A 288358-nucleotide genomic window follows, 5' to 3' on the forward strand; every position below is an offset into this window, starting at 1 on the left:
ATTAGTGGAAACATGCTTTCAAAATCAACTCTATCCAGGGCCTTTACTATCCCGTAATTTTCACTAAGGTCCCCCTTTTCTTAAGAACATTTTACCATATTAGAACAGGAAAGACAAACAACGGTGGAGCAAGTATGGGACTGGAATTAATTGGATAGCCGCATTTATAGCGAATTAAAGGCCCCCTTCTAGGTTTATTCATTTGAACTTATAATTGCAAATTGCAAGAACATTTGAATGGTCAGTGCATGGAAGTGGCTCTCCTATCCTCACTTCAGTCATGTTAGATCAGCACAGCTGGTAGAGCCACTGCCTGACACCAATAGAGACCTAGGTTCAATACCAACCTCGGATCCTGTCTGCGGAGTTTGCACGTTCTCCCTGTGACCCCATGGGTTTCTTTCGGTATCCTCCCACATCCCAAAGATGTGAGTTTGCAGGTTAATTGGCCTCTGTATATCCCTCCAAGTATGTAGCGTGTGGATAAGAAAGTGGGATAACATAGAACCAGTGTGAACGGGTGATCGATGGCCAACTTCGACTTTGTGCCCAAGGGCCTGTTTTCATGCTGTATATGTGAATCAATTCAATATACCCGTACTAGTTATGAATTAGGACTAAATGGTATCAAATAATATGAAAGGAATAGAATAGTTTGTGTTTGTGTCCGGCATCTAAGTGTTCGACTTATATTAGAACATTCAGATTAGCACTAGGATGTTGAATTTTGTCCATGGGTGATCATGCTTCCAGAGATTTATTGAGCAAAGTTATTCTTTCATAACCATTCTAATGATTGTTTTACATTTTGTTTGGTGTTCTGAATGTAAATAATAGTATGTTTGCGCCTGAGTGCTCCTCACCTGAATGCCTTAAAGCAACCATTCACTAATTGATAATCCTCTTCTACCTAGATTAGCTGTCACCTTCCCATTTGATCTCAGAGGTAGAAATACATACCTTGTAAACCTGCAATGTAAAACCTACGTACATTGAACTTTGCCTCTGAAGTTTCTGCCTGGTGACTTCACTGGATCTGAATGTCAGGCTAGATCACCTCCATGCGTTCTGAATGTGCTATCTTGGCCAAATTCCAGTCTCGGAGGCTTTTAAAAAAATGAGATACGAGCAATTACAAATAACTTGTCTTCTGTAACCTTTAATAGCTGGGAGATTGGGAGTCACCATTTCTCGTCATCTAAGATTACCAATACTCTTAGATTTTAGAGATACAGTGTTGAAACAAGCTTCGGCCCACAGAGTCCACGCCAACCAGTGATAACCCCATACAGTTGCACTATACTACACACTGGGGCCAATTTACAATTTACAAAAGCCAATTAACCCACAAATCTGCATGTCTTTGGAGTGTGGGAGGAAACCGGAGTACCAGAATAAAACCCACGCGGTTATAGGAAGAACCTTCAAACTCCGCACAGACAGCACGATTGAACCTTGATCTCTGACATTGCAAAGCAGCGCCTCTACCGCTCCACTGCATTCCCTCAGACTCCATTTAACCATTTTGTCATGCGAAAGATGCACTTTTGTATAGAATCTGTGAATAGATCTCCAAGGTAAATGGGTCAATGGTACTTTATTCACCTCTGTACCTAAGTACAGTGAAGTTATTTTTTTCCATACAATTCAGTGACATTGGTTAATACATTAAGCACAGTCGTGCTAAGTACAAGAGCGTAAGGCACTCTAGTTACTCCAGCATCTCCCTGTGACTGCGTGAGTTTTCTCCGGGTTCTCCGCTTTCCTCTCACATCACAAAGGTGTGCAGGTTTGTACTGTGCCTACAGTGTTCTGTTGTGCTGAAGCAAAGCAAGAACTTAATTGTCCTACCAGGCACACATGACAATAAACTCTCTTGAATCTTGAATCTTGCACCCACTCCAAAGCCCTCACATCTTTTCTGTAATGAGGCGACCAGAACTGCATGGAATACTCCAAATGCGGTCTGACCAAATTCATGTAGCTGTATCATGACTTCCTGACCATTATACTCAACGCTCCTAGCAATGATACAAGTATACCATTCTGACCAAATTTCACAGATTAGAGAAAGTGAACTTTGTACTAAACTTGTCACATATTAATGATGGAACTTTTGAACATTTAGCTTCAATGGGATTCTATGGTAAGCCAATTTTACATATATATCTTAATTTCATTGAACCATATACTTGGTTGAATATGTGGCATTATTTTTGTCTTGTTTCCATAGTCAAAGGGTAAGGTTGATTAATTTATTTTTGCAGTTATGGAAGTCCGACTCCTCTTGCTTTGTTTCTAGGGTTTTTTTCTATATACATATATGCATAACAGCATGAATTTAAATCTGATTTCCATACATGAATATACAACGTCAGTCATGTGCTACACCTGTTCATCAGAGCCTGGCTCTACTGTGGAATGTAATTAGGAATGTAATTTAGCCTAACCTTATTCATACCTAATGCAATTTAAAGCATAAATGTTGCATTCAATTGTAAGTTAAAAGAGTCGCTACAGTATGCACCAGATTGCACAATTTCAAGCTAAAAAATGCAAAAGCTCCCCCTACCCACACCCTCAACACCCTGTTATATTTTCTTTGAAACTTATTGAAAATGCTAGAAATACATGGAATGAACCACCAGGCTCAAATAGGCCACACAGCCTGAATACTCATTTCATTCTATTCAGTCTAACTTTATTACCAAATTTTTATTCTCCTTTACCTTTCAGTGCATCTACTGTGTGTGCAATAGTAAGGTCAATATCCTTATCACTGTGTGGGTCAAGGAGTTCCTCTAAAATTCCCTTCAGCATCAGTAATGATAATGATTTAATTTTCTAGCTCTGGTTCCCACAAAAAAAAAGGATTTTGTGAGTCACTTCTAGTTTATCATTCCTAGAGAAACATGGGGCAGCACAGTGTCACGGTGGTGGTGTTTCTGCCTCAGGTCCAGACACCTGGGTGTGAGCCTGATCTCGGGTGCTGTCTGTGTGGAGTTTGCACGTTTTCCCTGTTACCGCATTGATTTTCTCCGGGCGCTCCGGTTTCCTCCCACACTACAAAGATGTTGCAGGTTTGTAGGTTAATTAGTTCCATAAATTGCCCCTAGTGTTTAGGATTTGATACTGGGATAACGTAGAATTATTCCACACTGTATCTCTAAACTAAACTAAAGAAAAGACTCATAACCTATACAAGTCTCCACTTAGGTATAATCTTCAAGAGCCAAAAGGATTTAATTGTCACATGTATCAACAACAAAACAAAGAAATTCTTACTTGTGGCAGCAAAACAGGCCGATAAACATAATACAAATAGATAATATATAATAAACAAAATTCAATAAATTAATAACCACAATACTAATGTAAAAAATCCCCAAAGTCCTTAGTGCAACCAAGACAGCCCCTAAAGGTTCATAGAGAGGTTACTATTATGTAGTGTTGAAGAGCCTGATGGTTGTTGGGAAGAAGCTTTTCGTTAATCTGATGGTCACCATTTCCTGATGGCAGGAGTGATATGAGAGTGTGGCCAGGGTGTTGTGGGACTCTGCTGATATTGGTTGCCTGTTTGAGGCAGCACCTCCAATAGCTGCCTGCGATGGTGGTGAGGTAAGTAGCTGTGACGGGCCGGGCAGCATCTACCATTCTCTGTGGTCCCCTTTGTTCCAGTGATCTCCTTTGAACCTTTCAGCTTTACAGATGTCAAACATGGTGCAGAAGTGGAGCCGCTGCCTCACACCGCCGGAGACCCGTGTTCGATCCTGACTGCGCGTGCTGTCTTTATGGAGTTTGCATGTTCTCCCTGTGACCTTGTGGGTTCCTCTGGGTATTCTGGTTTCCCCCCACATTCCAAAGACGTGTGAGTTTGTAGGTTAATTGTCCTCTGTAAATTGCCCCTCTTGTGTAGGATAGAACCAGGTGATTGCTGGTCTGCATGGACTCAGTGGGCTGAAAGGCCTGTTCCCGGACTGTAACTCTAAACAACTCTTTTTAGAAAACTCTTTTTAGAAAAAAGTCGAGGTTTGAGGGAAGACCTGAAATTATTTAAGGAAAGTACTGTGAGTACTAGAAATCCAAAATAAAAAAAAGTTGTAATATCATTGTATGACAAGTTGTCTTTGGTGATTTGCCCATTTAACAAACATATTCAGTCCCTTATTGCTTATTCTTTTCTTCCTTTCAGCTACCTGTTGCCAAGTTCCAGGAATTACGTTACAATGTCGCCCTGATATTGAAGGAAATAAATAATTTGGAGAAAAAAAGCATTCTCAGGATTCAAGATTAGTATATTTCACCTGGTATCATAAAAAACAAACTGGAAATGAACTGGTGTGACAGGAATTTGCCTGCCGTCATCTACAGCAGACAATTTAGCTTTGTACAACGCCCAGAGAACTGCTGCATTATTTCTAGTTTGTATACAGAGGAGCTAATTCATGACGTGTGATTTGAGATTATTGATGCATAGCAGGCTTGAATGGGTTCCCAGTATTCAAAATGTCAAGCCTTACAAAACAAACCAGTGTGTCGATCGTTGCTGGAGTAACTCAGCGGGTCAGGCAGCATCTTTGGCGAGCATGGATAGGCGACGTCTTTGGTCAGGACCCTCTTGACACGAAATGCCAGCTGTCCGTGTTCAATTGATGTTGATTAATAGTGTTGCAACTGGCTTGATAGGTCAACTCAAACTCCATTGTTGGTTTCCAGCAGTTCATTTAAAATGGTAGATGACGTGAGAGAGAAAACAAAACCTGGAAAAATAGATGCCGCAACCTCAGTAAACAATTAAGTAAACAAGGGAAATGATAAAATGGGAATAAGACCAATCCTTGCATTCATATTCCCAATTTGATAAAATATTTTTTGTTAAGTTCAATCACATTTAAGTTAATGTATGGTAAAAGATTGTATCAATTGTTGTACTGAATATGTAATAAAACCTGTATTTGCCTTTCCTATAGTTTTAGACTTTACTTTAGACTTTATAGATACAGTGCAGAAACAGGCCCTTGGCCCACCGAGTCAACCAGCGATCACCCCGTACTCTTAACACTATCCTACACACTACGGACAATTTACAATTTTACAGATGCCATTTAACCTACAAACCTGCATGTATTAGAGTGTGGGAGGAAACCGCAGCTCCCAGAGAAAATCCACGTGGTCACAGGGAGAAAGTACAAACTCCGTAGAGTCAGCACCTGTGGTCAGGATTGAACCCGGGTCTCCGGTGCTGCAAGGCAGCAACTACCGCTGATCATTCTGCATGTTCACCAAACCTCGACGCTATACTGCCTATCCAAAATATTTCTGCTTGCCCAATATGGAGTATGCACTTTATCTTCACAAGGAACTATTCCATTAATCCTTACAGATTTTTAATTCAGATTGATAGAAGACCGTGCTTAAAAGCCAGTGGCACCAAATCCTTAATAAGTCTGAGAAATTCTCAGTATTTTGGTGTGGAAAATAATAGTAATAATGGAAAATAATGAAGTCTTTAAACACGTTCATAACACATACGAACAGAATTAGGCCATTCAGCCCATTAAACCTACTCCGCCTTTCAATCATGGCTGATCTAATTTTCCTTCTCAACCCCATTTTCCTGCCTTCTCCCGGTAACTTTTGACACCGTTACCAATCAAGAGCCTGTCAATCTCCCCTTTTAATCTTTCTAAACTCCAGCAAGTACAGACCCAGAGCCGTCGTCATACGTTAATCCAGCCAATTTAGTCTGGGGGGTTTTTCCCTCCTACTCTCTATGTCCCTTCTTGCACTTATTAGTTCCAGTCCAACTCTTGTGACCTTCATTCTGTGACATTTATCATATGAACAATGACTTGCAGATTTCCTGCAGAGTACATCGCCACTTAGGATGATTACATTTTCACTTAGTTGGTGCTGCCAACAGTGGTTCTGGTGCCAAGATCAACTGTGATCTGGAACTATTTTGGACATTAAGACAATTCACAGGTTAAAAGTTCAAGTGTGAATTAATCACACTTTGTATAATGCCCCAAAACATTTATAATGCCCAAGTACTATTTTGCACCATATGATTTTTCCCTGATCAGTCTCCAAAGTTCTGCATACATAACAACAACATTACATAATCATCGAAATATCAGGCTGATTCATTTTGGGAACATTCACACTTCTGAGTCAGAGGCTGTAATAGTTCAAGCAGTCTTTAGACTTTAGCGGTACAGCTTGAAAACAGGCCCTTCGGCCCACCAAGCGAGCACCAATGACCACCCTGTACACTAGCACTATCCTAGACACTAGGGACAATTTACAATTTTACTAAGGCCAATTAACTTACATGCCTTTGGAGTGTTTGAGGAAACTGGAGCACCTGGAGAAAACCCAAACAATTACAGGGAGAAAGTATAAACTTCACACAGACAGCTCCCGAGGTCAGGATCGAACCCGAGTCTCCCGCGCTGTAAGGCAGCAACTCTACCACTGCCACACGTTGCCACTCCAATGTCGGATTCAGCCTGCCTCTTCAAAGCTTGTCGGAGGTCGTTGTGCACTGTAGGCACTAGCAAAATAACTATTTATTTGGCGTTCTGGCTAAGGTCTCCCCTTTGATCAGTCATTGAAAACAGATTAAGCTGTCATTCATTTAATCTGCTGTTTTTGCACAAATTGGTTGTCATGTTTACCCACTGGAATAGAATGTTAACCTGGCTAACTGGCGTGCTTTCAAACATTCTGAGATGTAAGGGATGCACTGATGCATGTTCTTTTTTAGCCTAGCCAACCCTTGCTTATTGAGCGTCTCCTTTCAATGATGTCTTGAACTCCATCTCAAACCTGTAAATCTAATACATTTTTTTTTAAAGCAAAGTCTTGGTTTTGGACATGGCCATTTTAATTGTTCACAGCCCCAACAAGTTCATCCCATTCAAAACATTAAACAAAGTAATGGTAGGCACAAGGACCAGCAGATACAGTTACAATGAAAAAACAAAGTGCTGGAGTAATTTAGTGGGTCAACAGTATCTCTGGAAGACAATTTTGGCACAGACATGGTGGGCCGAAGGGCCTGTTCTTGCACTGTACTGATCTATGTTCGAAGGCCTTCTACGCCCGAACCTCCAGACTCAGGAACAGCTTCATTCCCAGAGCTATAGCGGCTCTGAACCGGCCCTGCTGAGTGCCCCCCACCCCCCATGGACTGTCTCCCTCGGATGGTCACGTCGCACAGACACATCTGCATCTGCACTTTAGTCTGTTTGAACTGTTTTGACTATTTTACTGTTCTTTTTACAAACCATGTTCTCGGGGTATCTAAATCTAAATTTTATTAGTTATTTAAGTTATGATATCGGATGAAAGCTGCATACCAAATCTCGTTGCGCTTATGTGCAATGACAATAAAAGATATTATTATTATTATTATTATTATTATTATTATTATTAAGACATGGATAGATGAAGTTTTGGCTCGGGATCCAAATTCGGACAGATTGTAGTACGGTAAAAGCTGTAAAGGGGGAGGTGGGACAAGACAACACTTGGTGAATGATAAGTGGATACAGGTGAAGGTTTTGTTTTTATTGGCAGATGGGTGGACCAAGATTAGAGATTTAAAAGGAGACAACAGGCTATAAGGTAAAGAGCGAAGAGGAGTGAAATGTGAAGCCAGAGGATGAGGTGTAAACATAGAAAACATAGAAATTAGGTGCAGGAGTAGGCCATTCGGCCCTTCGAGCCTGCACTGCCATTCAATATGATCATAGCTGATCATCCAACTCAGTATCCCGTACCTGCCTTCTCTCCATACCCTCTGATCCCCTTAGCCACAAGGGCCACATCTAACTCCCTCTTAAATATAGCCAATGAACTGGCCTCAGCTACCCTCTGTGGCAGAGAGTTCCAGAGATTCACCACTCTCTGTGTGAAAAAAGTTTTTCTCATCTCAAGCTGTGACCCCTTGTCCAGGACTTCCCCAACATCGGGAACAATCTTCCTGCATCTAGCCTGTCCAACCCCTTAAGAATTTTGTAAGTTTCTATAAGATCCCCTCTCAATCTCCTAAATTCTAGAGAGTATAAACCAAGTCTATCCAGTCTTTCTTCATAAGACAGTCCTGACATCCCAGGAATCAGTCTGGTGAACCTTCTCTGCACTCCCTCTATGGCAATGATGTCCTTCCTCAGATTTGGAGACCAAACCTGTACGCAATACTCCAGGTGTGGTCTCACCAAGACCCTGTACAACTGCAGTAGAACCTCCCTGCTCCTATACTCAAATCCTTTTGCTATGAAAGCTAACATACCATTCGCTTTCTTCACTGCCTGCTGCACCTGCATGCCTACTTTCAATGACTGGTGTACCATGACACCCAGGTCTCGCTGCATCTCCCCTTTTCCTAATCGGCCACCATTTAGATAATAGTCTGCTTTCCTGTTTTTGCCACCAAAATGGATAACCTCAAAGGTTCAAAGGTTATTTATTGCACATACACCTAGGTGTAGTGAAATTCTTCTTGCCAACGCAGCTCATAAAGAAAGAATACAGACATAACATTAATAACAGATTTAAACATAAAGAACATCCCCCCACAATGGCCCCCACCATGAGGGAAGGCACAAAGACCTCACATTTATCCACATTATACTGCATCTGCCAAACATTTGCCCACTCACCCAGCCTATCCAAGTCACCTTGCAGTCTCCTAGCATCCTCCTCACAGCTAACACTGCCCCCCAGCTTAGTGTCATCCGCAAAATTAGAGATATTGCCTTCAATTCCCTCATCCAGATCATTAATATATATTGTAAATAGCTGGGGTCCCAGCACTGAGCCTTGCTGTACCCCACTAGTCACTGCCCGCCATTGTGAAAAGGACCCGTTTACTCCTACTCTTCGCTTCCTGTTTGCCAGCCAGTTCTCTATCCACATCAATACTGAACCCCCAATGCCGTGTGCTTTAAGTTTGTATACTAATCTCTTATGTGGGACCTTGTCGAAAGTCTTCTGGAAGTCCAGATACACCACATCCACTGGTTCTCCCCTATCCACCTAGTTACATCCTCGAAAAATTCTATAAGATTCGTCAGACATGATTTACCTTTCGTAAATCCATGCTGACTTTGTCCAATGATTTCACCACTTTCCAAATGTGCTGCTATCCCATCTTTAATAACTGACTCTAGCAGTTTCCCCACTACCGATGTTAGACTAACTGGTCTGTAATTCCCCGTTTTCTCTCTCCCTCCCTTCTTAAAGAGTGGGGTTACGTTTGCTACCCGCCAATCCTCAGGAACTACTCCAGAATCTAAAGAGATCTGAAAGATTATTACTAATGCATCCACTATTTCTGGAGCTACTTCCTTAAGTACTCTGGGATGCAGCCTATCTGGCCCTGGGGATTTATCGGCCTTTAATCCATTCAATTTACCCAACACCACTTCCCGACTAACCTGGATTTCACTCAATTCCTCCAACTCCTTTGACCCGCGGTCCCCTGCTATTTCCGGCAGATTATTTATGTCTTCCTTAGTGAAGACGGAACCAAAGTAGTTATTCAATTGGTCCGCCATATCCTTGTTCCCCATGATCAACTCACCTGTTTCTGACTGCAAGGGACCTACATTTGTTTTAACTAATCTCTTTCTTTTCACATATCTATAAAAACTTTTGCAGTCAGTTTTTATGTTCCCTGCCAGTTTTCTTTCATAATCTATTTTTCCTTTCCTAATTAAGCCCTTTGTCCTCCTCTGCTGGTCTCTGAATTTCTCCCAGTCCTCTGGTATGCTGCTTTTTCTGGCTAATTTGTACGCATCATCCTTCGCTTTGATACTATCCCTGTTTTCCCTTGTTATCCACGGATGCACTACCTTCCCCGATTTATTCTTTTGCCAAACTGGGATGAACAATTTTTGTAGTTCATCCATGCAGTCTTTAAATGTCTTCCATTGCATATCCACCGTCAACCCTTTTAGAATTAATTGTCAGTCAATCTTGGCCAATTCACGTCTCATAGCCTCAAAGTTACCTTTCTTTAAGTTCAGAACCATTGTTTCTGAATTAACAATGTAACTCTCCATCCTAATGAAGAACTCAACCATATTATGGTCACTCTTGCCCAAGGGGGCACGTACAACAAGACTGCTAACTAACCCTTCCTCATTACTCAATACCCAGTCTAAAATAGCCTGCTCTCTCGTTGGTTCCTCTACATGTTGATTTAGATAACTATCCCGCATACATTCCAAGAAATCCTCTTCCTCAGCACCCCTGCCAATTTGATTCACCCAATCTATATGTAGATTGAAGTCACCCATTATAACTCTTTTGCCTTTGTCGCACGCATTTCTAATTTCCTCTTTGATACCATCTCCAACTTCACTACTACTGTTAGGTGGCCTGTACACAACACCCACCAGCATTTTCTGCCCCTTAGTGTTTCGCAGCTCTACCCATACCGATTCCACATCCTCCAAACTAATGTCCTTCCTTTCCATTGCGTTAATCTCCTCTCTAACCAGCAACGCTACCCCACCTCCTTTTCCTTTCTCTCTATCCCTCCTGAATATTGAATATCCCTGGATGTTCAGCTCCCAGCGTTGGTCACCCTGGAGCCATGTCTCCGTGATCCCAACTATATCATAATCATTAATGGCTATCTGCACGTTCAACTCATCCACCTTATTACGAATACTCCTTGCATTGAGACACAAAGCTTTCAGGCTTGTTTTTACAACGCTCTTACCCCTTATACAATTATGTTGAAAAGTGGCCCTTTTTGATTTTTGCCCTGGATTTGTCTGCATGCCACTTTTACTTTTCACCTTGCTACCTATTGCTTCTACCCTCATTTTACACCCCCCTGTCTCTCTGCTCTTGCACCCATCCCCCTGCCACATTAGTTTAAATCCTCCCCGACAGCACTAGCAAACACTCCCCCAAGGACATTGGTTCCATTCCAGTCCAGGTGCAGACCGTCTTGTTTGTACTGGTCCCACCTCCCCCAGAACTGGTTCCAATGCCCTAAATATTTGAATCTCTCCCCCTTGCACCATTTTTCAAGCCACGTATTCATCTGCAATATCCTCCTATTTCTACTCTGACTGGCCCGTGGTACTGGTAGTAATCCAGAGATTATTACCTTTGAGGTCCTACTTTTAAGTTTATCTCCTAGCTCCCTAAATTCATCTTGTAGGACCTCATCCCTTTTTTTACCTATATCGTTGGTGCCAATATGCACCACGACAACTGGTTGTTCACCCTCCCCCTCCAGAATGTTCTGCAGCCGTTCAGTGACATCCCTGACCCTTGCACCAGGGAGGCAACATACCATCCTGGAGTCTCGTTTGCGGCCGCAGAAACGCCTATCTATTCCTCTGACAATTGAATCCCCTATTACTATTGCCCTTCCACTCTTTTTCCCCCCCTCATGTGCCGCAGAGCCACCCATGGTGCCATGAACTTGGCTGCTGCTGCATTCCCCTGATGAGCCATCTCCCTCAACAGTATCCAAAATGGTATACCTGTTTAGGAGGGAGATGACCGCAGGGGACTCCTGCACTACCTGCCTACTGCTTTGCTGGCTATTGGCTGTAGGTTAGAAGGGGACTGGGGGAAGAGGCATGGTGGGTGCGGGACAGTGGGTGAAATGAGGCGAAGCCAGGAAATAGAGAAAAAGGGACAGAGAATCATTTAAGGGAACACAGTAAAAGAATGAGCGCTTAGTCATTATACTGGAGAGATACTTGTCAACTAAACCAAACTCCCTTTTTCTGCTTTATTTTCAAAATGTTTTATTTCTTTTTCCATGTTAGTTCTATGCTCTGTTAATTTAGTGACATCACTTGCCTCTCCTGCACCTTATTATTATTTTGCATCACTTTGAATTTTCAATACTTATCCATGTTAAAACGACTACAACATGGATAAGCCTCGCTAATTCAAAACATTAATGCTTAATCAATGTAATATAGAGGACCCAACATTTGCTTCTTTGAAAGGGTTAAGTTACAGTCTGGGTTATGCTGCTTTGCCAGTAGTTTCTGACCAAAGCATATTTGCTGTCTGCATCAACATTAAAGAGCATTGAATGGTGTGACACTTTCTATTGAGGTTAATGGTTTCTTTATTGTCATGTGTACAGAGATACAGTGAAATGCTTGTTCTGCACATTATCCATTAAGTCATACAATACATACTATACGAGTACAATGAGCACAATTGAGGTGGCACAGTGGCGCAGCGAGTAGAGTTGCTGCTTTACAACACCAGATTACAGAGCCATTAACCTACAAATCTGCATGTCTGGAATGTGGGAGGAAACCGGGACACCCGGAGAAACATAGAAACAAGAAAATAGGTGCAGAAGTAGGCCATTCGGCCCTTCGGGCCTGCACCGCCATTCAATATGATCATGGCTGATCATCCAACTCAGTATCCTGTGCCTGCCTTCTCTCCATACCCCCTGATCCCTTTAGCCACAAGGGCCACATCCCTCTTAAATATAGCCAATGAACTGGCCTCGACTACCTTCTGTGGCAGAGAATTCCAGAGATTCACCACTCTCTGTGTGAAAAATGTTTTTCTCATCTCGGTCCTAAAAGATTTCCCCCTTGTCCCTAAACTGTGACCCCTTGTTCTGGACTTCCCCAACATCGGGAACAATCTTCTTGCATCTAGCCTGTCCAACCCCTTAAGAATTTTGTAAGTTTCTATAAGATCCCCCCTCAATCTTCTAAATTCTAGCGAGTACAAGCCGAGTCTATCCAGTCTTTCTTCATATGAAAGTCCTGACATCCCAGGAATCAGTCTGGTGAACCTTCTCTGTACTCCCTCTATGGCAAGAATGTATTTCCTCAGATTAGGAGACCAAAACTGTATGCAATACTCCAGGTGTGGTCTCACCAAGACCCTGTACAACTGCAGTAGAACCTCCCTGCTCCTATACTCAAATCCTGTTGCTATGAATGCTAACATACCATTTGCTTTCTTCACTGCCTGCTGCACCTGCATGCCTACTTTCAATGGCTGGTGTACCATGGCACCCAGGTCTCATTGCATTTCCCCTTTTCCTAATCGGCCACATGGTCAAAGGGAGAATGTACAGGGAGTTATTTCTACTCTTCTATGACCGGACCAGAGCTTCGGCAGCAGCGGCGCAGCGCTGGATTCATCGCAGAGCGGGCGATACCTACCTGGATCGCCGTTTGAAGCGGGGCTGTGGTTCGCGGAGCTCCCAGCTCAGGCAGCGCTGACCGACATCGCGGAGTCCCTGGGGCCCTTTGCCGAGGGCTGCCAGCGTTGTATCTCCGCCCGGGGCGGCCTGGAGACATCGAGAGCTGCGGACTCCGGTGGGAAGCGGACGATTTGGAGGTCTAAGCCGCTGGGGTTGGCCTCCTGTTCCGACGTCGGACTTCCATCACCCCGGCGAGCGGGCCTGAGCGGCGGGCTGCCCGTAGCGGCGACTGCGGAGGGCTCCGGAGGCCCCGACCATGGGTGAACATCAGAGGAAGAGACTGACTTTGGTGCCTTCCCTCACAGTGAAACTTTTGATTCTGCTGTATGGGGATGTTTTATGTTGAACTCTATCGTGTGTTGTGTTCTTTATTTTATTGTATAGCTGTATGATGACTACACATCTCACTGTGTCAACTGGCACATGTGACAAATACATGTATCTTGTATCTTATATTCCTTAAAGGCCTTGTTTGATTTTATCTTCCCTAACCTTATATACTGTATGCTTCCTTTTTTTCACCAAATTTACAACCTTCCTCAGCAAGGTTTTCTTAAATAGCTATTCTTGTCCCTCCTCACAGGAACAAGCTGATCAGTGATCAGCTGGCCTTTGAAAACCTCCCACTTATCAGAACACAAAATGCTGGAGGAACTCAATGTGTCAGGCAGCATCTGCGGAGGGAATAGACAAATGACATTTCATGTCGGGACCCTTCTTCAGACCTGAAACCTCACCCTAAAAGTAATCTGTTCATTCCTTCCATAGATGCTGCCTGCCCCAAGATTGAGGAAGGGTCGTGAGCCGAAACGTCACTTTTTCCTATTCTCCAGAGATGCTGTCTGACCCATTGAGTTACTCCAGCTTTTGGTGTCTATCTTCGATGCTGCCTGACCCATTGAGTTCCTCCAGCACTTTGTGTTTTGCTCAAGATTCAAGCATCTGGAGTTTCTTGTGTCTTCCACGTGTCAGATGTGGATTACCCGGTATTTAATAATGGCAGCTACCAATTTACTCTCGCTAGCTGCTATCTAATGTTGTCATTTGTCCTCCATCAATTTTGTCCATTCACCCAAGGTCTATACAGTACTTATCCTTATTCATAGCTTCATTGAAACTTAATGTTGTGATCACTGTTTCCAAAATGTTCTCTCACTGAAACACCAGTCACCTGGCTAGGCTTGTTTCTTAATATAAGGTCCAGTATGGTCTCAATATCCTCTCATTGGATTATCCACATATTGCTTCAAGAAAGTTAAAGTCAAAGTTTTTAAGTATTTCGCTGCTGGCAAATTCATTTCACTGCATGTGATGAATAAAATTGACTTTGACTTTGAATATGGTCTCAGTATCCTTTCATTAGATTATCCACATATTGCTTCAAGAAACTCACCTAGATACACCTATTTTGCCCTGTCTGAGCCTCTTGCATTGAGCAAGTCGCACTCAATTATGGGGAAGTTAATATCACCCACTCTGACAATCCTGATGCTTTTAGAATGAAGATGAAGAAGAATTTCTATAGCTAGAGGGTGGTGAATCTGTTGAATTTAACTCCACGGATGGCTGTGGAGTCCAAGACATTTGTTATTTTTAAAGCAGAGATTGATAGTTTCTTAATTAGTAAAGGCGTCAAATGTTACATGGCAAAGGCAGGAGAGTGGGATTGAGAGGATAAAATAGATCACCCATAATTGAATGTTTAAGAAGGAACTGCAGATGCTGGAAAATCGAAGGTACACAAAAATGCTGGAGAAACTCAGCGGGTGCAGCAGCATCTATGGAGCGAAGGAAATGGGCGACGTTTCGGGCCGAAACCCTTCTTCAGAATCTAAACATTGAGTTGCCAGACATGTCCCTCACACAACCAAGTCTGTAATGGCCAATGATGTGTAAACTTAAGATAGTTGCTGGAGTAAATCAATGGGTCAGGCAGCATCTCTGGAGCAAAGGACGAGGTGAGTTTCGAGTCGGGACCTTTCTTCTGAAAAAGTGACCCGATTCATCTCTTATCCTTTTCCAGCAGAGATGCTGCCTGACCCGCTGAGATAGAAACACAGAAAATAGGTGCAGGAGGAGGCCATTCGGCCCTTCGAGCCAGCACCACCATTAATTGTGATCATGGCTGATCGTCCCAAATCAATAACCCGTGCCTGCCTTCTCCCCATATCCCTTGATTCCACTAACCCCAAGAGCTTTATCTAACTCTCTCATAAATCCATCCAGTGATTTGGCCTCCACTGCCCTCTGTGGCAGGGAATTCCACAAATTCACAACTCTGGGTGAAAAAGTTTTTTCTCACCTCAGTCTTAAATGGCCTCACCTTTAGCTTGTCCAATCCTTTCATAATTTTATATGTTTCTATAAGATACCCCCTCATCCTTCTAAACCCCTGTGAATACAAGCCTAGTCTTTTCAATCTTTCCTCATATGACAGTCAAGTCAAGTCAAGAGAGTGTATCGTCATGTGTCCCAGATAGGACAATGAAATTCTTGCTCTACTACGGTCCCGCCATCCCAGGGATCAATCTCGTGCACTTTGTGTCTATCTTTGATGTAAACCAGCATCTGCAGTTCTTTGTTTCTACAATGTATAAACCTACCCTGAAAACCTTCCTGGCAACTGATTAACTGATAAAATCAACAGATAAACATCTGGCATCTTATTTCGAGGAAATTACAGAAATGTAAAATTTGCTTTTTTTCTTTTTACTCTATCTGTTAAGCTAGTTTTGAGTTTTCTTGTAATACCCAAATTAGTATTGAACTTGGCAACTCTGATGTTGCTTGTCAGACCTTGCACAGTTTGTGTCTCAATCCTTTATCCTGATGTGGCGAACAAAATTGATTGATTGATTGATAGATACAGCATGGAAACAAGCCCTTCGGCCCACCAAGTCCATGCCGACCATTGATCACCCGTTCACCCTCGTTCTATGTTATCCCTACACACTACAAACTAGGGGCAATTTTAGAGGCCAATTAACCTACAAGCCCGCACGTCTTTGAGATCGGGGAGGAAACCAGAGCAGCTGAAGGAAACCCACGAGGTCACAGGAAGAACGTTCAAACTCCACACAGACAGCACTGGAGGCCAGGATTAAATGCTGGGTCTCTGGTGCTGTGAGGCAGCAGCTCTAGCAGCTGGATATTTGGTTGGCCTATTTATCTTTCAGTGCAATTATCATCCCGCACTTTAAATGTTTTGTATGAGAAATTAAAAATCTAAAAGGACACGCAATGGAAAGTCAACGAGCAAAACGCTATCACATGCCCTGCCGCAGTGAATAAGGCCTATTATGCTTCAGCCTGATGCATGTGGGAAACAGGGCTTTCTCCTCTAATCAAGCGGCATCATTTCTTAATTTCAATGGAAATTTGGGGAAATGTTGAGCCGTCTGCTTCCAGCAATTTGTCAAAGCTGAAAACAAATCCAACAATCAACAATAGACAATAGGTGCAGGAGTAGGCCATTCGGCCCTTCGAACCAGCACCGCCATTCAATGTGATCATGGCTGATCATCCCCAATCAGTACCCCGTTCCTGCCTTCTCTCCATATCCCCTGACTCCGCTATTTTTAAGAGCTCTATCTAGCTCTCTCTTGAAAGCATCCAGAGAACCTGCCTCCACCGTCCTCTGAGGCAAAGAACTCCACAGACTCACCACTCTCTGTGAGAAAAAGTGTTTCCTCGTCTCCGTTCTAAATGGCTTACTCCTTACTAGACGGAAATTAGCTACTGATTGGCTACAATCTCGCATATTTACATGCAAATGTTCATTAATATGCACTGTCCCTATAAACAAATTATTATTATTATTATTATTATTATTAAACTGTGGCCCCTGGTTCTGAACTCTCCCAACATCGGGAACATGTTTCCTGCCTCCAGCATGTCCAAACCCATAACAATCTTATATGTTTCAATGAGATACCCTCTCATCCTTCTAAACTCCAGAGTGTACAAGCCAGCTGCTCCATTCTCTCAGCATATGACAGCCCTGCCATCCCGGGAATTAACCTTGTAAATCTATGCTGCACTCCCTTAATAGCAAGAATGTCCTTCCTCAAATTGGGGGGCCAAAACTGCATACGATACTCCAGGTGTGGTCTCACTAGGGCTCTGTACAACTGCAGAAGGACTTCTTTGCTCCTATATTCGATTCCTCTTGTTATAAGGGCCAACATGCCATTCGCTTTTTTATACTGTCTGCTGTATCTGCATGCTTACTTTCATAAACTGATGTACAAGTACCCCCAGATCCCGTTGTACTTCCCCTTTTTCCAACTTGACGTCATTTAGATAGTAATCTGCCTTCGTGTTTTTGCTACCAAAGTGGATAACCTCACATTTATCAGCATTAAACTTCATCTGCCATGCATTTGCCCACTCCCCCAACCTGTCCAAGTCACCCTGCATTCTCATAGCATCCTCCTCACAGTTCACACTGCCACCCAGCTTTGTGTCATCTGCAAATTTGCTAATGTTACTTTAAATCCCTTCATCCAAATCATTGATGTATATTGTAAATAGCTGCGGTCCCAGCACCGAACCTTGTGGTACGCCACTAGTCACTGCCTGCCATTCTGAAAGGAACCCGTTAATCCATACTCTTTGTTTCCTGTCTGCCAACCACTTCTCTATCCATGTCAGCACTCTACCCCCAATACCATGTGTCCTAATTTTGCCAACTAATCTCCTATGTGGGACCTTATCAAATGCTTTCTGAAAGTCCAGGTACACTACATCCACTGGCTCTCCCTTGTCCATTTTCCTAGTTACATCTTCAAAAAATTCCAGAAGATTAGTTAAGCATGATTTCCACTTCGTAAATCCATGCTGACTCGGACCGATCCTGTTACTGCTATCCAAATGTTCGGCTATCTCATCTTTTATAATTGACTCCAGCATCTTCCCCAACACCGATGTCAGGCTAACTGGTCTATAATTCCCTTTTTCTCTCTCCCGCCTTTCTTAAAAAGTGGGATAACATTAGCTACCCTCCAATCCACAGGAACTGATCCTGAGCCTATAGAACATTGGGAAATTATCACCAATGCATCCACGATTTCTAGAGCCACTTCCTTAAGTACCCTGGGATGCAGACCATCAGGCCCTGGGGATTTATCAGCCTTCAGGCTCATCAGTCTATCCAACACCATTTCTTGCCTAATGTGGATTTCCTTCAGTTCCTCCGTCACCCCAGATCCTCTGGCCACTACAATATCAACTTTTTGTCTGAGTATGGAGTGCAAGAATTAAATTCACCAGAGAGGATTATGCAGGCGCAGGCAAACTTCCTGGAGTTTGAAAAGTTACACAGCAATTTGATTGATGTTCACAGATAGAATATGATGTGGAAATGTGGCATTGAAGCACATAATAGTAAAAGCACAGTGCCTGTTAAATGGTGGGAGATTGGATACACTTGATGATCAATAGGTCCTGAAGCTACTTGTATACCCAAGGTCAACATGCAGGGTGGCTAGTGGTTAAGAGGCCAAATGGGATATTAGTTTTTTTATTACAAGAGGACATCAATACAGAAGTAAGGAAGTGATATTGCAATTTTATAAGGCCTTGGTGAGACCACATCTTTAGTACTATGTAGAGTTTTTGATCTCTTAACTAAAAGAATGTACAAGATATACAGGGAGGGCAGTGAATATTCACTAGACTGGTTCCATAATTGGTATTTTCACTCTATAATGAGAAGCTGCGGGGACTGGAACTTTAAAAAGAAATTGCAGATGCAGTATCCTTGAGCAAGAAATAGAGTGCTGGGGGAACTCAACAGGGCAGGCAGCATCTGTGGTGGAAAATGGATAAATGAAGTTTCGGGTTGGGAGCCTTCTTCAGACTGGTTCTCACATAAAGGAAATGCAGATGCTGGATTACACAATAGGACACCAAGTGGTGGAGTAACTCAGCAGGTCGGGCAGCATCTGTGGAGAACATGGATTGAGATCAGTATGAAGAAGGGCAATGACCTAAAACGTCACCTGTCCATGCGCTCCGGAGATGCTACCTGACCCGCTGAGTTACTGCAGCATTTTGTGTTATTTCCTGTTTAGAGATACAGCGTGGAAACAGGCCCTGCGGCCCACCAAGTCCACACCGACCATCGATCACCCTGTACATCAATACTATCCTACACCCTAGGAATAATTTACAGAAGGCGATTAACCTACAAGCTGCATGTTTTTGAATTGTGGGAGGGAACTGGAGCACCCAGAGAAAACCTCAATCGAGCAACAGCAATGAAAGTTGATCAAAACTTCCAGATTTAATTGTATTTGAATTCTACGCGTGGCATAGGGGGATTTGAACGAATCCCCTTGTGGTTAGTTCAGTGCCCTAGATTTCTAATCTAGTATTTTAACAATTAGTCCACTACCATAACATTTGCAAGAATTCTTCTCGGAACTTTTATTTCCACATGGGGATCTTTTGGATTTGTGTTAGGTAGGTCATTTGATATCTGGTCACTTTGTATCGTCAAAAATTAGATTCTTAATGAATTACAATCTCTAATTCAATTTGACATCCAGTGTGTTTTCAGCTCAGCACATTACTCAAATGCAATCATTTTTCTTATTACACCCACAGCTAAAGGAGAAATGAGAACAACACTATTCTCACTGTGGGAGTATGAAATATAGAGCAGGAACCATTAGTAGTGGGACAGGGGCATTAGTGGGGCATTAGTTTCACAAAGCCAATGAAGGAGAAGAAAGCAGATGGCATTTAACATTTCAGCCTGACCCGTGGCTGCTATGTAACTGCAGGACCTTTCATAAGTCACATTTAGCCGTCCCCATTTTCAGATTGATGTACGTGTGATATGTTTGCACAGTTTAAGCAACGTGGCAAGCAACAACCATGTCTCTTCGCTTACCGAATATCACTGTTAAGTAATGTTCACAATTTTGTGTTGAATAATAAAGGGAACCGCTGTGCAATAACCCTGTGGCCGTGACGGTGAAAAATTATAGCTTGTTAGGATTGCAAATTTCAACTGTTTAGAGTTTTTAATGATGTTGCTTATGACGACATCAGCACCTTATTTCGACAATAGAGAGTGAAATTTTTTTTTTTAAGCGGGATCTCACCAGCTTTTTTCCTGTTTCCCGGACTCACAAAAGTTGCGGTGCAATTTTGAGGCTTTAGGTTATATAAAACGGCACCGGGCTGTGTCTTATGCAACGGGTGATGTAATCTACACAAAACACATTCACTGGAGTCAAACGGAGAGAACATTCTCGGAACAAAAGTTAATTAAATCCAATTCATCGACAACAGTCGTTGACAGAACTATTGTACAAACAAATGTTTTTTTTGTAAAGAAAATAAATTGGCGCCTCTCATTTGTTTTGATGACGATTGGATTTGCCAGTACTTGCATTTTTAGTTTTAATTAAAGCAACAACAAAAACAATTGCAGTTTTGATATTAAAAAAACCCCAATCACCTGAAACAATATATTAAAGTTACTGCAATATTTGTCTTGGTAAAAGATTGCGCTGATGTTATAATCTATTAATGTTGTAATATTTTGCATATATTCCCCCAAATAAATGCATTGTAGAATTAAATCATTCCTTATGTCTACTGGTGGGACTGCTTACACTGTCCCTGAAATTGTTGGGCCGGGATAAATTAAGTAAGGGTGAAGTGAGATAAATAGATGGAGAGAGAGAAAGATACAGATCGAGATAGAGATAGATAGAAAGATAGAAAGATAGAAAGATAGAAAGATAGAAAGATAGAAAGATAGAAAGATAGATAGATAGATAGATAGATAGAAAGAAAGAGAGATAGATAGAAAGAAAGAGAGATAGATAGAGGTAAATATATATATAAAGATAAAGAGAGCGGGGCAAATATATCTATATTACTAAAAGTCTGTTCTTGACCGGTTTTGGCGATCTGTACTGCGATTTCCGAGAGAACGCCGCTACCTACGGCCGTCATTTTTGGCCACCTCGCTCAGAGCCCCCCCTCCGCCGCATGCGTGCCGAGGATTTTTCCAGTCGATTAAAAATGACAGAGATATTAATGATTTTACAAAATTCCCCATTCTCTCTGCTGCCCCCGTTGGCGGAAGGGGGGGATGGACTATAAAACCAGGAAGTGGTGTACCTCAATTAGTCTGCAAGCTGGAGGAAGGCAGAGGGTCACGTTTCTCTGAGCTGTGAATAACACTGAACACATGTCCACACAACTGTGAGTAAGTACCCTTAATGTGGTTTGAAAATGAAAATATGGTTAAAGAAAAAAGCACTGCCTGCAAATGGTTGTTTGGGGGGTTTGGGTTGAAATAAAAAGGCACTCTCCCCCCCCCCCCCCCCCCCTCCCTCTCCCCTCCCTCCCCCTCTTCCCTCCCTCCCCTTCCCCTCTTACCCCCCCCTCTCCTCTCTCCCCCTCCTCTCTCCCTCTCCTCTCCCCTCTCCCTCTCCCCCCTCCCTCTCCCCCCCCCCCTCTCCCCCCTCCCCCCCCTACTCTACCCCCCTCCTCTCCCCCTCTCCCCCCCTCTCCTCTCCCCCCCCCTCTCCTCTCCCCCCCCCTCTCCTCTCCCCCCCCTCTCTCCTCTCCCCCCCTCTCTCTCCCCCTCCCCCCCCTCTCTTCCCCCCCCCTCCTCTCCCCTCCCCCCCCCTCCTCCTCCCCTCTCTCTCTTCTCCCCCTCCTCTCCCCCCCTCCCCTCACCTCTCCCCCCCTCTCCCCCCTCCTCCCCCCCCTCCCTCTCCCCTCCCTCTCGCCCCCCTCCCCTCTCCACCTCACTCTCCCCCTCTCTCTCTCCTCCCCTTCCCACCCCCACCTGTCCCCTCTCACTCCCCCCCTCCCTCCCTCCCCCCCACCCTCCCTCCCCTTCCTACCCCCCCCCACTCCGCACGTTGGGGGAACAGACCCAACGGGTCTGCACTTGCTCTAGTATATATATATATATATATATATATATAGAGAGAGAGAGAGAGGGGGAGAGATATAAAGAGCGAAAGATAGTGAAATAGAGAAATAGATAGATAGATAGGTAGAGAGATAGATAGATAGATAGATAGATAGATAGATAGATAGATAGATAGATAGATAGATAGATAGATAGATAGATTAGATTATGTAGATGGATGGAGGGAGGGAGAGATAGGCCATCGGTAGCAAATTCTCCCAAATTAATTAAAAAATAACAAAACATTACTGAACTTGGTGGTTTTGTAACAGGATGAGTCAGGCCAATGAGAGGCGGTGAAGGGAATCATGTGATGCCGCTTTATGTAACACATTTTTTTGTTCAGCTTTTATGTTGGTCGGATTTGAGGGGCAAAGGCATAATGTTGCCGGAGTCAGTGAGGGGCGAGTGATGGGAGGGAGATGGGAGGGAATGAGAGGACGATGGGGTCGGAAGGCGGTGAGAGGCAGGAGATGCTGCAACTAGCCAGCCAGGCATTCGAGACGAGGAATTTCCAACTGGCCGCCGAGATCTACGAATGCCAGCTGGAGGCGATCCGCGGCGTGCAGGCGGAGGAGAGGGAAAGTGAGCTGAGGTTGAACCATGCCCACTGCCTGGCGCTTGGAGGCCGGCTGGCCGAAGCGGTGGAGCAGTACAAAGTCTTGTCCCAACGGGGCATTCTCGGACCCCAGAAGCTGGAAGAGCTGGTGGACTGCCTGGCAAAAGGCATGAGAGACAGCCAGGGCTGGACGGACGGCGATCATCCCGCCAGAGGTCTGGTAGGCTGCTCCAAATGCACCGGCACCCTGTACGAGCCGGTCACCCTGCGCTGCGGCCACACTCATTGCAAGAACTGCCTGGACAGGGAGAGGGACGGCGGCAGAGCCTCGGCGACTCTGTGTAAACTTTGCAAAGAGAAACTCCCCGTCCCCAGCGCATCCAGAATCAACGTGGTTCTCAACAGTTTCTTGAACAAGTACTTCGCTGCAGAAACCCGAGCACTAACTCTGAGGCACGAAGGCAACGTCCTGTACAAGAACGAGAAACCGCAGGCTGCCTTAGAGAAATATCAGGAAGCCATCGCGTTAGGTAACGTGTCACTCATTTCTTGCAGTCGGGTCCTGGATGTTTCCACTGGTGGGAGAGTCTAGAACCAGAGGCCACAGGCACAGAATAAAAGGTCTTACCTTTAGAATAGGAGACGAGGAGGAATGTTTTTAGCCAGAGGGTGGTGACTCTGTGGAATTCATTGCCACATAAGTCTAGGCAAGCCGTCAATGGATATTTTTAAGGTGGGGATTGACAGATTCTTGGTTAGTAAGGGTGTCGGGGGTTATGGGTAGAAGGCAGGAGAATGGGGTTGAGAGGGGAAAATACTGGTGGTGTAGACTTGATGGGCCGAATGGCCTAATTCTGCTCCTAGAACCTTTGAGCTTATGAAAGCAAGTTGTTCGGTTTTGTAATTGGAGATGATAAGGGGTTGAGAAGTAATTAGAGAGACGATTTGCTTGTGGTAAAAGTTTTTATATTGGGAAGTGTTACTAATGTGAGATATGTGGGGAATATAATATAGGATCTGTGTCCTTTTGCAGAGCATGCTTGGATGGCGAGCTTGCCAATCCTTAATTGGGTAGAAAGGAACTACAGATGCTGGTATATACCAAAGATAGACACAAAGTGCTGGAGTAACTCAGCGGGTTAAGAAACATCTCTGGAGAAAAAGGATGAGTGAAGTTTCGGGTCTGAAGAAAGGTCCTGACCTGAAATGACACCCGTCCTTTTTTTCCAGAGTTGCTGCCTGACCCGCTGAGTTACTCCAGCACTTTGTGTCTATCCTTAATTGGCCTTGACAAGCTAAATACTTTTAAACACGCTTAGTGTTTAGAAGAGAAATGGCCTTTGTGCCCAACAGGTCTGTCTGTACATGTCAGTATTTCAGCTCCACAACAGAATCATTGTACACCCTACACCCGAGATTATCAACACAGCTTTCTCTTCCCCTTTAGAATGCATCTTTCCACATCCTGTTTTCACAGTCTAAATATTCTCCTGTTAAATCAATTCTCCTGACTACCTGATATGAGCCAATATTTATGTGCACCGGGCCTGATCCGTAGTGAAAACACAAGTGAAATCATCTCTCTCCGCTGCTCCCCACTCTTTCCCCTTTCCCCTTCCACCCATAGCCCTACCTCTGGCTTTGCATTGCCCTCCTCTTCTCTCCATACCTGACATTTCTTTTGCCTCGTTTAAACCTCAAGCCTTTGTCATTTACTCCTCCCATCTGCCAATCAAACCCGCTCACTGTATCCACCTATCTCTTGTCTCGTCGCCACCTCTCTTTACCAGCCTCACCCCGTTTAACCAGGGCGGAGAAAGAGTCCTGACCTGAACCGTCGCCTGCCAATTTCCCCCCACAGTTGCTGCCTGACTTGCTGAGTTCCTCCAGCACTTTATATTTTACAATGGAAGCATCCGCACTAATGAGTCATAGAGTCGTGCAGCGTGGAAACAGGCTCTTCGGCCCAACTTACCCAGCAACTAACATGTCCCATCTACACTCGTCCCACCTGCCTGCATTTGGTCCAAATCCCTCTAAACCTGTTCTATCCATGTACCTGCCTAGATGCTTCTTAAACGTTGCGATAGTACCTGCCTCATCTTCCTCCTTCGGCAGCTCATTTCTTGCACAGCAGTGTGTGTTCCAGTTGTTTCAGGGTGTCGAGCAAACAGTGATTGTGCTATGTGTCCAAGTCAGAATGGGGCCTTGCCATTCTAACATCATCTGTCCCTTCCCATTCCCACACTGACCTTTCTGCCCTGGGCCTCCTCCATTGCCAGAGTGAGACAACACACAAACTTTGCCTTCTGCCAATTAACACAAAGGAAGATGGTGCTTAGTTTAGGTTGGTATAGAGATACAGCATAGAAACAGGGCCATCAGCCCATCAATTTCCTCAAACTCAACAGCGATAAGACAGAATTCCTCCTCATAGGCTCCAAAGCCACACTCAGCAAAATCAATAACCCCACTCTCACCAGCGACGGCACCACTGTCTCCCCATCTCCCCAGGCGTGATCTTTGATTCCACCCTCTCCCTTGAGCCTCACATCCGCCATGTCATTAAAACCTCCTTCTTTCATCTCCGCAACATCGCCAAACTCAGACCCTCTCTCACCCTCTCTCACACCTCCCACTGCTGAAAGACTCATCCATGCCTTCATCTCCTCCCGACTGGACTATTGCAACTCACTTCTCCTTGGCATCAGCTCCACCTACATCAACCGACTCCAGCTACAGAATGCAGCGGCCGACTCATCACCCACACCAAATCCTGGCATCACATCACTCCAGTCCTCAAACAACTTCACTGGCTTCCCATCTCCCACCGGATCACCTACAAAATCCTGATCCTCACCTACAAAGCCCTCCACCATCTGGCCCCCCCCCCCCCCCATATCTCACTGACCTCCTCTCCCCCTACCAACCCTCACGGTCCCTCAGATCCACATCAGCCGGTCTCCTCTCCATCCACAAGTCCAACCTCCGCAGTTTTGGGGACAGAGCCTTCTCCAGGGCAGCTCCCAGGCTCTGGAACTCCCTCCCCCAACTGATCCGCAATTCCGTGTCCCTCGCCATCTTCCAGTCCCGCCTCAAGACCCATCTCTTCACCTCTGCCAGCCCTAGCCCCACGTCTCCCTCCCTTTTCATCTGTGCATTAATTGCCTCATATTGTGTTTTGAATTGAATTCTGTCTTTACTTTGTGTACTAGTCATGTCTCTACTATTTATTTCATTCCCCTTACATGTTTTTCCTCTACCTGCTAAATTTTTGTAAGGTGTCCTTGAGACTCTTGAAAGGCGCCCATAAATAAAATGTATTATTATTATTATTAAGTCAACGCCAACCATCGATCACCCTTTTTCACTACCTCTATGCTATCCCTACACATTACACTCTAGGCTACTTAACCTACAAATCCGCACGTCTTTGCGATGTGGGAAGAAACCAGAGCAACCACAGAAAACCTACACTGTCACTGGGAGAATGTGCAAACTCCACACAGACAGCACCTGAGGTGAGGATCCTCCCACATCCCAAAGACATAGTGCAGCTAGTAGAGCTGCTGCCTCTCAATGCCAGAGACCCAGGTTTGATCCTGACATCAAATGCTGCCTGTGTGTGTGCAGTTTGCACGTTCTCCCTCTGACCTTGTGGGTTTCCTTCGGGTACTCCGGTTTCCTCCCATATCACAAAAACGTGCAGGTTTCTTGGTTAATTTGCCAGTGTAATGTGTATGGATAACGTAGAACTATTGTGCACGTGTGATCAATGGTCGGCGTGGGCTGATGGCCCTGTTTCTGTGCTGTATCTCTAAACCAAACTAAACTAAGCACCATCTTCCTTTATGTTCAATGGCAGATAAATTGCAGCTTCCCATTGAGTTTCATTTTTATCAAAGCTCTTGTCGAGTTTTTACTTAAAAAAAAATAACCCTGCAGATGTTGAAAATTTAAAATAGAAACGGAGAATGTTGGAACATCTCATCAGGTCAGGCAGCATCTGTGGAAACTGAAACAATCAACGATTTGGGTCTGTAACCCTTCATTGAACAGAAGACCCGAAACGTTGGCTTTTTTTCCCCACAGGTGCTGCCTCAGTTTAAGAATAAGGGGTAAGCCATTTAAACAGCGATGAGAAAAAACCTTTTCACACAGAGGGTTGTGAATCTGTGGAATTCTCTGCCTCAGAAGGTAGTGGAGGCCAATTCTCTGGATGCTTTCAAGAGAGAGTTAGCTAGAGCTCTAAAAGATAGCGGAGTCAGGATATGGGGAGAAGGCAGAAACGGGGTACTGATTGTGGTTGATTAGCCATGATCACAGTGAATGGTGATGCTGGCTCAAAGGACCGAATGGCCTACCCCTGCACATATTGTCTATTGTTTGAGCTGCTGAGTTTTCCCAGCATTTTCAGTTTTTCTTTCAGTCAAACATTTTGTATTAAAAAAAAAAGTCACTTTCTCTTCACTTTTGGTGTTGAATTGTCTACGCTTTGACCAGATGTGTTGCATGATCCAGCTGAACCTTAAATGAGGATTAATTGGTGAGAACGTTTTTTTTTTTGAGAGCACAATTGGCACACGATAGTGTAATGATTTGATGATATTATTCAAAAATGGTTATGCCATGAATTTTGTGGATATGACATTCCTGGGGAATTTTCCATCTTAAATATGAGTGTTCTGGCTATACTGGAGCAGTTGCCTGGAGCTGTGGCTCGTCTGAAGAAACAAGTGTTCAACACTACAACCAGGATGTTAACTTTTCCGAAGAGCTTTACTGCATTAAATACTCTTAACCATTTTCTCGAATATTGTGTAAACTGAATGGAATTGGGTGGAGACACATCTCTGGCAACTTGGGGCAGCTGACATGAATCATAAGTCAAGAGTTTTTAATTGCCATATGCGCTGACAACGGAAGAATGAAATATTTAATAATGGCAGCATAATAGACCTGTATCACCATACACATAGACAATACAGACACCTCTTGACTGGCGCAATTGGCGACTATGTAAACGCGTGCTTATATAAACCATTCTGCATTCAGTCCCTAGTGCAATCAAGGCAGTTCGGAATTTCCACAACACTGTACGATCACTCAAGTTTACATCGGAAACAAGCCAGCAATGGAGGTGGTGCTTATCCCGAAGTTCACTCGCAGCCGAAAGTGCCCTGGACACAGCCGGGTACAAATTAGACAGTTAGTACTCTCAGTATCACAGCGTGGAAGCAGGCCCTTTGTCCCACATTGTCCAACATGTCCCATCTACACCAGTCCCACCTGCCTGCATTTATCCACATATGCATCTAAACGTTTAGCACATATCCATCTAAACTTGTCCTATCCATGTTCCAGTCTGTAATTGCTTCGTAAATGTTGTGATGGTTCCTGCGTCAACTACCTCCTCCATGAGCAGGTCGTTCCATACACCCACCACCCTTTGTGTGAAAAGGTTGTCCCTCAGTTTCCTATCAAATCTTTTCCCCTCCACCTTAAACCTTTGCCTTCTTGTTCTCGATTCCCCTACTCGAGGCCAGAGACCCTACCCGATCTATTCCTCTCATGATTTTATACACTTTATACTAAAGTGAGTTATTTTGGGCAGGGGGTGGGGATGGTGATTCCAACACGTAAAATCTGACTTGCATAAGGGTTCATGGGAAGTAACCCTTATGTTAGTTGGGAGTGCCTGTATATAATAAACAAAATTCAATGAAATATTAACCCCAATACCCAAAATATTAACCCCAAAAAACCCAGAAGTCCTTTGTACAACCAAGGACAGTCCATAGTTCACATATGCTGTTAGTGGATAAATATAGGGTGGCACAGTGGCGCAGCTGGTAGAGTCGCAGCATCAAAGACCCAGAGACCAGGTTCATTCCTGGCCTCGGGTGCTATCTGTGTGGAGTTTGCACGTTCTCCCCGTGAGGCGTGGGTTTCCTCAGGGTGCACAAAGAGTGGCGGGTGCCTGGAACACACTGCCAGGGAAGATGGTGGAAAGATGCGATGGTAGAGGCATTTAGACAGGCACATGAACATGAACAATGGTGGTATATAGACCAGGTTCAGGCAAACAGATCAGCTTAAAATGGCATCATGGTTGGCACAACCCATGGGTGGAAGGACATGTGCCCATGCTGTGCTGTTCTATGATCTATATTCGCATATCAACCCTATTTGTGGACTATATAAAGGTGATGCAATGAGAGAGTTGCCATTTTTATTTCCTTAAGAACTTCAGTTGAGTTTTTAGCAATCCCCATAATCATTTCATAATCACTTTAACGGTTATCAGCTACTTTTCGTGACAGATTAAAAGTTAAACAGCAAAGTGCCCCGGAATGATTGGGAGAGATATCGTAGGGTAGATGTGACAGCTCAAGTGCTGTCTATGTGAAGTTTGCATGTTCTCCCTGTGACCGCGTGGGTTTCTCCGGGTGCATCCCAAAGATGCGTGGATTTGTAGGTTAATTGGCTGCTGTAAATTTCAGTAACATATATACATTTCTGAGGTTCATAAACAGAGACCCAGGATACAAAAGCAGGGAAGTTATAAACTCTGCAAAGTTTGGTTGTAACCATTTCTGTAAAGGATGTGAAGGTCAGAGGCAGGGTCTGGAAAGATCTACTGGATAGATAGATTTAAGCTGCAAGGTTAGACTGAGAAACGGCGACTGTTCTTTTTTAAGTTAGAGATACAGCGCAGAAACAGGCCTTTCGGCCCACCAAGTCCACGCCGGCTAGCGATCCCTGTACACTAGCACTATCCTACACACTAGGGACAATTTACAATTTTTACCAAAGCCAATTAATCTACTAACATGAACGTCTCTAGTGTGTGGGGTACCTGGGGTAAACATACGTAGTCATAGGGAGAATGTACGAACTCCATACAGAGAGCACTCATAGTCAGGAACAAACCTAGGTCTCTGACCTGCAAAGCAGCAACTCTACCACTGTGCCCCTTCTTGGGGTAAACTTGGCAGAAAACTTGACTGAGGTAGACAAGATCATGGGTGGTTGAATCTGGGTTGAGCGAAGAAAGCTGTTTCCATTAGCATACCATGGAACATAAATGGGTGGCACATCTGGTAAAGCTGCTGGATCACAGTGACAGAGACATGGATTCGGTCCTGCCCTGGGGTGCTGTCTGTGTGTGTGGAGTTCAGACTTTCTCCCTGTCATCACGTGAATTTGTAACAGATGCTCTGGTTTCCTCCCATATCACAAAAACACTCTGTTTTGTAGGTTAATTGGCCTCAGTAAATTGCCACTGGTGTTTAGGGAGTGGCTGAGAAAGAGGGATAACACGGAACAAGTGTGAATGGGCAATCGCTAGTCAGCGTGGACCCGGTGGGCTTTCCAGCCTGTTTCCACGCTGTGTCTCTAAACTGAACTCAAATGTGGTACAAAAGAAAGCCAAGAATTAATCTGATTTGGACTTTGCTCTTGTAATGACAGTGGAAACAAAGTTACTCGGGTGGGGATTGGCTTTACAATGGAGAGAGAATAATTTACAGGGCTGTATGAAAGAGCAGGGAAATGTATTGGGTGGGATTGCACCATGAAGTGCCAACATCGACCTGATGGGCTGAATGGTCCTCATGTACCATAATTTTGTGATTTGTTTAGTGTGGAACTCAAACATGTATCTCTGGATTATCAGGTTTACTAATCAAATAACATAACAACTGAGTTATTTAGAACCTATTTATAAATTGAGGTTAATAGAACAGGGTGTGTTATATAAGACGTGATCCTATCTTTCGTCCTCTGGTTATATAGCAGCTATTATATAACCCTAGTGGAAGAACTGGGTCAACAGAAGCGTCGAATTTGTGAACAGTTTAAATGCAATTGTTTAATTTAATTGATATAAATAAGACACCTTGAGTGATTTTTATTTTTAAATTACGCACTATTTCTTTATAACTTTAGTTTTTAGTTTAGCGATACAGTGTGGTAACAGGCCCTTCGGCCCACCGAGTCCACACCAACCAGCAATCCCCGCACTCTTAACACTATCTTACACACATTTCGGACCATTTTTACAATTTAACCGAAACTACAAACTTGTACGTCCTTGGAGTGTGGGAGGAAACCAGAGATCCCGGAGAAAACCCACACATGTTATGGGGAGAATGTACAAACTCCGTACAGACAGCACCCGTAGTCAGGATTGAACCTGGGTCTTTGGCGTTGTAAGGCAACAACTCTACCGCTGCACTAACGTGTTGTCCCTTTAGCGGTTAAAAACTGATAAATAAAAAACAGCCAAAAGACGTACTTGGAGAAATTAAGCTTTGTTTCAACTATAGCTACTGATATTGCAGTTTTATTTCAGTTTTATACAGCATGTAGCCATCAAAACACATCTGGACTACTGACTAATTCCATCTATTTGCTGAATCCCTTTATCAGTGATGTTATCGATGGTGGTTGGTGGTTTAGTTTGGTGTCAGCATGACCTTTAATGTGTGTGCTAGTTTCAGAATTCAATTCTATTAAGTTACACTTTATGAAGATAGAAGGCTGGTATAAATTGAAATAACCCTATAAATCAAATGACCTATCCATGTTCTCCAGGGATGCTGGCTAACCATTTAAGTTACTCCAGCATGTTCTCTTTTAAAAAAAAACAGCATCTGCAGTTCCTTGTTTCTACGGTATTGGTTTAATTAAGTTTTGGAGATTCAGCGTAGAAACGGGTCCTTCAGTCCACCAGCAATGACCCATACACTAGTTCTATTGTACACACTAGGGACAATTTACAAAAGCCAATTAACATACAAACCTGCACACCTTCAGAGTGCGGGAGAATACTGGAGAAAACCCACGTGGTCACAGGGAGAACGTACAAACTCTGTGCAGTCAGCACCCGTCGTCAGGATCGAACCCGGGTCTCTGGTGCTGTAAGGCAGCAAATCTAGCTCTGTGCCATAGTGCTGCCACAATATTGGTTTATTATTGTCACGTGTGCTGAGACGTAGTGAAAAGCTTTGTTTTGCATGCTCTCCGGACATGAGTACAACAGGTAGTGCCAAAAGTGAAAGAAAATTGAGTGTAGAAATCCTACTAACAGTTCCCACATTTCCCTCGACTTCCCCCAGATTTTACCACTCAATCACATCTAGGGACAATTAACAGTGATTAATTAACTAGTAAATTTGAAGAAGGGTTTTTGTCTAAATCATCACCCATCCGTGTTCTCCGGAGACACTGCCTGACCTGCTGAGTTACACCAGCACTTTGTGCCCTTTTTGTGTATTAACCAGCATCTGCAATTCTTTATATCTACAAACTGCATTAATATTACATTTAACATCTGTGCCCATCCATTATTAACAAATAAACTTTAGACTTTAGAGATACAGCGTGGAAACAGGCCCTTCGACCCACCAAGTCTGCGCCAACCATCGATCCATGTGCACTAGCACTATCCTACACACTGGGGACAATTTACAATTTTACCGAAGCCGATTAACCTACAAACCTATATGTCTTTGGAGTGTGGGAGGAAACTGGAGCACCTGGAGAGAACCCACATAGTCACTGGAAGAATGTACAAACTCCATACAGACAGCACCTGTAGTCAGGATGGAACCCAGATCTCTGGCTGCAATTCTATCACTGTGCTGCCGTTTTGCCCCGAACAACTAATACTAAAATTACTGGCAAAATGTGAATGGCTTGAATGCTAAATAATTATTTTATGCCCCACTTCAACCATTTATGGATCACCTGACTCAAATGATACCTGAACAGATAGTAGCTTAATGGGCCTGTCCCACTTGGGCGAGTGTTTGGGCGACTACAGACGACTGACGCAAAATTTTCAAAGTTGAAACTTTTCGGCGACAGTGGCAACAATCTTTGCTGTCGTAGGTTATGTCGTAGGTTGTCGCCAGGTGTCTTAGGTGAATTCCATTAAAACTAGTCCCTGGCAGTCGCCTAAAGGGGCTGTCCCACAGCGGCGACCTAATCCGCGAGTTAAGAAGAGTGTCTTCGACCTTCAAGCTCGAGGGCAATCGCCTGGAAAACCTCGAGCTGGACCACACACACACACACACACACACACACACACACACACACACACACACACACACGGCAAAGGCGGGGGCCAGGGAAAGTGGGGGATCACTGTCTGAAATTCACACCCGCGATGAAGAGGAAGGTAAAAGACGGCTGCACAGTAACGGTAAGTCATTTAGAGAGCACGGGGGGGTGGAGAGAAGGAGTGGAGACACATTTTAAGAAGTATTAAGTTTTGCGGCCATTTTCTTTTGTCCTGAAAACTCCAATGAGCCAATCAAAATGCCCGGTCAGTGAAGGAGATTGCCTATGGCTGCCCTCGACTGCCTGTAACTAAATAGCGACCCCACTCCACTGCACTACGAGTTAAAAAGAACCATGCTGACCAAATTTTACTCGCGGAAAAATTTTCAACATGCTGGAAATTTTTCCGCGACCTAGCTGAGGCCACGAGTATGCGGGAACTTCCCTCGAGCATGAAAGAGAGTTCCAGTGACCTCATAGGACCTCCTAGGACCACGTGTCGACCATGCTGCAAGTTTGAGTCGAGGGCAAACTTCTAAACTCGCAGATTAGGTCGCCGGAGTGGGACAGCCCCTTAAGTGGGATAGGGCCATTAACTGTTGTTCTACAACTGTTTGATAAAGACATTAATTGAAAGAGGGTAAGTCAGTACAAGGAGTGTCAAAGAGAGGGCAGTTTTGATCTTACAGAAGTGTACAAAATCAGGAGAGGAATAGATCGGGTAGATGCACAGAGTCTTGCCCAGAAGGAGAATCGTGAACCAGAGGACTGAGGTTTAAGGCATGTGGGGAAAGATTTAATAGGAACCTGAGGGGTAACTTTTTTACACAAAGAGTGGTAGGCATAAGGGATGAGCTGCCAGAGCAGGTAGTTGAGGCAGTGACTATTGCAACGTTTAAGAAGCTTTGTGTATGGGACAGGTTTAGAGGGATATTGTGCCAAATGCTGGCAGGTGTGACTAGTGTAAATGGGACATGTTGCTCGTCATGGGCAAGTTGGGCTGAAGGGTGTGTTTCCACGTTGCATGACTATGAACAGGTGGCCTGTCAAACTTGTGCTACATCTACAATAGCTGATGCATCATGGTCAGAAATATGCAGGGAACGGAGGGACGTGGGTCACATGCAGGCGGAGGAGATTAGTTTATCTTGACATCATGTTTGGCACAGAAGACCTGGCCCTGTGCTGTACTTTACATTTTTTGTCTGACTCACTCTTTCCAAAGAAAATATGAATGGTTCCTTAGATATAATCAATGTGAGCCTAACTTGTACATCTGAGGTTAAATTTGAACACATAAGGAACATCAGTAGGAGTTGGCCATTCGGCCCCTCATGCCCGCTATACTAACCCACTTTAACTTGATTATAACTAAAAATCAATTGATATGTCTTGAATAACAGCAGAAAGTATAACAAAATCTCAGCAGGTCAAGCAGCATCCGTTACTTCTGGATGCTCCAGTTTCCTACCGCATCCCAAAGCCGTGCGGTTTTCTAGGTTAATTGGCCTCTGTAAATTACCCAAGTGTGTAAGGGATGGATTTGAAAGTGGAATAACATAGAACTAGTGTGAAGATGGTTGGCATGGACTCGATGGGCCAAAGGGCATCTATGCTGTATCTCTTCAACACTTAACAAAACCCAGAATTGAACATCATTGTCTTCCATTTCTGAACATGGAACCATACATAATGCACATATAGTACATGAAGTGGTCAGTGTACCAACAGCTCAGTGTATTGCTATCAAATTCTTGTGGTATTGAAATAGCATAATGGCTGTTCAAACTGCAACAGAATTTGACATGAATGTATCAACTGTTCTCGATAATGTGTTAATCTGAAATCAGTTGAAAGTCCTCTCTACTCTGGGTTTGAAAGACTGGATGCTCTTCTGTGTGTTTGCATGTTCACTGTGTGATCACGTAGGTTTCCTCTGGGTGCTCTGGTTTCCTCCCATATCCCAAAGACGTGTGGGTTTGTAGGCTCTGTAAATTGCCCTTGGTGGTAGGGAATGGATGAGGAACTGGAACTGGTGATAACATAGATGAACTGGAGATCAATAGTCGACATGGGCTCGGTGGGCCGATGGGTCTGTTTCCATGCTGTTTCTCTAAACTAAGTACTCCAAATGTGGCTTTTCCAAAGTCTTGTACAAGTCCTCACTGTACTGTCCTCAACTTTGGTCACAGTTGAACCACTTGATTATTTTTGCCATAATGAAATACATTTTATTTGTAATCCACATATAATTTCTTAAATCTTAGCCACTTCCTGTTTACTGCCCTACTTTTAAAAATATTTTTCCAGATTTCCATAAGTACCTCGGCTTCATATATCCTTACTCATGTTAAAGATCCTTGTTTCACTTTGAAAGAAATCATAATTTTTTTAAATATAACATTCTATCAAATTGTGATCGTGGTTCCCTCAAGATTCCTTCACACTTGCATCTTACAGCTTGCCCTTCTCATTATATAAATATCTAAAATAAATTATCTAATAGAGCCTGTTACCTCATAGGCTGCTTAAGCATCCTGAACTGGAAAACCATTTCTTCTATGTTCTGTGACTTCTTCCTCTAGCCATTTGTTTAACTTTGTTAGTTTTTTAGTTTTAGAGATACAGCGCGGAAACAGGCCCTTCAGTCCACCCATTCCATGGCGAACAATGATCACTTCGGACACTAGCACTATCCTACACCCTAGAGCCAATTTACAATTTTTTTAATCGAAACCAATTAACCTACCAACCTGTACGTCTTTCAAATGTGAGTGGAAACCGGAGCTCCCAGAGAAAACCCACGTGGTCACGATGAGAATGTAGAAACTCAGTACAGGCAGCACCCATAGTCAGGATCGAACCCAGGTCTCTGACGCTATAGGCAGCAATCTTGCAGCTGTGCCACCAAGCCGTCTAAGAGAAGAATTCAAGTCAACCATGATTATTGTATTAACAGCACGGTGATATATTATTCCATTAATAAACTTCATTGTAAGTAAATTAATTGATGCCAAATAATGGGAAAAGTTTAGAATGATAGGAGCTAATTTGTTAGTGCATAGGACTTTATTTGTGGAGTGCAGGAGGGAGAGGGAAGATTTTATATAAATATATATCTCTCATATCTCATATATAAAAGTCTGATCTTGTATATGTGTGTGTGTATATGTGGTTGTCCTTACATCTTCACAAAAACACTACGTGGTAACAATTACATTTTTACATATTCTGATTCACATTTTTCCCCTCTAGGCAGCGACTGCCTTCACTGAACATTTTATGCTTTATTTCTCGACTTATTCACGACTTATTACTGATTAAAGTTTTTAAAAAATCTAAAGACTTGGAATTTAACACGACCAGCTTCAACTGATGATGTCACAATGGCTCGGCTGGCAGTGATCAGCTTCACTGAAGATTTCATCCTATATTCATGATTAAAAATTAAAAAAACACTATTTTTTCCTGTTAAAATCATTCCTGCCAGCTTCCAACACACCTCGATACAATGTTGCAACACAAGAACACTCTGAACTTTTCACCTCACTGGAGGGGGAGGGCGAATTGCTATTGCAACTCGCAGGGGAAGTGCAATTGGAATTTTGTTTGACGCCCACTGCTGAGGGAGGCAGGGGAGTGCTGGAATCTTACGTTCAGGAACGGCTTGTGTTGGAGGACCACGCCTCCCCTGGGGGCTACGGGTAGGGAATGGGTGCGTTGGGGTCTGCACTTGGTCTAGTATATAACAATAAATCTCATCTTGTATGTGTGTGTGTATATATGTGTATATCTTTATATTTTCGCAAAACCACTACGCGGTAACAATAGGATTTTTACATATTCTGCCTCACATTTTCCCCTCTAAGCAGTGAACAGCTTTACTGAAGATTTTATGCTTTATTTCTCAACTTATTGCTGATTAAAGTTAAAACAAATAACAAAACTCCTTTTAAAACGACTAGCTTCCTCTGATGACATCACAATCAGGTTGGCTCGCAGCCCATTTCACACACAGAATATTCCACGAGCTTTGAGTGACGTCAGGGGGAGGGCCGCATTTCCAGAACATTCCTCAAACGCTTCACCACCTCCCCAACGGTCGACCTGCGTCATTCTCACTGCTTAATGCACTCCTTACTGCTTAATTCTGATGCCACAATGAGGTGGGCAGGCACCATGACTCAGGTCGGCGCACGTTTAACACACGCCCGCCCGCGGCCTCGCTTGGGTCCTCGGGTCCACGCCCGCCCGGTGCCTGGTGAGGAGGCTGCTGCCACGGGCAGAGACTGGGCCTGGGCTGGAGCCGTGCCTGGAGCTGGAGTGAGGGCCGAGCCCGGGGCTTGGGATGGGGCCATGACCAGCGCCGTAAAAGAAGCCGCTGGTGGAACCAAGGACAAGCCGGGGTCAGGGACAAGCCCGGAGATGAAGTCGGGGCCTAGACTGGAGCCCATGCTGCGGCCGAGCTGATGGCTGGAGTCTACAGCCAGGGCCGGGCTGAGTATGAGAACCAGGCAGAGTTCTAGGACCTGGCACTGCTCTACGACCTGGGTAGGTGCTGCGCCAGTAAATGGGAGTGAGAGGAGGAGGATGAGGGAAATGAGGAGGTCTCTACCCCCCTCCCTCTCTGCCCCCCTTCCCTCTCTGCCCCCCCTCCCCCCCCCCCCCTCTCTGCCCCCCTTCCCTCTCTACCCCCCTCCCTCAATGCCTCCTCCCTCTCTAGGGAGTGGTGAGTATTGGGACCTATGGGTGAGTGATGGAGTATTGCGTTTGGGGACCAGCTCTCCCCTGTGATGCCGCACACCCCCCCCCCCCCCCCCCCCCCTCCCCGGCTTGGAGGACTGAACCCAACGGGTCCCACTTGGTCTAGTATTTATTTAAAATCTTCCCTCAGCCTCCTGCACTGCTGCCTTACAACGCTGCCTTATAGCGCCAGAGACCTGGGTTCGATCCTGAGTATGGGTGCTGTCTGTACACATCTATCACCTGCCATCCTTTGCCCCGCCCCCATCTCTCCTCCTGCCACCACGCCCCACCTCCACTGTAATCACCCTTGCGACGGGAGCCGATCCCATGTTCTCCAGAGACGCTGTCTGACCCGATGAGTCACTCCAGCACTTTGTGTCTTTTTCTGTAAACCAGCGTCTGCCGTTCCTCGTGTCTCCGTTTTCATCTGTGTGTGGTTTGTTTACAGCACCCAGAGACCATTTGCTACTGAGCAACCGTGCACAAATCAATGCGAGTATGAAATGCTTTGAAGATGCATTGCATGATGGAAATGCTGCCTGCATCCTCCAACCCACCTGGTCCAAAGTAAGGTCTCACTCAAAGCTCCCCTTGTTTCTTTCCACACATCGTTGCAACCTTCCGCGGTATGTGAAACAACCCGCCATTCTTGAGTTCTGAGCAACCACTCTGTTTTATGGTCAGGGTCACCTGAGAAGAGCGCAAGCCCTTGCTGGACTACAGAAACTGGATCAGGCATTGAAGGAGTATATTATCTGCATCGCTTTAGATTCGGAAAATAAAATGGCAAAATCGGAAGCTCAAAAGGTAATCAAACTTTCGTTACTTCCAAGTGTCTTTGTGTATGCAAAATTAAGACCATTTCATTTAGTATAGATTGAAATATCATAAACTCAAATGCGTAAAGCCTTTTAAGGAACAAAGTGGGAGTAGAATAGACAACCTCAAAAAATAGACTACCATTCATTTGAATTGAATTATTGAATTTTATTGTCATGTGTATCAAGATACAGTGAAAGCTTTTTTTGCATGCTATCTAATGAAATCAGATCACACTACAGGACTGCAGTCAGGAAACACACAAGTACAACAGGTGGAGCGAAAAGAAAAATACTAGAGTGTAGAAATGTTTTAGTTTCATTTAGAGATGGCATGGAAACAGCATGGAGACTGGCCCTTAAGCCCACAGAGTCCACGCTGGTCATAGATCACCCATTCATACTAGTTCTATGCTGTCCCAATTTCTCATCTCATCCAGGAAACATATTATCTATATATTTATTATTTATAGATCTTGTATACATCGATACAGAATTTATATCAGTTATTCAGCATAGCAGCATTACAGTTCCAGAGGGGAATAAAATGTCTGCAATAAAGTGGATTTGAACATAAAACATACAACATTAGAACAGAAATAGCCCAGTCGATCCACAATGTTTGTACTGAACACACGGCCAACATAAATAAATCTCATCTACCTACACGTGATCCATATCCTTCCAATCCTTGCATATCCGTGTACCTTTCAAAAGCATCTTAAACAACATTATCATAACTTCCTCCACTGCCACCCCTGGCAGTACATTCCAGGCACCACCTGTGTAAAAAAAAACTTGCCTCGCATGTCTCCTTTAGGTTATCTTGTATTATACGACTTGGCCAGTTATCACAGAAGTTTCATTTCTAACAAAGCTATATTAAGTTCAGTTTTGACATTTTTGATTACCAATCATCAGAACATTTTAAGAGAGGAAAGCAGATTCTCATACTCTAATTGAAGAAATGATTCCTGCCATCACTCATAAACAACTCTTTTCTATATCTATGCCCTCCCCTGCATTCCCCTCCGACACTGGGTCATTAATGTTGTGTCAACTCAGACATTCCCTCGGCTGGACATTATTTCTTTAGACTTTAGAGATACAGCGTAGCAACGGGCCCTTCGGTCCATCGAGTCTGTGCTGACCAACGATCACCCCGTACACTAGCATTATCCTTCACACTAGGGACAATTTGCAGAAGCCAAACCTTCTAACCTACCACCTGCACATCTTTGGAATGTGGGAGGAAGGCGGTGCACACGGAGGAAACCCACACGGCCACAGGGAAAATGTACAAACTCTGTACAGACAGCACTTGTAGTTAGGGTCGAACCCGGGTCTCTGGTGCTGTAAGGAAGCAACTCTACTGCTGTGCCACCGTACAGCCCTGGTCAGTTTACTCAGTTATTGTGCAGTTGTCTTAAATTGGGAAGGTGGTACATCAGAAAAAATGTTGAACTCCTTCCATTTACAGATGTAAAGAGCAAATTTAGTCAGAGTATAATTTTTGAAACCTTTCAAACCTGGATCGAAACAGAATGTGTGCAGAAGATACATTTTATTGGCTGTACTCCTTTCAACCAGATTTATTTCAATATAGGGCAATTTGTAGACCGGGTTAGAATTCATTGTTTACAGATTTCAGAACAAAAGAGAATTTTGAAAACTGAAATATGAAATTTGAAAATTGAGAATTTTTAAAAGAGAATTTGATTTCAAAACAAAAGAGAACTTGTCATGCTTTTGCAGATCCTGAGTGTTTTCCTTTCGCCCATTGCGAAAAATATGCGTCAATGCTTGCCTGATATGATGCATCTTTCATCTCCACGTTCTCCAATTAAGGGTATAGTCAACTCTCTCAGCCCCAGCAATGCATTAGACAACTTGCGCAAGGTAAGTGTGAGAAAAGTGGATATATGTCATCCTCTACATAAATGCTTATTTGATAGACCAGAAGCCACTGTTTTCCCTTCCATGGGATTTTCTGTTTCTTTATATAGCCAAACATCTAAAACATCTAGTCTACCCCTGTGCCACTTACATTCCTACAAAACTGTCTGTATCTCAATTTTCCACAATGTGAACTCTATTTTTCCCACTAAATCCCATGTTACAAGTGGCGATGTGTCCTCAACAAGCTGTGTTTTTTCTCAACAGTAATGTCCCCTTGGGTAAGAGCTGAGGAAACTGATTGTATTGTAAGCAGAGAGATAATGTTTTTTTGTTTTAATAACTAGAAATGGATGCCACATGATTAGATGTATTGTTGGACGAGCATCATTAGAAGAGATGGCTTTAGCGGTTTCCAAAGCAAATCCCTTAAATGGCTTCCTGCTGTGAACTAGGAACCTGCAATTGTTGTCCTTATTGAACTAGTTCCATTCTCTATATGCATTATTTTTTGCACTCAAGTTCTGTGAGAGCAATTTTTTATTCTGCATCTCCAAATGTTTAGTAATGATTTATGAGTCCCAAAGGGATGAATTTCCATTGGCAGAACTGTGTGTGTTCATTGCATTTGTATTTACACAAACCCCATTTAGAGTTGTTAAATGGGAGTGTGAGGAATGAGAGTTGCAAAGTTAAAAGATATTAGAGAGTTAAGAGCGCATTCCATGTAGAGATATGAGCATGACAGGAGTTTTTTGTTAAAATCACAACCTCGGGAAGACCAGTTAGATGGTAAATAAACACCATCACTCTTGTTCTGCAGTGCCTGAAGTCATGGTATTCTGAGGGAAGCTCTTACATAAACAAGAATGGTATAAATGTTCTGTGGTAGTTTAAGAAGCTCCAAATTGAACAATGCCTTAGCTTTTATGGTTGCACAGTTTTGTTAAGCTACTTGGGGTATTTTGAGGGTTTTTTTTTAAATTGCAAAGCTGTGGTCTTGTAGGATGTGATGTGGAAATGAGCTTATTGACTTTATTGTCTTGAAGGAAAATCTAGATACAGATGACATCTGTGTCAAGAAAGAATGGAAGGCTCACTCGTATGGTAATTTGACCAAGGCAGATCAAATGATGAATGACAACAAAGATCCACTGAAGACCTCAACTGCCCAGCCAGCCTTGACGAGAACTAAAGAAAGGACCACACAAAAAAACAAATATGACTTTGTTAAAGATGACAAGGCTGAGATAACTGAAGAAAACAGCAAATGCTTCAAGCGAGGTATGCCTATCAGTCATGCTAACCCATGGGAGTTAGAAGGATTTATTTAACGGCATTTACTTTATTTTAGTGGCAGCACTGCGGCGCAGCACTAGAGTTGCTGCCATACAGTGCCAGAGACCAGGGTTCGATCCTGACTACGGGTGCTGTCTGTATGGAGCGTGTACCTTCTCCCTGTGACCACATGGGTTTTCCCCAGCTGCTCCGATTTCCTCCCACACTCCAAAGACATGCAGGTTTGTAGATTAATTGGCTCCTGTAAATTGCAAATTATTTCTAGTGTGTAGGATAAATTGTTCCCAGTGTGTAGGATAGTGCTAGTGAACGGGTTAAAGATTGCTGGTCGGTTTGGACTCGGTGTGCGGAAGAGCCTGTTTCCACGTTGCATCTCTAAAGTCTAAAGGCACTACAGTTAACCAACTCTATAGATCATTTGTGAAATGGATTTTCATTTGTGCTTTGGAGATAAAATTATGAAGTTATTGTCACGTGTATGGAGGTACAGTGAAAAGATTTAACATGGAAACATAGAAAATAGGTGCAGGAGGAGGCCATTCGGCCCTTCGAGCCAGCACCGCCATTCATTGTGATCATGGCTGAACGTCCCCTATCAATAACCCGTGCTTTCCTTCTCCCCATATCCCTTGATTCCACTAGCCCCTAGAGCGCTATCTAACTCTCTCTTAAATCCATCCAGTGATTTGGCCCCCACTGCCCTCTGTGGCAGAGAATTCCACAAATTCACAACTCTCTGGGTGAAAAGGTTTTTTCTCACCTCAGTCTTAAATAGCCTCCCCTTTATTCTAAGACTGTGGCCCCTGCTTCTGGACTCGCCCAACATTGGGAACATTTTTCCTGCATCTAGCTTGACCAGTCCTTTTATAATTTTGTATGTTACTATAAGATTCCCCCCTCATCCTTCTAAACTCCAGCGAATACAAGCCTAGTCTTTTCAATCTTTCCTCATATGACAGTCCCGCCATCCCAGGGATCAATCTCGTGAACCTACGCTTCAATCACAAGGATGTCCTTCCTCAAATTAGGAGACCAAAACTGTACACAATACTGCAGATGTGGTCTCACCAGAGCCCTATACAACTGCAGAAGAACCTCTCTATTCCTATACTGAAATCCTCTTGTTATGAAGGCCAACATTCCATTAGCTTTCTTCACTGCCTGCTGTACCTGCAAGCCAACTTTCAGCGACCAGTGTACAAGGACACCCAGGTCTCGCTGTACCTCCCCCTTACCTAACCTAACCCCATTGAGATAATAATCTGCCCGCATGTTTTTTGTCACCAAAGTGGATAACCTCACATTTATCTATATTATATTGTATCTGCCACGCATCTGCCCACACACTCAACCTGTCCAGGTCACCCTGCAACCTCCTAACATCCTCTTCACAGTTCACTCTGCCTCCCAACTTTGTGTCATCTGCAAACTTGCTAGTGTTGCTCCTAATTCCCTCTTCCAAATCATTAATATATATGGTAAACAATTGCGGCCCCAACACCTAGCCTTGCGGAACTCCACTCACCACTGCCTGCCATTCTGAAAAGGACCCGTTCACTCCTACTCTTTGCTTCCTTTCTGCCAACCAATTTTCTATCCACGTCAACACCCTACCCCCACTACCACGTGCTCTGATTTTAGTCACCAGTCTCCCATGCGGGACCTTATCAAAGACTTTCTGAAAGTCTAGATACACTACATCCACTGGCTCCCCTTCATCCATTTTGCTTGTCACATCCTCAAAAAATAATTTTCCTTTCGTAAACCCATGCTGACTTGGACTAATCATTTTACTGCTATCCAAATGCCCCATTATTACCTTTTTACTGATTAACCCCAGCATCTTTCCCACCACCGAAGATAGGCTAACTGGTCTGTAATTCCCCTTTTCTCTCTCGCTCCTTTCTTGAAAAGTGAGATAACATTAGCTATCCTCCAATCCACAGGAACTGATCCTGAATCTATTGAACATTGGAAAATGATCCTTCATTCCCATTAGCCTACCCAATACTATTTCTCGCCTAATGATAATTTCTTTCAGTTTCTCGACCCCCTTTGATCCTCTGTCCTCCAGTACTTCTGGGAGATTGTTTGTGTCTTCCTTAGTGAAGACAGAACCAAAATATCTGTTCAACTCCTCTGCTATTTCCTTGTTCCCCATAATAATTTCACCTGTGTCTGCCTTCAAGGGACCCACATCTGATATTGCTACTCTTTTCCCCTTAACATATCTAAATAAACTTTTACTGACCTTCTTTATATTCCTGGCCAGCTTCCTCTCGTACTTCATCTTTTCAGCCCGTATTGCCCGTTTTGTTTCCTTCTGTTGTCCTATGAAAGTTTCCCAATCCTCTGGCTTCTGACTACTCTTTGCTGTGTTATAAATCTTTTCTTTTAATTTTATTCTATCCCTAACTTCTCTTGTCAGCCACGGTTGCCTCCTACTCCCCTTAGAATCTTTCTTCCTTTTTGGATTGAAACTAGTTTTGTTTTGCATGGTATCCAGTCAAATCAGGTAATTCAATACATGAGTACAATCAAACCAAACACACATCCAATATAAAGACTGAAGAGAAAAACACGGAATATAGTTCTCAGCATTTTAGTGTAACTGTTCTAGATACAAAATCACCAACAACTGAGGTCCCAGAACAGATCTCTTCCCATTTCATCCTCGCTATTATAAGGCAACTGAACCATCCTCACCAACTAGAGACATGTAATGCCCTACCTTCTGCCTCATTGGAGACCTTTGGACAGTCAGTAATGAGACTTTACTGGACTTTATCTTTCATTGAGCGTTATTTCCTTTACCATATATCTGTACACTGTGGACGGCTTGATTGTAATCAAGTCTTTCCACCGACTGGTTAGCACGCAACAAAAATGCATTTCACTGTACCTTGTTACACTTTAGTCTTTTAGGCTTTAGACTTTCAAGATGCAGCGTAGAAATAGGCCCTTCGGCCCACTGGGTCCACGCCGACCTGCAATCACCCCATACACCAGCACTATCCTACACACTAGGGAAAATTTGAAATCTTACAGAAGCTAATTAACCTACAAATGTACATCTTTGGAGTGTGGGAGAAAACCCACGCGGTCACAGGGAGAACGTACAAACTCCGCGCAGACAGCACCCGTAGTCGGGATTGAACCTGGGCCTCTGGCGCTGTAAGGCAGCAACTCTACCGCTGCACCGCCTTGTCACACTACACGTGATAAGAGTAAACTAAACTAAACTAGATCTCTCAAACCTCAAGCCAGAATAAGACACCACCACCACAACCCTCTGCACCACGTTTGGGTCTAAAACTGGTTTAATGGTGGATATGCTTTGAGGAGTCCAATCTAGTAAAGACTGAGGGTGGAGGGCTGTTACACAGATAGTCCAGTCTCCTAATTTAAATCTTTCTAAATGTGAAAATGATTTTCACTGTGTACTACATTACAGAGTTTGACTGATGTACTTTCTAATGTTTGATTGAAATGCACAGCTAGAAAACAGAGTCCCAGCAGAGAGGATGATGAACAGTCAAACCTTGTGGATCCATTTGACCTGGAGTGCTCATTGTGTATGAGGTACGCATGAGTTTCTATCGATCTGTAATTGTTATTCCACCTACATATGTCAGATTCTTTAAATAAATGACACGTTTAGTTTAGTTTATTGATGCACCATGTTATAGGAAAGATATTGTCAAGCTTGAAAGGGTTCAGAGAAGATTCACGAGTATGTTGCCAGGACTAGGGGGTATGAGCTATAGGGAGAGGTTGAGTAACATAGAAACATAGAAACATAGAAAGTAGGTGCGAGAGTAGACCACCAGGTCCGTCGAGCCCGCACCGCCATTCGCTCATGGCTGAACACTAAACAGACACACTTACCCACAAACAGTAGACACAAGACACAGAACACAAGACACTACCCTCCCCTTTATACCGCTATCACCCCTCTCCACCCCAAGAACCTCGTGATCTCCTGGGGGAGGCAAAAAAACGGATAAAAACCCAGGTCCAATTCGGGAAAAAAATCCGGGAAATTCCTCTCCGACCCCAATCCAGGCGATCGACACTTGTCCAGGAGATCACTCAGGTCTTACTATACTAACCATACCTAGGTCCATATCCCTGCCCTCTCCCCGTAGCCCCTTATCCCCTTGGCAGCTAAAAAAACATCTATTTTAGACTTAAATATATTTAACGTTTCTGCTTCCACTGCTCCCTGGGGCAGTGAATTCCATAAATTAACCACCCTCTGGGTGAAGAAGTTCTTCCTCATCTCAGTTTTAAAAGAGCCCCCCCTTATTCTGCAACTATGTCCCCTAGTTCTAGTTTCCCCGATCATTGGGAACATCCTCGGTGCATCCACCCGATCAAGGCCCCTCACGATCTTATATGTTTCAATGAGATCGCCTCTCATTCTTCTAAACTCCAAAGAGTAGAGTTCCAGCCTACTTAACCTTTCCTCATATGTCAATCCCCTCATTGCAGGAATTAATCTTGTAAACCTTCGCTGCACTGCCTCCAGGGCTAGTACATCCTTTCTTAAGTATGGACCCCAGAACTGTACACAGTATTCCAAATGTGGTCTCACTAATACTGTGTACAGCTGCAGCAAGACCTCCGTGTTTTTATACTCAATCCCCCTAGCAATAAAGGCCAAAACTCCATTGGCCTTCCTGATTGCTTGCTGCACCTGCATACTAACTTTTAGTGATTCATGTACTAATACCCCTAGATCCCTTTGCGTTGCATTACAACGCAGCTCCTCCGTATTTAGAAAATAACTTGCCCTATCATTTTTTTTCCCAAAGTGAATGACTTCACATTTATTAGTATTAAATTTCATCTGCCAAGTTGTTGCCCACTCTCCTAGCTTATCTATATCCTTTTGCAGACTCTTCCTATCCTCCTCATCCCCTACTTTTCCTCCCATTTTTGTATCGTCCGCAAATTTTGATATATTACACTTGGTTCCCTCCTCCAAATCATTTATATAAATTGTGAACAACTGGGGTCCCAGCACCGACCCTTGCGGAACCCCGCTAGTTACCGGTTGCCATCCCGAGTATGAACCATTTATCCCCACTCTCTGCTTCCTATTTGTTAGCCAATCCTCTACCCATGCTAATATATTACCCCCAATCCCATAATTTTTATTTTTAGCAATAGTCTCTTATGTGGCACCTTGTCAAAAGCCTTTTGGAAGTCCAAGTATACCACATCCACCGGTTCCCCTTTATCCACCCGGGTTGTTACTTCCTCAAAGAATTCGAGCAGATTCGTTAAACAGGACTTCCCCTTCACAAAACCATGCTGGTTCTGTCCGATGAAGTCATGTTTATCCAAGTGCCCCGTTAGTGTTTCTTTAATAATTGTCTCTAACATTTTACCCACCACCGATGTTAGACTAACCGGTCTATAGTTACCCGCCTTCTGTTTACTTCCTTTTTTAAATATAGGTGTTACATTGGCCATTTTCCAATCCACTGGGACCGTTACTGCCTCCAGGGAATTTTGGAAAATTATCACCAATGCATCCACAATCCCCACCGCTATCTCCCTCAAGACCCTTGGATGTAATCCATCAGGCCCAGGGGATTTATCCTCCTTCAGTCTCATTAATTTCCCTAATACCACCTCCTTGGTGATCTTAATAGTATTTAGCTCCTCCATTCCTACCGCCCCCTGTTTATCCAACGTTGGAATATTTTTTGTGTCTTCTATGGTGAAGACTGATACAAAATACTCGTTTAATGCCTTTGCCATTTCCATGTTCCCCACCAACAACTCTCCAGTCTCACCCTCCAATGGACCAACGTTCACCTTAGCCACCCTTTTTCTTTTTATATAGCTATAAAAACTCTTACTATTAGTTTTTATGTTGTTCGCTAAATTCCTTTCATAGTCTATTTTCCCCGCCTTAATTAATCTCTTAGTTATTTTTTGCTGACCTTTAAATGCTTCCCAATCCTCTACCCTCCCACTATCTCTGGCTACCTTATATGCCCTTGCCTTCAGCCGAATACTATCCTTTATAGTTTTACTGAGCCATGGCTGACTGTTCTTACCCTTACCCCTTTTTTTCTTCATAGGAATAAATTTTTCTTGAAGGTTATACAGTAGATCCTTAAACGTACACCACTGCTCATGCACCGTCTTATTCTTGAGTCTGCTATCCCAGTCAACTTTGATCAGCTCATTCCTCATACCTTCATAATCCCCCTTATTTAGACTAAGCACCCTAGCCTGAGTTTCAACCTGCTCCCCTTCTATTTGAATATGGAATTCGACCATATTGTGGTCACTTGTTCCCAACGAGTCCCTAACTATGACATTTTTAATTAATCCTGCTTCATTACACAGGACCAGATCCAAGATTGCCTCCCCCCTTGTCGGTTCTGTGACATACTGTTCTAGGAACCCGTCTCTAATACATTCTATAAACTCTTCCTCTAGTCTACCCTGCCCAGTTTGGTTTGCCCAATTAATATGAAAATTGAAGTCCCCCATGATTACAGCAGTTCCCTTTTTACATGCGTCAACTATTTGCAGATTTATGTTCTGACTAACAGCGTCACAGCTATTTGGAGGTCTATAAATTACACCCACTAGTGTTTTTTTTCCCCTTGTTATTCTCTATCTGTACCCAAGCTGTTTCACTATCCTGATCCTTCAACGCAATATCCTTCCTCTCTATTGCCGTTATTCCCTCCCTTATTAAAAGGGCCACCCCTCCTCCCTTTCTTTCCTGTCTATCTTTTCTAATTGTCGAGTACCCCTCTATATTTAACTCCCAGTCCTGATCCCCTTGCAGCCATGTCTCCGTAATGGCCACGATATCATAACTATATATACTTAATTGCACCGTTAATTCATTTATCTTATTTCGAATACTCCGTGCATTTAGATAAAGCACTTTCAGATGATTTTTACTACCCTTCCTTTCCGTTTTTGCCCCTTTTACATCTAGAGCTTTATCTTCACACATTCTGGATCCTCCTGTCACATTTTGATTTTCCGCTTCCCCACTGATACCCTGCTCTATTTCCTCTACCCCTGCCGTTATTACCCCCCTTGATACCTCCCCCCCGCTACTTAGTTTAAAGACCTCTCTACTGCCCTAGTTATATGATTTGCCAGGACCCCAGTCCCAGCACCGTTCAGGTGAAGTCCGTCCTTACAGAACAGATCCCCCCTGTCCCAGTACTGGTGCCAGTGGCCCAAGAAACCAAACCCATTTTTCCCACACCAGTCTTTGAGCCACGCATTCAGCTTTTTAATTTTACGTACCCTCGCCGATTTGGCCCGTGGCTCAGGTAGCAATCCGGAGATCAGTACCCTCGAGGTTCTGCTTTTTAATTTATTCCCTAACTGCTCAAACTCCTTCAGCAGATCCTCCTTCCTCGTCCTTCCTATGTCATTGGTCCCCACATGGACCACGACCACTGGATCCTCCCCCTCCCTCTGCAAATTTCTCTCCAGCATCGCAGAGATATCCTTAACCCTAGCACCGGGTAGGCAACACAGCCTTCGGGACATGTTCTGCTGGCCGCAGAGAACCTTATCTACCCCCCGAATAATACTATCCCCTATCACTACGGCATTTCTTCTAACTCCCCCCTCTTGAATGGCCCCCTGATCCACGGTGCTGCAGCCAGGTTGCTCATCCCTCCCACAGCCCCTGATCCCGTCCTTACATTGAGTAAGAGCCTCGGTCATGCTCGTCAGGGACAAGGGCTGTGGCTCCTGCCGCATCTCCTCCTGGTTCCCCCTACCTGCCTCGCTTATGGCCACACCTTCCTTTCCTTGCTCACTGCCTACTGAATTAGTTAAACTGGTCGGTGTGACCATCCCCTGGCACAAAACATCCAGGTAATACTCCCCCTCCCTGATGTACCGCAGCGTATGAAGTTGGGTCTCCAGCTCATCAATGCGGAGCTCGAGTTCCTCTAGCCTCAAACACTTACTGCAGCTGTAGGGATCTTCTACATCAATGGTGTCGACAAATTCCCACATCTCACAGTATTGGCACATCTCCTGGCCGCCCATCTTATATAAGTAATTAACTGGTCCTATTTAAGAATCCCCTACCCGGATTACTGTATTGATACACCCCTTATTTATATAATCCTACCTCCTATAAATGGGAAAGTACTCACCCCAGCCGTAAATTACCTACTGGTTTGGCTGTCTAGTGGTAATTCCGTCCGCTCTTCCTGTCTGGTCCACTGCTCCCTTGCAGTGCGTGGCAAACCTCTTAGCCTCTGTTAGCCTCTCGAGCCTCTCGAGCCGCGGCTCCGTCCGTCCTCCCTCAAGTAGGCAGAGTCTCTATTCCTTGGAATGTAGGAGGATGAGGGCGATCTTATAGAGGTGTACAAAATCATGCAAGGAATAGATCAGGTAGATGCACAGTCTCTTGCCCAGAGTAGGGGAATCAAGGACCAGAGAACATAGGTAGTGGTGAAAGGGAAGAAGATTAAATAAGAATCTGAGGGGTAACTTTTTCACACAAAGGGTGGTGGGTGTATGTAACTCCACCATTTCTGGGGTTCCCAAAATATCTATCCAATCACAAAGTTATTTGGAAATCAAATTATTGTTATCATGTAGAAAATAAACAGCCAATATCCATTCCTCAAGTTTCTAAAAAACGTACTATGATAATGTTAGTTGAGCGAAAAATATTGGCTTTTATTCTAATGAACGAACCATATGTTCTTGGGTGCTCAAGAACCCCAACATGCTCTTACAAGATTCAGATTATGACTTAATGCTGAGTTGATTATATTAAAAGACGAGACTAAGTGGGACCCAACCCCTGTCACACGGGAGGCCTGGTTCCCTAACGCAACCCATTCCCCAACACAATATTCCACCACTCACCCATAGCCCCCAACTGCGCAGGCGCAGCTCATTTCCCCTCATCTCCCAGCACTCCCTCCCTCTCCTCTTCACCCTCCGTATTATTTCCCCTCTCCTCCTCCCCTCCCCCAATCCCTCCCTCACCTCTCCCTCCCTCTCCTTTCCCCTACCCTCAGTCACTCCCTCCTTCCATATCTCCACTCCCCTCCCTACCCCCTCCTATACCTCTATGCCCCACCTCCCCCACTCCTCACCTCCCCCTATTCCCCCCTACTCACCTCTCCCACTGCCCTCCTATCCCTCTTTTCCCCACTCCCTACCTCCCCCACTCCCCCTTCCTCTCTCTGTATTCCCCTCCTCCCCCACTCTCTCTCCTCACCTCCACCACTCTCTCTCCTCACCTCCCCCACTTTCCCCATCTCCCTCCCTACCCCCTGCTCTCCCTCACCCTTCCTCCTCACCTCCCCAGGATCTCGATGTAAACCACCGCGGCCCCGTTTTCTCCAACGGGGATGAAGAGGTTGTACTTGAGGCAAGGGTTGTCTGGGGGGGAGCGTCCTGGAGCCGGTGGAGGCGGAGGTGGAGGACTACTTTGCCCTGGTTAACGCTCCTCTTCCTCCCCGCGCTCTTCTTCCTCGCGGGCCCTGTGCTGCTCCTTGGGGCGGGGCTGTCGGGGTTGACGGGCCGAGTGGCGCAGAGCCGGGGGAGAGAGTAGCGGAGGCTATGGCCTACTTTGCCCTGGGTGCCGCTCCTCTTCCTCCCCATGCTCTTCCTCCTTTCTGCGGGCCGCGTCCTCCGGCGGCTGTGGCTGTGGTTGTGGCCGGGTGAGGCGGGCGCCGTCGGTGACTGACAGCGGACGCGGCCACTCAGTAGGATGATGGTGCAGGAAGGGGCGTCGCCGTCCCGGCCATGGCGGTGACTGACAGGTGAGGAGACCATTTGCGTGGCGGTGACAGACAGGAGAGGAGACCAATCTGAGCAAGCTGTTTTTAAGGTTTTTAAACCTTAATAACATTCGGAATATACCATCGATTGGAACAAAACTTATTTCATTTGCAGCACATGAGAATGCTGAGTAAGGTGGCAAAAAATTGTAGCGCTATCGCGTACCGTTTTTGCGCAAATAGAAAAACAACGCAAACCGGAAGATAACATGATCAGAGCTTTAGTTTAGTTCTAGGCTAAGTGGGAGGCCTGGTCCCCCAACGCAACCTGTTCCCCCAATGCAATATTCCACTCTCTCTTTTCCCCACTCCCTACCTCCCCCACTCCCCCTTGCTCTCCCTCTGTTCCCCCTCCTCCCCATTCTCTCTCCTCACCTTCCCCACTTTCCCCTCCCTCTCCCTCCGTACCCCCTCCTCTCCCTCCATCTCCCCAGTCTTCCTCCTCGCCTCCCCCTCTTTCCCCCCTCTCCCTCATCTCCCTTAATCCCCCCCACTCTCCCTCCTCGCCTCCCCAGGATCTCGAGGTTGCCGCTCCTCTCCCTTCTTGCGTGCCCCGGAGGAGCATCAGTCTGGACAAACTCTGTACAGACAGCACCCATGGTCAGGATTGAATCCCAGGTCTAATCAGAGTGTTAAATATATTATTTGCCTTCATCTTCATAGCATCGTTCACCCACTCTCTAGCACAAACATGATCTCAAGTTCTTGTGAACTTTCCAGTGGAATGCCAATGGCTGAAGAGATTCCAGGCAAGAATCTTTAACTGGAATATATATTACAACTGAAGGCAGGGATCCAGCGATTCCACTTTCAACTCTTGACCCAATCTAGGCTCCATTCCCCCCACATTGGCTCCTAACCCAACTCTTTCCAGCCATTGATTACTCTAACAAAACGTCCTGAGACACCACTGAGAAAGCAGACCAAAGACGTGCAGGTTTGTAGGTTAATAAAGGTCTCTCGAGTGGGGGGGCCGTCGAGTATGGCTGCCCAGCCTGCAGCTGTCCGTCTTTTCACTCTTTTAAATTTTTTTTAGTATGTTAAAAAGTTTAGTCTTGGAGGTCTAATCTTTTTTATGTGGGGGGGGGGGCAACTGCATTTCTCATTCCCTACCTGGTCGGAGCCGCTGTCTCTTGCAGCAAGCGCCCGTTCCAGACACTCCAAGCCGCCAAAGAGTGTCCTGACGCCGGAGCTCCATCATCCGGCGAGAGGGCCTGAAACTTGCGGCGACTGCGGAGGCTTCAAATAGGCCCCGACTACGGGGTGAACAAGAACTAGACTTTGTTGCCTTCCCTCACAGTGGGAACCATTGTGGGGGGATGTTTTTATGTTTTATGTTAAATTCCTCTTTAATGTGGTGTCTTACTTTTATTGGTGTGCTGCAAATGGCAACTCAAGTTTCACTACACCAGAAATGGTGTATGTGACAATAAATGTCCTTTGTCCTTTGTCCTTTGTAATTGGCATTTCCCTTCTTGTGCAGGAAGTGGATGCAAAATGCTGGAAAGAGTGCAGAGAATATTTACGAGGATGTTGCCAGCACTTGAGGGCCTGAGCTACAGGGAGAGGTTTAGCAGGCTAGGACTAGTCCTTGGAGTGCAGGATGCTGAGGGGTGATCTTTTAGAGGTGTACAAAATCATGAGGGGAGTAGATAGAGTGAATGCACCAAGTCTTTTACAGAGTAGGGGAATCAAGAACCAGAGGACATAGGTTTAAGGTGAGAGGAGAAAGATTCAATTGGAGCAACTTTTGAGGAGCAACTTTTTCACACGAGGGTGGTATGTACATGGAACGAGCAGCCAGAGGAGATAGTTGAGGCAGGTACTATAACAACATTTAAAAGACATTTGGACAGATACATGGATAGGAAAGTTTTGGAGGGAAATGGACCAAATGTGGGGAGTTGGGACGAGTGTAGATAGGGCATCTTGGTTGGCATGGATGTTGATCTGAAGGACATATTTCCACACTATGACTCCATGACTATGAATGGATCATTGATGGTCAGCATGGACTCGGTGGGCCAAAGGGCCTGTTTCCATATTGTATCTTTTAATAAATTCAACCAATTCAATCAAAAAGATGCTCTTAGACACAGGGTAGAAATCCAAACTGCTGTATAAACCGAATGCAAAAATCTGCTTCTGAAATTTATTTTCATTGATATTAGTTAAGTCAAAACACTGAAACAGAACTCATTATGCCACTTGTGTATTTGGCACATTAATATTTATTTTCCAATAGGTTTACTTGATGTTAAAAATCTTTGTAATCCTTGTAATGGGTGCTTCCCTTGATTTGGCCAGGGCTTTTCCCAGTTCTGGGCCAACTTGATCATTAGCCAAACCTAGCAGATTTATTGACTTTTTCATTAACTGCAGTGCGGTGGTGCAGCTGGTAGAGTTGCAGCCTCACAGCACCAGAAACTTGGGTTTGACCCTGACCTCGGGTGCTGTCTGTGCTGAGTTTGCACATTCTCCCTGTGACCGCGTGGGGTTTCTCCAGGAGCTCCAATTTCCTCCCGCATCTCAAAGGTGTGAGGGTTTGCAGGTTAATTGGCCCTCTGTAAATTGCTCCCTGGTGTGTAGGGAGTGACTGTGAAATTGGGATAATATAGTACTAGTGTGAACAGGCATGGACTCGGTGGGCCGAAGGACCTGTTTCAATATAGTATCTCTAAAAAAAACTAAAGCGCGGATGTCCTGCTGCTTCTGAAGATAGAGTAAGTGTTATCAACATCAGCAGGTTTTAAGATGAATTGAAATGGCTGGAAATAAACAGGGCAGTGTCTGTAACCAACGGCAACGTGGCATCTTGGCAGACAATCTGCCGTTCGGTCTTTGGTGGCCAGAGAGGGTGAGGGATGTACGGGGAATTTTGCTCCTGCAGAGAAATGTGGCTGAATGTGCACATTTACCCATGACGTGGTAAGGGACTTATTGCGACAATGAAAAACTGCATTCAGATTCAAAGATCAGTTTCTTACAAATTGCACAGTCAATTCAGTTTAGAATACAGAATAGAAACAGGCCCTTCGGCCCACAGAGTTCGCACCAACCATCGATCACCCATTCACACTGGTTCTATGTAGTTCATTCTCACCTTACACATTCTCTCCAGTGATGCTGCCTGACTCACTGAGTCACTCCAGCACTTTGCTTTCTGGGAAGTACTGTGAAATACCGTTTCTGAGAACTAGTAAAAGAATAGTAATCGTTTAGTTTCAGATAGATCTGGAAGGAATGTTTCAATTTGTGGGAGAGCCTAGTACCAGAGGGCACAACTTCAGAATAAAAGGACGTACCTTTAGAAAGAAGATGAGGAGGAATTTCTTTAGTCAAAGGATGTTGAATCTGTGGAATTCATTGCCACAGACGGCAGTGGAGGCCGTCATTGGGTATTTTTAAAGCAGAGATTGATAGGTTTGTGATTAGTAAGCGTGTGAAAGTTTGCAGAGAGAAGGCAGGATAATACGATTGAGAGACAAATGGATCGTCCATGATTGAATGGCGGAGTAGACAATGGGCTGAGTGGCTTAATTCTGCATCTATATCTTATGAGCTTAAGAAAAACAAAGCCATAGCAAGAGACTTGATTATATTTGGAGTATAATTCAAAAACAGCTGTGGTTCTGTTTCTGCAGAGAGAGAGAACCAATCAATATAATATTTTGACCAACTTGTGCACAGGACATTTGATAAACTTATTTACTGTCACAGCTTATTTATTGACACAAAGTACATAAGAATTGTAGCGTTCGGGAGCATGTGGAGACACAAGGAAATGGGATGCTGGAATCTTCAGCAAAACACCAGGTGCTAGAGGAACTCAGCAGGTCAGGCAGCATCTGTGGAGGGAAATGGACAGAGGACATTTTGGGACAGGACCCTTCTTCAGACTGGGAGCATGTGGCTCAGAGTCACTAGCTGGCTCATACAAAAATTTTAAGACTAATAACAATAAAGTAAAAAGATCTGATGCATAATTACTATGTAAGTAAGTTAATAGTTCTTTGACAATAGCATTGTGCTTATATTGGAGGCTGATATGGGCTTATATGTGGATAGGACATTGGATTTTCATTAAGTCTCGGGCTTGTTTCAATAAAGACATGGAGAAATCCTCAGATGTACACTATCAAAACCCAAATAAAACCTCCTTGAAGATTGTACTGGACATTGTTTGAAACCTGCTCCGATGTTGATTCCAACTGATCCTTAGGCTTGAGAGAAAGACCAGAGGATAGATGGTAAAATAAATGGTGTAAATGTCACAGTGGATGAATAAAATATTCCCTCTCAAACAATCCAAACTTGGATTGCTTTCTCTGGAACGTCAGAGGTTGAGAGGAGACCTGATGGAAGTACATAAAGTTACGTGAGGCATAGATGGAGTGGACAGTCAGAATCCTTTCCCCAAATGGGAATTAATGGCTCGAAGGGCCAAATGGCCTACTCCTGCACCTATTGTCTATTGTCTATTGAAATGCCAAAGACTAGAGGCCGTAGCTTTGTGAGAGGGGCAAAGTTTAAAGGAGATGTGCGGAGCAAGTTTTTTTTTTTTACACAGAGGGTGGTGGGTTCCTGGAGGGTGCTGCCAGGGTTAGTGGTGGAGGCAGATACGATAATGATGTTTGAGACTTTTAGATAGGCACTTGGAAGTGCAGGGAATAGAGAGGTATGGATCATTTCCAGGCAGATAAGATTAGTGGAGCTTGGCATAATGTTTGGCTCATACATTTGAGGCCAAAGGGCCTGTGTCTGTGCTATACTGTTCTATGTTCTAAGGTTGGGCCAGGGTTGTAGCTAGCTGTGGTCTCGCTCTATCTAAACTGGAGATGACTGATGTTGAGGGCTTGAGTTCAGCATTTTTAATGTGCAAAGTGGTAAAAAATCTGCAATCCCATCAGCAGTGAAACAAGAAGGTTTTAAATGTTGGGGGTTTGAAAGACTGTCCCATAGCCTTTCCTTTCTTTACTCTTTTTACAAGATTTTATGTTCTGCTTTTTGCTGTTTGGTCTCGTCTAGATTACTCTATGAACCCATCACGACCCCATGTGGACACACCTTTTGCCTGAAATGTATCGAGCGCTGTATGGACCACAGTCCCAAGTGCCCTCTTTGTAAAGAAATCCTACCTGAGGTAAGTCGGTACATGTAAAGGGCTGACTACTGTTAGTTTGGTTGTGTGCTGCAGTCGACCATTCATGGCTTATAGTCAAGGCTACGCAAAAATAGATCTTCTCAGACAGGAAAATGAGAATTAATTTGTTCTGCTGTCCCAAAAACCCATCATCAACCAAGCGGAAAGATATACTGAGAGCAACCACGTGATTTGTAAAGCCAGTTAACTATAAACGGGCTAGAAGCCGGAGTACCCGGAGGAAACCCCTGCATTCACAGGCAGAACGTGCAAACTCCACACAGATGGCCAGTGGCGGACTGGGTTTAAAAATATTGGTTGCCAGGAGACAAAGGGGGCCCACTTCATCAGGGGCCCACTTGCCATCGGGCAAGCTGACACCCTGGCCAGTCCGCCACTGCAGATGGCACCCAACGTCGGGATCGAACCTGGTTTCTTGTGCAATCAGGCAAATATTGATGCAAGAGATGAATGCACAGGAGTTTTCACCAAGATGCTACCAGGGATAAGAAACTTCAGTTTGCAGAGAAGATTAGAATCATTCTCCTCGGAGAAGAGGAGGTTAAATGATGACCAATGCGGTTTCCAAGTTGATGAGAGGTTTTGACTTGGACACTATTGCCTCCTTCCCGCACTGTCATTGTTTCCGACCCCACCCACTACAGTGGTGGCATCTGCAAACTAATAAGTGGAGCTACAACACAGTTTGGCCACACAGTTGTGAGTGTTGGGGAGTATGGTAGGGGCCTGAGAATGCGTCTTTGTGGAGCACTGATGTTCAGAATTATCGTGGAGGAGGTTTTATCTCCTGTCCTCAATGATTGCCACCTATGGGTCAGGAAGTCAAGGATACAGTGCCCGAGAGAAGTGCTGAATACTCGGTCCAGGAGTTTGGAGATAAGTTACTTTGGGATTTTGGTACTGAAGATGGAGTTACAGTCAATGAATAGGAATCTGAGGTGTGGGTGTCCTTGTTATGAAGATGTTCCAAGGATGTGTGTAGGGCCACGGAGATAGACCTGTTGTGATGGTTGGTGAACTGCAGAGGATCAAGGCCATCAGGGAGCTGGAGTTGATGTGGTCCATGACCAGTTTCTCGAAGCACATCATCATAGTGAATGACTTTACATTGTAATGTAGGCTATTCATTTAATATACAATACTGACTCAACCCTTCCTTCTCTCTGCAGTATCAGACACTGAGGAAGTACAGCAAGACCTCTGTTATAGAAGACCTCATAGCCCATTACCTGCCAGAGGTCCTTGCTGAAAGGAAAAGAGTGAACGATGATGAGATGGCAGAATTATCAAAGTAGGTCCATTTTAAGTAATGGGAAATCAAATAATAATTTATATTTAAAGAAGAACTATCATCGGCATTCTGTTAGAATTCAGTCATAGTGGCATAGAGCAGGCAAACAGGCCTTTCAGCCCAACATCCATACCCATCTAAACTCGTCCCATTTACCTGCATTTGGTCCTTACCCCTCTAAATCTTTCCTATCCATGAACCTATTCAAGTGTCTTTTAAATGCAGTTATTGTACCTGTCTCATCCTGGGACTCTGGCGCTATAAGGCTGTAACTCTACTGCTGCGTTACTGTGCTGTTATGGTACTGGCCTTAACTACTTCCTCTGGTAACTTTTTCCATAGATGCACCGCTAGGAATTTTTTTATTAAGATGGCTGCCTAAAGTGAGCGCGTCATCTATCAGTTTTCAAATGATGCTTCTTTTTCCTCGGGTGTTGCTGCTAACCCACCTTCCACCAACCCCACAGTTAGTTTTGTCCTCCTAATCTGCTCGATTTACCTGTTGCTCAACCAACGTCTATGCTTCCAACACTTGGCCAGCTCCCCATACAAATGCAAATTGTTGTTTACTTTTTAGTTTAGTTTAGAGATACAGCATAGAAATAGACCCTTCGGCCCACTAAGACCGCTGAACTCCTGTTCACACAAGTTCTATGTTGTCCCACTTTTTCATCCACTCCCTACACACGAGGGGCAATTTACAGAGACCAATTAACTCACAGACCCACATGTCTTTGGTATTGGGAGGAAACCAACAGGGAGAACGTGCAAACACCACACAGACAGCACCTGAGGTCATGATCGAACTTGGGTCTCTGAGGCTGTGAGACAGCAGCTCTACTGGCTATGCTACTGTGACTCCTTTGTTCTTGGAATCAGTATCTGGTTATGTAAGAACTGCTTTGGTTTACAGGCAGCACGGTAGAGCAGCGTAAGAGCTGTTGCCTCACAGCGCCAGGGACCCGGGTTCGATCCTGACTATGGGTGCTCTCTGTGCGGAGTTTGAACGCTCTTCCTGTGACTGCGTGGGTTTCCTTTGGGTGCTCTGGTTTCCTCCCACATTCCAAAGATGTGCAAATTTCTAGGTTAATTAGCTTCTGTAAATTGTTACTGGTGCGCAGGATAGAACTAGTGTAATGGGTGGTCGGCGGGACTCAGTAGGCCGAAGGCATCAGCTTCCATGCTACACTTAACTGAACTAAACTGCATGTATCTTGTAGGATGGGTAATGTACTTTACTATTGCATAAACCTGGAAAATGTGTCCCTCCAGCCTCAACAAAGCTGTGCCCATATTCATCTGCACCATGGCATATCCCAACGTCCCATGTCCGCTTCACGTCTTCGAGCCTTGTTACCGATTGATGATCCGGAGATGCATGGAATTTGGCAACAAGCAGTTTGGAATGTGCATGAGCGATCCAGTCAAGGGGTAAGTTGCAGGAACAGCAAGGGTCACGTTCATTTCTGTAGCGCCAACTCTATCGCTGTACCAAAGTGCTGCACACATTGATCTTCGTGACCGCATCTTTGATCTCCACCCACAGTGGGAGAGATTGTGCAAAATTGGTGAAGGGGCGAAGGATAATTGAAGGGAACATCAAGACATTAAAATATTTTTATTTGTCAAATACACTGGATATGAACCGAAATAATGAAATTATTAGTAGGAAGGAACTGCAGATGCTGGCTTACTGAAGATAGACACAAAAAACTGGAGTAACTGAGTGGAACATGCAGCATCTCTGGAGAGAAGAACGGTCTCGACCCAAAACATCACCCATTCCTTCTCTCCAGAGATGCTGCCTGTCCCGCTGAGTTACTCCAGCTTTTTGCGTCTATCTTCTAATGAAATTATTACTTGATGCATTTCACGGGCACATGAGACAGAATGAATTATTAGTTATCCTAAATAAATGAGACCATGGCAGTTCATGATAATAGAGAAACCAAATATGGTTTAGTCTGGTTTATTTTTGTCATGTGCACTGAGATACAGTGAAAAGCTTTATTGTTGCGTAATTTCCAGTCAATATCCAGTCAGACTGGACATCTGAAGAAGGGTCTCGATCCGAAACGTCGCCTATTTCCTTCGCTCCATAGATGCTGCCTCACCCGCTGAGTTTCTCCAGCATTTCTGTCTACCTTGAACATCTTTGTGGTGTCTTTGGTTACACTAAGGACTTGGGGTGGGTGGGAGGTGCATAGAAACATAGAAACATATAAAATAGGTGCTGGAGGAGGCCATTAGGCAGTTCGAGCCAGCACCGCTATTCATTGTGATCATGGCTGATCGTCCCCAATCAATAACCAGTGCCTGCCTTTTCCCCATATTCCTTGATTCTACCAGCCCCTAGAGCTCTATCTAACTCTTAAATCCATGCAGTGATTTGGCCTCCACTGCCCTCTGTGGCACTAGTATTGTGGTTGTTTATTTATTAAATTTATATATATTTTGTGTATAATTTAATATCATTTAATATATATATTTTTTTTAAATATTATCTGTGTGTGTGTGGTGTTTACAACCCAGCCATGCTGCTGCAATTAAGCATTTCATTGTTTTGTTGTCGGTACACATGACAATTAAACGCTCCTGACTCTTGACTAGAACGATCGATAAAGATGCATTACAACCTTTCATTCTCCCCTGTACAGCTTTGCAGATTTTGGCTGTATACTGGAGGTCAGAAATGCCGAGTTATTTGCGGATGGTCGCTCGGTTGTCGACACAATCGGCAGACGGAGATTTAAGGTCTTAAGTCACAACGAAAAGGACGGCTACAGTATAGCGAACGTCGAATATCTGGAAGATGTGAAGGTGACGTTTTACCACAGTTGCTCCGTGAAATGACTGAAGCTTTATCTTGTGCCTTTTGATGACCAAGGGCAGCACACAGGCAGAGCCAGAGCCAGATACCTGGGTTCGATCCAGCCATCGAGTGCTGTCTGTCTGAAGTTTGCACGTTTTCCCTGTGGCCGCCTAGGTTTCCACCCGGTGCTCCGGTTACCTGCCACATCCCAAAGACGTGCGGGCTTGTGGGTTAATTGGCTTCTCTGTAAATTGTCCCAAGTGTGTAAGGAGTAGGTTAACAGAACTAGTGTGAATGGGTGATCAATGGTTGGTGTGGACTTGATGGGCTGAAGGGCCTGTTTCCTTGCAGTGTCATTCATCTTTCAACTAATCAATCTTTCAAACTCCTTAAGATATGCCACCTGGTAATTGCCACCAAATCAAGCTTTAGTTTAGTTTACTTTGTAGAGATACAGTGCGGAAACAGGCCCTTCGGCCCACCGAGTCCGCGTCAACCAACGATCCTCGTGCACTAGCACTATCCTACACACCACGTTCTTTACTGAAGCCAATTAACCTATAAACCTGTACATCTTTGGAGTGTGGGAGGCAACCAGAGCACTTAGAGAAAACCCATGTGGTCACAGGGAGAACATAAAATTCCATGCAGACAGCACCCACAGTCAGGATCGAACCCGGGTCTCTGGCGCTGTAAGGCAGCAACTCTACCGCAGCGCCACCGTGTCGCTTATATGACGGGATTTTATCCCTACCCTTTCATTTTTCCTGGGTTCCAGACCCAAATCCATTTCCCCATAAATACTGACTGGAATCACATCTCTGTTCAATTTTCTCAAGACCCCCCTCCCCCTCCCCTTTGCCCTTCATGTTCATCTTTCCACGAAAATGTATCAGCCAACTGGGGCTCGTATCTATCCCCAGTCTAGTTTCAGTAAAAACACTGAATCAAGCACTTGAACAAGTAATCTTTATTTTAACAAAAGCACATTACAGTTCAACTACTGTACCTATCCCACCACGGGTTTGATCCTCTTATCTGCCTGTTCAAGCCCTCTAGGCCTCGCTCAAACAGAGACACTCCAGAAGTTCACGCAGTCCCAAGCGCTCTGCCATAAGATCGATGCTGAACCTCGTGGTAACGGACTTTAAAATGTCTCGGGACCTCGAGGGGCCGAACCACATGGGGGTGATCTCTTAATAATCCAATTACAGTTATCGATTAACCCCATATACAACAGACATTTCCCTAACCTAATAATATAGCAGGTCAATACATTGTATTCAAACCGGACTTCTCAAGGAAGCCAACTTAGAAACATTTACCCTAATCTGCAAGAAACCCAGACAAGGCTCAATACCTCATCCAATCAACACTAGGCAAAGTGGAACTCTGCAACATTATTTACAATTATTTACAGGGTGTATGTCTGGTTTGCAGCTATCCAATTCTATGCATTTTGCACCTAATTGACAGGGTCTGCAGATGTTCATATTCTTTTCTTGCAAATTGTATCTGGGCTCTAGACACACTGGCACCACTCCGCAGCTTGTCCCAGCTCTGCAGAGAGCAATTCCAAATTGACCAAATCTCCCAGCAGCCCTGAAGCTTTTACCCCATTTTAAAGTCCTAGCCGCTCCAATCTGGCCAGGATTAACAGCTATACCTGACGACCTGCCTCATTTTGACCCATCTGTTGTTAAATCATGAGACTTACCATCAAATATATCTACTCCAGGTGCATATTGGGAAGTTGGTTTCGTTCATTATCACGAGTACCGAGGTACAGTGGAAAAGCTTTTTTTGTTGTGTGCTATCTAGTCAGCAGAAAGACTATACATGATTACAATCATGCCATTCAGTGTACAGATACAGGAAAACATTTACTGCAAGATAAAGTCCAATTAAATATAGTCCGAGGGTCTCCAGTGGGGTAGATAGTGGATCAAGACTGCTTTCTGGTTGCTGATAGATAGGTCAGTTGTCTGATAACAGCTGTCAAAAAGCATTTGTTAATGTGCTATCCAGTAAACAAAAGACTATACATGAATACATTCAAGCCGTCCACAGTGCAAAGATAAAGAATAATGGGTGTTTAAGAAAGAACTATAGATGCAGGAAAAATCAAAAGTAGACAAAAATGCTGGAGAAACTCAGCGGGTGAGGCAGCATCTATGGAGAGAAGGAATAGTTGACGTTTCGGGTTGAGACCCTTCTTCAGACTGATGTCGGGGGTGGGGGGGGAGGGGCAGGACGGGCAAAAGACAGGAAGAGGCGGAGACAGTAGGCCTGTGGGAGACGGCGAGGGGAAGGAGGGAGAAAGCAAGGACTATCTGAAATTGGAGAAGTCAGTGTTCATACTGCTGGGGTGCAACCCAAGCGAAATAATGCGTGCATCACTTTGTGCAAAGATATAACATATATAACAAGTCCGACAGTCCAATTAAAGAAATTTCAAAGATCTTCAATGAGGTAGATGGGAGGTCAGGGCCGCACTCTAGCTGATGAGGGGACCATTCAGTTGCCTGATAACAGCTGGGAAGAAACTGTCCCTGAATCTGGAGGTGTGTTTTTTCAAACTTCTGTACCTCTTGCCTGATGGAAGAAGGGAGAAGAGAGAGTGACCGGGGTGAGATTGGAACTTGATTATGCTGGTGGCCTTGCCGAGGCAACATGAAGTGTTGATGGAGTCAATGGAAGGGACATTTCACTTGCTAGCATACTAAATCCACATACTTTTCCCTGTTAACAGGTGACAGGAGAGTCCTACACCGAACTTCTCAGTCTGCACAACCTGGTTTATGACCAAGCGTTCAAGTGGTTTAGCTCACTGAAGCAGGGACTGAAGTCTAGGATTCTGAGCCACTTTGGACCAATACCTCGGAAGGATTCAGATATACAGGTAAGTGTTACCTGGCGACTGTATCCAATGCATAGTCACTTTGGCATTAATCTTGGTGAACTGATACCCAGCACAAGCTTTCCATTCAGGGTCATAGAGGCATACAGCGTGGAAATGGCCTTTTGCCCACCCCGACCAAAGTGCCCCATCTATACTAGTCCCAACTGCCTGTGCATGCCCATATCCCTCTAAACCTATCCTATCCAAATGTGTTTTAAACGTGATAGTACCTGCCTCTACTACCTCCTCAGGCAGCTCATTCCATATATCTACAACCCTTTATGTAAAAGTGTTACCCCTCAGGATCCTAGTATATCTTTCCCTCCTCACATGTCCTCTGGTTCTTTATTCCTCTTCTCTGGGTGAAAGCAAAGTCGTGTAGCAAAATATTTGCAGCACAAATGGGCTATTTGGCCCAGAGAGATGGCGTTAAAGGAACGCACTGCCAGGGGTGGAGATTGAGGCAAATACTAATGGTTTTCAAGAGACTTTTGTTCATACCGTTGGGTTGTAAGCGGTCTATGAGGCGCTGCTCCTCCAGTTTGCATTTGGTCTCTCTCTGGCAATGGAGGAGGCCCAGGGCAGAGAGGTCAGTATGGGAATAGGAGGGAGAGTTAGCATGGTTAGTAATCGGGAGATCCAGTAGGCCTTGGCGGACCGAGAGCAAGTGTTTAGCGAAACGGTCGCCGAGTCTACGTGTGGTCTCACCGATGTACAGGAGCCAACATCGAGAACACCAGATGAAATGGTCAGGTATGCGTTGTTACGGTTAAAGGTGGTTTAGAACAAGCTGTCAGAGGAGGTAGTTGAGGCAGGTACTATAACAACATTTAAGACATTTGGACAGGTTATGGATAGGAAAGGTGTAGAGAGATATGGGCCAACGATGGGCAGCGTGGGACCAGTGTACATGGGGTATGGTGGTTGGCATGCTAAGTTGGGCTGAAGGGCCTGTTACTATGCTGTGTTAAGGGATATCTTGGTTGGGATGGACAAGTTGCACTGAAAGGCCTGTTTCCATGCTCTATGACTGTGAATCCTTGTTTGCAGTTCCGCCTGTTTAGAGAAAGGAAGCCTATGTCTGTGGATAATCAGCCTGCTTTCCTTCTCTATTATTGAATGTGCATCTCTAATCTTCGCAGGCTCCGGAACGGTTGGGCTATCGTGAGCCCTGTGTCCTTTACTTTGACTATCTCACCGGCTTCTCTTCCCTCCTAGGAGAGTCCCGATGGCCCGGGTTGGTGCTGGTGGCTGTTGGCAGTGTTGCCGCTGGAGAACCGGGCCCAGCTTCCTTTCCTGGCCATGACGTCACTCCAAGACCGCTTGAATGGAATCCGGCGGGTGCTGCTGCTCATGTCTCGTAACTGTCGCCGATGACTAGCTGCCAGGCATAGCTCTCGCTCCATGGCCGTACGGGATGCCCGGAACTCCCAACGCCACAACGCAAGCAAAATGCTCCGACGTCCAAGTCTTACTGAAACAATCCGTGAAAGGATCCATGTAGTGGCGGGGGGTGTGCTATCAGCCCAGTGTGAAGTGTTACTGGTAATATAATGTGGTACTGAAACCTCAGTACATTCTGCAACTCCTTTTACAGCCTGAATCCCAATAAGATTAACTTATTTTGAGAGTATATATTTTTGTTAAGTCATATGTATATTTATGAATCGACAAACTTTTTTTTGATTTTTATGCTTTCTTATCTTTTTAGAATTCAAATCTGAGCGATATGCAAACTATAATTTTGTTTGATTAATCCTATAGGACTTGAAGAGGGACTTGTAATATTAATATCCGGAATATGATACATTGTGAGGTGCACATTTACATGCAATCTTTCACACTGAATACATTTTGAGACGTGTTCCTGCTTATCACCAATAATATGTTCTGACTTTTTTTCCTCAATGTTAGGCCAAACATTACCCCTGGCAGTTCGTTCCAAACACTCACAATCCTCTACGTTAAAAAAAACTTGCCCCGCACATCTCTTTTAAACTTTGCCCCTCTCACCTTAAAGCTATACCCTCTAGTCTTTGACATTTCCACCCTGAGGAAAAAAAAGTTCTGACTGTCTATCTATGCCTCTCATAATTTTATACATTTCTAACAGGTCCACCCTGACCTCCAGCGTTCCAGGGAAACTAAGTGGAGAAGACTCGATGGGCTGAATGGCCTAATTCTGCTCCTATGTCTTATGATCTTATGGTCTAAACCTCCTCAGCACCCCTTTCCAAAACCTGCACACCCGTCCTGTATAGGGGCGACCAGAACATCAAGCAATACTCCAAATATCCAATGCTCCTCAGTGAGATTGGGGCTTGGAACACTGTCACATAGCCTCCTGTTGCTCGAAACCATGACAAACACTCTTCACTCTCACAACGTCCCCTCGTTCAAACATGAATGGTGAAAAGATGTACCTGTCTTCCATGCACATCATGACGCCCAGCATCGGATAATGCAAAAATAGACCAGTTGTCTTGGGAATGTTTGCTTTTTATCTACTTGAAAAGACGTTTGCAACTTTTCCGACTTTGGATTCCCTTTATATTATCAGTAATAATCAATTTAACCCAATACTTGAGAGCTTCACACCCCTTCCCAAGTGTGTTCTCGAAAAGCCAAAGTAAAATATATTATTTATTACCTTTTATTTTTACTGCAAACTCTGCATTTGATGTGTGAAATAATGTAACCTGTTTGATCCAATTCTATCCGAATTGTCCTGTTATAGATTAAACATTTCGACTCAAAAGACTAAAGTGGATTAGATAGCCAAATTCCACCTTTTAATACACGTTTTGATTGTATCGTTTGGTATATACGTTGTTTAAAGAAAAATGCTGCATAATAATTTTGATGTTTGCGGTTAAGAAATTTATTTTGCCTAAACAAGACCTTGATAGTCAATGCCTCTAGCCTTAATAACTGTATCAATTCCATCAATGACATTTAGTGAAACTTGCTTGTGTTAAGGTGAAATTTCATCTGACTACAATCTTTCATGCTTGAATGTAACAAATGGCTTCGGTGTAACTACTTTATGATGTGAAGTAATCTTGGGGGTTGTCTAAAAGACAAAGGCTAGGTATTTGGTGCTGGTCTATTCTGGTGCATTCCACAATTACCAGTTAAGTTTAGATTAAACAAGCCTATGTTTCAGAGTGCTGTTGGGATCAAACCCCAAACTATCTACTTGTGCACTGTGTTCTGCTAACACTCAGTTTTAGAATGTAAGCATTGAGAGGCAATAGAGAACAACTAGAGCATATCGTTTTCCTCCCTCTATTTATTGCTTCCAGTTAAGTATTTTGAGGTGACGGCTGAACAGTGTTTAGCAAGGAGAGTAATTTCCTCTATCATTTCAAATAACAATGTGCCTCTTTAATCTAGATTTCAAAATTGTTCATGTTTATGTTAGTTTATCCATCCTTGTCGGTTGTTTCCTTCAAGTAGTTTGATAAAAGTTCCAGATTTACTATTCACCATTATTTTCTATCCTTTGCAAAAACAAACAAAAAAAAGATCTGGCATAATCCTGAATTGTATATTCTGTTGATGGTGAGCAATGGAAGATGATCTAAAAAATATCCCTTCATAAAAGCAACGAGAACTTGTTTTCCTGACTTGCATGAACGACTATGTTTTTGTGTCATGTGCAACTCGATATTTACAAGCAAAAACTACAAGGAAGTCTAGAAAACATGGACCCGGCCAAAAAATAAGTACAAATGTCTATGGAAAAGAATTGTTCACATTATATCTTGGAGTAGGTTGGTTGCAAAAGGATGCAAAAATAGAAATGATGGAGGTTATTTGGCCCTTAATAAAGATCTATTCCAGGATAAATGAGGAGTTGCATTGACGCATGTGTGGGATACAGGAAAGGACCATTTGGTACCATGACCGCTGTTTTATTATTCATTTAGATTATGGCTGACTTCTAATTGGCTCCGTAACCCTCAGCGATCAATCAATTTATTTTGCAATTATTATTGATAACCCCTCCGCCAATACCCCACTCTGCCTCTTCCCAAACTCTCTCTGTCTCTCTCTGTCCCTCTTTCTGTCCGTCTCTCTGTCTGTCTCTCTCTCTCTGTCTCTGTCAGTCTCTCTGTCTGGCTGTCTGTCTCTGTCTGTCTCTCTCTGTGTCTCTCTCTGTCTGTGTCTCTCTCTGTCTGTCTCTCCGTCTCATCATCCAGGCTTTTTGCGAGGAAGGGTTCCTGATTTCTAATTCACTTTCTGTCAAGATGCTGCCTCTGTTCCATACCATGTCACCAGAAGCAATAGTTTTGTATCCCCCTATTTGCTTTTTGGTCACGTTAGAAATCTCAAATAGATCTCTTGCAGGTTTGTGAGAATTCAGATGTTTAGCCTCAGTAGGATTTAAATGAGTCAATTTTGTTTTCGTATCCGCATATCTGCAAGGAAATTTCCATGTGATATAGACATTGAGCCATCCTGGTATAGAATTTTGCCAGTTAACCATATTCATAGTGCCTTGTTTTGTAAATACTACTTTTAACATGGTTAAACATTCTTGGTTGTTTTATAGCATACTGCACAAAACTTACCACCAAGACACACATGGTGATATTGAGACAGATGATCAAACATTGATCAGGATTGTGGATTAGTAAAGAGAAAGAGAGAAGGTGGTAGAAAGATTTAGAGATGAAATACCAGAGAGACAGACAGAGAGATTTGAACAGGTAATATCTTGTATATTTCTAAAACATTCCATTCCAGAATGCTTCAAGTTCATAGAATAGGAAAATGCCAAATGGCATGTTAAATCCTTCCCGTTTCTATTCTTCAGTCTCCTTCCAACTACCCCCGCCCCCCTCACTCCATCCTCATTATCCCCTGTCCTATAAATCTTACATCAAGTGGCCCATCCAATCTCCTTTTGAAAGATCTGCTACAGCCTGTTTCCTCCACCTATCCAGGTAGTTGAGTTTCAGATCATCCCCCTACTCTGCACATAACAGATATACTTTCCCTCACATCTACACTTTATTCTTTTGCCTTGCATCTCAATTTGTTTTCAGGCTTCCTTGTGTCAAGAGGCTGGGAATACTGCCATGATTCATTTCTGAGCAAGGTTTTCCTTAATACCTTCACGTTGGATGTTGGTACCAAGGAAGATTGAGCAGAGGTGGGTAAATTGTATTGATCTCTTTGGATGGTGGCTGAGCCTCGAATGGCTGGATAACCTCCTCCACTTCCTGATGTTCCTTATTATTTCTCTGACAAGTAGGAACCAAAAGAGTAGCTGCATCCTGAAAGTTCCGTGACACGATGTTTCCTCTAGATTTGTAGAGGCTTATGTAATAAATGTAGAACTATTCATGTGAAACTAAAGCTGTTTTGTGTCGTTATGCCCACTGTTGTCTTGGTGACTTGTCCAATGTTCTCAGCGATGTTTCTGGTTTGCATTTTAATGGAGATACTCGTGAAGTAAATATTTTAATCAACAAAGATTTGGAAGTGCAATTAAAATGTAAGTGTTTGTGATGATTACAGTTAACACAACCATGCTGTTAAATAAAACTGTTTAACCTGTGATTTGTGGTCTTTCTCCTTGTTTTTCTTCAACTCAAATGCTTCCAAGGAATAGAATGTTGAGTCGTTTGATCATCCCTCTATGAAATTGCCTCTAGCATGTTGGGAGTGGATAAGAAAGTGGTATAACCTGGTGTGAATGGGCGATCGATGGTCGGTGTGGACATTGAGTCGAAGGGCCTACTTCCATGCTGTATATCTGAAATTATAAACTGATCACTGGAGGAATGCCTTAACCAGAAGGACTGGTGGGCCAAAAAAGATTTTCCATCACTTTCTGAAGGGTAATTTGGGATAGTGATAAATCCTAGCCTTCCCAGCAATGCACAGAATGAGGAAAATTAATTGATTTTTAAGAATTCTAATTGCATTTTATATATTATTTTCGGTTTGGGAGTTTTTGAATGTCAGAGACACTGACAGACATGTTGTGGTCTTGAAAGCTTTGCCGGTCAGAATAGCTAGGGGCAGGATTTAACACCAATAAACTCCCTCACCTGTATCCACCTATCACTCGCCAAACCTTCACTCGCCCCCAGCTGTCTTCCAGCTTTCTCCTTCCCACCGCTCTCGCCCCACCACAACCGGTCCAAAGTGTCCCGAGCTGAAACATCACCTATCCATGTTCTCCAGAGATGCCCCCTGACCCACTGAGTTACTCCTGCACTTTGTGTCTTTTTTCTGTAAACCAGCATCTGCTGTTCCTTGCGCCTACGGGATTTAACATGCTCCCAAAACAAAAGTTATATTTTTACAATACCTTTTTTAAAAACATGAAAACTATTTTATGGTGAATGAAGTAGTTTTTGCAAGAGTAGTCGATGTTGTAATTTGAGAAACATACGTGCCTATTGAGTATAGTGGAGGACAACTCAAATGTCAATGTGTCAGTGAACAACAGTTGTGTGATAGTAGTTGCAGGAAAAGCTGTAGCAAGACAGCAAGAAATCTCCCCTGCCCTTTGAAACATTGCAGTGGGATGGGGTTTTTACAGCTTAGCGGCTTCAATTTGGCCCCACAATGCTGAGAACTATATTCTGCATTTGGTATCTCTCCCTTTTCTCTACGTATTGTACCTGAGTCTGGCTTGATTGCATTTATGTACAGTATTACCTGATTGGATTGGATAGCATGCAAAACACAGCTTTTCACTGTACCTCGGTATACGTGACAATAATAAACCCAAACCTATCTAGGAGATAGAACATAGAACAGTTCAGCACAAGCACAGGCCCTTCAGCCCACAATGTCCATTCCGAACGTGATGCCAAGTCAATCTAATCTCTCCATATCCTTTCACTCCCTGTATATTCACATACCTCTCTTAAACACCACTGTCATATCTACTTCCATCATAACCCCTGGGGAAACATTCCAGGCACTTACCACCATGTGGATGGGAAAAAATCTTACCCTGCACATCTCCTATAAACCTTTCCCCTCTCACCTTAAAGCTGTGCCCACTGGTATTGGACATTTCCACTTCTCCCCTCAACCTCCGACATTAGCCTGTACCGGGAATGGCATGGTGGCGCCGTGGTAGAGTTGCTGCCTCACAGTGCCAGAAACACGAGTTCATCACTGACTACGTTCATCAATGCCTGTACGGAGCTTCTACGTACTCCCTGTGACCGCATGGGTTTTCTCCGGGTGCTCCAGTTTTCTCCCACATTCCAAAGACGTGCTATTTTGTAAGTTAATTGGCTTCGGTAAAATTGTAAATAGTCCCTAGTGTGTAGGCTAGTGCCAGTGTATGGGTCAATCACTGGTCGGCACGGACTCGGTGGGCCGAAGGGCCTGTTTCAGCACTGTATCTCTAAAGTCGAAAGATTCAGCAACACAGCTCGAAAGCATTCCTTAATTCCTTTCCTTTCCTCATATAAATGACCCGTCCTGTGGCTTTGATGTCTGCATTACAGAAACAAATGACACATCAATCTTGGAAATGAAATCTGAGAGGAAAATGTGCCCTAACAAAAATGAACAAGTAGTTCTTCTGAGTAGAAAGGCGATCACTAAATGGAACACCTGGCAATGTTATATAACTGTGGCCCTATTTAAAAAAACCCCATGACAGCTGCTATTGTGTTGTGCAGCTAAAAGAGGGAAGCAAATAGATATGCAATCAAATTGCTGATTATGCCATTTGTTTGAAAGAAAGATTGTCACAGAGCCATGTCACCGTAGTAACAGGACAGATATCATTACCGGCTAGAACTTCAGGTTCTGATATTCAAAATAATTGAATTCTACGACTGCATTGTGGGAGAATGTTACGCACCAAAACCAAAAGAAGCCAGTAACAGGTCACACTGAGATATATAATTTAAACGGAGTTGAAAGCCAATATAATTGAAGGGTTTAACAGACCCACATGTATTCTTTGATTGTTTGCAGCTACCTGTCACATTGTTCAGTCACGTATTATTTACTGTATATATAATCTTCAGGTTTGCTTCTTTGTGCTTTAATCATTCATTAGCTGCAGTACCATTGTTTCATAACATCAATCAAACTTTGGTCTTATTATGTAGGCTCCTGTGATTTATACGGGAGTTATGCACAACATGTTTCCTAAATCTTCCCAATGCTTTTTTTAAAGAAGTGCATCCATGTAATTTATTATACAACAAAAGACAATTACCGGCGGAATTAATGACTTGAATGTCAAGTTTAGAATATTTGTAATCTCAGCAGATCATTTGGAATATTTCCCAGTGATTATGCAGGGCTTCTGCGGATGTTAACGTTTATTGTGATTCGGCTCCCTGGTAGCGGTTGGAATTAATGTTACTTCGGAGTCACGTGAATGACTACGTGAAGAACCCCGCCAGGACGCATGCGTGCCATATCGCTACACGCATTGCAACGAGTCACAGCAGGGGGAACGACGTTCCCCTTAGCGGCAAAAATTGAAAGCCGGGAACAGCAGGTAAGGAGACTCTGCGTTCCAGAATTGAAAGTCGGGAACAGCAGGTAAGGAGACTCTGCGTTCCTTCCACTTACCTTACAGGTGGAGACATGGACCTGATCCACGAAGGCTGCGGGAAAGCTGGCGGGGGAGAACCGCAGAGTTGCGGGCAGCCGGCAGCAGCAGCCAACGGCACGCCAATCTCCCGTAATGGGAACAGCTGTGCCCGACTTCGCTCCCGCACCGGCCACGGCCGAGCGGTAGAGCGAAGCAAAAAACCAACAGAGTCGTTGACTCCGATGAGTCCGACTCTGAATAGACGCGAGCGGCCAGTGCCCGTGCGCATTGGAGCCGGTTGGAGCGGCTGCAGGAGGAGCAGCTTCAAAAGCAGCCGCGACGGCCAGTGCCCGTGAGCATTGGAGCCGGTTGGAGCAGCTGCTGGAGGAAATACTCCAAAGTGGCAGGCTCCGGGAGATGGAGGCTAGCCACAGTGGGCAGTTAGTAAGCCCCACAGCAGTACCTCTTGTGGGGCTGCACAGTGTTTCTCCCTCATCAGAGGGGAGCACGGAGGGTCAATCCTGGGCTGACTGCAGGAGCTGGAGCAGGAGCGGCTTCAGGAGCAGCCGCGACGGCCAGTGCCCGTGAGCATTGGAGCCAGTTGGAGCGGCTGCAGGAACTGGAGCAGGAGCGAGTGGCCAGTGCCCGAGAGCATCGGAGCCAGCTGGAGCGGCTGTTGGAGCAGGTAAGTGGCAGGCTCCGGGAGCCTAGTCACAGGGGGCACTAGTAAGTCCTACAGCAATACCTCTTGTAGGGCTGCACAGTGTTTCTCCCTCATCAGAGGGGAGTATAGGGGGTCAATTCTGGGCTGAACCTGAAGAGGGGTGCAGAACATACCCCTAGTGCACATGGGGTGCAAGAAAACCTATTGGAAGACACTTACCATCAGGGAACTGCAAAACACTGAATGTTCCCAGTGTCAACCAGTGTATTTGAAAACATGGCAGAGCCAGGGACTTGAAACAACAAAGTTCTGAAAGTCCTAACAGCAGGAATTACGGGTTTCGCCCGCACAATAAACAAAAAAGACATGCCACAAGATCACCAGGATGCACTGGCTTTATTTTGCAACTACCAATACGAGTAAACAGCATTAGAAGAAGTGCCATCCAACTGGCTTTAGACCCTAATTTGCAGGCCTATGCAAACCTGGAACCTCCAAACCACCAATATTACTATTTGGAGGCAACTTATCAAAACAGGTAAAAGAACTTGACAAAGAGGGTAAAAACCTGGGGCTCATTAAAGCAACGTCTAAAAACTACTTCCTGGGGAATACGCTAACCCTCAACACCGACCAAACTACAGATCCAGACACCGGCACCTCAACGTCCATGGAGGATGCCGAAAAAGTAACAAACCTACCAATAGTAACCATGGAGGTAGGTGGGTCTGGTTCCTTACGAGGTTGGTGGGAGATTACAATTCTATCTGGATGCATGGAATAAATTAACTACCGACACTTATATTTTCAGAAGTATAGGGTTATACCATAGAATTTATACAAAACATAATCCTCCAGTTCAGCATGTACCGAACCGAATGTTCGTGCTTACAGGCAAAGAAAAAATCAATAGCGCATGCTGAACTACAGTGCCCATATAAAAAAGGAGTAATGGAGGATATCCAACACGAATCACAGGAATTTGTGTCCAAAATCTTTATCATAAACTAGATGGTGGTTGCCACATCATCATAGATTTGACTAATTTGAATACTTTCGTACTATATATTCATTACTAGATGGGAACCTTTGTTACTGCTAAGCAATTGATTCCTAGGTTACTACATGGCAAGCATCGTATTAAAAGATGCTTACTATACAGTACCCATTAGAGGTGACCACAGATGTTATTTAACACAATGGATCATCTGCGGTACACCCTTAACACAGTTCACATGTCAGTGACTTTGCCGAAAGAAAAGGTTACAGCCTTAATGGAGGCTTGCAGCAAAACAAAACCATCCATCAGACTGGTAGCAAGAATAATTGGCATTATAGTGGCTGCGTTTCCAGCCACACAAATCGGACCTTTACATTATCAAAAATTACAGAGGGCAAACATTCGTGCACTCAAAAATTATGGGGGTCATTCTGACAGACCAATGAAGCTACCAACAGAGGCCACAATGGAACTAAAATGGTGGAAACATAACATTAGGCATTGTTCCGATCCAAACATTATCAGCTACCCATCTATGGAACTACAAACTGATGCCAGTGCACTTGGATGGGATGCTACCAATTCCATCTCCAGCTGTGGGGGAGATGGAATGCACAGGAGGCATCATTATTACAAACACTGGGCATAAACTACCTGGGAATGTTGAGTGCATTCCATGGCTTTAAGTCATATTGTTCTGGGTTATATCACCAGCATGTTAGACTACAAATTGACAACACCACCGTGGTAGCATATATCAACCATATGGGTGGAAACATATCGACATCATGTGACAATCTGGCCAACACAATTTGGCAATAGTGTATCCAGAGAGATATTTGGATATCAGCTACCTACTTACCAGGTAAACTGAATTTAGTGGCAGACAACAGGTCACGCTAATTCTATGAAAACACTGAATGGATGTTGGATAAAAAATGTATTGCTGAAATTACAGCACGGTATGGAACACCAGATATCGACCTATTCGCATCCATGCTCTCACCAGTTATCGAATTATGTTCATGGGAACCAGAACCTGGGGCAGTGGTACAGATGCATTTTCGCTGCATTGGGGGATTATTTATTTATGCATTCCCTCCTTCTGCCTCATCAGTCGGGTATTTAGGAATATACAGTAGACTCCGCGTCTGGTATTTTGATAGTACCCGATTGGCCTACTCAACCATGGGTCCCGGTGATACACGACATGGTTTTAGAACCATGCATCACCATCCATCATAGACCTAATTTACTGGTTCTTCCCGCAACAATGGGTAGTTACCCATGTCATAATTATATAAACCTATTAATTTATAGAGTTGAAAGCACCTCTACTACACCTGGGACTGACGGACCGAACAGTGGATATTATTTCAGCGGCCCACAGAAAGTCCACGAAAAAACAGTACTTGGTGTCATCAAGAAATGGGAAGTACTGTCACAACAATAAACATCACCCACAGATCTATGAACATCCCGTCTGTTCTGCAATTCCTGGCAAGCCTCCATTACGATGAGAGGCTCAGTCATAGTGCCATCAACTGCGCCAGAAGTGCTCTGTCAACATACCTGTGGCAAGGAACAGAGCGGCATTCTGTTGGGACACACCCTGGTAACCAAACTCATGAGGGGCATTTTAATGTTAATCCCCCATTAACCAGGTACTCCCAAATATGGGATGTGAGCATTGTACTGACCATGTTAAGAAACTGGTCTCCAGCTACAGCTCTGTCCCTACAGAAACTGACTATGAAAACAGTCATGCTGATGGCCTTGGTCACGGCACTAAGGGTCCAGTCACTACAGAAACTAAGGCTGGACAACATGATTATTTCATCTGGAAATTTAACTTTTCACATCAATGAAATAGTCAAACAGAACAGACAGGGGTCAGCAGGCCTAAAAACAGAATTCAGGGCCTACCCGACAGATGGTCGTCTCTGTATTGTAACACACTTACTATTATATATGGAGTATACTAAGATCATCAGAGGGAAAGAAATGTCACTTTAATCAGCTACAAACAGCCACTCAATACAGTGACAGTCCAGACCATCTCTAGATGGCTAAAAAAAAGGTCCTAATAAAGGCTGGAGTAGACACTAGCATTTTTAAATCTCACTCCACCAGGGCTGCAGCTACATCGGCAGCTATGAAGTTGGACGTTCCTATGGACCAAATCCTCAAGACAGCAGGATGGTCAACGGAGGTAACTTTCCAACGACTTTATAACAAACCAGTCATTGAACCTGGAACATTTGCAGAAACAAATTTAAGTTCTGTAATATAATTTACCCCATAAATAGGGGCAATAATTGGTGTTAATATATTTATCGTTGGGTTTCAATATCGTATTGATGTCTAATGATGTTAACTCTATTCTCCCCATAATCAAGGCAGATGTGATGCATGGACTCGTTTCCATGGCATGAAATCACAGAGCTTTAAAATCTTCACGTAGTCACTCACGTGACTCCGAAGTAAAATAGTAAGATTAAACGAGAACTTATCAGTTTGAAGTTTGATCGTTATTTTATGAGGAGTAACGTTGAGGGAATACGTGCCCTCCGCTCCCACCCTTGATCATATACTCAACTGGTATCTCTTCTCTAATCTTACTATGTTTAGTCATTACAGTTATCTGTGATTTCACACCGCTGCTTTGAAGAATGACACGCATGCGTCCTGGCGGGGTTCTTCACGTATTCCCTCAACGTTACTCCTCATAAAATAACGATCAAACTTCAAACTGGTAAGTTCTCGTTTAATCTTACTATTATTTCCCATACACTGCAGTTTTCTTGGGGCTTATGTGCTCACCCTTCTGAGGCAAATCCTCAGATTGAGGATGACTTGCCCCCAGCAAGGGGCGTAGGTGTCCGTGTAGGTGTCCGTCCGTAATTTCTTTGCATACCAGCCACCATACGATCTTAACAAAGTGGGCTCTTGGTTTGAAGCAAGGTGCTCCAAAGATACGTGGCCCCCGGGCTTCAGTGTACAGATTTTGCACATGTACACACACACACACGATAAGTACATTGGCTACCATGCGCTCTGAACAACATGGGATCTTGGTTCAATGAAAAGTGATCCAAAAAAGTAATTGGCACACACACACACTCACGAACACACACACACACACACACACACACACACACACACACACACACACACACACACACACACACACACACACACACACACACACACACACACACACACACACACACACACACACACACACACACACACACACACACACACACACACACACACACACACACACACACAGATAGATAGGTAGGTAGGTAGGTAGTAGCTATCATATGCTCTTAATATGGGGACTGGATCCAATGCAAAATGGTCCAAAGACAATTGACACACACATGCGCCAATGTATACAACACACCGGCACACACGCACACATATAAGCACACAAACGCATAATGCACACAGGCATGCATTCACACACACACACATGCAAACACATAAAATAAGTAGCAGCTACCATACACACTTAACAACGTTGGTACAATGCAAAGCAGTGCAAAGATACCACACACACGCGCGCGCGCACACACAAACACATGCACACACACACATATATACACATGTACATGTGCTTGATCACCCACTCCCCCTGCACACACACTCTTCTTCAACTCCCCTCCCTCCACCCACCCTGACCCCCTCCCTCAATCTCTTTACCTCTGACCCTTTACCCCGGCCATTGTGTCGGAGCAGACTTTCCCAGCGCTTTGTGGGTGGATTCAACCTCAAACACCAACGTCTCATTCAACCTCCATCATTATCATGCAGAGAAAGTGGCCTTAAGCTCTTGAATTCTGTTTACTGCACTCCCTCCACAAACTAGCTGTCGTATTCCCCACATCCCAAGAGCAATCAAACTTACAAGCTAACAAAGACACATGTGCTGGAGTAGCTCAGGCAGCATACCTGGAGAACATGGATAGGTGATATGGGTGGTACAGTGGTGCAGCGGTAGCATTGCTACCTTGCAGCGCCAGAAACCCAGGTTCAATCCTGACTACGGGTGCTGTCTGTACGGAGTTTGTACATTCTCCCTGTGACCACAAGGGCATTCCCCAGGTGCATTGGTTTTCTCCCATATCCTGAACACATACAGATTGTAGGTTAATTGGCATCTGGAAATTATAAATTGTCCCTAGTGTGTAGGACAGTGCTAGTGTATGGGGTGATCGCTGGTCGGCAAGGACTCAGTGCGCGAAGGGCTTGTTTCCATGCTATATCTCTAAAGTCAAAAGCCTAAAATGTTTAGAATCGGGACACTTCTTCAGACCCCAAATTTCAGAATCTTGAGGCACAAGATGGTGGTGCAGACAAGTGTTGAGGGAACACACGTGGCTGTGGTAGCGAGTCTGGGTCAGAACAGGGCCTTAGAGCTGGAGAGCTGTAGGAATCACAGTGGGAGAGCAGTGAGGGAGGGTGTGCAGAACTCTCATCGGAGAGAGGAGACTCCCTTCAAAGTAGCCATACCTTGAGGAGATTTTGAAATAGAGCTGTCAAAATGTAGAAACACTGCATTTTTAAAATTACTTCTCAGACTGTGGTGATTGCTGACATGGTTGACACTATTTGCCTCACCCTAGTTTCTATTTGCCTCACCCTAGTTTCTATTGCCTCACCCTAGTTTGGTGTGGAAGAAAAATAGGAATTTGTTTACACAGCATCTGTGGAGAACATGGTTAGGCAGTGTTTGGGGCCGGGACCCTTCTTTATCTATCACCTCGCCTTATCCATGTTCTCCAGAGATGCTGCCCGGCCTACTGAGTTACTCCAGCACTTTGTATCTTTTTTTTTGTATACCAGCATCTGCAGTTCCTTGTGTCTACAATGACCACATTCTGAAATGTAATTTAAAAAAATGCAGTGCTTATCTACTAATATTGGCAAATTTGATTTTGAGCTTTTTGTCAATTTAGCTTTTAATATTTCAGTGATTTATCAAATAATTGAACACCAATCACTTTATTATTCAGTAACAGCTCATTTGCAATGCAATGCTAACCTGATATCCATGATATCTTAATCTGTTTTATATAACAGGCCATTGAGCAATAATTGTAGTAAGGAGGATTAAGGAACAGATTTAGTGGACTGTTACTCAATTCTTGATATAGTTAAAGCTGGGATTAAAGATCTGATTACCCACATAATAAATCCTTCCATTTAGACCTTCTGTAGTTGCACCTTGCAGCAAGATTAGTGGTGGAAGAGATGGCTGGATAAGCCAGTGATGTGGTCATGCAGTCATACAGAACATAAACAGGCCAACTTGTCCACGCTGACCAATATGCCCCATCTACATTAGTCCCACCTGCCTGTGTTTGGCCCATATCCTTCTAAATCTTTGCTATCCATGTACCTTTCCAAATGTCTTTTAAATGTTGTTATCTTATCTCCATTGACATCTTGTTTTATATACCCTCCACCCTCTGTGTGCAAAGGCAGGTAGTGAGAACGCATCATCTAATCACTCAAGTATTGTGCACATGCACAATCTGATTCCTTCTCTTTCAGACTCCTTTTGTATGCTTGTGTGCTGACTTTATGTCTTTTCAGACATGACCAGCTTCCTCAAACTGAGACGATTATATAGATACCAATCAGCCGTTCGCTGTTGATGGTCGAAAGATTCAAGTTCCTAAACATACATAAACTCACTGGAGTTTAAAATGATAAGGGGGAACCACATTGAAACTTAATGAAAAGTGAAAGGATTGCATAGAATGGTTGTAGAGAGAATGTTTTCACTAGTAGGAGAGACTAGGACCAGAGGGCACAGCCTCAGAATAAAAGGGTGCACCTTTAGAAAGGAGGTCAGGAGAAATTTATTTACCCAGAGTATGGTGAATTTGTGGAATTCATTGCCACAGGCAGCTGTGGAGTCCAAATCATTGGGTATGTTTAAAGTGGAGATTGTCAGGTTTTTGATTAATAGGAATGTCGAAGGTTACGGGAAGAAGGCAAAATATTAGAAGGGAGAAGGCATGGGGTTGAGAGAGAAATATAGGTCAGCCATGATTGAAGACAGACTAGACCTGATGGGCCGAAAGGCTTAATTCTGCTCCTATGACTTATGAACAGATGAACTGCAATATCCCCAACAATCTGTCATGGACCAACCGCGTTGAAGCTCTATAAAATTCTTCTTCTTCTTCTTCTTCTTCTTCTTGCGTATGGCATTCACAGCCTAAAGTTGTAGGACAACTTGTACTATTTGATCTATTTGATTGTGCACACCAGGTTGATTGCATTCGTCGAAACAGGGCGGACCACGTGAAGGATGCAATCTTCCACCCTTATAAAATTCTTAAAGGATTGGACAGGCTCAATGCAGGGAAAATGTTCCCGATGATGGGGGAGTCCAGATCCAGGGGTCACAGTTTAAGATTAAGGGGTAGGCCATTGAGGACTGAGATGAGGAAAAACCTCTTCACCCAGAGAGTTGTGAATCTGTGGAATTCTCTGCCACAGAAGGCAGTAAAGGCCAATTCAGTGGATGTTTTCAAGAGAGAGTTAGATTTAGCTCTTAGGGCTGAAGGAATCAAGGGATATGGGGAAAAAGCAGGAACGGGGTACTGATTTTAGATGATCAGCCATGATCATATTGAATGGCGATGCTGGCTGCAAGGGCCAAATGGCCTACTCCTGTACCTATTTTTCTGTTTTCTGTTTCTATGAAGCTACGGCCAAGAAAGTACACCAAACATCAGTAGATTATGAAGTTTGGCATGTGTCTAACCTCTACAGGTGCATCATAGAATGTATCCTATCAGGATGCATCATAGCTTGGTTTGGTAACAGCTTTGCCCAAGACTATAAGAAATTGCAGAGCGTTGTGGATGTAACCCAGTCCATCGCACAGACCAGACTCCACACCTCCCCTCCACACTGCACACTTCACATGGCGTCTGGGAAGCAGCCAACGTAACCAGGGACCATTTTTACCCTGGCCATTCCCTTTCTCCCCTCTCCCATTGGGCAGAAGATAAAAAAGCTTGAAAAAACATACAATCAGATTCAGAAACAGCTTCTTTCGCACTGTAATCAGAGCACTGATTAAATAGGGTGCAGTCCCATTAAATAGGGTATAGTACCATTCTTCCAACCTACCTCATCGTGGCTCTTGCACTTTTTAAAAATTTGACTTCCTGTAACTATAATGACATACTGCTTTAACATTATATACTGTACACTGTTATTTTTCTCTTTGTGTTACCTATAGCACTTCAAGAGAGTTTAATTGTCATATTTATGGGGAAAGGAACAATGAAATTCTTACTTGTTGCAGCTCTGTTTTAGTTTAGTTTAGTTTAGAGATACAACACGTAAACGGGTCCTTCGGCCCACTAAGTCCGCGCCGATCAGCAATCTCTGTACACTAGCAGTATCGTACACCCACTCGGGACAATTTGCAATTTCCAAGCCGATTAACCTACTTTGGAGTGTGGGAGGAAACTGGAGCTCCCGGGGAAAACCCGCGCAGGTCACAGGGAGAATGTACAAACTAAGTACAGATAGCACCCATAGTCAGGATTGAACGTGGGTCTCTGGCGCTGTGAGGCAGCAACTCTAGCGCTGCGCCACCATGGCTTAAAAGCCCATTAATGCAATAACACACAAATAAATATATTATAATCAATCATGCAAATAACTAATAATATTCTTATTAGTTATTTTATACTAGATAATCCTAAATTAAAGATCATAGTTGCTGAGGTAATAGTTAGTGTACTGCAATGTTCAAGAGCCTGATGCTGCAAGGAAGATGCTGTTCTTGAACCTGGTGGTTTGGCAGTCATATTGCGGCAGGACGTCCTGAGGTTTCCTTCCATGTTGGCGGGTCAGTACTGTGTTGGCGCAGCCAGTGTCCACCTCTTTGGCTGAATGGCAAGAGTGATGAAGGCCTCGACATTAAAACACTTAAACATTTTAATAACAACATATAATAGATACTAGACCAAATGCAGACCCGTTGGGTCTGCTCCCCCAACGAAATATTCCACCACTCACCCATTCCCCTAACACAATATTCCACCACTCATGCATAGCCCCCAACTGCGCAGGCACAGCTCACTTCCCCTAATCCCCCAGCACTCCCTCCCCCTCCTCTTCACCCTCCCTCTTCTTTCCCCTGCCCTCAGTCCCTATGTCCTTCCATAACTCTCTCCTCTCCCTAACCCCCTCCTATCCCTCCATCCCCCATCTTGCCCATTCCTCACCTCCCCCTATCTCCCCACTATCCCTCCTCACCTCCCCCACTGCCCTCCTCTCCCTCTATTCCCCATTCCCTACCTTCTCCCACCCCCCTTCCTCTCCCTCTGTCCCCCACCAAACATGAGACAGGAAAAAAGCTGAAAAAAGAGGAAGAGATAGATTTCGCGGATTTTGAAATTCGGCAAGGCCCCACCGCCAACGCGAGGCCCCAACAATGCCGAAAGGCCCCACCAATGCTATGGCTCCATTGCCGCAAGACCCCATCATCAAGAGACCTCACCGCCGCAATCTCGATGTCTCCTGGATCGCCGCGTAGAACCCTGGCCAGATCCTCCCGGGTAGAAGAGGCCGACGGCGCCCACGGAGGCTGTGAAATGCACTTGGCCACTCGACACCACGGAGGCGCCCGTAGTCGCAGCTCCAGCCGGCAGAGTGCATGTGCGGGTTTTAAGATTTTAAAAACCTTTATAACTTTTAAAATATACCATCGATCGGAACGAAACTTGTTGCTCTTGTAGCGCAGGAGAATGGTGAGTAAGGTGGCGAAATATCGTGGTGCTATTGCATACCATTCTTGTGCAAATAGAATAAAATCGCACAACCGGAAGAGCACAAGATCAGGGACTCTTCTTCAGAATGATTGCATTTGGGGGGCGATAACTGGAAAAGAGGCAGTGGCAAGACAAAGTCTGGCAAGTGATAGGTGGTTACAGATGAGGGGATATTGATTTGCAGATGGGTGGACTAGAGACAAAAAGAAGAAAAAAGGCTACGAGATAAGGAGAGAAGTGGAGGGAAATGTAAATCCAGAGGAGGGAAATGTAAATCCAGAGGAGGGGATATAATCGTGCGATGATTGCTGCTGCATTTCTAACATTACTGCATGGACTGATATTGGTTGTAAAATGTTTTGCAAGGCCTGAATCTGTGAAGAATACCATAGAAATGCCGAAACAAGGAACTGCAGATGTTGGTGCATAACAAAAGACACAAAATGCTGGAGTAACAGCGGGTCAGACAACGTCCCTGGAGAACATGGACAGGTGACGTTTTGGTTTGGGACCCTGCTTCAGGCAAAGTCTGAAGAAGGGCCCCGACCCACAACCTCACCTATCTATGTTCTTCAGAGATGCTGCCTGTCCTGCTGGGTTATAAGGTCATAAGGAAAAGTAGAATTAGGCCATTCGGCCCATTATGTCTACTCTGCCATTCAATCATAGCTGATCTATCCTAACCCCATTCTCCTGCCTTCTCCCCATAACGTCTGACACCCGTACTAATCAATAATCTATCTATCTGCCTTAAATTGTGGATTACTCCAGCACTTTGTGTCCTTTTATTTTGTGAACAGCATCTGCAGAGCTTTGGGTCTAAGGTTTACAGGGATATAGGCCAAACGTGAGCAAATGGGATATGCTTCGATGGGGAATCTTAGTCGGCATGGAGGAGTTGGACTGTAGGACCTGTTTCTGTGCTGTATAACTCCATGACTTTGTAAGCTACAGTGAATATTAAAGATAAAGGAGAAGTGTGAAGACTGCAACGAGAAAACTAAATTCAAAAAGTAAAGTATTATAACTGGAAAAAGAGTTGGAAAGAGTTTATATGTCTGTAATGCTTCATCAGCGAGTGCAGTCCTGATCTCCCATCTACCTCATTGGAGACATTTGAACTAATTTTAATTGGACTTTATCTTGCACTGTATGTTGTACACCCTTTATCCTGTGCTGTGCACTGTGGACGGCTTGGTTGTAATCATGTATATATAGTCTTTGCTTTGACTGGATTACATGCAAACAAAAAGCTTATCACTGTACTTTGGTGAACGTGAGAATAATAAACTAACTAAACTAAACTAAACTAAACTTCAAGCAATATTTTCTTTGTACCTTACCCCACTGTGCCTGTGCACATGACAATAAACTTGACCAGACCTGCCTGGTCAGCTCTTTGATCCTCAGGGTACATTCTGAAGCGTACCCAATGTTCCCTTTGCAGCAGAGTTCTCCCCCTTCTGGTCACGGACACACTCCATTTCAAACACAATTAGAGTTTCGAGTTTCGAGATACAGTGTGGAAACAGGCCCTTCAGACCACCGAGTCCACACCGACCATTGATCGCCTGTTTACACTTCTTCCCTACAGCCATTCGGCTATTAAACACTACGACCTCAAACACGCTCTGAACTACATAGACTATTATTGTTATTATTGCATTATTATTGGGGTTTTTTGTGTGTACGTATGTGTGTGTGTGTGTGTGTGTGTATATATATATATATATATGTACACACACACATACATATATATAGCAATGTTACAAAATTTTGATATTTTAAAAATCAAGTCTGTAATTTATCCCATCAGATAAAGCATAAAAATAAGTTTAATTTGACACCTAATTCACTTTCATATCTCAAGTATTTAAAAAGTTATGGCCATTTTCATACTGGGAAATTAGCATCTTGTTCCCTATTGATTTTCTATGGACATAACAAAAAAGCTGTGATCGTGAACAGTCAAAAGCCCATAACTTTCTTAAAAATTAAGAGAACTGAATGAAATTTTCAGTTATCATAGATTGAAGCATTCTGAAACAAATATAAAATAATCTTACTTGGATGACCTGAAATTAAAGCATATAATTAGTTAGTTACCTAAGTGTAGCTAATTTCAGACTTCAATTACTAGATCTAAACATCTATCCATTTCTTAATAAATGATTAACATTTTTAAATAGCCTAAATGTCCAAATAATATTCACAAATAATTCACAATAAAACATGATTTTTAAATCTCATTTACATTAATTTATAGACCAAATGGAAGGAATTTAGTGTTTAATTGCTGTAAATAAATGCCCATTTAAATCAGCTTTCCAGTGTGTCCCTGTGGAACGCGCTGGTTTAGAACGTTCACATTGCGCTAGATTTGTGCCCCAAATGCCCAGAAAAATACTGCGTGATATAATGGGCCCAAATTGAGCTACTCGCAATATTAAACTTTGTATAAAGGGATCTTTAGAAGCCCTTTTTAATGTAAAAATATACAACCTAACTTCTGCTATTTGCTTTATGAGACCCTGCGGTTGCTGACGGTCGCGGGTTTAGAGATTGATTTTTAAACTACTATAACTATTATTCAAGGCCTTTAAACCTAATAATAGCTTTTGCGACGGGGTCTTCCAGCGATTTTTCGTTAATAATTAACTAGGCTGAACATTTTCGATTGGAACAGCTTAGAGAAAATCGCGTTTTAAACCCGCCCCCCTCTAAACGGCGCCAAAATCGCGCACACCCGCAACGGAAGATTTTCAAGGACGCTTCAGGTAGGCTTTGCAACATACCTAATATATATATGTGTGTGACTGTGTATATATACACACACTGAACTTTTTTTCCCTCGTTTATTATATTATGTTTATTTACAGTGTACTATGCTTACATATTCTGTTGTGCTGCTGCAAGTAAGAATGTCATTGTTCTATCTGGGACATATGACAATAAAACACTCTTGACTCTCTCTTAACTCTTGACACTATGTTGATATTATCCCATCTTTGCATCCCACACATTACGAGCAATTTACAGTAGCCAATAAACCTACAAACCTACACGTCTTTGGTATGTGAGAGGAAACTGGAGCAACCAGAGAAAATCCACGCGGTCACAGGGAGAACGAATGTACACAAACAGCACCTATAGTCAGGATTGAACGTGGGTCTCTGAGGCTGTGAGGCTTTACTGCTGCACCACCATGCACCAATTGTTGTTGAAAGCTAGTGATATCTCTGTCTGCTGTACATAAGCTAATATCATGGGAACTTCCATTTCTACTTGATAGAGCAGGTTGGGTTCAATGTCTCACTCAAACATATATTCAGTAATTCCACACTCAGGATAAGTTACAATTTTACTGAAGCCAATTAACCTACAAATCTGTACGTCTTTGAAGTGTGGGAGAAAACCTCTGCCTCACCTGAATGGACTGTCCGGGTCCCTGGATGGAGCCGAGGGAGCAGGACAGGGACAGGTGTTGCAACTCCTGCAGTTGCATGCGGAAGCACCTGTGGAGGGAGCGCCATTGCAAATCACCCCATGGCAGTTAAAAAAAAAGAACTGCAGTTGCTGGTTGATACACAAAAGGACGCAAGGTACTGGAATAACTCAACAAGTCCGGGAGCATCTCTGGAGAACATAGATCGGTGACCTTTCATTTCAGACAGATTGTAGGGGGGGGGGGGGGGGGAGAAGAAAGCTGGAAAAGGGCCTAGGCAAGACAAAGCATGTAAATAATAAAATCTGGAAGGAGTTGATAGGAATATGGGGAAAATGAAGTAGGATTAGTGTGGGTTGCTTTATGGTCAGTGTGGACTTAATGGGCTGAAGGAATGATTACTGTGGTATATGTCTCTGGGACCAGGATGCTATGAATTTATATTGTTGTAAACAGGTTTAAGTTTATTATTGTCATGTACACAGAGGTACAATGAAAAGCTTTATTTACATGCTCTCCATTCAGATCAGACAATACTATACATAAACATGATTAAGTTAAGCATAAGTACAATAAGTAGAGCAAAGGGGAAGATGCAGAGAGCAGAATATAGTTCTCTGCATTGTAGCGCAACAGTTCCATAGACACAGTCCAATGTCTGCAATGGGGTAGGGGTGAATTGCACAGCTGATGGAAGGACTATTCAGAAGCCTGATAACAGAGGGGAGGAAACTGCTACTGAGTCTGGTGGTACTTGTTTTCAAGCTTCCGTACCTTCTGCCCAACGGTAGCAGAGAAAAGAAGGAATGACAGGGGTGGGACAAGTCTATGGTTATGCTGGATGCTTTTCTGAGGCAAAACCTCCCAAGACCAGTGCATTTGGGTGCAATCATGGAATGTATCTTGTAATTTTTTATAATAAAAACATCTTGATGTGCATATCACTTAATCAATCAATCAATCAATCAATCAATCAATCAATCAATCAATCAATCAATCAATCAATCAATCAATCAATTGATAAGTGAAGGATCCTGATGCAATTTGATTCATCCAGCATTATCACCAAAATAATGCAATTTTAGTAAATGACAAAACTGTTATTAGTGTCATTGAAGTACCATGGTCAGTTTCCTCAGTAAAAAAATGATATAAAAAAAAATAATAATTTGAGCTTACAAATCAGAAATTTTGCATTCAAGAAAGCAGTCAGTCTGAAAAACCTCATTGTGTGAAACAATTGACTGAAAATCACCATGGTGAGTCAAACGATCCTAAACTTTGTCCTGCATCAATCACATGCTTCACGTATGTCTTCTTTAAAATTAAATTTCTTGCTTAGCTTTGTAAGATTTCACCCAGATTATACTAATGCCTCAAGTACAACGTAGCAGAAAATCTGCCCCATGACTCAATGATTGCACAAACACACACTGCTTTTGAGTTTTCATTGTGTCTGCATTTTAGGCTTCATTTCCGTTCAAACATAAAGTGCTGGTGGAACCTCAGCAGGTCAGGCAGCATCTGTGGAGGGAAAGGGCGGAGGACATTTTGTGTCAGGGCTCTTCTTCAGACTGAAGAGCACAAAATCTTCAAACTTTTATGTGAACAAGATTTTAATAATGTGTGGGAAGGAAGTGCAGATGCTGGTTTATACTGAAGTTAGACACTAAATGCTGGAGTAATTCAGTGGACTAGGCAGCATCCCTGGGGAAAAGGAATAGGTCAAGTCAAGTCAAGTCACATTTATTTATGTAGCACATTAAAAATCAACTCTCGTTGGCCAAAGTGCTTTACATTTGTTATAAGAATAGTATAAACAAACAAACTACATACATATATACATATAGCCCTCGCTCAGTGGACGTCAGGAAACAATTGGGAGTATAGATAAGTTTTTAGTCTTGACTTAAGGGAGTCGATGGAGCGGGCAGTTCTGATGGGAAAGGGGATGTTGTTCCACAGTCTAGGAGCTGCAACTGCAAAGGCACGGTCACCCCTAAGGTGACGTTAATGATTGTGACTTCTGCTTTAATACAGTGGATATATATATTCAATAAATGGGGTTGCAAGCAGCAAACTAAATTGCTTCTTTCACAACACACAATGCACATCCTACTCAGCATTTATCTCATGACTGAACCAGTTTGAAGAAGGGGGACCAACCCGATATGTTGTCTGTTCTTTCCCTCCATGGATGGTGCCTGACCCGCTTAGTTCCTCCAGCACTTTGTGTTTTAATCAAGATTCTGGCATTTGCAGTTCCTCGTGTCTCAACTTCGAAGCTTTATCCTGCAGACTGATTGTCGTACTAACAGGAGTTAATCCAGTTGCAAAAAAGGCTTCAAGCCAGTATCATGTGGAAAAGATTACATTTAGTTCACTAATTTCTTTCAAGAAAGGGCATACTGTACCTTTAAATAAAGGAGATGAGGAGGGATTTCTTTAGTCAGATAGTGGTGAATCTGTGGAGTTCTTAGCCACAGACAGCTGTGGAGGCCAAGTCATTGGGTATTTTTAAAGTGGAGACTAACAGATTCTTGATTAGTAAGGGTGTCAAAGGTTACGAGGAGAAGGCAGGAGAAAAGTGTTGAGAAGGTGGCAGTGATGTAGTGGTAGAGCAGTTTGGTCATTGCAGACTCAGTGGGATGAAGGGCCTGTTCTGCGCTCTATCTCGAAAGCCTATGTCTAAAGGGAAAGATAGATCAGCCATGATTGAATGGCAGAGTACACTCAATGGGCTAAATGGCCTAATTCTGCTCCTATGACATGATCTCATGAAATAAAATCTTCCATCCTTACCCTTTGTAGATTGTCTGGGGCTTCTACAGACCCTGTGTGTCTTCTGAAAAGCCCTTGAGGCAGAAGGGGTGGTCAATAAAAACCCACATCTTATAAATGTACGCATGAAGACCCAAGAATTCAAAGGAAAGCAACACAAAGTATTCAAGCTTTTACGTGAAAAAGATTTTATTGATTATGTTCTGCCATAATATAATGCATATAGATTAAATAAATACCTGGGACAGGGTTACTAGTGGAGAACTATACCTCTTATTTCACAAGGCAACATTGGATATCTTACCCAGTGTCTAACTCATGTCAATCAGTAGATGGCGATCTAGATAGCCAACACAGACCAACAACCTAGATAACAGGGAACATTTCCAAATGCAATCTGCACCAACTCCCCCAGCGCATTTCCCGTGCACCCATGATTACATGCGGCTCCTGGCTCTGAAGCAGTTAGGACAGGAAGGAAGGTGCAGAACAACACCACATGTGTAGGGAACCTGTCGGGTTGAGTCCCACTATCTCCATGTGTAAGCCTGGTTTGGGAACAGTTCTATCCAAGACCGCAGGAAATTGCAGAGAGTCATGGACTCAGCACAGACCAAACTCCCTTCCATTGACTCCATCTACACCTCATGTTGTCTTGGCAAGTGTAAATCTTTATTTACACTTTGCTTGGCGGCACAGCGGGTAGAGCTGCTGTGTCACAGCGTGTGAGACCCATGTTCAATTCTGATCTTGGGTGCTGTCTGTGCAGAGTTTGCACGTTTTCCCTGCGACTGAGTGGGTCTCCTCCGGGTGCTCCAGTTTCCTCACATATTTCAAAGGCATACAGGTTTGTAGGTTAATTGGCAGTAATCGGTAACATTGTCCCTAGCATGTAGCATAGTGTTAGTTTATGAGGTGATTGCTGGTCAGAGCAGAATCGGTGGGTCGAAGGGCCTGTTTCCATGCTGTATCTCTAAAGTAAAGTTTAAAGTCTGTATGGAGTTTCTACGTTTTCCCTGTGACCACATGGGTTTCCTCTGGGCGTTCTGGATTCCTCCCACACGCCAAAGACACGCGGGTTAGTGGTTTAATTGGCTTCTGCAAATTGTACCAAGTATGTAGGGAGTTGAGGAGTAAGTTGGATAACATAGAACTAGTGGGAACAGGTGATTGATGACCGGCATGGACTTGGTGGACCAAAGAGCCTGTTTCCATGCTGTATCTTTCAATCTGTCCCACCATTACATCTCTGTCGGAGTCTCATCCATCAGTCCAGTTCTATGAAGCAAGGGTGTATTTAAATCCTAATCTGCAGCATTTGAACAGTTACTAACTAGAGGGAGCTTTCTTCCCATCAACTTCACCAACTAGAGAGCAGTCCTGACCTACTATCTACCTTATTGGAGACCTTGGACTATCTTTAATTGGGCTTTACTGGACTTTATCTTGCACTAAACGTTATTCCATTTATCCTGCATCTGTAACACTGTGGACAGCTTGATTGTAAACATGAATAGTCTTTCTGCTGATTGGATAGCATGCATCAGAAAAAGCTTCTTCACTGTACTTCTGTAAATGTGACAATAAACTAAACTAAAGATGGGAGGAAGAGGAGATCATGTGGGCCAAGACGGACTGAGCGTAAGTGTTCAACGAAATGATCGTCAAGTCTGCACTTGGTCTCGCCGATATATGGGAGACCCTTCGGGAGCACTGGATGCAGTACATGAAGCTGGGCGAGGTGAACTAAAGATGGACCTAAGTCATTGAACCTATCGTCACTTAAATATTGATTAAACCTTATTCTAATCATCCCAGCTGTTTGTCTGATTGGAAATGGCGACATTTTCCTCTGAAGTTACTGTTGATTCCAGAATTGAACTGTGTTCATCACTGAGCAGTTATAATGATGTTATCCAGTGACAAATGTAATAGATCACACATTTAAATCACTCGAAAGGGCGTTTAAACTAACATTGAAAGGAGGAAACATTTAGATGTAAAGATTGACAAGAAAAGTTATTCGCCTCGACATTACTCTTGGTGATTTTCGGAGAATATTTCATTTCCCTGCAAAGTTACTTCAGCAGAGACATAAAACTATTTAAAATAGATTTATGCAAGTATGTATAAAATGGTGAACAGAACTTTCTTTGGGAATGTTGAGATGGATTTCTGCTGGAGCAAGATAGGTTATTTAGTTTAGTTTAGTTACACAGTGTGGGAGAAAACCAGAGTACGCGAAGAAAACCCACGCAGACACAGGGGGAACGTACAAGCTTCACACAGACTGTACCCATAGTCAGGAATGATCCCGGGTTTCTGGCGCTGTAAGACAGCGACCCTACCACTGCGCCACTGTGCCGCCACTTGTTAAGTAACATGCCAGAATTCAGTTCTATGGATACCAAAACAATTGATTACCTTTTGTTATATAATTATGTGAATGTTATGGTCAGCGCAACATTTGTTGGCATGAGTATTGTGTGAATGTTGCTGGCAAGGGCAGCATCGATTGGACACCTTTAGTTGCTCTTGAACTGAATGGTTCATTAGGTAGAGCGATTGTATTGGATGATAGTAGATCCTTATCTGGGAAGAGCATACTATGTGTCACCACACTCTGATGCCATCTTCTCATTTCATTATGCCAGCCCTATTGCTATTGTCTACTGTCCAACATTGCTAGGTGTCCAGGGGTGCATTTAAGCCCAAAGTAAATAAGGGCATTAGACTGCTTACCTTAGAGGCCCTCAGTGTTTTTACAACAATCCAATACTTTCATAGACATCATAAGTAACTGGGGATCTATCTAATGAACGTTTTAATTAAGGTAGACAAAAAATGCTGGAGTAACTCAGCGGGTCAGGCAGCATCTCTGAAGAAAAAGAATGGGTGAGGTTTTGGTTCAAGACCTGTCCTCAGACTGAAGAAGGGTCTCGACCCGATACATCACCCAGTCCTTCCTTGTATCTGGACCCGTTTTGTTCTGACCTTATCTCTTAGTCTGAAGAAGGGTTCTGACCCGAAATATCACTTAATCATTTTCTCCACAGATGCTGCCTGACACGCTGTGTTAGACCAGCATTTTTGTATCCATCTTTAATGTAAACCAGCATCTGCAGTTACATGATGTTGTGGGAATTACTGACAACTATGATGTTGTGGGAATTACTGAGACATGGCTGCAAGAGGGCCAGGGCTGGGAACTGAATATTCAAGGATATACCTCATATTGAAAAGACAGACAGGTGGGCAGAGGGGGTGGGGTTGCTCTGTTGATGAGGAATGAAATTCAGTCCCTTGCAAGGGGTGACATTGAAACAGGGGATGTGGAGTCAGTCTGGATAGAACTAATGAATTGCAAGGGTAAAAAGACCCTAATGGGACTAATCTACAGGCCCCCAAACAGTAGCCTGGACATAGGGCGCAAGTTGAATCAGGAGTTAAAATTGGCATGTAGAAAAGGTAATCCTGTGGTTGTTATGGGAGATTTCAACATGCAGGTAGACTGGGAAAATCAGGTTGGTACAGAAGGGTAGATCCCCAAGAAAGGGACTTTGTAGAGTGCCTCCATGATGGATTCTTAGAACAGCTTGTATTGGAGCCTACCAGGGAGAAGGCAATTCTGGATTTAGTGTTATGTAATGAACTGGATTTGATAAAGGACCTCGAGGTTCATGAGCCATTAGAAGGTAGTGGCCATAAAATAGTCAGGTTTAATCTACAATTGGAGAGGGAGAAGGGTAGATCAGAGGTGTCAGTGTTACAGTTGAATAAAGGGGACTATGGGGCCATGAGGGAGGAGCTGGCCAAAGTTGACTGAAAAGATGCACCAGCAGGGATGACAGTGGAACAAAAATGGCAGGTGTTTCTAGGAATAATACAGAAGGTGCAGAATAAATTCATTCCCAGGAGGAAGAAAGATTCCAAGCGGAGAAAGGGATGGCCATGGCTGACAAGGGATGTCAGGGACAGTATAAAAATTAAAGCAAAGGAGTACAATGTAGCGAAGATGAGCAGGAAGCAAGAGGATTGGGTAATGTTTAAAGAACAACAGAAGATAGCCAAAAAGACAATACGAGGAGAAAAGATGAGGTACGAAGGTAAGGTAGCCAAGAATATAAAGCAGGATAGTAAAAGCTTCTTTAGGTATGTGAAGAGGAAAAAGTTGGACCCTTGAAGACCGAAAAAGGTAAATTTATTATGGGGAACAAGGAAATGGCAGATGAGTTGAACAGGTACTTTGGATCTGTCTTCACTAAGGAGGACACAAACAATCTTCCTGATATAGTAGTGGCCAGAGGATCTGGGGTGACAGAGGAACTGAAGGAAATCCACACTAGGCTGAAGGCTGATAAATCCCCAGGGCCTGATGGTCTGCATCCCAGGGTACTTAAGGAAGTGGCTCTAGAAATCGTGGATGCATTGGTGATAATTTTACAATGTTCTATAGACTCAGGATCAGTTCCTGTGGATTGGAGGGTAGCTAATGTTATCCCACTTTTTATGAAAGGCGGGAGAGAGAAAACATGGAATTATAGACCAGTTAGCCTGACATCGGTGGTGGGGAAGATGCTGGAATCAATTATAAAAGATGAAATAGCCGAACATTTGGATAACAGTAACAGGATTGGTCCGAGTCAGCATGGATTTACAAAGGGGAAATCATGCTTGACTAATCTTCTGGAATTTTTTGAAGGTGTAACTAGGAAAATGAACAAGGGAGAGCCAGTGGATGGAGTGTACCTGGACTTTCAGAAAACATTTGATAAGGTTCCACATAGGAGATTAGTGGGCAAAATTAGGGCACATGGTATTGGGGGTAGAGTGCTGACATGGATAGAGAAGTGGTTGGCAGACAGGAAACAAAGAGTAGGGATTAACGGGTCCCTTCAGAATGGCAGGCAGTGACTAGTGGGGTACCCCAAGGCTCGGTGCTGGGACCACAGCTCTTTACAATATACATCACTGATTTGGATGAAGGGATTCAAAGTAACATTAGCAAATTTGCAGATGACACAAAGGTGGGTGGCAGTGTGAACTGTGAGGAGGATGCTATGAGAATGCAGAGTGACTTGGACATGTTTGGGGAGTGGGCAGATGAAGTTTAATGCAGATAAATGATAAATGTAAGGTTATCCACTTTGGTAGCAAAAACAGGAAGGCAGATTACTATCTAAATGGCACCGTTGGGAAAAGGGGAAGTACAACAGGATCTGGGGGTCCTTGTAAATCAGTCTATGAAAGTAAGCATGCAGGTACAGCAGGCAGTGAAGAAAGCAAATGGCATGTAGGCCTTTATAACAAGAGGAATCGAATATAGGAGCAAAGTATCCTTCTGCATTTGTACAGAGCCCTAGTGAGACCACACCTGGAGTATTGTGTGCAATTTTGGTTCCCTAATTTGAGGAAGGACATTCTTGCTATTGAGGGAGTGCAGCATAGGTTTACAAAGTTAATTCCCGGGATGGCGGGACTGTCATATGCTGAGAGAATGGAGCAGCTGGGCTTGTATATTCTGGAGTTTAGAAGGATGAGATGGGATCTCATTGAAATATATAAGATTGTTAAGGGTTTGGACACGCTAGAGGCAGGAAACATGTTCCCGATGTTGGGGGAGTCCAGAACCAGGGGCCACAGTTTAAGAATAAGGAAGGGCCGAATGGCCTACTCCTGCACCTATTGTCTATCCTAACCATTTAATTCAGTTCTCCATCAGTCATGGTTGGATTTGAACCTGTGTGTCTTGGTGAGGAGTCCCAGCCTCTAGCTTACCAATCCTGTATCTTAACCACTTTGCTACTGTCCCCGCTATGCAGATGAATATGGTATAATTAGTCCTGAAAGAGGTACTTGATTGAGAGGGAAAAACAGATCAGCCATGATCGAAAGGCGGAACAGACTTGATGGGCCGAATGGCCCAATTCTTGGACTGACTCGATGGGCCGAACGGTCTAATTCTTGAACTGACTCGATGGGCCGAATGGCCTAATTCTGCTCTTATATCTTATGGTCTTGATTTCCCCCATTGCTCAACATTTTGTTCTACCCATTAGTGTCCATTTGTCCACTTGATATCTTCATGGCTAGAGTTTTTTTGTTACTACAACAGTCTCAGCTTAAATAAAAGAGATGATCATAAATGGGTCTCAGAAATGGGTTGTAGAGCAATATTTGTCTTGAAGGCTTATTTTGGATCAGAAGGTTTTACTGGACAGTCTGTGGCATGTCACTCCATGCCTTGGCCTTCTTCTTGGCGATGGCCAGCCAAGGAGGCTCCACTGTAGACAACGGAGCGAGCTTTGTGTTGGATATTGGCCGCTTGTCTCTTATTCCCATTCCACAGGCCTGTGGCTTTGGCTGTAGGTGGGGACCTGCCGAGATAACAAAAAGAACATCCCAATATCAAAACACATCCCACTAGTGCAGAGTGAGCTTCTGTCAGCCTGCATTGAAATTAATTGGATAGATATTGTTACAATACATCAAATCAGGATTAATGTAGAAACAAAGAACCACAGATGCTGGTTTATACCAGAGAAAGACACCAAATGCTGGAGTAACTCAGCAGGTCAGGCAGCATCTCTGGAGAAAAGGGATGGGTGATATTTTAGGTTGGGACCCTTCTTCAGACTCTTCTATCTGAAGAGGTGACCCTATTTATTACCTACCTAACATTCTATGTTGGCCATTTTTCACATCATGCTTCCTCAGTATGTAAGCTCTAAGATTAAACACATTAAAATTTACTCATCTTCCTTATAATTTTCAAAATTTCCTACAACACGTCTCGACCCAAAATGTCTCCCAGCCTTTATCTCCAGAGAGGCAAACTGACCCGCTGAGTTACTCCAGCACGTTGTATCAATAAATTGGGATTAATGGTCGGGTTAGCTGTAAGGGGTGGTTGGGCAAACTTGGATTGTTTTCTTTCAAACGTCAGAGGCTGAGTGGAGACTGTCACATCTTCGCCTCAGATGTGGAATAATAATGATACTGGCACAATATTTACAGGATAGAAGTATATGGGAGGTATAGAAATGGTAGATAGTCAGAATGTGTAGGAAGGAACTGCAGATGCTGGTTTACACCGAAGATAGACACAAAATGCTGGAGTCTGAAGAAGGGTCTCAACCCGAAACATCACCCATTCCTTCTCTCCAGAGATGCTGCCTGTCCTGCTGAGTTCCTCCAGCATTTTGTGTCTATAGAGTCGGAATCTTTTCCCAGATGGAAATGTCAAAGACAAGAAGGCATAGCTTTAAGATGAGAGGGGCAAATTGTAAAGGAGAAGTGTGGGGCAGGTTTTATATGCGGAGGTGATAAATGCCTGGAATGTGCTGCCCGTGGTGGTGGTGGTGGTGGTGGAGGCAGATACGATAGTGGCATTTATGAGGCTTTTAAATAGGCACATGGATATGCAGGGAATAAAGAAATAACAATCATGTGCAGGCAGATGAAATTAGTTTATCATGTTTTGATACACACTTCATTGTCCAAAGGGTTCAAAAGCTGCACAGTTCTACGTTCTACAGATTAGTGGGCATAGCATTAAGGTGAGAGGGCCAAGGTTTAAAGGGGCAAGTTTATGGGGCAAGTTTTTTTACACAGACTGGTGGGTTGTACATTAAAGTTTCAGTTTACAGTTTAGTTTAATGTGGTGTGTACAGTGAAAACTACAGTGATACTGAGAGATGACATTCCAGGCGGATCATCCAGTGAGGCTTTATGTGTGGAATTGAGGTCAATGAGATCAATGGTTCTTTATTGTTTGTTTTTTAGTGTTCAGTTCAGCAAAATATTACTATACATAAGCACAATTCTAGATTAAGTACAAAGTGCATAGAAATAGTCTACTGAGACAATATAAAAGAGTCGGCAGGTTTTGGCACCATTTTAAAGCTGATCATTTTGATGGGACTGGCCGATAGTGCCCCCAATAGTCAGTGAAGTTAGAGGAGGAAATATGTGGGCATGTCACGGATAGTCGCAAGAATAATATAGTTGTAACAGTGGTGGATTTTAACTTACCAAAATATCCACCGGGCTATCATAGTGCTAAGAGCTCGGATTTCAGCTAATTTGGAAGAATCAAATATTTACCTCAATTGAGAGTTCAATACTTATGCTTGATTGGTAGGGGAATGAAATGATAAATAACAAAATGGGGAAGACCCTGTTATATCCAGCACTGGTTGTCTTTCCTTGACTGAAAAGATTTCTTAAGTTTTTACCAAGCATAGAGGGAGCTGTTATCCTGGGCAATTGGTCCTCCGTCTTATTTATTTTCATTTCCTTGTTCTGGAAGCTAGTGGGAGGCTCCTTATCCCTAGCTTGTTTCACCAGATGCTTTGTTGTTTCCTACAATGGAAAAGAAGTTGCAGTTAATGGGATCACAACGCATTCATTTACTAATGTTATTCAATTCGTTAAACCTTAATGGCATGGACCGAGTGTTCAAGGAATTTTGTCAATGAAGCAGGTTCATAATATTCCCTTATGTGGGAATACATAACAAGGGGCCCATTGCAAAAGGATCAGAAAGAAAGTCAGGCAAGACCCTTTGGCTCCGAGTGGTCAAGATTCAAGTGTGTGTTTTTCTTATATGTCCCAAAACGGAACAATTACCTTTTTAATTGCAGAATGGGCGCAACAGATATATATATATATAGTTCTCTGTAAACACCATGATAAATAACAACAATATATATATTTATGTCTATATTCAAGATTAATCAAATTTGTGGCTCTCAATTCTTTATTACGATAGTAAATAATTGTACCACGAACCTAACCTTTTACTTCATTGCAACGTTAGCAGAATAATGCCTGATGCTTGGATAAGGGGGTATTAGCTTCAGGCACACTTTGCACAGATTTGGATTGTTAACTTTGGAACAGGGAGACCTGCTGGAAGTATATGAAATTAAGTAAGGCAGGGCAGATAGATAGTTAGAACTATTTTCCCAGCATGAAAATATAAAATATTAGAGAACATAAGACCATAAGCTATGAGAGCAGAATTAAGGGCCTGTCCCACTTGGGCGTCATTTGCGCACCATTTACGCGACCTCGTTGTCGCGTTGAGCGCACGGGTAGCATGTGGGGGGGCGTGGGACGGTCGCATAGAGAAGCGCGGAGAGGTATGGAGTTGGGCGCGGTATCGTGCGGCACTCCAGGATTTTGTAGTGCACAAAATCTTTGCGCGCCTCCAGCGTGATGTATCGCATACGCACGCTGACGTCCTGACCTCGTACGTGCAGTACTGTAGTGTACAAATCAACTATCACGAATATCATGATTGTACATGCTTTTGATGGTGGAATGTAGGTGCATTTTGCGATGGAGTTTGAAATCAGAAAGTCCCCAGAGAATAAGTCATCTCTATTGAGTCATTTGCCTGTACACATGTAGGTGACATATTGTGGTGGGCAGATCTGCAACGTTTAATGCTGATGATTCATTAAAAATTGCGAATATTCAGACACTTGACACTCTTTTATAGAGTTTAAAACGTTTTGTTCAATGGGCAGCTGCACCGATAATTGAGTTTGTGGCTCAAGGTTCAATGTTAATACAAGGTCAAGGAGTCAAAGAACAATATTCGGTATTTTGCTTGTACGCTGAGTCGGCTCTGATTATTTTACCTGTTTATTTATTTTTTAGTTCCAGCTTCACGCACAACGTGACAAGTTCTCCTCATTTCGAATCCCCATCCCACACCCCCAAGGGAATGCGCAAAAGTCACTTAACTAATAGGTGTGTAGCCACTTCCTCAGTGCGGGGTACCATCCGCAATACAGCGATTGGAACCATTACCATTTGTACTGAGCACGGAGCAAACATGGATATTCCATAGTGGGGGGGGGGGGGGGGGGGGGGGGGGGGGGGGAGTGGGGAATGAAAACATAACCCAAGGCGACCAATTTTCTGAATTACACCATAATTCGAAAGAAAATACAGTATTATGCACTAAACAACTTTCCACTGGGTATTCAAATGACGTCACGCGCTCCAGACGGCTGTGATGACGCATGAAGACGCGTGCGACAGTCACTACCGCCCTGTCGCGTAAATGACGACCAAGTGGGACAGGCCCTTTAGGCCATTCGGCCCACCGAGTCTGTTCCGCCTTTTATACATGGCCAATCTATTTTTATCCTCTCAACCCCATTCTTCTGCATTCTCATAGTTTAAGGTAACAAGGGCAAACTTTAAAAGAGATATGCGGGGCAAGTTTTTTTTACACAGAGGATGGTGGTTCCCTGGAACCTGTCGGGGGAGAGGGAAACTAGAGGTATGCAAAGGATTACATGCAGGCAGATAGGAGATGGTCTTGGCATCATGTTCGGCACAGATATAATGGGCTGAAGAAAGACACAGGTGCTGGAGTAGCTCAGCAGGTCAGGCAGCATCTCTGGAGAACACGGGACTTTTCCTGTGCAGTACCATTCTATGTTCTATGAGCTTTCAATGTGAATATAATACCAATTTAATGAATAAAACGTTACCTGTTTTGGGATGGGGGATTTGTCCTCCAAGAGATGGGTTTTCTCTTCAGTTGTTGAGCACTGATCCTGAAAGCCCTTCTGTTTCTGTCTTGCCAAGGAGATCCAGACTGGCTCTGCGTGTTTGACTCTGGGACAATTTGCCGGTTCAGGCTTGGCAGATTGGACGTTCCTCTCTGTATAACAGATTTAGAAAATCAAATACCTTTTTCAGCAAGCGGAAATAAACAACAATCTAATCGACTGTTTCCATTCTACCAGGCTCAGCCAGATTTATATTTATTTACAGAAAAACATAGAAAAATAGGTGCAGGTGTAGGCCATTCGGCCCTTCGAGCCAGCACTGCCATTCAATATGATCATGGCTGATCATCAAAAATCAATATCCCATTCCTGCTTTTTCCCCATGTCCTTTGATTCCTTTAGCCCTAAGAGCTAAATCTAACTCTCTCTTGAAAACGGGCATTTGAATCTTTCCTTCAACAGACAACACACAACTTAAAACTGGCTGGTTTAACTTACATATAGTTGAGGATACAACTTTCTCCAGAGCAAAGAAGGTTGAGGCTCAGATATTTACAGCCTTGAAGCTAGTTGGTAAGATAGAGACTAAAGCTGGAGACCTTGAATATAAATTAGCCACTAATAAATCAAAGGAGAAATTCAGACGAAAACTCCTTTATCAAACTGCTTGTCAGAATATACAATGCACTCTCCCACATTGAGTAGTTAAATTGAAAAGCATAAAAGCATTCAAGGGAAAGTTAATCAGTTCAGTTTTCAGTTTTCAGTTCAGTTCAGTTTAGTTTAGTTTAGTTTAGAGAAACAGCATGGAAGTAGGCCATAAGGCCCACTGAGTCCACGCTGACCATCGATCACCCATTCACGCTAGTCTTCGGTTATCCTATTTCCTCATACACTCCCTACACATTAGGGGCAATTTTACAGAGGGCTAATTAACCTACAAACTTACACGTCTTTAGGATATGGTAGGAAACTGGAGTACCCAGAGAAAACCCACATGGTCACAGGGAGAACGTACAAACTCTGTACAGCACCCATAGTCAGGGTCAAACCCGGGTCTGTGCTGCTGTGAGGCAGCGGCACTGCCAGCTGTGTCGCTGTGCCGATTTTAAGTAAGTTGATAGCATTGTTAAGCGAAGAAGGGTGGAGAAAATTCAAACAGAGCACACACATCTATATCATAGGCAATACAATTTGCAGAAATACTGAGAAATTGCATAATATGGTCACAATGTTGTCTAGTATTAACATCAATGTTGTGAATTAGTGACCTTTCTATCCTGCCATCAATCTATGTGGAGTTTGCATGTTCTCCTTGTGACTATGTAGATTTTCTCTGGGTGCTCCAGTATCTTCCCACATCCCAAAGATGTGCGGGTTTGTAGGTTAATTGGCCCTTTGTTAAATTGCTCCTAATGCGTAGGGAGTGGATGAGGAAGTAGGATAACTTGTGTGAACAGATGGCTGTGGAAGCTGTCAATGGATTTTTTAAAGGCAGGAGAATAGGGTTGAGAGGGAAAGATAGATCAGCCAAGATTGAATAGCGGAGGAGACTTGAAGGATGAAACGCCTAATTCTGCTTCTTGAGCGTATTAATTTATGGGTGGTTGATGGTCAGCATGGACTCAATGGGCCTTACGACCCGTTTCCATGCTGGGTCTCTAAACCAAATTAAACTAAACCAACTCTCCCTTGAATGCTTTTATGCTTTTCAATTTAACAACTCAATGTGGGAGTGAGTTACATATTCTGATAACTCTCTTGATAAAGGCAATTGACAATAGCCAATAGGTGAAGGATTAGGCCATTCGGCCCTTCGATGTGATCATCGCTGATCATCCACAATCAGTACCCCGTTCCTGCCTTCTCCCCATATCCACTGAATCCAATATTTTTAAGAGCTCCATCTAACTCTCTTGAAAGCATCCAGAGATCCAGCCTCCATCGCCCTGTGAGGCAGAGAATTCCACACTCACAACTCTCTGTGTGAAAAAGTTTTTACTCATCTCTGTTCTAAATGGCTTACCCCTTATTCTTAAATAGTGGCCCCTGGTTCTGGACTCCCCCAACATCGGGAACATGTTTCCTGCCTCTAGCATGTCTAAACTTTAATAATCGTATTTGTTTCAATAAGATGCCCTCTCATCCTTCTAAATTCCAGAGGAACATGCCCAGCCGCTCCATTCTCTGAACATATGACAGTCCCGCCATCCTGGGAATTTACCTGGTGAACATACGCTGCACTCCTTCAATAGCAAGAAAGGCAATTTTTATTAACTGCTAAATAATGAATAGAACAAATGATGAGCCACAACAAACTGAAGTCACACACCTGATGTATTAGCACTGTCTGCAGAGGTTTCACTATTCTTTCTTTCATTCTTTACTCGGGGAATGTGATACTTTTCTCTCGTAACACGTTCTGTTGGAGTGTCCAGTGATTCGGGTTTCCTGGATGTAGGACAACCATCCATCCGCCCCTCGAGCAGCAATCCGGCTGCGTTTTTACTCATGTCCTTTTCATTCCTGGTTGTCAGAGAAGCTTCTGATTGCTCACCCATCCCACCGTCGCCTTTCCAGAGATCTGGAGTTTGTGTTGCTAAGCAGGATGCCACTCCCATAGCAACTTTTCCCTCGACCTCTTTATGTTTAAAGTTGACTTCAGTCGAATATTTGTAAGGAGGCGATGTCCTCCTCAGCCTGACACCAAATGGACTTCCCTTGGTCTCCTGTTCACTTTTTGCTTGTTGTACAATATCTTGGAGACAGTTGTCTGCAGGAGCTGGTTCATTTTCAACAGGGTTCTCCTTCAATGGCAGGTTATGAATCTGTTGGTGTCTTATGGATTCTTCTATGTCTTGAGTTGGAAATGCTTCTTTGACATCTACTTCAGATGTGTTTTCACAACACCCAGATTTTGGCTCTGTAGGAAGACTACAGTCTACATTCCTTCTGTTGACATCCATCAATGACCTCTGCCAAGCAGATGCAACTGAGAACTTGACTGGACCTTGGCTATTTGGCTGTTGCTGTTCCTGCGATAGCTCATCTAAGATTGAAAGTTCAAGCTCTGACTGACTGCAGTCGACTTGTGGAGTGGAAAGGTCTGGTTGCTTTACTGAATATCCAAGTGGAACTTCAGATATAAAACCTATGTCATCTGTTAGCTTATCGCATGGTTTTGGGACATGGTCTGGCCTGTGGTTTAATATGTCCTTGGCATCTGCCTCCTCCACTGTCGACTGATGTGTCAGGGCATTGTCCACACAGCCGTTACACTCTTTGGAAGAACCCAATGATTCATCAGAAAATGGGACTTCCTTTGCTTGTTTAGATGTCAAACAAGATTCTGGTGTGCTTGAAATGATTCCCTTTTCTTTATCCACCTGAGGCAGTGCAGTCAAGTTGCTTATTAGTGATGGAGGCACATTGGCATTGGGTGAAACCAACTCTCCCTCATCATCCAAGAATGAGGGATCTTCATTGGTTTCAGCTAAATCTGCATCCTGAACTTTTTTCTCAGAGACCTCTGGTGTGGTAGCCACAGCAACCTGTGTGGGGCAGGAGGACAAAGCTTCATTTTGTTCTTCGTCAGCAATGGGCTCTGCTGAAGACAGCCTGGAATCCTCTTCATCCACTGGCAATGTTCCTGGTACCAAATCCGCAACGCTGGGAATTTCCTTGGAGTCGGACGGGTCTTCAGAGTTACAAACTGCTTCTGAAGAAAGTACCACGTGACTTGTAGGGATAGGCAAGGTATCTCCATGCAGATTGGTGGTTTCACCATCAAATATATCTTCATGTAATGGAAGGTGAGTATCAGAAGAAGCTCTGGAAATCTTCTGAACTTTTTCTGTACATTCCTCTTCATTCTTTTCGAGAAACTTTAAACAAGTCATTTTGTTTTGTTGGATGTCACTGTCACCAAGTTCCAATGAAACTGTTATGAAGATCAAAAGAGATGCATTATTTCACATAATTCTACATTAATTAAATGATAAATGACAGCTTAAACTTAAGCGTTAAACTCCAAATCTCAGGCTTGGTCAGTTACTCAAAAGTCAGTTTTGTTCCTTTTATGTTGTTTTAATTTCAATGCTAGTTTGTAGTTGGGTGGTGAATCCATTAAATTAATTGCCAGAAGGCTGTGGTGGCCTTGGGTACTTTTAAAGTCATTGGGTACTTTTAAAGCGGAGATTGATATGTTCAATTAATAAGGGTGTCAAAGGTTACGGGGGAAGGCAGGAGAATGGAATTGAGAGGGAAAAATAGATCAGCCATGATTGACTGGTGGAGTAGATTCGATGGGCTGAAAGGCCTAATTCTACTCCTATGCGTTATGGTCTATAAATGGGGACAATCCTCACCAGAGCCTCAATGATCCTTGTCAGCCAGGCTTCCCTATTCTCGCCAGCCCGCCCCTTCATTCTAAATCTCTGTCCCTGAACTCTCTTTCCCTCACATTCAAAAGCCACCCACTTGCCAAATGTCCCTAATTCCCTATCCTGATCAATCTGTGCGAGTTCCTGTCTAATGGCATCAAAATTAACCTTGCCCTAATTTAAGAGATTAACTTGTGCTCCAGTCCTATTGTTTTCCATTGCTAGTTTAAAACCAGTAGAATTCGAGTCACTGGTCCCAACATTTCTCCTGCACAGGAACCAGTCACTTGCCCAGCCTTATTTCTCAAGAGAAAGTCGAGAAAGGTGCTCTTCAGTAGAAGGGTGGACAACTGGAAGGCATAGAGTAGGTTTTAACATCATAGGATTAGATAGCGGTCAACTTCTTTCTAACCAAGATGGTCGGAAAACTGAAATTCACAGCCTGCAGGGTAATTAGGGCAAAACGTCCCAGAAGATATCCCTGAAGTGAAACAATCTTCAAGGACTCTTCTGGACAAAGCGCTGGGAAATGGTATTGATATCAGTCAGCATGGACATTAGGGGCTAAATGGTCTCTATTTAAGTCAAAGGCCTGTGAGATCCTGTGTCAAACAACATACCAAATCTACTTTAATGTAGAGATTCACAGAGTACTTGAATGCATATATACTGTTGTGAGATGCCTTGATATCATTACGAGTTACTTAGTCTCTTTTTTATCTACAATAAGAAGGGCAACAAATGCTGGTCTTGCCTGCCAGGGCGGCACAGTGGCGCAGCGGCAGAGTTGCTGCCTCACAGCTCCAGAGACCTAAGTTCGATCCTGACTACAGGTGTTGTCCGTAGGGAGTTTGCACGCTCTCCCTGAGACTGTGTGGATTTTCTCCGGATGCTCCAGTTTCCTCCCACACTCCAAAGACGTGCATGTTTGTTGGGTGAATTCGCTTCTGTAAATTGTAAATAGTCTGTAGTGTGCTGGATATGGCAGTGTACGGGGTGATCGCTGGTGGATGGGGACTTGGAGGGCCAAAGGGCCTGTTTCCAAGCAGTATCTCTAAAATATAGTCTACATCCCAAAGAGAGAATTTAAAAATGAATGGCGGGAATTGTTGTTGTTCTGTACACAGGAGGATCCCGTGATGTCTACTCGCAGGCCAATCACATCCTCTCAAGGGTAATATGGAAGTAAAGATGGCATTGATTTAGCCTCTCATTTAACCAATTAATACCTGGGAGCATTGGGCCACAAGATATTGATTAAATTGAACTTATGGAATGATACAGCATGGAAACAAGCCCTTTGGGCCACACCAAAAAACACACCAGTTCTATGTTATCCCACTTTCTCATCCACTCCCTACACTCTTGGGGGAACTTAACCTACAAACCTGCATTTCTTTGGGATGTGGGAGGAAACCCACACAGTCACACGGGGAACATGCACACTCCACACAGACAGCACCCGAGGACAGGATCAAACCCAGGTCTCTAGCACTGCGGGGCAACGGCTCTATCAGCTGTGCCACTGTGCCACCTTTGGTAACATAACGAGATATTTCCAATCTGTCCATTGTTTGATTAGATACGAGGAACATACCTATTTCCTACTTACTTTCATTTGGCTGCTGAGTTCCAGACGCTCTGACTTGCTCCCGTTCATCTTTCCTTTCAAGCAAATTAAATGTTTTATCCTTTGGACTTCCAGAATATTCTCTCTAACGGATAGTAACATTATGTTAGTTTACACATATTTGAAGCATTTAACTCTGTTCTTGAACAACTCACAATTGAAGACTTTAACAGAGATGTGAATTCTCTCAGCTTCTGATCATTTGGTTGTTATTGGTGACTTAAGAACAGCAGCTTAAAAGTTACTGAACTTATTGAGCAAGCGATGGATGAAAGAGATTCCTCAGGTTCCTTTATGAGTGTACATTGATCTGCTCATTTCAGAAAGTAGAGTGGAGAACCATCTCCCCGTGGAGTCTTTGAGATACAGACTTTCAACAAGGAAGCCTTGGGGCATCAGGGTGGCGCAGTGGTCGAGTTGCTGCCTTACAGTGCCAGTGACCCAGGTTCGATCCTGACTACAGGTGCTGTCTGTACGGAGTTTGTACATTCTCCCTGTGACCGTATGAGTTTTCTCCAGGTGCTCCAGTTTCCTCCCACATTCCCAAGATGTACAGGTTTGTAGGTTAATTGGATTCTGTAAATTGTAACATTGTCCCTGTGTTAGTGTACGGGGTGATTACTGGTCGGCACGGATGCGATAGGCCAAAGGGTCTGTTTCCACGCTGCATCTCTAAAGTCTAAAGGACTATGCCAACCATCAACCATTCATTTACACTTATCCTTCAATCATTCTTTTTTCTAATTCTGCTCATTTCAGAAAGTAGAGTGGAGAACCATCTGCCTATGGAGTCTCTGAGACATACAGACTCACATTCCCATTAACATCCCTAGATTCCACCAGACACATTCACAACAATTTACTGTGGATAATTAATCTAAATACCCAAATGCCCTTTGGGATGTGGGAAGAAACTAGAGCATACGGGACAAACCAACTCGGAAGGCTTAGAAAGTTTGTCATGTCCCCAAGAACTCTCACTCAACTTCTACAGATGCATCATCGAAAGCATTTTATCAGGATGCAGCTAGGATCATGGTTTGGGAAGAGCTCCATCCAAAACCACAAGAAATTGTAGAGAATAGTGGACGCAGTCCAGACCATCACACAAACGTTATTCCCTTTACCCCGTATCTATATACTGTGGACAGCTTGATTGTCTATATTACTAAAAGTCTGATCTTGACCACTTCCTGTTGTTCTGAATATTGATTTTAGAAAAAACGCTGCCACTTACGGCTGTGATTTTTGGCCATCTTACTCAGAGTCCCCCTCCGCGGCGCAGGACAAGAGGATTTTTCCCATCGATGAAAAATAAAAGAGTTATTAGCATTTATAAAATGGTGAGATTCTCTCTCCTGAAGGCCATGGCCCTTCCGGAGGGACTATAAAACCCGGAAGTGTTGAGTGCCTCAGTCAGTCTTTGCAAGATGGGGGAGCGAGAGGGCCATGTCTCTCAGTCTGAGCTGTGAATAACGCTGGACACATGTCTGCTAAACTGTGAGTGTTTTTACTGACCTGTCAGTGCCCTTAATGTGGTTTGAAAATATAGTTTGGAAATGCTAAAGCTGTGTTGCCTTTGGTTTGGAAATGCTAAAGCTGTGTTGCTTTTGGTTTGGAAATGCTAAAGCTGTGTTGCCTTTGGTTTGGAAATGCTGAAGCTGTGTTGCCTAATTAAAGTTGCCTTGCCTAATTAAAATTGCCTTGCCTTGCCTAATTAAAGTTGCCTTGCTTAATTAAAGTTGCCTTTCCTAATTAAAGTTGCCGTGCCCAATTAAAGTTGCCTTGCCTAATTAAAGTTGCCTTTCCTAATTAAAGTTGCCTTGCCCAATTAAAGTTGCCTTGCTTTCTTATATAATTAAAAGTTTAATCTTGACCACTTCCTGTTTGCGCTTTCTATTGATTTTAGAAATAACGCTAACACGTACGGCTGCGATTGTTAGCCATCTTACTCAGAGTCCCCCTCCGCTCATCAGGTGCTGAGGATTTTTCCCATCTATGAAAAATATTAGTGTTTAAAAAACGTTGAGATTCTCTCTCCTGTCAATCACACCATGAAGGCCATCAAGAATCTGATGATCCCTTCTGGTGGGAGGGAGGGAGGGACTATAAAATCCAGAAGTGTGGGCGTGGCATGGTCTCTGCAAGATGGAGGAGAGAGAGGTATTGACTCGGTGTCTTTAGTGGCCTTGCAACCTGCTTGAAATGGTATGAAACTGCACTTGAATTTGGTGGCCTTGCACCCTGCTTGAAGTGATAAGAAACTGCACTTGAATTTGGTGGCCTTGCACCCTGCTTGAAGTGATAAGAAACTGCACTTGAATTTGGTGGCCTTGCACCCTGCTTGAAATGGAATTGTAAGGAATAGCCGTGAGTCAACTGCCAGACCACCAGCCGTGAGTGAGTGAGCTGCCAGCACAACAGGCTTGAATTACTGAGCCGCCAGCCCAAGAATCCCCTCGGCCCACAATTTCCACTAGCCCTCTGGAAACCTGTCCCATCAGCCCACAACTCCCATACTAGCACTCCAGAAAGCCCCCCCCCCCCACCCCACAATATTGGCCACAATATTGGAATTGGTGGAGAGGTGGAATATTGCATTGGGGGACCTGCCCTCCCGTGTGATGCTGGGATCCAACGGGTCCCACATAGTCTAGTAATCATATATAGTCTTTCCGCTGACTGGATAGCACGCAATACAAAAGCTTTTCCATTTAACTCGTTACATGTGAAAATAAACAACTAACAATGTGCAATCTCCACACAGACAGCAGCCGAGATCAGGATTGAACTTTGGTGTTTGGGGCTGTGAATTAATTAGGCTTTGCAAATGTTGGCAAGAATCTGATGATCCCTTGCCTGACAGAACTCAGAACAGTGTAGGAAGGTAGACACAAAATGCTGGAGTAACTCAGAGAGACAGGCAGCATCTCTGGAGAGAAGGAACGGGTGACGTTTTGGGTCAACAGAAACGTCACCCGCTCCCTTTCTCCAGAGATGCTGCCAGTTCCGCTGAGTTACTCCTGCATTTTGTGGGTACCTTCAATTTAAACCAGCATCTGCAGTTCTTTCCTACGCAGTGTAGGAAGGATCTGCAGATGCTGGTTTACACCGAAGATAGACACAAAATGCTGGAGTAATTCAGGGGGCAAGGCAGCATCTCTGGAGAAAAAGAATAGGTGACGTTTCGGATAGAGACCCTTCTTCAGACTAGAACAAAACTGGAACTCAGAGTGTTCCGTTCTGGGTGTTTGATATATTAACAAAATGGTGAATGAGTGTGTGGCGAATGGATGGAAAAAGTGGGATAACAGAGGTAATCGATGATCGGCGTGGACTTGATGGGCCAAATGGCCTGTTTCCATGCTGTATCTCTATCTAAACTAATTAAGTTAATATCCAGCAGAATACATAACCATATCATTCCATTCTAAAGGTATACAACTGAAAATTCTGAGAAGAAAATGTTATTTAATCTTGCATGTCACCCTGGAAATATCACCAAACAAAGAAACCTTTCAAATAAACGAATAAACCAGGCAGAATTCCTCACAGCTGGATGCAAGTCTCAGGAGTTACTTCTTATACCGTATTTAGCAACTTAAAATGTCTACTGACATCTACTCCATAACTCAAGGGATAAGGTATTTTTAAACTGGATCGGTTTAGATTTGCGTGGTGTATTACATTGTACTTTGGAAATGTCAAGAATATAATTTCATTTAAAAATAATATAATGAGCTTGAAGATGTACAGTTTATCCATATGGAATTGTGACTAATCATTAGTCATGTGTAATTGCCAGTTCGTTAATTTAACTTTTCAATGGAAAATCATTATTTTAGCTGAAAATCACTAATCTCACTATCAAACTTTTAGCAGCAGAGATTTATGCAGAGAAGGGGGTGGGGAAGCGCCAGTATGGTGGTGAAAGGGATCTCATTTTAAAAGCAGTCATAGTTTCTAGGCATAGGCTCAGTCTTTTGAGGGTGAAATGGGAAGAGAAATATTAGCTCATGTAAGCTCATGTAAAAGACGCTGGGTGCTCAAGTGTCGGAAATGTGTTTGAGACTGAACTTTTGGAGTCTGAGGGAATCAAGAGATATGCATGGAGTTGATTTGGAAGTTCACGATCTTGAAGAGTTTAGCTGCAACCCCCACCCCAAGGCTTTTTTGACCTATTCCTTCTTCCATTTTTTACACACTTACAATGATATAGCTCTTTTATTGGTAAAATCTAGGTTGAATTTACCAGCCTTTTTTTTCTTTGTCATGAGAATATTAGGGTGTCACAGTGGCACAGCTGATAGAGCAGTTGGTTCACCGTGCCAGGGGCCCAGGTTCATTCCTGACACCCGGTGCTGACTATGTAGAGTTTGCATGTTCTTCCTGCAACCAGTTGGGTTTCCTCCGGGTGCCCCAGTTTCATCCCACACCCTAAAGACGAGTGAGTTTGTGGGTCTGTGGCCTGTGTAAGTTAACCCCTAATGTAGGTAAGTGGTACAATCTGGGGAAGTTGACCAGCATGTGTGGGGAGATGTTAAAAAAAAGTGGGATTAAAATATGATTAGTTGGTTGCGGGTCGGCATGGCCCCAATGGGCCAAAGGGCCTGTCCTCATGTTGTATGACTCAATGACAATAACATCAGAAATCCTAGCTACTCAGATTGTCAACAACATGATCTGAACTGGCTGAGAAACAGTTCCAGCACTGAGGTTTATTAGAAAATGAATCCAAATCCTACAGTTGCTGGAGATCTGAAATAAAAATAGGAAATGTTGGGAATACTCAGCAAGTCAAGCAGCATCCATGGAGAAACAGAGTCAATAGTTCAGGTCGATGACCTTTAGACTTTAGAGATACAGTGTGGAAAAAGGCCCATCGAGTCCGCTCCGTTCAGCAGTCATCCCGTACACTTGCACTATCCTACACACTAGAGACAATTTACATTCACAGAAGCCAATTAACCTACAAACCTTCTTCTCCAAACAATTCTTTGGAATGGAGGAGGAAATCGGAGCACCCGGAGAAAACCCAAACTTCATACAGTCATCACCTCCAGTCAGGATACTCTCAAGCCATAAGAATCTGCAATTCCTTGTTTCTTCCACACTGACCTCTCCATTCTGGGCCTTCTCCATTGCCAGAGTGAGGCCACACGCAAACTAGAGGAACAGGTCCTCATATTCTGCTTCGGCAGTCTACAATCCAACTTTATGAACATTGGCTTTTCTAATTTTAGGTAACTAGCGAACCAAACTCTCCCGCCCTACCCTTATTTCCCCCTCGTTTCCCTGTTCCCCACGAGGAGATACACCTATTCCCTCCCATATCCAACTCTCCTCTTTCCTCTGCTCCATGTCCCCTTTCCACCTACATCCCTTCTTCTGGCTTCATATCTCACATCTCTCATTATCTTTTCATTTCTGGCCTTTATCCGCCCATTTACAAAACAACCTCCCCTCACGTGTATCAACCCCATTACTTGCTAGGCTTTGTCCCACCCCCATCTCTCTTCCAGATTTCTCCTCCCTACGACAATCAGTCTGAAGAACGGTCTTGACCGGAAATGTCACCTATCTATGACCACCAGAAATGTCGACTGACCCGCTGTTTTTTTTGTAAACCAGCATCTGCAGTTCTAATTTTAATGTTTTATGCCTATCATGATTTTTGGTGGGGGGGTGAATTCTCTGGTTATGACTAGCAATATTATTTGTTTAACACCTGAAATAAGAGATAATTCCTAGATAGTCTATCACTTTAAACACAGAAACACACTCAGGTTTGAAAAAATATCAGAAACATACCAAGAAAAACAATTGTGTCAATACGAGTTTAAAAATATTGTGTGCACCCGATATTAATTTCAGCTTTAACCTGTTCTCTTGTTTAGAATTAATGAAATGCCACATCCTGACTAAAAATAAAGTCAATTAATTATAGTGCACTATTCATTATATAATGTAAACTGCAGTTGTTTTATTGTTAAAATAAGATTTAAATGGAGTTAAATATACCTTTCAAGATCAACCCAACTATGCATGTTTCTCTTTGAATGCAATTGATAGGGTTGGGGTTTGGAGTTATTAAGAGTAAAAATTCAATTTTAGTTTTAGACACAGCATGAAACAGTCCCTTCAGCACACCGAGTCCACACCGACCATCGATCACCCGTCAACACTAGTTCTACGTTATCCCACTTTCTTATCAACTCTGTACACATTAGGGGCAATTTCCAGAGGGCCATTAACCTACCAACCTGCATGTTTAGAGCATGGAAAAAGGCCCTTTAGCCCATCGATCACCTGTCAACACCAGTTCTATGTTATCTTATTTTCTCATCCACTCCCTACACACTAGGGGCAGTTTTTTTTACCAAGGCTAATTTATCTACAAACCTGCACATCTTTGGGATGTGGGAGGAAACCTGAGCACCCGGAGAAAACCCACATGGTCACAGGTTGAACGTGCAAACTCCGCACAGACAGCACCCGAGGTCAGGGCTGAACCCGGGTCTCCGGCACGGTGTGACAGCAGCACTAGCATCTGTGCCATTGTGCCGCTCTAATGTATATTACAGTACGGTACAGTGGATAAATTTGACAAAAGGCTTCCAGTGTTTTGACTTTTTGATTTGCAAGTGCTCGCGGAGAATGTATTCTTACTTTAGCTGGTTTTGTCTGCTTGGCAAAGAACTTGTGACGACGAGGGTTAATGGCAATCTTGTGCTTGGCCGCAGAGTGGTCGAGGCAAGTGAGTGAACTAGCCGGAGAGCTGAAGCCAACAGGAAGCGAGTCAGAGGTGGTTGCCATGGGAACCAGTGGAGAGAGGGGTCTGGAAGAAGCAATCGAGAATATCTGTAAAAGAAAAAAGTAGACAACAGTTTGGATTACCATAATAACAGATCATTCTAATATACACCACTTGTGTCAAATGTCACAGAAAGAGATATTATCCCTTTTGTCCAGTCATCTTGATTCACTTATCCCATGCACTTCCCAACGTGTTCTGTAGTTGTGTTCTAAGGAAACCATCCCTCTCTCCTTTGGTGTAGGAAGGAACTGCAGATGCTGGTTTACACTGAAGATAGACACAAAGTGCTGGATAACTCAGCAGGTCAGGCAGTATTTCTGGAGAAAAGGAATAGGTGACATTTCAGGTCCAGACTGCCTGACCTGCTGAGTTTGGATTGAACCCGGGTCTCTGGAGCTGCAAGGCAGAAACCCTACCTCTGCGCCACTGTGCCGCCCTTTCTGATTTTGTTACAGGTTAATAAGTAAAAGTAATGATTAAATATAGATTATTTTTGCAAAGAGATGACAGTGACAAACTGGCCGGATTAACCATATAACCATATAACAATTACAGCACGGAAACAGGCCATCTCGGCCCTACAAGTCCGTGCCGAACAACTTTTTTCCCTTAGTCCCACCTGCCTGCACTCATACCATATCCCTCCATTCCCTTCTCATCCATATGCCTATCCAATTTATTTTTAAATGATACCAACGAACCTGCCGCCACCACTTCCACTGGAAGCTCATTCCACACCGCTACCACTCTCTGAGTAAAGAAGTTCCCCCTCATGTTACCCCTAAACTTCTGTCCTTAATTCTGAAGTCATGTCCTCTTGTTTGAATCTTCCCTATTCTCAAAGGGAAAAGCTTGTCCACATCAACTCTGTCTATCCCTCTCATCATTTTAAAGACCTCTATCAAGTCCCCCCTTAATCTTCTGCGCTCCAGAGAATAAAGACCTAACTTATTCAACCTATCTCTGTAACTTAGTTGTTGAAACCCAGGCAACATTCTAGTAAATCTCCTCTGTACTCTCTCTATTTTGTTGACATCCTTCCTATAATTGGGCGACCAAAATTGTACACCATACTCCAGATTTGGTCTCACCAATGCCTTGTACAATTTTAACATTACATCCCAGCTTCTATACTCAATGCTCTGATTTATAAAGGCTAGCATACCAAAAGCTTTCTTTACCACCCTATCTATATGAGATTCCACCTTCAAGGAACTATGCACGGTTATTCCCAGATCCCTCTGTTCAACTGTATTCTTCAATTCCCTACCATTTATCATGTACATCCTATTTTGATTTGTCCTGCCAAGGTGTAACACCTCACATTTATCAGCATTAAACTCCATCTGCCATCTTTCAGCCCATTTTTCCAAATGGCCTAAATCACTCTGTAGACTTTGGAAATCCTCTTCATTATCCACAACACCCCCTATCTTGGTATCATCTGCATACTTACTAATCCAATTTACCACCCCTTCATCCAGATCATTGATGTACATGACAAACAACAAAGGACCCAACACAGATCCCTGAGGCACCCCACTAGTCACCTGCCTCCAACCCGACAAACAGCCATCCACCATTGCCCTCTGGCTTCTCCCATTCAGCCACTGCTGAATCCATCTTGCTATTCCTGCATTTATACCCAACAGTTTAACCTTCTTAACCAACCTTCCATGAGGAACCTTGTCAAAGGCCTTAGTAAAGTCCATATAGACAACATCCACTGCTTTACCCTCGTCAATTTCCCTAGTAACCTCTTCAAAATATTCAAGAAGATTAGTCAAACATGACCTTCCAGGCACAAATCCATGTTGACTGTTCCTAATCAGACCCTGTTTATCCAGATGCTTATATATATTATCTCTAAGTATCTTTTCCATTAATTTGCCCACCACTGAAGTCAAACTAACAGGTCTATAATTGCTAGGTTTACTCTTAGAACCCTTTTTAAACAATGGAACAACATGCGCAGTACGCCAATCCTCGGGGACTATTCCCGTTTCTAATGACATTTGAAATATTTCTGTCATAGCCCCAGCTATTTCTACACTAACTTCCCTCAATGTCCTATGGAATATCCTGTCAGGACCTGGAGACTTATCCACTTTTATATTTTTCAAAAGTATCAGTACTTCTTTTACTTTGAAACTCATAGTATCCATAACTACTCTACTCGTTTCCCTTACCTCATATAATTCAATATCCTTCTCCTTGGTGAATACCGAAGAAAAGAAATTGTTCAATATCTCCCCCATCTCTTTTGGCTCTGCAGATAGCTGCCCACTTTGTTTCTCCAATGGACCAATTTTATCCCTCGTTATCCTTTTGCTATTAATATAGCTGTAGAAACCCTTTGGATTTACTTTCACCTTACTTGCCAAAGCAACCTCATATCTTCTTTTAGCTTTTCAAATTTATTTCTTAAGATTCTTTTTACATTCCTTATACTCCACAAGCACCTCATTTACTTCATGCTGCCTAAAATTATTGTAGATCTCCCTCTTTTTCCGAACAAGATGCCCAATTTCCCTTGAAAACCAGGGCTCTTTCCAATTTTTACTGTTTCCTTTCAACCGAACAGGAACATAAAGATTCTGTACTCTTAAAATTTCCCCTTTAAATGTCCACCATTTCTCTTCTACATCTTTCCCATAAAACAAAATGTCCCAGTCCACTCCTTTTAAATCATCTCGCATCTCATCAAAGTTAGCCTTTTTCCAATCAAAAATCTCAACCCTAGGTCCAGTTCTGACCTTCTCCATAATTATATTGAAACTAATGGTATTGTAATCACTGGACCCGAAGTGCTCCCCAACGCATACCTCCGCCACCTGTCCCGTCTCATTTCCTAACAGGAGGTCCAGCACTGCCCCTCCTCTAGTAGGTACCTCTATGTATTGCTGCAAAAAACTATCCTGCACACATTTTACAAACTCCAAACCATCCAGCCCATTTACAGAATGTGTTTCCCAGTCTATGTGTGGAAAGTTGAAATCTCCCACAATCACTACCTTGTGCTTACTACTAATATCTGCTATCTCCTTACATATTTGCTCTTCCAATTCTCGTTCCCCATTTGGCGGTCTATAATACACCCCTATAAGTGTTGCTACACCTTTCCCACTTCTCAGTTCCACCCAAATAGCCTCCCTAGATGAGCCCTCCAATCTATCCTGCCAAAGCACTGCTGTAATATCTTCCCTGACTAGCAATGCAACACCTCCACCTCTTGCCCCTCCAATTCTATCACACCTGAAGCAACGAAATCCTGGAATATTTAGTTACCAATCACAGCCCTCCTGCAACCATGTTTCACTGATCGCCACAACATCGTACTTCCAGGTGTCTATCCAGACTCTAAGCTCATCCACCTTTCTTACAATTCTCCTAGCATTAAAATATGCACATTTAAGAAACCCCCCGTCTCTTCTTCTCTGTTTATTTCCTTTTTTTTCTTTCTCCTCTTGTGTCCGAGTGCTTCCCGTTTCTGCTTCCTGCCTCCCATTCTGTCTACTAGCTTTCTCTATTTGAGTCCCTCGCCCCAACCATTCTACTTTAAAGTCTCCCCAGTGACCTTTGCAAATTTCCCCGCCAGGATATTGGTCCCCCTCGGGTTCAAGTGCAACCCATCCTTTCTGTACAGGTCCCACCTTCCCCAAAAGAAGTCCCAATGATCCAGAAACTTGAACGGTTAAATATTTACCATTTCTTCATCTTCACTTTCGGTTCCGCCTAAACTTAAAGAGTTCTGTCGCTCATCAGGGGCAGCGGACTGTGGGATGGAAACATGAAGAGGGTCAGCGAAGGGAAAAGGATGGCTTATGTTTATTTGACAGATGACTGAAATCGTAGTAAACTATAGGCCTGAACCAATAGAGGATGTTCCTTATGGAAAAATGCACAAAAGTCATTAGAGGAAATCCACTGGAATAGGTTTTGATTAAACGATACAGCATCGAAACAGGCTCTTAGGCCCACTGAGTCCATGCCGACCATCGATCACCCATTCACACAAGCTTTATGTTATCCTACTTTCGCATCCACTCTCCGCACACTAACGGCACTTTACAGAGGCCAACTAACCTACAAACCTGTACATCATTAGGATGTGGGAGGAAACCCATGCGGCCGCAGGGAGAACATGCAAACTCCACACAGACAGCACTGAAGATCAGGATCAAACCCAGTGTCTGGTGCTGCAGCTCTACCCACTGCTCCCCATGTGCTACTCGGTCTCTATATTTAATTTCTAAATTAGGCCCAAATTTTCAATCCATTTCTTTACCACCAATTCTCCCTTTCTTCAATCCAACTTACTTAACAAACTTGGGAGCATTTGTGGGGAGATTTACCACACCAGAGACCTGGGTTCCATCCTGACCATGGGAGCTGGCTGCGAGGAGTTTGCACGTCCTCCCTGTTTCCTCCCCCATCCCAAAGACATGTGGATCTGTTGGTTTATCGGCCTCTGTAAATTGCCCCGGTTGAGTTGGGAGTGTATGAGGAGGTGGGATAACATGGAGCTAGTGAACAGATGATCGATGATTGGCTTTGACTCAGTGGGTTGTTTCCATGCTGTATGTCTAATCTAAACTGAACTAAACAAGCTTCTATAAGATAGGGTACTGCTCAATTCACTTCTACATTTTTGTGAACAATGAACTTTGTCTATGGAACTGAGGTGGTACAATGCTGAGAACTCTGAACTCTGTGTCTTCCCCTTTGCTCTATCTATTTTTACTGAGTTTGACCTGATTGTTTTTAAGTACAGTGTATCTCATCTATTTGGATAGCATGCAAATCAAAACTTTTCACAGTAACTTGGTATACGTGACAATAATAAATCTAAATCTGAAACTTTCCCTGCAAACTTTCAGATGTAGAGGTCCACAAACAAAGTCATAATAATAATAATATTAATATAATAATAATAATAATAATAATAATAATAATAATAATAATATCTTTTATTGTCATTGCACATAAGTGCAACGAGATTTGGTATGCAGCTTCCATCCAACATCATAACTTAAATAACTAATAAAATTTAGATTTAGATACCCCGAGAACATGGTTTGTAAAGAGAACATTAAAACAGTAAAATAGTAAAAAACAGTTCAAACAGACTGAAGTGCAGATGTATCTGTGCGACGTGACCATCCGAGGGAGACAGTTCATGACGGTGAGGGGCACTCAGCAGGGCCGGTTCAGAGCCGCTATAGCTCTGGGAATGAAGCTGTTCCTGAGTCTGGAGGTGCGGGCGTAGAAGGCCTTGTAACATCTGCCGGAGGGAAGTAGTTCGAACAGTCCATTACAAGGGTGTGAGGCGTCTTTATGGATGCTGACGGCCTTCCTGAGGCACCTTGTGTGGTAGATGCCCTCCAAGGCTGGTAGCTGTGTCCCAATAATCTTCTGCGCTCTGTGGACGACGCGCTGAAGAGCTCTCCTCGCCACCTCCGTGCAGCTGAGATACCACACAGAGATGCCATACGTTAATATGCTCTCTGTGGTGCAGCGGTAGAAGGTTGTCAACAGCTGTTGGGGCAGACCAGTCTTTTTTAATGTTCTCAGGAAGAACAGTCGTTGCTGTGCCTTCTTGACCAGCGCAGCGGTGTTGGTGGAACATGTGAGGTCCTCTGAAATGTGAGTGCCCAGAAACTTAAAGCTGGACACTCTCTCCACACTGTCCCCGTAGATGGAGATTGGGGCGTATTCTCCATTATGTGACCTCCGGAAGTCAATAATCAGCTCCTTGGTCTTGGAGGTGTTTAGTGACAAGTTGTTACGTGAGCACCAGTCCGCCAGGTTCTGCACCTCCGCTCTGTAGTTTGTTTCATCACCGTTGGTAATCAGCCCAATCACTGTTGTGTCGTCTGCAAACATGACGATGGTGTTGGTGTCGAATGCAGGAACACAGTCGTATGTGAAGAGGGAGTAGAGCATGGATTGTTACTCCTGAGGGAGTTAGGCTTTTAACCTGTTATCACCTAGAAATTCTTCCAAACTTCATAAACCCATAAATAATTGGAGACACTGGGATAATGCAGCACGAGGTTCATAAAGGTAGTTTCTACATAGCCTGTCCACTTTGGCACTGGGAGAATGACTACAGCAACACAATGAAACAAGCAGTGAAGATTCGCCTTGGCAGACACACCCCACCACCTCACACCCGCTTCATTAACAATGGCACCTGGTGTACCTTTGGGGTCGAACACCTCAGAACTGCATGAAGAGACGATATTTCTAGGGGGCTTCGGGGCAATCCGTCGTCCTCGGAAAACGTGCCTGGATCCTCAGTCTTTCGGGAAGTGATCAACACACTCGGGGAAGGCAGACGTATGTCCTGTTCCAGCTGTAACTGGGAGAAGAAACAATTTATCAGTCACAGAGGAATACAGCACAGAAACAGGCTCTTTAGCCCAACTTGCCCATGCTGACCAAGATGCCCCATCTACGCTAGTCCCACATGGCTGTGTTTGGCCCATATCACACTCAACATTTTCTATCCGTGTACCTGGTTAAGTATCATGGAGTCATAGTTACACTGCACCGAAACAGGCCCTTTGGCCCAACTCATCCATGCCGACCAAGATGACCTATTTAAACTAGTTTCATTTGGCTGTGTTTAGTAAAGGGTACAACATTAGTGCAAGATAATGAGGACTAAGGTGATGGAAGTGGGCAGCAGAATGGCGCAGCGGTAGAGTTGCTGCCTTACAATGCCAGAGACCGGGGTTCGATCCTGACTATGGGTACTGTCTGTACGGCGTTTGTTCGTTCTCCCTGTGACCGTGTGGGCTTTTTCTGGGTGCTCGGGTTTTTCATTCCACATTCTAAAGACGTGCATGTTGGCTTCTGTAAAATTGTTCTTAATGTGTTGGATAGAACTAGTGTACAGGGTGGCCGCTGGTCGGCACGCACACAGCGGGCCGAGGTGCCTGTTTTCATGCTGTATCTCCAAAAACTAAAATAAAGCCTGTGTGACCTTCTCCTGCCTCTGACCCTGCACACCTGACTGTAGGAACCTGTTCAGCACACTCACCTGCAACGCTTTCACTCTGCCGGCAGTATGTTCCTGGGAAGTCCCTCCGACCGGCACAGCCTCAGAGACGGATAATTCAGGGATGAAAACACTGTCATGAGAAAAAGCTCTGCTTCCGATGTTACTTTGGGTGCTGAAATAAAACAAATATGAATGAATGTAATGTCACAGATTATTAGATAGTACTTCTGAGGAAAGAAAAATAATACTGTTTGATGAACTCGTAACTTTGATGGCAACAGACTCTTTGTATCTTCAAACACTGCCTAGGTGATTATCTGCTGTATAATTTAACTGGGTTTTATGCAAAACAAATCATTTCACTGTAGTTCAAGTTCAAGTTCAAGTGAGTTTATTGTCATGTGTCCCTGTATAGGACAATGAAATTCTTGCTTTGCTTAAGCACACAGAAAATAGTAGGCATTTACTACAAAACAGATAAATGTGTCCATATACCATGATATAAATATATACACACATGAATAAATAAACTGATAGTGCAAATAACAGAAAGTGGTTGGTAATAATCAGAGTTTTGTCCGAGCCAGGTTTAATAGCCTGATGGCTGAGGGGAAGTAACCAGTACCTGTACCTAGGTTCAGGTGACAATAAAGAATAATTGAATCATACTTTAGTTATTATTTTCCTTAATTGCTCATTTTTTACACATTAGCACCTGTATGTCTTAAAGGCAGTAAGTTTAATGTTTTTTTCCTATGTGTAAAGTGGGGCAGAATGCTATGGACTATACATGTGGTTACAGGGGGAACATGCACACTCCACACAGGCAGTGACCGAGGTCAGGATCAAACCCAGGTCTCTGGAAGTTACTGCTGTATCACTAAACACTAAACTATAACTCTAAATTTGTTTCATCAGATGAACATGATACAGTACAGAACAGGAACGATCACCTTTGACCAAGAAGGTTATGAATTCATCACATTACGGAGATCTGTGCACACTATCGTGGCAATCTCCAGTACGGTGATATAGGAACGGTGCCTTTTGGATGAGATATTAAATGAAGACCCTGTCTGCTGGATCAAGAATTTTTTTTCAAAGGAAAACTAAAAAATGAAGATCAGAAAAATGTTCAGCAGTTCAGGCAGCATCCGTGGAGAGTGTTTCTGAACTGATGTTTCAGGTTGAGTAGTTAATACTGAAAAGTGGCACTGAGGTAAAAAAACAGCCATCATTGCATTGAATGGTAGTGCAGGCAGGACAGGCCACATTGTCTACTCTTGCTGAAGAAGGATCATAACCTGACACATCACCTGGGCCCCCAGACCCACTGAGTTACTCCAGCACTTTGTGTTTGGCTCAAGATTCCAGCATCTGCAGTTTCTTGTGTCTTTAGTTTACTGTTTAGAGTTTAGACTTTAGAGATATAGCATAGAAACAGGCCCTTCGGCCCGCTGGGTCTGCACCAACCAGCGTTCAACCCATACACTAACACTATCCAACACACTAGGGACAATTTACAATTTTACTGAAGTCAATTAGCCTACACCTCACTTGCACCTCCTCCAACCTCATCTACTGTATCCGCTGTTCCAGGTGTCAACTTCTGTACATTGGTGAGACCAAGCGCAAGCTCGGCGATGGTTTCACGGAACACCTCCGCTCAGTCCGCCTTAACCTACCTGATCTCCCAGTGTCTCAGCACTTCAACTCCCCCTCTCATTCCCAATCTGACCTTTCTGTCCTGGGCCTACTCCATTGTCAGAATGAGGCCAAGTGCAAATTGGAGAAACAACACCTTATATTTTGCTTGGGTAGTTTATACCCCATCGGTATGAACATTGACTTCTCTAACTTCAAATAGCCCTCGCTTTCCCTCTCTCTCCATCCCCTCCCCCTGCCCAGTTCTCCCACCAGTCTTACTGTCTCCGACTACATTCTATCTCTGTCCCGCCCACTCCCCTGACATTAGTCTGAAGAAGGGTTTCAACCCAAAACGCAACCCATTCCTTCTCTCCAGAGATGCTGCCTGTCCCGCTGAGTTACTCCAGCATTTTGTGTCTACCTTCAACCTACAAACCTGTACGTCTTTGGAGTGTGGGAGGAAACAGGAGCGCCCAGAGAAAATCCATGAGGTCAAAGGGAGAAAGTACAGACTGTGCACAGATAGAATCCGTAGTCAGGATCAAACCCGCGTCTCTAGTGCTGTAAGGCAGCAACTCTGCCTCTGTTTTTTCTGTTGCTTCTGTTCATTATGCAATTTTATAAATGGTGGAATTGTCCTTGACAGTCTTGAGTAATTCTTATCCCGAGAAATATTTTACTGCTTCTCATACGTCCCAAAATCTCAATAATTACTTTATCCCTTGTAATATTTGAACACCTCAATTAAATCATCCCTCAGCTCTGGACATTTAGTTTAGTGATTCTGTATGAAAACACAGACCATTGATCACCCATTCACACTAGGTCTATGTGATACCAATTTCTCAGCCACTCCTCGCACATTAGGGACAATTTACAGAGGGGCAATTAACCGACAAACACGCTCATCTTTGGAAAGTGGGGGGAAACCGGAGCAGCCAGAGGAAATACGTGCGGTCACCGGGAGAACATGCAAACTCCTCATAGACAGCACCCAAGGTCAGGATCGAACATGGATCACTGGTGCTGTGAGGCAGTCTCTCTACCAGCTATGTCAATGTGTCGTCCCAAGTCTGCAAACCAGTCGCAGTTTCTCCAGACCATCCATTACTGACGTAGCCAGGATCAAACCTGGGTCTCTGGCACTGTATTGTAGATCACTGAGTTGAATCTTTTCTGCACCTTTTCTTTCTATAGTGTGGCATCCGGAATTGATTCGACTCAAATTATTTTCCTTCCTGTTCAAATCCCACATGCATGTTTAAACTGTCCTGTCACTGTCATCGATGTGTCATCGATGTATGCAAATACACATCCTGGTCTCTACAATACTGCTAACCCTTAGAATTTCTGCCGGTATGCAGTTTATTTTAGTTTAGAGAAACAGCATTGAAACATTCCAAATGGCCCACCGTGTACGTACTGACCAGTGACCCCCTGCATACTAACATTACCCTACACAAACTCGGGACAATCTACATTTATGTAAAAGAATATGTGTGTTATGATTGTGTTTATAGTTTGTTTTGTTGTTTGGTTGTTTGTCTTTTGCACAAAAGTCCGCGAGCATTGCCACTTTCATTTCACTGCACATCTCGTATGTGTATGTGACAAATAGACTTGACTTGACTTGACTTGACTTATACAAAGCCAATTAGCCTACAAACCTGTATGTCTTGGGAGTGTGTGAGGAAACCGGAGCTTCCCAGAGAAAACCCATGCAGGTCACGGGGAGAACGTACAAACTCCATACAGACAGCACCCTTAGCCAGGATCAAACCTGGGTCACTGGCGCTGTAAGGCAGAAACTCTACACTGTATGCAATTCCAGTAACCTGATTTTATTAAAGTTAATATAGATTTAAGAGATACTTGTATGGGCCATCAAATTAAGAGGGAGCAATATTCTGAGTACATGATTATTCTCTGGACCACTCAACGTGACCATTGAAATGACATTTGCGACATAAATATTGATATACCAGATCAATAAATTGTAGCCCCTACCATTTCATGCTGATGCAGTCATTAACAGACCATTGCATTGTAGTTAAATGTCCCAATTCCATTGATTAGTAGTATATAAAAAGCATTGAGAGTTCTGTGACACTCTTTCGTTTTATCTATGCCAAAAGTAAAGAAATATGAATGCTGTTTTTTTTTAAAATCACAAGAAGCTGACAATTCTGCTGCACAGCTGCTGCCTTGTAGTTCAGTTTAATTTATTGTCACGTATTCGGAGGTACAGTGAAAAGCTTTTGTTGTGTGCTAACCAGCCAGTAGAAAAACAAATCCCTTCGCCGAACACCTCAGCTCGGTTCACAATAACCAACCTGATCTCCCAGTGGCTCAGCACATCAATTCCCCCTCCCATTCCGAATCCGACTTTTCTGTCCTGGGCCTCCTCCATGGCCAGAGTGAGGACCACCATAAATTGGAGGAGCAGCACCTCATATTTCGCTTGGGCAGTTTGCACCCCAGCGGTATGAACATTGACTTCCCTAATTTCAGGTAGTCCCTGCTTTCCCCTCCCCTTCTCAGCTCTCCCTCAGCCCACTGTCTCCACCTCTTCATTTCTTCTTCCTGCCCCCCCCACCTTCACATCAGTCTGAAGAAGGGTTTCAATGCGAAACATTGCCTATTTCCCTCGCTCCATAGATGCTGCCTCATCTGCTGAGTTTCTCCAGCATTTTTGTCTACAGTAGAAAGACAATATGTGATTACAATCGAGCCATTCACAGTGTACAGATACATGATAAGGGAATCTAATTTACCATATGGCGCCAGGAACCTGGGATCCATCTTGGCAGCTGGTGCTGTCTGTATGGTGTGGAAACTAGTGTGAGTGGGTGACCGAGGGTCGGCATGGACTCGGTGGGTCGAAGGGCCTGTTTCCATGCTGTATCTCTAAATACGGAAAATAACTATAACAAAACCCCCTGCTCACTGCACATATTTCTCTTCTATACATCTCCCACTTCACCAAAAATGGAAGCTGGAGTTGTGGCTTAGCCCTTATGTCCCTCTGGAAGTGCTTGACCCATTGGGCTGACATATCTTCCCCTGGAGATAAAGGATGGGTGACTGGAGTCCCAACCCCAAACGTCACCCATCCTTTATTTCGAGAGATGCTACCTGGCCCACTGAGTTACTCTAACACTTTGTGTCCATCTTCGGTATAGACCAGTTCCTTCCTCCACATCTCTTACCCTGTCTCAGTGTCGGGCTGAGCTTCAGACGGTTGGGCGGTGCTGACATCAGTGCTCGACAGGCTCGGTTTCAGGCTGCTCTCTCCTTTAGCCGTGTCGGCAACTTTCCTTTTCTTCTTGGCAAAAAAGTTTTTGAAAGTTTTGAACCTTGATTTCTTCTTCCCTGTTAAAGAAAAAATAAAAGCCCAGGGTTCACAAGATATTTAGGACAGAAGGCTAAGCTTATAACAGAATTACAGAAAGATTACCTTCAAATTCAGGCACAGTGTCTTCCCAGCTGTTATCAGACAACTGAACCATCCTATCGCCAACCATGGCCTGCACAATGGCACAGTGATATAGTTGCTGCCTTACTGCACCAGACACCCAGGTTCAAGCCTGATTATGAGTGATGACTGTACTAAGTTTGTTCGTTCTCCCAGTGACCACGTGGGTTTTCTCCGGGTGCTCCGGTTTCCTCCCACACTCCAAAGAAGGGCAGGTTTGTAGTTAATTGGCTTCTGAAATTGTCCCTCGTGTGTCGGATAGAACTAGTGTATGGGTGATGTGTAAGAAGGCACTGCAGATGTTGGGTTAAACCGAAGATAGGCACAAAAAACTGGAGTAACTCAGGCAGCCTCTCGAAGGGTCTCGACCCAAAATATCACCCATTCCTTCGCTCCAGAGATGCTGCCTGTCCCGCTGAGTTACTACAACTTTTTGTGTCTATCGTTAGTTTCCGGGTGATGCTGGTCGGCGCAGACTCAATGGGCCTGTTTCCGTGCTTCTGAACTAAACTAAATTAAATTAGAGAGTGGACCTGAAGCCAGAATTAAATCTGCACATCCACGGAGTCTGAAGAAGAGTCCCAGCCCGCAACAGGGAACAGAGTCATGTGTGGGAGGAAACCGGAGCACCCGGAGAAAACCCACGTGGTCACAGAGAAAACATACAAACTCTGTACAGATCTGTCGCTGTAAGGCAGCGACTCTACAGCTGCTCTACTGAGCTGGCCCAATAATCTCCAACAACAGCATTTAATTAAAACTGGTTTAGATTCCGTTACGATGGAAATAAAGGAACAATTTACAGTGACTTCGTTTTTCTTAAATGTATAGATTCTGAGGTGGCCACAGATACACTGACAGATTACATCTGATCCACATGAGGAGATATTTAGACAGGTGACCAATAGCTTGTTCAAAGCGGTAGATTTTAAGATGTGTTTATACAGGAGGATGGTAGAGTTGTCTAGGGGATGGAATCAAAGCTCGGTGCCTTAACACCGGGGACTATATTCGCAGAATCAATATAAATGCAGCATTTGGGTAGAAACCGGCGTGCATATGGCTTTTCTTATGACCAGTTCAACTACACAGATTATTATTGATGATAAAAAGCCTAAATACCAAGACCGTTCATTGGGAGTAAAAGTGACAGAGAGGTGAAGGCTGATGAAGATATTTGTAAAAGAGATGAAAGCCTGATCCACACATCTGCTTTCCAAAACGCTGATTTAAGTTGGCAGCTGCAAGCTCTCAATGCTGAAGAACTGTGGGAGGGGAGGCACTGAAGGGGCGTGAGGTTATATGTATCTCTGTGATGTAGGAGCCGGTCTCAGCACTCAGAGAATGGGGAACAGACATTCAACCTTATGGAGTTCATAAATCACCGTCAATATATCTGAGATAGGGAATAGGAATTTGGTCTCATGGAATTTATGTGAGGAAAAGACAAATCGGACATAGAACAGGGGAACAAGGAACTGCAGATGCTGGTATACAAACAAAAAGACACAGTGCTGGAGTTATGCTTCAAACAGTAGAGCACAGGAACAGGCCCTTCGGCCCACAATGTCTGTGCTGAACATGATGCCAAGATAAACTAATCTCCTCTGCCCGCATTTGATCCATTTCCTGCAATTTCCTGTATATCCATGTGCCTGTCCAAAAGTCTTTTAAATGCCACTATCATATCTGCTTCATCTACTACCTCCAGTAGCGTGTTCCAGGCACCCATACCCTCGGGTGTAAAAAGCCCGCCCCGCTCATCTCCCATAAACTTTGCCCCTCCCACCTTAAAGCTATGCCCTCTAGTATTTGATTTTTCCAACCTGGGATAAAGATTTTGACTGCCGTCCCTATCTATGCCTCTCATGATTTTATGTACTTCCATCAGGTCTCCCTGCAACCTCCGGTGTTCCAGGGAAAACAATCGAAGTGGGCCCAATCTCTCCTTTTAGCTAATACCCTGTAATCCAAGCAGCATTCGGGTAAACCTCATTCTGGTGCACCCACACCAAAGCCTCCACACCCTTCCTATAATGGGGCGACCAGAACAGCACGCAATACACCAAATGTAGCCTAACCAAAGTCCTATAAAGCTGCATCATGGCTTCCTGACAGTTAATGCCCTGAAAAATGAAGGCAAGGAGACCACAAACCTTCTACACACTGTATCTACTTGTGTTGCCACTTTCAGGGAGCTCTGGATTGGAGCCCGAGATCCCTCTGTACATCAATGCTTGTTAAAGGTCTTGCCATTAACAGCATACTTTCCCCTTACATTCAACCTCCCAAAGTGCAACACTTTACATGAGATAGGCAATAAAGATTTGATCTTATGTATATATGTCATAGGAGCAGAATTAGGCCATTCGGCCCATCAAGTCTACCACGCCATTCAATCATAGCTGATCTATTTTTCCCACTGAACCCCATTCTCCTGCTTTCTCCCCTTAACCCTCGACATCCTCACTAATCAAGAATCTGTCAAGCTCTTGGAGATTGATAGATTCTTGATCAGGACAGGTTTGTAGGTTAATTGGCTTCTATACATTGTTCCTAGTGTGTATGATATTATTAGTGTAAGAGGTGATTGTTGATTGATGCAGAATGGTGGGTTGAAGGGCCTGTTTCACACTGTACCTCTAAGGTCTAAAGTATCACACAGCAAGAGGCAGGTTGATCTGAGAGGTGTAGGAGTTCATCAGAGGCTGAGATAATGTGAACGGCCATCATTTTTTATCCCACGCACAGGAGTCCAGACCAAGGAGACACAGGTTTAAGGTGAGAGAGATTTAAAAGTGATTTGAGTGGCAATGTCTTCACACACAAGGAGAAACCAGCTGCCAGGGGACTCTGGAAACAAGGAACGGCAGAAAAAAAGACACGAAGTGCTGGAGTAACCAAGCGAATCAGGTAGCATCTCTGGTGAACTTTGGGTCAGGCCCTTTCTTCAGATTGATTGTGGTGGGGTTGGGGCAGAAAGCTGGAAGAGGAGGAGCAGGACAAATCCTGGCAGGTAATCTGTTTGGCATTGGACAAGTTGGGTGGTAAAGCTTGTTTCTACGATTCACACTCAGAGATCTGCAGCAAAAGCCACGGCTTCAAAAGTGAATCTGAACTACACCAGTGAGACGAGTTATTTGCCTTCATTGCAGTGATTGTTGTTTGGATCAATCCTGCCAGTTTACAGCAGTCAAATACTCCGTGCCAAAAGAAACGTCAGATTTCAACAGTCCTAGACAAAACAATTTGAGTGGTTCTAGTTTTAATCCTATTGACACTATTAACAATGCCCGTTATAAGCACAGACAACAGATGGATAGACATTGGTGTACTGAGCAACTGCCCTTTATGTAATGTTAAAAGCTGTCATTTGTAAATGTCATTTGTACGGTCTCCAATTTCCTTTCAAGATATTGTCCTCATTGATGTAACTCCAGCCTCGAAACACTTTGTTTGTCTTGCAATTCAATCTGCCCCACGGCACGTAACGCTGGAAGGTGACGAGCTGCTTGAATCACAGTTGGGTGGCATCTGGAAACAATCCCAAATGTTGCATAGAAGCTCCGTGCGTTTACCTTGGAAAAGTGAAATGTTCCTGCAAAAGGCTGATATCGAGTTTGGACAGCATCTGTCATTGTTTTCAGCAACATATTGTGAAGAAAACCATTATACCACTCAGTATATATTTTTTCCTCTCTGTCCAAGAGATTCTTCACAGCAAAGCTGCACGGCTAATTGCATTGTTTGTCGCAAGCAGTTAGCTTGCAGAAACATCGAGTTGTAATAGCCCACAAACGTTTTACTTAGAAAAGTGGCAAGTGCCAAGACATGAAAGAAGTTCTTCACAACTCAGATAAAACCGAGACAGTATGAATATTGATTTCTCTAACTTCAAGTAACCCTTGCACCCCCTCTTTCTCCATCCCTCCCACATCCTAGTCGTTGTACTACTTTCACTGTCGTCCTGCTGAGTTCCACTGTCTGTAGTACACATTATCACCTTCCCCACAGCGAACAATGGGCCATTGTGGGCTCCATCTTTCCTTGTTTATCGTTGCTGGCTTTTTGCATATGTTTCATTAATTTGTTCTATGAACCTTTTTATATCTCTCAGTTCCCTCTCCCCTGACTCTCAGTCTGAAGAACGACCTCGACCTGAAACACTTTTTCCTATTCTCCAGAGATGCTGTCTGACCCGTTGAGTTACATCAGCCTTTTGTGTCTATCTTCAGTGTAAACCAGCATCTGCGGCTCCTTCTAACACACTCTATTATAAAATGTTCAATTAAAATTAAATTGTTGGTCTGGATGATTGATTTCTTCGGTGTGAGAGCTACTCAGTAGTTAACCAAGTAAACAATACATTTGCAAGTTGATTGATTGAAAAATACAGCATGGAAACAAGCCCTTTGACCCACCAAGTGCATGCTGACCATTGATCACTGTTCAGAGTGGTTCGATGTTATCCCATTTTCTCTTCCATTCCATGCACACTCGGGGCAATTTTACAGAGGCCATCTAACCTGCAAACATGCACATCTTTGAGGGGAAACCGGAGCACCCAGAGGAAACACACAGGAAGAATGTGGAAAACTCCACACAGACAACACCCGAGGACAGGATCGAACCCGGGTCTCTGCCTATGTGTGGCAGCGGCTCAACCAACTGTGCCACTGTGCCACCCTAAATGTATCCAGTGAAAGAATAATCATAATTTTAAATGAAGAGGAAACTACAGATGCTGGTTTATACCAAAGTTGGACACAAAGTGCTGGAGTAACTCAGCGGGTCAGGCAACACCTCTGGAGAAAATGGATAGATGACATTTTGGATCGGGATCCTTCTTCAGACTGATTGTGGTGGGGGAGGGGGGAGTGGGGAGGGGGGGAGAGAGAAAGCTTGGAGAAGGCATCTCAAGAAGGGTCCCAACCTGAAACGTCACCTATCCATGTTCCCCAGCCATGGGCGGATATCCTGGGGGGGGGGGGGGGATGGGGGCCCTGTACCCACCTTGTTTTGAGAGGTGGGGGACAATTCCCCCCCGTGTTTTGTTAGACATGTAGCACTAAAACCGTCTGGGAATGGCTGTATCGCCCAGGTGGCCTTGCTTGCTCCGGGACTGGCTGTGGCACCCAGGTCGGCTGGCAGGTCCGGCTGTAGCGCCCAGTTCGCCTGCGTTCCCCGGGACTAACTGCAGTTCCCAGATCGCGAAAACTAATTGAAAAAAAAAAATACGCCTGCAGGCCGGATGATTTTGGGTTACAGGCCGGATCTGGCCAGTGGGCCTTTGGTTGCCGACCCCTGTCCTAGATATCAGGCCTCATTGTTCCCCCCCCCCAAGTTTTAATAACGAATTCCGCCCATGCGCATGACCTGCTGAGTTACTCCAGCACTTTAAACGTGTTTTACTAAATCTCTCTCTCAGCTCAGCAGGAAGGATCCTTCTTCAGGCTCATTATCCACAAGTTTCATGGAAGCATGACAAAACAGAAACTAGTGAGATTGAAGGGAGAGCAGCACGGCACGGTGGCGCAGCGATAGAGTTGCCAGAGGCCCGGGTCTAATCCTGGCAACGGTTGCTGTCTGTACAGAGTTTGCACGTTCTCCCTGTGACAGCGTGGGTTTTCTCCAGGTACACTAGTTTCCTCCCACATCCTAAAGACGTGCAGGTTTGCAGGTTAATTGGCTTTGATAAATTTGGAAATTGTCCTTAGTGTGTAGTAGAGTGCTAGTGTACAGGGTGATCATTTGTCATTGCAGACCTGATGAGCCAATGTGCCTATTTCCATGCTGTAAAGTCCAGTCTACAGTCTAAAATTAACCTGAAGGTCAGCAGAGACTGGGCCCCATGAGTTTAAAGGGAGCACAGGATGAACGTATGGCATCTCTGTGTGGTATCTCAACTGCACGGAGGCGGAGAGGAGAGCTCTTCAGCGCGTCGTCAACAGAGCGCAGCGGATCATCGGGACAGAGCTACCAGCCTTGGAGGGCATCTACCACACGCGGTGCCTCAGGAAGGCCCTCAGCATCCATAAGGACTCATCACACCCCTGCCACGGTCTGTTTCAACTACTTCCCTCCGGCAGACGTTACAAAGCCTTCTACGCCCGAACCTCCAGACTCAGGAACAGTTTTATCCCAAGAGCTATAGCGGCTCTGAACCGGCCCTAATGAGTGTCCCCCCCACCCACCCCCTTTGGACAGTCTCCCTCAGATGGTCACGTCAATCAATTCAGCTTGCTTATTTATGTATTGTATTTATTTACCTTTCTTGTACATCAGTGGAGCTGCATACTAAATCTCGTTGCACTGACGTGCAATGACAATAAAATATATTATTATTATTATTATTATTAAAGGGAAACAGGGCTTTGTGGGTTTAGCAGGAGAACAAAAACAAGGCTCAGTTTATTTAAATAGAGCAGAAAAATGGCCACGGTGTGGTTAAAGTGGGTGGAGAAAACTAAGCCTAGTGAGCAGATGCTGACCATCTGGAATTCCAAACAATCCGGCAACTGAGGTTGGAATTTTACTGTAGCTTTCAAACTTAGGCAGGCTGGATAGGGATTTACTCTGTTACCTGGCTGCAGTGAAGTTGTCTGAGGATGCTCCATGCTGACAATGGTCCAGTAGAGTGTCCCTTGTAGCCAGGGTCCGGAGGGCAAGGAGCACCACCACTCCACCTAGGGTCCGCGAGGGGAGGAGTGCCTCTGCTGTCAGTGACCAAAGGACTGGTGATGGGATCGAGGGAGTAGGCAGGGCTGAAGATGTCTTGGTTGGGTTGCTCCTAGGCCTGGCCAAGCTGGTCATCCGCGGGTCACGGTGCCAGGCGGAAGAAGGCTTTGCCCGAGCCAGATGCTTGCCCCTTTACCGGGGCTATATAGTAGTTATTAGAATATTTGTAACATAGTTGTTGATGATTTCATTGAACTAATATACAGGTGATGGATGGTCAGCATGGACTTTATGGGCTGATGGGCCGATGGACCTGTTTCCACGTTGTATCTCTAAAATTAAAACTTCCCCAGATTCTACAACTCGCCCACACAAGAGGCAAATTACAGAGGCCAATTCACCTACCAATCCGTTCCGCAGTTCTTTGTCCCTTCAATAAAACGTTCTCTCTCTTTCTCTCCAGCATCTCTGGGGAAAAAGGGCGTGTGACATTTTGAGTTGGGACCCTTATTCAGACTGGGGTGGAACCCTTTCTCCAGTCTGAACAAGGGTCCCAACCCAAAACGTCCCCTATCCTTTTTCTCCAGAGATGCAGCCTGACCGGCTGAGTTACTCCAGCACTTTGTTTCTATGTTCATCTCTAATCTATGCAATATTGGTAATATTTTTCTGCTGCAAAGATATTGGGAAATCAAATTGCCAATGTGCCCATGTTCACAGGTAAGAGCCTAGAAAATTAATCTCAAAACCGAGCAATTTCAACTTGCAAAAGGACGTTAAATGGGTGAAACAGAAATAATGTACCTGAACATTCTTCATTGCATTCTTCCGTCTCAGTTGTCTGTCTTGTATCTGGTAACCCTGTGGCCATGATATAGTCTCTGATAAGTGGGAGAAGAACATAAGAATATTAAGCCATTTCACATAACTAAAGAACTACAATATTACAGAACATAGAATAGTGCAGTGTGCAACATCATGAGAAGAATAGATCGAGTAAATGCACAGAGCCTTTTACCCAGAGTAGGGGAATCGAGATCTAGAGGACATGGTTTAGTTTAGCTTAGAGATACAGCCCGGAATCAGGCCCTTCGGCCCACCGAGACTGCACCGACCAGTGATCACCCTGTACCCTAGCACTAACCAACACACTAGGGAGAATTTACAATCTTTACTGAAGCCAATGAACCAATAAACCTGTACATCTTTGGAGTATGGGAGGAAACCGAAGCACCCAGGGAAAACCCACGCAGCCACGGGAATAACGTACAAACTCCATTCTGACAGCACCCGTAGTTCAGATCAAACCCAGATCTCGGGCGCTGTTAGGCAGCTACTCTATCACTGCGCCACCATGCTGCCTCTAGGCTTAAGGTGAGGCGGGAAAGATATCATCGAAACCTGGGGGGCAACTTTTTTACACAAAGGGTGGTGGGTGTACGGAATGAGCTACCAGAGGAGATAGGTGAGGTAGGTACTATTGCAACGTTTAAGGAACATTCAGACAAGTACATGGATAGGACAAATTTAGGCCAAACGCAGGCAGGTGGGATTTGTATAGATGGGGCATGTTGATCGGCGTGGGCAAGTTGGACTGAAGGGGCTGTTTCCACGTTGTATGATTCTATGCAGCACAAGAACAGGTCCTTCAGCACACAATGTCCATGGTGAACATAATGCCAAGTTTAACTAATCTCCTCTGCCTGCACATGTTTCATATCCTATCTTTTACAGAGGCCAATTAACTTACAAAACCGCACATCTTGGGACATGTGAGTAACTTGAGCACTGGGAGGAACATGCAAGCTCCACAGAGACAGCACCCGAGATCAGACTCAAACCCGGGTCTTCGGTAGAAAATCTGGGTCTCAAGGACTAACGTTGAGTGACTACCAGAGACCCGGTTCTGATCCTGACCTTGGGTGCTTCCTGTGTGGAGTTTGCATGTTCTTGTGACTGCGTTGGTTTCCCCCGGGTGTATACATCATCAAATTCTGCCCCACATTATGTATTATATAAAACTGGTAAGCTTATTGCCTTCAAGACATGTTTTTGCTATGTGTAAACAATGACTGAGTCCACGCCGACCGTCGTTCACCCGTTCACACTAGTTCTATGTTATCCCACTTTCTGATCCACTCCTTACGCGCTGGGGGCAATTTACAGCAGCCACTTAACCTACAAACCTGCACGAGTTTGGGATGTGGGAGGAAACCGGAGCACCCGGAGGAAACCCACGCAGTCACAGGAAGAACGTACAAACTCCAAGCCGTAGTCAAGATTGAACCTGGGTCTCTGGCGCTGTGAGGCAGCAGCTCTAGCACTGTGCCGCCCTGTTTAAATTTCATATGCAACCAAAGCTTGAAGATGCGAGGTAAAAAAAATGGAGTTGATCTGGCAGATATTTCAATCTCTGCTAGGGCCAGAACAATCATTATAATATTCCCAGATTGTTAGCGACTGTTCCCCTTTGTCCCATGGCTTCGAAGTGCAAAGAGAAAAACATTTATTGCCACAAGTTAATTAATTCTAAATATAAACAGCTGATCTCACCATAAAGCATTTTATTTAAATACTTTGGTATGTGGCTGGTGTTAATCTAATCTGCTTTCCTCCCCCTCACAGTGTCTCTTCCTCTTCCTCAACATAACTAACTTACTGAAATGGGAACTTGAGTTGCACTGAAAGCAGACAATCCATGCAGACTGCCCAAGTATCCTTCTTGTTCCACATCTGTTTTTCCCCCCAATGCTTTAAGAGATTAATTTCCTTCTTTAACTGTCCCTACGAAGTCCAGTGAAGGGTCTTTGACTGACTGATTGAAATATATGCAGGTTTTCCGGCAACTGGTGATCTGATACCTCCTTTAATCCAGACAGAATGACAAGAGCGCTCTTGAAACCACCCCCCCCCCGGAGGTCCCCCCGAAAATGTGGTGAAGTGGCCGATCTCTACCTCATTGAGACCCTTCGTCACACTGATTGTAGAGGACAGGTGGGTGGGGGGGGGAGGGGAAGAAAGCAGGATAAAGCCTAGCAGGTAATAGCTCTCACAGGTGAGTTGAGTTATTTGATACGCCGATGGGCTGATAGATCCCTTCTACAATTGTAATCTATCTTGCACTAAACATTATTCCCTTTATCCTGTAACTGTGCACAGTGGACGGCTTGATTGTAATCATGTATAATCTTTTCTCTGACTTGATAGCACATAAATTAAAGCTTTTCACTGTACCTTGGTATATATGGCAATAAACTAAACTAAACTGAAAAGCAAACACACAAACACAAATTATATATAAATTACACATAAATTAAACATACAATATCTAAAAAAAATGAGACTGAGCAAAAGCGCAAGGCATTATTACTGAAAATATAACTGGGTAAAAAAATAAGGAACCAGGGTTAGCACCAAGAACAATGGACATGAAACTGGGAATGTGGGAATGGCTTTCCCTTTGATTGGACCTGGTCAGGTTGTGGACAATGCCTCAAGGGCCTGTCCCACTTGGGCGTCATTTGTGCATCACACAGGTGGCGCATGAAGGTTTTGTACATCCTGGGGCACCGCGCGCGACCGCTCGTCACTGCCTATGTCACCACGCACCATGCGCGCATCACGCATAAATGATGTCGCGTAAATTACGCGCAAATGACTCCCAAGTGGGACAGGCCCTTCAGCAAGTGGTGCATTTGATGCACTCCAGCTCTAACAATCTGTCAGAAATTTGATACCATCGGGTGTATCGTCAAACAAAATGAGAGCCAAAATATCTTCTGGCAAAGAAAAGATAGACATAAAGCACTCAGCAAACCAGGCAGCATCTCTGGAGAAAAAGGATGGGTGATGTAGGGGTCCAACCCAAAACATCACCCATCCTTTTGCTCCAAAGATGTTGCCTGACCTGCTGAGTGACTCCAGCACTTTGTGCCTGTCTTCGTTATAAACTCGCATCGACCATCCTACACATTCTGGCAAGGAAACCTGCCTACAAAAAGACAAATTTATCTTCAACGTTTAAGAAGCTTTTAGATAGGCACGTGAATATGCAGGGAATGCAGGGATATGGATCGCGTGCAGGCCGAGGAGATTAGATTAACTTGGCATCATGTTTGGCACAGACATTGTGGGCCAAAGGGCCTGTTCCTGTGCAGAACAGTTCTGTGTTCGATGTAAGACTGTTTGCCAAATGATAATATTTAGTCTTCTGAAACTTCCTTTGCAATCCAGATACCTTTAGACTTCTGAAGCCTCGTGATTTACTATGTGTTATTGCTCATAACATAGGCTCTGTTATTCTGTGGAGAATTTCCCTCTGTGATTAATTAGCCTCGAGTTACTTCCCTCCGCCAGGGAATTGTGGCAAGATAATATTCATTTTGCTATTAATCATGTGCAAAGTTATCACCAATCGGAATTGTGGTTCTCTTTGCTCTCTGGACTGTGAGTCTGTTGATCCTGTTATCATTCATGATATTGTTTCTTTAAGGTTTTATAGACATATCGTTTTTCGCTGTGATAATTGCTTTTCTTTATTTCTTTGCTTTTTCTCTCCTTCCTGTCCTCACCCTTCCCCCAACTCAGTGCCAAATCTAAATTTTTAGTTTTAGTTTGAGAGATACAGTGCAAAAGCAGAACCTTCGGCCCACCGAGTTCCCGCCGACCAGTGATCCCCACACACTTGCACTATTCTATACACTAGGGACAATTTACAATTTTTAACCGAAGCCACTTAAAATACAAACCTGTACGTCTTTGGAATGTGGGAGGAAACCCGTGCACCTGGGGAAAACCCATGTGGTCATTTGGAGAATGTACAAACTCCACACAGACAGCACCAGTAGTCAAGGTCGAACCCGGGTCTCTGGCGCTGTAAGGCAGCAACTTGCTTCAAACTAGGGGCAATTTACAGGGGGCCAATTAACCTACAAACTCACATACATTGGGATATTGCAGCGCCAGTGACTTGAGTTTGATCCAGATTATAGTGCTGTCTGTACGAAGTTAATATCTTCTCCCTGAGACCGCGTGGGTTTTCTCTGGGTGCTCCGGTTTCCTCCCACATTCCATAGACATGCAGGTTTGTAGATTAATTAGTTTAGGTAAAATTGTAAATTGTCCCTGGTGTAGGAAAGTGTTAGTGTACAGGGTGATTGCTGATCGGTATGGACTTGGTGGCCCAAAGGGCCTGTTTCCGTGCTGTATCTTAGTTTAGTTTAGTTTAGAAATACAGCATGGAACCAGGCCCTTGGGCCCACTGAGTCCGTGCCGTGCCGACCAGCGATCCCCGCACACTAGCACTATCCTACACACGAGAAACAATTTTCACCCAAAGCCAATTAACCTACAAACCTGTATGCCTTTGGAATGTGGGAGGAAACTGGAGCACCCGGGTAAAACCCACGCAGTCATGGGGAGAACATATAACTAAAGTAAACTAAATTCGACGTCATTGCTTGACATAACACAGACACCAAACTATTGTGGAAAGTAAACTTGCATTTGTAGAACTCTTTTCACAAACCGTACACACCTCCAATGGCTTCAGATGCAGTGAATAAGCCTCTGAGGATAGTTTCTCCATTAAAAAATAATATCAGCAGCTGCAAAGTTAATGACCAACTGCTTGGCGTTATGCTTGCCCAGGATATCAACCTCTATTCAGATACTGCTATCTCTTATATGTTTTATGTTTTCTGGAATATGAAGTACACCTTCCTTTAATGTTACCTCAGTTACTTCCATTTCAACAGTGCGGTCTCTTGTGCTCAGAGCTAGAGGCAGGAACATGTGGAGGAGGGGGGAGGGGATAGGGGAGGATATGCTGGTTATTGGCCCAAATAATAATCTGAGATATAGAGATAATACACGAGTATGTTCTTTGGGGATAATTGGGTTAATGTATGATGAGCGCTTGACAGCTCTGGGCCTGTACTTGCTGGAATGTAGAAAGATGAGGGGGATCTCCTTAAAATAAAACTTTTAAAATCTCTTCCCTGCACGGGAGACCCGACCTTTTCCCTGTCGGGTCTCCGTTGTCGTTGGGGCCTAGCACCGTGGAGCGGCCTCCAACCGGAACGGCCTGGGGGCTCCAGTCGTGGAGACTGCGGAGCTGCGGGCTTACCATCGTGGGGCTGGCCGGCCTCGGAGCGTGGGGAGCGGTGGTGGCTCGCTGCTGCGGCCCCACTCCGGAGATCGGAGGCTCCTACCCTCCCTGCACTGGGTTAAAGTTTACCCCCCTCACACTGTTATAGCGGACGATCGGCAATAACTGGCACCCCCCCCCCCCCCCCAACCCCCCTCCCCCCCACCCCCCTCCCCTCCCCTCCCCCCCACCCCCCTCCCCTCCCCTCCCTATGGTCTGTCATTGCGAGAGTTTACTGTATCCTTAAACCAAGCACCCTTGCCACTCTTGTGCCCTCCTGGGGTGACATCCCTACCCTTCGATTGCGTGGTGTCCCCCCCCCAATGTCCAGCAGTGGAAGGACCCTAGACTGTGGTCCTCCCCCACAGAGTCTTGGTGTTGGCTGCTCCGAGCTTCAGCGAGTCCCTCAGCACGTACACCTGCAGTCTGGTGCGGGCCAGTTGGCAACAGTCCCTGACGGACATCTCACTCTGCTGGGAGGCCAACATGTTTTGGGCAGATCGAAGAGAGTCTTTCACCGAATTAATGATCTTCCAGCAGCAATTGATGTCCGTCTCCGAATGTGTCCCTGAGAACAGCCCATAAATCAGTGAGTCCTTTCTTATGGAGCTGCATTAATAACTCCTTAGGTTACCGCAGTACAATTGTCTGTGAAGATTCTCCAACATTAGAAGTCCCATAAAATGCAAGCTGTCGTTATTGTTGCATTTCACAGCTGCTTCCAATAAATTCTGTCAAAGTACAGTTAAATATGCAAACCAAAGACCATATTCTGGAGGGAATGTCATTTTATAATGATGGCAATGAGGGAACAAGACATTTGAATGTTGTGGCTCGTTGTCTGTTTTATCATTTGTGTAGATGAAGCACTTTACACTTCTAAATGTAGCTATTGTTGCAAACACAGAGTATCAATGATCCAAGAATCATTGCAGCATTTCCAATTATAAAAAATATTACATGCAACAGGATTCCTGAGGTTGTATGATGATAGATACATACATATGTTTGTTTGCAATAAGTAGCTTCACTAATTTAGCTGTTGTGTATTAATATGGATTGATCGTTCTACTCAAAGCATCAGAGAGGGAAGCTTCTGATTATAGACACGAGGAACTGCAGATGCTGGAATCTGTGGAAAATAAACACAAAGTGCTGGAGTAACTCAGCAGAGCAGACAGCACATGGAGTCTGTAGAACATGGAGAGGCGACGTTTCATGTCAGGGCCTATTGATGGCAGCCACAGAAAGTTGTGGTGAACTCAATCCATTGTGCATAGACAACCTCCATACTGGGCCCTTGAGAGGCAGGCTCTGATTGGTGTGTGGCCACAAGGGGGGTCCCATGCACCAGTTGGAACAGTGGTCCCTCATTCAACTCCTTGGAAAAGTTCCCAGGCACGCAGGTTGAACCTCAACGTTCAGATGTTTAGAGATACAAGGACCTGCAGATGTTGGTTTACAAAGAAAGACACAAAGTGTTGGAGTAACTCAGCGGGTCAGGCAGCTTCTCTGGAAAACATGGCCAAGTGATGTTTTGGCTCAGGACCCTTCTACAGACTGATTGTAGTAGGGGGGAGAAAGCGTGGGTTTTCTCTGAGTGCTCCGTTTTCCTCCCACATTCCAAAGACGTACAGGTTTGATGGTGATGTGAAAACACATACGGGTCAGATTGGGGAGGAAGGCAGACTTTTCTGCAGGAACGTCAAAACAAAGAACTGCAGTTGCTGGTTTATACCACAGGTAGACAACAAAGTGCTGGAGTAACTCATCGGTTCGGGCAGAGTCTCTGGAGAAACATGATGGGTGACGCTTTGGGTCGGGACCCCTGTTCAGACTGAAAGTAGTTGAGGGGTGGGGGAGGGGGTGAAGAGCTGGAGGCAAGAGAAGGATCAATCTAGGCCATCCATAAATGACTTTGGATAGGTGGAGTCTGGTTGGCCCATTATTTCCCAGGGAAGGTGTGATCTCAAGAGAAACAATGTGGAGAAATGTAGAACTGGTTAAATGACTATGGAGGAGGAAGAGGGTGAGGAGGGAGAGGGGAGGGGAGTATGAGATAAAGTTACTTAAAATTAAAGAATTCGATGTTCATATCGCTGGGTTCTCTCTTGTTTCTCCATTCTATTCCTCCACTGTGACATCTCCTCAAAGTATGTGTTGAAGTCATAGAGTGATACAATGTGGAAACAGGCCTTTCGGCCCAACTTGCCCACACCGGCCAATATGTCCCAGCTACACTGGTCTCACCTGCCTGCGCTTGGCCCATATCCCTCCAAACCTGTCCTATCCATGTACCTGTCTAACTGTTTCTTAAACGTTGGGATAGTCCCAGCCTCAACTACCTCCTCTGGCAGCGGCCTCTGCAGTCTGTCTGTCTTTTTATTTATTTTTTGTCCCGTTGAGGGTATAGTTTGTAGTGGGCTTTTAAATGTGTATGTGTGGGGGGCGGGGGGTGGGTGGGGGAAACATTTAAATCTCTTCCCTGCACGGGGACCCGACCTTTTCCCTGTCGGGTCTCCGTTGTCGTTGGGGCCTAGCATCGTGGAGCAGCCTCCAACCGGAACGACCTGGGGGCTCAAGTCACGGAGCCCGCGGAGCTGCGGACCTACCATCGTGGAGCTGGCCAGCTTCGGAGCGTGGAGAGCTGTGGTGGCGCGCTGCTGCGACCCGACTCCGGTGGATGGTGACACCGGGAGCTCGCGGGTCCCCGGTGGGAGACTGCTTTGTGGGGCACTGGCAATGGCGACTTCTCCCGCCCGAATTGAGGGGTTGAAAGTGACCTGGAGCGGGGCCTTACATTACCCGGCGCGGCTTTAAATGGCCGCGGACCTGCTAGCGCCCGCCAGGGGCTTTGACTGTGACATTGGGAGAAGAATGGAGAGCAGGGGAGAGACAAGACTTTGCCTTCCATCACAGTGAGGAGAAGATTCACTGTGATGGATGTTTGTGTAAATTGTGTTGGTGTGTGTCTTGGTTCTTTTCTTGTTGTATGACTGCAGAAACCAAATTTCATTTGAACTTCATGTGAGGTTCAAATGACAAATAAATGGTATTGTATTGTATTGTATTGTATTGTTCCATACACCCACCACCTTTTGTGTGAAAAGGTGATTCCAATTAAATCTTTACCCCTTTTCCTCCAATATTTCATTAGTTATTTATGTTATGACATCGGATGGAAGCTGCATACCAAATCTCGTTGCGCTTATGTGCAATGACAATAAAATATATTATTATTATTATTATTGAACCTATGTCCACTGTCCTCAATTCCCCTACTCTGGGCAAGAGACTCTGTGCATCTACCTGATCTATTCCTCTCATGATTTTATACAAAATTCTTCAAAGTTGTTCTCTCCCCAATGCGTGTTCTGTAAGACCTTCCCCTCAACTCCATCAATCTGAAGAAGGATCCTGAACCAAAACATCATCTGTCCATTCCTTCCAATTATGTTGTCTGACCTGCTGAGTTCCTCCAGCAATTTGTCTTTTGCTCAAGATTCCAGCATCTGCAGTCTCTCGTGTGTCTCTTTTCTTCCACTAATTTTATTGTAATCTTCGTAACCATACGAAACATAGAAACATAGAAATAGGTGCAGGAGTAGGCATTCGGCCCTTCGAGCCTGCACCGCCATTCAATAGGATCATGGCTGATCATCCAACTCAGTATCCCCGTACCTGCCTTCTCTCCATACCCTCTGATCCCCTTAGCCAACAAGGGCCACATCTAACTCCCTCTTAAATATAGCCAATGAACTGGCCTCGACTACCCTCTGTGGCAGGGAGTTCCAGAGATTCACCACTCTCTGTGGAAAAAAGTTCTTCTCATCTCGGTTTTAAAGGATTTCCCCCCTTATCCTTAAGCTGTGACCCTTGTCCTGGACTTCCCCAACATCGGGAGCAATCTTCCTGCATCTAGCCTGTCCAATACCCTTAAGAATTTTGTAAGTTTCTATAAGATCCCCTCTCAATCTCCTAAATTCTAGAGAGTATAAACAAGTCACCAGTCTTTCTTCATAAGACAGTCCGACATCCCAGGAATCAGTCTGGTGAACCGTCTCTGCACTCCCTCTATGGCAATATGTCCTTCCTCAGATTTGGAGACCAAAACTGTACGCAATACTCCAGGTGTGGTCTCACCAAGACCCTGTACAACTGCAGTAGAACCTCCTGCTCCTATACTCAAATCCTTTTGCTATGAAGCTAACATACCATTCGCTTTCTTCACTGCCTGCTGCACCTGCATGCCCACTTTCAATGACTGGTGTACCATGACACCCAGGTCTCGCTGCATCTCCCCTTTTCCTAGTCGGCCACCATTTAGATAATAGTCTGCTTTCCTGTTTTTGCCACCAAAATGGAGAACCTCACATTTATCCACATTATACTGCATCTGCCAAACCATTTGCCCACTCACCCAGCCTATCCAAGTCACCTTGCAGTCTCCTAGCATCCTCCTCACAGCTAACACGGCCCCCAGCTTAGTGTCTCCGCAAACTTGAGATATTGCCTTCAATTCCCTCATCCAGATCATTAATATATATTGTAAATAGCTGGGGTCCCAGTACTGAGCCTTGCGGTACCCCACTAGTCACTGCCTGCCATTGTGAAAAGGACCCGTTTACTCCTACTCTTTGCTTCCTGTTTGCCAGCCAGTTCTCTATCCACATCAATACTGAACCCCCAATGCCGTGTGCTTTAAGTTTGTAAACTAATCTCTTATGTGGGACCTTGTCGAAAGCCTTCTGGAAGTCCAGATACACCACATCCACTGGTTCTCCCCTATCCACGCTACTAGTTACATCCTCGAAAAATTCTATAAGATTCGTCAGACATGATTTACCTTTTGTAAATCCATGCTGACTTTGTCCAATGATTTCACCACTTTCCAAATGTGCTGCTATCCCATCTTTAATAACTGACTCTAGCAGTTTCCCCACTACCGATGTTAGACTAACTGGTCTGTAATTCCCCGTTTTCTCTCTCCCTCCCTTCTTAAAAAGTGGGGTTACGTTTGCTACCCGCCAATCCTCAGGAACTACTCCAGAATCTAATGTAATCAATCTAATTCCAAATATATTTAATTAGTGAGATTTAAATTCCCTAGCACTACAGTGGGATTGAACTTTAGCCTCTGATTAAATGGTGCCTATCTTTAGCTAGTGACATAACCACTATTCTGCAACCAAGCAGAATTAATGGAGATTGACACAAAATGCTGGAGTATTTCAGTGGGTTCAGTTCAGTTTTGTTTATTGTCAAGTGTACTGAGGTACAGTGAAAAGCTTTTTGTTGCGTACTAACCAATCAGCAGAAAGACAATACATGATTACAATTGATCCATTTACAGTGTATAGATACATGATAATAGAATAACGTTTAGTGCAAGGTAAAGCCAGCAAGAATGATCAAGGATAGTCCGAGGGTCATCTCAGGCAGCATCTGTGGAGAAAAGAACATCTGGCGATGTTTCGGATTGGAACCCTTCTACAGATCTGACCCAAAATGTCATCTATTCCTTTTCCCCAGAGGTGCTGCCTGACCTGCTGAGTTCCTCCAGCATTTTGTGTCTTTCTTCGATAAAAACCAGCATCTGCAGTTCCTTCCTACAGAATTAATGTGGCATTGATTATTATGTAGAACGAAACTGAGTTATAATCAACAAAGTCAGGACAAATCAAATACAGATAATCATCTACATTCCAAGTGGATCTATCACTTCATGTTAATCTAAACCATAGCTAGATGATTGAAAAGGTGAGTTAAACCAATATAGACTAAAACGTTGTTTGATCACAGGCAAAGCAAATTCATTTAGAGGCATTGTTTAAAGTCGTTAAACCACATGGATTAGTGCACAGTAATCGTTTCTTAGCACAAATGTTGAAGAGATGCTGACGTCGAAGTATTGCATCTCACACCAACTCTCTCAGCATACCATCTCTTAATGAAACAATAACTATAATGTGTGCAAATGGATGTGTGCCATGTGAACATTCGAGGAGAATTATGTTTTGATTTAATCTGTCACTGATGTGAGAGTGGGGCAGTATAGGGACACAGTTGCACAGTGACGCAGTGGTAGAGTTGCAGAGACCAGGTTCAATCCTGACTACGGTTGCTGTCTGTACGGACTTTGTATATTCTTCCTGCGACCTCATGGCTTTTCTCCGGGTGCACCAGTTTCCACCCACACACCAAAGTCAGGCAGGTTTGTAGGTTAATTGGCTTTTGTAAATTGTCCCTATAAAGGTCCAAAATAGCTTGTCCAGAATGAATGTATCTTCTTCATAATGAGTGTAGAATTAGTTCCGGCAAACATGATCTTTAGCTTAAAATAGACACAAAAAGCTGGAATAACTCGGCGGGACAGGCAGCATCTCTGGAGAGTTGGAATGGATGACATTTCGGGTCGAGACCCTTCTTCTCGACCCGAAATGCCACCCATTCCTTCTCCCGCTGTGTTACTCCAGCTTTTTGTGTCCATCTTCGGTTTAAACCAGCATCTGCAGTTCCTTCTTACACAAGATCTTTAGCCTGTCTATTCCATCGAACAGCATATGTTCCATTGAACATATTGTTTCTATGGTTTATTGGTGAATCTCATTTGTGAGCATAAATTCTCGATTTTTTTTCAGTTAAAATGATTTGAAAGGGACACCAGTTTCAGATGGGGGGGGGGGGGTGGGTCAAGCCTAAACGGTAAATGGATAGAGATGTGATGGTGAATTCAGTGATGCTATTATTGTATCACCACACGCCTTGGCCCTAATTTACTTCATAGATTCTGTAGAGAACTCTTCCATTGTACGTCCTCAGACCACTTCGTTTAATTAGACTTCTCTTACGAAAACGATGATGGTAGTTCAAACACTAATGCACATGTTCAAATCATAGAAATATTTAATATCAATGAAAGAAGAAACCTAAAATATTTTTAAAAAACAAATCATTTGCACAGTTAAAACTATATGAGAAAATGAGCCCAATTGTGTGGGGAAAAACTGCCAAGGTTGGTATAACTGCACCATAATCCTCATTGTCTTCATAAGACTCTATAAGAATTTGGTTAGGGCACATTATGAGTCTTGCATGCATTTCTGGTTGTCCAATTACAGGAGGAATGCAGAGGCTTTATGGAGGTTGCAGAAAAGATTTATCAAAGTGCTGCCTGAAATATGGAGGATAAGCTATAAGGAGAGATTGGACAAACGTGCATTGTTTTCTCAACAACACTGGAGGTTGAAGAGTGACCTGATAAATCCCAAAGTTATTTTCAGCCAAGGCTGTACTTTTAAAGTTTTGTGTAGGAAGGAACTGCAGGTGCTGGTTTAAACCGAAGCTAGACACAAAAAGCTGGAGTAACTCACCCGGACAGGCAGCGTCTCTGGAGAGAAGGAAAGGGTGACGCTTCAGGTCGAGACCCTTCTTCAGACTAGTTAGGGAAAAGGGAAACGAGAGATATAGACGATGAAGTCGAGAGATAAAGAACAATGAATTCAAGATATGCAAATCTGAAGAAGGGTCTCTACCCAAAATGTCACCCATTCCTCCTCTCCAGAGATGCTGGCTGTCCTGCTGAGTTACTCCAGCTCTTTGTGTCTACTTTTGAAGTTTTGTTTAATATAGGAAATGCCACTGGCGAGTTGGCCAGGATAATCTCTCTCAAACATCCGTGTGATAAAGATTAGATCATCTGATGTTAGGCGATTCAGGCCAGGACTTCAGGGAAATTCTTGTTCAAAATACAGGATTTTCCATCAGCCTAGGGTGGCAAAACCAAGGCCTTGATTCAAGAAATCGTCCAATTGTAGTCTTCTTCTTGTGTATGGCGTGCACAGCCTAAAGTTGTAGGACAACTTGTTCTATTTGATCTTATTTGCTTGTGCACGCCGGGTTAATTGCATTCGTCAAAACAGGGCGGACCACTTGAAGGTTACAATCTCCCACCCCCCAATTATAGTGGTGTATACTAATATAGTTCATAAATTGATGTAATCAGAACATAATGAGGCCACTCTGCCCATCCAGTCTACTCCACCATTTAATCGTGGCTGATCTATCTTTCCCTCTCAAACCCATTCTCCTGCCATCTTCCCATAACATTTGTATAGTAATCTAGCTGATAACAGCTGGCAATGTATGCCTCCAGATTCATGGACAGTTTCTTTCCAGCTATTATAAAGCATCTGAACCATTCTATTACCAACTAGTGAGCGGTCCTGAGCTACCATCTACCTCGTTGGAGACCCTCAGACTTTCATTAATTGGACTTTACTGGACATTAACTTGCACTATGTGTTATTCCTTTTATCCTGTATCTGTGCATTGTTGACACCTTGAGTGTAATTTCCACTGACTGGATAGCATGCAACAAAGAAGCTTTTCACTGTACGTCGGTAAACGTGACAATAAACCAAACAATAAACGAAACTGTAGAGAAGTAATTCAACTTTCATGTAGGATTGGCGTAGTAGGGTGGTTGATGCTCATCATAGGGCAGGACAGCAGTAGAGTTGATGCCTTTCAGTGCCAGAGTCACAGTTGCAATCCTGACTACGGGTGCTGTCTGTACGGAGTTTGTACACAGTCCCCGTAACTTGTGTGGGTTTCTCCAGGATCTCTGGTTTCCTCCCACACTCCAAACAGGTACACATTTGTAGGCTAATTGGCTTAGTAAAATTGTAGATTGTCCCTAGTGTGTGTAGGTAGTGTGTGCAGAGATTGCTGGGCAGAGCGAACTCGGTGGGCCGAAGGGCCTGTTTCCGCACTGTAAACTAAACTATAGACTCGGTGGGCCTGTTTCCATGCTGTCATTCTCTATGACTCTAGCTCGAACAGTGCAATATTTCCTCAGTTTAGTGTCAACTGGAATTATGTGCTGAGGAATAACTTGAACCCATAGCCAAGACGAAAAAAGACAGACAGGTCTCCAGTGATACTGTCTGACACACTGAGTTACTCCAGCACTCTGTGTCCCTTTTTGTAAACGAGCATCTGCAGTTCCTTGCGTCTACACTTAACTGCTCCACTGCAAAATCTCCACAAGGTATTGAAGAAGTTCTCCTCCTCTCTCTGACAGGAGTTCTGTCTGTGAGACCCTCTCGCTGATCCCCTCTGTGATTCCTGCTGCTTCTCCAGAGGTGCTGCCTGACCCACTGAGTTACTCCAGCACTTTGTGTCCTTTTTTGTAAACCGCCACCTGCAGTTCCTTGCCCAAAGGCAAGGTTGCTGAGCCCACAGGAGAGGCTGAAGAATAAGCTATGTATGATTCAGAAACAGGTGGTAACGAATAGGGAAAGACAACACTTTCAATTCTGTAGGTTACAATTAAGGATCTATATTATTGCTGATTCATATTGCTATTCATGTCTGAATTCCATAATCAGTAAGTTATGTTCAATTAATAAATACGCTTTGCGCAAGAATTTATGCGGAAAAATAAAGTTTAAAATTTCGCACTTGACTCAAAAGAGTTTCCAAAATACACATCAACATTGGGTGTTGGCTAAACCATACCTGCTGCTATTCATGGAGACGCCCTGATAGAAAATAATCAACCTAACCACAGGCAAAAATATTAAGCCTCCACATAGCCTCCACATAACACTGTTACAAATCAACAAATGCTGGAAACACTTAGCACATCAGGCAGCATCTATGGAAAGAGAAACAGAAAGATCCAGGCTTCCGTGTGTAAAGATTCAAATCCATCCATCGCCTGTACAAAGTATATCGAGTTCCCCTTGCAAAAATCTAACGTTGCCCTGTTCAGACTCTTCCTGACTTACGTAAGGGTTACGTTCCATGGACAGATTTCTACAGATGCACCACTGCTGCGTTTCATTCACAGCTTGGTTTGTGAGCAGCTCTGCCCCCGATTGCATGACATTACAGAGAATTGTGGATGCAGCCTAGTCCACCACACAGACGAGATGCCCCCCATTGACCAGCTGCACCACGCTGCCTTGGGAAATTAGCCTACATAATCAAAGATATTTCCCACCCCGGTCATTCCTTCTTCTCCCCGTTCCCATGAGGCTGAAGATACAGAAACTTGAAAGTGCGCTCATCCAGACTGAGGAACAGCTTCTTCCCCTCTGTTATTAGGCTACAGAATGGTCCTTCCATCAGCTAGGGTATTGCCCAATTCACCTCTACTTTATTGTAAACAATGGGCTTTATCTATGGAGCTGATGCACTACGAAGCTAAGAACTATACATCAGCACTCAGTATCTTCTCTTTTGCTCTATTCATTTTAATTTGAGTTTGGCTCAATTGTATTTATGTATAGTATTATCTGATCTTTTTGGATAGCATGCAAAACAAAGCTTTTCACTGTACCTCAGTACGTGACAATAATAATCCTAAACCTAAAATATCAATATATATTCATGGACTATTTATAACATGCAGAACTACCCAGAAATTAGCAGCCACTACTCTGAAGGTTGGAGCTGTTTCAGTCTAGTTCAGAGTTTAGTTTAGAGATACAGCGTGGAAACAGGACCTTTGGGCCATCGAGTCTGCATTGACCAGCGATTACCCCGTACACTCATACTATCCTACACACTGGGGACAATTTATAATTTTTACTGATGCCAATTAACCTGCAAACATGCACGTCTTTGGAGTATGGAAGGAAACCAGAGCACCCGGAGGAAACCCACGTAGTCCCCCCAACGTAGCACCCTCCCCCCCTCGCACCATAGTCAGAATCAAACCTGGATCTCTGACGCTGTAAGACAGCAACTCTACCGCTGCGCCACTGTGCCGCCAGTCTGTGGATGCTAGGAGGTAGATGAGACAGGTACTATAACAACATTTAAAATACATTTGGACAGGTACATGGAAAGGAAAGGTTTGGAGGGATATGGGACAAATGCAGGCTGATGGGACTAGTGTAGATGGGGCATCTTGAGCGACATGGGCAAGTTGTTCCAAAGGGCCTTTTTCCATACTGTATATTTCTACGGATCTATTACTCGGTCTTAAATACTATTAGTGTAAGTGACCAAACGTGGATTTCTCTTCGAAAGTGACGACAAATGGAGATGGAGGAGAATGATGTAGAATAATACAGAACATAGAACAGTACTGTAGTCTGAAGAAGGGTCCTGATCCATCACCCATCCATGAGATGCTCTCCTGATACTCTGCCTGACCCGCTGAATTATTCAAACACTTTTCTGTCTTCGGGTCATTCGGCCCACAATCTCTCTGCCAAACACGATGCCAAGTCCAACTCTGTAAGCACATAATCCATATCCCTCTCTGCCAATTCATGTTCATGTGCTTATCCAAAAGTCTCTTGAATAAGTAAGTAAGTAAGTAAGTAAGTTTATTAGCCAAGTATTCACATACAAGGAATTTGCCTTGGTGCTCCGCCCACAAGTAACAAGATGACATACAGTGACAGTTACGAATGACTCAGAAAACACTAAACATTAATAATAATAAGACATTAATGATAAAACACCATTGATTAAGCATGTGAACCAACAAAATACCATATCAAAGGGAGGCTACAGATTTTTGGCTGTTGAGTAGAGCAACTACTCGTGGATAAAAACTGTTTTTATGTCTGGCTGTGGCAGCTTTGACAATCCGGAGTCGCCTTCCAGAGGGAAACGATTCAAAGAGTTTGTGGCCAGGGTGATCGGATGATTCGCTGCAGCCTCCAGGTGTCATGCTTGGTGGCTGAGCCAAACCAGACCATGATGGATAAGGTGAGAACAGACTCTACGATGGCCGTGTAGAATTGGACCATCATTGCCTGTGGCAGATTGTGCTTCCTCAGCTGCCGTAGGAAGTACATCCTCTGTTGTGCCTTTTTGACTGTGGAGTCGATGGTAGCCCCCCACTTAAGGTCCTTGGAGATTATGGTTCCCAGGAACTTAAAATACTCCACAGACGTGACTGTGGTGTTGTTGATGGTGAGTGGGGTGAGGGGAGGGGGAGCTCTTCTAAAGTCTACAATAAATTCCACTGTCTTAAGAGCATTGAGCTCTAGATTGTTGCGATGGCACCAGGACGCCAGCTGTGAAACTTCCTACCTGTAGGCAGATTCCTCCCCATCCTGGATCAGTCCAATCAGGGTTGTGTCGTCCACAAACCTGAAAAGCTTGACAGGTGTGTCTGTGGAGGTACACTCATTGGTGTAGAGAGAATAGAGGAGAGGTGAGAGTACGCAGCCTTACGGTGCTCCTATGCTGAGCGTTTGCAGGTCCGAGATGTGCTTTCCCAGCCTCACATGCTGCTTCCTGTCTGTCAGGAAGCTAGTGTTTCAACGACAGAGGGGTTCAGGCACAGTCAACTCGGAAAGTTTGGAGTGTAGTAGTTCTGACACAATGGTGTTGAATGCAGAGCTAAAATCAACAAACAGGATCCTCGCATAGGTCCCCTGGCAGTCTAGGTGCTGTAGGATGAAGTGCAGGCCTTTGAATGGACTGTGCATTATGGCCCCAATACAGGAAGGCAATAGTCCCTTCCATTAACTCCATCTACATTTCACGCTGCCTTGATAAGGCCACTAGCATAATCAAGGACATTTCTCACCCCGGTTACTCCCTCTTCTCCCCTCTCCCATCAGGCAAGAGGTACAGAAGTGATACCTCCAGATTCAGAGAGAGGTTCTTCTCAGCTGTTATCAGGCAACAGAATCATCCACTCACCAACTAGAGAGTGGTCCTGACCTTCCATCTACCTCGTTGGAGACCTTCAAACTATCTTTATTCGGTCATTACTGGATGTTATCTTGCTCTTATACCCTTGATTATTTAGCTCCACACTGTGGACGGCTCAATGTAATCATGCATAGTCTTTTCACTGACTGGATAGCACACAAAACGTGGCCTTCGTACAGCGTATCTCTATGACTATGAGTCTAGGATGCATGATGCAGAATAGTGGACAAGTTTGAATTCATAGAGAGGGGATAAATTAAGTCAGGCTGTGTGTATCTGAAGAAGAGTCTCGACCCAAAACGACACCCATTCCTCCTCTCCAGTCATGCTGCCTGCCCCGCTGAGTTACTCCAGCATTTTGTGTCTATCTTTTCTGTGTATCTTTGCTGAGTGCTTCGTTCCATCAATTGCCTGCCAACTGACAGACAAACTCCAGGCTGCCGTGACAGACCGGTGTTTGCCCTGTTCTTAAACATGTCACATCAGCTACAACATTGTCAGACATACCAGGACTCTCAGCTTGTGCTTACTCAGCTTGCTCAGATCCATCAGCCTTTTGAAGTTCCCTGGCAGAATCAAATAAATAAAAGCTAATCTAAATAAAACAACTCAGGAACATAATACACGACTGCGTTCAAATTTTGCTTCCTCGTGCACACTGACAGTGCTTGGCTTGAAGGTGTCCAAATAATCTGGTACCAGAATTAGGGGTGAGCGATATATTTACAGAAACACTGAAGAAGGGCCCTGACCCAAGACATTCCCATTCTGACCTTGCCCTCCACAGATGCTGAACGGTCAAATGATGTTTCGAATCAGGACCCTTCTACAGACTGATTGTCGTAGGGAAGAAAGGGTTGGAGATAGTGCTGGGTTTTCTCTCATTATCTCCCACTCCCCCCCCAACCCACTCACTCACCCTACTCCTTTACAGATCCTGCAACTTAGTGACGCACTCTTTACGTGCTGGTCCTGCAAGAAGATCCATTATCATCCATAACAATCGCTCTGCTCTTTTAAATCTCTTTTCGACCTGCAAATCTAGCACCATTTCTAAATGTTTCAATAATATTACATTGGACTTTGAGCTGGTGAGTTGCAATACTGGGAACTGCATTCTGCACTCTGTACCGCCCCCTTTGCTCTACCTATTGTTCTTGAGGTGGACTTGATTGTATGCTTGTGCAGACACTCCCCGAATTCTGTACGGGTTACGTTCCGTGAACCTTTACGAGAGCCCGATTTTACGTAAATTGGAATCACCATCCCCATCCCCTGTCTGAAATAACCCACTAAGTCTGAAGAAGGGGCTCGACCTGAAACGTCTACTACTCATGTTCTCCAGAGTTGCAGCCTGGCCCGCTGAGTTACACCAGCACTTTGTGTGCGTCACAGAGAGTGTCAACTGTCCGGCTACATCTTGGGTACATTCTGCGGCACGTGGCCTTCAGGGTAAGCACTGTTGGCTTGTCTCCAATGTAAACTTTAGTGATTGTCCAGCTTTGTGGAAATTACAAAGTGCCAGAATTGTTATAATTAAAATGTAGTTGGCATGATCTGACTTGGAGATTAAAGCACGTCATTGTTTGAGCTACTGATTACCATAGTGTTTTCACCCAGAATCCAATCCATTATTCTTTTCATGTTCACTTTTGAATTGTTGCTAAAATAAACATGGCTATATTCTGGGAGAACTCCTTCCAAGCAAAAATAACTTTCCTTTGTTTAATCAATTTTATTAAGATAACAGAACGATAACAATGAGCCCTGCTCCATCCAAAAGTTGATCTTGGATTTGGACAAGAAGTTGAATCATAAAGCCATCAATCACAGCAGCTCTGTGCTAAATGATAAGAAGGTGTAAACAAGATTAATTGTTTGGCCAATAATTGAGTTTACAATGTATGGTCACATAAATTGTTTTTTTTACTTTATTGTGATGAAGTTGTAACAAAGTTTAAACAAGATCAGTGTCTGGGTGTTCAATGCTTAAATCTATTCATCTGAATCCTGAGCAGACCTCTCTCTGAGTAAGTAGTGTCAGGACTGTGTTAATATGCTGAACTATTGGCCTGAAATTTGCATTTAATTCTCATCATCATTCCTTCAGCATTTAAATTCAGCTAAATTTAAAACATGTGTTAAGGTCTACCATCTTACTTCTCCAGCTTCTAACTCTCTTTAGACTTTAGAGATACAACGAGAAAACAAGCCTTTCGGCCCACCAAGTCCACGCCGACCTGCGATCACCCTGCACACTAGCACTATCCTACACACTAGGGACAATTTGCAATTTTACCGAAGCCAATTAATCTCCAAACTGCACGTCTATGGAGTGTGGGAGGAAACCGGAGCACCGAGAGAAAACCCACACGGAGAACGTACAGACTCTGTACAGACATCACTCATAGTCAGGATTGAACGCGGGTCTATAGCGCGGTAAAGCAGCAACTCTACCGCTACGATACCACACTGCCCAATAAATCGAAATGCAAATTGGTTATCAGTAAAAGTTATCAAGCTTTTTTATTAGTGTGAAGTTTGGAGGTTGGAGATACAGCATGGAACAGGCCCTTCGGCTCTTTGCTTGCATGTTGAACATCAAGCACACATTGACACTAGTTCGATGTTATCCTACTTTTGCATCCACTCACTACACACTAGGGGCAATTAAACAAAAGCTCATTAACCTACAACTCCGTACGTTTTTGGGATGTGGGAGAAAACCGGAGCATTCGGAGAAAACCCAAGCGGTCATGGGGAGAACGTGCAAACTCCTCACAGTCAGCAATAAAAGGTCAGCTTCGAACTTGGGTTTCTGGCGCTGTGAGGCAGCAGCTCTACCAGCTGCACCATTGTCTACCACAAGGCTGCTTTGCCATTTGTTAAAATTGTGCTTGATCTGAACTTTACCCTTAACTCCATTTCCTACTTGGCGAGATAAACCTTAATTCTGCTGAATTGCAAATATCTTTCTCAGCCTTGAATCTATTCCATCCCCCCTCCCCACCCCCTCCCTCCCAGTACAGCTCACGGGGGGGAGAGAATTCCAGAGATTCACAAACCTCTGGCAGAGAAATAAATCCTACTCATCTCAGTCTTCAGTGGTTAACCATGTATCCTGAAACATTTCCGTGTATTAAATGCATGTGCGTGTATACGTGTGCATGGTTATATTAGAGGTTAATAGCTTATCCATGTTGATTTGATTTCAAAGTCATATGTGTAGGTATCTTTATTTTCTTTTGCAGTGCAGCTGTGTGCATCAAATACAATTCTTTGTGTATAAATGTGTAATATAGTATAACTCCCACCATCTTGGCTGAGTTCTGAAATACAATGCAAAGAGAAAGGAAGTGCTTATGGAAAAAACTATCTCAGTGAGCTCCTGTTTAAAAAGAAGGAAAAACAAGTTTTTATCACCGGCATTGTGAAGTTCGATGTTCAAATTATTAATTGAAGTTGTATTGGTAATGTCACAATGTAATCAAGTACTTGCATGCTTACATCTGGTTTATTTAAACAAACTGCGGAATAGTCGCACAGCCGTTGTATTGCTGCCTTACAGTGCCAGAGACCTGTGTTTAATCCCGACTACGGGTGCTGTCTGTATGGTATTTCTACGTTCTCCCTGTGATCTCGTGCGTTTTTTCCGGCTGCTCCTGTTTCTTCCCACAGTCCAAAGACCTGCAGGTGCGTTGATGAATTGGCTTCTGTAAAATTGTTCGTAGTGCGTAGGTTAAAACTTGTGTACTGGGATCCCAACCCAAAATGCCACCTATCCATGTTCTCCAGAGATGCTACCTGATCTGCTGAGTTACTCCAGCACTTTGTGTCTTTTTACTTTTTGTAAACCAGCATCTGCAATTTCTTCTCTCTACTACTTAATATGCCTTTCATTTTTTACTTCAATCCAATGGGTTATAGTTTGGATTGAGTCCACAGTGGGTGTATGGGTGATCCATCAGTGATCACCCATACACTATTTCTCTTCCACACACTAGGGACAAATTATACAAATTATACTACCCTACAAAACTGCACATCTTTGGAATGGGAGGAAACTGGAGCACCCAGGGAGCCCCATGTGGTCACAAGGAGAACGTACAAACTCTCCACAGACAGCACCCATAGTCAGCATTGAACCCGGGTCTCTGGCGCTGTAATGCAGCAACTCTATCACTGTGTCACTGTGCAACCCTCCATCACTCCTCTAGTAGAAGCAGGAGGTGTAATGGTGGATCACCGAGGAGAGTTTATGGGGTTAAACTTCAGAAGACTGAACGACATTTGCAACAGTTGGGAGAATGGTGGCTCAGAATTTGACATTAGGTTAAAAGCTGAAGAGCTTCCGATTGTGGATATCTATCTCATTCTATTCATGCGAATAATGTTGTCGCCATGCAGAAACAAGGAACTGCAGATATAACCATATAACAATTACAGCACGGAAACAGGCCATCTCAGCCCTACAAGTCCGTGCCGAACACCTTTTTTCCCTTAGTCCCACCTGCCTGCACTGATACCATAACCCTCCATTCCCTTCTCATCCATATGCCTATCCAATTTATTTTTAAATGATACCAACGAACCTGCCGCCACCACTTCCACTGGAAGCTCATTCCACACCGCTACCACTCTCTGAGTAAAGAGGTTCCCCCTCATGTTACCCCTAAACTTCTGTCCCTTAATTCTGAAGTCATGTCCTCTTGTTTGAATCTTCCCTATTCTCAAAGGGAAAAGCTTGATCACATCAACTCTGTCTATCCCTCTCATCATTTTAAAGACCTCTATCAAGTCCCCCCTTAACCTTCTGCGCTCCAGAGAATAAAGACTTAACTTATTCAACCTATCTCTGTAACTTAGTTGTTGAAACCCAGGCAACATTCTAGTAAATCTCCTCTGTACTCTCTCTATTTTGTTGACATCCTTCCTATAATTGGGCGACCAAAATTGTACACCATACTCCAGATTTGGTCTCACCAATGCCTTGTACAATTTTAACATTACATCCCAGCTTCTATACTCAATGCTCTGATTTATAAAGGCTAGCATACCAAAAGCTTTCTTTACCACCCTATCTATATGAGATTCCCCCTTCAAGGAACTATGCACGGTTATTCCCAGATCCCTCTGTTCAACTGTATTCTTCAATTCCCTACCATTTATCATGTACGTTCTATTTTGATTTGTCCTGCCAAGGTGTAACACCTCACATTTATCAGCATTAAACTCCATCTGCCATCTTTCAGTCCATTTTTCCAAATGGCCTAAATCACTCTGTAGACTTTGGAAATCTTCTTCATTATCCACAACACCCCCTATCTTGGTATCATCTGCATACTTACTAATCCAATTTACCACCCCTTCATCCAGATCATTGATGTACATGACAAACAACAAAGGACCCAACACAGATCCCTGAGGCAGCCCACTAGTCACCTGCCTCCATCCCGACAAACAGCCATCCACCATTACCCTCTGGCTTCTCCCATTCAGCCACTGCTGAATCCATCTTGCTATTCCTGCATTTATACCCAACAGTTTAACCTTCTTAACCAACCTTCCATGAGGAACCTTGTCAAAGGCCTTGCTAAAGTCCATATAGACAACATCCAATGCTTTACCCTCGTCAATTTCCCTAGTAACCTCTTCAAAAAATTCAAGAAGATTAGTCAAACATGACCTTTCAGGCACAAATCCATGTTGACTGTTCCTAATCAGACCATGTTTATCCAGATGCTTATATATATTATCTCTAAGTATCTTTTCCATTAATTTGCCCACCACTGAAGTCAAACTAACAGGTCTATAATTGCTAGGTTTACTCTTAGAACCCTTTTTAAACAATGGAACAACATGCGCAGTACGCTAATCCTCGGGGACTATTCCAGTTTCTAATGACATTTGAAATATTTCTGTCATAGCTCCGGCTATTTCTACACTAACTTCCCTCAATGTCCTAGGGAATATCCTTTCAGGACCTGGAGACTTATCCACTTTTATATTTTTCAAAAGTGTCAGTACTTCTTTTACTTTGAAACTCATAGTATCCATAACTACTCTACTCGTTTCCCTTACCTCACATAATTCAATATCCTTCTCCTTGGTGAATACCGAAGAAAAGAAATTGTTCAATATCTCCCCCATCTCTTTTGGCTCTGCAGATAGCTGCCCACTCTGTTTCTCCAATGGACCAATTTTATCCCTCGTTATCCTTCTGCTATTAATATAGCTGTAGAAACCCTTTGGATTTGCTTTCACCTTACTTGCCAAAGCAACCTCATATCTTCTTTTAGCTTTTCTAATTTATTTCTTAAGATTCTTTTTACATTCCTTATACTCCACAAGCACCTCATTTACTTCATGCTGCCTATAATTATTGTAGATCTCCCTCTTTTTCCGAACAAGATGTCCAATTTCCCTTGAAAACCAGGGCTCTTTCCAATTTTTACTGTTTCCTTTCAACCGAACAGGAACATAAAGTCTCTGTACTCTTAAAATTTCCCCTTTAAATGTCCACCATTTCTCTTCTACATCTTTCCCATAAAACAAAATGTCCCAGTCCACTCCTTTTAAATCATCTCGCATCTCATCAAAGTTAGCCTTTCTCCAATCAAAAATCTCAACCCTAGGTCCAGTTCTGACCTTCTCCATAATTATATTGAAACTAATGGTATTGTGATCACTGGACCCGAAGTGCTCCCCAACGCATACCTCCGCCACCTGTCCCGTCTCATTTCCTAACAGGAGGTCCAGCACTGCCCCTCCTCAAGTAGGTACCTCTATGTATTGCTGCAAAAAACTATCCTGCACACATTTTACAAACTCCAAACCATCCAGCCCATTTACAGAATGTGTTTCGCAGTCTATGTGTGGAATGTTGAAATCTCCCACAATCACTACCTTGTGCTTACTACTAATATCTGCTATCTCCTTACATATTTGCTCTTCCAATTCTCGTTCCCCATTTGGCGGTCTATAATACACCCCTATAAGTGTTGCTACACCTTTCCCACTTCTCAGTTCCACCCAAATAGCCTCCCTAGATGAGCCCTCCAATCTATCCTGCCAAAGCACTGCTGTAATATCTTCCCTGACTAGCAATGCAACACCTCCACCTCTTGCCCCTCCAATTCTATCACACCTGAAGCAACAAAATCCTGGAATATTTAGTTTCCAATCACAGCCCTCCTGCAACCATGTTTCATTGATCGCCACAACATCATACTTCCAGGTGTCTATCCAGACTCTAAGCTCATCCACCTTTCTTACAATGCTCCAAGCATTAAAATATGCACATTTAAGAAACCCCCCGTCTCTTCTTCTCTGTTTATTTCCTTTTTTTTCTTTCTCCTCTTGTGTCCGAGTGCTTCCCTTTTCTGCGTCCTGCCTCCCATTCTGTCTACTAGCTTTCTCTATTTGAGTCCCTCGCCCCAACCATTCTAGTTTAAAGTCTCCCCAGTGACCTTTGCAAATTTCCCCGCCAGGATATTGGTCCCCCTCGGGTTCAAGTGCAACCCATCCTTTCTGTACAGGTCCCACCTTCCCCAAAAGAAGTCCCAATGATCCAGAAACTTGAATCCCTGCCCTCTGCACCAGTCTTTCAGCCACGCATTTATCCTTCACCTCGCTCCATTCCTACTCTCATTGGCGCGTGGTACAGGCAGTAATCCTGAGATTGTTACCTTTTTGGTCCTTTTCCTTAACTCTCCTCCCAACTCCCTAAATCCTCCCTTCAGGACCTCTTCCCTTTTTTTTTTTACCTATGTCATTTGTACCAATATGTACCACGACCTGAGGCTCCTCTCCCTCTGATTTCAGGATATCTTGGATGCGTTGAGACACGTCCGAGACCTTGGCACCAATGAGGCAGACCACCATCCTGGTCTCCCGACTGCGTCCACAGAAACGCCTATCCGACCCCCTAACAATAACAACAATAACAACAGATGCTGGCTAATACACAACACGAGTCAAAGCACTGGAGTAACTCAGTGGGTCAGGCAGCATCTCCGGAGAACAAGAATAGGATGACGTTTCTCAACTGGTTTCCTCCACATCCCAAAGACTGGTGGGTTTGTAGATTAATTGGCCTCTGTAAAATTGCCTCTAGCATGCAGGACGTGGAAGAGAAAATTGGATAACATAGAACTGAGTCTGAAGAAAGGTCCCGACCCGAAACCTCACATATCCATGTTCTCCAGTGATGATGTCTGCCCAGATGAGTTACACCAAAACTTTTCCTGGAGAAGGCTCCAAACATGAAATGTCAACTATCTTACTCCAGCATTGTTTGTCCAAGAGAATATTGTTGCAAGCGTTTGTGTCTCATTAGTACATTTTCATGCTTATTTTCATTACTAACCATACTATGCACAAACGTCCAACAAAATGTAACATCTTCATATTTGAAATTCTGCTCATGTTAAATCAACAGAGAGGCTCCAGGAAGAGGATACCAGCTGTTCAGCGCTGGTGGCAAGAAACGTTTGTTCCTTGGAAAGTAATTATCAGCAACCTGGTAATTCAAGCAGTTAAGTGGCTAACACTGAAGAGAAAGGTTGTGTGCTGTACTCCTGGGGCAGCGTGCTGTCGGTCAGAGGTGCTTTGTGTTCTTGAGTTGACTTTGGGAAGATCCCGGTCTCAATCAGGCAAAGCAGAAAATAAATCAGTGCCTGAAACCACTCAACTGAATCTCATCTGGTCACCAGCTAAATTGGGTTAAACAAGACCACACTGAAGTTCAGTTTAGTTTTAGTTTAGAGATACAGCACTGAAGCAGGCCCTTCGGCCCACCGAGTCCATACTGACCAGCGATCCCCGCACATGAACACTATCCTACACACACTAGGGACAATTTACAATTGTACCAAGCCAATTAACCTACAAACCTGTACGTCTTTGGAGTGTGGGAGGAAACCAGAGCTCCCAGAGAAAATCCGCGCAGGTCGCAGGAAGAACGTACAAACTCCGCACAGACAGCACCTGTGATCAGGATCGAATCCGGGTCTCTTGTGCTGTAAGGCAGCAAGTCTACGCTGCACCACCGTGCCATCTATAAGTCCTGGGAAGGATTGTCGGTGACCTCAGTGTGGACTCTTATATATTGGCGAGACCAAGATCAGACTGGCCGATCATTTCACAAAACACCTTCACCCATGCTATCCAGTCAATGGAAAGACAATACATGATTACATTCGAGCCATCCACATTGTACAGATACATGATAAAGGGAATAGCGTGAATAACGTTTAGTGCAAGATAAAGTCAAGTAAAGTCTGATTAAATTAGGTCAACGGTAGCTTAGGACTGCTTTCTAGTTGGTTAGGTGGTTCAGTTTTCCTGATAAGAGCTGGGAAGAAACTGTCCCTGAATCTGGTGGTGTGTGTTTTCACACTTCTATAAGATGGGAAAGGGGAGAAGAGGGAGTGACGGGGTGAGACTCGTCCTTGATCATGCTGGTGGCCTTGCCGAGGCAGTGTGAGGTGTAAATGGAGGCAATTGTAGGGAGGTTGGTGTGTGTGTGTGAGATGGTCTGGGTTGCGTTCAAAATTCTCTGCAATACAAGAGGTCCAAATCAAAGATACTAGAGGAGCCTACTCATCTAATATCTTTGGTCCAAATGGCCTGTTTCCCTTCTGTACAGCTCTATGACTCAATGGGGGACTAAAAAGACTTTCAGGAAAGAGTGAGGATGGATGAGGGAAGATGAATGAGTTTCAACTGTGACCTAATGGCGATGTCAGCTGGTTGTCATCTGGACATCACTCACTCTTCCCTCCCCCTACCACAGCGAAACAATACTCTCTCTTTCTCTCTCTCTCTACCCTGTCGGCCATTGACCCGTTTAGCTCTTTCACAAACCACACGCAGTCTACCACAATATCTAAACCGAAATGTTGTTCTATCTCTGCCCCCCTCGGAATGCCGGAGTTAACAGCGTGCCTGTAAAGTTATCGCTTCCCGGGCAAGGGAACTTTAGTTGCTTGTCCCAGTTAATCAATAACTACAGAGCACATGAGTTTTCGATGCAAAATGCTCCTGATCGATATTAAAGCATGCTATAAGTTCAGGAAGTGTAGGAAGGAACTGCGAATGCAGGTTTACACCGAAGATAGACATACAATGCTGTAGTCACTCAGCGGGACAGGCAGCATCTCTTCTCCCCCCTGTCCTGCCGAGTTACTCCAGCATCTAACCAGTGTGATCGGAATTCACGGAGGCAATATTCCATCTTTCTGGAAACAGTTATGGCCACTCCGCTGGCTTTGAGGCTCTTAATCAAGCTGATACTACTTCTCCCTTCAAAAATAAAGTGCAGAGCCAAACTTCATCGTTTGAACCTTCATCGGTTCATAAGTGCAAGGAACAGAATGAGGCCATTCAGCCCATCAAGTCTACTCCTCATGGCTATCTATCTTTCCCTCTCAACCCCCATTCTCCTGCCTTCTCCCCATTCTTCTGGTAAAAATAATTTGCTTCTGTACAGGGATTTGCTCTTGGCATAACTGGCATGTCAAGGAACATCGTGTATTGAGACTGATAGATTTCGTACATAGAAGTCTGGGTCCAGAAATGGGTTACTACTTTTTTTTAAACTTCAGATAGTGTGAGACCCATTGGGGTGCTAAGCAGTCACAGTCACACGCCGTTACAGTCTGAATATCATGTTTACAAGTTTAAGTAACGCCGCTTGCTTTCATTCCCTTAAAGTGAACCAGAGCCAAAATAAAGTGCAGGGAAACTTCAACGTTTGAACCTTGATCTGGTGAAAATAAATCGCTCATGTCACTGACTTCATCCCAACGTAAACACTCCCACCCCGCTCAAAACAAAATGTCCCTGTATTTTAACTTGAAGTATATCTTTTCTATAAGAATTCGCTGCTCAAAGAAAGCCCCCGTGCAATAAAAGTCATCTCCCTCTTATGTTGTTCCTGCTTGCTTACTGGCAGTGTGCGTGTGTGTGTGTGTGTGTCAGAGGCGGGATTTGCAAGAAGTCTCCTGCCCCCAGCTCAATAAACCATTGCAATTTTCACTTTCTTTCAAATAAACAGCTTCTTTCTTACCCCGGACTGCCTCGGAGACAGCAATAAAACCTCGACATCGCTGATCAGTGAGAGTTTATTCCAGCCGCCTCCATTCTCTCCAAGTCAAGAGTGGCGGTCTGTGGTTTTCTGTTGAGTAAACTGGCCACACACACACACACACCGAGTCCACGACGTGTCTGATAAACAGACAGTATTCCAGGCACTGTTCACTCTCAAGAATGACAAGAATAGGCGGCCCCTTCGCCAGAAGGCTGTAAACCTCCAAAATATTCTGCACACCACCCAACCCCCCTCCCTCCCAAACCTCCTCCCCGTGTCCGTCATATCTAAGAGGCCAGAAATGTTGCTTGGCATTATTCTTATCGACACGGTCAATGAATTCCCTCACTTACTAGAAATTGCCTTGAGGAAATGATATGTTTTTGGCAAGCATGGATCTGTAGATATGTTTGCTGTATCTCAGCAGCCCCTGTCACTGGTTTCAAACCTCACCCCTGGCTTAATTCCAATTGTAAAACATTGCATACAACGTTACTTTAATCGCATTTCAAATTTCCAGGTTATATTCTGTTAACCGTATTTGTGTGGGGTTTATTTTAATTCAAATTCTTGTTAGTGCCCTGTGCTAGTTCTTCAGATTACTTTCTCTCACATTAAACTGCAACTTTCTCTGGGGCGCCGGAGGTGGAGGGGAGACTTGATCGTGGTATATAAAATGATAGTGTAGATAGTCAGAACCTTATTCCCAGGATGGAAATGTCATAGAAACATAGAAACATAGAAAATAGGTGCAGGAGTAGGCCATTCGGCCCTTCGAGCCTGCACCACCATTCAATATGATCATGGCTGATCATCCAACTCAGTATCCCATACCTGCCTTCTCTCCATACCTCCTGATACCTTTAGCCACAAGGGCCACATCTAACTCCCTCTTAAATATAGCCAATGGACTGGCCTCAACTACCTTCTGTGGCAGAGAATTCCACAGAATTCCTGTGTGTAAAATGTTTTTCTCATCTCGGTCCTAAAAGACTTCCCCCTTTTCCTTAAACTGTGACCCCTTGTTCTGGACTTCCCCAACATCAGGAACAATCTTCCTGCATCCAGCCTGTCCAACCCCTTAAGAATTTTATAAGTTTCCATAAGATCCCCCCTCAATCTTCTAAATTCTAGCGAGTTTTAAGGTGAAAGGGGCAAAGTTTAAAGGAGACGTACAGGCAAGTATTTTACACAGAGGGTGGTGGGTGGCTGGAATGCACTGCTGGGGGTAGTGGTGGAGGTGGATACAATAGTGGTGTTTAAGAAGCTTTTGCATAGGCACATGGATATGGATGGAAGTTTGGTTTAGTTTAGTTTCGTTTATTGTCATGTGTACCGAGGTACAATGAAATGCTTTTTTGTTGCGTGCTATCCAGTCAGCGGAAACATGATTACAATCAAGCCATTCACAGTGTACAGATACAAGATAAAGGGAATAGCGTTTAGTGCAGGATAAAGTCCAATCAATGATAATCCGAGGGTCTCCAATGAGGTCTCTAGTTGGTGGTAGGCGGATGGTTCAGTTGCCTGATAACAGCTGGAAAGAAACTGTCCCTGAATCTGGAGGTGTGCGTTTTCACGCTTCTATACCTCTTGCCTGACGGGAGAGGGGAGAAGAAGGGTGAGACTCGTCCTTGATTATGCTGGTGGCCTTGAAGGATACGGATTGTATGCAGGTAGATAAGGGTTGGGCTTGGCATCATGTTCAGCACAGACATTGTGGGCTGAAGGGCCTGTTCCTCTGCTGTACAGTTCTATGCTCCATGTAACTTCTTTACCCTTTAAGACCTGCCCATTTTCCCAACATAAAAATAATTCACACAATCAGCTCAGTTCCAACAGACCCTTAGACTATCTTTAATTGGATTTTATAAAACTTTATCCTGTCCAATATGGACGGCTTGATTTTAATCATGTATAGTCTTTCTGCTGACTGAATAGCACGCAACAAAAAGCTTTTCACAGTACCTCAGTACACATGACAATAAACTAAACTAAACTAAATGCTTAATCGACTTTTAATTGTTTTACAGTAAGAAGCATTCAAAATGTGTGAAAGACTTGAATGCCAGGGGTGTAATTTTTAAATTGTCATATGTTGTCAGGTTTTTGAGAGCAGGGCTAGTTCCTTCTTCAAACTGAAGAAGGGTCTCGACCCGAAACGTCACCCATTCCTTCTCTCCAGAAGATTCCTTCTCGCCTGTCCCGCTGAGTTACTCCAGCATTTTGTGTCTATCTTTGATTTAAACCAGCATCTGCAGTTCTTTCCTACACACTAGTTCCTTCTTCCCCAGGTGAATGTGTTTCATCACAAGAGGCTTTATGCGAGGTCTTCGATTTTGGACGTATTTCATATACTAAAAAAGGCATTGGGAATTCATAAGATCATAAAACATAGGAGTAGATTTAGGCCATTTGTCCCATTGAGTGTGCGTCATCATTCAATCATGGCTGATCTATTTTTCCCTCTCAACCCCATTCTCCTGCCTTCTCTCCGTAACCTTTGATACCCTCACTAATCCAGAACATACCAATCGCCGCTTTAAAAATACCCAATGACTTGGCCTCCACCGATGTCTGTGGGAATAGATTCCACTGGTTCACCACCCTCTGGCTAATGAGATTACTCCTCATCTCCATTCTACTATTCTGAGGTTGTGCCCTCTGACTCTTCCACTACTAGAAAATCCTCTCCACATTCATTCTATCCAGGCCTTTCACTATACGGTAAGTTTCAATGAGATTCCCCTGATCGTTCTAAACCTCAGCGAGTGCAGGCCCAGAGCTATCAAACGCTCCTCATACATCAACTCAGTCATCCAGGGATCATTTTTGTAAACCTCCTCTCGATCCTCTCCAATGTCAGCACATCCTCCCTCAGATATGGGGTCTAATTGGGAAAATAGTATTCCATACATCTTTTTCTGTGTTAGAAGTGAGTGCAGGCAGTGACCCAGTGACAGCTAGTTCCATCCCAATATATCCAAACTCATGCATTACAACAATAACAATTAGCATTTATATGACTTCCTTAACATGAGGGATTATCCCATGGTGTAGAAGAAAACACTAAAGCACAGGCTACAGATCAAATGCAGGTAAATGAACTCATAGTCTTTTTCCCCAGAGGAGGAGAATCAAGAACGAGAGGGCACAGGTTTAAGAAGAGAGGGGAAAGATTTAATAGGAACCCGAGGGGCAACTTTTTCCACACAGAAAGTGGTGGGTACATGGAACAAGCTGCCACAGGCAAAAACCATAACATCATTTAAAAGTCATCTGGATAGGTATATGGATAGGAAATGTTGAGAGGGATATGGAACAAACAGTGATAAATGGGACTAGCTTAGATGGGGCATCTTGGTCAGCTTGGACAAGTTGGCTGAAGGGCCTGTTTCCATGCTGTATGACTGTGGTCATAATCAGCCAAAGGACCTAATACTCTGCTGTATGGCTATGATTTTTTCGCATTGCACGCCACAGAAAGTTTTAATTTAGCTTCATTTAGTTTAGTTTATTTTAGAGATTGAGCATGGAAACCAATCCTTCTCCCCAATAGAGTCCACGCCGGCCATCGATCACCCATTCACATTAATTCTGTTATCCCACTTTCTCATCCACTTCCCACACACCAGGGGCAAATTTACAGAGGCCATTTAAACCAGCACGTCTTTTGGATATGGGAGAAAACTGGAGCGCTCGGAGGAAACACACACAGGAAGAAGATGCAAACTCCGCACAGACAGCACCCGAGGTCAGGATCGATCCCGAGTCTCTGGTGCTGTGAGGTTATGTGATGAAAGGAAGAGTGAGCACAAAATTACAGACTTGGGGGATGCCAGAATTTTCAGAATCTTTGTAGTGGTGAAGGAAGTTACAGAGGGAATGAGACTCAGAGCAAGTGGTCAAACATAAGGACATTTATGGTAGACACAAGGAACTGCAGATGGTGGAATCTTGTGCAGAACACCAAGTGCTGGAGTAACTCAGCGAGTTAGGCAGCATGTTGTTTAAGAAGGAACTGCAGATGCTGGAAAATCGAAGGTAGACAAAAGTGCTGGAGAAACTCAGCGGGTGCAGCAGCATCTATGGAGCGAAGGAAATAGGAAAAGTTTCTTCAGAGTTAGGCAGCATTTTTGGAGGGCATAATGGGTGACACTTCAGCTCAGTCCAAAGATGGTTCCTGATCCGTAATGTCACCGATCATGTCCTCCAGATATGCTGCCTGACCCGTTGAGTTACTCCAGCACTTTGTGTAAAACATTTAAACTCTTGTCCCACCAAGACCCAAGAGACTGAACACAGGAGTGACAGGCAAACAGGTTTAGTGAGGCAAGATAAGGACAAAAACTTTAAATATTCACATTAAGTGGCAGATGGAAGCCAGGGAGGAAATCATTGCAAAAGCTGAAAAATAATCCTTTCAACATAATGCTTTCAACCTGTCACATGGAACAGCGGACTATGACTCAGACACATCTGATCTAAAAATGATTAGGATCATGTTTCCGTGAGGGATGGAAAGGCCATCTGTACTATTAATGAATAATGAATAACTGAGTCGACCCAGAAAGGAAGAGGTACGGGCTAAAGATACAGTCTTTACGGAATGACCCAACTAACATCATGAATTTAAACCAATATCAAAAAGAACACTGTGGATCTCAGGAAGGATACAATGGCTTTGGTGAGGTTGCTGTACATAGCGGCCACAACTATACTGTAAAATTAGTCGGCAATTATTGTATTGGAGATGCAAGGAACTATGGAAATGTTGGAATCGTGAACAAAACACGTGCTTGAGGAACTCAGCAGGTCAGGCAGCACCTGTGGAAGGAATGGACCGTTTTGGGTCAGGACCTTTCTTCAGACTGATTGAAATAGTGGGAAAGAAAGCTGGGTGAGAGAGACGGGGGCTCAGGAAAGAGAGAAGGAGTAGGGGTCTTTTTTTTTGTCAACATTACATTTTCCAATTTCAAGTACTACACCCCCACCCTTCTTAGGATGGTCATTGTATACAGATCGCACAAGCTCTGCAAAGAAGTCATCTCCATCATGTTTGGTCTCGCCGATGTAGAGGAGGCCTCTTCAGAAGCAATGAATGCAGTTGGCAATGTTGGAGGAGATGTAGATGAATCTTTCCCTCACCTGTAAGGGCAATGTGACTCACCCCAGCTTTCTCCCCCTATTTCAATCAGTCTAAATCAACCCAAAACATTTCCTACATGTCCTCCAGAGATGCTGACTGACCCACTGAGTTACTCCAACACTTTCTGTTTGGTGTTCTGTCTAAACCCGTCACGATCCTGCACACCTCCTCCTGGAGGACCCGAAGGCTCAGCGGTCCGCGGAATGGGGAGGGAGCAGCTGAATACGCTAGACGTGATGAGCAAGAGCTGGTAGGAGGGTGAACCAGGGTAATGCCTCCAGCTGCTTCAAAGTCCACTGTAGGAGGTTCCCCCAGGACACAAAGATGGCCGGGTGAGGAGAGAAGAGGGACATCGGTTCGCGGGCCAACCCGGTTGAAGGTGATGGAGGAAGGGGCTGCAGGAGGCTGGGGCTTACCTGGATCAGGAACTGCTCCAGTAGACCAAGCGTACAGGTGGACAGTAGCGCCAAAACATGGAGGCACACGCATGTGTAAATATGCAAGAGGAATTTCACCGTGCAGTTGCACATGTAACAAATAAAATATAATGGAACCATTGAAATCCCCTCTCAGCACTTCAGAACAAACTGGGTCTCTCTAGTTTAATCTTACTGCTGAAATCCCTCAGACCTATAGCCATCCAATAACTCTTCAGACGGAATCAGTCTGAAGAAAGGTCCTAACCCTAAATGTCGCTATACATTCCCTCCAACAATGCTGCCTTACCCACTGAGTTCCTCCAGCATATTGTGGTTTGCTCAAGGTTCCAGCACCTGCAGTTCCTTGTGACTCGCATAACTCTCTACTGTGCCCCTCACTGACTGACAGATCCTTGTTCCAGTATTCCTTGGAAACAGATCTATCTTCCAATAATGCCGTCTTGTCATTTTGGTGGGATGGATGGAATGTTGGTTCATTCCTGAATTTCCCCAATACATATTCTGCCACTTCCTGAACAGAAAATAAAAATATATATATATATATTGAGGTGTGCCAGAGTATTTCAGTCCATACAAAGTGCTTTTGTTGCAAAATGATTTTAATCAACTCTTATGGAGGGATTCAGGATTTTCAAACCTGCATTTGATTTTCCAGTATTTGCTTTTTAAAACAAAATATAGACAGAAAAAGCTGGAGTAACTCTGTGGGCCAGGCAGCATCTGGAGGAAATGGATAGGAGACATTTCAGGTCAGGACCTTTCTTCAGGCTTTTTAAAAAAATATTTTTTTTAGTTTAGTTTAGAGATACAACATGGAAACAAGACCACGCTGACCATTGTTTACCCGTTCACGCTGGTTTATGTTATCCCACTTTCTCATCCACTCCTTATGCACTAAGGGCAATGTACAAGAGCCACTTAACCGACAAACCTGCATGTCTTACCATTGACTCGATAGCATGCAACAAAATGCTTTTCACTGTACCTCGGTACACATGGCTATAAACAAAACTAAACTAAATGGGAAGCACGGTGGCGCAGCGGTAGAGTGGCTTCCTTACAGCGCTTGCAGCGGCAGAGACCCGGTTACAGGTGCTGTCTGTACAGAGTTTGTACTTCTCCCCGTGACCGCGTGGGTTTTCTCCGAGATCTTCGGTTTCCTCCCACACTCCAGACGTACAGGTTTGTAGGGTAATTTACTTTGTGTAAGTGTAAAAAAATTGTCCCTCGTGTGTGTGTGTGTGTGTGTGTGTGTGTGTGTGGGATAGTGTTAATATGCGGGGATTGCTGGTCGGTGTGGATTCAGTGTGCCGAAGAGACTGTATCTCTAAACTAAACTAAGCAAACAAAAAACGAAATTAAACTAAAACTAAACTACAGAGAGCCAATTAACCTACAAACCCGCATGTCCTTGGGATGTGGGAGGAAATCGGAGCACCCAGAGGAAACACAAGCAGTCACGGGGAGAACGTGCAAACTCCACACAGTCATCATCCATGGTCAGTATTGAAACCGATGGCCTGGCACTGTGAGGCAGCAACTCTTCCAGCTGCGCCACTGTCTACTCTCTGGTCGATGGTAATACACTGTTGGGAGGTGTTAATTACATTATTGACTTCTGCTGATCGAGGATACACTAATTTCAACCACATTTACATTGTTGGTGGATAGTTAGTGGTGGTAATTTGCTTATGCAGCATGTTGAGGAAGTGATAGTCTAGGTTAATTATATCTAGGAGCTCATTATCTGCTGATTTATAGCGGAATTGCTTATGAATGGCTGTCTATTGCCCTTTAGTGAGTTCATTCCTCTGGTAAATCAACCCAAGACTTAACAAAGGATGAAATAGATTTTTTTCTTCTGGTTTTGTAACGTCAGTCCAAAGCAGTAACACCCTTCTCACTGAGTCAGTCATCTCATCCTGATGGCCGCTTTCGAATTTGGCTGCATCAGGCTGTGTGCAGAGCCAAAGCATGTGGGCACCAAGTGTCATTACCTGCTGAGGTTCTACCTGTCCCCAGTGTTGCGAAAGATGGGCCTGGCACCAATGCCACGCAATGTGCCAGTCAGTTAGACATTGCCACACCATCTGTCCTTTGTTGAAAGGTTCTTCCAGACCAACACATTTGGCCACAAGTCCATCAGGCAGTGGTCAGCACAGAACATCCTGGAGACACTGCAGGACAAGGACTCATTGAATCCGGTGGTGTGGTTCCCAGAGCAGACTGCCCAGTTTGTCTGGCAAAATGCCTCGTCGCTAGATGTCACCAGCAGACAACAATACCTGGCTTGGCTGGCGGTGAGAGGGATCCTCCCAGTCAGATGCTTCCTGCACTGCCAGAATCTTACTACCGATGCAGGCTGTCCTCAAGATGACTGCTATGGAGAGGAGACGATTGCCCACATCTTTGCAGAGTGTGGATTTGCAAAGAGGGTTTGGAGTAGGTTGCAAGGGTCCTTGTCATGGTTCATCAGGAACTGCTCCATAAGCGAGGACTCTCTGGTTTACGGGCTGTTACCAGGGACACATTTGGAGATGGACATCAAGTGCTGCTGGAAGATCATCAACTCAGTGAAGATGCTCTTTTCTGTTCGAAACTTGTTGGTCTCCCAGCAGAGCGAGATATCCTTCAGGGAATGTTGCCGACTGTACACAAAAATGCTGGAGAAACTCAGCGGGTGCAGCAGCATCTATGGAGCGAAGGAAATAGGCAACGTTTCGGGCCGAAACGCTGCCTATTTCCTTCGCTCCATAGATGCTGCTGCACCCGCTGAGTTTCTCCAGCATTTTTGTGTACCTTCGATTTTCCAGCATCTGCAGTTCCTTCTTAAACACAATGTTGCCGACTGGCCCGTTCCAGGATGCAGGAGTTGTTGCTGAGGGATGCACTGAAGCTCGGTGCAGCCAACGCCAAAGCTCTGTGGCGGAGGACCACGGTCTAGGGTCCTTCTGCTGCTGGACATTGAGAGGGAGAGTCCAGCGGAGACACCCCCCAAACAACACAAGGTATATCACCCCAAGGGGCCATATGCGTGGCAAGGGTGTTTGGTTTGAGGATAGTTGCAAACATTACTGAGTATGAAACTAATCAATGTCTAGATGCTGAGTCTGAAGAAGGGTCTCGACCCGAAATATCAGCTATCCATGTTCTCCAGAGATGCTGCCCGGCCTGTTGAATTACTCCAGCATTTTGTACGGACACAATTAGACACTCCAAAAGGGAACAGGTTTGTTGGCTAATTGGCTTTGGTAAAATTGTAAATTGTCCCTTGTGTGTAAAATAGTGTTAGTGTGCGGTGATCTCTGGTCAGTGTGGACTCGGTTGGCTGAAGGGCCTGTTTCTGTGCTGTATCTAGAATAGAATATAGAGAATAGAATAGAATAGCCTTTTATTGTCATCCAGACCGAAGTCTGAACGAAATTTAAGCAGTCATACATATAATACAATACAATAAAAAACAACAATAAACTCATATTAACATCCACCACAGTGAGTCCACCCAACATCTCCTCACTGTGATGGAGGCAAAAGTCTTAGGGCTGCAGTCTCTTCCCTCCTCTTCTCCTTCTGCGCTGAGGCGATACCCCCCGGGCGATGTTAAAACCTGTCCTGCGGCTCAAACACCGCGGCCCGGGGTAGTCGAAGCTGCCGCTCACCAGACCTGCTGACGCAGCCGCTGGCCCCGGCACGTACCCCCGGTCCTCAGGCCACCGCCACCAGAACTGCCGTCCCGCCTCCCCCCGCGAGCATCGTTCCAGCCCCGAGCCGGATCGCCCTCACGTGAGTACTGCCCACCGTCTCAGCCTCGCGCCAGGCCGACGCTCCTCCCTCGCGCCAGGGGCCGCCCCGACTGGGCGCCCGCTCCTCCCTCGGGCTGGGCCGCCCCGACTGGGCGCCGCTCCTCCCTCGGGCTGGGCCCGCCACAAGACCGGGCGCCGCGACCTCCCCTCGGGCTGGGTCCGCCCCGACCGGGCGCCGCTCCTCCCTCGGCTGGGCCGGCCCGACCGGGCAGCCGCTCCTCCCTCGGGCTGCGGCCCGACCGGACAGGGCGCCGCTCCTCCCTCGGGCTGGGAACGCCGTACCTCCCCGAGCTCGGCTACTCCGACGGGAGCACCGTTCCTTCCTCGGGCCGGCCGTCACAGCCCCTCACGAAAGCCCTGTTCCAGCCCCGAGCCGGGCCGTCCTCACGGGAGCGAGCTCAGTGCGAGTCCTGGCGGGCTCTGCCTCCTGAGCCTCGAAGTCGCCAGCTCCGCCATTAGGCCTCAGCGCAGACGGAGGCAGAGAAGGGGAATACGACAAAAAAGTCGCATTCCCCCGCAGGGAGAGACAGCAAGCCCCGTTTCAACCCCCCCCCAAAAAACACAAACTAAAAACCAAAACTAGACTAACCAAAACGAAAATAAACAACCCAAAAAACACAAAACAAACAGGACTGCCGGAGAGCCGCTGCAGCCAGAGCCGCGCCGCCACTAGGGACATCTCTAAACGGAACAAAGATAAAATGCGTTTAAAATGTCAAAAGATATTTCTATATTTCTTTGAATTAATTTTTGGAAGTTCCAGAAAATAACATGACATAGAAACTCGATACAACATGCAAATAGTTTATTTAATAATACAATATTAATGGTATTAACTTTAAGGATTCTACGTTTATTTGAATTGGATATCACCCTTATTAGAATGTTGAGCTGTTTTTAATATTCCATAGTTCATAGGAAGGTCTGTAGCAAATGCACAGAGAAACTACTCATTAAACTAATGAAAGGAAGTCATCCATCAACCATGTGTAAACATGCGGAATTATCAGCAGGAAAGATGAATGATTTCCTGTTTCTTGAAAATGCTGGATGGCTTTTGGATGGTATCAAGTTCATGATACTTTACCGAAGCAAATCTATTTTCTAAAGGGTAATATCACATTTTTAAATTGCATTGTTTGCTATTACAACTTAATTCACACATTTTATGACAATCTACTTGCTTTCCTTTAAATGAATGCACAGGGCAGATTTAAGGAACATTAACTTTTAACGTGCAGTTTTGATAGCTCAATGCGTATGCATCCAATTGAGCTATTCTGCCCATTAACTTTAAAGGAAGATCACTATTTAACCCTTGTGGCCCCTGAACTTAAAACCTAATCTTCCCTCCCGACAGACAGTACTCTGAATGAGAATATGTGACATTTGATCCTTTGGACATCTTTACCCTTTAGATGAATGCTACCAATTCTTCAAAGTTATTAATCAGAATGAATCTATGAATTTTAGATGTTGACAGAACAAAACTCATAATACTGTCCATCATTTATGTTCATAATTCATAGGTGTAGAAATAGGCCATTCGCCCCATCAAGTCTACTAGGCCATCCAATAATGACTGATCTATCTTTCAACACCATTCCCCTGCCTTCTCCCCATAACCCTGATACCCTTACTGACGGCATTTCCAAACGGCATTTCGTTTGGACCTCAAGGGGTCCAAATGACAATAAATTGAATTGTATTGTAATTGTATTGTATCAAGAGTTTATAAATCTCTGCCTTAAAAATATCCATTGACTTGGCTTCCCCAGCCATCTGTGGCAATAAATTCCACAGATTCACCACCCTCTGACCCAAGAATTTCCTCCTCATCTTTCTAAAGGTAAATCCTTTTATTCTGAGGCTGTGCCCTCTAGACCTAGACTTTCCCACTAGTGGAAACATCCCCTCACATCTACTCCATCCAGGCCTTTCACTATTCGGTACATTTCAATGAGGTCCTCCTCGTCCTTCTAAACTCCAGTGAGTTCAGGCGCAGTGCCATCAAGCACTCATCATATGTTAACCCAATCATTCTGGGATCATTCTCGTAAACCTCCTCTGGACCCTCTCCATTGCCAGCACATCATTCCTCAGATATGGGGAATTTTGCTGGAAAACTTGAAAAACGGCATTTTTTTCCCCATTGAGATACCCAATCTTTGTGCAAAGAGTGTTCATCACCGAGGGAGGTCCATGGAAATGCTTTTGATTAAATGGCATAACATTATGAGAAGCATAGATAGGGTAGATAGTCAACATCTTTTTTTGCCATGGTAGGAGTATCAAAAACAGAAGGTTTAAGGTGAGAGTTGTAAAGGGGAGATGAAGGGCACGTTTTTTAGACTGAGAATGGTTGATGTCTGCAATGACCTGTCAGGGGAAGCAGTGATGTCAATCCAATCACTATGTTGGACAGATACTTCAAAAAGCAAGGTATAAAAGTTTTGTCTGTTCCTTTTCTTTGGATCGGGATGAGGCTTCAAGAATTAGAACATAGACCAGTACAGCATAGGAACAGAACCTTTGGCCCACAATAATGCCAAGTTCAACTAATCTACTCTGCCTGAACGTAATTAATTTCCCGCCATTCCCTGCACCTCCATGTGTCCTAAAAGCCCCTTAAACACCACTATCGTATCAGACTCCACCACCATCCCCTGCAGCGAGTTCCAGACACTCACCACTTTCAGTGTAAAAATACATGTCCCGCACACTTCCTTTAAACGTTGCCACTCTCACCTTGAAGCCATGCCCTCCAGTCTTTGACATTTCCACCCTGGGTAAAAAAACTGCCTTTTGTATCTAAGCCTCACAATTTTATATACTTCTATCAGGTCTCCCTTCAATCTCTAGCATTACAGATAAAACATGGAGTTGGCCTTTGTAGAATTGGCCTTACGTCTGTGTTTTGTTGTCAATGAACCTGATGGTCACTCCAACTTATAACACAGTGGCAGTACGAGATAAATGACTTTAATTTTGTATTTTGTGGAGGACAATTAACAAAACTGAGCACATATCGCAATTTCCCCAACTTAGTTCATTATAACACTGGGATGCATTACCAACCCATTGGTACCAGCAGAATAAATGCCAATGAACAATCAATAAATCTTACTCGAGAAAGCAGAGTGAGACGAGACTCTTGAGAATCTTTCTCATTAGAACATGAAACTCCACTTTGACCTTTGCTTTAACCTTTCACCTCCAACCTTTCACCCTTACAATATCAAATGAATAACAAAAATTGCAAAAATTGACTGGTCCAATAATAATTCACTTCATGCAATATTGTGCGCACTTAAAGTCAGTGACAACGATATTTTCAAATGTCACATCGCTATTGTGGACAAGAAATGTATATTTAGGGACTTATCTTTCAAGAGACTTTTTAATAAAGGCCTGATCATCGCAATCCAACTGGAAACTTTTCTGTGCCCTCTATTTTAATTTATTTATTGCGTGGCTCAAACATACTTTTGACTTTACTTTAGAGATACATTGTGGAAACATGCCCTTGGGCCCACTGAGTCCACGCTGACTAGTGATCAACCCAAAGACAAGCACTATCCTACACCCCAGGGACAATTTACAATTTTACCAATTCACTTACAGACCCACACGTCTTTGGAATGTGGGAGGAAACCCGAGCAACCGGAGAAAATCCACACAGTCACAGGGAGAATGTACAAACTCCGTACAGACATCACCCGTAGTCAGGATCGGACCCAGGCCTCTGGCTCTGTAAGGCAGCAACTCTACTGATGCACCACTGTGCCACCCCTCATTGATTTATTGATTTATTGCAGCTTGCTGCATTATTTCAGGGTGTTTCTCGCCATTGTGGTGTCTGTAAGTTCTCCCTGTGACTGCGTGGGTTTGCTCCTGGTGCTCCGGTTTCCCCCCACATCCCAAACATGGAAGTTGGTAGGTTAATTGGCCCCTGTAAAATGTCCCTAGGTGTAAGACTAGGCTCTGGCAGCAGCCTCTACCTACAGCCTGTCTGTTATTTCAATCTTTTATTTTTATTTTTTTAGTTAGTCTAAAGTTTTGTGTTGGGGGTAACTTTAACTTTTCTATGTGGGGGAGGGGGGCAGGGTAAGGGGGAAACCGTTTCCCAGTCTCTTCCTGGCGGGGACGCGACTATTTCTCCGAGTCGCGTCCTCGCCCCCCACCTCGCGGCCTACCAGCTGGATCGGAGCGGCCTTTCCTGCCGGGGACCGGGAACCGGACCGGGGCTGCTACAGCGGTGGCGCAGCGCTGGAGTCACCGCGGAGCGGGCGATACCTACCTGGGTCGCCGTTTGGAGCTCCGGAGCGTTGGGCAGCTGCTCCAACATCGTGGAGCTCTGGTGCGGAGAGCTTCCAATGCGGGCGGCGCTGAACAACATCGTGGAGTCCTGGGGCGCCTTGCAGAGGGCCGCCAGCAGCAGTCTCCACCCGGCGCGGCCTACGGACTTTGGGAGCCGCCGACTCCGGTAGGAGGGGGCCGACTCTGTGTCCACGCCGCTGAGGACGTCCCGCAGCCCCGACGTCGGATTTGTATCACCCCGGCGAGCGGTCCCGGACATCGGGCCGCCCGTAGCTGCAACTGCGGAGGGCTGGGGGAGGCCCTGACCACGAGGAACAGTGGAGGAAGAGACTGACTTTGGTGCCTTCCCACACAGTGGGGAAACTTTGATTCTGCTGTGTGGGGATGTTTTATGTCAAATTCTATAGTGTGTTGTGTTCTTTATTTTTATTGTATGGCTGTATGGGAATTTCATTTCACTGTGCCATCTGGCACATGTGACAATTAAATATATCTTGAATCTTGATTGATTGATTGATTGATAGACTTTATTAATCCCCTTATTCAGGGGAAATTCTGATGTCCTTGCAGCACACTAATAAAAATACAACACAGTATTCATGAAGAAATTCAACACCAAAACATAAAAACATCCCCCCACAGTGATTCCCACTGTGGGGGAAGGCACAAAGTCCAGTCCCCATTCCCTTGTCCACCCAAAGTCGGGCCTATTGAGGCCTCCACAGTCGCCGCCACGGCGCCGGATGTTCTCGCCGGGTGATGGTACTCCGGCATCGGTAGAACCCCCAGCGGCTTGGGGTGCCAGGAACGGCCGCCTTCCCACCGGAGCCTGCGGCTTCCAAGCCAACAGACCACACCAGACGGAGCTCCGCACACTGGTGATCTCGGTGAGATGTAAGTTCAACGTCGCAGCTGGCCGCTCCGCAGAACCGCGGCTCCACAATGTTTTCCTCGGCGGTACCAAGCATACTGGAGTCCAAGCGCGGCGACCCAGGAAAGGCATCGCCCGCTCCACGACAGCGCTCCAGCGCTGCGCCGGCGCCAAAGCCGATGTTCTGCGCCGCCACCAAAGCCGATGTCCTGGCCAGGTCCCCTCAGGGAAACGTCGCACCAGGACCCGCTGGTAGGCCGCGAGGACAGGTCGAAGACGCTGCTCGGAGGAAGGCAACCCCTCCGACCAGGTAGGGACTTAGAAAAGCAGTTTCCCCCTTGCCCCCCACCACCCCCCACACATAAAAAGATTTAGACCCCCTGACTGTACACTTAACAAACTAAAAATAATAAAAAAAGAAGGGAAAAAAACGGACAGCTGCAGGACAGGCAGCCGTTCAGGACAGGACAGGACAGCGCCTCCGCCGGAACAGATGTGGAACTAGTGTATGAGTGGTCGATGCTCGTCAAAGGGCAGTTTCTACGCGGTGTCTCTAAACTAAACTTTAAAATAAGCAGGAGTCACCAAGAGGCCCTTCAAGATGGCCTGTGATTTCATCTGATTTTAGAACATGGAACAGAGAAAAGTACAGCACAGGAACAATGTCCCTGCTAAACATGATGCCAAGTTAAACTAATCTCCTCTGCCTCCATATGATCCATACCCTCCATTCCCTGCCTATCCAAAAATCTTCTAAAAACCTCTGCCGTATCTGCCTCCACCACCACCCCTTGCAGCGTGTTCCAGGCACATCTCCTTTAAAATTTCTCCCTCTTACGTTAACACTTTTCCCTCTGGTCTGGGATTTCCAACTGTCTGTTTGTATCTCATGATTTTATATACTTCGAAAAGGACTCCAGAGAAAACAATTCAAGTTTGTCCAACCTCTCCTTACAGTCAGTGCCCCCTGATCCCAGCAGCATTCTGTAGATCATGGCTAATCCGTGCTGGCATCAGCTGTGCTGACTGGGGTAACAGTCATTTCCTGAGAATCACGGACCATTCTCTCCCCAGCCACTTCCTCTTTTCCCCTCCCCAATCAGGCAAGAGGTGAGAAAACGCACTCCTCCAGATTCAGAGATAGTTTCTTCCCAGCTGTTATCACGCAACTGAATCATCCTATCACCAGCTAGATAGTAGTCCTGATCTTCCACCTACCTCATTGGAGACCCTCGGACTATCTTTAATCGGACTTTACCTTGCACTAAGCGTTATTCCCTTTATCATGTATCTATACACTGTGGATGGGTTAACATATATTCCTTCTGCTGACTGGTTGGCACACAACATAGAAACATAGAAATTAGGTGCAGGAGTAGGCCATTCGGCCCTTCGAGCCTGCACCGCCATTCAATATGATCATGGCTGATCATCCAACTCAGTATCCTGTACCTGCCTTCTCTCCATACCCTCTGATCCCCTTAGCCACAAGGGCCACATCTAACTCCCTCTTAAATATAGCCAATGAACTGGCCTCGACTACCCTCTGTGGCAGGGAGTTCCAGAGATTCACCACTCTCTGTGTGAAAAAAGTTCTTCTCATCTCGGTTTTAAAGGATTTCCCCCTTATCCTTAAGCTGTGACCCATTGTCCTGGACTTCCCCAACATCGGGAGCAATCTTCCTGCATCTAGCCTGTCCAACCCCTTAAGAATTTTGTAAGTTTCTATAAGATCCCCTCTCAATCTCCTAAATTCTAGAGAGTATAAACCAAGTCTATCCAGTCTTTCTTCATAAGACAGTCCTGACATCCCAGGAATCAGTCTGGTGAACCTTCTCTGCCCTCCCTCTATGGCAATAATGTCCTTCCTCAGATTTGGAGACCAAAACTGTACGCAATACTCCAGGTGTGGTCTCACCAAGACCCTGTACAACTGCAGTAGAACCTCCCTGCTCCTATACTCAAATCCTTTTGCTATGAAAGCTAACATACCATTCGCTTTCTTCACTGCCTGCTGCACCTGCATGCCCACTTTCAATGACTGGTGTACCATGACACCCAGGTCTCGCTGCATCTCCCCAACTGACTATTGTTGACATTGTGGCTGCCTCTGAAGCCATTTCACATTGGAAAATACCGCACAATGCATATTATGTTATGCTTACAATAATGAAAAGATAATCGTATCACTAGTAGTTGCATAATCACGCATCTTACAGCAGAGAAGGAGGCCAGGGACAATAGAAATGGCATCTGCTAGAATCTTGAGGAATACCAAAGTGCTGGAAGAACTCAATGGGTCAGCAACATCTGTGGATGGAATAGACAGGATGTTTCAGGTCAGGACCCTACCTCAGACTGATTGAGAAGTAGGCAATTTCACCTATTATACTTATTCTGGACTAACCATACAGCTATGGAGTCATATACCATGGAAACAGCCCCTTTGGCCCAACTTGTTCATGGTGACCAAGATGCCTTATCTATACTTGTAGCACCAACCTACTTTTTGCATATATTCCTCTAAACCTTTTCTGTCCATGCAACTGTCCAAATCTCTTATAAATGTAGTTAAAGTACCTGCCTCAACTACCTCCTCTGGCAGCTTTTGTCATATACCCACCACTCGCTGTGTGCAAAAAGTTGCCTCACAGGTTCCTATTACATCTTGCCCCTCTCGCCTTCAAATTTTCCCCTCTCATAAGATCATATCATAAATGATACAAGTAGATTTAGATCATTCAGCCCATCAAGTCTACACCATTCAATCATGGCTGATCTATCTCTCCCTCCTAACACAATTTTCCTGCTTTCTCCCCATAACCTCTGACACCCGTACTGATCAGGAATCTACCTATCTCTGCCTTAAATACATCCACCGTTTGCCTCCGCAGCCATCTGTGGTAAAGAATTCCAAAAATTCTCGCCTTAAATCAAGATCAAGATCAAGAGAGTTTATTCTCATGTCCATGATAGGACAATGAAATTTTTGCTTTGCTTTAGCACACCAGCAAATAGTAGGCACGAATACAGAACAGATCAGAGTGTCCATATACCATTGTATAAATATATACACACATTAATAAGTAAACTGATAAAGTGCAAATAAACAGATAATGGGCTATTAATGTTCAGAGTTTTGTCCGAGCCGAGTTTAATAGCCTGATGGCTGTGGGGAAGTAGCTATTCCTGAACCTGGTTGTTGCAGTCTTCAGGCTCCTGTACCTTCTACCTGAAGGTAGTGGGGAGATGAGTGTATGGCTCGGATGATGTGGGTCATTGATGATGCTGCCAGCCTTTTGAGGCAGCGACTGTGATAGATCCCCTCAATGGACGGGTGGACAGAGCCGATGATGGACTGGACAGTGTTTACTACTTTTTGTAGTCTTTTCCTCTCCAGGGAGCTCAAGTTGCCGAATCAAGCCACGATGCAACCGGTCAGCATGCTCTCTACTGTGCACCTGTAGAAGTTAGAGAGTCCTCCTTGACATACCGACTCTCCGTAATCTTCTCAGAAAGTAGAGACACTGATGTGCTTTCTTTATGATTGCATCAGTGTTCTCAGACCAGGAAAGATCTTCAGAGATATGCACGCCCAGGAATTTAAAGCTCTTGACCCCTTCCACCATCGACCCGTTGATATAAACGGGACTGTGGATCCCCATCCTCCCCCTTCCAAAGTCCACAATCAGTTCCTTGGTTTTGCTGGTGTTGAGGGCCAGGTTATTGTGCTAGCACCATTTGGTCAGTCGGTCGATCTCTCTTCTGTACTCTGACTCATCCCCATCAGTGATACATCCCACAAAAGTGGTGTCGTCAGCGAACTTGATGATGGAGTTCGCACTGTGACCGGCTACGCAGTCATTAGTATAGAGTGAGTACAGCAGGGGGCTAAGCACGCAATCTTGAGGTGCTCCCATGCTGATTGTTATCAAGGTTGACACATTTCCACCAATACAAACTGACTGTGGTCTGCGAATGAGGAAGTCGAGGATCCATGCGCAGAGACCCAGTTCTGCGAGTTTGGTAACCAGCTTGGAGGGGATGATTGCATTAAATGCCGAGCTGTAATCAATGAATAACAGCCTGACATATGAGTTTTTGTTGTTAAATCTTTCCCCTCCCACCGTGAAAGACCATGTGAGATTTCTGATTGAACCACATTATCCTAGACCCCACTAAGATCAACCTAGGTAATTCACCCACTGTATTGTGAACTGAATTGTTAAAAGGGTATAATTTTAAGGAAATTAATTAGTTGGTGATGAAAAATAAATCTTGCATTTACCTGTATATAACATTAATAATAATAATAATAATAAATTTTATTTATGGGCGCCTTTCAAGAGTCTCAAGGACACCTTACAAAAATTTAGCAGGTAGAGGAAAAACATGTAAGGGGAATGAAATAAATAGTAGAGACATGACTAGTACACAAAGTAAAGACAGAATTCAATTCAAAACACAATATGAGGCAATTAATGCACAGATGAAAAGGGGGGGGACGTGGGGCTAAGGATAGGCAGAAATGAAGAGATGGGTCTTGAGGCGGGACTGGAAGATGGTGAGGGACACGGAATTGCGGATCAGTTGGGGGAGGGAGTTCCAGAGCCTGGGAGCTGCCCTGGAGAAGGCTCTGTCCCCAAAACTGCGGAGGTTGGACGTGGATGGAGAGGAGACCGGCTGATGTGGATCTGAGGGACCGTGAGGGTTGGTGGGGGGAGAAGAGGTCAGTGAGATATGGGGGGGGGCAGATGGTGGAGGGCTTTGTAGGTGAGGATCAGGATTTTGTAGGTGATCCGGTGGGAGATGGGAAGCCAGTGAAGTTGTTTGAGGACTGGAGTGATGTGATGCCAGGATTTGGTGTGGGTGATGAGTCGGGCGGCTGCGTTCTGGACCAGTTGAAGTCGGTTGATGTAGGTCATGAAGTCAAGATGTGGAAGGAGATACGAAAGATGTTTTAAGGCCAATTAAGTATTTTTTGACTTATAGACATGTTTTTACATGAGGAGATAAGATTGCCAAGATCAAGACTACCTAGCTCCCAGGAATAATAGAAAGGAAACAGGCCATTATTAGCTGTGGCCTAGGTGAAAATGAGAATAAACAATGAGACTCAACACAACGACTTTGAAGCTGGTACGACTTGGGTGGGGGGAGGGATGGAGGGGAGGTGGGGTGATGCAAGGGTTACTTGAAGTTAGAGAAAATCAATATTCATACTGCTGGGTTGTAAACTATCCAAGCAGCTTGTCTGTTTTGCCGTTATGCTCGGCACGGACTTTGATGGCCGAGTGGCCTGTTCATGTGCTGTACTCTTCAATGTTCTATGTTCTAATACCGTTGTCTCCAGCTATAGGTAGGCAGCTTTGTCAGGTAGTCAGCCTCTCATGCAACTTTGAAGCCATTTTTTTAATCCAACACATGAACAAGAACTCTCCAGTCAGTCAGTCAGCAGACTGAAGGAATGGAAGGAACATTGGCCAAGAAAGGATTCCATTCTCAGAACTCAGCTGGCCAACTTGGCTGATGGTATCCATTAAGATGCTTAGGGTTTGGGAACTCCCTGACTAAAGTTGACTGGAGCCAGGATGTGGAATTTGTTGGAGAGAACCAGGGATTTATTATTTTAAAGGAATTTCCAGCTGTGATCTTTATCAGCCGATGTTGAATACAAGGTTTATTTGGGATCTCCGACAAGAGCAGTTTCTAAATTGATATCCTTTAGATCTGTTTGAGATGAGAAAGGTGAATTAAATCATAGTGTGAAGTTTTTAGACTTTAGAGATACAGCACGAAAACAGGCCTTTCGGCCCACATAATCCATACCAACCAGCGATCCCCGTGCACTAACATTCTCCTACACACTAGGAACAGTTTACAATTTTACTGAAGCCAATTAACCTACAAACTTGAATGCCTTTGGAGCGTGGGAAGAAACCAGAGCTCCTGGAGAAAATCGACAGGGAGAACGTACAAACTGAACCAATTGTCAGAATTGAACCCGGGTCTCTGGCGCTGTGAGGCAGCAGCTTTACCGCTGCACCGCCGTGCCACCGATCTGTTTGAGGTAATAAAGGTGAATGAAATCACAGTATTGTCGGAAGACCGAAGTGGACCTTTCAACCCATCATGTCTGTGCCAGCTCTTTGAGAAAGAAGTCTAGTTAACCCCCACAACCCAGTTTTTCCTCGCACACCAAATTAATTATCCAGAAATTGTTTGGTCACAATTAAGATACGTCTTTTTTGTTGCTGTTGCTGGATCAGTTTACAGAATTGCTAGTTGTAATTAGACTGAAGAATTGCTGTTTCATTTCCTTTCTGCTTAACATCATGCAAGCACTTTCATCTCTTCTATTTCATGTGGTTTCCAAAATAGATCTGCCCATCATAGTTAGAATACCAATGTGCACATTCTTGATATGGAAACAAGAAAACAGTTTGTCAAGAGAATAGCTGGGTTTGTTTTTCTTTTAATCTTTGGTTCTCTTGCACCAAACTTAATTAACTTAGGGCATGGAGAGATCTGTAGCTGCTCCGCACATTCCACAGAGGAACGCAGGCTGGATGTGTGGAATAGACATGGATCTCCTTGCTCTAAATCAGTGGTTCCTAAAGTGGGAGGCACTGTGGGATTACCCAGGAGGGCACTAAGAGGCAAAAGAGTGGCACTAGGAGATGCCAGGGCATTGGGCAAGAGAGGTGTCAGCATGTACTTGACATGCTCATGGAGTGCATTCCACTGAGCAGGTCCAGGTACAGACTCCAGATCCAGGTACAGACTCCAGATTCAGATCCAGGTCCAGACTCCAGTCCAGTCCAGTCCTGTCAAGTCCAGTCCAGTCTCAACGGCAGAGTTGCTGCCTCACAGTACCAGGGACCCGGGTTTGATCCTGATTATGGGTGCTGTATAAGGACTTTGTACGTACTCCCCGTGACCGCCAGGGTTCTCTTCGGGTGATGCGGTTTCCTCCCACACTCCAAAGAGGTACAGGTTTGTAGGTTAATTAGCTTCAGTAAATTGGTCCTAGTGTGTAGGATAGTGCTAGTGTAACAGGTATCACTGGTCAGCGCAGACTCGGTGGGCTGAAGGGCCTCCTTTCAAGCTGTATTTCAAAATTAAAAAACTAAAAACTAAAGACAAGAAACTTTGGAAATACAGCATGGAAAGAAAGCAGGCGTAGACATCAGAACCTGCTGTCGAAGCAGTGAATAATTCAAAATGTTTCCAAGTTAGGACTTACATTAATATTTTAAAAAAACATTAAAATATATATTTTCTGCAGTAGCTCTGTTTTTTAGGGGTTTTTTTTCTAGGAGGACTTTAGGCTTCTGTACCTCCAGCCTGCCGATGGAAGTGAGAAGGGAGCAAGGCTCGGATGGTGGGGAACTGAACCAGACTGTTTGAAACTTCAGAGAGGACGACACAGAGTTCAGGAGTAACTCAGGGGTCAGGCAGTATCCTTGGAGAACATGGTGGGTGACGTTTCAGGTCAGGTCTCTACGACTCTATAACTTAAAGATAGATGATTATGAGTGTTGTCTGTACGGAGATTGCATGTTCTACCTGTGACCCCGTGGGTTTTCTCCGGGTGCATTGGGGTTGGTTTGCAGGTTAATTATCTTCAGTAAAATTGTAAACCGTCCCTAGTATGTAGAATAGTGTTAGTGTACGAGGTGATCGCTGGTCGGCGTGGACTCGCTGGGCCTGTTTCCGTGCTTTAGCCCTGGACTTTATCTTCCATTAAACTTGATTCCATATACCATGTATCTGTACGCTGTGGGTGGCTTGACTGTAATCATGTATAGTCTTTCCACTAACTGATTAGCACGCAACAAAAGCTTTTCACTGTACCTTGGTACACGTGACAATAAACTAAACTAAACGAAGTCCAAAGTTTAAATGACGAAAAGGCAGCTGTAAAATCCAATAGAAGTCAGTACAAGCACAGCGTTAAGCAGATAAGTGCACTTTCTAACTTAGCTACAAAGAAAGCTTCCATACTGAAATGCATGACAGTGAGTAAGCCAGGAGAGCGGAAACCCTGGCAAGTTCACTTCCAAACATTGAACGAGGTTGTACGAGACCCTGTTGTATTGTTTTGACCAAGGGGACAACTGAACGGAGTAGTTATTCTCTTACATCAGTTGTGCCAATATTTGGTCCCAACATGGCACATATCTGCAGTTAAAAATCAACTCTTGCAATTATTTTTAGTTTTTTTAGTTTCAGAGGTACAGCCTGGAAACAGGCTTTTCGGCCTATTGAATCTGTGCCAAACTATGATCACCTATACATTATCCTGCACACTAGGGGTAATTTAAAGAAGCCAATAAACCTACAAACATTCACGTCTTTGCAATGTGGGAGGAAACCGGAGCACCCGGAGAAAACTCAAATGGTCACGGGGAGAATGTACAAACTCTGTACAGACAGCGCCCAAGATCAGGATCGAACCTGTGTCTCTGGCGCTGTAAGGCAGTGGCTCTACCGCTGTATCACTGTGCCCCCCCATTGTGTTAAAGGTTAAGGCGGAAAGGCAGGAGAATGGAGTTGAGAGGAACACTAGATCAGTCATGTTTGAATGGCACAGTAGACTCGATGGGCTGAACGGCATAATTCTGCTCGTAGGTAATATGGACATGGTCAAATCACCCGCCAAAGATTCACAACCCTTTGGGAAAGGACATGTTTTCTCATCTCCATTCTAAATGGACAACCATTCACTTTGAAGCCTTGCCCCTTTCCTCTACAGGAAGAGACATCCTCTTTACATCTACCTTGTCAAGCCCCTTCAACATCTTACATATTTCAATTACATCTCATTCTTCTCAACTCCTTCTGAAGATCAAGCTAACCAGCACAACATTTTCTCAGACGGCAACTCCCTCATCTCAGGAATCAACCTCACGAATCTTCTCTGAACATCCTGGGGTGCAGGTATGTCCTTACTTAAATGAGGAGATCAAATCTGAGTGATATGATGCAGGTAGTTTTAGAAAACTTAGTAAGGGTGTCAAAGGTTATGGGAAGAAGGCAGGAGAATGGGGTTGAGAGGGAAAAATGATCAGCCATGATCAAATGGCAGAGCAGACACGATGGGCCGAATGGCCTAATTCAGCTCCTGTCTTATGAACATGAAAACCTACTGGCTTAAGACAGTTCTCAGAGCGACCACCTTTACATAAACTGTGGACAGTCTGTTAGAGAGTGGAGTGGCACAGTGGCGCAGCGGGTAGAGCTGCTGCCTTACAGACCAGAGACCTGGGTTTGATCCTGACTACGGGTGCTGTCTCTACGGAGTTTGTAGGTTCTCCCTGTGATCGTGTGGGTTTACTCTGTGTTTCTGCCTACATCCCAAAGACATAAACCTACAAATAATTGGCTGTGTTAAAATAGTTTAAATTATTCCTGGAGTGGTGGGATATTGCTAGTGTACGGGGTGATCGCTGGTCAGTGGAGACTTGGTGGTCGAAGGGCCTGTTTTCATGCTACATCTCTACAGTTGAAAGTCTAAAAGAATGGCCAGGAGAAATCATCTTTCGGGCCCAAGGACAAGATGCTAAAATTATCCAAGTAATTCAAGCAGAACCACAACATGAATGTCTTTCCCAACAACGCCGAAAATTCCCCTGAAGTTTCCCGACTGGAAAAACCAAGAGCAGTTTAGTTCTCTTTATATCGAGGACAATATATCTGTCTCCCCTGGAGGTGGGGTAGAATAATTTCTGGGATTCCAAATATGACACAGTTGGTTTATGAGGCAATATTAAGCAGCATTGCCCGATAATCGTAGACATTTAGCTCTTTTGGTTCGGGGCTTTAGCACTTTGATTTTGAGCGTCAATTTCCAGCTTATACTACGCTGTACTACCAACAAGAGCATATTTGTTAACCAAGGTCAAATGGTTAATTTCTGGAGGCTGAGCTATCTCCTTTGTTCTGTAGAATAGTATAATTGACAGTCAAGGAGAAATTACCATTCTAGTCTGCAAAAGATTATATACTTATGGTGAAACGGTAGCTATATATAATTGCCATGAGTTATTTAAAAAGCAGTCTTTATACCCAAACAAGTAGGGAATGACAGTGGGGAATATCTGTTCTCTGCTCTAGCCTGCGATTAAATTGCAAACTACATTTTGCTATAAAAAATAACAAGATTTAAGGTTCAAAGCTTTACACAAACTCATTACAGAGCGAATCTTCTCCCATTTCAATTGTATGCAATTAAACTCACCATGTCTCCTTGCTGACCCAGGAACTCCTGTGAAAGTCAAACACAAGCCTCATCCACCCTCTCTCAGAGATGAAAAAGATCCCAGAGTATTAGTCTGCAGAGGGGTAAGGGGGTTATCTCTGGTGGTCTTAACAGCCTGTAGCAGCCTGTAGCGGCATGGAGCAGTGGGAGAAGCGGTGGAGGACACCAACAACTTAGTTTGGACAGGCCGACACTTCAACGTCACCAGGACAATGGGCCTTAATGGCCAAGTTAAGAACTCTAAATTTATAACATGAATCATGAAAATTGCCACCAAGACATGGCAACTCTTGTATAATGTTCAATGGTTCAATGGACCTGTCCTGGATCTTTCCTGGACCCAGCACCCTGATGCAATTATAAAGAAAGCCCATCAACACCTCTACTTGCTGAGAATTATCATTGAATGATTGAAGATTGCGAAGACACTGTATATCAGACAGTACTCTCATGAACATTTACAAGTGTCCAGTAGTGGGCATATTGATTGGGTTCATCACAGCCTGGTTTGCCAACTTGAATGCTCAGGAATGAAGAAGACTGCAAAAGTGGTGAACACTGCCAGTCCATCACGGGTACTGACATCCTCACCATCAAAATGATCTACAGGTGTTGCTGCCTCAAAAAGGCAGCCAGCATCATCAGAGACATACATTATTTTTGTTTAGTTTAGTTTTAGTTTAGAGATACATCGCGGAAACAGGTGCTGCGGCCCGCAGAGTCTGCACTGACCAGTGATCCCCGCACATTAACACTGTCCTGCACACACTAGGGACAACTTTACAATTACATCAATTCAATTAACTTACAAACCTGTACGTCTTTGTAGTGGATATAGGATAAAGGAGGTGTAAGGGAGATATCTTTGGTGGCCTTACCAGCCGATCTTTGGATATAGGAGCCTGAAAACTGTAACGTATAGGTTCAAGAACAGGTTCTTTCCTACAGCCATCAGGCTATTGAACACTACAACTTCAAAATAAGCTCTGAAATACATAGACTTAGGGGCATTGGTTTTGTCTTTTTGCATTAAAAAGTTTGTTTCTTTGTTTTATGTGTTTGTCTATAGATATATGTATGTATATATTTTACATTAGTTTAGTTTATTTTAGAGATACAGCACGGAAACAGGCCCTTTGGCCCACCGAGTCCGCACCAACCAGCGATACCCGCACATTAAAACTATCCTACACACACTAGGGACAATTTACACATACAACAAGCCAATTAACCTACATACCTGTACGTCTTTGGAGTGTGGGAGGAAAACCGAAGATTTCGGAGAAAACCCACGCGGTCATGGGGAGAATGTACAAACTCCGTACAAACAGCACCCGTAGTTGGGGTCGAACCTGAAACTCCAGCACTGCAAGTGCTGTAAGGCAGGAACTCTACCGTTGTGCCAGTATCTATATAATAATAATGATGGATGGGATTTATATAGCGCCTTTCTAATACTCAAGGCGCTTTACATCGCATTATTTATTCACTCCTCAGTCACACTCGGTGGTGGTAAGCTACTTCTGTAGCCACAGCTGCCCTGGGGCAGACTGATGGAAGCGTGGCTGCCAATCTGCGCTTACGGCCCCTCCGACCACCACCAATCACTCGCACACATTCACACACAGGCAAAGGTGGGTGAAGTGTCTTGCCCAAGGACACAACGACAGTATGCACTCCAAGCGGGATTCGAACCGGCCACCTTCCGGTTGCCAGCCGAACACTTAGCCCATTGTGCCATCTGTCGTCAATATATATATATATATATATATATATATATATATATATATATATATATATATATATATATATATATATATATATATATATATATCTGAAGAAGGGTTTCGGCCCGAAACGTCGCCTATTTCCTTCGCTCCATAGATGCTGCTGCACCCGCTGAGTTTCTCCAGCAATTTTGTGTACCTTATATATATAGTATATATTGACACTGAACTTTTCTTGGTTTATTATATTGTTTATAGAGTACTATGTTTACATATCTGTTGTGCTGCTGCAAGTAAGAATTTCATTGTTCGGTTTGGGACATATGACAATAAAACACTCTTGACTTGACTCTTGGTACTTTATTGTCACATGTACAGAGGTACAGTGAAATTCCATTTTTGCATAGAGTTCAGTAACACTATGACTATACATAAGCACAATCATAATTAAGTACAAGTGAAAAGTAATAGTACACTCAGACAATATGCAAGAGTCACCATCTTTTAGTGCCATTTTTCAAGAAAGTTGTTATAAATGTAGATCTTGACTTGGGCATAAAGGCCCCGTTATCCTGACGGTGTCGCAGGGGTCAGCTAGCCAGGCGATGTTGTTAGGATGCATTCTACAGGGATAGGAGCCAAACGTACACAGGTGGGACTAGCAGAGATGGGGCATGTTACAGAGTCATACAGCGTCAAAACAGTGCCTTCAGCCCAACTTGCCCACACCGACCAACATGTCCCATCTACACTAGTCCCACCTGCCTGTGTTTGGCCCATATTCCTCGAAACATCCTATCCATGTACCTGTCCAAATGCTTCTTCAACGTTGCAATGGTACCTCCTGGGCCACAACCCATCAACTAATGGTCTCAGGAATCAAAGGCAACTCCAATACAGGTTCAATAAGAAGAAGGGTCTCGACCTGAAACGTCACCCATTCCTTCTCTCCAGCGATGCTGCCTGTCCCGCAGAGTTACTCCAGCATTTTGTGTCAATCTTCACAGAAAGTGACACGTCTTCACGATCCATCTATTGCCTCCTGTCTTACAACACGACTTTTGCTGTTTATTGTGCCTAGACTGTGTATAAATACAGACCAGGATATTCCACAACGTTCCTTAAAAAAAAAACATTCCTTAATTTGATTGGGGATGGCGGGGTGTTAATCTCACCAACAACGAGCGTTAAATCAGCATCTGATGTTCACAAAGAGAACTGTTTCAGGGAATCTAAACCCATTCTCTAACATTTAAAGGCAGGCGTCTAACAAGAAGAGTTCAGGCTTCCGAAAGTTTACAAAGCAAAACTGTCCTCGGATAAGGAGTCAGAAGAGCAAACTCGGCAAAACATATAAAAGTAAAATATATCGAGAATGTCTTACTGTTGCGGATCTTCTGCTGCGGGAGGGTTTTCGCAGCAGTTTCTTCCTCTTTATCTTCAAATGGAACTAGTATGAATACTTTTCTTGCTTGTGTACTCTCTCTCTCTCTCCCTGTCCGGGATTGAACGGTTAAATCTATTTCCAGGGCCTCGCCCCCGCGTCTTTTTTTCCCTTATACGGGGAACAGCAAACTTTCATAAAACTGCGGAGAACTCGGCAAGCAACAAGTCCAGACACTGAGAGAGTAACAGGGGGTTCATTGTGCCATTGCCGGCGGGAGCCTGTTCTCCCAACCCAGAACACAGTCCTCTTTTGCCGGCGAGTACACCAATAACAACTCACCAAATATCATAGAGTCATACAGCAGGGGAACAGGCCCTTCGGCCCGACTTGCCCATGCCATCGCCATCAAGATGCCTCATTTAAACTAGTCCCACCTGCCCGCGATTGGACCATATCCCTCTAAACCTGCCCTATCAATGTACCTAAATGTCTTTTAAATGTATCAGCCTTAACCAAATCTAGTATCTTTGGCCTTAACTACCTCCTCTGGCATCTTGTTCCATACACCCACCACTCTCTGTGTGAAAAAGTTGCCCCCCAAGTTAATTCTTTCGCTCTCTCACCTTAAACCTATGTCCTCTGGTTCTTGATTCTCCTATACTTGGTGCATCTACTTTAGTTTAGTGATACAGCATGGAAACAGGCCTTTCAACCCACCGAGTCTGGGCCGACCAGTAATCATCCCGTACACTAGTTCTATCCTACACACTAGGGCCAATTTTTTTACAGAAGCCAATTAACCTACAAACCCTTGGTGTTCAAAAAGGAACTGCAGATGCTGGAATATCGAAGGTACACAAAATTGCTGGGGAAACTCAGCGGTTGCAGCAGCATCTATGGAGCGAAGGAAATAGGCGACGTTTCGGGCCGAAACGTCGCCTATTTCCTTCGCTCCATAGATGCTGCTGCACCCGCTGAGTTTCCCCAGCAATTTTGTGTACCTAACCTACAAACCCGTCTGTCTTTGGAATGTGGGAGGGAACCGGAGCACCCGGAGAAAACCCACGTGTGCGATCCAGTCAGTGGAAAGATTACAATGACATGATTACAATTGAGCTGTCCACAGTGTTAGTTGTACACTAGTTCTATGTTAGCCCACATTCGCATCCTAGGGACAATTTACAGAAGCCAATTAGCCCACAAACCCACATTGGGTTGCACAGTGGCACAGCTGCTGCCTCACAGCACCTGAAACCCGGGTTCGATCCTGACCTCGGATCTCCTTGTGACCACGTGGGTTTTCTCCAGGTGCTCCGGTTTCCTCTCCCATTCCCAAAGGCAGGCGGGTTTGTAGGTTAATTGGCCTCTGTAAATTGCCCCGAATGTGCAGTGAGTGGATGGGAAAGTGGGATTCCATAGAACTGTTGTGAACAGGTGATCAACGTGGGCACATGCACTGAACGGCCTATTTGCATGCAGCATCTAATAGAGATAGATCAGCAAGCATCCCTGAAGATCATCTCTTGCTCTGTCTTGGGATTGGATAACAATCTAATCATTGTAATACACAACATGACACAGTATAACACAGGAACAGCCCCTTTGACCCACGATGTCTGTGTCAAACCCATTATGTCTGTGGTGAATACCAGTGGGGCATTTGGATAGCAGTGTTTGTGTAAGTTATATATCAAAATTAAAATAGTGGAACTGATATGGTGCCATGATGTTCCCTTCAAATATCCATGTGTAAACAGGTGATGTGAGGCGGTCAATGCAAGTATGTTGCTCGATTTAACGTGTGAAAGAATTAACAAATTAATAAAAACAAATTCATCAAAATAATAACAAGAACTTCATCTACATTATTTTTGTAATCTTATTAAAGTTACGAAAATCTGGTACGAAGAAACGAAACCCAAACTTTCTTGCTTTCTTATATTCCTTTTTTTTGCTTTTTATTTCTTATTTTTGTCTTTCAACATGGAGTGTACTCCAAATCACAGAGCAATCCCATCGAACTTATTCCTTCTCCCATTCCCATCCTGACCTTTTCTGCCCTGGACCTCTTCCATTGCCAGAGTGAGACTACACGAAAACTGTATGAACAGCACCTCATATCCTCTGGCACAGTGTCCACTATGGTGGAGTTGCTGCCTTACAGCGCCAGAGACCCAGGTTTGATCCTGACTATGTGTGCTGTCTGTTCAGAGTTTGTTTCTTCTCCCTGTGAGCATGTGGGTTTTCTCTGGGTGCTTCGGTTTCCTCCCACACTCCAAAGACGTGCTGGTTTGTAGGTTAATTGGCTCTGTAAATTGTAAATTGTTCTTACTGTGTAAGATAGTGCTAGTGTACAGGATGGTCCTCCAGGCTGGTCAGCGCAGACTTGGTGGGTCAAAGAGCCTGTTTCCACACTATATCTCAAAAGTCTATTCTGCCTGGGTAGCTTACAACCTAACGGTGTGGACTTTGAATCCCCGAATTTTAAGTAACACCACACCATTTATTTTTCTTCCTCCTTCCCCCATTCTTGACCCATTCTCCCACCATTCCACCCCCTTTTCCTTGCTCCATCTTGTTCCACCTATATCCTTCCCTCTGGATTTACATTTCACTGATCTATCAAATTTCTTCGCTCCTTATCAACCCCTTTGTCTCCTTATCTTCTTTCCATCTCCTTTTGATACTCTTTTGTTTTCATCTCTAGCTATTGTCCACCCATCTTAAAACCCCCCTCTCCTGTGTCCACCTATCACTTGCCAGGCTTTGTCCTGCTCCCACCTCTTTTCCAGTTTTCTCCCCCTTACTATAATCAGTCTAAAGAAGAGTTCCAACCCGAAACATCACCCATCCATTTTCTCCAGAGATGCTGTCTGATCTACTGAGTTACTCCATCACTCGGTGTTTAGATCTTAGGCTTTAGAGATACAGTGCAGAAACAGGCCCTTCGACTCACGGTGTCCATGCCGACCAGCGATCCCCGTACACTAGCACTATCCTACACACTGGGGACAATTAGTTTTATTGAAGCCAAATAACCTACAAACCTGTACATCTTTGGAGCATGGGAGGAAACCGCACCTTAAGAAAACCTATGCAGTCATAAAGAGAACATACAAACTCCGTACAGATGTCACCCCAAATGAGGATCGAACCCGGGTCCCTGGCATTGTAAGGCAGCAACTCTATCGCTGAGCAACTGTGCCTGCCATGTTCTACAATCTCCTTTCCCCATTTATTTTCCTGTAATCCTATTCTCTTTCAAACTGAAGTGAGCCCTGTTCTGTCTCAAACTTATATCACTCTAGATTATTTTCGTCTGTAACCACTTAAATGCTCCTGAATGTGAAGGGTTGTGATGATTCGCTTCTGGGCAGCCGTGACTAATAGCAACAGCAGTGGTGGGTAAATGACTGGTGTTTATGGAAACTAATATGGAAACTCGTAAGTGAGAGAGAATTTGGTGCCAAGTCACCACATTCTGGCATTCCCTTTGTTAATTCTCTCTCCCTTTCTATTTCCCAGTCCTCCTTTGCAACGTTCAATAACATTTATCTCTTTGAATGATCTTTGGTTTGGTTGTCAAAACATATGGCTTAATGTCAGATTTAATTTAATACTGTTACCTGTGAAACACCTATAGAAGTAGGACTGACATAATACTATGATTAAATGTGAAGGGTGTTTTCCTTTCATGTTCTGCCATAATATAGAAAATCAAAGATTTCATCCCAATTTGATTCTTCTGATAGTTAACGTTGGATTAATAAATGTAAAAAGTGTAAAATCGAGTGTTCTAAGTCTGAGACATTTATGTCTTTAAATCTAATAATCATACTAGTTTGCAAAGTGCTGGCGTAACTCAGCACCCATACCCACTCAAAACCACCCTTACCCAACCGAAACCACCCTGACCGAGTCAGTAAAGGTGGTTTCAAGTGGGTAAGGGTGGTTTCGAGCGGGTAAGGCAGCATCTCTGGTGAACATGGATAGGTGACCTTTTGGGGTCAAGACCGTTCTCAGACCCAACACGTCACCTATCCATGTTCTTTGGATATGCTTTTTGATCTGCTGAGTTACTCCAGCATTTTGTGTCCTTTTATGTATTAACAAGCATCTGCAGTTCTTTGTTTCTATATCTAAATCATTCTAGTTTGGTTATTTCAGTACCTTTGATGGCTTGAATTCAGAATATAGCAGATTATATAAGGAATTGTCCCAATATAATTTGGCTAATAGAGTCAATGTTTACATCAAATAGTGGTCTGGTATTAACACTTTACAGTCACTGTGTTGATCTCTCCATAATATCCCTTACAGATGGAGTCACATAGTGTGGAAACAGGCCCTTTGGCCCTATTTGCCCACGGTAACCATATATCCCATCTATACCAGTCCCATCTGCCTGTGTTTGGCCCATATCCCTCTATAACTATCCTATCCATGTACCTATTTAAATGTTTCTTAAACATTGCAATAGTACCTGCCTCTACTACCTCCTCCGGCAGCTCGTTCCATAGACCCACTAATCTTTGTGTAAAAAAAGTGACCCCTTTGGTTCCCATTAAATCATCCCCCCCTCACCTTAAGCCTATGCCTCTAGTTCCCGATTCCCCTACTCTGTGTGTTTACCTGATCTATTCCTCTCATGATTTTACTGAAATCTGCAAAAATGTCACAACTTTATAAAATTACACCATAACACAAAATGCTGGAGGAACTCAGCGGGTAAGGCATCATTTGTGGAGGGAATAGACAGGTCAGGACCCTTACTTGATTCATTGATTGAAATAGGCCCTTCAGCCCATCGAGTCCATGCCGACCATCGATCACTCATTCACACTAGTTCTATGTTATCCCATTTTCACATCCAATCCCTGCACTATTGGGGCTATTTACAGGTGTCAATTAACCTACAAACCTGCACATCTTTGGGATGCGTGTGGAAACTGGAGCATCTGGACGAACTCTACGTAATCGCAAGGAGAACACGCAAACTCCACACAGACAGCACAAGGTCAGGATCGAACCTGGGTCTCTGGCCCTATGAGGTATCTAGTCTACCAACTGTACCACTGTACCTTCATTGGACTAATTATAATAGGGGGGGGGGGAGAAAGCTGTAAAAGAGAAGTGAGGTGGGACAAAGCCTGGCAAGTGATAGGTGGAGAAACAAAGAACTGCAGATATTGGTTAATACACAAAAGGGCACAAAGTGCTGGAGTAACATCGGGTCAGGCAGCAAGTCTGGAGAACGTTAATAGTTGACGTTTCAGGTCAAGACCCTTCTTCTGACTGAAACATGACCATCTATGCTCTCAAGTGATAGGTGGGTACTGGTGAGGGGGATGTGATTGACGGTGACTGTAGTGTAGTAAGTGACAAAGGCTAGAAGTGAGAAGCAGACAAAAGGGTGCCAGTTACATAGAGAATAGGGGGAGTCAATTGTAAAGCCAGAGGGAGGGATATAGGTGGAAGGGGATGGGTTGGGGGGGGGGGGGGGGGGCGTGAGAGGTGGGGTAAATGGGAAACAAAGGACTCGGGGAGGGGAAAAGTGTGTACAGGTGTACAGGTGTACGGGGGGGGGGGGGGGGGTGGGGGGGGAATGTTCCTCTAACACTCTTTTTGCTAAATATTCCAACATCTGCAGTTCCTGGTGTGTGTCTCTCTCTAAAGGTACAGAGGTACAAATGAAAATAAGTTTAAAGTCAGCAGTTTTCAGTGTGCAAAAGGAGGGTGTATAATGGTTTTCTAAACAAAACATTGAGTGTCGACAAAAATGTGCTGACGTAGTTCAAATTGAATCATCAACGGAACTGCAAACAATTTGTTTAGGACAGAATTTCACAGAATGAAAGGCTCTAATAAATATATTCAAGAACGTTCAGAAGTAAAGGCAGCCTGGCAAGGAAGGCAGCCAGAAAATAGATTAGAAACCTTTCACATCTCACTCCGTACATCCCAATGCCTTTTACGGTTGGCGTGGCACACACCTACCAAACAACTCCAGTGGCCCAGGGTCAATTCTAACTTCCATTGCTGTCCATGTGGAGTTTGCATGTTCTCACTGTGATCACTTGGTATTCCCCGGAACCTCCGGTTTCCTACCACATGGTTGCTGTAAAATATGTCCCCACTGTGTGGGTGAGTGGTGGAATCTGGGATGAGTTGGCAAAAACGTAGGGAGAATAACGCTGGCGGCACAGTGGCACAGGGGTAAAGTTGCTGCCTTTCAGTGCCAGAGACCCGAGTTTGATCCTGACTACAGGTGCTGTCTGTACGGATTTTGTACATTCTCCCTGTGACCACGTTTGTTTTTTGTCCGGGTGCTACGGTTTCCTCCCACACTCCAAAGACTTACAGGTTTGTATTTTAATTGGCTTCTGTAAATAGTAAATTGTCCCTAATGTGTAGGATAGTGCTAGTGTACATGGTGATCACTAGTCAGCGGGGACGCATTGGGCCGAAGGGCCTGTTTCCATGCTGTATCTCTCACAAAACATGTTTATTGAGTTAGAGTTATACAGCATTGAAACAGGCCCTTCGGCCCAATTTGCCCACACCGGCCAACATATCTCATCTACACTAATCCCAGGCCTGCATATGATCCATATCCTTCTAAACCTGTCCTATCCATGTACCTGTCTAAATGCATCTTAAATGTTGCGATAGTACCTGCCTCAACTGCCTCCTCTGGCAGCTCGTTCCATTCACCCGCCACCCTTTGTGTGAAAAAGTTATCCATCAGGTTCCTATTAAATCTTTCCTCCCCCCAGCTTAAACCCATGTCCTCTGGTTCTTGATTCCCCTGCTGTAGGCAGGAGACTGTGCGTCCACACGATCTATTCGTCTGATGCTTTTGTACACCTCTATAATATTATTGTGTGATTGTAATCACATTCATTTCTTTCAGCTCCGCATTCTCTCCAGAGATGTTCTTCACGATTTCTGGGAGGAATTAAGTGTCTTTTTCTTTGAAAACAAATATTAAAAATCTGTTTAAGTTCTCTGCTTTTTTTCTTTGAAACGAGATATAAAATATGTTTGATTTCTTTGTTCTTTCCTTTGAAGCCAGATGTAAAATATTTGTTTAATTCTTCTGCCTTCTTTTATGAAGATGGATGTAAAATATTTGCTTAAATTCTCTACCATTTGTTCATTTCCCAGGATAACTTCTCTTACTTCAATCTATGAAAGACCCACATTAATTTCTGTTAATCTATTCCTTTTCCAGACCTGTGGAAAATATTACCACCTGCTTTCATGTTTCTAGATTACTTATGCATTGTACTTTCCATTTTTATTCCAACGTTAGTCCTCTACTGAATTCGGAAGCATTTCCAACCTTCAAGTATTACAAACTTCCTCCTTTGATCTATCTTTAACTTTATTTCAGACAGTTACAGCTGGATGACTTTTGCCTCTGATCTTTGTCCATGAAAGGAACATATATTGGTTGAAAAAAAGCATTCCTTCTTTAAACATTAGCCATTGTTTGATATCTGTTACAATGTTTTATGTAGTTTCTTAATCTCCCATAGCCAGCTCATGCCTTATGCCTTTGTAGTTTTCCTCCTTTTGCTTGAAACTGGTGGGTAGTATAGATGGAGAAAACGATGAAGCATCTCCTGGATATTTTACTCTTGCAATAAAAAATGTATTTGGATATTTCTTTAGCCAGAGGGTGGTGAATCTGTGGAATTCATTGCCACAGTTGGCTGTCAAGGCCGAGGCGTTGGGTATTTTTAAGGCGGAGATTGATAGTTTCTTGATTAGTAAGAGCTTCCAAGGTTACGTGGAGAAGCTAGGAGAATAGTGTTGAGAGGGAAAGCGTGATCAGCCATGATCGAATAGTGGAGCAGACTCGATAGGCTGAATGGCCATATTCTGCTCCTATGCCTTATGGTCTTGGGGGTAGAGTGCTGACATGGATAGAGAATTGGTTGGCAGACAGGAAACAAAGAGTAGGGATTAACGGGTCCCTTTCAGAATGGCAGGCAGTGACTAGTGGGGTAACACAAGCCTCAGTGCTGGGACCGCAGCTATTTACAATATACATCAATGATTTGGATGAAGGGATTCAAAGTAACATTAGCAAATTTGCAGATGACACAAAACTGGGTGGCAGTATGAACTGTGAGGCGGATGCTATGAGAATGCAGGCTAACTTGGACACGTTGGGGGAGTGGGCAGATGCATGGCAGATGAAGTTTAATGTGGATAAATGTGAGGTTATCCACTTCGGTATCAAAAACAGGAAGGCAGATTATTATCTAAATGGCGACAAGTTGGGAAAAGGGGATGTACAACGGGATATGGGGGTCCTTATTCATCAGTCTTTGAAAGTAAACATGCAGGTACAGCAGGCAGTGAAGAAAGCGAATGGCATGTTGGCTTTTATAACAAGAGGAGTCGAGTATAGAAGCAAAGAGGTCCTTCTGCAGTTTTACAGGGCCCTAGTGAGACCAGACCTGGAGTATTGTGTGCAGTTTTGGTCGCCTAATTTGAGGAAGGACATTCTTGCTATTGAGGGAGTGCAGCGTAGTTTTACAAGGTTAATTCCCGGGATGGTGGGACTATCATATGCTGAGAGAATGGAGCGGCTGGGCTTGTACACTCTGGGGGATCTTATTGAAACATATAAGATTGTTAAGGGTTTGGACACGCTAGAGGCAGGAAACATGTTCCCGATGTTGGGGGAGTCCAGAACCAGGGGCCACAGTTTAAGAATAAGGGGTAAGCCAATTATAACGGAGACGAGGAAACACTTTTTCGAACAGAGTGTTGTGAGTCTGTGGAATTCCCTGCCTCAGAGGGCGGTGGAGGCCGGTTCTCTGGATACTTTCACGAGAGAGCTAGATAGGGCTCTTAAAGATAGCGGAGTCGGGGGATATGGGAAGAAGGTAAGAACGGGGTACTGATTGGGGATGATCAACCATGATCACATTGAATGGCAGTGCTGACTCGAAGGGCCGAATGGCCTACTCCTGCACCTATTGTCTATTGTCTTATATTTGCAGTTGGATAGATAGCATTGTCAAATGAACATGTTAGGAATCATGGAATCATACAGAATAGAAATGGCTCTTCATACCATCATGTCCATGCCAAACTTCTTACCGTCTACACTAATCCCATTTGTTCACATTAGAACTGCGTCCTATGCTGAAACATAAAAGCACATAAAATATAAAAATACTGGAAACACTCAGCAGCTCAGGCAGTATCTGAAGAAAGAGAAACAAGAGTTAACACTTCAGGTCGAAGACCCTTCATCAGAACTGGAACTAACTTTGTTTCACCTTCCACAGATGCTGCCTGACCTGCTGAGTGTTTAATAATAATATAACCATATATAACAATTACAGCACGGAAACAGGCCATCTCGGCCCTACAAGTCCGTGCCGAACAACTTTTTTCCCTTAGTCCCACCAGCCTGCACTCATACCATAACCCTCCATTCCCTTCTCATCCATATGCCTATCCAATTTATTTTTAAATGATACCAACGAACCTGCCTGCACCACTTCCACTGGAAGCTCATTCCACACCGCAACCACTCTCTGAGTAAAGAAGTTCCCCCTCATGTTACCCCTAAACTTCTGTCCCTTAATTCTGAAGTCATGTCCTCTTGTTTGAATCTTCCCTATTCTCAAAGGGAAAAGCTTGTCCACATCAACTCTGTCTATCCCTCTCATCATTTTAAAGACCTCTATCAAGTCCCCCCTTAACCTTCTGAGCTCCAAAGAATAAAGACCTAACTTATTCAACCTTTCTCTGTAACTTAGTTGTTGAAACCCAGGCAACATTCTAGTAAATCTCCTCTGTACTCTCTCTATTTTGTTGACATCCTTCCTATAATTGGGCGACCAAAATTGTACACCCTACTCCAGATTTGGTCTCACCAATGCCTTGTACAATTTTAACATTACATCCCAGCTTCTATACTCAAAATGTTCAAAATGCTCAAATGTTTCCAGCATTTTCTGTTTAGTTTCAGATTTCCAGCATCTGCAGGTTTAAAAAAAATGTTGTTCTGATTTTCAAGAAGGGTAGCTCTCCATTAGCATTGCTGGTGGCAATCCCAACTTTATATTTTATTATAAGCACTGACAGACTGGAGTCAATTTTAAATTTATTATTGGGACATAAGGTGAGGCATGTTAAATTTCCTTTTTCCCTTTTAACTGGGGCAGCCCAGTGGTGCAGCGGTAGAGTTACTGTCTCACTGCGCCAGAGACCCAGGTTCGATCCTGACTACGGGTATAGTCTATATGGAGTTTGTACGTACTCCCTGTGACTGCGTGGGCTTTCTCCAGGCACTCTGGTTTCCTTCCACACTCCAAAGTCGTGATTCCAAAGGCTTCTATAAATTGTCCATAGTGTGTGGGATGCAAAACTGGGGTAACATAGGACTAGTGTACAGATGGTCGGCATGGATTTGGTGGGCCGAAGGGCCTGTTTCCACACTGTATCTCTAAACTTCCGAACATAAAGAACATTCAAAGCACTGTTGGCTATGTATCCTTGGTTCCTTTGCATTAAACTAGATCGATGTACAGTTTCTGTAGCAGTTTTCTAGGGAGTTCATGATTAGAATGTTTTCAGATGACCCCAGAATTAAAAAAAATATATCTATGGTTACAACAGGATCTAGATGAATTGGTGAAGTGGGCAAAAGAATGGCAGATGAAATATAAGTCAGATGGAGGCCAAATCAATGGATATTTTTAAGGCAGAGATAGATAGATACTAGATTAGTACAGATGTCAGGGGTTATGGGGACAAGGCAGGAGAATGGTGTAAGGAGGGAGAGATATATCAGCCATGATCGAATGGCGGAGTAGACTTGATCGGCTGATTGGCCTAATTCTGCTGCTATCACATATGACCTTATGACTTTATGAGATAAGTGTGAAGTGATGAATTTTTGAGAAGTTAAAACAGGGCAGAACATAAACAGCGAATGGTTGGGCCCTGTGCCGTGATGTTTAGCAGAGATATCTAGGGTTACATGTTGTTATTTCCCTAAAAGTGGCAACCTAGGCTGACAGGGTGTTGAAGAAAGCATAAGGCATGATGGTCTTCATAGGCCAACGCATTGAGGACAACAGTTGAGATGTCATGTTACAGTCACCCAAAATAACTGTAACTGTACAGTTATACAAAATAATATAAACTATTAATTAGGCCATTCTGGATACCAAACGACAGGAAAGAATTGATTAAGTGTGCAGAAAAGATTCACGATGATGTTGCCTGAATAAGGAGGCTTAAGATGGATAGATATCAGGAGATATTGGATAGATTGAGTCTTCCTAAGTTTTCCTAAAAAAACACAGGCCGAGAGATGAGTTTGTGGTTGAGTTTGAGTTTAGTTTATTGAGGGGACAGTGGAAAGCAGTGACATGTTCGAGGTATATAAAATGATGCCAGGCATGCTAAATTTACAAACACCAATTAAACCACAAAACCTCCACATGTGGGAGGAAACCGGAGCACCCGGTGGAAACCCACGTGGTCACAGGGAGAACTTGCAAACTTCACACAGACAGTACCTGGGTTCAGGATCAAGCCCAGATCTCTGGCACTGTAAGGCAGCAACTCTACCAATTGCACCACTGTGCTGCCCAAATATCCCAGTTAAGTGGATTAACATCTGACGTACAAATAGTTAACGCAATGTCCCAAACTTGTTTTGACTGCTCCTGTATGGAGACTGTGGAGAAATTATCCTGTGTCTTTCCCAGGAGATTGCAAGGTTGGGTGGGTAGGAAATGCCTCGTCTCAGTGGTCAAAGTATCACATTATGTGGTAAGCTTGATGGATCAGCCATTCTTTCCTGGTTGTTATTTTTATAAGCTTGCTTGTGACAGATGTAATCACCAGCAGGGTTAGTTTAGGCACTGAAGCAACACAAAACACAATTTAACAGATTCTAACTTAGATTAATAGACAATAGTACATCCTTGGACACATAGAATAGACAGTATCCTCACTTCCAGATATCCTGCCACTGTTTAGATATCTGTTGTGCTGCTGCAAGTAAGAATTTCATTGTTATGTTTCAGGACATATGACAATAAAACACTCTTGAATCTTGACAATAGTTTATTTAGTTTAGTTTAGTTTAGAGATACAGTGTGAAAACAGGCCCTTCGTCTCACCAAGCCCACTTCCACCAATGTTCCCTGTACACTAGCACTATCCCACGCACTTCACAATTCACAATTCTTACTGGTCAATTAACCTACAAACTTGGAAATAGACACAAAATGCTGGTGTAACTCAGTGGGATAGGCAGCATCTCTGGATAGAAGGAATGGATGACGTTTCATGTCAAGACCCAAAACGTCACCCATTCCTCCCTCCAGAGATGCTGCCGGTCTCGCTGAGTTACTCCAGCATTGTGTGTCTATCTTCGGTTTAAACCAGCATCTGCAGTTCCTTCCTATTTAACCTACAAACCTGTACGTCTTTGTATTATGGGAGGAAATCAGATCACTCGGGGAAAACCAACGCAGTCACAGGGAGAACATACAAACTCCGAACAGCCAGCACCCATAGTCAGGATCGAACCGAGACTCTGGCGCTGTAAGGCAGCAACTCTACCACTGCGCCACATGGCGTTATTGTTTGAGATCAATTTCAGTGCCATGCTTTGCTTTCTCTGGCAAGTTGAGCTCATCCAATAATTTGCTTTCCACGTACTAATGTGTTCTCTAATCTACGTCCCGGTCAACCAGTAGCCTTTGCTTGTTGGCCTTTGTTATCTCCCTGTTCAGTGGAACTTCACTGATAAAATTCTGCTCCTTCTTTTGAATTCCCTCATTTTCCTCTACTTTGTTTCATTACGAAGGGCAAATCATGATTAATTAGGAGGTATAGAAGCCTTGTCCCACACCACCAAGTTCTGGAAAATGTACGTTCCCACAACTATGAGGTTCTTGAATCGACCTGCAACCATAATCCTACCTCAGTAATGGAACATCTCTTGCACTGCCATGAACTTATTTTCTAATAGTGTTTTCTATTTGTGTTTTGCACCCGACCCCTACCATACTTGTGCAAGAGACAATAAACTTGACTTAATCGCACTCTAAGACTAGGGCACTCTATCGTCATTGTTTCCAAACTAAAGTTCAAGATCCTCAGAGGGACACAAAGTGCTGGATTAACTCAGCAGGTCAGGCAGCATCTCTGGAGAACATGGATAGATGATTTAAAGATGCAACATAGAAACAGGTTCTTCAGCCCACCAAGTCCGCGCCGACCAGCGATCACCCCACACAGTAGCGCTATCCTACACACTAGGGACAATTTACACTCTACAGAAGCCAAACCTAGAAACCTGTACGTCTTTGAAGTGTTGGAGGAAACCAGGGCACCCAGAGTAAACCCACATGGTCACAGAGAGAACGTCAAGCTCCAGGCAGCCAGCACCTGCAGTCAGGATCAAACCCTGATCTCTAGCGATGAAAGGCAGGAAGTCTATCGTTGTGCTGCTGTGCCTCCCTATGTTTCAGGTTGGGACCCTTTTGCTTCAGAACGGTCTCTATCTGAAACGTCATCTATCCATGTTCTCCGCATATGCTGCCTGTGCTGCTGAGTTACTCCAGCACGTTATGTCCTTCTGTGTATTAACCAGCATCTGCAGTTCCTTGTTTCTACCACCAGATTTCCAGTGTGTTCTCAGACTGCCCTGTATTGGTTATTGTGTACACATACCATATCTGTTGAAATATCCCATCAGTTTCAGTGCTCTATAAAAATACAGCATGTCAAGCATTTCAACCAGACCGTTCCTTCCTTTATTTTGTTAACTTGGGATTTCATTCACAGACCTCCCACAAACCCATGTCTACGTTCCTGTTTTACTAATTTGTATTTAGTTTATTGATACGTGCACCGAGGTACAGTGAAAAGTTTTTGTTGTGTGCTATCCAGTTAGCGGAAAGACAATACATGATTACAATGTTCACAGTGTTCTGATATATGATAAAGGGAAATAATGTTTAGTGCAAGATAAAGTCCGATCAAAGATAGTGCAAGGGTCTCCAATGAGGTAGATAGTAGTACAGGCTTGCTCTCTAGTTGTTGGTACGATGGTTCAGTTGCCTGACAACAGCATTGGTTATTTTATTCTGGTTATTTCACTGAACATCCTTGGTGATAACAACTGCAAGTGGTGATAAGCTACATTCCACAGTGATGTTGGACGGGGAGCTGTTGGATTTAGACCATCAACAATGAAAATATGGCAATACATTTCAAAGTCAAAAGGGTGGTGGAAGAAGAGCCTTTGAATATACATGTCCACCACCGATTTTCTGGCGACTGCTGGTCCGGCACCTCCTTTAATCCAGACCACATTACGAGATTCGGGTCTCCGGAGCTGTGAGGCAGCAACTCAACTGCTGTGCCACTGTCATGCCCTTGAAATGGGCAAATTCTGGAATTTCTGTTCAATTTGATTTAAAGGTATAATAATAAATTTATTTATTTTATTTCATTTTATTTATTTATTTATTTATTTATTTATGGGCGCCTTTCAAGAGTCTCAAGGACACACACTCAAGGTATAAGCAGGGAACAGCGATGTCTCAAGAAAGCTGGCTGTTTTAACTATTCTGCTGGTGCCGACAGAACCAATCGATTGAGGTGGTCATTATTCTCAGGCGCAGCTTTATGGGGTTTCGATCTTCAGTTGGACGACAATGTCTAGCATTGCTCTTCAGAGAACTGCTGTCATAATTCTGCACCTTATAGAGGTGTACAAAATCCTGATGGGAATGGATTGGTTGAATGCACAGAGTTTTTTTAATGCAGAGCAAGGGAATCAAGAACCAAAGGATATAGGTTTAAGTTGATAGGAAACTGAGGGGCATTTTTTTTCACACGGGGTTGGTGGATGTATGGAACGAGCTACCAGAGGAGGTAGTTGATGCAGGTACGATCACAACATTTAAAAAACATTTGGACAGGTACATGGATAGGAACGGTTTACGGTGAAATAGGCCAAACGCGGGGAAGTGGGAGTAGTGTAGATGGGGCATCTTGGTCAGCAGGGGCAAGTTGGGCTGAAAGGCCTGTTTCAGCATTGTATGATTTTTTATTTATTTAAGGAACAGTAGTGCAGTGGTAGAGCTGCTGCCTCACAGCGCCAGAGACCCAGGTACGATCCTGACCGCGGCTGATATCTGTGTGGGATTTATATGTTCTCCCTGTGACAAAGTGGGTTTCCTCCGGGTTTCTCCCACATCCCCAAGACATGCGTGTCTGTAGGTTAATTAGACTCTAAAAAATAAATATTGTCCCTAATGTGTAGGCAGTGGGTGAGAAAGTAGGATAAAATAGAACCAGTGTGAAGGGGCGATCAACTGTCAGCATGGGCTCGATGGGCCAAAGGGCCCGTTTGCATGCTGCATTTCTAAACTAAATTCAGAATTGAAAGGAGGTGAGGAGGAACTTCTTTAGTTCGAGGGTAGTTAATCTATGTAACGCATTGCCTCGGAATGCTGTGCAGGCCAAGTCAGTAGATATTTATAAGGCAGATATAGACACATTATTGATTAGAGCAGGTATAAAGGGTTATGGGGAGAAGGAAAATGGAATTAGGAGGCAGAGATTATCCATGATTGAATGGCTCGATGGGCCGAATAGCCTCATTATACTCCAAAAACGTGTGAACTTGTAAATTAAACTAGAGTGAATTCACATTCACAGAATACAAGCACATTAATGGACATAGGTTTAAGATGAGAGGGGTAAGATTTAATAGGAAACAGAGGTAGTGACCAGTGTCTATGCAGTGACCATGGACCAATTAGTAACTGTGACCATAGTCCCTGTAGTGACCATGTAGACCAGTGTCCATGCAGTGACCACGAGTGACCAGTGGTCAAGCAGTGACCACTGACCATGCGCTGGCCAGAGGTCATGCAGTAACTATTGACTGCGGGTGACCAACGATCAGAGTGACCAGTGGGCCCCCAGTCACCTGCACCGGCCCCGCTGGACACGCCGAAGCTGCCGAGGTCCCGCGGCTGGGTGGAGCGATGGGCGGAGAGGATGGGGCGGGAAGGGAAGCGGCGACAGGCAGGCGGGGCATGGCTCACATGAGCGGCCGGGCCGGGTCGGGTCAGGGACAATGAGCGGAGCGGCTGCACGGCCGCCGGGTTCCCGTGGGCACCGTTCCCCGGCCATGCAGCGGGGAGCAGCGGCGGCGGCTCTGGCTCTGCTCGCTGTGCTGACTTGTTGCAGAGCGCACCCGGAACCCCAGCCGCACGGAGCCCGGGACCAAGGTAAGCGAGGCCCGCCCCGCCCGGGTTGTCTGTCTGTTCCAGCACCCACACGGGGGATCTCAGCCACACTGACAGCCAGAGCAGAGCAGTGTAGAGTAGAGCAGGCGGTTCCCATAAAGTGTGGAGGAACGCTAAACCAATTAGTCTACAGAGAGCTGGACAGACGGCTGGAAACCAGTCCCGTCCGCTACAGTGTTTGTCTTGTAAGATTCATATAGGGGGGTTGCACGTAAGGTCACCGGTCATAGGGCTTGACGCACGGAGCCGCTCAATCCATCTGGAGGACATCGCAGCTTCTGGTATATGTTATTAATATACGAAACGCGTACTTTCCTACCTGTTAAAAAAACGCCAAAAATTGTGAATTTTGCGCTGTGAAAAAGTGTGGAAGTTGGGGTAAGCGTGAGAGACATGTACCCAACTTCAGAATTCCAAAAGTGAAGCGAAATGAAGTAAAGAGAAGCGAAAGCAGAAGGAAAAACAACAGCTAAAGTGCTTGGCGAACATTGGCCGTGCAGATATCGAAATTGAAAATATTGAGGTATTGTCGCGTTTGTTCACGGTCTTCAAATTATTGTGTTTTTTCTTGATTCCTTTGGTATCTAAAAAGTCTCGGAAGTGATAAATCTGGCTGTAAATGTTTTAAATCGCCCATGGTTCTGAAGTGGGTTTTTACATGCAAAAAGTAAACGCTTCTGAAACTAAATTTATCATTAAAAAAATCTCCAGACTTTCGAGTGGTGTGTGGAAAAGTGTCTTCTATCATTATGCTATTGAGATGTATAGTTTGGCAAATAATAAAATGGCCTGACAGCTTAAACACCCACTCCCTTTCAATAGGATATTGTCAATTTGCTGAGGTTGATTATGTCCAATTAGCAGCTAACAATTATGCCATTCCTTGGCTTGCATCTGAGTAAAATGTAATTCAAAACCCACGTATGGTTTGCAATTTATTTTAATGATAAATTTTGCTTCAGAGGCGTTTTCTTTTTGTATGTCAAAACCCACAAGATCCATGGGCGATTTTAAAAATTTACAGCCAGATTTATCACTTCTGAAAGTTTTTAGATGCCAAAGGAATCAAGAAAAAACACAAATAATGCCTTACTGTTGATGAAATGCAGTGAGCAAACGGCCAATGTTCTCCAAGCACTTTGGCTGTTGTTGTCCCTTCAGCTCTCGCTTCTATCTACCGTCATTTCTCCTCACTTTTGGAATTCTGAAGGAGGATAAATGTCTCATCCTTATCCCGATTTCCATAATTATTGACAGCGCAAAAATTGACCATTTTGGCGGGTATTAACAGGCCCGCTACGCTGGAAACAATGGTCAGTGCTTACCTGCAGTTCATCACGTGTACTCCAGTTGGCGTAGCGTAGCAACAGTACGGGTCATGGGTCGTGACCCGACTGCCGTGCAACCTCCCTATTCAGGAAGAGACAAACTCGCATTAAAACAGATGGGAGACAAACTCAGCAGATCAGGCAGTATCCTGTGAGGGAAATGCACAGATTCATTTAGAGTCCAGATCCTATATCTGATCTATTTGTTTTGCAATATTTATAGTAAAAGAGAAGATAGACAAACTAGGTCAGGCAGCATCGGTGGAGGGAAATGCATAGATCTATTTAGGGTCTTCATCTGTGACGGTGTGAGTTTCCCCGGGTGCTTCAGTTTCCTGCCACACTCCAAAGACGTTGGGGTTAATTGACTTTAGTAAAATTGTAAATTGTCCCGAGTATGTAGGATAGTGTCAGTGTACGGGGTGATCGCTGGTCTGCGCGAACTCGGTGGGCCGAAGGACCTGTTCCCATGCTGTTTCTTGAAAGTCTACAGAAGATAGTTTGGAAAAACTGCCAGCATCCGTGGAGAAGAGCAACAGTGGAAAGTGGTTGCAGGCGTGAAACCTTCACCGTTTCAATATCAGAGCAAAACACACCAACATGTAGCTGTAAAAGTACAGCAAAACGTAGTGGAACTCAGGATCGGACAGCATCTGTGGAGGGCAGGGGCTAAGGGGAGAAGGCAGGCGAATGGGGTTAGGAGACTTGATGGGCCGAATGGCATAATTCTGTTCCATCACTTATGAATGGCTGCTAGATGACCCCTCTTCAGATACAAGGAACTGCAGATGCTAGATTCCAAAGCATCCGGGTGCTCCTACATCACGAAAGACGTTCAGGTTTGTAAATTGCCCCCAGTGTGTAGGGAGTGGATGAGAAAGTGGGATATCATAGAACGAGTGTTAAAGTATGATCGATGGTCGGAGTGGTCACAGTGGACTGACCGAAGGGCCCGTTTCATTGTTGTATCTCTAAACTAAACTAAACTAAACTAAACCATAATTTAGCCACTCACTGCCATTCCCCCACTAGTGAAACAAGGTGACAGGATCTCCCTGCACTAGTTTTAAGGTATGGTTAGTTCATTAAGCTGCCTTTTCACCAGTTTTAGAGTGTGGTTGTGAAATTTGTCTTGAATGTTTGCAGGAAAATTTGGAACTCCTGCTTTAAGGTGGAAATCCTGATTATCGCTAGGACAAAAATATTTCTTTTTACACTGTACGTGCCAGAAATATGAGATTTTAAGAAAAGTGCCAGATGTACTCAAAGTTAGGCAGCATATGTTGAGAGAGAGAAACGGTTAATATTTGAGGACCCTTCATCAGAACCAAGATATTTAATGTTAATTGTTATCTGGGTAAATGCCAAAATTTCCCACAGTATCTGTGACATTTAGGGAGAAATAATATTTTGCAATATAATGGCCTATTCATATCATTTTTATTCTGATGCACCAAACTTGTGTATTTCTGTAGTTTAATCAATGATTAGAGATTAGCCCATTCTTTTCATTATCTTTTTCCCTTCCCTTCAGTTTATCTCACTTCCCTTTTTAATGAATTATCACAATCAAGTTTGCCACTTCTATGGGTTGTGGGTTTCACTTCCAGGTATATAAACTAATTGTTTTAATTATCTTTCAGTTCAGCCTTCTGTTCCTTGTTGGAATGCTGGTTCTGGCTTTTAACCAATCCACGTGAAAATAAACAAAAACGTTGCTACCAATAAATTGGGTCAACGTGACCACATGAGGTTTCTCTGGGCGCTCCAGTTTCCTTCAAAATTGCAAAGACTTGTAGATTTGCAAGTTAATTGGCTTCTGTAAATTGTCCCTAGTGTGTAGGATAGAACGAGTGTATGGGTGATCGCTGGTCAGCTTATACTCTGTGGGCCTAAGATGCTGTTTCCATGCTAAATCTCTAAACTAAGCACAACATACCAGAGGACTCAATGGGTCAGGAAGCATCTGTGGAGGAAATGGCCAGATGGCTTTTCAATATGGGACCCTTCTTCAGACTGGAGAGAGAAAGAGAGAGACTAGAATACAATATTCATAAGTGCTAGAAGCAGAATAAGGCCATTCGGCCCATTGTCTACTCCGCTATTCAATCATGGCTGATTTATTTCTCCCTCCTAACCCTTTTCTCCTGCCTTCTCCTCATTACAATATTACATTACAAATGACAATAAATTGAATTGTATTGTATTGTATTGTTAATTACCCCTGACACCCGTACTAATGAAGAATCTATCTATCTCTGCCTTAAAAATATCAATTGACTGTCTCCACAGCCTTCTGTGGCAAAGAATTCCACAGATTCACCATCCTCTGAGTATAGAAATTCCATCTCATCTCCTTCCTAAAGTAATGTCCTTTAATTCTGAGGCTATGCCCTTTAATCCTAGACTCTCTACTAGTGGAAACATCCTCTCCACATCCACTCCCACTCTCTCCAAACCTTTCATTATTCCGTATGTTACAATGAGGTCCCCCTTCATTCTTCTAAACTCCAGTGAGTACTCCTGGTTCACCATGGCTTTTTCTGATCTGAAATTGCTTTCAATTTCTGATCCGAAGCAAAGAAAATTGCTGGTTTGGGCTGGTGTGTGGGATAATAAACTAAGGGTAACTTTGTTAAATTCAGTCTGGAGTAGGATCCCGACCTGAAACGTCACCTATCCATATTCTCCAGTGGTGCTGCCTGACTCACTGACTTACTCCAATCAGTCATAAGTACATACGTTATAGGAGCAGAATTAGTTACTCCAACACTTTGTGTCTTTTTTTGTGGACCAGCATTCACAGTTCCCTTTTCCTTCATTAAATTCCTGACGTTTATAACTTCATTTTTGTTTTCAGGGCACATGAACGTACTCTTCATTATTGCCGATGATCTGCGGACCAGCCTGGGTTGCTATGGAGATCCATTAGTCAAATCACCAAACATTGACCAACTTGCTTCCAAGAGCATTGTTTTTAAAAATGCATTTGCCCAAGTAAGTCAAATATTTGCCCTGCATAAAATTAAAATTGTGTATCCACTTTATTTGGGGGTAGATGGTAAGGGTATTTCCTATAGTTAGTGACTCTGTTATTCCTCTTGCACTTGTGTTGGTCACTGCTCTGAAGTCAAGGTTTCCTTTTATTTCCTATTTTATTGCCACACCAAATTGTTCAATTACCCTTGAGACTTGTACTTAGAACTTAGAACTTAGAGGTACAATGCGGAAATAGGCACTTCAACCCACCGAGTCTGTACCGACCAGCGATCCCCACACTAACACTCTCTTACACGCACACTAGGGACAATTTTAACATTTCCACCAAGCCAATTTACCTACAAACCTGTACGTCATTGGAGCATGGGAGGAAACCGAAGATCTCGGAGAAAACCCACCGCGGTCACGGGGAGAACGTACAAACTCCATACAGACAGCACCCGTAGTCAGGATCGATCCCGGGTCTTTGGCGCTGTAAGGCAGCAACTGTACCACTGCACCACCGTGCCGCCCTGGAGATGCTGGTTTACACCGAAGATGGACACAAAATGCTGGAGTAACTCAGCGGGTCAGGCAGCATCTCTGGAGGAAAGGAATAGGTGACGTGTCAGTTGGGGCCCTTGATTTGTATTGGTGTAAAGGGTTATGCGGAGAAGGCAGGGAAGTAGGATTGAAAGGGAAAGATAGATCAGTCATTGAATGGCAGAGTAGCCTTGATTGGCCGAAGGGTCTAATTCTGCTCCTATAACGTATGAACTTATGACTGATTGTACAGGGGGCGCAGGGGTGAAGATCGCTGGAAATGGTGAAAAACTTTACTGAACTCTGTGACTGTAGTTTGGAGAAGAGATTAATATTCCTGCTGTGAAGCTTTGGGTGGCTGTTTCTCACTGTTCCTTCGGTTCTGGTGCAGCAAGCTCTATGCGGACCCAGTCGAACGTCCTTCCTGACCAGTCGACGTCCCGACACCACCCGGCTGTTCGACCACAACTCCTACTGGAGGACACACGCAGGCAACTACACCACGCTGCCTCAGTACCTGAAGATGAACAGCTTCCTAACCCTGTCGGTGGGAAAAGTCTTTCACCCAGGTGAGATCTCACGGCTTCTGCCCATTCGAGGGACAGGAGGAGGCCATTCGCCCCGTCGGTCCTGTGGGTGTGCAACCTGCTCTTCAACGGTTACAGAGCCAAACATAAAACATAATCATTCCATCGATGCGCTGGAGAAAACATTTTATCTTTTGCAGATGCGCCCTAGAAAGCATTTTACCAGGATGTATAGAAACATAGAAAATAGGTGCAGCAGTAGGCCATTCTGCCCTTCGAGCCTGCACCGCCATTCGATATGATCATGGCTGATCATCCAACTCAGTATCCCATCCCTGCCTTCTCTCCATACCCCCTGATCCCTTTAGCCACAACATCCACATCTAACTCCCTCTTAAAGATAGCCAATGAACTGGCCTCAACTACCTTCTGTGGCAGAGAATTCCACAGATTCACCACCTGTGTAAAAAATGATTTTCTCATCTCGGCCCTAAAAGACTTCCCTCTTATCCTTAAACTGTGACCCCTAGTTCTGGACTTCCCCAACATCAGGAATAATCTTCCTGCATCTACCCTGTCCAACCCCTTGAGAATTTTGTAAGTTTCTATAAGATCCCCCCTCAATCTTCCAAATTCTGTATTGCAGCATGGCATGTATTGCAGCTCCATCTAAGACCGCAAGAATTATGGACGCAGCCCAGACCATCCCACAAACCAAGCTCCCTTCCATTGTCTCCATCTGCACTTCACGCTGCCTCGGCAAGGCCACCAACATAGACAAAGATGAATCACACTCTCTCTTCTCCCCTTTCCCATCGGACAAAAAGTATAGAAGTATGAAAATGCACACCTCCAGATTCACAGACAGTTTCTTCCCAGGTGTTATCAGGCAACTGAACCACCCTGCCAACACTAATTTTTCCCTTTATCAAGTATAAGTACATTGTGGATGGTTCGATTGCAAACATGTATTGTCTTTCCGCTGACTGGTTAGCACCCAATAAATGCTTTTCACTGTACCTCAGTGCATGTGACAATAAACTAAATTCAAACTAAACCCAAACTCAAACTATTGATCAAGTAAATAAATTGAGTGTAGATTCCCTGATTATAATATAGTTACTGACCCTAATTTGCCTGTTCATTTCCTAATAGCAGTATATCCTATCCTCGATTCATGGAGCCAAACAACACAAGGAAGCACATTGAGAAACAGGCCCTTCAGCCCATCTTGCCCATGCTGACCATGATGCCCCATCTACACTAGTCCCACCTGCCTGCATTTTGGCCTTATCCCTCTAAACCTTTCCTATCCATGTATCTGTCTATATGTCTATATGCAAACTACCTTCTCTGACAGCTCGTTCCATATACCCACCACCCTTCATGTGAAAAACCCATCCCCCAGATTCCTATTAAATCTTTCGCCTCTCACCTTCAGCTGATGTCCTCTGGTTCTTGATTCCCCTACCCTGGGTAAAAGGCACTGTTCATTTACCCCATCTATTCCCCTTATTGAAACATATACGATTATTAAGGGTTTGGACATGCTAGAGGCAGGAAACATGTTCCCGATGTTGGGGGAGTCCAGAACCAGGGGCCACTGTTTAAGAATAAGAGGTAAACCATTTAGAACGGAGATGAGGAAACACTTTTTCACACGGAGAGTTGCGAGTCTGCAGAATTCTCTGCCTCAGAGGGCGGTAGAGGTTGGTTCTCTGGATACTTTCAAGAGAGAGCTCTTAAAGATAGGGGAGTCAGGGGGATATGGGGAGAAGGCAGGAATGGGGTACTGATGGGGATGATTAGCCATGATCACATTGAATGGGGTTGCTGGCTTGAAGGGCTGAATGGTCTACTCCTGAACCTATTGTCTATAGTCATGAACTTATAGACCTCAAAAAAGATCGCCACTCATTCTACAGTGCTCCAAGGAATAAAGTCCTAGCCTGCTCAACCTCTCTCCGTAGCTCAGGCCCTCGAGTCATAGCAAGATCCTCGTAAATCTTCTCTGCACCCTATCCAGCTAAATTCAGTCCTCCAAATGTGGCCTCATCCATGTCTTGTGCAACTGTAACATAACATCCCAACTTCCATACTCGATGGTTCTTTATTTCCACATCTACCCCGATACAGTGAACGTCTTGCTTTGCTTACATATTCAGTAATATCATACTATACATTAGCACAATCATAAAGAAGTCCAAAAGATTGTAATGTAAGAATAGGAGACTTCACTGAGGCAGTACACAAAGGAAGGATGTCATTAAATTGGAATCTTTCAATCTTTTAACAATGTTTATACCATTTTATTATGCAGGTCCACCACCAACATTCCGGCCCCCTAGATTCCAGCGCCTTGCCGTGTTATCCATTTTGCTGGACCAACAGAGGTCCCGGCCATGGGCAAGTTCGATCATTGTGAAAAGATTGAGCTGGTGGTCTCTGCCATGTCAGAACTCTGGGCAAGTTATCTGGTCAGATAACATTCCTGTAATAATTTGCTTTTTTGCCATATTTGCGATGAAATATTCGACCAGCGAATTTACAAAGTTTGAAGCATAGAATTGACACCAAGTGTTAGGGCAAACTCGACCCGTTGATCAGTCGCGGAAGTCCCGATGAGGTCGAGAATCGGCCACCTCACCCGGCCTAGGCGCCACATTTTGGGACAGACTTCCGGGGGGGGATTTCAAGTGTGCTCTCGTAATTTTGTCTGGAATAAAGGAGGGGCTGGACCACCTGTTGCTGGATGATCAGTGGTGGACCTGTATTAGCATTTGAGATAAAACTGCTCTTTGCGATCTCTAGCACCACGACTTAACTGATGTGTCTCATCTTTCAGGGATAGTGTCCAATCATACGGATGATTATCCGTACAGCTGGTCCATTCCTCCATTTCATCCTTCAACACAAAAATATAAAAATGCCAAGGTAAACCCCAAAAGTCACATTTTCAAAAAGCTTGCTCTGTCACTTGAGTTTGATGTACTTGTGTTGCTCTGACGACCTTAATCCATGACAAACATGGGATGGGAGGGTGAAAGCCGTAATTGTATCCGCTTCGATACAGTAACGTGAGAGGAGGGTACACATCTGATGTGATCTGGTTGAATGATGGAGGAGAGTTGCTGGGCTGAATGGCCTACTCTAGTGTATTATTGAACTCAATCCTCTCCAATGGCACCTCATCAAGTTGTGTCTTTAGGAGCAACTTCTTCACTCTGATATCTGGTAGTCCATAATAGAGAGAGTACAGAGGAGATTTACTAGAATGTTGCCTGGGTTTCAGCAACTAAGTTACAGAGAAAGGTTGAACAAGTTAGGGCTTTATTCTTTGGAGCGCAGAAGGTTAAGGGGGGACTTGATAGAGGTTTTTAAAATGATGAGAGGGATAGACAGAGTTGACGTGGAAAAGCTTTTCCCACTGAGAGTAGGGAAGATTCAAACAAGGGGACATGACTTGAGAATTAAGGGACTGAAGTTTAGGGGTAACATGAGGGGGAACTTCTTTACTCAGAGAGTGGTAGCTGTGTGGAATGAGCTTCAGTGAAGGTGGTGGAGGCAGGTTCGTTTTTATCATTTAAAAATAAATTGGATAGTTATATGGATGGGAAAGGAATGGAGGGTTATGGTCTGAGCGCAGGTATATGGGACTAGGGGAGATTATGTGTTCGGCACGGACTAGAAGGGTCGAGATGGCCTATTTCCGTGCTGTAATTGTTATATGGTTATATGGTTATATCTGGAATGAGTTGTTAGAGGTAGGTGTAGAAACGATACAATGATAACTGTTTCAGACATTTGGACAGATATATGGTCCATAATGGTCCATAGAAGGGTTTAGTGGGCTTTTTATCGAGAGAGGAGGGTAAAGTTCAACCCAATGCTGGAGTGAAGAAACTCTAAAGCGTCTGAAGATGGGTCTCGACCCGAAATGTCACCTATACATAATCTCCCGAGATGCTGCCTGACTTGCTGAGCTACTCCAGTACGTTGTGTCCTTTTCTGTTGGCGAGGCTGCCATTGTTGCACCTATTCCACTATGATACAAGATGAACTTCATTAACTCTGATTTATCTTCAATAGGTGTGCAAGGGACCGGATGGTAAAAGATACGCAAACTTAGTGTGCCCAGTGGATGTGAAGGAAATGCCAGAACAAACACTGCCTGATATACAGAGCACTGATGAGGCAATTCGTTTACTGAAAAAAGTAAAAAGCACGGGAAACCCTTTCTTTTTAGCTGTTGGTTATCACAAACCACACATTCCACTCAAATATCCCGAGGTAAGAATTTTGCAGGACGCTGCTGGTTTTGCATGCTAGTGCCTGGATTGCATGACAATATTTTTATGCGAGACACAAATACTGTAGATACAAGTTTACAAAAAAAGATACCAAGCTTTTGTGTTGTTTTTATGTGCAGGTCAGGTAACATCTCTGAAGAACATGGAAAGGCGAGGTTTCGGATCATGACCCTTCTTCAGATGGAAAAAGGTCCAGACCCAAAACATCCCCTTCACCCCCTTCAACAAGAAGAAGGGGCACAACCCGTAACGTAACCTATCCATGTTCTCCAAAGGTGCTGCCTGACCCGCTGAGTTACTCCAGCACTCTGTGATGACATTTATAAGGTTGTATTCAATTGCAAATCAGTTACCTCCTTCCTGGAGTGAAATGCAATAAAGGGCGGCCCAGTGGTGCAGCTGGTAGTGCTGCTGCATCACAGTGCCAGAGACCCAGATGTAATCCTGACCTCGGTGTGAAGTTGCACGTTCTCCCTGTGACCGCGTGGGTTTTCTTCGGGTGCCCCGGTTTCCTCACACATCCCAAAGTCGTGCAGGTTTATAGGTTCATTGGTCTGCGTAAAACACTTCCCCCTCGTGTTGGGAGTGGATGAGAAAATGGAATAACATAGAACTAGTGAGAACGAGTGATCGATGGTCAGCGTGGACTCAGTGGGCCGAAGGGGCCTGTTTCTGTACTGTATCTCTTCAATCTATAAAACTAAATGTTAGATCTTATTCTGTTTTAGGAATTTTTGAAGCTGTATCCACTTGAGGAGATCCACCTTGCACCTGACCCTAAAGTGCCATCGAAATTACCTCCAGTGGCATATAATCCATGGACTGACGTGAGATCGAGAGATGATGTCCGGGCTCTTAACATAAGTTTTCCATATGGACCCATTCCTGATGACTTTCAGGTGTGTATTTCACTTTCTTTTAAAGGGAGCATCAGGTAATGGAATTCCCAACTATTTTCACACATCGGGTGCTAGGTATATGGAACGAGCTGCCGGGGGAGGTAGTTGAGCAGGTACTATCACAACATTTGAACCATTTGGACAGGTACATGGATAGGATAACATTAGAGGGATATGAGCCAAACGCAGGCAGGTGGGAATAGTGTAGATGGGTCATTTTGGTAGGCATAGGCAAGTTGGATCAAAGGGCCTGTTTCCATGCTGCACAACTCTATGCATTTTTATTTGATTGGGGGAAATGACTGCTTGTTCCCAAATCCCACCATGTCTTTTGAACGACATCTGAGGTGTTGTCCTCTTTGACTAATTCTGTGTGAAACACCTCTTGTTAATCACGTCTGGACAAAGAAACTTCATAGTCTTGATCTTGGATGTTCAACCAATCTTGGCTGGTGATGGAGTCAGCAAAAATAGAGAAAAAATATACTAATATCAAATGAATATTTTATAGAGTTAAGAGTGTTTTATTCATTCTTAATTGAAACAGTAGCACAACAGGTTTCTAAACAACAGTACTCAATGGGTAATATAATAAACAAAAAAAAGTTCAATTACCGGTACTTACAAAAACAGTACAGTACAAAAACAAAGCCTAAAGTCCCTGCAACCCAGGCAGTTCGTAGTTTGGAGTTTAGTTGGTGTTTGTAGTATCAAAGGTATCAAAGGTATTTTATTGGTCACATTCACATACACCCAGGTGTAGTGAAGTGAAATGCTTTTTGCCATTTTGCAGCACACAAAAAAAGAATACAGACATAACACCAATGAGAGTCTTAAACACATAGAACATCCCCCCACAATGGCTCCCACCATGAGGGAAGGCACAAAGTCCAGTCCCCAACCCCAGTTCACCCATAGTCGGGCCCATTGAGGCCTCCACAGTTGCCTCTACGGAGGCCCAATGCTCCAGGCCGTTCTCGCCAGGTGATGTTGCTCCGGCGTCGGGAGAGGCCGCGCCGGTTGGAGCTCCACCACTGGCGATCTCATCTAGAGATCCCAGGCTCCCGATGTTAAGTTCAGCGCAGCCGCCCGCAGCTGGTCGCTCCACAGTCCCGCAGCTCCGCGATGTTTTACCCGGCGGTCTCAGCTCACCGGAGCTCCAGCGCGGCGACCCAGGCAAGGCATCGCCCGCTCCACGATAGCGCTCCAGCGCTGTGCCGCCGCCGAAGCCGAGGTTCTGGGCGGTCCCCGACAGGAAACGCCGCTCCAGGCCCGCTGGTAGGCCGCGAGGACGGGTCGAAGCTGCAGCCCGGAGAAAAGCTGCCTCTCCGACCAGGTAGGAACCCTGAAAGGTAGTTTCCCCCTTCCCCCCCCCCCCCCACCCCCCACCCCCCACCCCCCACATAAAAAAAGTCTAGGCCTCCAAACAAAACACTTAACTAACTAAAATAAAAAATAAAAGATGAAAAGACAGACAGCTGCTGGCTGGGCAGCCGTGCACAGGACAGCGCTCCATAGCCTGATGGCTGTAGGGAAGGAGCTGTTACTGAACCTGGACCTTACAGTTTCCAGACTCCTATACCTTCTTTCTGATGGTTGGAGTGAAGTGGGAGCGTGTCCAGGGTGATGTGGGTCTCTGATGATGTTTGCTGTGTTTTTGAGGCAGTGACTCTTGTAGATGGTGGGGAGGTCAATTTCCGTGATGGACTGGGCTTCGAATACCATAACACCCCTCAACTGCTGTTGGGGAAGGTCTGATGTCCTAACTCCCTCCTTCCTGCCCCATCCCAAGTGACAGGAGACCTGCGTCCATCACATTGTACCATTGTGACTTGCTTTTTTTTTCTAATTGTGTTTTGCACAGATGTTTTTTTGCACACTTTTCTTTCTTTTTTTACTGCGATAGCAGGATTTATGTGTAATTTCTGTATAATTGATGTTTTTGCATTGTGTATGAGCCTATGTGCCTGTGATGCTGCTGTAAGCAAGATTTTCTTTGACCTATACCGTACGACTATAAACTCAACTTGACTACGTTGACTTAACTTGACCTTTATGGGGTGGGAAGTTCAGAATATTGCCCCTGACATTGTAGTGGGTGGCACATTGGCGCAACAGTAGAGTTGTTGCCTTACAGCACCAGCGACCTGGGTTCGATCCTGACTATGGGTGCTGTTTATATGGAGTTTGGACCTTCTTCCTGTGCCCATGTGTGTTTTCTTCGGATTCTCTGGTTTCCTCCACACTCCAAAGATGTGCAGGTTTGTAGATTAATTGGCATTGGTAAAATAGTAAATTGTCCCTAGTGTGTAGGATAGTGAACAGGGTGATCGCTGGTCGGCGCTGGCTCGGTGGGTCGAAGGGCCTGTTTCTGCATTGTATCTCTACCAGCAGGCCTTATTTTTGCCCCTTGTATCTCACAGGTACTGATTCGCCAGAGTTATTTTGCTGCCGTCTCATACATGGACACTCAAGTGGGCCGTCTCTTGAATGCGCTGGAAGAACAAGGACTGGCCAATAACACAATTGTTGTGTTCACGTCTGACCACGGTGAGCAACGTTACGTCATGTATGAATCATGTGGGTCTAATACTCATTAATAACTATAGAGCATTGAACATAGAACAGTACAGCGCAGGAACAGGCCCTTCGGCCCACATTGTCCATACTGAACATGATGCCAAGTTAAACTAATCTCCTCTGCCTGCAGATGATACATTTCCTGCATATCCATATTTAGTTAGTTTATTGCCATGTGTACTGAGGTACATTGAAAAGCTTTTGTTGCATGCTAACCAGTCAGAGGAAAGACTATACATGATTACAATCAAGCCATCCACAGTGTACAGCTACAGGATAAAGGGAATAATATTTAGTGCAAGGTAGTCCAGTAAACTCTGATTAAAGATAGCCCAAGGGCCTCCAATGAGGTAGCATAGTTAAAGTAAGAAATACTGCTGTTGGAGTAGGCGTTTCAAAGAGTGGAGCGATTGTAATAAGTGATTGCAGATCCACTTTTGGGACCATGGTGTCGGGTTATGGGGTGAAGGTATGAGAATGAGTTTGAGAGGGAAAGATAAATCAACCATGATTGAATGGCAGTAGACTTTGATGGACCGAATGGCCTTATTCCATTCCTGGTACATATGAACCAGCACGTAGAGAGTCACCTGGCTTGGGCGCTATCTTGGAATCAAGATGTACCGATCCAAAAGCCTCTTAAACGTCACTATCATATCAGCCTCCACCTCCATCCCCGGCAGCGCATTCGAAGAACCCACCTCTTTCTCTAACCTTGAAGTGATGTGCTCTCGGGAAATTGGTTTCTGAAATAAATAAGGAAAATTTTGATTTTACTCCTGAACTAATTGATAATGCAATGTAATTAAGTATTACCAAATACATGGACTCCACTGAAATCTTACACCCCATACCAACTATGCTAACAACTAACATCCAATACTGAAATCATTTTCTTTGTTAACATTGTTAACCATTGATATGAAGTCAATTGGCTTGATATACACCAGGTAGTAATGACAGGAATCATTTGCATTTATGAAGTACAGGTCACCACTGATTTTCTGGCACTGGTGGTCTGGCACCTCCTTTAACCCGGACAAAATGACGAGAGCGCACTTGGAATTCCCCCCGGAAGTCCCTCCGAAAATGTGGAGCCCAGGATGGGTGAGGCGGCCAATCTCCACCTCATTTGGACTTCTGCGGCCGATCAGCTGTTGGAATTTCCCCCCTGCGGCCGTGGCTCTGGAACTCTGGCCCGGTCAGAGCCGGCAGATCCGTTCCCATAGCCGACCTCTGAGGCCGACTTTGTGGGCCGGTATCTCGGCCCCCTGGCGGCCTAGGCGGACCGTTCCCGTACCGTTGGTTTCCTCTCGGAGGCTGTGACCTCTGTTGTTCTGGCAGAAAGGCTCACCCGGAAAGGTTCTGGAACCAAGGATGCCGGAAAATGGGTTGTAGACCGGTATATGTGAAAGGGGCGTCCACTGTTTTAAACCTAATTAGTTTTAGAACTGTATTCCTATTTCATCTTGTCTCCATTAGGTTGGTCGCTAGGCGAGCACGGAGAATGGGCCAAGTACAGTAACTTTGATGTAGCAACCCGTGTTCCTTTGATGTTTTATGTGCCTGGACTGACTGCGGCTTTACCTCTTCCAAAGCAAAGAGCGTTTCCTTTCATTAATCCTTTCACTGATAAAGTGGGGAATCGGCCGAGAGGTAAGGTTACAGCTACGGTGTAGTTGGACTCAGATAATTTTTAAGTTTGAAGCTGGAACTTCCAGTTTTACAAGTATTGTCGTTGTCCCAACGGAATTTTCAAACTATTTCGCTCAAAACTTTTCTGAGTACTACCTGCTAAAATATCAAAATCCTGGAGAGTGTAATGAAGCAAGAAATGTATTCAGGAACCAATGCTCATGATCTCTGAAGGACACAAAGACTGATGTCTGAAGAAGGGTCTCGACCCGACACGTCACCTTTCCATGTTCTCCAGGGGCGATACATTGGCGCAGTGGTACAGTTGCTGCCTTACTCCAGAGACGGGGTTCGATCCTGACTACGGGTGCTGTCTGTACAGGGTTTGTGACTGTGTGAGGAAATTAGGACATCGGGAGAAAACCCATGTGTTCACGGGGAGAACGTACAAACTCTGTACAGACAGCACCTGTAGTTGGGATCGAACCTGGGTCTCTGGCACTGTAAGGAAACAACTCCAATGCTGCATCACTTTGCTGCCCCTAATGTGAACGAGTGATTGTTAGTTGGCAGGTTCACAAAAAAGCTGGAGAAACTCAGCGGGTGCAGCAGCATCTATGGAGCGAAGGAAATAGGCAACGTTTCGGGCCGAAACCCTTCTTCAGACTTCAGACTTCTTCAGACTTCAATTGTTAGTTGGCATGTGGGCCTGTTTCCATGCTGTATCTTTCTACCAACCAAATCCATTACAACACCCCTACCTCCTGAAGTTTCAAAAACTCAATGTCTTTCTCCGCAGTGGATTTTATTTTTAACCTTTTTAATTTAAGTGACGGAAGTGTTCAAATTTTGTAACAGGTTTGATGGTGGAATATAACGTGGAATTGGTCGACCTGTTCCCGATGGTCTGTCAGCTGCTCGGGCTACCCGTACCCCCACCGTGTCCAAAGCCTTCCTTTCACGTGGAGCTCTGCACCGAGGGAGAACGTTGGAACCACGGGGCCACCAGCGATGCCAAGGATGAATCGTTTGTCTTCACCCAGTACCCCCGCCCAGCGGACATCCCTCAGCCCAACTCTGACCTCCCTTTGCTGGACGACATCCGCATCATGGGATACTCCATCCGCTCCAACGATTACAGGTTCACAGAGTGGGTGAGCTACAACCCATCCACATTCACCGCCAATCTCACCGACATCCATGCAGGAGAACTCTACCTCCACATGTCCGATCCCGGGCAAGACAACAACCTGTATAACAACCTTGAATTTGCTGCGCTGGTCCACAAGTTATCAGCCTTAATTAAAGTCTGAGGATCATGTAGATTTGAATGCAATTGTTATGTGGAGCAGATTTTGTTACGCTGAGTTGAGATACAGTGCCCTCCATAATGTTTTGGACAAAGACCCATAATTTATTTATTTGCCTCTGTACTCCACAATTTGAGATTTGTAACATAAATAAATCACATGTGGTTAAAGTGCACATTGTCAGATTTTATTAAAGGCCATTCTTATACATTTTGGTTTTACCATGTAAAAATACCAGCTGTGTTCATACACAGTCCCCCAATTTCAGGGCACCATAATGTTTGGGACACATGGCTTCACAGGTGTTTGTAATTGCTCAGGTGTCTTTAATTGCCTACTTAATGCAGGTATAAGAGAGATCTCAGCACCTAGTCTTTCCTGCAGTCTTTCCATCACCTTTGGAAACTTTCATGAGGACCAAAGTTGTGCCAATGAAAGTCAAAGAAGCCATTATGAGACTGAGAAACAAGAATAAAACTGTTAGAGACATCAGCCAAACCTTCGGCTTGCCAAAATCAACTGTTTGAAACATCATTAAGAAGAAAGAGAGCACTGGTGAGCTTACTAATCGCAAAGGGACTGGCAGGCCAAGCAAGACCTCCAAAGCTGATTACAGAAGAATTCTCTCTTTAAAAAAGAAAAAAACCCAAACACCTGTCCGACAGATCAGAAACATTCTTCAGGAGTCAGGTGTGGATTTGTCAGGTGTGGTGTCACGGAGCCTGCTGAGCTGCGGACCCACCATCGTGGAGCTGGCCGGCTTCGGAACGTGGAGAGCTGTGGTGGCTCGCTGCTGCGACCCGACTCCGGTGGATGGTGACACCGGGAGCTCGCGGGTCCCCAGTGGGAGACCGCTTTGCTGGGCACCGGCAACGTTGACTTCTCCCGCTCGAATTGCGGGGTTGAAAGTGACCTGGAGCGGGGCCTTACATCGCCCGGCGCGGCTTTAAATGGTCGCGGACTTGCTAGCGCCCGCCGGGGGCTCCAACATCGGGACCCGGAGCAGGGCCTTACATCGCCCGGCGCGGCTTTAAATGGCCGTGGACTTGCTAGCGCCCGCCGGGGGCTTTGACTTTGACTTCGGGAGAGGAATGGAGAGCAGGGGAGAGACAAGACTTTGCCTTCCATCACAGTGAGGAGGAAATTCACTGTGATGGATGTTTATGTAAATTGTGTTGGTGTGTGTCTTGGTTCTTTTCTTGTATGGCTGCAGAAACCAAATTTCGTTTGAACCTCATGTGAGGTTCAAATGACAAATAAATGGTATTGTAATGTCAATGACCACTGTCCACAGAAGACTTCATGAACAGAAATACAGAGACTACACTGCAGGATGCAAACCACTGGTTAGCCACAAAAATAGAATGGCCAGGTTACAGTTTGCCAACAAGTACTTAAAAGAGCAACCACAGTTCTGGAAAAAGGTCTTGTGGACAGATAAGACGAAGATTATCTTGTATCAGAATGATGGCAAGAGCAAATTAAGGAGGAGAGAAGGAACTGCCCAAGATCCAAAGCAAAGCACCTCATCTGTGAAACATATTTGTGGGGGTGTTATGGCCTGAGCATGTATGGCTGCTGAAGGAACTGGCTCACTTATCTTCATTGATGATACAACTGCTGATGGTAGTAGCATAATGAATTCTGAAGTGTATAAACACATCCTATATGCTCAAATGCCTCAAAACTCATTGGCCGGCAGTTCATTCTATAGCAAGACAATTATCCCAAACATACTGCTAAAGCAGCAAAGGAGTTTTTCAAAGCTAAAAAATGGTCAATTCTTGAGTGGCCAAGTCAATCACCCGATCTGAACTCAATTGAGCATGCCTTTTATATGCTGAAGAGAAAACTGAAGGGGACTTTACCCCCAAAACAAGCACAAGCTAAAGATGGCTGTAATACAGGCCTGGCAGAGCATCACCAGATCAGACCCCCAGCAACTGGTGATGTCCATGAATCACAGATTTCAAGCAGTCATTGCATGAAAAGGATATGCAACAACATACATTATGGTGCTCTGAAATGGGTGGGGGGGGGGGGGGGGACTATGTATAAACACAGTTGTAATTTCTACATGGTGACACCAAAATGTATAAAAATGGCCTTTATTAAAATCTGATAATATGCACTTTAACCACGTGATTTTTTTCTATTACAAATCTCAAATTATGGAGTACAGAGGCAAATAAATAAATGATGGGTCTTTGTCCCAAACATTATGGAGGGAACTGTATGTCCAAATGTAATAAAAATGCAATTTCTGGTTTATACCAAAGATAGACACAAAATGCTGGAATAACCCAATGGGTCAGGCAGCATCTCTGGAGGAAATGGACAAATTATGTTTTAAGTCTGAAGAAGGGTCTCGATTCGAAACGTCACCTATTCCTTTTCTCCAGAGATGCTATCTGACCCGTTGAGTTATCCCAGCATTTTGTGTCTATCTTTGCGTGCAATGTTCGATTCTTTATTGTCAAGCGTGCCAAGGTATAGTGAAATTATTTTTTGTTTGCAAATAAATCAGTTAGGTTATTGCCATACTTAAGTACAATCCCCATTTAAGTACAGAATGTAAAGAAACAGCCCACAGATTCACAAAAACAGCCCACAGATTCCATGTGCAAGAGTCACCGGGTTTTGGCGTCATTTTCAAAGTCCCAGTTGCAGCTGGTCGTGAAGGCCCATTGTAGATCTTGCCTCCATTACGGATCGTCCAGCAAACTGTCGTCACTCTCCTTACCTGGCCCCACCGCCCCGAGGTGTGCCTCCCGCAGCCGACCTGGAGGACACAGAAGGTAAGACCCCCGGTTCTTCTTACTGGTCCTTTGTCCTTCGCCAACTCCCTACACCCTCCTCTGCGGTTCCCGGGAGTGAGCAGGAGATGAGTCTCGCACGAGGCTCCCAGTCCACATGGTTCACGTTACTGCGGCGGGTGGGTCAGGCCTGCTGCCAGGTGGGGAAAGGCCGCGGCTTGTCGATTCTGCCGCGCAGCTCGCCGGGATATGTGGAGAACATAGAATGCTGAGTTACTCCAGCATTTTGTGTCTGTATCTTTGATGTAAACCAGCATCTGCAGTTCCTTCCCATCCTGTCCCTTGCACTGCTATTGGTAAATTTAATGTTGCCTTTTATTAATAATTTGTTTTGAGCTGGCTCTAGTGTTTGGACAGCGGGTCGTTTCAAACAGGTTACTTCTGACGTTGAACTCTTGCTGTGTTTTCTTCTTCTTCTTTCATGTGGCGTGCACAGCCTAAAGTTTTTGGACAACTTGTTCTATTTGATCTTCCATTTGTGCAAGTCGAGTTGATTGCATTAGTCGAAACGGGGCGGACCACGTGAAGATTGCAATCTTCCACCCCTTGCTGTGTTTTGAGATCTATGTGAGATAGCAATTTGCAGCAAAATCCTGCAAATTTCAACGCTGACAAACGACAAGTGAAATCCACTTTGTTTTGAGCGTGGAATAAATTGTTGGTCGAGAATCTCAAGCAAGTGCTCCTACTTTTTTCTCATGCCTCGGTATCTGTTAATGTCCACTCAAACAGAAAGACAAGGTGCAGGACACAAAGTGCTGAAGTAATTCGGAGGGTCAGGCAGCTTCTCTGGAGGACATGGATAGGTTGGGAGAAGGGTGCCGACCCAAAACGTCACCCATCCATGTTCTCCAGAGATACTGCCTGCCCTTCTGAGTTACTCCAGCACTTGGTGAACCAGCATCTGCAGTTCCTTGTTTCTACAAGACGAGACGCTGCGAGGGGAATCGAACCTGCGATTTGGAAATAGAAATGTCTCTGTGCCGAGGCTGACACGGAATTCAATCAGGTTACTCTTGCCAGTTGGGATGCAGCTGGTAGAGTTCCTGCCTCACAGCGCCAGAGACCTGGGGTCAACCCCAACCTCGGGTACTGTCTGTGGAGTTTGCAAGTTTTCCCTGTGACCGCATGGATTTCCTCCGGTGCTCTGGTTTCCTCCCACATCCCAAAGACGTGCAGGTTTGTTTGTTAATTGGCCTTCTGTAAATTGCCCCTAATGTGTAGGGAGTGGATGTGAAAGTGGGATAACATAGAACTAAGGTGAATGGGTGATCAATGGTCAGCATGGACTCGGTGGGTTGAAGGGCCTGCTTCCATGCTGTATCTTTAAACTAAACTAAACTAGCTGAATTACTCCAGCACTTTGTGTCTATCTTGGGAAATGAATTGATTAGGTTGCTGCAGCAGAGTGTTGTAGTTAACTTGGAGACTTAATGGGACAAAATAAAAATCATGTGAAAGGTGCAATGCTAAGCAATTATCCACCTGCACATCTCTTAAATGAGTGAGATTGCCTCTGCAAATGTCTAACCATGTGGTCCATTGATATTTAAATTAATTGTCGGTAGTAGAGATATGGTATTTGGTAAAAGGTGTCTCAGATTCGATTGTAACCGTTTAAGCTGCCTTAGAGGTTTATTCTGTCAGTTTATGAGCCAACAATTTTCCCATTATGCACTCCATCCTTCCTGAGGTCATCTGTTGCCAGCTCTGATTTGTTCTGGTCTTTTCCCACCTCCAGTCCCAGTCCCAGTCCCCGCCCCCCCCTCCCCGCCCCCCCCTCCCCCCCCTCCCTCCCTCCCTCCCCATCCTCCCCATCCTTCCCATCCTTCCCATCCTCCCCATCCTTCCCATCCTTCCCATCAACCCCATCCTTCCCATCCTTCCCATCCTTCCCATCCTTCCCATCCTTCCCATCCTCCCCATCCTTCCCATCCTTCCCATCCTTCCCATCCTTCCCATCCTCCCCATCCTTCCCATCCTTCCCATCCTCCCCATCCTTCCCATCCTTCCCATCCTTCCCATCCTTCCCATCCTTCCCATCCTTCCCATCAACCCCATCCTTCCCATCCTTCCCATCCTTCCCATCCTTCCCATCATTCCCATCCTTCCCATCCTTCCCATCCTTCCCATCCTTCCCACTCTTCCCACTCTTCCCACTCTTCCCACTCTCCCCACTCCACCATAAAGTCTGAAGAAGGAGTCTGACCTGAAACATCACCTACACTTTTACTCCAGGCATGCTGCCTGACCCGCTGATGTACTCCAGCATTTTGTGTCTGTCTTCGGTATAAACCAGTATCTGCAGCCAACATTTGTAACAAGATGGACACAAAAAGAGGAAGTTCCTTCATACACAGCTTATGAGTGTAGGTTGACAGCAAAGCATCCTCACCCTGACCCCTGCTGGCAAGATATGTGTGGGATCTGTCCCGATTGTGTGTGGTAATTAAAACAAAGCACTCATTTTGATAATGGAACTGGATAGCAAGCAATAAGCCACCATTTTGATTAGTTGATGTCTTTAACCTGTCCTGCCTTCATATCCTATGGAGAAAGAATTCTGGGATTTGCCTTTCTCGGGAATACCGGGAACTTCAGTTGTTGAAATCGTCAGCAAAACATTAAGATGCTTAGGAAACATCTCTGTAGAAAATGGATAGGTGACGTTTCAGGTGAGGACCCTTCAGGGTCAAGGGTCTGAAGAAAGGTCCTGACCCGAAACGTCACCTATCCATTATCTCCAGAGATGCTGCATGACCCAGTAAGTTACTCCAGCACTTTGCTTTTTTCTGTATAAACCAGCATCTGTGGTTCATTTTCATTACATGGTATTTGACCTGCTGAGTTACTCCTGCATTTCATGTTTATCTTTGGTAGAAAAAAACATCTGCAGTTCCTTTTTCTTATAAGGTGCTGAGGAAACTCAGTGGGTCAAGCAGCATCTATGGAGGGAATGGACGGACCCTTTGAGCTTGTCCATTCCTGCCACAGATTCTGCCTGACCCACTGAGTTCCTCCAGCACTTTTTGTTTTGACCAAGATTCCACCATCTGCCATCTCTTACGTCTCTCTTTCTTTATCACGCGTTGACCATCAAGGGAGTCACCCATCTTTGGATGGTTGCTCTTCCCATCTAGTTTTCTTCCCTTATCTCTACTGCATGCACTCCGAACACAGAGTGAAGTAAATATATTTGCAGAGTCAAGCGTCAGTATTCGGAGTAAGACATAATCCATGTGGAGTTCTGCTTTTGTTTTGTACCTACAACAGTAAGCATATGCTCTGGAGCTTGTGTGATGCAGCTTCTAAATGTTCACTCCAGCTTGTGATTGAGGCCACTAGTATCTATTTCCAGTCAGTCTTTAGCTTAGACTTTACTTTACGGAAATAGGCCCTTTGCTCCACCGAGTCTGAGCTGACCAAAGATCACCCCATACACTAACTAGCACTGTCCTACACACTAGGAACAATTTACAGTTTTACCTAAGCCAATAAATCTACAAGCCTGTATACCTTTGGAGTGTGGGAGGAAACCGGAGAAAAACCACGTGGTCATAGGGAGAACGTACAAACTCCACACAGACAGCGCCTATAGTCAGGATTGAACCTGGGTCTCTGGCATTTTTAGGCAGTGACTCTACTGCTGCACCACCATGCTGCCCAGTCTTCGAGTGTGCCTTATTCATCCAGCCTTGTAGTGCGGGCAGCGACTGCGGCAGCAGCCACCAGACCTCGGAGCGGGCAGCGGCAGCGGCAGCAGCGATCCGATCTCGGAGGACCGGCCGCGGGCTCGCAGGTTGGTGACCTGTTCTGCGGAGCTCCCACGACAACAGCTGTGTCCTCTGGACTGGAGGGCCGCAGCTTCAGCGGCTTCGACCACCCCGGGCCGCGGAGCTGAACCGGCCCGTTCGCGGAGCTTGCATTCAGCCGCGGGACTGACATTACTTACCATCGCCCGGCGGGGTCACAACATCGGAAGCCTGGATCGCCTCGGCGCAGAGGGAGAATAAGAAGGAAAGAGACAAAAACTTAAGACTTTTGCCTTCCATCACAGTGAGGAGTATTCAACTCACTGTGGTGGATGTTAATTTGTGTTTTTTGTGTGTGTTTTTGCCATTTTTTACTATATGTAGGACTGCAAGGCAACAACATTTCGTTCAGACCGCAAGGTCTGAATGACAATAAAGGCTACTTAACTTAACTTAACTTAACTTAACTCTTGCTATATCTCTTTACATCCTCTGTTACTGTATTTATATTATACAGAAAATTAACTCAAAACAACTTTACAAAAAAACACCAGATGGTTTCCGCTTCAAACACAGTGGCGCAGCGCTGGAGTTGCCGCCTTATAGCGCTAGAGACACAGGTTAGATCCTGACTATGTTCTGTCTGTATGGAGATTGCACGTTAGACAATAGGGCCATTTAGACCTTCGAGCCAGCACCACTATTCAATATGATCATGGCTGATCATCCACAATCAGTACCCCGTTCCTGCCTTCTCACCATATCCGCTGACTCCGCTATCTTTAAGAGCTCTATCTAACTCTCTCTTGAAAGCATCCAGAGAATTAGCCTCCACTGGCTTCTGAGGCAGAGAATTCCACAGATTCACAATTCTCTGGGTGCAAATGTTATTCTTCACCTCTGTTCACAATGGCTTACCCCTAATTCTCAAACTGTGGCCCCTGGTTCTGGATCCCCACAGCATCGAGAACTTGTTTCCTGCCTCCAGCAATGTCCAATCCCTTAATAATCATATGTTTCAATAAGATACCCTCTCAGCCTTCTAAATTCCAGAGTGTACAATCCCAGCCACTCCTTGCTATCAAAATATGTCAGTCCCGCCATCCCAGGAATTAACCTTATGAACCTACGCTGCACTCCCTCAATAGCAAGAATGTCCTTCCTCAAATTTGGAGACCAAAACTGCACACAATATTCCAGGTGTGGTCTCACTAGGGGGCTTGTACTACTGCAGAAGGACCTCTTTGCTCCTATATTCAATTCCTCTTATAAAGGCCAACATGCCATTAGCTTTCTTCACTGCCTGCTGTACCTGCTGCTTACTTTCAGTGACTGATGAACAAGGACCCTCAGATTTCGTTGTACTTCCCCTTTTCCCAGCTTGACACCATTCAGATAATAATCTGCCTTTCTGTTTTTGCCACCAAAGTCGATAACCTCACATTTATCCACATTAAACTGCATCTGCCATGCTTCTGCCCACTCACCCAACCCATCCCAATCACCCTGCATCCTCATAGCATCTTCCTCACACTTCATACTGCCACCCAGCTTTGTGTCATCTGCAAATTTGCTAATGTTACTTTTAATCCCTTCATCTAAATCATTAATGTATATTGTAAATAGCTGCGGTCCCAGCACCGAGCCTTGTGGTACCCCACTAGTCACTGTCTGCCATTCTGAAAGGGGCCTGTTAATCCCTACTCTTTGTTTCCTGTCTGCCAACCAATTTTCTATCCATGTCAGTGCCCTACCCTCAATACCATGTGCTCTAATTTTGCCCACTAATCTCCTATGTGGGACCTTATCAAATGCTTTCTGAAAGTCTTGGTACACTACATCCACTGGCTCTTCCTTATCCATTTTCCGAGTTACATCCTCAAAAAATTCCAGAAGATTAGTCAAGCACGATTGCGCTAGGATGAGGTGTTCCATACCAGGGCATCGGAGATTCTTCAGGAAACGCGGGTTCCCTTTCCATTATAGATGAGGCACTCACTAGGGTCTCCTCGATATCCCGCGTCTCCACTCTTACTCCCCCTCCCCCCATTCCTAACAAGGACAGAGTTCCCCATTGTCCTCACCTTCCTCCCCCTCCCCAGGTACTTTCCCCTGCAACCACAGGAGATGCAACACCTGTCCCTTTACCTCCCCCCTCGACTCCATCAAAGGACCCAAACAGTCTTTCCAGGTATGGGAGAGGTTCACTTGCCCCTCAAACCTCATCTACTGTATCTGCTGCTCCAGGTGTCAACTCTACATCGGCGAGACCAAACGCAGGCTCGGTGATCGTTTCACTGAACACCTCTGCTCAGTCCGTCTTAACCTACCTGATCTCTCGGTGGCTCAGCACTTCAACTCCCCCTCCCATTTCAAATCTTACCTTTCTGTCTTGGGCCTCCTCCATTGTCAGAGTGAGGCCCATCGCAAATTGGAGGAACAGCACCTCCTATTTCGCTTGGGTAACTTACACCCCAGCGATATGAACATTGACTTCTCTAACTTCAGATAGCCCTTGCTTTCCCTCTCTCTCTCCATCCACTCCCCCTTCCCAGTTCTCCCACTAGTCTTACTGTCTCCGGCTACATTCTATCTTTGTCCCGCCCCTTCCCCTGACATCAGTCTGAAGAAGGGTCTCGACCCGAAACGTCGCCCATTCCTTCTCTCCAGAGATGCTGCCTGACCCGCTGAGTTACTCCAGCATTTTATGTCCACCTTTGATTTAAACCAGGATCTGCAGTTCTCCCTTTTACCAGACTGTGCGATAGATGAAGAAAGGCTCGCTGGTGCTCCTCGTGACTCGGGTGTGAGGTCGGAAGCTGGGACACTAAACGGCCGGGAAGAGGGTATGAGCTGGGGATGGGTCGACAGGTCATTCCATCCACATTCAGTTTACATTTTACATTTGTTTTATTTAAGTTTCTGGCACTCTATGGTGCTTTGGAGACACAGGAAGGGTCAGTGGGCCAAGGATGTATTGTTGTTTCAATGGATAATCCAGAAAGGCTCTGGAACTGAGGGTGCCGGAAAGTCGGTGTTCAACCTGTGGTATATATTTTAGCTTTTATTGATCTCTCAAATAAAAGATTAAGTTTTGAGAGGAAACTCACTAACGGAATTACAGAAGGGTCTATCAATGGGGTTATATGAACAAGACAGTCAAAGCAAATATTCTTCAACTGCTAGTGAAGTAGGAGGTTGTCGAACTGTGAAGATACAGTCTCCAAATAAATCCACAAGTGAGTTCAGGAGTTTCACCTTGATTCACAAAGCGGTCTGATTGTGGAACTCGCTGTGTAAAGGAGCTAAGGCAAATAGGAAGGATGCATTTAATCAACAGTTCTCCCACTGACCAGTCTGATGAAGGGTCTCGGCCCATAATGCCACCCATTCCTTGTCTCCAGAGATGCTGCCTGACCCACTGAGTTACTCCAGCACTTATTCTATCTCCTGGTGACCACTTGGGTTTCCTCCCACATCCTAAAGACGTGCAGATTTGCAGGTTAATTGGCCTGTGTACATTGCCCCAAGTGTGCAAGGAGTGGATGCGAAAGTTGGATAACTTGGAAGAACTAGTGTGAATGGGGTCGATGATCATCGTAAACTCGGTGGGCTGAAGGGCCAGGTTTCCGTGCTGCATCTCTAAGCTAATTAAGACTCTGAAAGGTTTTATAATGAGAAATATTCGAGCTGTGGATATTATTTATCATTTTGCATTTAATTTTCTGTAGATTAAAATCATGTTACAATTTGAATTGATTTTATTGATGAAATGAAAGACTGAAAAAAAAAAAGAATTTGAATACTGACATTTTTGCAGCTGCAGTGATTTAAGTTTTGTTATTTTAGACAGAACAAACTGATGAGCTGCTTGAGCTGTGACAACTAAAACCCTTGGTCTATCAGCCACTGAGCACGCGCGACCACATCATTGGAGTAGTCTTTGCCTGTTGTATGACTATCTACCTCCGCATAGCTGGGAACGTTGCCTGGTCCCATGTTGTAGGCAGAAATCCCACCTGTTGTAAACAGACAGAATATTAACAGCAACAGCAATTTATAAACACATGACTTTAATGTGATAAAATAGACTAACTTGAATGTTTTGGATTTAGGTTTATTGCCGTCACGTGTACTGAGGTACAGAGGAAAGCTTTGTTTCGCATGCTGTCCATCAAGTCAATACAATATACATGTTCATTAGTCAGGGTGTCAGGGACTATGGGGAGAAGGCAGGAGAATGGGATCAGATGGATCAGCCATGGTTGAATGGCAGAGTAGACTTGATGGGCCGAATGGCGTAATTCTGCTCCAATCATTTATAAGTCACAGGAGTAGAATTAGGCCATTCGGCCCATCAAGAAAACCCTTCCATTCAATCATGGCTGATCAATCTTTCCCTCTCAACCTCATTCTCCTCCCCATAACCTTTGACAGCCGTACTAATCATGAATCTGTCCATCTCCGCCTTAAAAATATCCAATAACTTGGCCTCCACAGATGTCAGCGGCATAAAAGCAAAAAAGAAGCACAAACCTTTAAGTTGCTTTTCACTTGTCCAGCTCGGAAACTTCAGCCCGATGGCATTAATCATATCTATCAGGATCTGTGTTGCCTGCATAACATGTTCTTTGCTGTTCCAACTTCCTTTTATACTATGATGCCTTTTGTCAACCTGAAATAGACATAACAATTTTTTAGCCCTAAACTGGAATTCATTTCTCATTGCAATGCTGTTAAACTGAGAAACGATCATAAGATGATTCTAAAGTTAGTTGTGCTAAGTTGCAGTGGTAGAAGTGGTACAAACTCCGTACAGATAGCACCTGAGGTCGGGATCGAACCCAGGTCTCTTACATTATAAGGCAGCAACTCTACCGCTTTGACACTGCGCCGTCCTCATGAGAGATGGGAGAGAGAGTGCTAGAACGCGGCAACTCTCTATGCTGTTCCAGATAAGCAACTATTGTACTAGTGTACAGCAACATTGGGCAGAGCCTGTTTCCATCCTCTATGGCGGCATGGTGAGCTGCTGTCTTACAGCGCCAGAGATCCTAACCAAGGGTGCCTTCCAAACGGAGTTTGTACTTTCTCCCCGTGACCAGTTTGGGTTTTCTCCAGGTGCTCAGGTTTCTCTCTCACTCCAAAGACGTACTGGTTTGTAGGCTAATTGGCTTCGGTAAAATTGCAAATTGTCCCTAGTGTTTGTAGGATAATGTGGGTTCGCTGGTCGGCGCGGACACCGTGGGCCGTAGGGCCTGTTTCCCCCGCTGTATCCCGAAACTAAACTAAACTAAACTGGTTCTAAAGAAACTAAATGGCCTCCTTCCATTCTGAATGTTCCCATCAGATAGAAAGTTTTTGCAGTATAGACCCTTGGCAATAGAGGGCAATGTTGTTCCATGTGTGTACATTTCTGAAAGGAGGCAATTTCAGTTGATGTTGAATTTGTTATCCTTTGGTTTCTGGGAATTAGCCGCAGAAATCTCAAGGTGCTGGATACCAGCAATGCTGTCTCTGTAAAACCCTCCAAATATCAGCAATGGAAAACAAATTAAATTGCAGCAATCCAAAACAGAACCAAAAATTGCTGGAAGAACTCTATATCTGTCAAGTACACTTTGTGGACAGAAACTGGTCAAGGATTTGGATCTCGAGGAGGGGGCTGGGGGGGGGGGGGGGTTAGTGGGGCGGAGAGCAGAGATGATATAACTCTCAAAGTGAAGCTGTGGGGAGGAGAGAGGTGTGAGATGCAAGATGACATGGAGATGGGGCGATAGAAATTGGGTGTTAGGAAGCACAAGGAGTTTAGTTTAGTTTAGAGATACAGCACGGAACCAGGCCCTTCCGCCCACCCAATCCGTGCCAAATGACAATCCCCATATACTAACACTATCCTACGCGCTAGGGCCAATTTTTACCGAAACCAGAAAACCTACAAACCAGTACGTCTTTGAAGTGTGGGAGGAAAACGCAGCACCCAGACGAAAGCTACCCGTTCACAGGGAGAATGTGCAAACTTCACACAGACAGCACCTGATGTCAGGATCAAACCCTGGTCCCTGGTGCTGTGAGGCAGCAGCTCGTCCAGCTCGTGTTCATAAGTGATAGGAGCAGAATTAGAATGTTTTCTGCTCTCCTGTCCTTGTAGTGTGGGTAAAAAATCTGGAAAAGGGGTCAATTTTTCCTATTTCAGTGGAAGGGCTAATGATTCGAATTGTCAAGATGGAGACACAAGGAACAGCAGATGCTGCAACTAAGCTTGAGTTAAAAAAAAAGTGCTGGAGGTACTCGGGCAATATCTGTGGAGGGAATGGACAGATGCTGTTTCAGGTCAGGACTGTTCTTCAAGCCTTTTTGATCAGTCTGAACAAGGGTCCTGACTAGAAACGTTGCCTGTGTATTCCATCCACAGATGTGCTGAGTTTTTCCTGCACTTTGTTTTTTTATACCATCTGAATGATTAACGTTGTTTCATCCAACACATTATGACTATCCTGCACGTTCTGTTTTAATTTAATTCCAGCATTGCCAATATTATTCTTTTGAGTCGTAGAGTCATATAGCCCTCTATAGTGGCAAATTAACCTCACTGCCAGCATGGTTTTGGACCTGCTAAGAAACTGGAGCACCCAGGCAGGACATGCAAACTCCACACAGACAGCACCCTAGGCTAGGGTCAAACCTGGGACTCTAGCTCTACTTTTGAATGCACAGAACACTACTAAGAGGGACTGCGAATTGTATCTTTGAGTGGTGTAAAAAATCATTGGGAATTCATACTTCTACCCAGAGTAGGGGAATCTAGAACCAGAAGGCAAAGGTTTAAGCTAGGAAGGGGAAAGATTTAATAGGAACCCGAGGAGCCACTTTCTCACACAGAAGATGTGGGTATATGGTACAAGCTGCTAAAGGAGGTAGTTGAGGCAGCTACTGTAACACCATTTAAAAGACATTGGGACAAGTACATGGATAGGAACGTTTTAGAGGGTTATAGACCTAATGCAGGCAAATGGAACTAGCTTTGATGGGGCATATTGGCTGGCATGGACATGATGGGCTGAAGGGCCTGTGTCATCTCTCAATAAACAACACTGTGCTGCTTTGCTGCGAATGTTCCGATCAGTGTCAAAGGGAACGTTTTCTCTTTGCTGCGTTGAAAAGAGACGTGTTTCTACCTGCATGAGGCCATAGGCGTTGCCATGGTCACCCCAGCCATTATCCAAGCAGTTGCCCGCTCTGGATTCGCGGGACATGATGGCGCCGATGAGGGCCACATCGATTTTTTTGGCATCGGCAACATCCTCGATCAAAGACTTGTACTGGTTCAACCGCTCAAGGTCAGTTTTCACCAGCCTTTGAGAGGCCGCAACACCTGTGAGATGAAACAAAATGGAAGCAAAAGTCATAGACTCAAGTCATACAGCACAGAAAGTTCATCACTTCATGTCATATGCACAGTATTAGGCTCGTTAATAGTCTACTCCATTCAATCATGGATGATCTATCTTTCCTTTTCAACCCTAATCTCCTGCCTTCTCTGCGTAACCTTTGACACCCTTACTAGTCAAGATTCTATCAGTCTCCGCTTTAAAAATACCCAGTGATGGCCTCCACAGCTGTCTGTGTCGATGAATTTTACGGATTCACCACCCTCTGAGTAAAGAAATTCCACCTCATCTCCTTTCTAAAGGTACGTCCTTTTATTCTGAGGCTATGGCCTCTGGTCCTAGACTCTCCCACTAGTGGAAACATTCTCTCCACATCCACTCTATCCAGGCCTTTTGCTATATGGTAAGTTTCAATGTGTCCCCTCATCCTTCTAAACTTCAGTGAGTAAAGACCTGGTGAAAAACACTCATCATAGGTGAACCCAACTATCCCCGGGATCATTTTTGTAAAACTCCTCTGGAGCCTCTCCAACATCAGCACATCCCCCTCAGATACGGTGGAGAACATGGACCGGCGATGTTTTGGGTCGGGGCCCTCTTCAGACTGATTGTGGTGAGGGGGGGGGGGGGAGAGGGCGGAGGGGATGGTGTGAGAAAGCTGGGGGAAGTTGAGGTAGGACAAAGCATAGCCTATCAGTGATAGGTGGATATAGGAAAGGGGCGGGTTGGTCTGGCAGATGGGTGGATAAAGACCAGTGATGAAAAGACAAAAAGTGTGAGATAAGAATGGAAGCTGCAGGAAATACAAAGCCAGAGGACGGAATATAGGTGGGAGGGGTAAGCCTGAGTTTAGTTTATTGACATGTGCACCAATGTACAGTGAAAAGATTTTGTTCTGTGTTAAGAAATCAGCGGAAAGACAATACATGATTATAATCGAGCCACAGTGTACAGAAACATGATAAAGGGAATAATGTGAATAATGTTTTGTGCAAGATAGTAAAGCAAGATTGCCTGCATTTGGTCTCGACCCAAAATATCACCCATTACTTCTCTACAGAGATGCTGCCTGTCCCACTGAGTTACTCCGTCTAAAGTCAATCTAAAGTCCAATCATAGATAGTCCAAAGGTCTTCAGTGACATGGATAGTGGCTCCAGACTGATCTTTAGTTGGTGATAAGACGGTTTAGTTGCCTGATAACAGGTGGGAAGAAACTGTCCCTGAATCTGGAGGTGTGCGTTTTCACACTTCTGTACTTCTTGCCTGATGGGAGAGGGGAGGAAGGGAGTGACCATGGTGCGACTCATCCTTGATTATGCTGGCGGCCTTGCTGAGGCAGCGTGAAGTATAAATGGAGTCAATGGAAGGGCGGTTGGTTTGTGTGATGGAGTAGGAGGTATCTACAGTTAGTCACCTACATTTAAATGAACGGCCAATTTAGAGCTAATTTGTCATTGTCTCGATTCACGTAAAGATCAGAATCCCTCTGTTGCACCCACTCCTTACACACTAAGGACAATTTACAGAGGGCCAATTAACCTACAAACCTGCATGTCTTTGGGATGTGGGAAGAAACCAGAGCACCCGGAGGAACCCCATAGGGAGAACACATACAACTTGGCAATTCATCAATTAATTATTCCACTCACTTACCACTGTAATTTAGATTGTCCTGATTTGCAGTTGCCTGGGAAGCTCCTGTTGTCTGAACCTGTGTAATATCGCCATAGGTAGTATATCCTAGTAAAATACACACGTTATCCTCAAATGGCAAACACATCTGATGCAGAAATAACATTACTTATTCCCCCCCCCCCCCACCTTTCATTGTATCACGTTTAAAGCCATAGCATCAGATAGCACGGAAACAGGCCCTTCAGCCCAACTTGGCCATGCCCGGCATGATGACCCTTCTAACTAGCTCCATTTGCCCGCTTTTGGCCCAGATCCCTCTAAACCTTTCCTATCCATGTGCCTGTCCAAGTGTCTTTTAAATGTTGTTATGTCACTTGCCTCAACTACCTTCTCTGGCAGCTGCTTCCATATACCCACCACCCATTGAGTTAAAAAAATGCCCCTCAAATTCCAATTAAATCTTGCTCCTCTGACATTAAACATAGAGCCTCTTGTTTTTGCTCCACCAACCCTGGGTAACTCTGTACATTCACTATCTATTCCCCCCATGATTTTATACACCTCTGTAAGATCACGCCTCAAGCCTCCTGCATTTGAATTTGGATTGTCAAGGGACACTTTCCAATCCCTCAAACCCTGGAGCACAGGAGCGACACAACAGCTATCTATATTAACATTGCGATAATATCAACATAAACATACCAACATTAGATTCATGAAATGTCATGAAAGTGCACAAACTAAGAAACATTGCTAACTGTTGGCTGCTGTTATTTATACTCCACATAAGCCTCCGCCCATTCCCTGGAATCTAACTCATTACATTTTTACATTCCGATGTTGATTTGAGACACCAACTTTGAAAACAAATCAGAAAGGAAAAACAGAGAGAGAGGAAGAGGGGCAAAGAGAGGGAGAGCAAAAGAGAGAGAGAGAGAGAAAGAGAGAGAGGGAGAGAGAGAGAGGGAGGGGGCAAAATAAAGAGAGAGAGAAAGAGAGAGGGGGGAAAGAGAGAGAGGGGGGAAAGAGTGGGGGAAAGTGAGAGAGAGTGGGGAATGAGAGGGAGAGAGAGGGGAAAGAGAGTGGGAAAAGTGGGAGAGATGGAAAGAGAGAGAGGGAAAGAGAAAAAGGGCAAGAGAGAGAAAGGGGGCAAGAGAGAGAGGGGGAAAAGATAGTGAAGTGGAGAGAGAAAGAGGGGGAAGGGAGAGAGAAGGAAAGAGGGAGAGAGAGAGGGAAAGAGAGAGTGATAGAGAGGGGGAGAGTGAGAGTGGGAAAGAGAGAGAGAGGGAAAGAAAGGGGACAAGAGGGAGAGAGGGGGGCGAAAAAGAGAGAGAGGGACAAAAGAGAGAGAGGAGAGAGAGAAAGAGAGAGAAAGAAAGAGAGGAAGAGAGAGAGAGAGAGAGAGAGAGAAAGAAAGAGAGAGAGAGAGAGAGAGAGAGAGGGAGAAGAGAGAGAGAGGAGAGAGGGAGAGAGAGAGAGAAACAAAAAAAAAGAAGAAGCTTACTTGTCATGGTGCACACAACTGCTGCTCCTGAGAGTCAAGGCAGGCCGAATGTAGATCTGAAAAAATGCCAGGTGATCACCCCTTTATATACAAGCTAACATCAATGAGTCAATTCATCTAAGCAAATCACATGATCAACAGGTTATGCAATATGAAAGGAATGTTACCAGCGATTGTCAAGAACTATCCTACACACACTAGGGGCAACTTACAATTACACCAAGCCAATTAATCTACAATCCTGTGTGTCTTTGGAGTGTGGGAGGAAACCAGACCTGGAGAGTAAACCCACGCAGGTTACAGGGTCAATGTACAAACTCAGAACGTACAGACAATGGCGGAGATTGAATGTGCCTCGATGGGCCAAATGGCCTAATTCTACTCCTTTCACATGACCTTATGACAAGCACTCTCAGTCAGGATTGGATTTGTGTCTCTGGCGCTATATGGCAGCAACTCTACCGCTGCACCCCCGTGCATCCCAAAATAACCTCTTCAACGGCCCCACATCCTTCCTGTAATGGTTGTGACCAGAATACTCCAAATGCAGCCTAACCAAAGTTTTATAGACCTCAGCAGAGAATTCAATTACAATTGTAAATGAACTACCCCCAACTACCTCCTCTGCCAGCTTGTTCCATATACCTAACACCCTTTGTGTAAAGAAGTTGCCCCTCGGGTTACTATTTAATATTTACACACACACACACACACACACACGCACACACACACACACACACACACACACACACACACACACACACACACACACACACACACACACACACCTTAAACCTATGCCCTCTGGTTCCTAATTCCCTTACTCTGTGTAAAAGACTGGGCATTTACCCCATATATTCCTCTCATGATTTTGTACCCTTTTATAAGATCACCCCTCATCCTCCTGCACTCCAAGGAATAAAGCTCAATCTCTCCTCATAGCTCAAGTCCTGGCAACATCTTCGTAAAACTTTAACTGTTAGCATCAATGCCTACAGTAGCAGAAAATTATGACTGAACTTACCGGTAGCCTTGACACTGATGTTTGCTCAATGTAAGATGGGTATCTCTTCAACTGAAAATGAAACTAAAAATGCATTTCCCATAAACTATGCTATTTCTTTTATCGGGATTGGCTTGTATTCATGTTGATTTTTGAGATTTTAGATTAGATTAGTTTAGATTAGATTAGATTTCTTTATTTGTCATTCAGACCTTTCGGTCTGAACGAAATTTCGTTGCCTGCAGTCATACACATAATAATAAATAACAAAGCCCACAATAAACACAAATTAACATCCATCACAGTGAGTTCACCAGGCACCTCCTCATTGTGATGGAGGCAAAGGTCTTAAAGTCTCTGTCTCTTCCCTCCTTATTCTCCATCTGCTCTGAGGCGATCCAGGCCTCCGATGTTGTTACCCCACCGGGCGATGGTAAGTCAGTCCCGCGGCTTAACCGAGCTCAGCGAACGGGCCGGTTCAAGCTCCGTGGCCCGGGGTGATTGAAGCTGCCGAAGATGCCGCCCTCCAGTCCAGCGGACACAGCTGTTGCCGCGGGAGCTCCGTAAAAACAGGTCACCAACCTGTGACCTGCGAGCTCCCACTGATGTCATCCACTGGCCCGCGGCCGGAACGCCGCCTCAGCCACCGGAATGCCGCCTCTGCCCCAAGTCGGGCCGCCGCCACCGGAACGCCGCCACAGCTCCAAATTCGGCCAGCCTTGCGTTGGTGAGTCCTGGCTGGATCTGCTCCCAGACCCTCGAGGTAGGTCGCTGTTGGTGGCCGACAGCTCCGCCATTAGGCCTCAGCGCAGACGGAGGCAGAGAAGGGGATACGACAAAAAGAGTCGCATTCCCCCAAAAGAAGAGACAAAAAAACATGTTTTACCCCCCCCACACCCACACCCACCCCCCACACATAACATAACCTAATAAACTAAAATGTAACTAAAAAAAAACAACAACAAAAAGTAAAAACAGACGGACTGCAGGCGAGCCGCAGCTGTTCAACAGCGCCACCACTTCCGGAGATTGCTGCAGGGTTCGTTAATGTTGCCAGCTTACATTGCCAAGAGAAGTTGACGCCCATTTGTAAGCAGTAATGTAAGCACGTTGAACTCTCTTCCACTAGTTTTACTTTAGTTTAGTTTATTATTGTCACGTATACCAAGATACAGTAAAAAGCTTTTGTTTGCCTGCTATCCAGTTGAAGAAAAGACTATACATGAATACAAACACGCCGTCCACAGTGCACAGATACATGATGATGGGTGCAACAGCCAGTGCAAAGACATAACATTGATGTCTGATAAAGTCCTTTTAAAGATAATTCAAAGGTCTTCAATGATGTAAATGTGAGGTCAGGACCGAGCTCTAGCTGATGGGAGGATCATTCAGTAGCCTGTTGACAGCTGGGATGAAACTGGCCGCACTCACAGTGGTGCAGCTGGTAGAGCTGCTGCCTCAAAGCATCAGGCACCCAGTTTGACCCTGACCTCGGGGGCTGTCTGCGTGGGGTTTGCATGTTCTACATGTGAATGTTTGGGTTTACGGGTGCTCTGATTTCCTCCCACATCCCACAGTTTTTACCAAAACCAGATAAACTACAAACCTGTACGTCTTTGGAGCGTGGGAGGAAAACGCAGCACCCAGACGAAAGCTACCCGTTCACAGGGAGAATGTGCAAACTTCACACAGACAGCTCCTGATGTCAGGATCAAACCCTGGTCCCTGGTGCTGTGAGGCAGCAGCTCGTCCAGCTCATGTTCATAAGTGATAGGAGCAGAATTAGGCCATTCGGTTCACCCAGTCTACTCCGCCATTCAATCATGGCTGATCTGTTTTGACAATCTACAGGCATTCTTTTAATATTTTTGTTAAAACACACTCTCCTGTATATCAATCTTCACTATCAACCCTTTACTCTCCTTGTCTTTCATCTGTTCACCCTATTTATACACATCTTTATTTTCTGCTCTCCTGTCCTTGCATCAAAGCACTTCTTTCATCTCTTGTACAAAACACAAAGTGCTGGAGTAACTCAGTGGGTCAGGCAGCACCTCTGAAGAATGGATAGGTGACATTTTGGTTTGGAACCCTTTCTCAGACAGATCTGGAAAAGGGGTCAAATTTTCCTATTTCAGTAGAAGGGCTAATGATTCGAATTGTCAAGATGGAGACACAAGGAACAGCAGATGCTGCAACTAAACTTAAGTTTAAAAAAAAAATTCCGGAGGTACTCGGGCAATATCTGTGGAGGGAATTGACAGATGATGTTTCAGGTCAGGACTGTTCTTCAAGCCTTTTTGATCAGTCTGAACAAGGGTCCTGACCAGAGACGTTGCCTGTGTATTCCATCCACAGATGTGCTGAGTTTTTCCCGCACTTTGTTTTTTTATACCATCTAAATGATTAACTTTGTTTCATCCAACACATTATGACTGTCCTGCACGTTCTGTTTTAATTTTAATTCCAGCATTGCAAATATTTTTATTTTGAGTCGTGGAGTCATATAGCTTGCTGAATGTAAAACGGATGTCTCTTCAAGAGGAAGCAGTCAACTGAAAATGAAAATAAAAATGCATTTCCAATAAACTGAAACTTTTTATCGGAAAGGATTGGTTTGTATTCATGTTGATTTTAGAGATTGCTGCAGGGTTCGTTAATGTTGCCAGCTTACATTGTCAAGAGATGTTGACGCCCATTTGTAAGCAGTAATGTAAGCACGTTGATCTCTCTTCCACTAGTTTTACTTTAGTTTAGTTTATTATTGTCACGTATACCAAGATACAGTAAAAAGCTTTTGTTTGCCTGCTATCCAGTTGAAGAAAAGACTATACGTGAATACAAACACGCCGTCCACAGTGCACAGATAAATGATGATGGGTGCAACAGCCAGTGCAAAGACATAACATTGATGTCTGATAAAGTTCTTTTAAAGATAATTCAAAGGTCTTCAATGATGTAAATGTGAGGTCAGGACCGAGCTCTAGCTGATGGGAGGATCATTCAGTAGCCTGTTAACAGCTGGGATGAAACTGGCCGCACTCACAGTGGTGCAGCTGGTAGAGCTGCTGCCTCAAAGCATCAGGCACCCAGTTTGACCCTGACCTCGGGGGCTGTCTGCGTGGGGTTTGCATGTTCTACATGTGAATGTTTGGGTTTACTCCGGGTGCTCTGATTACCTCCCACATCCCAAAGACGTGCGGGTTTGTAGGTTAATTGCCTCTAGTGTGCAGGGAGTGGATGGGAAAGTGGAATAACATAGAACCGGGGCTGTGGAGTCAGAGTCGGTAAAAAAGTCCCGACTCCAACTCCGACCTCAACATAAATTTCTGACACTACGTATATCGGACAAACATACTGCACACTTTATTTCCACCCGAGAGAATGAGAAATCACATTGGTGCTGCCATCTGTTGGCAGAACGACGAGAAACAAAAAGTCAACAAACCCCATCACCAGCTGATTTCCATCCACCTGCTACTGAGTGAACATGCCTGGATTATTTCTGAATTCAAAAGGTAAATTGAGTCATTAATTTATGGGGAAATGTATTATAAATTAATACAGATTATGAATTTCCATGATTTACTGCAAAATAAATCATCATTGATGATTAATTCCCTCTCAACAGCAGTAAATTCTAGCCTTGGCAAAGCAGCCAAGAAATTGGGAATTTTTCATCAATACAAACCATGATTTCTACTTTCAGTTGGATGCTTGACACAATATTCTAGGTTAAAAGGTTAGTAAGGGGTAGGGTACTGAAGGAAACAAAATGTTAGGGCTCATTTAGGTAAAAGTATAGCAAACACCGGCAAAGCTAAACTACTGCGTTCCCTTGACCTCCCCTTTAACCTAACCTAAACTAACAGAGGGCGGGGGGGGGGGGGGGGGGGGGGGGGGGGGGGGGGGGGCTGGGGGGGGAGGGGGGCTGTGTCCCCTTGACCCCCCCAATCCCTTCAATCAAGTTTCTTCAAATTATTTAATTATTACCAATCAATAGAGACTACTAAAGTGAGTTAGTATAGATAAGTAAAGTATGTCAGTTCTTCTGTCAAGTCAAGTTTATTCGTCACATACACATACGAGATGTGCAGTGAAATGAAAAGTGGCAATGCTCGTGGACTTTGTGCAAAAAAAATGTTGGTATTTACTGTACTTTGAGATATATAACAGACCTGTACTTTGTGATACACAACAGATGTTAATAATTCCATTTCAGGTGCAATTCATTCACCAATTTCATTTATTATTTTCTTTTTCAGAAGAAAATTTGGGTTAATTCAAAATTTCCCAAGTTAGCAAGTTTGAAATGAAAAGTTTGAAGCCCCTTTCTCAATGGCAAAGAAAACTCCAACCAGATCTGCTGTTTTTGAATATTTGAAAGATTGTGTGAAACAAAACTCATTGTTTTCTCTGGCTCTGATAAAAATACTCCGACAAGAGCATTCTGTGATAGAACTAGTGTGAACGGCTGATCGCTGGTCTGTGTGGACTCAGAGGGCCGAGGGGCCTGTTTCCATTTTGTGACTTTCAATGATTTAATGATTTAACCAACAATTAGAAGCAGAGCTTAATGCATACATGTTGGTAAATGTGAATCCAGAAACTCAGGTAAATGGTGCAGGTGCTGGACAATTTTAGTTTAGTTTTGTTTAGTAGTTTTAGAGATACAGCATCTCTTCGGCCCACCGAGTCTGTGCATGCCACAATCAGCTGTACATTAGTAATATCCTACACACTAGGGATAATTTACAGAAACTACAATGAAACAATCTATAAACCTGTACCTTATTGTAAAATGGGAGGAAACTGGAGCTTCCCGGAGAAAACCCACGTGGTCACAGGGAAAACGTACAAACTCCATACAGACAGCACTCATAGTCATGATTGTACCTGGATCTCTGCTGTTGTAAGACAGCAACTCTACCACTGCATCACAGTGCTGGATAAACTTACCATTTGACACGAAACAATCCAGACATGGTCATTATTATGTTTCACTTCAGGAATAAGTTAATTTTCAATGGCTGTGAAACGCCAATAATCCACAAGCTAACCATTCAGAGATCCTGATGGTTTGGGGAGAAGGCAGGAGAATGGGGTTGAGAGGGAAAGATAGATCAGCCTTGATTGAATGATGGAGTGCACGTGCCGAATGGCCTAATTCTGCTCCTATGACTTATGAACTCCCTGAAAATGGCAACACAGGTAGATAGAGTGGTAGTGAAGACATATGGTACGCTTGCCTACATAGGTTGCAGCATTGAGTAAAAGAGTCAGGAAATCACAATGCAGTTTTTTAGGATGTTGGTTCGGCCATATTTGGAGAATTGTACGCAGTTCTGGTCTCCTCATTACAGGAAGGATGTGGCTTTGGAGAAGGTTCAGAGCATGTTTACCAGATCTATGCTGGATTAAGGGGTATTAGCTCCAAGGAGAGGTTGGATAGACTTGGATTGTTTTCTCTGCAATGCCAGAGGTTGTGGGGAGACACGGTAGAAGTATATAAAATTATGAGAACCTTAGATAGGGTAGACAGTCAGAACCTTTGTCCCAGGATGGAAAAATCAATGACTAGAGAGCATAGTTTAGTTTAGTTTCACAGATACAGGGCGGAAACAGGCCCTTCGACCCACCAAGTGTGTGCCGACCAGCGATCCCAGCACACTTAAACACTCTCCTATACACACGGGATAATTTGACATTTATACCAAGCTAATTAATCTACAATCCTGTATGTCTTTGGAGTGTGGGATAAAACCGATGTTCTCAGAGAAAAGTCACGCAGGTAACGGGGAGAACATACAAACTCTGTACAGACAGCACACATTGTCATGATTGAAACTGGGTCTCCGGCGCTGTAAGGCTGTAACTCTACCACTGCGTCGTCCAGAAGCTTTAAACTGAGTGGGGCAAAACTTGAAGGAAATGTGCAGGGATAAGTTTTATTACACAGAACGTGGTGAGGGCCTGGAACACACTGCCTCGAGTGGTGGTTGAGGCAGATACGACTATGGCATTTAAGATAATTAAGTTGCAGGGAATGGAGGGGTGTGGATTATGTGCAGGCATATAAGAGTTGGTCTTTGCATCATGCTCGGCACAGACATTGTGGGCCGAAGGGCCTGTTCCTGTGCTGTACTGTTCCATGTGTTCATTGATGCTCCATCCAGCAATTCTGTCATCTGAGTGGAAGTATCTTACAAGCATAGATTGGTCTGAAGATTGGTCCGAAGAAGGGTCTCGACCCGAAACGTCGCCTATTCCTTTGCTCCATAGATGCTGCCTCACCTGCTGAGTTTGTCCAGCATTTTTATCTACCTTTGATTTTTGCAGCATCTGCAGTTCTTTCATAAACAGCATAGATTGGTCTAATCAGCCATCTCTGTACAAATTGCAACGTTATAGATGTTCTGCTTATAGTCAAGAATAAATAATGACCAACAAATCAATTTATTTGCAGAGCCACTAGAAATAAAACTATTGAAGCTTAACTTGAGAATTTAATGACAAGATTCTGCTAAACCTCCTCTGCACCCTTTCCAAAGCTTCCACTTCCAAGTGACTTAAATCTTTTTAAGTATGACACAATACAGGTATATAGTGGATTGAGGAAAGTGGATAACTACCACCATTTACTTGATGAGCAAATCAATATTGGTATTGATTTATTATTGTCACGTGAGCTGAGATACTGAGAGGGAAACATTTTGTTTTGTATATTATCCAGGCAGATCATACCATATATGAACATGTCAAGAGTCAAGAGTGTTTTATTGTCATGTGAAATTGCAACAGCGTTATGAGATTTACTATGTAAACATAGTACTCGGTAAACACCAAAATAAACAACTAAAGGTTCAGTATATATATATCTATATTACTAAAAGTCTGATCTTGACCACTTCCTGTTGTTCTGTATATTGATTTTAGAAAAAACGCTGCCACTTACGGCTGTGTTTTTTGGCCATCTTAGAGTCCTCCCCCACTGCGCAGGACAAGAGGATTTTTCCTATCGATGAAAAATAAAAGACTTATTAGTGTTTAAAAAATGTTGAGATTCTCTCTCCTGAAGGCCACGCCCCTTCTGGAGGGACTATAAAACCCAGAAGCGTTGAGTGCCTCAGTCAGTCTCTGCAAGATGGGGGAGCGAGAGGGTCACGTCTCTCAGTCTGAGCTGTGAATAACACTGAACACATGTCCACTAAACTGTGAGTGTGGTTTTACTGACCTTGAGTGCCCTTAATGTGGCTTGAAAATGAAAATGTAGTTGGTTCGAAGTGAAGCACTGCAAATGGCTGTTGGTGGTGGTTGGTTCGAAGTGAAGCACTGCAAATGGCTGTTGGTGGTGGTTGGTTCAAAGTGAAGCACTGCAAATGGCTATTGGTGGTGGTTGTTTTGAGTGAAGCACTGCAAATGGCTGTTGGTGGCGGTAACTTGACAACTTCCTGTTTGCACTTTATATTGATTTTAGATAAAACGCTACCACTTATGGCTGTGATTTTTGGCCATCTTACTCAGCCCCCCCCTCCGCTCATCAGGTGCAGAGGATTCTTCTCATCAATGAAAAATAAAAGTGTTATAAGGGTTTAAAAAATGTTGAGAATCTCTCTCCTGTCAATCACGCCATGAAGGCCACGCTGCTTCCGGTGGGGGGGAGGGGAGCGATTATACTACCCGGAAGCGTGGGTGTGGCTCAGTCTCTGCAAGATGGAGGAGGGAGAGGTCACGAATCTATCTGAGCTGCGAATCAACTGAACACACTGAATGTCTACTGAACTGTGAGTGTGGTGTTTATGTGGTGTTTATGTGGTGTTTTGTGATGGTTTTATGGTGGTTTCACCCTGCTTGAAATGGCATGAAATTGCATTTGAATGTGGTGGCCTTGCACCCTGCTTGAAGTCGTATGAAACTGCACTTGAGTTTGGTGGATTTGGACACCGCTTGAGTGGCATGAAACTGCACTTGAATTTGGTGGTCTAGCACCCTGCTTGAAGTGGCATGAAACTGCACTTTAATTCGTTGGCCTTGCACCCTGCTTGAAGTGGTCGGAAACTGCACTTGAATTTGGTGGCCTTGTACTCTGCTTGAAGTGGTAGGAAATTGCACCTGAATTTGGTGGCCTTGCACCCTGCTTGAAGTGGTATGAAACGGCACTTGAATTCGGTGGCCTTGCACCCTGCTTGAAGTGGTCGGAAACTGCACTTGAATTCGGTGACCTTGCACCCTGCTTGAAGTGGTAAAAAACTGCACTTGAGTTTGGTGGCCTTGCACCCTGCTTGAAGTGGTAGGAAACTGCACTTGAATTTGGTGGCCGTGCACCCTGCTTGAAGTGGTATGAAACTACACGTGTTTGATGGATTTGGACCCCGCTTGAAGTGGCATGAAACTGCACTTGAATTTGGTGGCCTTGCACCCTGCTTGAAGTGGTAAAAAACTGCATTTGAATTTGGTGGCCTTGCACCCTGCTTGAAATGGAATTTCAAGGAATAGCCGCGAGTCAACTGCCAGCCCACCAGCCGTGAGTGAGCTGCCAGCACATCAGACTTGAGTGACTGGGCTGCCACCCCAATAATTCATTTGGCCCACAATGTGCATACTAGCCCTCTGGAAACCAGTCCCTTCAGCCCACAACACACATACTAGTGCTCCAGAAAGACCCCCCCCCCCCACTGTCCACCAATATTGGAATTGGTGGAGAGGTGGAATATTGCGTTGGGGGACCAGCCCTCCCGTGTGAACATGGGACCCAATGGATTCCACTTCATCTAATATATATACAGTATATATATATGGTGTATGTGTATGTGTATACTGTATGTGAGAGTGTGATATACAGTGTATGTGTGTGTATGCATATAAACGAACAATAATAGTTCAAAGATAAAAACAATGTCCCCAAGTCCATGTAGTTTGGAGTATATTTGGAGGTTGTAGTGTTTAATAGCCTGAATGTTGCAGGGACAAAATTGAACCTGGACATTACAGTTTTCATGCTCCTATATCTTCTTCCCAGTGGCAGGAGGGAAATGAAAGTGTGGCCAGGATGGTTTGGGTCTCTGATGATGCTGGCTGCCTTTTTGAGGCAGCGACTACTGTAGATCCCTACGATGGTGGGGAGGTTAGTGCCTGTGATGGACGGGACTGTGTTCATCACTTTTTACCAAATAAAGAGCTTAGAATATTGTGTTAGAGCTACAGAGAAAGTGCAAGAGCCACAATGAGGCAGATTGGAAGATTGCAAATGCATGCTTAGCATATGAGAGGTTCTAATGAGTTTGGTAACAGCGGGAAAAAAACGTTGCTCTTAAATCAGGGAATACGTGCTTTCAAACTTATCTATCTTCTCTGTGTTGAGAGGTGGGTTTTCTTTGCAGTTTAAGCAAGAATTCCAGTAATGCCACCCTTTCGAAGTTGCCTTGATTGGGTAAGGAGTGAAAGTTAAGCTCGATACACTAGCTCCAGGGAATGAGATTCAGAATGAATGATTTATGGAGTGTTTCCTCTGTTCCGTCCAAACTCTAATTGGGAACTTGGTCTTTATAATCCAGGCTTGGTTTTTCTCTGAGTAGTGTGCAAATGAAGTATATTCCCCATGGTATTTCTGAGACCTGTACGGCTGGAGAACTGCCCATAGTTGTGTGTAAAAGCTGGCCTGGTTGTTATGCAGGTACACAGTATTCTTTATAATTGTGGCGAGGGTTTCTAATGACTCGAACAGTCAGTAAAAACAAGAGTGGGATTTGGATGGGTGATCGAGTGAAGGTTTCCTGAGGATAATATTATGCTCATGTACTCAAGCTCCACAAAGGTTGGGTGAAGAAGGGCCCCGACGCAAAACGTCACCTGTCCATGTCCACCAGAGATGCTGCCTGAGCCGCTGAGTTACTCCAGCACTTGGTGTTCGACACGTTTCCAGCAGTACAATGGCGCAGCGTGGAAGGCACAGTGGTGCAGCGGTAGAGTTGCTGCCTTACAGCGCCAGAGTTGCGGGTTTGATCCTGACTAAGGGTACTGTCTGTACAGAGTTTATATGTTCTCCCTGTGACCGCGTGGGTTTTCTCTGGGTGCTCTGGTTTCCTTTCACATTCCAAAGACATACAGGTTTGTAGGTTACTTGGCTTCTGTAAAATTGTAAATTGTCCCTATGTGTAGGTTAGTGCTAGTGTACGGGGTGATCGCTGGTCAGCGCGGACTAGTTGGGCCGAAGGGCCTGTTTCCACACTGTATCTCTAAAGTTAAAAGTCATCTACAGTGCTGTGTGTGTGTGAGAGTGTGTGAGTGTGGATCTGTGTGTGTGTGAGCGTGTGTCTGTGAGAGTGTGCGTGAGTGTTTGTGTGAGCGTGTGTCTGTGTGTGTGATTGTGAGTGTGTGTGAGAGTGGGTAGACAAAAATGCTGGAGAAACTCAGCGGGTGCGGCAGCATCTATGGAGCAAAGGAAATAGGCAACATTTCGGGTGTCTGAGAGTGTGTGTGAGTGAGTGTGAGTGTGGTTCTGCGTGTGTGTGTGTGTGAGAGAGTGTGTATGGTAGTGTGTGTGAGAGTGTGTGTGTGTGAGTTGGGGTCTGTGTGTGTGGGTGTGAGTGCGTGTGTGAGTGGGTCTGTGTGTGTGAGTGTGAGCGCATGTGAGTGCGCATATGTACCTTTGTGAGTGTGAGCGCGCGCGTGTGTGTGGCTGCGAATGCGTGATTGTGTAAGTGTGTATGTGCTTGAGTGTATGTGTGTGCTCGTGTGTGTGTGAGAGTGAGAATGCGTGTGTGTGCTTGTGTGTGTGAGCGTGTGTGTGTGATGGACTCTGATGGACGTGATGGGAGATGAGGAATGACTGGGGCGTGACAAGTCAACAACAGAACCTCCCTAGCTGCCCATTCAAGCCACAGTTCCACCTGATATGGGGCCGTTGAGGATGAGTTTGTCAATGATCAGTTCGTCAATGAACGGTCTCCTGGCAAGGTCAAGGTCACTTTTTACCTAAACATCCACTTACTAATTTTATTGTTGTGGGAGGAAGTATATGGAAATACACTTTGAACGCTATCAATTCCAAGTTCAATCAATTTTGAAGTTAATATAAATGGCTCCTGTTTCACTCTAATACATTCTGTGCGTTTTGAAAACCCACATATAAATAGATGACACATTATTAAGCTGTGTTGGTGTGTTTTGATTTTGTGCAATGAATCATCCATAAAAAACTGCCCACTGAAATTGCATTATTAGACGATAGATTGAAAATGTTACTGGAAACAGCGTTCTGTGTAACTGCTTAAGAACAGCCCGGGAGAAAGTAAATAACCTTTCAATAAATCATCATGTGAACAGGAGGTCATTTATTCCATGTTCTACCTAAAGACCTTTCCAATTACCTCCGCCCATGCTCCGGTCCCAGTGCTCGGCTAATATTTCTGTTTTCAAGGATTTATCTTGATTTCCTATTGAGAGATTGAACAAATTCAACTCTCCCTCCAAAGCCTCGTCACATCTCACCACATGTCTGATGTACTGTTCTGTAAGTATGTCGGTACACTAACGCCCCTGTCCCACCTGAACGGAAACCTCTGGAGACTTTGCGCCTCACCCAAGGTTTCCGTGCGGTTCCCGGAGGTTTTTGTCAGTCTCCCTACCTGCTCCCACTACCTGCAACCTCCGGCAACCACCTGCCACCTCCGGGAACTGCGCGGAAACCTTGGGTGGGGCGCAAAGTCTCCAGAGGTTTCCGTTCAGGTTTCCTAAGTGGGACAGGGGCATTATATTCCCCTGAAATCAAGTTGCTGCTGCTTTAGCCAAAGATCTAGGAATATGAATTGTGGCACAGTGGCGCTGTGGTAGAGTTGCTGCCTTACGCTGCCAGAGACTAGGCGGTCTGTACGGAGTTTGAACCTTCTTCCTGTGACCACGAGATTTTCCTCCGGCTGCTCCAGTTTCCTCCCACACCCCAAAGACGTACAGGTTTATAAGTTAATTAGCTTCAGTGAAATTGTAAATTGTCCTTAGTGTGTAGGATAGTGGTAGTATACGGGGTGATTGCGGGGCGGTGCGGAACTAGTGTGCTGAAGGGCCTGTTTCTGTGCTGTATCTCCAAACTAAACTAAACTAAAGATGATGGGGATCCTTGATGATGGATGCAGTGTTTCCAGCAGATGCTTTCGTTGGTGGGGAAGGCTACGCCTGTGATGGACCAAGTTGGGTCCACCATGTTCTTTAGCCTCTTGCTTTCTTGTACATTGGAATCATCATACCAGGGTATGAAGCAACTTTCCAAGTACATCTGTAGAAGTTCAATAGATATTCAGCGACATGCTGATTTTCTCTAAACCTGTAAGAAAGCAGGAGGTACAGAAGCCTGAAGTCGCACACTACAAGACTCTGAAACTCCTACTTGCCCGGAACTATCAGTTTCTTGAATCAATTAGCACAACTATAATCCTTCCTCAACCACAGAACGCAATGGACCCCCCTTTTTCAGGCTTACATGTCTGTAATAACTTCGACATAACCAATTAGATTTAACATTGACTTGGAAGAAGGAGACAGAGGATAGTTTAGTTGAGTTTAGAGATACAGCGTGGAAACAGTCCCTTCGGCCCACCGAGTCTGCGCCGACCAGCAATCCCCGCACATTAACACACTAGGGATGATTTACACTTACACCAAGTCAATTAACCTTCAAACCTGTACGTCGTTAGAGTGTGGGAGGAAACCGAAGATTTTGGAGAAAACCCACGTGATCATGGGGTGAACGTACAAACTCTGTACAGACAGCACCCGTGGTCGGGATCGAACTTGGGTCCCTGGTGCTGTAAGGGCTGTAAGGCAGCAACTCTACCGCTGTGCCACCATGCCGCCTTATAGTTGTGTAAAGTTGCTTTTCACATGAGGTCATTGTCTCATTGCAGATTGTGGGATCTTACTGTGCTCTAGTTGCTCGTGCTTTCCTATATTCCAATAATATTCCAACAATCACAGTGACAGGGACCCAGGTTCAACCCCGACCTTGGGTGCTATCTGTGTGGAGTTTGCACGTTCTCCCTATAACTGCGTGGGCTTCCGCCTGGTGCTCCAGATTCCTCCTACATCCTAAAGATGTGTGGGTTTGTTGGTTAATTTTATGTTCATAAGTTCATAAGTGATAGGAGCAGAATTAGGCCATTCAGCCCATCAAGTCTGCTGCCATTCAATCATGGCTGATCTAACTCTCCCCTTCAACCCCATTCTACTGCCTTGTCCCCATAACCGGTGCAACATCCGGTGGCGCTGGTGCTAGCTGCCTCCGCCTTCAGTCCGTTATCTTTTTGGTTTTTTTGTTATGTTGATGAGCGTTTTCTGTGGTTTTTTTAATGTCTTTATGTGGGGGAAGAGGGTAAGGTAAGGGGGATACCATCCTTCAGTCGCTTCCTGGAGAGGATGCGACTATTATTCGAGTCGCATCCTCGCCCCCCCCCCCCCCCCCCCAGTGGCCTACCTACTGGAGTGGCGCGGCCTTTCCTGCCGGGACCGACCAGAGCTCCAGCAGCAGCAGCGTTGGACACATCGCGGGAGGGCGATGCCTTACCGGGGATCGCCGTTTGGAGCCCCGGAGTGCTGGGTCTGCTGCACCGGCATCGCGGAGCTGTGGTTCTCGGAGCTCTCAACGCGGGTAGCGCTGACCAACGTCGCGGAGTCCTGCGACTCTGCCCGGCTCGGCCTGTGGACTTCGGGAGCCGCGGACTCCGGTGGGAGGTGGCTGATCTGGAGGACCGGGCCGCTGAGGATGTTCTCCGTCGGCGTTCAGCGCTGATGTTCCATCATCCCGGCGAGAGGGCCTGAGCATCGGGCCACCCGTGGCGGCGACTGCGGGTGCTCGGGAGGCCCCGACCACGGGTGAACATCTGGGAAGATCGGCGGGGAGGCTGGCTGGACTATGGTACCTTCCTCAACTTTGGTGCCGATGTGGGGTAATGTTGTGTCGTGGACTTCTGTGTTTGTGCTTTTTTTTAAATGTTTTATGTATTTATTATTTATCTTTATGTTACTTGACTGTAAGGAAAATCCATTTCGTTGTCTCTAATATGAGATAATGACAATAAATTGAATACAATACAATACAATACAATACAATACAATAACCCCTGACACCAAGAATCAATCTATTTCTACCTTAAAAAATATCCATTGACTTGGTCTCAACAGTCTTCTGTGACCTTTCTAAATTGTCCCTACTGTGTTGGGAGTGAATGAGAAGGTGGGATAACATAGAACTAGTGTTAATGGGTGATCGATGGGCGGCATGGATCTGGTGGGCCAAAGGGCCTATTTCCATGCTGTATCTCTAAACTAAACTCAATGATTAGTTAGGGACACAGCCATACAAATCTTGGCATGATTTGGCAAAGATCGGAATGAATGGGTTTGGCTGAAAGACCTGTTTTTCATGCTGTATGACTATGAATCTAAATGCTTATTTAAAATAAAAATAGGAAATATTGGAAGTAGTCAGTAGGTCAGGCAGCAGCTCATGGAAACAAAAATGGGCTTGAGGTTTCAGGTTGAGGGCTCTGAATAAACATTAGGCTTTGGAGCAGGAATCAGAGACAAAAGGCAGTGACTAAAGAATGGTGCCGACCCGAAACGTCACCTATCCATGTCCACCAGAGTTGCTGCCTGACCCGCTGAGCTACTCCGGCACTTTGTCTTCTACTCAAGATTCCAGCATCTGCAGTGCCGAGTATAAATAGTGTATCGGTACAGGTTTGTGTATTTGTTTTAACTTCATCCAGGCAGAACCCTGTTGAGCCTGCACTGTAATCATGCTAAAACATCCCTCCTAAGGTGTGAAGCTCATTGCTTTCCTCAAAGCAGCAGTAAATTTCATTCCCTTCTTTATTTTATGTTTTGTCAAGAAATAAAGAATATGAAAGTGTCTGCTCTTTATTGCTTGTGGAGTGACGGAGCTGGGTGGGGGCATTCACCACGAGGTTATACAAGATTCAGGCAGACAGAGGTGGTCTTTACATCCTGTGTGTGTGTGTGTGTGTGTGTGTGTGTGTGTGTGTGTGTGTGTGTGTGTGTGTGTGTGTGTGTGTGTGTGTGTGTGTGTGTGTGTGTGTGTGTGTGTGTGTGTATGCGTGTGTGCGTGTGCGTGCATGCGTGCGTGCATGCATGTGTGCGTGTGCGTGCGTGCGTGTGTGTTGCCGTATCTGTGCCGTATCTCTCTCTTTCTCTCTCTCTCTCTCTCTTCTTGATAAATTGCTGTTGGTCTAATTGGGGAATATTTGCCTATTTTCTTTAAAAAATAGGGACTGGAATCTTTTCTCCAGAACAGCTGACCTCTGTTGCTGTCTATCTGAAGTCTGCACGTATTCTCTGCAGAGTTCCTCCTACATCCCAAAAGCGTGTGTGCTGGTGGGTTAATTGGCCATTTAAAATTCTCCCTTGTGAGCAGGTGACTGGTAGAAAATGTGTGTGGGGGGGACGTTAATGAGGTTGTGATGATAATTATAATAGTGGTATTAATAGTTAATAAGTTCATAAGTTTTAGGAGCAGAATTAGGCCATTTGGCCCATCAAGTCTACTCCACTATTCAATCATGGCTGATCTATCTTTCCCTCTCAATCCCATTCTTCTGCCTTCTCCCCATAACCCCTGATACCCTGACTAACGTAGGATAAGTGTAAATGGACGGTTGATGTCGGCGTGGACTTTGCGAGCCAAAGGGCCTGATTCCATGCTGAAGAACTCTATGACAAGAGGTTTAGGTTTATTATCGTCACGTGTACTGAGGTACAGTGAAAAGTTTGTATGCTTTCGATATATCGATAAAACTATAGATAAATACAATGTATTTGTGCATGAACCAGCATATCCATTTCCTTGTGCCTCCTCAGTACGTTGCTAAACTTGTTAATTCTGTAGCAGTTTCATCGTTAGCAATTAGGTTTGATCATCTATGTTAATTAGTCACACAACATGGAAACAGAGAGAGCAAGCAAATAAAATAAGAAACCATTAAACATATGTCTTCAAAATATCTGCTGTTAGCTTGTAATGATGATCGACAAATCAAGTGTAGAGTCCAATATATCTCAGAGATGAGATTAACCTCTTCTGCTAAGTATGCAAAATAACAGTTCAACTGCACTCTAATTTTTTTTTTAAACATATTCGGAAAAGTCTATTAAATGCTCCTTTTTGGGTATTAAAATCATGCATTTAATTCCATGCCTTTGTATCTGTCTTTGAACTTCTGCTGAGAGAACATCTGGCAATGTTTTACATGACATGAGGTAAAGTGGTACGACATCAATTTAGTAAGGATGTATGAAAGTTAATTGTCAAGCATTAATGGTGAGAAAACTGAGGAAGCAAAGTTGCTGCATTTTGTTGAGTTTGCTGCATTCATATAGTTTTAGTTTCAGTTTTAGAGACACAGCATGGAAACAGGCCTATCGGCCCACTGATCCCGCAACAACCAATGATCGCTCGTACACTAGTTCTATCCTACACACTAGCAACAAGTTACAGAAGCCAATTAACCTACAAACCTGCACGTCTTTGGGATGTGGGAGGAAACCAGAGCACCCGGAGAAAACCCACACAGTCACAGGGAGAACATGCAAACTCCGTAGAGGCAGCACCTGTGTTAAGGATCGAACCAGGTGCAAGGCAGCAACTCTACCGATGCGCCACTGTGCCGCCCCTTCCAATCCGCCTGGTCTGTACCAGGAATCTGCTTCTAACCATCAGCTTCTGCGCCAGGCACTTATTTCTGCAAGGATTAAACATCTAATGGCCGACATAAGTATTGAAGCAATGAGGGATGATGTAGAGACTCATTGACTAATTTCTTGTTGCAGCACTTGGTGAAGTAGTGCAAAATATTAGTTATCTTCCTACAGATAATGATTGCATTGTTACTGAAAGTTGTCTGCTTAAGAGGTAAATATTGAACTGTGACCCTTTGGCACTAGTGCCGACAGGATTGCTAGATTGATTAACAAAAAGGCAACATATAAAATCAATAAAGTATTGATTTCTGAGGAGCTGAATGTTTTGTTTCTTTATTTTGGCTGTGATCAGAGCAAGTACTTGAGATACTAGGATCAGCAGATGTTGAACCATTCTATCACCAACTAGAGAGCGGTCCTGACCTCCCATCTACCTCATCAGAGAACCAGATTATCTTTAATCACACTTTACTGGACTTTACCTTGCACGAAACGTTATTCCCTTTATCCTGTATTTGTACACAGTGGATGGCTTGATGTAATCATGTATTGTCTTTCCGCTGAGTGGATAGCATGCATCAAAAAAGCATTTCACTGTACCTCTGTACATGTGACAATAAATGAAATGAAACTAAACTAACCTGGAATCTTGACCAATTTACAAAGTGCTGGAGTAACTCAGTGCATCAGGCAGCATCTGTGGAGGGATGTACGGGCAACAGTTCGGGTAAGGACCCTCTTTAGACTGGAATTGAATTGAATTTATTTGTCATTCAAAAAAAATGTAATTACCATACAGTCATAACAATAAAAAGCAAAAACGCACAATTACATACATTGAACATAAACATCCATCACAGTGTCTCTCCTCCAGGCACCCCCTTGCTGTGATGGAAGGTAAAAAAAGTCTGATCTCTTCCTTGCTTCTTCTCCCGCGGTCAGGCAGATAAACTGCTGCGTCAAGACGATCGAGGCCCCCGATATTGAAGCCCCCGCCGGGCAATGAAAGGTGCTGCGAACGGGCCGATTCAAGCCTTGAGATTTGGGGCAGACGAAGCTGCTGTGGCTGGAGCTCCCGAAAAGTCAGTCGCCAACCAGGGACCTGCGAGCTCCCGATGCTACAGACCACAGGGCCCACGGCAGAATCCTCCGAAGCCTCCGAAAGTCGAGCCGCAGCCGTAATCGCAGCGCCACCACAGCCTCCGAAAGTCAGCCAGCTCCGCGAGTCCGCAGGCTCCGTGACCGCACCATCAGGGTCGATCCCAGATGGAGGTCGCCCACCTCCTCGATGTTCGGTTGCAGCGTGAACAGAGATATGACACGGAAAAAAAGTTGCATCTCCGTTGAAGATAGAGATTTAAAGAAGTTTCCCCACCTCCCCACCACCACCCCCCCCCCCCTCCCACACATAATACACAACTAAAAATAGACTATTACATACATCTAACAGTAACGATAAGACAAAGAAGGAAGAAAGACAGACAGCCTGTTGGCGAGTCGCAGACGCAGACGCAGGGCCACCATACTGATTGTGGTAGTGGGTGGGGAGAAAGCGGGAAAAGAGAGGTGGGGTCGGAGGATGTGATTAAGGATAAATGGAGGACTACAAGATTGGAGGGGTAGGTGAGGGGTGGGAGAGAGAATATCTCCCGTGAGGACGGCCTGGCGAGGGGCCGAGACTCTCCCGCGAGGGGCTGTGGCACTCCCGTCGGAGTGGCCCAGCCCGAGGGAGGAACAGCACTCCCGTCGGAGTGGCCCAGCCCGAGGGAGAACGGCACTCCCGTCGGAGTGGCCCAGCCCGAGGGAGAACAGCACTCACGTGAGGGCGATCCGGCTCGGGGCTGGAACGGTGCTCCGGTGGCTGGGATGGCGTTCTGGCGGCGGTGATGGGTTCAGCCGCGGGCCAGCGGCTGCGTATGCTGGACTGGAGGGCGGCAGCTTCGACCACCCCCGGGCCGCGGTGTTTGAGCCGGCCCGTTGCGGGGTTCGGTGAGCCGCGGGACTGTTGTGCCATCGCCCGGTGGGGAATCGCCTCAGCGCAGAGGGAGAAGAAGAGGGAAGAGACAGTAACCCTAAGATTTTTTTGCCTCCACCACAGTGAGGAGGTGCTTGGTGGATACACTGTGGTGGACGTTAATTTGTGTTTACTGTTGTTTATTATTGTATGATTTATGTATGACTGCAGGCACGAAATTTCGTTCAGACCGTAAGGTCTGAATGACAATAAAGGGATTCAATTCAATTCAATTCAATTCTCCTTTCCAGTTTTCTCCCCTCCACCAGTCTAAAGAAGAGCCCCAACCCAAAACATTACCTACCCATGTCTCCCAGAGAAGCTGCTAGAGCAGCTGTTAATCCAGCATTTTGTATTTTGCTTGATTCCCGCAACTGCAGTTCATTATATCTGCAGAATATAGTGTTACAGCATTATAGTGTTACAATTACGGAGAAAGTGCAGGGTAAAAAAACTGCCATGATGAGGTAGGTTGGAAGATTGGGACTACACCTTAATTTATGGGAGGACCATTCAGTAGTCTGATAACAGTGGGGAAGAAGTTGTTTCTGAATCTGAATGGCTTCCGCATTGTAAATTTTCAGTGATTGCTAGATATAAAACTAAAATCAGTTCCTGTGGTGTGTGTTGGTGGCCAGACTCTAATATTAGCAGAGTTTTCAGAGCGGCACAGTAGCGCAGTGGTAGAGTTGCTGTCTTACAATGCCAGAGACCTTGGTTTGATCCTGACAGAGTTTGTACGTTCTCTTTGTGACTGGGTGGGCTTTCTCCCGGTGCTCTGGTTTCCTTCCACATTCCAAAGACATGCGGGCCTGTAGGTTACTTGACTTCTGTAAATTCTCCCTTGTGTAGGATGGAACTGGTGTGAATGAGTGATTGCTGGTCGGCGTGGACTTGGTGCGCTGAACGGCTTGTTTCCACACTCTATCTCGAAACTAAACGAACTGAAACGAAATGAAATGAAATGAAACTAAACTAAACTAAACTAAACTAAACTAAACTAAACTAAACTAAACTAAACTAAACTAAACTAAACTAAGCTAAACTAGACTAAGCTAAACTAAACAAAACTTCTAAACTAAACTAAACTAAATTAAAAGAAGAATTTGTAGCAGAAAGCTGATGTGAAGCATAACCACTATTATGGGAGTGGTGAATGTCTGTGATAGTTAGTCTCAGTAATTTTTATCATGCTAAGCTTAAAGGGCCTGTCCCACTTTCACGACCTAATTCACAACCTTTTTTACTCATGGACATTTTTCATCAGGCTAGAAAAACGGCCCGACCTACTTGATGCCACGAGTCCCTACGACTAACATTACGACTTACCTAGGACCTACCTACGACCTCCTACGACCTCCTACCGACCTCCTATGACCTCCCACGACCTTGTGACGACCATGCTGCAAGTATGAGTCAAGGACAAACTCGGCAGAGGTCGTGAATTAGATCGTGAACGTGCGACAGGCCCTTAAACAGTCTGCCTTAATAATACACCAAGATTTTTAAGCTGAAATTTACTGGTTATCCCTCCAGTCCTACATCCTGAGAGACACAAAATGCTAAAGTAATTCAGCAGGTCAGGCAGCATCTCTGGAGAAAAGGAATAGGTGACATTTTTGTTAGAAACCTATTCCTTTTCTCCAGAGATGTTGTCTGACCCCTGAGTTACTCTGTAGGAAAGAATTGCAGATGCTGGTTTAAACCGGAGGTGGACACAAAAAGCTAGAGTAAGTCTCAGGAAGCATCTCTGGAGAAAAGGAATGAGTGATGTTTCGGGTCGAGACCCTTGGGTCTCTCAAACGTCACTCATTCCTTCTCTCCAGACATGCTGCCGATCCCGCTGAGTTACTCCAGCATTTTGTGTCTACCCTGAGTTATTCCAGCATTTTGTGTCTATCTTCCATGTAAACCAGCATCTGCAGTTCCTTCCTACACTTAAATGAGACAGGTTGAGCAAATAGTTGGAAACTGTCGGGACCAGGTTAAATAATGAAGCTACCAGCTTAAATGAATACTGCAGACTTGCTCACTAATCTTTTGGGATCAAGGAGTGTTTACCTAGAACATTCCTCCAGAAGATTTATTAGAATAGGAGAGGATGGAGAAGATTGTTTATGACCTCTGGAAGAAATAAATTTGATGGGCATTTTTTAAAGAAGTCCATTCTTTAAATTGCTGAAATGGATTTTCATGAATTATTTCAACGTGGGTATAATAACTCAGGCTACATTTTGAATGCGTATGGCGTTCACACTGAGTCTACAATCTTTAAAAGGAAATTAATTTTTTGTGTAGTTTATATAGAATCCTAATTTTCGTACAAATCACGTTGAGGTGTTGAAGCTCTTTATATTAATGGCTATTCTTTCATCGTACACAAATAAAAATTCAAGAAGCTCCTGCACAATTTGCAGCAACTAATGAGTGTTTTATTTAAGAGTCCTGGGCGGTGGGTGTTTTAATCTACTGATTGGACATCAAACAGAAACAGGGCCGCATGGTGGCACAGTGACTGCCTTACAACGCCAAAGACCTGGCTTCGGTCCTGACTACAGGTGATGTCTGTATGGAGTTTGTACGTTCTCTCCGTGACGTGCGTGTGTTTTCTCTGGGTGCTCCGGTTTCCTCCCACACTCCTAAGACGTACAGGTTTGTAGATTAATTGGCTTGGTAGAATTGTAAATTGTCCCTAGTGTGTGTAGGGTGGTGTGAGTGTACGGGGATCGCTGGTCAGTGCGGACTAGGTGGGCCGAAGGGCCTGTTTCCGCACTGTATCTCTAAATCTAAAACTAAAACTAAATCAAAGAACCGACATCGAATCTGGGCACTGGGCTGCAGTTTGAAGAGGAGAATGGAACTCAAGGTCTGGAGGATCGTGGCTTCAGGGACATCTCGCCGAGCTGGCCCTCTGCGGCTGAACGGAAGACCCAGCGGATCACGGCCTGCAGGAGGAAGTCGCCATGCTGGTCCCCTGATCGTTGGACCCAGCAGACCGTCGGCCTGGAAGGGGGAAACCACCATGCCGACCACTGCTCATCCACCGAAGACTAGAGACTGGGGGGATGAAGGCGGTGATGACGGGCGAGGAGCGAGGCCAGTCGGAGATGAGAGCAAACCGGGATCTGGCCTACTTCACCAGCGAGGGTGGCTGCATGAGGCACCCCCCTGGGAAACAAAGGTGGACGGGCAGGGAGTGGCGTCCAAGGCAGGAGATGTATGGAGGCCCACAACAGCCTGCGGCTTGGCTGGAACAATGGTACTATGGTTCAATGATGTTTTTATTGTCACAGGTGCAAAGTGCTACCACATAGTGAAACTCTTGTTCAACCGCTGACATCATATGTCAGTTTTTGTGAGGGCAGTTGCATTCTCACAAGGACCTGGATCAGGTTCCACAATGACAAGCCCTGGATTACAGCAGAACCCCGTCTAAAGATGAGGCCTACAGGAGCGGGAATGCAGTACTCTACAGGTAGGCCAAGTACAAGCTGAGAAGAGGAATCAGAGCTGCCAAGGAAAGGTACTCTGAGACGTTGAGGAGCAAGTTCTCAGCTAATGACTCTTCTTCAGTGTGGAAGGGTTTGCAAGAAATCACCAGCTACAAGAGGAAAACCCCCTGCTCCATGGACAATCGTCAGCTGACCAACGACATGAATGAGTTCTACTGCAGGTTCGATAGACAGAAGCATAATCCCGGTACCCCCTCCTTTCCTCTCCCACCTACTCCTCCCCAATCACCTCTTCACACCTACTTACAGCCTGACTGTGGTCTGCAAAGACTGGGCCCTCATCCACTACCCACCCCCTCCCTCCTTGCGGCCCAACATCAATGGGTGATTCTTCAGTAAGTGTCTACTTTGGTGTCCCGCTACTTTGATGCTGTATATAAGGAAAATCTGTAATTCTATCCCATTTCTTCTTTTTCTATATTGTTAATAAACATAATCGTCATAAATAAATATTAAACCCTAAATGAATAAAGTGTTACTTTTTAATTTTTTTCCCTATGTTTGATGCCCCCTCCCACAAAACCGCTGGTAACTCGTGAAATTTCAGGTTGGCATATTTATTTAATGGGGGATCTATCTGAAATGAAAATATTTTTAAATGGTTGGTATTAATAATTAAAATATTTATCACCCTTTAAAAAATTCCTCTATTCTTGATAAAATTATAAATCTTAATGTTTTTTCAAAAAATTCTTGTCCCGATGATTGAAGTCATATACCATCATGCACCTTTGTTGAGCCATCCCGCATGGCTATAAATAGAATAGAAGCGAACTTCCAACCTCAAAAGACCGCGGAATTCAAAAGTCCCCTATCTTGTGAATTTCTCCTGATTCGCGGGACGAAAAACGTGTGAAAACTCCGTTTTCTGCTGCATAGCAGGCACGTACCTTTATTCGGCGTCATCTCCGAACGGTGCTCAACTCTTAGAATTTTTTTTTAAATCGTTCTTTTTTGATTTGTTCTGAAGAGGGGGACCAGGGGACCTATGCAAGGATTTTGTTTGTGGATTTTAGCTCTGCATTCAACACCATTGTGCCAGAGCTACTATACTCCAAACTTTCCGAGTTGACTGTGCCTGAACCCCTCTGTCAGTGGATCATCAACTTCCTGACAGACAGGAAGCAGCATTTGAGGCTGGGAAAGCACCTCTCAACCCACAGACCCTCAGCGTAGGAGCACCGCAAGGCTGCGTTCTCCCACCCCCCTCCCCCCTCTCCTCTACTCTCTTTACACCAATGACTGCACCTCCACAAGACTCCTCTGTCAAGCTTCTCAAATTTGTGGATGACACAACACTGATTGGACTGATCCAGGATGGGGAGGAATCTGCCTACAGACAGGAAGTGACACAGCTGGCGTCCTGGTGCCATCGCAACAACCTAGAGCTCAATGCTCTTAGGACGGTGGAATTGATTGTAGACTTTAGGAGAGCTCCCCCTCCCCTCACCCCATTCACCATCAACAACATCACAGTCATATCTGTGAAGTAATTTAAGTTCCTTGAAGCCATCTTCTCCAGGGACCTTAACTGGGGGCCACCATTAACTCCACAGTCAAAAAGGCCCAGCAGAGGATGTACTTCCCTGCGGCAGCTGAGGAAGCACAATCTGCCACAGGCAATGATGGTCCAAATCTCTACAGTCTGTCCTCACCTTCTCCATCATGGTCTGGTTTGGCTCAGCCACCAAGCATGACCTTTGGAGGCTGCAGCGCATCGTTCGATCAGCCGAGAAGGTTATTGGCAGCAACATTCCCCCCATTGACGAACTGTACACTGCAAGGGCCAGGAAGAAAGTGGAAGATCACCTCTGAACCCTCTCACCCTGGCCACAAACTCTTTGAAGCACTTCCCTCTGGAAGGCGACTCTGGACTGTCAAAGCCACCACAACCAGACATAAAAACAGATTTTTTTCCATGAGCCGTAGCTCTACTCAACAGCCAAAAGTTTGTCGCCTCCTTTTGCGCTGGTATTTTATTTCATTCTTTACTTGTTTAAATTATAATGTTTTATTTTTAATTACCTACTGTATATCGTGTTGTTACTTGCGAACAAAGCACCGAGGCAAATTCCTCGTATATAAACATATTTGGCTAATAAATGTATTCAATTCAATTAAGAAATGGAGCATAGACTTTGAAAATTGTGCCAAAATATGTTGCCTCGCATGCGGGCTCAGTAGACTATTTCTGCACACTTGCTAATTGGGATCGGAATTTTGGCAAATACTCTACTGGACAATTTTTATTTATTTTTTATTTATAATTATTTTTATTAGAAGCAATTGTACAAGAATAAAACATTCAGCATGTAAAATTATACAATTATTGTACAGCTTCAATTTTAACCTTTTAACCTGAAAATGAGAGAGAGGAAAAGAGAAAGAACAAGAGGGAAAAAGTGAAAAGTGAAAAGAAAAGACCCCTAAACTACTTAAGTAGTGTGGCCAAAGAGTGAATAAAGATATAAGAGAGAAAAAAAAAAAAGAAAAAAAAAGGAAAATGCAAAAAAGAAAAAAGTGGTCTGCCCCTCGTCTCCCCCCCTCCTCCCCCCCACCTCACCCAACCCAGAATCGGATTTAAATCCAAATTTGTGTTGCGCCATACTATCCTTGTAAGAATTCGGTAAAGGGTGTCCATGTCTTGAAAAATAGATCTGATTTTTCTGCCAAGACAAGCCTAATAATTTCAAGATGTAGTGTCTCGAACATGTTTGTAATCCACATCTTCACAGTAGGGGCTGATGTGTGTTTCCAAAATTTAAGTATTAGTTTTTTCGCCGTTATCAGGCCATAGTTAAGGATACGTCTTTGAAATAATGTTAGCTCAGAACAGGCTTCTGACGTACCTAGAGTAATAAATTCTGTGTCGGGGGCCAATTTTATTTAAAAATTCCCCTCCAGAAATTATGTAACTTTATACAGGAAGGAGACATTTATCACAAATAGGGGAAACATTTGTGAAGATCTTATTCAGTTTAGACTTTGAATAATAAAGTCTATGCAGTATTTTAAATTGTATTAACGAATGCCTAACGTTAAGAGAACAGTTGTGTATATATAGAAGGCTTTCCTCCCATCTATCTTTTTAAATTGTTAGGCCCAGTTCCCATCTTCCCAAGCTCGCCTAATTATTTCCGATGATGGGGTTTGTATATTTAAGAGGGTATTATAAAGGTACGATATTAACTTATTTGAATCCGAGTTTCTATTCATGCATTCGTCTAGTATGTCTGGAACCATAGATAGCCAGTCTTGGGTATGTGATTTCAAATAGTTTCGTATTTGAAGATATCTAAAGTATTGGCTACCTTTCAGATGATATTTTGACTGTAATTCTTGAAATGAGAGGAGAGTCCCCATCTCATAAAGATCTCCCAGTTTTTTAAATTCCTAAGCTTTCCCATTGTATCAACGCCTTGTCTAAAGTAGACGGCTTAAATGAGGGATTGTTGGCGATTGGTGAGAGAAGAAATAAATTTCTCAATTTAAGGGTTGACTTCACTTGTTTCCAGATTCGTAAGGTGCTATGGATTATCGGATTTTTCTCATAAACTGATTTCTTCAGATTTATTGGAGAGAGAAGGATGTACTATATTAAAAGGCGAACAATCTTCTCTCTCCATTATTAGCCACTTTACATGTTGGCATGTATCGTCCATCCAATAGATTAAATTTTTAATATTCATTGCCCAGTAATAGTAAAAAAAATTAGAGAGTGCCAGTCCGCCAATTTCTTTGGGTTTACATAAATGTCGTTTATGGATTCTCTGAGTTTTATAATCCCAAATAAAGATTGTGATCACAGAATCGAGTTTTTTTTTTAAATTAGGGAGAAAAATCGGTATTGATTGAAATAGGTACAGGATTTGTGGAAGGGAAATCATCTTTATGGCATTTATTCTACCTATGATGGAAATCGGAAGCGTTTTCCAAAATTGAATAAGGGCATTTAGTTTGGTAATTAATGGTGGAATATTTGCTTGGAATAAAGAAGGATATTTTCTAGTTACGTAAACTCCAAGATATTTATTTTTTTCCGTAGCAATTCTAAAAGGACATTTTAGAAGGTGTGTCGGATCTTGAGGTTTTATTGACATCATTTCACTTTTGTTCCAGTTTATTCTATATCCTGAGAAGGAATCGAATTCCTCTATAAGATTTAGTATGTTTGGAATACTAACTTGGGAATTGGTAATATATAGTAGTACGTCATCTGCATACAATGATATTTTATTATTAGAATATTTAGTATTATAGCCATGAATATTCGGATGTACTCTTATGCTTTCAGCTAAAGGTTCAATCGCAAGGGCAAATAACAGAGGTGATAATGCACACCCTTGTCTATTGTCCCTGGATAACTGAAATTTAGGTGAGAGTGTTTGATTAGTCAGTATTCTGGCAGTCGGCTTGTTATATAACAACTTTATCCATGAAATAAAATTTTCTCCTAATTGAAATTTTTGCAATACTGTAAAAAGATATTTCCATTCTACTTGGTCAAATGCTTTTTCTGCGTCTATTGAAATAATTGATAAGTCTTCTTTTATCGTTCTATGTGAGTGCATTATATTAAACAGGCGTCTCAAGTTGTTGAACGCGTGTCTCTTGGGTATAAACCCAGTTTGATCAGAATGTATTAATTTACTAACGTATTTGCTTAGTCTTCTTGCCAGGGTTTTAGCTAATATTTTCTGATCTCTATTTAGCAGAGCTATTGCTCTATATGATCCGGGCTCTTCGAGATCTTTATCTTTTTTGAGTATCAGTGTAATAGTTGATTCGGCTAAAGTTTGTGGTAGCGTCTGTTCTTTAAATGTGTATAAAGGTGTAAACGCGGGGAGATTAAATCATAAATGTTTTAATAAAATTCATTACTAAACCCATCTGTGTCTGGCGTTTTACCGTTATTCAGTGATTTAATAGTCTCTTCAATTTCTTTTATTGTGATTTTGTAAAGAAAATAGTTTCACTATGTGGTAACACTTTGCACTTGGGACAATAAAAGCACAATTGAACCATTGATAAGACACAGTTCTGGGATTGCTGCTGATATCAGTAAGGACATCCCGAGGGGAAGTCAGAAAGTTGGAGGAGACGGCCGGACCGTGAAAGGGGAGGGCCCAGTGGCGTCTTTCAGCTGGTCAGGGAAAATGGGAGGGTTGAAGAAAGGTTCCAACCCAAAACCATGTTCTCTAGAGATGCTGCCTGACCCACTGAGATACTCCAGCATTTGGTGTATTTTATTGTTAACCAGCATCTGCATTCCTTGCTTCTACATGGGAGGGTTGATGGTGGAATGGTGATAAAGGTCATGCTCAGGGTGGTGGGTGTTGTGATTTGCAGTCATAGACTCTTACAGCATGGCAACAAGTCCTTCGGGAGGGGGAGTTGGGGCACAGAGAAAAAAGGGGGACCATTGGGACTCCAATGATTACTTTTGTAACTTTGTCGGCACCAGAAACATGGCAACACTTTGCGTACTTTGTGTATTGTATGCAAAAGCAAAGAGTTTCATAGTTCCAAGGTACATGTGACAATAAATTATAATTAAATCATTGAATGAGTGAATTTATCATCTGCAGTGAAAATATTCAGACACATTCAAGGAAATGCATACCCAGAGGGCCGCACGGAAGAGAGGCTCCCTGCGGGCTGCGGGGTGTAGCCATACCCCAGCTGGCAGCAGGCCTGGCTCGCCCACCACGGAACTGGGAACCCGGCTGGTGAGGGAGCCTCGTCCGAGACACGTCCCCTGCTCACCCGCGAAGAGTGGAAGGAGATGCTGAACAACGTGCCCATACGAGGAATCAGGGGTCTTATCTTCCATGCCCTCAAGGTCGGCTGTGGGAGCTGAGCCCCCCATGGCACGAAGGCTGAAGGTGGCCGGACGAGGAGAGGGACGACGGTTCATAAGATGATCCGGACGGAGGTGACGGCTGCAATGGGCCTTTATATCCAGCTGCAGCTGGGACTGTAAAAATGGCTCCAAAACCTGGCGACTCTTGTAAATGGACTCAGTGGGCTGATTCTATGCATTGTGTAACTTAATGGGGGATTGTACTTAAGTATGGACCCTTGATACATTGAACCATTGTAAGGGAGCTGGAGTTTCACAACCACAGGCCAAGGTGTGTTGGGAAACTATCTGTGCTGTAAATATACTGACACCATCAGCCTTGAAGAATTCTGCCATTGCTATTTTGAGGAAATTCATCTTTAGAAGCTAACTTTGTGGCACAGTGGTGCAGTGGTAGAGCTACTGTCTTAGAGTCCCGGGTTCGATCCTGACTCCCGGGTGCCGTCTGTACAGAAATTGTATGTTCTCCCCGTGACCTGCGTTGGTTTTCTCCGAGAAGCTCCAGTTTCCTCCCACACTCCTTAGACATGCAGGTTTGTAGGCTAATTAGCGTGGTATAAATGTAAATTGTCCCTGTGTGTAGGATAGTGTTAGTGTACGGGGATCGCTGGTTTACACGGTTGGCTGAAGGGCCTGTTTCCGTGCTGTATCTCCGAACTAAATTTAACTAGACTAATTTGAAATTACAATAAAAACAGAAAATGTAGGAAAACTCAGCGGGCCCGGAGTTTGCAATATTTTGTATTATTTGCAATATTGCAAAATACTGTATTTGCAATATTTCGGGGGAAATTACAATATTTTTTCATCTTCCTCTTAAGAATTTCCTCTATTTCCCTCTTACCTTCAAATCTTATACCCCAACGCATGAACATTTCCAATTTAAAATATATTACTCACTGGATGTTTTCAATCTGGAAAGGGTGCAGAGAAAATTCACGAGCATGTTGCATGAGGTCCTGAGCTCCAGGGAGAGGTTGAGCAGGCTAGGACCAGAGGACAAAGGTTGATGGTGAAGGAGGAAAGATTTGTTAGGAATCTGAGCGGTTACTTTTTCACACAAAGGATGGTGGATGTATGGAACGAGCTGCCGGAGGAGGTAGTTGAGGCAGTGACTATTGCAATGTTTAAGAAACAATTAGACAGGTACATGGATTGGACAGATTGAGAGGGATATGAGCCAAATGCAGGCAGGTGGGACTAGTGTAGATGGGGCATGTTGGTCGGTGTGGGCAAGTTGGTCTGAAAGGCCTGTTTCCATGTAGTATCACTCTATGACTATGACCTTGCTCACTGAAGCAATCAAGAGAATGAGCCTTCACCCAATGTCTACAAGACAAAGATCCTTCCCTTACACATTCACAGAATCATTTAGTTTAGTTTAGTTTAGATATAGAACATGGAAAAAAGCCCTTTGGCCCACTGAGTCCATGCGGACCATCAATCAGCTGTTCACGCTAGTTCTATGTTCCCACTTTCTCATCCACTCCCTACACACTAGGGGGCAATTTACAGATGCCAATTAACCTACAAATCCCCATGTCTCTGGGATGTGGGAGGAAACTGGAGCACTCCCTCATCTCCCCTCTCCCATAAGGCAAGAAGTACAGAAGTTTGAAAACGCACACCTCCATATTCAGGGACAGTTTCCTCCCAGCTATTATCAAGCAACTGAACCATCCCATCACCAACTAAAGAGCAGCCCTGACCTCCTATCCACACCATACACCTCTGCACATCGATGGAGCTGATGTGGAAAGGGTCAGCAGAGTGAAGTTCCTAGGACTCCACCTGTCAGCTGACCTGACGTCCACGACCAACACCACAGCACTGGTCAAGAGAGCCCAGCAACGACTACACCCTCTCCGAAGACTACGGAAAGCAGGTCTCCCCACTACACACCTATGAACTTTTTATAGGGGGACAATCGAGAGCACATTAACCTACGTCATCACTTCCTGGTTCAGGAGCTGCAAGGCGTACGAACAGCACCAACTAGACAGGATTGTGAAGACCGCCAGCAGGATTATTGGTTCACCACTCCCTTTCCTGCTGGACATATATAGGAAGAGATGTATCAGCAGTCATCTCCATCATCAAAGACCCCTACCACCCATCGCATCACATATTCTCCATCCTGCCATCTGGGAAGAGGTACAGGAGCATTAGATGCAAAACCAGCAGGAAGCTCCTCAGCTTCTTCCCGCAGGCTATAAGACTGATAAACGGACTTTGCCCCCTGCCAAAGTATCGTGCACCAACCATCAACCTGGACACACTGCAGCAGAGCCACTGTCGTGCCGCTGCCGATCGGAACGCCTGTTGATGTTTAGTAGAGAGTAGAGTGTTTAATTTGTTCATGATATATGTATTTTTATTTCTATTTATTTTTTACTGCACACTGAATGGACACTGGTTGAGCAACGTTTTTTTGTTTCCTCTGGGTATGTGAGTACTCAGGAAAATGACAATAAAGATATACTATACTATACTATACTATACTATACACTATCATTAATTGGACTTTATTGGACTAACCGTTATACCTTTAACCACTGACTGGATACTACGCAACAAAAAGCTTTTCATTATACCTCAGTACACATGGCAATAAACTAAATTAAACTAAATGGAGAAAGCCCACGTGATCACAGGGAGAATGTACAAACTCCACACAGACAGCACCCAAGGACAGGATCGAACCCAGGTCTCAAGCGATGTGAGGCAGCTGTTATCAGCCAACTGAGCCATCCTACCAACAGAGAGCAGTCCTGAGCTACTATCGAGCTCATTAGAGACCCTCAGATTATCTTTGATCAGACTTTACTGGACTTAATCTTGCAATAAACGTTATCCACTTTATCATTTATCTGTACACTGTTGATGGTTCGATTGTAATCATGTATAGTCTTTCAGTTGACAGAATACCATACAACAAAAAGCTTTTCACCTCAGTACACGTGACAGTAATAATAAACTAAAGGGAGAAATCCCGTGCCGTCACTTGGAGAGTTTGCAAACTCCACACAGACAGTACCCGAGGTCAGGATTGAACCTGGGACTTCGGCGCGGTGATGCAGCCGCTCTGCCAGCTGTGCCACTGTGCCGCCCACTTGTTGGTTTCCTGAGACAAGTCTCTTCCAGTGTCTTCTTGCCATTTGTATTCTTCATGCTGCACCTTGCTTTAGCCCCATGCATTGTGGTTCTGTGTTCACGTTACTGTACAAGTAGATGGCTCCAATGCAAGAAATCTCAGTTGTTTTAATAGCCTCAATATCTAGTTAATCTTTTCCTAATGTTCATTGTCTCTCTTTTAAACCCATCGCTTCCCTGCCTGAAATGACAAATGGGGATTTCATACACACTTCCCTGAATAATATTGCTTCAGGTTTATGCTTGAATGAAGCCAAGTGGAAGTTTCTGAGCTCTTCACGATGTTACATTGTACTAAGGGCCATTTCCTTTCAACTGAGCGAGTGTGCTTTTTGGAAGATGTAGCAACTGAGGATAGACACAAAGTGCTGGAGTAACTCAGGCAGCAACTCTGGAAAGATGGGTGAAGTTCCGAGTCGGGTCCCTTCTTCAGATTGAAAGTGCAGCTGCCAAAATGTGATAAGAAGGAACTGCAGATGCTGGTTTATATCATAGATAAACACAAAGTGCTGGAGTAACTCAGCTGGCCAGGCAGCCTCTCTGGAGAACATGGATAGGTGATGTTTTGGGTCAGGACACTTCTTCAGACTGATTGTAGGGAGGAAAAGAAAGTAGCACAAATCTTGGCAGGGAATATGTAGAAACAAAGATGGCAGATGCTGGTTTATACCAAAGATAGAAGCTGGAGCAATTCAGAAGAACTGAGTTTCAGTAAACCCTCACAGCCGGGGTCCATGTGTGGGATGTTGTGGAGGGAAATGTCTCTGTGAGAGTGCGGGAGGTACGGGTGAAAGTGGTGTACAATTGTGTGTGTGCACGCATGCACGTGTGAGTGTGTGTGCATGTGTGTGTGTGTGTACGCATGCACGTGTGAGTGTGTGTGTGTGTGTGTGCATGTCTGTGTGTGTGTGTGTGTGTGTGTGCGAGGGTTTGTGTGCTTGGGAAGGTTTGCGTAAGAGTATATGTGTGTGTGAGGGTGTGTGTGTTTGTGTGAAGGTTCGTGTATGGGTGCTGGTGAAGGTTCATTTGTGTGCGTATGCTTGTGTGAAGGTTTTGTGTGTGTGTTTGTGCTTATGTGTGTGTTTGTGTGCGTGTAAGGGTTTGTCTATGTGTGAGGGTTTGTGTGTGTCTATGCATGTGTGTATGAGGGTTTGTGTGAGGGCTTGTCTGCGTGTGAGAGTTTGTGTGTGTGTATATATGTATGTATGCATGTGTGTATGAGGGTTTGTGTGAGTGTTTGTGTGTGTGTGAGGGTTTGTATGTGTGAAGGGATGTGAGCAAGTCAACTGTAACCTCCCGTCCTGAGAAATAAAAATTGAGAAATGAATAAATAACATGGAGAGGAAATCCTGGAATGGAACTTTGGTTGTAAGAATGCTGGACAAGACTAATGAAATGCTGCATGCCTGTTTTCAGAATACCACCCTCGCTATTTAATCACACTTCATTGATTCCAGTTAAGACTTGCTCATTACCGATTTTGATTGTCTCATCATGAAAGCCAAGATCGTAAACTCTGGAATTACCTAGACTTTAGACTTTAGAGATACAGCGTGGAAACAGGCTCTTCAGCCCACTGAGTCCGCGCAGACCAACGATCACCACTTACACAAGCACTGTCATACACACCAGGGACAATCTACAATTTATAGAAGCCAATTAACCTACAAACCTTTGAGTTGTGGGAGGAAACCGGAGCAAACGGAGTAAACTCATGCAGTCACAGGGAGAACTCCGTACAGACAACACCCATAGGATCGAACCTGGGTCTCTTGCACAGTAAAGGGCCTGTCCCACTTGGGCATCATTTGCGTGTCACGCAGGTGGTGCGCGAAGGTTTTGTGAATCCCAAAATCCTGGGGCGCGACCGCGCTTCACTGCCTACGCCACCACGCCTCACCACACGCCATGCGCGCGTAATGCATGCCTTGTGCGCATCACGTGCGCATCACGATGGTGCATCGTGCATCGTGCATTGTGACGCGTAAATGATGTTGCGCAAATGACGCGCAAATGTCGCCCAAGTGGGACAGGCCCTTTAGGTAACAACTTTACTATTGCACCACCGTAACCCCCCCCCCCCCCCCCGTACCTCAGTAAACCTCTCTGCTTCCTATTTTTCCCTTCAAGACATGGCTTAAAACTTGCTGCTGCCTGCATGGATTTGGCTGTACCATAGTATCACCTCATGTGGCTAGGTGTCAAATTGTGTTCCTCTGTGTTCCTGTGAAGCCCGTGTGATGTTTTGCTGTTATAAACACTCTATAAATGTAGGTTGCTGCTGTTGATGTGGTAACAGCGTTTATTGATGGTCTGCATCTGCTCTTAGAAGGAAAATGTCTCATTATGGAACAAAACCAAATATTGATTCCTTGTTCAGTTTGACGTCGCGCTCCTCAATTTGCACTTAACTACACTGAACTGCATCGAACCCTTCAAACCGAGAGGTCACTCGCTCCTCCTCGTCACTTTCTCCATTGTGCTCATAACCACCATTGGTGTTGAACCATCTCCCTGCCATCAAACCATGGATAAGTCGATTTTCCCTCCTGCTATGTATTTGTGAGAATGCGATCTTGGGTTTCGAGGCTTTTCTAATCTCTTGCCATTAGCCAACCATCACGATGACTCATTCAGAGAGAATTTGACTGTGAGGACCCACGTTCATGTGAATCAAGCTTCAAATTCCAAATCATATGCAATGAGACAGATTTCCTGCCCCCCATCTCCCCAATGTTAAACCCTGTTCCTTTAGTTTAGTTTAGTTTAGTTTAGTTTAGTTTAGTTTAGTTTAGCGATACAGAGTGAAAACAGGACCTTTGGCCCACCGAGTCCGCGCCGAACAGCAACCTCCGCACAATAACACTACACACACTATGCACAGTTTACAATTTTTACCAAGCCAATTATCCTATAAACCTGTGCATCTTCGGAGTGTGTGAGGAAACCGGAGCCCCTGCAGGTGATGGGGAGAACATACAAACTCCATACAGACAGTACCCGTAGTCAGGATTGAACCCAGATCTCTAATGCTGTAAGGCAGCGATTCTACTGCTGCGCCACTGTGCCGCCCCTTCTCCCCTGAGAAGTCTGAGGAGAATCAGCATATCACCCACTGCTCTATCAAACGTCTACGAGAGTACGGTGGAGAGCATACTGACTGGTTGCATCACAGCCTGTTCTGGGGAAACTCGGATGCTCAAGAGTGAAGGGAGCTGCAGAAAGTAGAGGTGGACGTTGCCTGGTCCAACCCGGGTACTGACCTCCACACCATCGAAGAGATCTACAGGATCGCTGACACAAGAAAACAGCTAATAAAGTTTATTTAGAAGACATTTGGAAAGATATATGGATAGGAAAGGCTTTGAAGGATATGGGCCAAATGTACACATGTGGGATTAATGTAGGTGGGGCATCTTGGTCAGCATTGGCAAGCTGGGTTGAAGCTTGACTCTATGTCTCTCACTGCCCTGGTCAGGCACATCTTGCTGTGATCATCGAGAAGTAGCTACAGAAGCGTGAGAACCATTACCCATTAACCATTACCTCCAAGTTCAAGAGGAGGTTCTTCCCATCTACCATCAGATTCATGAACCATGCTGCGTAACCCGACCCTCAACCCAACCTCAACTTTACCCAAACCATACCCCAACTCTACCCCATCCCCAGCCGAACCCTAGCTTAGCCCTAACACAACCCTGCCCCAACAATAACACAACACTTCACAACCCTACCCCAACAGTACCTCAACCCTTCAAAACACTATCGCAATCCTTTACAACCCTACCTCAGCCCTACCCTACCCCTACCCTACCCTACCTCAGCCCTACCCCAACCCAACCAAATTACAGACTTTGCACTACTTTGGTTGCTCTACACACTATCTGGTTTACTTTGATTAACTAAGTAGTTTACTTAGATCCATCTATTATCTAGTTTACTGAGAATAACTGTTAATTTATTGTTCCTTGTTGTTTCCTCTGGGCCTGTAAAGCTGCAGCAAGGAAGAATTTCATTGTTCATATCCAGTGCACAGAAGAAATGAACACTCTTGTCTCTTGACACCAAAGTTATGCACCGCTCCTATCAACTCAAGGTGTGTTTCCCAGAAGATCTCTAGCTCGTCTTCCATCCTCTTAAAAAATCCAGCTTGCTCAACGCTAAGTTCTCTCCTCCATTATTTTCATCCTCTTCAACTTAACTCTGAATCTTTATTCACAGATGACATTTATTTAAAAGCTTTGCCTGTATTCATATTCCCAATCTTGGTGTGATTTATTTGCTTGAAACTCACCATGACATCCTTAACCTTGCAGGTCCACATCTTCTTTTTATATGTGGAACTGAATGGAACTGTCATCAAAACCTTTCTGGTCTTCCAGCATTGCACGTCTACTCGAAACTCTTGCTTTCACTTATCTTTCAAACTGTCCCTTTATGGCTTGGCGATTGTTACATTATCATTTTATTTCTTCTATCCCCCCCCCCCCTTCTGAATCATTAGCCCTGGGACATTTCCAATATTAAAGATGCTACATCACGTTATAAATCCTTCAGAATTTATTGGGTTCCCTCCAGTTTTGGCATCCTCTGCAAACTCCTTTGGAATTACATTCTCATTAATCAATAGCAAGAAGCCCAAAGATTTATTATTGAGCCTTGCCATAAAGCACCCTTAGGTATACCTATTTAGCATGTAAATCCGACTATCAGGTAGCATATACACTTTTAGAGCATGTTTTATGACTGATAAAAACCTCCAGCTCCAATAATGATGTAAACATAATTGTTTGCGATATATATAAATTATTTGGACACAAATGTAGATGGGCTGGTTCATAAATTTGCAGATGACACTAAGATTGCTGAAAGTTGCAGACTGTGAGGAAGGCTTTTAAAGTATGTAACGGCAGGATATAGACCACTGCACAAATGGGCAGAGAAATGGCAGATGGAATTTAATCCAAACAAGTTTGCACTTGGGAGGTTGAACATGTTTCCAGCTCATGGCAAGATCGTTTACAACATTAAGGTAAGGGAAAATATACAGCTAATGGAAAAACCTTTAACAACATTGACAGTTTGAAGATGAAAGGGGAAAAATTTTAAGGAGATGTGTAGGGCAATTATTTTTACAAAGACGATACCGAGTGCCTGGAATGCCAGTGTGGTGGTGGTGGCAGTTACAATACAATACAATACAATACAATTTATTTGTTGTCATTTGAACCTCATTGAGGTTCAAACGAAATTTGGTTTCTGCAGTCAAACACACAAGAAAAAGAACCAAGACACAACACAATTTACACAAACATCCATCACAGTGAATCTCCTCCTCACTGTGATGGAAGGCAAAGTCTTATCTCTCCCCTGCACACCTCATTCTCCTCCCGATGTCAGAGTCAAAGCCCCCGGCGGGCGATGGTAAGTAAGTCCCGCGGCCATTAAAGCCGCGCCGGGCGATGCAAGGCCGCGCTCCGGGTCTTGGTGTTGATCCCCCCGGCGGGCGCTAACAAGTCCCGCGGCCATTTAAAGCCACGCCGGGCGATGTAAGGCCCCGCTCCAGGTAATTTTCAACCCCGCAACTCGGGCGAGAGAAGTTGCCATTGCGGAAGCCCCGAAAAGCGGTCTCCCAGCAGGGATCCACGAGCTCCCGGTGTCACCGTCCACCAGACCTGCGGTTGGAGCCTCCGAATCCCCGGGGTCGGGTCGCAGCAGCGTGCCACCACAGCTCCTCCCGCTCCGAACTCGGCCAGATGATGGGTATGTCCGCAGGCTCCGCGACTGGAGCCCCAGGTCATTCCGGTTGGAGGCCGCTCCACGGTGCTAGGCCCCAACGACAACGGAGACCCAACAGGGAAAAGGTCGGATTCTCCGTGCATGGGAAAGATTTTAAAAGTTTCCACCACCCCCCGACCCCAACACATATACACAGTTTAAAAAAAAAGCACTTTAAACTACATTCAAACATTCAAACGCGACAAAGAAAACCCCAAAAAAACGACAGATGGACTGCAGAGGCCGCTGCGATGTGAGTCGCGCCGCCCACCCAAACTTAGTGGCATTTAGGAGGCTTTTGGATAGGCACATGGATATGCAGGGAATGGTGGGATATGGGTCACATACAGGCAAAGGAGATTAGCTTAACCTGGCATCATGTTCAGCAAAGCCATATTGTGCTGAAGAACATATTCCTGTGTTGAACTGTTCTATGTTCTATGGAGAAAAAAGGAACTGCAGATGCTGGTTTCCCAAAGAAACACACAAAATGCTGGATTAATTCAATGGGTCGGGCAGCATCATTGGAGGACATAGATCGGTGATGTTTCAGGTCGGGACTCTTCAGATTGATAGCGGGGGGGGGAGAGTGGCAGAAAAGAAACCTGGGCGGAGCAGGACAGAGCCTGGTGGGAAATAAATGAACACAGATGAGGGGGTTATTTGATAGGCTGATTGCTGGCCAGCGATGAAATGACAACGATGAGAAGCTGTGAGCCCACAAGGACACAGAGTCGCAAATTGTTAAGCTCAGGGATAGAAAAGTTTGGAATCATGTAGAACTGCAGATGCTGGTTTACAAAAAGAGAAACACAAAGTGCTGGAGTAATTCATTGGATCTGACAGCATCTCCAGAGAACATCTCTGGATAGGTGACAGTCTTGACCCATCCAACCATCAGACAGTCGCGACCATTCTTCAGATATAGTCACAGGGAGCACGTGCAAGCTCAGCACAGACAGCACTCAAGGTTAGAATCGAACCCGGGTCTCTGGTGCCATGAGGTAGCAGCTCTACCAGCTGCATCGCTGTGCTGCCCGAGTCCTTCTATCAAAACCCTTCATGATTTAGTGCTCTCAGGGACTTCATTGCAGAATTAGTGCCTATCATAGCTTCAACCACATGGAGGAGCTGTAGGATTTATAGACCGTCCAAGAACAAGTCCCTGTCGGAGATTAAACCAGTCTTACATTAAAGGATGAAGGGAGTGGTGTTTAAGAAATTCTGGTTTGCAATCCTCAAGAATGCCAATGGGTCTATAATTAGTATTGTATTAACCGCATTTGGATAATGATTAAAGATCTCACAGAGGTGTTTATTCTGTTACTTAATGTGCAGTCAGTTTAATAATAGATCTATGCTTTCTCATTGATTTTTCTCCTGAAGAAACATGTAACGATTTCCTTGAAAGCTGTCCTGATCTTTTTAATCTTATTTCTATTCAACCTTTGACATACAACTTTAATCCGCATGAAAATGTTATTATTTATATGGAATCTTGAGACTTTGAACTATTTTGATATTGAAAGTGTTTGAATTGTTTGCAATGAGAAAGAAGCGCAAGTTATGTCTTGTAAAGTATCACTAATCACTGACATCTTTGAGGGAATTATTATGTTCTTTTGTGTTCTTTCCTGTCTGTAGTTGCTGTTTTCTTTTAATTGTTGTCTTATCATACTCTTTCTAATCCTTTATTAACTTCAAGGTAGAATTGTTTTATGGTTCAGGTTCACAACCTTTTATCCGAAATTCCGAAAACCGAAAAGCTCCGAAAACCGAACATTTTCCCCAGGATGTCGTCTGCACACCAAAGCTCGCGTTTGGCGCCAAACTTGACCCGAAACGACCCACGGTCAACCCAGGTCTGTACTACTGTAGCTACTTAAACATCTGTAAATCATTGCTTAAATGTTAGTCAGTTAGTTTGGAGGTCTTCTATGTGGTGGGTGGGGGGGGGGGGGAAAGGGGAAAACTTTAATTCTTAGTCCCCTACCTGGTCGGAGAGGCAGCATCCCTCCAAGCTGCTTCTTCGCCCCGTCCTCACGGCCTACCATCGAGAATGGAGCGGCGTTTCCTGTCGGGACCGGCCGGGACTACAGCTTCGGCGGCGGCGGCGGCGCAGCACTGGGATACCAGCGGGGAGCGGGCAAAGCCGGTTGGAGCTCCGACCCCGGCGAACTCGATCCCTGGCTCCGGAGCGCTGTGGCCGCCGACTCCCAACATCGCGGAGCTGGGGCTGCGGGCGTCCGGCCGCGGGCGGCGCTGGATTTGGAGCGCCGCGGAGCCAGGGATCGAGTTCGCCGGGGTCGGAGCTCCAACCGGCGCGGCCTGAGGGCTACGAGTGCCCCGGTCTCCGGGGAGGAGGCAGCCGCTCCAGACTTTCCAAGCCGCTGAGGCTTCTCATTCCACCTGTACCTCACTGTAATTGTGCACATGGCTATAAACGCAACTTGACTTGACTTGGAAGCTCAACATTTCCGAGCACACTTTCAGCATAAACCCACTGTTGTAGCGTAAAATAAATGTGGCTGGCAGTATCTCAAGGGAAGTTGCTATTGCTCTTCGAGAGTTTTTTAAATTTTAAACTGCTTCACTACAATTGAATTTATAATCATTCCTTCACATTGGGAAATTCCTTCTCATCTCCCTTTGCAATAGTGGAAGATGATGTAAAATTTAATGAATTTCTGATTATGAATATCACGCTGGATTTAAGTGTCGAAATTATTATTACATTTAACAAACCTTCACATAAGCTGGAAACCACTATCTTTCCTATTAATATACCAACATCGACATTCTTTGCTGAGAGTGTTAGGGTCATATCGCACAGAAACAGACCCTTCAGCCCCCACATGTGTGCACACAATTAAATATCCATCAAGGCAGATCGCATTCTATTCTCTCCACATTTCCATCTTCCCAATGGAACCACATTACCAACAACTAGAGAGTGGTCCTGAGCTACTATCTACCTTATTGGAGACACGGGCTATTTTGGATCTGACTTTACTGGATTTTTATCTTGTATTCCCTTTATCATGTATCTGTAGACTGCTGATGGCTCGATCGTAATCATGTATAGTCTTTCCACTGACTGGTCAGCATACAAGAAAAAGCTTTTCACTGTACATCAGTACACATGACAATAAACTAAACTAAACTAAACTAAAAAAGAGGTTCACGTGGACCTCCTCTAACCTTAATCACTGTATTTGGTGCTTCTGATGTGACCTCCTTGTAGACTAGATGATCATTTCGCATGGCAGAACATTTGCGCTCAATCCGCCACAGCCTACTGAATCTCCTGGTTGGTAACCATTTCAACTCCCCTTCCCATTCCCGCACTGACCTTTCTGCTCTGGGCCTCATCCTTTGCCAAGTTGTGGCCACACGCAAACTGGAGGAACTGGCACCTTATATTAGGCAGCTGACCACCCTACGGTATGAACATTGAATTCTCCAACTTCAGGTAACAACCCATCTGCTTTTATTATCCCATACTTCTCCTGAACCCCATCTAACCCACCCCAATGTGCCCCCATTTCATTCACTTACCTACCCCACGTCTCCCCCCAACCCCCTCCTATATCTATATCCCTCCCTCTGGCTTTACATTTCACCCTTCTGTTACTTCTCTTCTCATCTGACACCCTTTTGACTTCTTGCCGTCTTTCCATAAGATATTGGGTCCATTTGACCCATCGCGCCTACTCCGCCATTCAATCATGGCCTATCTACATTTCCCAATCAACCCCATTCTTCTGATTTCTCCCCGTAACCCTTGACACCCTTACTAATCAAGAACCTATACATTTCCGCGTTAAAACTACACATTGACTTGGCCTCCACAGTCGTCTGTGGCAATGAGTTCCACAGTTTCTACCTTTTGGCTAAAGATATTCCTCCTCATCTCATCTGGAATTACTCCAGCACTTTGTGCTCTAAGCTAAGGGAAATATCTTCAGGAAATAAGTAAAACCAAGAATGTTGAAATAATCATCTGTTCATTTGGAAACAATTGCCAATTAAATATTACAGTATTTAGGTGATTAATCAGGTTAATCTCCTGTGATTTCAATCACATCTCCTCCGAAGTTAAAGCTTGAGGGAATCTTTCGGTAGTTCACCCTTAAATAAAATTGGCACTTAACAAAATCTTACTGAACTTAGGTCGTTGAATCAAGGCACTTATCCTCTTCTTTCTGACATCTGGCTGGAAATAAATATAAAAAATCTCAAACTAGCAATTGTTATAAACACTCCAAACCTCTGTCAATATTGGAATGTTAAATATTGGATAAAAGTTTTTAATGTTTGCCATAGTTCTCATATGACCAAAGTGCATGCATTCAACAGAGTGTACATGGCAGAGATGAAACAATAGTGTTATAGAGTAAACAGCATGGAAAACGGCTCTTCGGCCCAACTCGTACCAGGGACTATGCGTGTGAGGCAGCGGCTCTACTTTTCATTTAACCAGCACAGAAAAAGTTTGTGGGGAAATTTTTGAAAGAAATACTGAGGCTTCCTGATCTTCCCTCCAGAGGATGTGAGAGTCTAGGAAAAGAGGGCACAGCCTCAAAGTAAAAGGATGTACCTTTAGAAAGGACATGAGGATGAATTTATTTAGTCAAAGGGTGGTGAAGTTGTGGAATTCATTGCCACTTAAGGCTGTGGAGGCCAAGTCAATGGATATTTTAAGGCGGAGATTGAAAGATTCTTGATTAAAACGGGTGTCAGGGGTTATGGGGAGAAGGCAAGAAGGCAGGGGAATTGGGCTGAGAGGGCAAGATAGATCAGCCATGATAGAATGGCGGAGTAGACTTGATGGGCCGAGTGGCCCAATTCTGCCCAGGTGTATGCAAAACAATGCATTTCACTGTACCTAGGTACACTATGTAACAATAAGGTATCATTAATTCTGCTTCTATAGGTTATGAACATGAGTAATACATTTTGTTTCCCTCCAGTTTCCTTTAGATTGTTTCTATTGAACCTATCTCTGCTATGATTTCAGGCAGTACATTTCAGGTCAACATTTCGCTTTGTAAAAAAAAATATTTCCTCATGCCGTCTCAAGATTCTTTGGCAAGCACCTTAAATTCTTGTCTTCTGGTTACCAGGCCTCTTGCTGCTGAAAACACTTTCTCATTATTCACTCTGTCAGAACTATTTATAATGTCATATCTAAATCTAGTCTTGAAACAACAAGTGTAGTTGTGTTAGATCAATTGCCAGCATTCGGCGCTCCAGTTAATACATTTTTGATTGTTTTCTAAAAATGTGCAACAGGTGTCAATTATAAATTCATTTTCAATTAATATGATCCATGGGCATAACAATATAATGGATTACAAGTGTAATTACAAGTTCAGCACTTAATGATTAAACCAAGTACTATAACCAAGTGCTGCCATTTATATTTTTGCAATGCAAATTGTTTTTCTACCTATTACATTAACCTAATTTCTGAATGTAATTTGTGCAGTATATTAAAATAAGACCAAGACATATACAATTTTAAATCCATCACACTTCTGTCTATCTTTGGTTTGAAGCATGTCCATGTTAGTGCTTAACGTAACTACACCACAGCTGCTTTTAATAATTTACAAGCAATGGAATATTCTGAAATGTAATTTTCTTCAGGGATAGTAATTTTTCTTCCTCTGTTACCAGGGTTCTGAACAGTCCCTCCATAAACTAGGGTACTGTCTGATTCACCTCTACCCCATTGCGGACATTGGACTTTGTCTATGGAACTGATGCTCTACAATGCTGAGAACTATTTTGTGTGCTCTGTATCTCCCCCTTTGCTCTATCTATTGTAATTGAGTTTGACTTGATTGGATTTATGTATAGTATACCTGATCTGTTTGGATAGCAAGCAAAACAAATCTTTTTACCTTACCTCTATACATGTAACAAAAATAAACCTAAACGCAACCTAACCTACTTAATCTAACGCAACCTAACCTAACCTAACCTAACCTAACCTAACCTAACCTAATCTGACCCAGCCGAACCTAAACTGACTTAACCTAACCAACCTAACCAGGCACTGTGGCACAGCTGGTAGATCTGCTCCCTTACACCGTTAGAGACCCGGGTTCGAACCTGACCTCGGGTGCAAGAGCTCTGGCTTCCCCTTACATCCCACTGTGAGTTGCTAGGTTACATGGCGACTGTAAATTGCCCACATGTGCAAATTAATAGCACAAATCCTCAAAAAGGAGTTAATGGGCTGTGAGAGAGGTTTCTCCCCCATCCCTCCCCACAATCAGTTTGAAGAAGGGACTTGGCCAGAAATGTCACCCATCCGTTGTCTCTTAAGTTACTCCAGCACTTAAGAGTCCTTAGCTGTGAGAGAGAGTTACTGCAGGGAAGTAAGGAGAGTGGGAGTGGGACTGATAGGATTGCTTTCATGGCCCGAATGGCCTGCTCATAAATGAGCACACAATAAGTGAAACACAGTGGCACAGTGGTGGTGTTGCTGCCTTACTGCGCCAGAGACCTGACTTCGATACTTTGGTGCCATCTGTATGGAGATTGTTTATTCTCCCTGTTGCGTGGGTTCTCTCCAGGTGCTTATGTTTCCTCCCATATTCCAAAGATGTACAAGTTTGTAGGTTAGTTGGCTTCAGTAAAAATTGTAAATTGTCCCTCGTGTGTAGAATAATGCTAGTGTACATGGTGATCGCTGATTTGATGGGCTGAAGAGCCTGTTTCTGAACTGTATCTGTAAAGGCCAACGTCTAAAGATCATGACCAATCGATTTCATGACCCTACCAATGCAGATGGGTTCCACAATCTTTTGCCCAATAACAAAAGAAAAACGAGACTGCAGATGCTGGAATCTTGAGCAAAAACCAAAGAGCTGGAGGAACTCAGCGGGTCGAGCAACATCTGTTGAGGAAAAAGGACAGTCAACGTTTTGGGTTGTGACCTTTTTTCAAAGAAAAAAGCATTAAAGCCCGTCCCACTTGGGCGTCATTTGCGCGTCATTTACACAACATCATTTACATGTCACAACGCACGATGCGCATGGCGTGCATTATGCGCGCATGGCGCTTGTTGCCATAGGAAGTGACGCATGGTATTTTGGGATTCTTACAATCCTCGCGTGCCACTTGAGTTCCCGATATTCAATGTCTTTTGGTTATGTTCATAAGTTATAGGAGTAGAATTAGTCCATTCGGCCCATCGAGTCTACTCTGCCACTCAATCATGTCTGATCTATCTTTCTCTCTCAGCCCCATTCTCCTGCCTTCTCCCCATAACCACTGGCACACTTACTAATCAAGAATATGTCAATCTCCGTCTTAAGAATATCTATTGACGTGGCCTTCACAGCCTTCTGCGGCAATTAATTCCACAGATACAACACCCTCTGACTGCAGATATTCCTCCTCATCTCCTTTCTATTCTGAGGCTATGACCTCTGGTCCTAGACTCTCCCATTAGTGGAGACATCGTATGGAGGGAAGATCAGGAAGCCTCAGTATTTCTTACAAAAATTGCTCCACAAGCTTTTTCTGTGCTGGTTAAATGAACAGTGGAGCCGCTGCCTCAGCGGCAGAAACCCTGGTTTGATTCTGAGCTCCGGTACTAATCAAGAATCTGTCTTAAAAATACCCATTGACTTGGCCTCCACAGCTGATCGTGGGAATGAATTGCAAAGATTCACCACCCTTTGTCCTGTATATTGCCTCTTGATTGCATCTTGAATAGTTCAGGTTTTAATTCCATTTACATTCCCTTCTCCACATATTACTGTAAGCAAATGGCTGGCTCTTCAAAGGGGCAATGCAGAGTTAAGGCCTGCACAGCCTTGCTCTGAAATGCACCTAACCCCCTTCAAGCAGATGCTAAGCAGTTAACCACACATCATTTTGTAATTTGCATTAAATTGTTGCGGTTTCCACAAAATAGCCTATCCATTATTGGCAAGATCTGATATGCAAAAGGACATAAATTCTCCATTAAGTCTTCAAATTCTTCAAAGGGCAGCGTGATGGCACAGCGGCAGAGTTGCTGTCTCACAGCGCCAGAGACCCAGGTTCGATCCTAACTGCGGGTGCTGTCAGTACAGAGCATGTACGTTCTCCCTGTGACCATGTGGGTGCTCCCTGGGGGCTCTGGATTCCTCCTACATTGCAAAGACATACAGGTTTGTAGGTTAATTAACTTCGGTAAAGATTGTAAATTGTCCCTAGTTTGTAGGATAATGCTAGTGTATGGGGATCGCTGGTCAGCGTGGACCTGGTGGGCCGAAGGGCCTGTTTCTGTGCTGTATCTCTAAATTAAAAGCATCAATGAAGGGAGAAGGATGTGATGGGTACGTGTGAGCTGCTAAATCTGGTTTCACGGGCACTGTAACCCATCCATATTTGTGTCCAGAAATTAAAATAGGGTGAAAATAGTTCAAAGAAGACACAAAGTGCTAGAGTAACACAAGATGTCAGGCAGCATCTCTAGAGAACATGGGCAGGTGATATTTCTGGTCGGGATCCTTCTTCAGAACGAAAATATCGCCTGACTTCTCCAGACTTGCTTCTTGATCCACTGTGTTACTTCAGCACATTGCATCTTTTATGGTAAACCAGAATCTGCAGTTCCTTGTGTCAACGTGAAAATATTTTGTCTTCCCTTGTTGAAGCAATCATACGATTTCCCCCTCCTCCATCTACCATGTTTAGTTTATAGTTTAGTTTAGTTTAGTTTAGTTTAGAGATATCGAGTGGAAACAGGCCCTTCAGCCTACTGAGTCCACGCCAACTAGTGATCCCCATACACTATCCTACATTCTAGAGACAATTTACAATCTTTACTGAAGCCAATTAACCTACAAACCTGTTTGTGTTTTGGAGTGTGGGAAGAAACCGGAGCACCAGGGGAAAACCTACGTGGTCAATGGGTGAACGTACAACTCCACACAGACAGCAACCGTTGTCAGGATCAAACACGGACCTACAGGTTTGGTCTCTGGAGCTGTAAGACAGCGACTTTACCACTGCACCACCGTGCCACAATATGTGCTGATTTACACAATGTGCTGGAGTAACTCAGCGGGTCAGGCAGCATCACTGGAGAACATGAATAGGCAACGTTTCGGGTCAGGACCCTTCTTCAGACTGATGATGTTTTATGTATTCTTGCATACTACACATCAGATCTAAAAACGGCAGCATAAAGTCATCAGTTGCACCATTCAGGACATAATTCATGGAATAAAGGGAAATTGCACCGTAATCCCCTTTGCTCTTCATCTCACTCTGAGTAGATAGTCCAGGAAAAAAGACTCATGTCAACTATGAAGGGCCAACTAAGGAATGCTTTGCCAGGTGAAGCGAAAGGCTGATCACCCCAGTGGTGCAGCGGAAGAGTCACTGCCTTACAGACCTGGGTTCAATTGTGAGCTCTGATGCTGTCTGTGTGGAGTTTGCATGTTCTCTCTGTGACCGCATGGGCTTTCACCGGGTGTACCAGTTACCTCCCACATCCCACAGATGTGCGGGTTTGTAGGCTAATTGGCCTATGTAAATTGTCCCAAGTGTGTAGGAAGTGGCTGTGAAAGTGATATAACATAACGAGTGATCGATGGTCAGCAGGGGACTCAGTGGGCCGAAGGGCCTGTTTCCATGCTATATCTTTCGAATACGAAGCACAAAGAAAGATTGAATGCTTAGTTTAGTTTAGTTTAGAGATACAGCGTGGAAACAGACCCTTCGCCCCACCGAGTCTGTGCAGACCAGTGATCAACCCTTACACCAGCACTATCTTAAGCACTAGGGACAATTTACAATTTTATCGAAGCCAATTAACCTACAAACCTGTCTTTGGAGTGTGGGAGGAAACTGGAGCACCTGGAGAAAACCTACGCAGTCACAAGGAGAACGTACAAACACCGTACAGACAGCACCCATAGTCAGGATCGAACCCGGATCTCTGGCGCTGTAAGGCAGCAACTCTACCGCTGCACCACCGTGCCACCCCAAATTGGATGGGATAAGATTGAATGCTTATTCTTGCAGAAAACTTTGAGGTAATAAACAAAAGGGGAGGTTTAAATGCACTGGACCTTGGGTATATGAGGAAGGAAAATATTTTGGCAATGCATCTCTTGGAGTTTATGAGATTGATTTATACTTCATGGAGCTGGAAGACAAAGAGGTTTCCAGAGGTTCATCTTGGGAGCATTAGACATGCCATGTAGGAGTGTCAACACATTATACTCTGCTCCAAACACCATCACATTGACTTCAGGAAAAGGAGTTCCAGCGGCAGCAGCTGACAATGCATCAATGCTACTGAGAAGGGATAAACTTCAATCTGTGAATAAATCATGTTTTAAAGAGATTGGGCAGACTTGTGTGTTGGAAGTAAACTGCAGATGCTGGTTTAAATTGAAGATAGACATAAGATGCTGGAGTAGCTCAGTGGGACAGGCAACATCTCTGGAGAGAAGGAATGGAGGACGTTTTGGGTCAAGACCCTTCTTTGGACTGAAGAAGGGTCTCGATCTGAAACGTCACCTTTTGTTCTCTCCATAGATGCTGCCTGTCCCACTGAGTTACTCCAGCATTTTGTGTCTATCTTGGGCAGACTTGGATTTTTTTCTGTGGAATGCCATAGGTTGAGAGGAGACCTCTAGACTTTAAACTTTAGACTTTACTTTAGAGATACAGCATGGAAACAGAGCCTTTGTCCCACCGAGTCTATGCCGACCAGTGATCACCCCGTACACTAGTTCTATCCTACACACTGGAGACCATTTTTACAGAAGCTAATTAACCTACAAACCTGCACGTCTTTGGCATGTGGGAGATAAATGGAACACCCGGAGAAAACCCATGCGTTCACAGGGAGAACGTACAAACTCCGTACAGACAGCACCCATAATCAGGATCGAATATGGGTCTCTGGCACAGAAAGGCTGAAGCTCTACCACTGCACCACCGTGCCACCCACCTGATAGAGATATTTAAAATGATGAAAATCAGAGGTAGGGTAGACAGTCAGAACTTTATCTCGAGGATGGAAACGTCGAGTGAAAGAATGGAGCTTCAAGGTGAGAGGGGCAAAGTTTAATGACAAAGTGCAGAGCATGTTTTTTTTACACAAAGGGTGTCAGATGCCTGGAATGCGCGGCCAGGAGTGGTGGATGAGGCAGATAAGATTGTGGCATTTAACAGGCTTTTAGATAGCCATATGAACATGCAGAGAATGGAGAAATATGGATCATGTACAGGTGGAGGAGATTAGTTCAACTTGGCATCATGTTTGACACAGATGTTGTGTTCCAAAAGGCCGTGTTTGTGTGCTGCACTGTTCTAGGTTTTACTTTTATTCCTTATCATTTGGATAGGTACCTAGATATGCAGGGAATGGAGGGGTTGGGATTACGTGTAGAAATATTAGGGTCTTAGAATTATATTCAGCATGGACCTTGTGTGTTGAGGGGACTGTTCCTGTGCTGTACTGTTCTATGTTCAATGGCCGAAAAGAAAAATACTTGTGTAGAATGATGGTCAAAATTTCAGTGGTTTGATGTGAGTAGGTAGTTTCCCACAGCTTTCAGTTCTGAGGCTGTTTGTATTCGCTGTACATGTTAACAATTCCAATGGAATCTGAGAGAGATTGCTGTCAGAATTTGAAGTGGGGACCAAATTAGAACACACAGTTAATGTTTTAGAAGAATAAGAGGAAGCTAAAAAATCGTAGAATTTGTCAAAAAAGTCGCAAATGGAATAAGTGCAAAACAAAAAATCAACAAAGCATTTATTCTGTGATTAGTCTGTCAGACCATCCTGTGGGAAATCACGGCATTCTAAGTGGGTGCAATTTTCGCAGAAGTTAAAAGCAGCTTCTCAGATGATGAAAATGTAAGAAAGCTAATGAAACGAAAAGGTTAATTATCAAAGATGTGGAATAAAATTC

The 288358-nt window shown here is 44.3% G+C and overlaps 5 protein-coding genes across 9 annotated transcripts in view; 3 read left to right on the top strand and 2 right to left on the bottom strand.

Annotated features, from left to right (window-relative positions):
* commd5 (COMM domain containing 5) overlaps positions 1–4969 on the top strand; it is a 58226-nt gene extending 53257 nt beyond the window's left edge. Inside the window, exon 8 of the mRNA XM_033030277.1 lies at positions 4193–4969. Coding sequence (XP_032886168.1) covers positions 4193–4294 — 102 coding nt within the window. The 3' untranslated portion in view covers positions 4295–4969. The remainder of the gene's footprint in view (positions 1–4192) is intronic.
* Positions 4970–22520: 17551 nt separating this feature from the next.
* On the top strand, positions 22521–69113 carry LOC116978961 (LON peptidase N-terminal domain and RING finger protein 3-like). The gene is made up of 12 exons (XM_033030275.1): positions 22521–23264; positions 37997–38115; positions 38233–38355; positions 40122–40265; positions 41312–41546; positions 45059–45143; positions 56402–56516; positions 57707–57828; positions 59101–59259; positions 60486–60648; positions 63393–63542; positions 64761–69113. Exons 1-12 carry the CDS (start codon positions 22598–22600, stop codon positions 64917–64919), a joined length of 2241 nt encoding a protein of 746 aa, XP_032886166.1. The 5' UTR covers positions 22521–22597; the 3' UTR covers positions 64920–69113.
* Positions 69114–94378: 25265 nt separating this feature from the next.
* Positions 94379–189124, bottom strand: LOC116978963 (uncharacterized protein KIAA1211-like). Of its 3 annotated transcripts, none has more exons than XM_033030280.1 (12): positions 188846–189124; positions 131762–131838; positions 124014–124176; positions 119197–119329; positions 118354–118512; positions 115855–115923; positions 112001–112192; positions 105314–105416; positions 101652–103259; positions 99299–99471; positions 97022–97148; positions 94379–95161 (listed from the first exon to the last, which is right to left on the bottom strand). In XM_033030280.1, the coding sequence occupies exons 2-12, from the start codon at positions 131826–131828 to the stop codon at positions 94995–94997; spliced, it is 2961 nt and encodes a 986-aa protein (XP_032886171.1). In that variant the 5' UTR covers positions 131829–131838; positions 188846–189124; the 3' UTR covers positions 94379–94994. The 3 variants fall into 3 exon arrangements, with proteins under 3 accessions (XP_032886171.1, XP_032886170.1, XP_032886169.1); XM_033030279.1 differs by lacking the exon at positions 188846–189124 and adding an exon at positions 160867–161073 and having other exon boundaries at positions 118354–118506; XM_033030278.1 differs by lacking the exon at positions 188846–189124 and adding an exon at positions 160867–161073.
* A 15792-nt stretch (positions 189125–204916) lies between these two features.
* ids (iduronate 2-sulfatase) lies at positions 204917–221489 on the top strand. 3 transcript variants are annotated; one of them, XM_033030282.1, is made up of 10 exons: positions 205081–205152; positions 208142–208245; positions 209359–209495; positions 210412–210589; positions 213393–213481; positions 214637–214837; positions 215586–215756; positions 218180–218306; positions 219819–219992; positions 220830–221489. In XM_033030282.1, the coding sequence occupies exons 3-10, from the start codon at positions 209364–209366 to the stop codon at positions 221282–221284; spliced, it is 1527 nt and encodes a 508-aa protein (XP_032886173.1). In that variant the 5' UTR covers positions 205081–205152; positions 208142–208245; positions 209359–209363; the 3' UTR covers positions 221285–221489. The 3 variants fall into 3 exon arrangements, with proteins under 3 accessions (XP_032886172.1, XP_032886173.1, XP_032886174.1); XM_033030283.1 differs by lacking the exons at positions 205081–205152; positions 208142–208245 and adding exons at positions 205238–205369; positions 206586–206614; XM_033030281.1 differs by lacking the exon at positions 208142–208245 and having other exon boundaries at positions 204917–205152.
* Positions 221490–231592: 10103 nt separating this feature from the next.
* On the bottom strand, positions 231593–239508 carry LOC116978965 (lysozyme g-like). The gene is made up of 6 exons (XM_033030284.1): positions 239406–239508; positions 238382–238437; positions 236896–236982; positions 235028–235224; positions 232386–232524; positions 231593–231868 (listed from the first exon to the last, which is right to left on the bottom strand). Exons 2-6 carry the CDS (start codon positions 238386–238388, stop codon positions 231735–231737), a joined length of 564 nt encoding a protein of 187 aa, XP_032886175.1. The 5' UTR covers positions 238389–238437; positions 239406–239508; the 3' UTR covers positions 231593–231734.
* Positions 239509–288358: the final 48850 nt, after the last annotated feature.

The sequence above is a fragment of the Amblyraja radiata genome, chromosome 12 (genome assembly GCF_010909765.2).
Source record: "Amblyraja radiata isolate CabotCenter1 chromosome 12, sAmbRad1.1.pri, whole genome shotgun sequence".
NCBI lineage: Eukaryota > Metazoa > Chordata > Chondrichthyes > Rajiformes > Rajidae > Amblyraja > Amblyraja radiata.

Excerpts from the sequence above, each read along its gene's own strand:
- LOC116978961 (XM_033030275.1), top strand. The coding sequence starts at position 22,598 with ATGGGAGGGAATGAGAGGACGATGGGGTCGGAAGGCGGTGAGAGGCAG. Across the intron at positions 38,356-40,121 it reads CAAAATCGGAAGCTCAAAAG|ATCCTGAGTGTTTTCCTTTC; the intron begins GTAATCAAACTT and ends ATGCTTTTGCAG. Across the intron at positions 45,144-56,401 it reads GAGTGCTCATTGTGTATGAG|ATTACTCTATGAACCCATCA; the intron begins GTACGCATGAGT and ends GGTCTCGTCTAG.
- LOC116978965 (XM_033030284.1), bottom strand. Across the intron at positions 235,225-236,895 it reads GGACAATCTAAATTACAGTG|GTGTTGCGGCCTCTCAAAGG; the intron begins GTAAGTGAGTGG and ends TTCATCTCACAG. Across the intron at positions 231,869-232,385 it reads AAGTGAAAAGCAACTTAAAG|GTGGGATTTCTGCCTACAAC; the intron begins GTTTGTGCTTCT and ends TGTTTACAACAG.
- ids (XM_033030281.1), top strand. The coding sequence starts at position 204,999 with ATGAGCGGAGCGGCTGCACGGCCGCCGGGTTCCCGTGGGCACCGTTCC. Across the intron at positions 210,590-213,392 it reads GGGAAAAGTCTTTCACCCAG|GGATAGTGTCCAATCATACG; the intron begins GTGAGATCTCAC and ends CTCATCTTTCAG. Across the intron at positions 214,838-215,585 it reads TTCCACTCAAATATCCCGAG|GAATTTTTGAAGCTGTATCC; the intron begins GTAAGAATTTTG and ends ATTCTGTTTTAG.
- LOC116978963 (XM_033030278.1), bottom strand. The coding sequence starts at position 160,904 with ATGTCGAGGTTTTATTGCTGTCTCCGAGGCAGTCCGGG. Across the intron at positions 118,513-119,196 it reads GCAGAGTGAAAGCGTTGCAG|TTACAGCTGGAACAGGACAT; the intron begins GTGAGTGTGCTG and ends TTCTTCTCCCAG. Across the intron at positions 105,417-112,000 it reads AGCAGACAAAACCAGCTAAA|AGAGAATATTCTGGAAGTCC; the intron begins GTAAGAATACAT and ends ACTATCCGTTAG.